General features: G+C 38.9%; 1 long non-coding RNA gene and 1 pseudogene across 1 annotated transcript; one reads left to right on the forward strand and one right to left on the reverse strand.

Moving 5' to 3' along the window:
* Window positions 1-25,256: 25,256 nt before the first annotated feature.
* On the reverse strand, window positions 25,257-25,646 carry LOC102285017 (large ribosomal subunit protein eL27-like; annotated as a pseudogene).
* Window positions 25,647-81,223: 55,577 nt separating this feature from the next.
* On the forward strand, window positions 81,224-216,192 carry LOC138988638 (uncharacterized). Its single transcript, XR_011464909.1, has 5 exons — window positions 81,224-81,285; window positions 83,590-83,642; window positions 212,298-212,509; window positions 213,074-213,148; window positions 215,926-216,192. It is a non-coding gene; the product is annotated as an uncharacterized lncRNA (long non-coding RNA).
* Window positions 216,193-288,358: the final 72,166 nt, after the last annotated feature.

A 288,358-nucleotide genomic window follows, 5' to 3' on the forward strand; every position in this document is an offset into this window, starting at 1 on the left:
GCCATTTCTTTACTCCACAGGAGTCTCTCCTTATCATAGAGTTTCTTCTTTGTGCTAGGTGCTAGGGATACAGAGACAAGGATGTGTTCCTAGCCTCTAAGAGCTCTAGGTGACAAGTGAATATCACCATTATTACTCTCCCATTGCCTTATAATAATCACAGCTAGTGTCAGAACATTTGCTGTGTGCCAAGCACCTTCTGTATTATCTCACTTAATACTCTCCACAATCCTATGATTATCTCTGTCTTACAGTTGAGGAAAGTGAGGCACTGAGGAATTACACAGTTTAGAAAGTGATGAAACCAGATGTACACTAGGCAATACTCCCTAGACAGAGCATCCTTACCCAGAGGTCTTAGAAAGTATTCTATAACTTTCTAATAAATGAAATTACCCACCATACTTGTTCTTTTGTTATTGCTCAAAAGTACATACAGCAAATACCATTGTCTTTTAACATAAATTTAACTGAAACTCACAGGATCATAAAAGGACTAAATGTAAAAATCAGAATCCCAGAAAAGTCTTCTTAACTTAGTTTTTTCAAACAGAGAATTATGCCTGTCTCAGAAACCAGTGTCCCCTCTGGGGTTGTAAAAATCACCATGAAGAAACTGAATGAAATGACCCTTGAAGTTTGGATTTGATTTTTGGAAGTAACCCAAATAATTGGAGCCAAGCCAGGTGAATAAATTGGTTAATGAAGTTGGATAACTATTTTGCTTTTGTAACTGGCTGCCTATTCACTGCATGAACTCATTTCACTGCTTCAGTTTTGCCATATGGCAACAACATAAAACTTCTCTTCCTTTTCTGTTACTTGCTTTCCTCACCTAAGCAACACAGAGAGTAACCATAATCCATCTATCACAGGAAAAAGCCACCAAAGTTTATAAGGTCATATCTCTAAAAAGTTCCCATGAGTATGCCACAGTGCAAATAGAGGAGACTATTATTGTTACTGCTGGCTTATGTAGAAACAGTTACTCATTACTTATGTACTTCTTGGCAGGGCTTTCAATCTCCCTCATCCAGCCCCACATAGATACACATGGAGGAAACTCCTAGAATTTCCACATCAGTTACCCTTGGCTGGTTTTATTTGGTTAAACATGGAGGAGAGGTAGGAGGGAGGAAGGGAGGGAAAGAGAGCTAGAGAGGGAAGGAAAGAGATGAAGGCATGGAAATGAGTCTGACTTTTAAAAATCTGTTACAACAAAAAAACTCTTAATGAAAGTGGGACTTTAAGCTAAACTTATCCATATCCATAGATTTCCATGAAGTTTTAAGACCAAAAGGCTCAGATCTCCTGGAGAACACAGATATAGAAACAATTAGAATCAGGAGTATGTCAATCGGGAGTGTATCAGGAGTTTGTGGATCGAAGGCTTATACTACTTTAGGGTCTTCTTTAAGAGAAATTAGGAACAAAAAATTAGGCATGAAAGGGAATATATATTTAGAAAGAGAAAAGAAGTCAAGTTATTAGTTTAGAAATAGCTGACAAACTCCATCAATATCTCCAAATCCAAAAAACTAATGTAACACTCTTATAAATTAACTGCCTGACATATTCTATGCTGTTTTATTTTTAACTGGTACTTGTTGATCCTTTCATATGACACAAGTTTTGTAATTTTCAATTAGAGATAATACAGTCTTTTCTCTAGAAAAAGTTTGAAATTGAAAGTGTTAGTCACTCAGTCATGTCCAACTCTTTGCAACCCCATGGACTGTAGCCTGCCAGGCTCCTCCATCCGTAGGATTTTTTTCAAGCAAGAATTATGGAGTGGGTTGCCATTTCCTTCTCCAGGGGATCTTCCTGACCCAGGGATTGAACCTGAGACTCCCGCATTGCCAGCAGACTCTTTACCATCTGAGCCACCGGGGAAGCCATGAGTTTTATCAACAGGTTAGACATTTTCAGACAGTTTCAAACCTGTTCTTGATAATGTCACGCTAAGCGGAGAAGGTGATGGCACCCCACTCCAGTACTCTTGCCTGGAAAATCCCATGGGTGGAGGAGCCTGGTAGGCTGCAGTCCATGGGGTCGTGAAGAGTCGGACATGACTGAGTGACTTCACTTTGACTTTTCACTTTCATGCATTGGGGAAGGAAATGGCAACCCACTCCAGGGTTCTTGCCTGGAGAATCCCAGGGACGGGGAGCCTGGTAGGCTGCCGTCTATGGGGTCGCACAGAGTCGGACGCGACTGAAGCGACTTAGCAGCAGCAGCAGCAGCAAGATGTACTATGTGATACACAGACACAATGGCTGCTTTTAGTATTACCTTGGGTTTGTGCTCCATAAAGAATTCTGACAAATTGTGCAATGAGCATAAATAAAATTCGATATACTTATATCAGCTGCATTATGAAGCATCAAGTCATAACAGGAGAGAGAATTTCTGGTTTGACTTGGTGTTAGTGAGAACAGAACCCAGAAGTTACAATTTACATGTGTGATGATGGGAAGACCTTGCCGGAGACAACCTTTGGCTCTGTACATTTCCAACTTAATTTCTCTTCTATTACCTACGTGCTTCTGATGCATGGCACTTGTAGGACATGTTTATATGATGGTATCATCTTGGGTCCTGCACCTTTTCTCCCTCTAACATTTATTTATTTATTTGGCCATTACAGGTTTTAGTTTCAGCATGCAGGATCTTCACTGTGGCATGTGAACTCTTAGTTGTGGCATGTGGGATCTAGTTCCCTGACAAGGATTCAAGCCTGGGCTCCCTGCATTGGGAGCACAGAGTTTTAGCCACTGGACCACCAGTGTAGTCCCTGTTCCTGCACTTCTGTGTCACCAAGCAAGGTGAATTTGCTTAGTGGAGTATTCCTGGAAGCCAGGAGGACTAGTGATAAACATAGAAATGATGGCAAATCCCATAAATATATTCCACTTATCTCTAATTAAATGTATCTCCAAACAACTTCCCCTTAGTTCACAGTGCCAAAAATGCCCTTGGCTACCTGACTGGAGGGGACATGTAACAGAGAGAAAATTGGAGTGAAGAGAAGGCAATTATAATTGTAGTTAAAATATTATCTGAAAAGTTTATTAAAATGTACAGCTACATGAATATCTTGCTAGGGACATTCCCAGGGCCTTGGAAGGGCCCAAATAAGTGAAGGTATAAGATTAAGCTTCTTTGGTTTTATAATAAATACTTCCCTTTGGACAATACACTCTGATACATAGTTAATATGGGATAATAAGAAAAGGCTTCTAGTTTTGAGGGCAGAAGTAAGGGGGCAAGGGAAGAGCTTTGATGTTATACTAAACCTTTCAGGAGGTGTATCTGGAAAGATGAATGGGAATTTTCAGACTTATTCCTTTTACAAAAGCCTGGTAATAGGCTTGAGCATGTGTATTGTGAGAATCATTAGACAGTAGGAAAAGTGTCTGGCACAGTTTGGGAAGGAGACTGTAGGTCCCTCCTCTTCTGGCAATGTTAGTGCTGGGGAGTTCTCTTTTCTTCTTGGAAAATTCTAACTCTTCCATCAAAGAGGCCTCTTCCTCTGTATGTCACCTCCTCATTCTAACTTCTACTACATCATTGTACCCCAAGGCCCAGCAGAGTTCACTGATCCTGCCATCTTGCCCTCACCTGCTCACCTGACCCCACCTCACCTCACTCCATTCACTGAAATACTTGCCTCGTACTCAGGACACTATTATCTTTCCCCTTAACACAGTCCTGCTTTCTTTGATTGCTAGCCTTCACCCCTGTTCCTGCAGAAGGAAGCCCATTTCCTAAAAATCAACCTCCCTTTAGCTTCTAAATATCACTCTTAACTCTACAACTCCTGTGAACAGGAGCTGAGGCCATGGGGCTTACCTAGTAAAAATGGATCAAGGTATAGTATCTATTGTGTTCCTGTTCTTCAAGTACCAAATAGTCTTCTATCGTTTCCCTAATTGCAGAAATGGGACTGGCTAAGAAAAAGCAAGGCTCTTGGGAGGGGAGAGTGGAAAGGAAGAAGGGTCAACATCTCCTCTGCTACTCATTGATGACAGCTGATGAGCAGAGGAGTGGAAGCAGAGTCTTTGGAGCCACTACGAGGAGACACAGTGAAAGTGACTCAAGGCTGTTTTGAACCTACCAAGTTCATCGTCCACTGCAGCCTGGAGTGGTTCCCCAAACCATAGCCCAGCACTGGGTCCATCCTAGTTGCACATTCCAGCTTGGAACTGCCCCATGTTTGCCCTCTTTTGTTGTCATCCTGGCCCTTGTTTATGCCCCCAAAGCCCATGGCGCTCCTTTTAACACATTAGCTTCACTGGGCAACTTTCATCTTTGTCTAAAATGGAAATAGACTGACAATCTAAAATGAAATATTTTGGAGAAACACATTTTTTAAAAGCAATAGACCTAATGGCTAATTTGTATAGTAAATCTCCAAAAACTAATTTAAAAATACCTGATTTTTATTTGCTGAATGACTAGTTTATTGAACTGTTAATTCATCTGAGCCTTTTCCAGTCTATTTATGAAGATTAAAGCAATTTGTGTTTTTCAAGACCTTCCAGTGTTCTGTGTTTTGGGAAATGATGACTTCTCATGAACTTCAGATGAAGTGCTATATGCTTTATGAGTGCCAGAGATTTTCAAATGAGGATTATCTTAGTGGAGGCCGGAAAAGCACTCAATAGTTTCAACAACCTTTTAAAAAACCTCAACAAGAAGGAAACTTCTTTAACCTCAGAAAAGTTGATAAAATCTGAAATAAAAGCATTCCCTTTTAAATTAGGAACAAAATGAAAAAGCCTGGAATTACTATTTATATTCAACATTATATGGAGTTTCTTATTGTATAATTAAATAAAAAAAAGATTTAAAAGGACTAAAGTTCAGAAAGGTAAAAAAATTTTTTAAATTTCAAATAATATTATTGTCTACAAAAAACACAGTCTACAGATTATTAACATTAATAAGATTTAGCAAGAATGTGGAACATAAGATCCATTTAGAAATTCAATTATATTTCTGTACAACATCAACAAAATAAAATGCAATTAAAATTTCCAAAAACGACAAAGGTGTAAAGTACCTAGGAATAAGTCTAACAAATGATGTGCAAGACTTCTGTGAAGAATTCTCTAAAACTTTATCAAAGGATATTAAAGATGTAATAAATGGAGGCCCCATCATGTATATGAGTAGATATATTGAACACCATAAAATGTCACATTTTCTCAAATTGAGCAATAGATTTTCTGCAATTTCAACTTTTAAAATAAATCTTTACTTGACAAGCCACATTCTAAAATTTAAATGGAAGAGCAAAGGGTCAAAAGTAGCAAATCACTTCTGAAGTAGGTAAGAAGTCTTGTCTTATCAGATAAAAAACTTTCCTTGTAAGTGACAGTAATGAAGACAGCAACGTGTGATAGAGCTGCATTGCAGATTAATGGGGAAGGAAAGACTGTTCGATAAATAAGGTGGGAGGATTCATTATCCATATAAATGATTAGATGATTCCTTAATTCACAGCAGTAACAAAAATAATTCCAAATACATGTGCTGTACTGTGCTTAGTGGCTTAGTCATGTCCAACTCTTTGTGACCCCCTGGACTGTGGCCTGCCAGGCTCCTCTGTCCATAGAATTCTCCAGGCAGGAATACTGGAGTGGATTGCCATGCTCTGCTCCAGGGGATCTTCCTAACCCAGGGATCAAACCCAGGTCTCCTGCCTTGCAGATGGATTCTTTATGGTCTAAGCCACCAGGGAAGAATTCATTATCCCTATAAATGATTAGATGATGCCTTAATTCACACCAGAAACAAAAATATATTCCAAATACATAAAGGATCCTAGTTTGAAAGAAAACATATTTTTAGAGGAAAATACACAAGCACATTCTTATAACCTCAGAGTGGAAGGAGTTCTTAAATTACAGAAAGTGCAAATTATTAAGAAAATGAGATATTGCCTTACAACCAGTCAGAATAGCTATTATCAAAAAGACAACAAATAACCAGCATTGGTGAGGCTATGGAAAAAAGGGAAACTTCATGCACTGTTGGTGGGAATGTAAATTGGTACAGCCACTATGAAAAACTGTATGGAGGTACTTCACAAACTTAAAAATAGAACTATCATACAATTCAGTATTTTTACTCCTGGATATTAATACAAAGAAAATAAAAACACTAATTCAAATAGATGTATGCACTTCAGTGTTCATAGCAGTATTATTTATAAAAGTCAAGATATGGAAGCAACCTAAGTGTCCATCAACAGAAGAATGGATAAATGTTTGGTATATATATACAACAGAATATTACTCATATACTATAAAAAGATTGAAATTTTGTCATCAACAGGAATGGACCTGCAGGACATTACATTTAGTGAAATAAGTCAAATAAGTCAGAGAAAGACAATGTATGATTTCACTTATATGTGAAGTCTAAAAAAAATATAACAAAACAGTAATAGACTCACAGATACAGAGAACAAACCAGTGATTACCAGAGAGGAGAGTGGTAGGGTCAGGGACAAAATAGGTCAAGGTGATTAAAAGGTACAAGCTACTAGGTATAAAATAAATAATTGACAAGGATGTAATGTTTAGCACAGGGAATATAGTCAATATTTTATAGTAACTTTGTATGGAGTACAGTCTATAAAAGTATTGAATTACCATGTTGTACACCTGAAATGTTGTAAGTCAACTATACTTCAATAAAAAAATAAAATAAGCAAACTAATAAGTTAAAAATAAGAGCTCAGACATAATAGGCAACTTGAACAGACAAGTCATATGCTGGAATAAAACATTTGCAACATACAAAGCTAACAAAAGATCAGTATTGGGAGTATTTCAAAAGCTATCTAAAAATAAGGAAAAATTAGTAATCTCTCTCCATTTCTGCTTCCCCAAAGGGTCATAAATTCATAAACAGTAATTTAAAAGACGAGGAAATGAAAATGACCAATAAACATACTGAAAAGATGCTTCTCTTGTCTTAATAAGAGACATGCACATTAAAACCGTTTATTTTGAAATGCCATTTCACACCCTCCAGATTAGAAAAAAATGAAAATTTAGATAATGGCAATGTTGATGAAGCAGAATAACTGCTGGTGGTAACATCAATGACACAGTACTTTGAAATGGAATTTGACTTAATGAGTAAAGTTAATCATGTCCATAAAATGCCCCACTGTTCCTCTCCTAGGTAGGAACCTTGGAGACACTCTTGCACAACACGACGGACACCTGGGCAAGATGGAGCATTGCTTGAATGAGCAACAAACAGGAAATATCCAGAGAAGGGCAAAAAGGAACATCACATCATGATACTCCCCTAAATCTTCTAGTGGTGTCCCACATCAATTAGAGTAGAATTTTAAACTCCTTATCCTCTGCTTGTCTATCTGATTTCATCAGGTGCCCATTGTGGTTCCTCAGGACACATGTCTTCTCCACTTCAGAGCAACTTGCTCCTTTCCAGTAATTTTGTGCTTGGCTTTTTCATCCTCAAAGTCAGCCTAAATATCACTCAGAGAGTCCTTGACTAGCCACTTCATCTAAAGTAGTTTTTCCCATCTTATTCTCCATCTCTGCCTTGTAATTGTTTCCTATAATAATACATTAATATTTAAATTATGCATGTATATATGCATTAATTCATAGTGTTTTGTTTTTTTTTTGCCTATGTTCAATGTTAAACTCATAACTTTCATGAGGACAGGGACTAGGTCTATCTTGCTTTTGATTGGACTTGCTATGTCTTCCACATAGCCTGGCATATAATACTTAGTCAATAAATCTTTGTTGAACTGAATGATTGAATGAAAAAAACTGCATAAATTCTATGTGTCTGTTTGAGTAGTTTGTTGATCTGAGGGTACATTTGATTAGCTTTAGTTCATGGGAAAGATAATGGGATAATACAACAGCCACATAAATTCCCAACATTTATTTAGAAGGTAAAGGAAAGTGTTTATCTTTTTTGATTCTTTTTTAAATTGAAGTATAGTTAATCTTCAAGGTTGTGTCAGTTTCAGGTGTACAGCAAAGTGATTCTGTTATATGTATACGTATATTTTTTTCAGATTCTTTTTCCTTATAGGTTACTACAAGATTTTGAGTATAGATCCCTGTGCTCTACAGTAGGTCCTTGTTGGTTTCTATCTGATTTTTGACCTCAAATAATTAACCAACACATGACTGAGTGCTTCAAAAAATTATTTTAAAAGATTTTATACACAATATGTTAAGTAGATCTTTCAACTAGACTAAAATTCTAGAGCCAAAATATTCGGAGGTATGAATAATGTTTTAAGATAGGTTCCAATACACATAAAAAAACCCTTACATATACTAATATATAGATTTAATTTTGAATATTCAAAGATGCAGGTAAAATAGGCCTGGGCTCTTTTAAAAATGTCTTAAATATGGATTGATTTAGATTTTTATTTTATTAGTATTCCATTTATCTATATTTATTTAAGTCATATGTATTATATTTACTTAAATTATATTTTGCATATTTTATACATTTTAATAGTTTTATACATTTAATTTAATTTTTCCTGTTTAGATCTTGAGTTACAAGAAGAGTTTGCACTACAGTCAATGTAAAAGAAGGATTGGGTAGGCAAAGTAATTAAAGAAACAAATTTCAGGAAAATATGGAAATAATCCAAGAGTTTTACATTTTCAATTAGAATTGTACTCTTATTCAAACAATTATAATGCAAGTAAGGTAGATTTATATTATTGATGGATAAAAAAATTAAACTAACTTTAAATAGATGTATTGAGAAACATTTTATGTAAATTCAGGCTCTTGATGTCAAAAACTTTTAAAAAATGAATTTGTCTTCCTAAACTGACAGTCTAATATGTGAATGCTATTAGTGGGATTTCTTTATTTTCTGTTTAATTTTTAAAAGCTATAATTTTGAGTACTTTTTTGCATAAATGATTTAAAATGATTAAAAAATAAATCAGACGATTGACTTTTTGGATACGGTGCTATGCAAAAGTGAAGTTCAGACGTGGAGGTTCCTCTTCTACCTTGACTTGATTACTTTACATGGAAGTTACATTAACATTTACATTAGATGGAAAGTAAATTTTAGGTGGTTAGCATGCTGTAATGTATATAGAAGTGGAAATAAAATGTTATAAACATGAAACATAATATTATAGACCAACATCACCTCCATTAAAAAATTTACACCAAGGTTGGATGAGTTATAATCTGTAAAAATTTGATTGCATTGTATATCTGAAACTAACATAGTTTTGTAAATCAACTAAACCTCAATTTTAAAAAAGTTGGATGAAAAACTTTCTTGTAATGGATTTTTGGTTTCCCCATTGTATAAGTTGCTGGAGAATTATTCTGAGACAAATGAATGAAGAGTAGATAAATGAATTTTCATTAAAAATATAAATTATCAGAGTGGTGTTCATGTAGGTATTAACAATTATAGCTAAAAAAGATATGTTCTGAATCTAGTCAAAGCTGCTATAAATCGTTTTACAGTAAGTAGCAGGACGAGACCACAGCCAGTATTATTTTAACATTTAATTTAGAAAGCTCCAAAGAAGGAAACTGTTTTGATATTTTAATAATTACTGTTCCGATACTTGGGTTTCCTGGTGGCTTAGATGGTAAAGAAGCTGCCTGCAATGCAGGAGACCTGGGTTTGATCCCTGGGTTGGATCCCCTGGAGGGGGGCATAGCAACCCACTCCAGTATTCTTGCCTGGAGAATCCCCATGGACAGAGGAGCCTGGCAGGTTACAGTCCATGGGATCACACAGAGTTGGAAACAACTGAATGACTAAGCACACAGCATATTCTGATACTTATACCATAATTTTGACAGCAAAGGGAGGTTTTTGGTTTAACTGTTTGATTCAATGGACATGAACTTGGGCAACCTCTGGGAGATGGTGAGGGACAGGGAAGCTAGAGTGCTACATTCCATGGGGTCTCAAAGCGTTGGACATGACTTGGCGACCAAACAACAACCACCACACCACCACCAACAACAATTTGGTTTCGCTTACTATGAACCTGAGAGTGGGTCAGGAATCAAGTAACCGCATAGCTGGCGAGTTTTCCGGTACGTATTAAATAGTGCTAACAAGTCAACAACGATTATTGTCCCTTCATGGTGATAAGAGTTCTATTTGTTCAACAAATCACATCCTTTGCTAGGTACTCCCTTAAAATCTACCAGCCCAGGGGTCTGGGCTGTGCCCTCTCTTTCTCTTTGGCAGAATCCTCCCTTTGGGGATGAGGAAGGAGCTCTCCAAGCAGTATCTGTTGGGTGGCCAAAGCCATGGGGTCGGGGGTGGGCAGAGAGGATGTACCCACCTGAGAAACACTGAGCCGGGGCTGTCAGGAATGCTGTTCTGGGCCTCTGCACCCGACTTGCCTGGGCTGCCTGGAATCTCAGACCGGAACATTGTATCATTGCCTGATGAGAGCCTTTTCTTCACCATTGTACACTTGTCAATCGCCAACTCAAGAAGTAAACTCAAGGGCTCATTTTTGAAGCTCCCCAGTAATGTGAAAATCTCTGAGTTTCAGCCTTGTTCGGTTTCTGCATTGCAGGAAGCTCTTTCTTCACATGACTCCTAATCTAGCTGAGGTGATTTTTTTTTTTTTTTTGAAGCCAGTTAATGAGTAACATGTAAGTATAATATGGAGTGGTTTTCATCCTACCCACATTTGCTCTGAAGGAGAAATAAACATGTTTGGCAGACTCAGCTTTCAGTTTACTAATAGGAACACCATATGACTCTGGATTTAGGCAGAAACGTCTATGGAAACTCAAAGACTTAAAAGACCGAGATGCAGAGACAGGCAGTAACGAAACATTAAAAGCAGAAATGTTTTCTTTAACCTCCCGAGTCTGATCAAAAGGGCAGGGAATGTGCTTGACACCTTTACACGTATAGGAAATAACTAGCCCATGTTTGGTAAGACACACAGGAGGCTGTGTGCTGTGGTGCTGAGTCTCTGGGACCTGGAGAGCTCTAGAGTTCTTATGGAAGTGATACGTTCAAAGTTAGGGGAGCTTCAACATTCAGGCTATGTATTTTGCTGTTATAGAAAACTGTACTTGGTATCAAAACGGTGATGACAATAAAGACAAACAAACAAAAAAACACTAGGAGTTAAAGGCTGAGACTCCATTCATTGCATGCTGGCTGTCTAACCACAGGCGATCCCAATCCTGCCAAGCATATCAACAATGTGTCTCTCACAAGATTAGAAGGAAATCATATTGGAGAATATTCTACATATTATCATTATTGTTATTTAGAACCCTACTAAAAGTGTGAAAGTGAAAGTGTTAGTTGCTCAGTCCTGTCCGACTCTTTGTAACCCAGTGGACTGTACCCTGCCAGGCTCCTCTGTCCATGGGATTCACTAGGCAAGAATACTGGAATGGGTTGCCAATCTCTTCTCTAGGGGATCTTCCTGATCCAGGGATCAAACCTAGTTTTCCTGCATTGCAGGCAGATTCTTTACTGCCTGAGCCAGCAGGGAAACCCACTAATAGCAGGAGGGAAAATTAATTTACTGTGTGATGATCTTCAGATCGTCAATCACTTAATGTTTCCTCACAAGAAAAACATCAGGTTTTCACCAGTGTTACTAGTGGCAGGGAAGGATTTAGTTCAAAGGAGCTATATTCTCTCTCTTCTGTTCCCTTTGTGATTAGTCAGTGACATTGGAGAATGACTGCCTTAAGTGAAGTGCGCAGATTCCGATAGCGGAAGAGAGCAAAGTTTCCTGGGAAATCAAACCTTTAGCCTTGCTTTTGTTAGCACTTTGCTCTAACCAGCTGATAACCGGTCAGGGGTAGGTTTTTGCATCTCTGTGTGCAGTACTGACTCTAAGCATACTTTTAAAATTATTAGACAAAGTGTATATATCAGTAGGATTTTACTGGTGCCTACCAAAATGACCTGTTTCTCCCAGTTTGTCCAGAATATCCTTAATTTTTAGCATTGAATGCCCCACATCCCAGGAACCTCTTGGGGTTGGGCAAACCAAAGCAGGTGGTCACCCTGGCTCCAAGTGTTGTCTTGTTACAATTCTGACAGTGCATTGCACCCAGCTTCCCTCCTAATTTTTTTTTAATAGTGCAGTATACATATTTCTCTTTTTCCCTTTATGTTTCCCCTTATGTACCCCTTTTGTGTTGCAGTTATGTTAGAAAGATGTTAGGTAAGGTAATTTATACTAAAGTGGATGGATTAATCAAACCAATCATGACCTAGTGATTATCGTATGAAGTCAGACAGAGGAAGACAAATATGATGCCACTTATATGTGGAATCTAAAAAATGATACAAATGAATTTATTTGCAAAACAGAAATAGATTCACAGACATTGAAAACAAACTGATGGTTACCAAAGGGGAAATGTGGGGGAGGGATAAATTTAGAGTTTGGGATTAACAGATACACACTACTATATGTAAAATAAACAGCCAGGACCTATTGTCTAGTACAGGGAACTATATTCAGCATTTCACAATAACCTGTAATAGAGGAATCTATTGATAAAACCTGAATCACTTTGCTGTACAGCTGAAACTAAGGCAACATTGTAAACCAACTATACTTCAATAAAAAAAAATCCATTACCAAACTTCTATCATAGCAGCAACCTATAAGGTAGTTTCTGCTCCTTATAAATAAAAAAGTCTCATCAGCACAGATACTACAACTAATTAAACATAATGTTACTGTTTCCTAGGCTGGTTTGGATTTTAACTGGAGGCAATGCTTAACTCAGGACAAAATGTCTCAAAAGGAAGAAGTCCTAGGGTCAGCAGTCAGTCTTTGGACATATTTTTAAATAGAGAAGATTTCTTAATATTCACTCAATCAACAATATTTTATCAGCAAGTTTCCATGCTAGCTGCAGTGAGTGATAAAAAAATATTTAAAGAAATGGGTCCTTGCTCCAATACGTAGCTAGGAAGAGAAAATATAAGTAACTGAAAAGTTAACTAACCAATGAAAGAGGGAGGAAAGCAGTAAATCGTAATGCTTTGGAAGCAGAAGGGAATGCATGGATTCACTACTGCCATCACCTGGTGTTAAGGTTGTTTCATAGAGGCAGCAATGACTAGCCTACGGGAGGCAGCCCTGAAGTAGTGGAAACAGTACTGACTGAGCTCTTACGTAAGATATTGAGTTCATTCCTTATTATAAGAAACTGTGTCAGAGATTTGCTGAAATTCTAGAGCATGGGTCACAAACTCAAATGCCTTCAAGACCCAGAAGATAAGTAAAACCATGACGGGGAGAGGGGTCGTAGAAGTCTGTAGAAAGTGGCAGAAAAGTGGAGCGCTCATGCCCTCCCTAGAACTTGTCAGTGTGAAACCACAGATGCTGGTGGGAGGGGGCAACCTACACTTGTCTGAAGGCAGGATTCAGTCATGGCTTTTCCACTGAATTCCACTTCCTGATATGAGCTACCTATGGTCAGTCTTAAAAATGTTGCTAGTAGAGTTTGAGCAGGATAGGTGTTAGCTCTTCTCTAAATTTTTGGTAGAATTCAGCTGTGAAGCCGTCTGGACCTGGGCTTTTGTTTGCTGGAAGATTTTTGATTACAGTTTCACTTTCCGTGCTTGTGATGGGTCTGTTAAGGTTTTCTATTTCTTCCTGGTCGAGTTTTGGAAAGTTGTACTTTTCTAAGAATTTGTCCATTTCTTCCTCGTTGTCCATTTTATTGGCATATAATTGTTGATAATAGTCTCTTATGATCCTTTGTATTTCTGTGTTGTCTGTTGTGATCTCTCCATTTTCGTTTCTAATTTTATTGATTTGATTTTTCTCCCTTTGTTTCTTGATGAGTCTGGCTAATGGTTTGTCGATTTTATTTATCCTTTCAAAGAACCAGCTTTTGGCTTTGTTGATTTTTGCTATTTGAATCAGTTCTAATGAGGTGGATGAAACTGGAGCCTATTATACAGAGTGAAGTAAGCCAGAAAGAAAAACACCAATACAGTATACTAACGTATATATATGGAATTTAGAAAGATGGTAACGATAACCCGTATACGAGACAGCAAAAGAGACACTGATGTATAGAACAGTCTTATGGACTTTGTGGGAGAGGGAGAGGGTGGGAAGATTTGGGAGAATGGCATTGAAACATGTAAAATATCATGTATGAAACGAGATGCCAGTCCAGGTTCGATGCACGATACTGGATGCTTGGGGCTAGTGCACTGGGACGACCCAGAGGGAGGGTATGGGGAGGGAGGAGGGAGGAGGGTTCAGGATGGGGAACACATGTATACCTGTGGTGGATTCATTTTGATATTTGGCAAAACTAATACAATTATGTAAAGTTTAAAAATAAAATAAAATTAATTAAAAAAAATGTTGCTAGTAGTTATGTCTGCACTTTATGTTCAAACAGGAATAAGGTTCTGATAGCACATGACCACTGAAAGAAATATGACTGATTACTTTCTAAATGGATGGCAGTTGACAGCTGTGCATTAATCTACACCTGCAGACACTCAGCTGCTGCCGTTTGACCCCTTTGGCTGTGTTTAGATGTGGCCTATACTCAAGGCACTTTTAGCCATTGCCACAACTTTCATTTTTATGTGGAAAAATGGAAATAAAGACCAGGTGACAGAGACACTGGCAAAAAAAAAAAAAAATATGATCTATGATAACAACCAGAATACAATGAAAATAAAGATAGCAGAGACCTTTCATATCTTTCCATGGAAAGGGAGATTAATAAATAAAACTAAACAAGACAAAAACTGCCAACTAGAAGGCAGTTTTAAGTAAGACCACCGAGGACGGAAATACCTCATTTTTCTGATGCTTTCCAGTAAGCCACAGTGCTGTATTTTTATAAACAGAGATTATAAAAGGCAAAGTGGTTGACTGAGGAGGCTTTACGAATAGCTGAGGAAAGGCGAGAAGTGAAAAGCAAGAGAGAAAGGGAAAGAGGTACCCAACTGAATGCAGAGTTCAGAGAATAGGAAAGAGAGATAAGTCCTTCTTCAATGAACAACGCAAAGAAGTAAAAGAAAATAATAGGATGGGAAAGACTGGAGATCTCTTCAATAAAATTGGAGATATCAAGGGAACATTTCATGCAAAGATGGGTGCAATAAAGGACAGAAATGGTAAGGACATAACCAGAGGCAGAAAAGATTAAGAAGAGGTGGTAAGAATACACAGAATTGTACAAAAAAGGTCTTAATGACCCAGGTAACAATAATGGTGTGATCACTCAACTAAAGTCAGACATCATGGAGTGTGAAGTCAAGGGGGCCCTTAGGAAGCATTACTACAAACAAAGCTAGTGGAGATGATTGAATTCCAGCTCAGCTATTTCAAATCCTAAAAGATAATGCTGCACTCAATATGTCAGCAAATTTAGAAAACTCAGCAGTGGCCACAGAACTGGAAAAAGTCAGTTTTTTTCCCCAAAGAATGTTCTAACTACCAGACAATTGTGCTCATTTAGCGTGCTAGGAAGGTTATGCTAAAAATCCTTCAAGCTAGGCTTCAGCAGTATGTGAGCCAAGAACCTGCAGATGTAGAAGCTGGGTTTAGGAAAGGTAGAGGAATCAGAGATCAAATTACCAGTATTCATTGGATCATTGAGAAAGCAAGGGAATTCTAGAAAAACATCTTCTTCTGCTTCATGGACTACATGAAAGTCTGACTGTGTAGTTCACAACAAACTGAGAAAAATTCTTAAAAGGATGCGAGTATCAGACCACCTTACCTGTCTCCTGAGAAACCTGAATGTGGGTTAGAACAATGCAACTGAATGCAACAGAACGTTACATGGAACAACAGACTGGCTCAAAATTGGGAAAGGAGTATGTCAAGACTGTATATTGTCACCCTGTTTATTTAACTTATATGCAGAGTACATCATGTGAAATGCTGGACTGGATGAATTGAAAGTTGGAGTCAAGATTTCTGGGAGAAATAGCAACAACTTCATATATGCAGATGACACCACTCTAGTGGCAGAAAGTGAAGAGGAACTAAAGAATCTCTAGATGAGGGTGTAAGAGGAGAGTGAAAAAGCTGGCTTAAAACTCAACATTCAAAAAATAAAATTATGGCATCCAGTCCCATCAAATTCATGCCAAATAGAAGGGGAAAAGGTAGACACAGTGACAGATTTTATTTTCTTGGGCTCCAAAATCACTGCAGATGGTGACTGCAGCCATGAAATTAAGAGGCGCTTGCTCCTTGTGAGGAAAACTATGACAAATCTAGACAGCATATTAAAAAGCAAAGATCACTTTGATGACAAAGGTTCATATAGTCAAAGCTATGGTTTTTCCAGTTCAGTTCAGTTCATTTGCTTAGTTGTGTGCAACTCTTTGTGACCCCATGGACTGCAGCATGCCAGGCTTCCCTGTCCATCACCAACTCATGGAGCTTACTCAAACTCATGTCCATTGAGTTGATGCCATCCAACCATCTCATCCTCTGTCATCCCCTTCTTCTCCCGCCTTTTTTCCAGTAGTCACGTACAGATGTGAGAGCTGGACCATAAAGAAGGCTGAGTGCTGAAGAATTGATGCTTTCTAATTGTGGTGCTGGAAAAGACTCTTGAGAATCCCTTAGACATGAAGGAGATCAAACCAGTCAATCTTAAAGGAAATTAATCCTGAGTATTCCCTGGAAGGTCTGATGCTGAAACTGAAGCTCCAATATTTTGATCACCTGATATGAAGAGCCAACTCACTGGAAAAGCTTCTGATTGCTAAGAAAGATTAAAGGACAAGGAGAAGAGGGTGGGAGAGGATAAGATGGTTAGATGCATCACTGACTCAATGGACATGAATTTGAGCAAACTCTGGGAGAGTGAAGGACAGGCAAGCCTGGTGTGCTACAGTCCATGGGGTTGCGAAGAGTTGGACATGACTTAGTGATTGAACAACAATAACAACAATCATCTGATAAATTGTGTAGGAGTTACAGTATATTCTGTTTTGTTTGATTTTATACAAATTGGCAATATTAATAATTTCCAGAGAAATATTTATGAACAGTATATGATTTTTAATGTCCTCATAATGGATTTTTTGGGTATTATTATTTTATTTTATTTTTTATTTATTTTTTTTAAATTTTATTTTATTTTTAAACTTTACATAATTGTATTAGTTTTGCCAAATATCAAAATGAATCTGCCACAGGTATACATGTGTTCCCCATCCTGAACCCTCCTCCCTCCTCCCTCCCCATACCATCCCTCTGGGTCGGCCATACCACCCTGAACGCGCCCGATCTTGTCTGGGTATTATTTTTATTGTGGTTAAATAATGTGGTTCATAATATTTTACCATAAGGTTTATAAGACAAAATACATAAAATATAAAGAAAGTTTAAAAATCACCTATAATCCTCAGTTCCCAGGAATAATCTTAGTGAATATTTTAGCATTATCAAAATTATGTTTTTCTCTAGTTAAGTTCAGTCATTCAGTCGTGTCCGACTCTTTGCAACCCATTAACTGCAGCATGCCAGGCCTCCCTGTCCATCACCAATTCCTGGAGTCTACCCAAACTCATGTCCATTGAGTCAGTGATGCTATCCAGCCATCTCATCCTCTGTCATCCCCTTCTTCTCCTGCCCTCAAAATTTCCCAGCATCAGGGTCTTTTCAAATGAGTCAGCCCTTCACATCAGGTGGCCAGTGTATTGGAGTTTCAGCTTCAACATCAATCCTTCTAATGAACACCCAGGACTGATCTCCTTTAGGATGAACTGGTTGGATCTCCTTGCAGTCCAAGGGACTCTCAAGAGTCTTCAACACCACAGTTCAGAAGCATCAATTCTTCTGTGCTCAGCTTTCTTTATAGTCCAACTCTCACATCCATACATGACTACTGGAAAAACCATAGCCTTGACTAGACGGACCTTTGTTGACAAAGTAATGTCTCTGCTTTTGAATATGCTGTCTAGGTTGGTCATAACTTTCCTTCCAATGAGTAAGCATCTTTTAATTTCATGGCTGCAATCACCATCTGCAATGATTTTGGAGCCCCCCAAAATAAAGTTTGCCACTGTTTTCACTGTTTCCCCATCTACTTGCCATGTTTTACTCTAAAGGACTGTCAAATTGTTAATCCTGGAAAAATATTCAACGTTTACTAAACAGATTTTTATTGTTTGTAAGGGGCCTTGCATTCAAAGTGAGGAATAAACAGATATATCTTTTCAGTCGTGCCCACCCCCCGCCCCCCCCAAATGGAGCATATGGGGCCAGAGAAGTTGATGTAAAGCCAGAAAAGACATGTTTGGAGAATTTCATGAGACAGATTTGAGCAAGATTTGTTTGGGAGTAAGCACAACACTGGCCAAGATGTTTCTAGTCTAGGGACTAGATGGTAGATAATGAGATTTTAAAACGAAAAGGGACCTAAAGATATTTCACATTATAGATGTATCCAGAAGGGTTAGATGACTCACCCACGATCATGTGAATAATTATATAGTAACAGAGGTGGGGCTGCCTCCTGGACTCTCTCTTCATTCCTGGTCTGGTAACCTGGCTCCTGTTCACACCATGAGGGTCTGCAGGATTCCTCCTCTTGTCACTCACAGGAGAATAACATATCAGGGAGCAGCAGCAGCTCACCTGTATTTGCTGTTGTCTTTATACATTTCATTTCTCACTGCTATTGTGTGAAGCAGCAGTTTTTCTTTTAGATATTAACTTTTTTAGGCTTTGTCATTAATCATAATATTTAAAATTTTCTCCAGCTTTCTGAATTTCAGGGATTTTTCTCCCTATATTTTGCTATTGGATTCTAGGGCCAGTACACATTTTATTTAAAAACATCGACTCTAAAATTAAAAAAAAAAAGAACTTAAAAAAAAAGAAATAATTTCTCCTATAACATTTATCTCAACAAAAGAGCTTTCCAATATGTGAGGCTTTTGAATAAGCATTTAATGTAACAGTAAAAAAAAAAAAAAATAAAAACACTGACTCTCTGTGCTTGAATTCTTATGATGCAACTTATTAGCTTTAGTTTTCTAATCTGTGCAATGACTAGTAATAGTACTTACCTAATAGGTTTCTTAAAAGGACTTCCCTGGTGGCTCAGATGGTAAAGCGTCTGTCTACAATGCAGGAGACCTGGGTTCAATCCCTGGGTTGGGAAGATTCCCTGGAGAAGGAAATGGCAACCTACTCCAGTACTCTTGCCTAGAAAATCCAATGGACAGAGGAGCCTGGTGTCCATGGGGTCGCAAAGAGTCGGACACGACTGAGCGACTTCACGTTCACGTTCAGGTTTCTTGGGAAAGCAAATTAGTTAATACTTGCAAAAACTTTGAATATTGTCTGGCACATAAGGAGCACTCAGTAAGTTGCTATAATTATTACCAACTTTTATAATTATTTTTATCAACATTTATAAAAGTGGGAAAAGGCAACCCACTCCAACATTCTTGCCTGGAAAATTTATAATAAAATTATAGGGCCTTATGTACAGTAACTAACTGTTTTTCAAGGTTTTCAGAACAGCCTAATATATTATTTACATAACATAAACTCCACCTGTTTAAAGTGTATAACTTAGTGGTTTTTAGTTTATTTACAAAGTTACACAACCTCCACCATCGTCTAATTTTAGAACATTTTCCTCACTCCAAAAAGAAACCTTGTACCCTATGAGCAGTTACTCTGGATCCCCTCACAACCACCTTTCTCTGCCCTTAGCAACTGCTAATCTACTAATGTAACTGCCCTATATAAGAGAAACTAAGTACATTATCTGAGTATTTTATATAAATGAGATCATACGTAAATGAAATCATACTATATGTGATCTTTTTTGACTGGCTTCTTTTACTTAGCATGTTCCACTGGCTTCTTTCACTTAACATGTGATTTCATCCACATTGTACCATGTATCAGCAATTTATTCCATTTTGTGAGCAAATAATATTCAACTCTGTGGATACTGGAGAGGGAAATGGCAACCCACTATAGTATTCTTGCCTGGAAAATTCCATAGACAGAGGAGATTGGTGGGCTACAGTCCATGGGATTGCAAAGAGTTGGACATGACTTAGCGACTAAACAACAACTACGGATATACCACGTTTTATTTATCCATTTTTCAGGTGATGGGTATTTGAATTGTTTCCACTTTTTGGCTTTATGAGTAATGCTGCTATGGAAATTTGAGTACAGGTTTTGTGTGGTCATATATTTTCAATTATCTTAGTTGTATACCTTAGAGTAAAACTGCTATGTTTAACTTTTTAGTTCAGTCGCTCAGTGGTGTCCGACTCTTTGCGACCCCATGAATTGCAGAATGCCAGGACACCCTGTCCATCACCAACTCCCGGAGTTCACTCAGACTCACGCCCATCGAGTCAGTGATGCCATCCAGCCATCTCATCCTCTGTTGTCCCCTTCTCCTCCTGCCCCCAATCCCTCCCAGCATCAGAGGCTTTTCCAATGAGTCAACTCTTTACATGAGGTGGCCAAAGCACTGGAGTTTCAGCTTTAGCATCATCCCTTCCAAAGAAATTCCAGGGCTGATCTCCTTCAGAATGGACTGGTTGGATCTCCTTGCAGTCCAAGGGACTCTCAAGAGTCTTCTACAACACCACAGTTCAAAAGCATCAGTTCTTTGGTGCTCAGCTTTCTTCACAGTCCATCTCTCACATCCATACATGACTACTGGAAAAACCATAGCCTTGACTAGACGGACCTTTGTTGGCAACGTAATGTCTCTGCTTTTGAATATGCTATCTAGGTTGGTCATAACTTTTCTTCCAAGGAGTAAGCGTCTTTTAATTTCATGGCTGCAGTCACCATCTGCAGTGATTTTGGAGCCCAAAAGATAAACTCTGACACTGTTTCCACTGTTTCTGCATCTATTTCCCATGAAGTGACAGGACCAGATGCCATGATCTTCGTTTTCTGAATGTTGAGCTTTAAGCCAATTTTTTGACTCTCCTCTTTCACTTTCATCAAGAGGCTTTTGAGTTCCTCTTCACTTTCTGCCATAAGGGGGGGTGTCATCTGCATATCTGAGGTTATTGATATTTCTCCTAGCAATCTTGATTCCAGCTTGTGCTTCTTCCAGCCCAGCGTTTCTCATGATGTACTCTGCATAGAAGTTAAATAAGCAGTGTGACAATATACACCCTTGACGTACTCCTTTTCCTATTTGGAACCAGTCTGTTGTTTCATGTCCAGTTCTAACTGTTGCTTCCTGACCTGCATATAGGTTTCTCAAGAGGCAGGTCAGGTGGTCTGGTATTCCCGTCTCTTTCAGAATTTTCCACAGTTTATTGTGCTCCACACAGTCAAAGGCTTTGGCATAGTCAATAAAGCAGAAATAGATGTTTTTCTGGAACACTCTTGCTTTTTCGATGATCCAGCAGATGTTGGCAATTTGATCTCTGGTTCCTCTGCCTTTTCTAAAACCAGCTTGAACATCTGGAAGTTCACGGTTCACATATTGCTGAAGCTTGGCTTGGAGAATTTTGAGCATTACTTCACTAGCGTGTGAGATGAGTGCAATTGTGTGGTAGTTTGAGCATTCTTTGGCATTACCTTTCTTTGGGATTGGAATGAAAACTGCCCTTTTCCAGTCCTGTGGCCACTGCTGAGTTTTCCAAATTTACTGGCATATTGAGTGCAGCACTTTCATAGCATCATCTTTCAGGATTTGAAATAGCTCAACTGGAATTCCATCACCTCCACTAGGTTTGTTCATAGTGATGCTTTCTAAGGCCCACTTGACTTCACATTCCAGGATGTCTGGCTCTAGGTGAGTGATCACACCATTGTGATTGTCTCGGTCGTGAAGATCTCTCTCTCTTTTTTTTAAATTTTATTTTATTTTTAAACTTTACATAATTGTATTAGTTTTGCCAAATATCAAAATGAATCCACCACAGGTATACATGTGTTCCTCATCCTGAACCCTCCTGCCTCCTCCCTCCCCATAAGATCTCTTTTGTACAGTTCTTCTGTGTATTCTTGCCATCTCTTCTTAATATCTTCTGCTTCTTTTAGGTCCATACCATTTCTGTCCTTTATCGAGCCCATCTTTGCATGAAATGTTTCCTTGGTATCTCTAATTTTCTTGAAGAGATCTCTAATCTTTCCCATTCTGTTGTTTTCCTCTATTTCTTTGCATTAATCGGTGAGGAAGGCTTTCTTATCTCTTGCTATTCTTTGGAACTCTGCATTCAGAGGCTTATTTCTTTCCTTTTCTCCTTTGCTTTTTGCTTCTCTTCTTTTCACAGCTATTTGTAAGGCCTCCCCAGACAGCCATTTTGCTTTTTTGCATTTCTTTTCCATGGGGATGGTCTTGATCCCTGTCTCCTGTACAATGTCACGAACCTCCATCCATAGTTCATCAGGCACTTTATCTATCAGATCTAGTCCCTTAAATCTATTTCTCACTTCCACTGTTTAATCATAAGGGATTTGATTTCAGTCACACCTGAATGATTTATTGGTTTTCCCTACTTTCTTCAATTTAAGTCTGAATTTGGCAATAAGGAGTTCATGATCTGAGTCACAGTCAGCTCCCAGTCTTGTTTTTGCTGACTGTATAGGGCTTCTCCATCTTTGGCTGCAAGGAATATAATCAATCTGATTTCGGTGTTGACCATCTGGTGATGTCTATGTGTAGAGTCTTCTCTTCTGTTGTTGGAAGAGGGTGTTTGCTATGACCATTGCATTTTCTTGGCAAAACTCTATTAGCCTTTGCCCTGCTTAATTCCGTATTCCAAGGCCAAATTTACCTGTTACTCCAGGTGTTTCTTGACTTCCTACTTTTGCATTCCAGTCCCCTATAATGAAAAGGACATCTTTTTTGGGTGTTAGTTCTAAAAAGTCTTGTAGGTCTTCATAGAACCTTTCAACTTCAGCTTCTTCAGCATTACTGGTTGGGGCATAGACTTGGATTACTGTGATATTGAATGGTTTGCCTTGGAAACGAACAGAGATCATTCTGTCATTTTTAAGATTGCATCCAAGTACTGCATTTTGGACTCTTTTGTTGACCATGATGGCTGCTACTCCATTTCTTCTAAGGGATTCCTGCCCACAGTAGTAGATATAATGGTCATCTGAGTTAAATTCACCCATTCCAGTCCATTTTAGTTCACTGATTCCTAGAATGTCGACGTTCACTCTTGCCATATCCTGTTTGACCACTTCCAATTTGCTTTGATTCATGGACCTGACATTCCAGGTTCCTATGCAGTATTGCTCTTTACAGCATTGGACCTTGCCTCTAATCACCAGTCACATCCACAACTGGGTATTGTTTTTGCTTTGGCTCCATCCCTTCATTCTTTCTGGTGTTATTTCTCCACTGATCTCCAGTAGCATATTAGGCACCTACTGACCTGGGGAGTTCCTCTTTCAGTATCCTATCTTTTTGCCTTTCATACTGTTCATGGGGTTTCAAGGCAAGAATACTGAAGTGGTTTGCCATTCCCTTCTCCAGTGGACCACATTCTGTCAGACCTCTCCACCATGAGGTCTGGCCCCACAGGCATGGCTTAGTTTCATTGAGTTAGACAAGTATGTGGTCCTAGTGTGATTAGATTGACTAGTTTTCTGTGAGTATGGTTTCAGTGTGTCTGCCCTCTGGTGCCCTCTTGCAACACTTACCGTCTTACTTGGGTTTCTCTTACCTTGGCGGTGGGGTATCTCTTCACGGCTGCTCCAGCAAAGTGCAGCCACTGCTCCTTTCCTTGGACGAGGGGTGTCTCCTCACCGCTGCCCCTCCTGACCTTGAACGTAAGCATCAAATTGCTTTCCAAAATGGCTTCACCTTTTTATATTTCAACCAGCAATGGATGAAGGTTCCAATACCTCCATATACCTGCCAATACTTATTATTTTTTTCTTTTTGATTGTAGACATTCTAGTGAATGTGAAATGGTATCTCATTATGGTTTTTATTTACATGTTCCTAATGACAAATGATGTTGAGCATTTTTCTGTGCTTATTGGCTATTATAGCTCTTATTTGGAGAGAAATCTGTTTAATCCTTTGCCCGTTTTCAAATAGGGTTGTCTTTTTTATTATTGAGCTGTATCCTTCACATATTCTGGAAATAGGTACCTTTTCCAAGATGTGATTTGCAATACTTTCTCCCATTCTATAGGTTTCTCTTCACTTTCTTGATGGTGACCTTTGAAGAACAAAAGTTTTAATTTTGGTAACATCCATTTGATCAATTCTCTCTTTTATCACTTGTGCTTTCGGTGTTATACGTAAGAAATAATTGCCTAACCGAAGCTCATGAAGATTTACTCCTATGTTTCTTCTAAGAGTTTTATGATTTTAGCATTTACATTAGTGTAAGGTCTCTGATCCACTTTGAGTTGATTCTTAAATGTATTATTTGTTAGGGGTCCAACTTCATTCTTTTGCATGTTGTCCCAGCACTTAACTCTTTGGCCAGTTTTCCTGACATTATTGTTGAAAATTAATTGACCGTAAATGTTAGGTTTTATTTCTGGCTAACTATTTTAACAATATAATTAGAAATTTATTAACAATTGATTAATTTTATCAACACTGTTTCTTTTGAAGATGTGTGTTTTTATCTTTTTCATAAGATCTGGTCTACATAAGTCCAGGACCAGCATTTTTGGTATTTTCCCTTTATCCTTCTTGGTAATCCTAAAATCGTGTTTTTTAGGTGGTTGTTTATTTCACCTGTTTGTAACAGTGATATAACAAAGAACATTAATAGTAATGATTCTCTACAAAATCGTCAAGCATTTAGAAGGGAATGAACTAAGAGACCAGTCTTAAAGACCGGCAAAGAGAAAGAGATTCACTTACTAATATGTTTCTATTTACTGTTGATTACTTTTCTTCAATTTAGCATTCATCTTGTAACATTAAAAAAAAAAACAGTAATGAATGGTGAGGCTGGGCTGAATTTACAACAACTGACTGTGATGGCACTGTCTGTGACAGTTTAGTCTTAAAAAGTTATTTTATGGTATCTTTAAGATGTGAGTCAGGATAGAAGTGTGAAATTTATGGAAGAAGAAATATACATGGATAATAAATAAGTGAAAAATATTCTCTACTAATTATAAAAAATGCAGATGATGACCTAATTGGGTAACAAATTAGCAGAGTTTTTTTAAAGATCACCAAATTTGTGGTGATGGTAGTAGGCTGTTTTTTTTTTTTTTTTTTTAAATGACTGAAGCAAGACAAACCTAAAACTGCAGCTTCTGGAAGAGCCATTTGTCCTTGTGGGTCTTATATTGCTCTTTGAATGTGACCTTGGTGTCTTGTTGAGAGTAGGATCTCTGAAGACGTTCTCATTGACAATGATTTTGTCCAAGGGAACATCCACAGAGTACCTTGTGGGGCATGAGGTGATTATAATTATAAACTTTCATGAAAGACTTGATCTTTGACCTCTTAACAATTTTCATCTTGTTAATGGTGGCTGTCTGTTTGTGGTCAATTCTAGCCCCAAGAGCATGGTTGTACGGTTGGCCTGAGGTGCTATTACCAATGTTCTTCATGATGACCACTTTGTGTCTAGAGTAGCATCTGGCCAAGATCAGATTCATAATATTGGATTTCATGAACTTGCCCATTTCAGCAGCACCATTTGAGACTACAGCTAGTGGTAGGCTTCTTAACATGTATGTGTTCAATGCTGGAAATATCCCATAAAGGAGTTCTCATCCTCATTTTGTGGAGGAGGAAGCTGAGGCTTGTGAGTTTCATGAACTTATCCCACATCTCACAGCTTGTGTGTGACCGAGCTGAGACTCAAACCTAGGTATAGATGCTGATCCCTTCCATAGCCACAGGGAGAGTTTAGCCCAGACTGGTCAGAGGTCATCGTGAGATTTCTGGTTAAACCAGAGTTTGAATTCTGCCCTATGTTTCTGTGCAAACTCTATAGAGTAAGGTGGGGTTTGGTGGTTGCCTGGACCATCGTGGGGCTGAGGAGAGAGACTATTTCTCTGATAAATTGTGTTCCAGTGTTACTTGTTAGGTTTTCAGGGAGGGAAGATAAAGAGTAGAAGTGGATTTATTTGTTGTGTAATTTCTGTATTCCTGGCACTTTACATGTAGAAACTTATTTAACCTTCCTGTAATGCTAGGAAGCGGGTATATTTCTCATCATTTCAGAGATAAGGGAACCAAACTCAAGAAAAACAGCTTCTTTTGCTAGTTCACACATTCAGTTAAACAGCAGCAGAGCTGAAAATTAAATGCAGGCCTATAGAATCCAAAGTCTTTCCGCTATTATACAGTTTTTCTGAAAGGAAAATAAAACACATGGTTCCTGTTCCTGATTTCTTCAACATACTTATTATATCACATTTTATGTTCCCATCATGCCTCATGCAGTGTATGCCTTCACAGTATCTGTGTGTACCTATTGTGATGCCTTCAAATGCCATTCTGAGGCCTTCTATTAATTGCCCTGGGTCTAGGGGAGACTGATCACCTTCCCAGAAGAGAATCTTTTGCAGATAGGATTCTTTGAGGGATATTTAAGCAGTTGCATTCATAGTTGGACCTGTAGAGGAATTAAAATAAAATCCAACACCTTACCACATACATGGTGCCCTGCTAGTAGTTTTACAAACTTTGAACTAATAAACACAGTAAAAGTCAAAAAACCAAAAGCTTAATCTACAGTGTCTGCTTATAAGGAAGTCAAAGAATCTAACCTAAAACCTAATCTGTCTTTCTAAATTAAAAGGAACTTAAACCCAAAACTTGCAGAGTTGCACAGGAAGTTGCATGAGTAGCAGTGCAAGTATGTAATCATCCTCTTTCCCTTGTGTAGAACATAATGAGTTCTCCTGGACAAACTGTGTCCCAGATTGCAACCACACTTCCAAGTCCTTCCTAGAATTGTTCATGGTCTCCCTCTGCTTGAGTTCGCCCTCTTCAGCTTGAATGACATGAAGAACTTTCAACTCTGCCAGGTCTCCTTTGCAATCAACCTATAAGCAAAAGGCATTTGTATCAGAGATTCCTGAGCACCAGGGACCACCCTTGTTTGTGCTCAAATCCTTGATGATTAAACATAGAAACTTGCCCTGATAGGATCTCCTTCCTGTGGAGACTTTCTGTCCTAGAGATACCCAAAAGACCCTTAATGCAGCAAAGAGGCAACATTCTACACTTAACTACTTTTTCCAGGTCTGAGACCTGTCACAGTTCCAGGTCAGGATCCTTTGGCTTCGCTGCTTTCCCCTGGAGCCTACTCTTCCAGGGCATGAGCTGTGCTTGGAGTGTCTGCTGGATGTTCCTCTTTGCTGCCAGAGCCTGTTGTATTTTCCACACCTTCTAGAGGCTAACTAATCTTCAAGAAACTCTGAAGAGTGTCAGGAAGGAACTTTGAGTTTACTCCTGACGTGGCCAATAACAGGCCTTTCAGCCAAGTGGCCTGTTCTTCCCTCACAAATAGTATATAAAAGAGTTTCTCTTTCAGGGTCTGGTTAGAGGGACAGATCAGCCACATCTGAAACCCACATGTGAGAGTCAGCAATTGGCCACAGAGACTTTCTATGTGACTCCTAGGATAATGTTATCCTGTCACCTCAGGAGCTTCATCTTTTCTTGAGGCTGGTGTGGGGTTACTTTCATTGACCCCTTATTCATGATGATCTTTGTCTTACACAAAATTTGATGTCTTTCCTCACTTTAGAAAACAGTAAGTGCCTGCTACCTCAGAGGTTCTACCCTAATTCTTCTTAAATGGTCTTCAGTTTACTCCCTGAAGTTCATGACGGTATATTATTTAAATTAAACATGCCCAGCATAATAACTTTCATATTTATTTCAATTAAACATAACAAATTTGATATTATCAAAATATTGATAAAACATCAATATTTTATCACCCATGTCTCATCTGTGCTTTCTATAATCAGAATATACTTTTTTTTAAAGAACATGTTTTATACTGTATTCATCATGGTTTTTTCCTCACTGTGGAGGCTCAGTAAATACTTACTGGTGATAAACCTGCTGTACTTAAAGCCAGATTTACTGGGAAATTGATCTTTTTTATTCTTCCTTCTTTTTAGCTGTTCTACCATGACACTAATACAGACACTTAAGTTGCTCATTAACTAGAAAAATAATAAAATGACATTAAAGTTCCTTTTTTGCTCTGTTTCAGACAAAAGTCTAATTGACTGAACTCAAATGTAAATATTTTAGAATATCTAATTCATTTTAATCTAAGACCATTGCACAACAAAATGTATGTGGGGAGATGATTTATTTGTATAGGAAATACTAAGATGAAGGTTTACATAGAGCAGAAAGAGTACAATTTGCTTGAGTTCAAAACTAGATAATAGAACTAGAGACTTCCATGCATAAGATTGTAAAATGTACACATAATTTTATTCTCTATCATTTCTTTCCTACTCTTGCATGCAAAATTTGCCTTTCCATCCTGTGTTAGATTGAAGGCATTAATGATCTCAGTTAAATTAATGGCTTCTCTCTGTCCATACTATTTGTCTGATAACCTTGGAGTCCCTGATCCTCTAACTTGGGCTGCCTTCGTGACTTGCTTTGGCCATGTAACATAGCAGGAATGATGTGGTGACAGGTCTGAGTCAAGAAGCCAAGTGTATTTCTGCTTCCTTTCTGCCTCTTCTGTGGTCACCATGGCAACATGCCTGAATTAGGGGCATGTTCCAGGTGAGACCCGGTGGAGCACAGATGAGTCATTCCAGCTTTCACAGACCACTCAGCTCCTGGTTGACCCGCTATTTGACACGTGACTGAGTCCAGCCAGAATCTAATTGGTCTAGATCAGTAGAACCACCTGCTAACATGTGGATTATAAACAATAAGTAGCTATTTTAAACCCATATGTCTTGAGATGGTTTGTTATACAGCAGTAGCCAACTTCTTCAGATTCTACATTCTTATCACTAATGGAGTAAGATGATAATAGCTCCTTTTAGGGGCACGTATATTTTACCTGTTGTGAACTGCTTGAGTTACATGAAAGTAACTTTGAGAGTGTCTTCAGTTTCACTAAGTGGACAGAGGGAACTTGGAGACTGTAGTGGAATCTTCCTGGGGGAATAGCTGAATATACTTCAGAAGACTTTTCTCATCAGAAATAAGGAAAGGTAGCTTTAAGGTAAGGTAGGGTAGAGGACATCTTTTAAAGACAGAGACCAGCACACTGTTGGGCTTCCCTGGTGGCTCAGATGGTAAAGAATCCACCTGCAATGTAGAAGACCTGGGTTTAACCCCTGGGTTGGGAAGATTCCCTGGAGAAGGGAATGGGTACCCACTCCAGTATTCTGGCTTGGAGAGTTCCACGGACTGTATAGTTCATGGGGTCGCAAAGAGTCAGACATGACTAAGCAACTTTCACTTTCAGCATGCTGTTACCACCACATCCCCCTCTTCCCCAGCCTCCCCTTCAGCCCTCCTACTCCCCATGAAAATCCTACAGCAGCACCTGCCATTTACTCTTGTCAGGTCTGTTCTGGAAGTCCTTCTTCTTACCCCTGTCTTGACCATGTTCTATGTCTTTGCACTGAAGCTCTTGTGACTTCTTTGGTGTAAGACAAATTAGGCTTCCAATCCAGCTCATGTCTGATGTGTGATGGGCCCTCAGGCATGCCAAGGTGTTTTTTTTTTTTTAGTATTTATTTATTTATTTATTTTTGGATGCACTGGGTCTTCGTTCCCTTTGCACGTGCTTTCTCTCATTGTGGAGAGTGGGGGCTACTCTTTGTTGCAGATCACAGGCTCTAGGCATGTGTGGACTTCAGTAGTTGAGGACACAGGCTCAGTAGTTGCGGCTGGAGGACTTTAGAGTGTGGGCTCAATAGTTATGTCCCACAGGCTTAGCTGCTCCGAGGCATGTGTGGTCTTCCCAGACCTGGGATGGAAACTGTGTTCTCTGCATTGGCAGGTGGGTTCTTAACCACTGTGCCACCAGGGAAGTCCACGCCAAGGGTTTGATGTCCTTGTGCTCCAGTCTTCTCTGCAAAATGTTGGTGAGAAAGTGCGCTCTGTGATGCACTATTCTTTTTCTCCATGGTGTAATCTTACAGTTAGGGGAAAATATTAGCTATTGCTTTAAAAAAGTTAGTTGAATGTTCTTTTGATCACTGGTAAAAGATACTTTCTACTGATTTAGAAACTTTGTGTTATGGGTCAAAGCTTTAGCAAATAGTAACTTAAATATTAATATATATCTTTTCTGGATTCTTTTTTACTATAGGTTATGAGATATTGACTATAGTGCCCTATGCTATACAGTAGGTCCTTGTTGTAAGAAATCTGTTGAACTTTAATAACTCAGGCTTGACAGAGATCCTGGACACTTGTGAACACCTTACAAAAACCTCATTTTGAAGATGTGGAGACAGATGATTCTTAAGATTTCCTTCAGTTGTAAAGACATCTGAGCTAATGGAAATATTTTAATTCTATTGGAATGTACTGCAGAATCCACTTTTACCAAGGAATGAAATAGGGGAAAAAAGTAATGTCTTGTTGATAGTCTACTCTGTCTGACATTTAGATATTTTATGTATTCATTTATTCCTTGCAATAACCATATAGAGTATTATTATTCTCACCTTAACTACATCATATTAGAAATAACCACTACAGTCTTATTGAGAGAGTATCAAGCACCAGTGTTATTGCCTGGAGAATCCCAGGGACGGGGGAGCCTGGTGGGCTGCCATCTATGGGGTTGCACAGAGTCGGACACGACTGAAGTGACTTAGCAGCAGCAGCAGCAGCAGCAGGGCTCTAAATTCTATTTACATGCTGATGACCATCAAATCTTATAATCTCCCCCTAACTTTTCCCATATTAAATAAACATCTCAAACTTACTCTTACCACACCAAAATGTTGAGGTCATAGCTCTCCTCCAAATATTTCCACTCAGAAAGGAAGATGCTAAGGGAAAAACAAGCCCTAAAACAGCCTTCCTTAAGCCCCACTCAGAGAAAGACTAAGACAACTGAAATAAGTTCAAGGAGAAAGATGCTGAGTTGTTTTGGTGTGTTATGCTCCTTTTCTAAAAGGTGGAGAGACCTGGAGGAGAGAGATAAAAGGGAAAATGAATATACTGTTTACTCAAAGGGAAATGTACATGAAAATTCCATCTTCAGAATCCTGGCACCATCTAGTGGTTAACAGATCCTGTTTCAGAGACCAGTCATTTTTGAGGATGGTATTAACAGTTCTCAGACTTTCCTGGCCGGAGAAGGCAATGGCACCCCACTCCAGTACTCTTGCCTGGAAAATCCCACGGACAGAGGAGCCTGGTAGGCTGCAGTCCATGAGGTCTCGAAGAGTCGGACACTCTTTCATTTTTCACTTTCATGCATTGGAGAAGGAAATGGCAACCCACTCCAGTGTTCTTGCCTGGAGAATCCCAGGGACAGGGGAGCCTGGTGGGCTGCGGTCTGTGGGATGGCACAGAGTCGGACACGACTGAAGCGACTTAGCAGCAGTAGCAGCAGTAGACTTTCCTGGTATGTCTCAGAATCCTGTGTGTTCAGTCCCTTCAATTGTGTCCGACTTTTTGGGACATCATGGACTATAGTCTGCCTGGCTTCACTTTTCATGGAATTTTCCAGGCAAGAATACTGGAGTGGGTTGCCATGCCCTCCTCCAGAGGATCTTCCCCACCCAGGGATTGAACTGGATCTTCTTTATTGCAGGCAGATTATTTACGGCTGAGCTACCAGGGGCGGGTTTGACATAGGGCTTAGGCATGAGAGTTTTGAAAAAACAAGTTACACAGGTGATTCTGCTTATAGCCTCTCATTTGTATGACTTTCCCTCTCCTTTCCTTCACCCCTTGTAAGAAGTATTTATAGAGGATATTTTATACAATAGGATCAAATTGAATTTTGAGAAATGCTATTTTGAAATTCTGAGGATTTTGTGACACATTCAAATCAAAACAGAGTTGAGAAGTTGTATGTGTATGGGGAGTGGTGTAGGGTGGCCCCAAACCAGTGTGGCCAATCATTGCTCTGGTCAGCCAATAGCCAATTAAATAGGACACAAGACATTTGTCATCTATTTTCAAGGTTCCTCTTAAATTTTCCATCGTCTTCTATCCTATTGATTTTAATACTTAAAACTTTTCACCCTTTTATTTTGAAGGTTTAAGTCATCTCAAATTTACAAAATATTTCAAACATACCAAGAATTTTCATAACCTTTCATCCAGTTTCCTTAAGTGATAAAACATTTCGAAACCACACCACAATTATCAAAATCAGCAAATTAGCATTGATACTATTACCTTACACATAGACTGTATGTAAATTTTCTAATTTTTCCCCTAGTGCTCTTTTCTTGGTCTGCAATTCACTCCAGATTCTCATATTTTGTTTAATTAATGTCTCCTTAGCCTCCAGTCTGTGACACCCCTTAGTTTTTGCCTTTCAATAAACTTGATTTGACCCTTTAAAAGTACTGAACAATTAGTTTTGGAATATAATTAAATTTGTGTTTTTAAAAAATTTTATCTTATGAAGAATAGTTGATTCACAATATTATATATTAGTTTCAGGTGTGCAACATAGTGATTCAAAATTTTTATAGATTATACTCCATGTTTCAGTTCAGTTCAGTTGCTCAGTTGTGTCCGACTCTTTGCGACCCCATGAATCACAGCATGCCAGGCCTCCCTGTCCATCACCATCTCTCAGAGTTCACTCAGACTCACGTCCATTGAGTCAGTGACGCCATCCAGCCATCTCATCCTCTGTCGTCCCCTTTTCCTCCTGCCCCCAATCCCTCCCAGTGTCAGAGTCTTTTCCAATGAGTCAACTCTTTGCATGAAATGGCCAAAGTAACTGGAGTTTCAGCTTTAGCATCATTCCTTCCAAAGAACACCCAGGGCTGATCACCTTTAGAACGGACTGGTTGGATTTCCTTGTAGTCCAAAGGACTCTCAAGAGTCTTCTCCAACACCACAGTTCAAAAGCATCAATTCTTGGCGCTCAGCTTTCTTCACAGTCCAACTCTCACATCCATACATGACCACTGGAAAAACCATAGCCTTGACTAGACGGACCTTTGTTGGCAATGTAATGTCTCTGCTTTTCAATATGCTAGGTTGGTCATAACTTTTCTTCCAAGGAGTAAGTGTCTTTTAATTTCATGGCTGCAGTCACCATCTGCAGTGATTTTGGAGCCCCCCAAAATAAGTCTGACACTGTTTCCACTGTTCCCTATCTATATCCCATGAAGTGATGGGACCAGATGCCATGATCTTTGTTTTCTGAATATTGAGCTTTAAGCCAACTTTTTCACTCTCCTTTTTCGTTTTCATCAAGAGGCTTTTGAGTTCCTCTTCACTTGCTGCCAAAAGGGTGGTGTCATCTGCATATCTGAGGTTATTGATATTTCTCCCAGCAATCTTGATTCCAGCTTGTGCTTCTTCCAGCCCAGCATTTCTCATGATGTACTCTGCATATAAGTTAAATAAGTAGGGTGACAATATACAGCCTTGACGTACTCCTTTTCCTATTTGGAACCAGTCTGTTGTTCCATGTCCAGTTCTAACTGTTGCTTCCTGACCTGCATATAGGTTTCTCAAGAGGCAGGTCAGGTGGTCTGGTATTCCCATCTCTTTCAGAATTTTCCACAGTTTATTGTGATCCACATAGTCAAAGGCTTTGGCATAGTCAATAAAGCAGAAATAGATGTTTTTCTGGAACTCTCTTGCTTTTTCCATGGCCCAGCGGATGTTGGCAATTTGATCTCTGGTTCCTTTGCCTTTTCTAAATCCAGCTTGATCATCTGGAAGTTCATGGTTCACGTATTGCTGAAGCCGGGCTTGGAGAATTTTGAGCATTACTTTACTAGCCTGTGAGATAAGTGCAATTGTGCAGTAGTTTGAGCATTCTTTGGCATTGCCTTCCTTTGGGATTGGAATGAAAACTGCCCTTTTCCAGTCCTGTGGCCACTGCTGAGTTTTCCAAATTTGCTGACATATTGAGTGCAGCACTTTCACAGCATCATCTTTCAAGATTTGAAATAGCTCAACTGGAATGCCATCACCTCCACAGCTTTGTTCGTAGTGATGCTTTCTAAGGCCCACTTGACTTCACATTCCAGGATGTCTGGCTCTAGGTGAGTGATCATACCTTCGTGATTATCTTGGTTGTAAAGATCTTTTTTGTACAGTTCTTCTGTGTATTCTTGCCTACTTTTCTTCTTCCGCTTCTGTTATGTCTATACCATTTCTGTCCTTTATCGAGCCCATCTTTGCATGAAATGTTCCCTTGGTATCTCTAATTTTCTTGAAGAGATCTCTAGTCTTTCCCATTCTGTTGTTTTCCTCTATTTCTTTGCATTGATCGCTGAGGAAGGCTTTCTTATCTCTTCTTGCTATTCTTTGGAACTCTGCATTCAGATGCTTATATCTTTCCTTTTCACATTTGCTTTTCGCTTCTCTTCTTTTCACAGCTATTTGTAAGGCCTCCTCAGACAGCCATTTTGCTTTTTTGCATTTCTCCATGTTTAGTTATTATGAAATATTGGCTATATTCCCTGTGCTGTACAATATATCCTTATAGCTTATTTTATGTGTAGTTTGTGCCTCTTAATCTCCTGTCCATATATCTTGAAGATATACCACATCTTCTTTATCCATTTGTCTGCTGATGGACATTTAGGATGCATCTGTATTGTTGCAAATATAAATAATGCTGCTACGAACATTGGAGTGCAGCTCTTTGAGTAAGTGTTTTTGTTTTCTTCAAATATACACCCAGGAGTGAAATTGCTTGATCACATGGTAGTTCTATTTTTAGTTTTCTGAGGAAACTCCACATTGTTTTCCACAGAGGCTGCACCAATTTACATTCCCACCAACAGTGTAGGAAGGTTCCCTTTTCTACACATATTCTCTAACATTTGCTATTTATAATCTCTTTGATGATAGTCATTCTGATAAGTATGAGGCAGTTTTTCATACTGGTTTTGATTTGCATTTTTCTGATGATGAACAATGTTGAGCATATTTTCATGTAGCTGTTGGTCATCATCTGTATATCTTTTTCAGAAAAATGTCTATTCAGATATTCTACCTATTTTTAAATTGGGTTGTTTATTAATATTGAATTGTATCAGCTGCTTATATATTTTGAATATTAACCCCTTATTGATCATGTTACTTGCAAGTACTTTCTCCATTCAGAAGGCTGTCTTTTCATTTTGTCAGTAGTTTCCTTTGCTATGCGAAAGTTTTTAAGGTTAATTAGGTCCTGTTTATTTTTGCTTTTGCTGCCTCTTGGGTAAGTTCAGCATATCTATTTTTGCAAGAAGTGATGTTTGAGTTCTTCTCTGTACTGGATCAAGGAATGCATGATATCAGTTATCCCATTACTGACTCATGGGAACCCATGGTTTGTACAACCACCTTGGGAGCTCCTGGACTTTTCCAGGAGAACTTTGATATAAGGATCTTCAAGGAAACGGATCTTCAGATATGACCTTAGACATGGAACAGCAGCAACAATGGCTAGTTGATTCACATTTTGTTGGCTGCCCTGTGATTTCACTTGTGGTTATACTGGGCAGGTCCATGCAGGTTTCCACTAACTTGAAGGTGACATAGTCTCCTGTTAAGTCTTCACCTAATGCCCCAGTGTTTCCTTTGGTGTTACAGAGGTTGTGAGGAACTTTCTAGGCCATGGTATGTGCCTACCTTTGGGAGCAACCCTAGTTGGTGGATGCAGGTAGACCTGGGTTCAATCCCTGTGCCAGGAATATACTCTGGAGAAGGAAATGGTAACCCACTCCAGTACCTTTGCCAGGAAAATCCCATGGATGGAGGAGCCTGGTAGGGTACAGTCCATGGGGTCGCAAAGATTCGGACACAACTGAGCGACTTCACTTTCCCTTTCCCTAGTTGGTGGAATAAATGTTTTGAAAGGGAGGCTCAGAATTTTATCCCATAGGCAGAAATGTTTAAATGGAAGAATAATAGCAGGGAGAATTTTAATTATGATCCTAGATAATTTGGTGGTGACTTGAAGATTAGACTGGTATAGGAAGTAAATGGGAGCAGGCACAGATGTCAGGACAACTAGAATTGTCCTGATTAGAAATACATTGGGCCTAAATTTGGCAGCAAAGTGCTGTAGAAATTTAAAGTTGGAGGTATGATAGTAAAATTCCAAATACATCAGCCAGTTTTCCTTACTCAGTTGTTATGTTACATAATAAAATGGGCTCTGGGTGTCTGTCCAAGGTATCTCTTGCTGTGAAATGAAACTTCGTCAAATTTGGTGGCTTACAGCAATCAGAGAAGAAAAAGAAATAGAAGGAATCCAGATTGGAAAAGAAGTAAAACTCTCACTGTTGGCAGATGACATGACCCTCTACATAGAAAACCCTAAAGACACCATCAGAAAATAACTAGAGCTAATCAATGAATATAGTAAATTTGCAGGATATAAAATTAATACATGGAAATCCCTTGCATTCCTATACACTAACAATAAGAAAACAGAAAGAGAAATTAAGGAAACAATCCCATTCACCATTGCAATGAAAAGAATAAAATACTTAGGAATAAATTTACCTAAAGAAACAAAAGACCTATATGTAGAAAACTATAAAACACTGATGAAAGAAATCAAACATGACACAAATAGATGAAAAAATATACCATGTTCTTGGATCAGAAGAATCAATATAGGGAAAATGAATATACTACCCAAATCAATCTATAGATTCAATGCAATCCCTGCTGCTGCTGCCGCTAAGTTGCTTCAGTTGTGTCTGATTCTGTGTGACCCCTTAGATGGCAGCCCACCAGGCTCCCCCGTCCCTGGGATTCTCCAGGCAAGAACACTGGAGTGGGTTGCCATTTCCTTCTCCAATGCATGAAACTGAAAAGTGAAAGTGAAGTCGCTCAGTCGTGTCTGACTCTTCGCGACCCCATGGACTGCAGCCTACCAGGCTCCTCCACCCATGGGATTTTCCAGGCAAGAGTACTGGAGTGGGGTGCCATTGCCTTCTCCAGTGCATAAAAGTGAAAAGTACAAGTGAAGTCGCTGAGTCATGTCCAACTCCTAGCAACCCCATGGACTGCAGCCTACCAGGCTCCTCCACCCATGGGATTTTCCAGGCAAACATACTGGAATGGGTTGCCATTTCCTACTCCTGGGATCTTCCCAGCCCAGGGATTGAATCTGTGTCTCTTGCATCTCCTGCATTGGCAGGGGATTCTTTACCATTGTGCCACCTGGGAAGCCCACATATAAGCATAGTAGAGCAGATTTATTATAGGAATTGTCTTACACTGTTATGGAGGCTGAGAAGTCCCACAATTTGACATCTGCAGGCTGAAGAACCAGGCAAGCCTAAAGGGTGAGAATATGGAGCTCTGAGGACTGAGGACAGGAGAAGGTGGATGTCCCAGTTTAAAAACAGAAAGAATTCACCCTTTCTTTGCCTGTGTGTTCCAACGGATTGGATGATGCCCACCTGCATTGGTTAGCTCCGATTCTCTTAACTCAGTCTATTGAATCAAATGCTAATCTCTTCCAGAACTGCCCTTACAGACGCACTCAAAATAATGTTTTACCAGCTTTCTGAGCATCTCTTAGGCCAGGTGAGTTGACACGTCTATTAATTATTGTTACCAAACGAGGTTTGTTTTGCCTGACACACAGCACACCAAAATGCTAAGACAGATTTGCAGCAAAAAGTGGGTTTATTCAAAGGCAGTCAACTAAGGAGACCAAACAAATCTTAAATATGCCTCCCCAGGGGAAGGGGCTGGGATATTCAGGGGTAAAGAAGTGGTATATTCATGGGCTGGATCTGAGGCATGGAGGGTGTGGGACTGTGGGGAAAGGTGATGGGGAAAAAGTGTGATCATGTTCTGCACAGGCATAATTCAGCTCCAGTCCTCTGCTTGTGCAAATGGCACTGAGATGACTCTGAGCATGCTGAGTTGGAGGGTCGGAGGTTCTGTCCTGTCTTAACCAACTCAGCTGAAATAGACACAGCTGATTCCACTTTCTTGGACAATAACTTGAGCAAACAACTTTTTGCTTAGGTTATGTGTTACTTGAAGGACATGCAAATGTTTTTTTAAATTTGTTTTTTAGTTGTAGGAAAATTGCTTTACAGTGTATTTGTTTCTGCTGTACAACACCATGAATCAGCCATAATTATACCTATATTCCCTCCCTCTTGAGTCTCTCTCCCCTCCCCCCTCATCCCACCCCTCTAGGTTATTACAGAGCACTAACTAGGCTGGGATCCCTGTGTTATATAGCAACTTCCCACTGGCTATCTATTTTACGCATGATAGTGTATAAATGTCAATGCTACTTTCTCCGTTCATCCCACCCTCTCCTTTCCCCGCTGACGGACATCTTAAAATGACCTTGATTAGTGAAGGCAGGAGAAATGGATTTCACTCATCACCCATGGTTTCCCCATCACAGTCAAGGACTTCAGCTGAGAGGACTTGTCTTTACTCCACACGACATCCTCCTTCACAAGCTTTCTCTTGTGAAAGCAGCAAGTCCAGGAGGTGAGAGCAAAGCTTCAAGGCCTCTTTAAGGTCTGAGCTCAGAGTCACACGGTGTCACTTCTGCCTATGGGTCAGATCAGTCACAAGTTGACTCAGTCTGTCATTGTGAGGAAAGAGATTCTATCTTTTGAAGGAAGGAGCTAGATTCATTTATGACCATTTTTAATTTACTCTAGTATATTTTAGTAGCCAATGAAATGAATTTTGGGTGCTGTGTCCTCTTGCTTGTGGATTTTGTTTTAAAGCAAGAATTCATATTACTCATGTGCTGACAATCATTTCTACTCTCTTCTACTAATACCCAGGTAAATATTTAAGTGTGTCTATTCTCATTCCTGATAACTATTTAAAGCCAGAACCCTTGAAATATGTGACAGGTTTAGGTAAACTTGTGTAAGGAGAAAGATGCAGGGGAAAGCTTAGATTCTCAGAATAAATATTTCCTGGACCACTGGAATCAATTACTATCTGTTTAAAATGATAGCAAATGAAATATTTCAAATGAATTATTTTTTAAATTAGCAAAAGGTTTTTATGTGTGAATTTTTTTAGGGAAGAAGAAAGGGATATTTTGTTTTCATAATATGGCATCAATATTTATGGGAACATTTTGATAATCACTCTAATAAACATCTTCATAGTAGAATAAAAATGTTTTAAATGAAGATAGTTTAAAGAAGCACTAGTAAAAATTTAATTATCTTAAATATCAGAATTAGCTGGCAATAATGCTTTAGTAATTTATAAACTTTTATAAAGCAGTAGTTCGCCATAATGGTAATATCTAAGACTTACAAAGAAGTTTTTGATAACTTGTGTTTAAAAGAGGCAGAAATAGAATGCAGATGTCTTTTTATGCAAGGAATTGTTTGGTCAAATATTATACAATGTGTGGAAAAGATGTAGTAATCTGGTCCTTTATGGAGATCCTGCCTTCCCAACCACTGGGCTTTGGAGGCAGAACTCCACCGACAGAGAAAGATTTTGCTGAAGACATGAGGCAGAGACAACCTAAACCAAACCTTTCCAGAAGGCCACATTTTATTTTACTTTGAACCAAGATCCCTGGCTCAGTTCTGGGCATTTCTTCCCAAGCTTGCTCTTCTGGCTTATCTCACAGACTGCTTTTTACTATTCCACTTCTTTCTTCAGACAGCTGCTTCTTGACAATTGACTTGAAGCTGCTTCTAAAGGTCATCTCAGTCAGTGTTTCCTCTTTTGACTGCAGCTTTTATATTTTAACACTGGGATCCCTGTGATTTCCTCAGAACACTTGTTTGTTTAGATGCTTCTGAAACAATAATGAAAAAGGGGTTATTCTATACAGCAGTGACAATGAACACACTGTTTCCATAAGCAAAAACAAAGACGGATCTCACCAGGATGACTTGGAGTGAAAGAAACCAGACACAAAAGAATGGGCACTGTATGAATCCATTTATGTAAAATTCGAAAACAGGCTAAGTTCATCTGTAGTTCGACCAGAAGAGGGGTTACATAGTGGGTTTTTGTGGTGCCGCACTAGGTACTGGTTATATTGATGGGCTTGGCTTGTGGAAATTTATTGAGTTGTGCACTTAAGATTTTTGCACTTTGCTGTTTCTTTGTTACAGTTTTTTAAAAAATAGAACAATAAAGGAAAAATGGTTCTCACTGACTCTCAAGGGAAACCTGAGATTGAGTATCATTAAGTTGGTACCATGTATTTATTTTTTCAGACCCGCTTTATTGCAATGCTGATTTTGATTTTATTGGGTTTTGGTTTCCATGTAAACCACACTTAAGAGGGCAAACATCCAATAAATCAGTGACAATCAGAAGCAATGAAAACAATATAAAGCAAACAAACAAACAAACAAAAACATGTTTAGTATTGCAGTGCTGTAGGACTCTTATTTTACTGAAAAAAAAAAAAAATCACCATGCTCCACTAAATCTAGAATCTAAGAAGAAACTGAGAACTGAACACTGATATCACTGAAGCCAACGTTATCTAGACAGCTTCTCTCCTCGCCGCCACCCACCCCGAAAACACAATCTAAGACTAAAACTATGGCATTTGATATTTCTTGGTTGATTCTGTTCTGAGAGCTGTATATTCTTTCTTGGAAAGGAAAGGAAAAAGGAAGTCATGTATAATGATAAAACTAATAAAATACCTCACATTTGCCAAAACTCACATCTAAATGTTATTTAGACGCTGTTGTCAGGCTTGTGTTGTTTCCTAGAACAGTACTGACTTCTCCCACAGCGGGTGCCTCTTCCAGGATGTTTGTGGGTAGTAATAGAATGTTGGACATAGTGCCTGAACTCACCATTCCCTCCTACCAGTCGGAAGGGTTGAAATAATATCAACGACACTATCCTTAGGACTATTCCCTGCATATCTGAGGTGTTACCTTCGAGTTGAAACTGGAGAATGAAAAAGAGGTTAGCAGTTTCAATTGCTGTTGTATCACGGATACAACTGTGATGGGTGGAAATACAATTCCCCCTTGGGATTCAGAGGAGATTGAATATGTTGACTTAAAACTTAACATTCAGAAAACTAAGATCATGGCATCTTAGTCCCATCACTTCATGGCAAATAGATGGAGAAACAGTGGAAACAGTGGCTGACTTTATTTTTCTGCCACAAGAGTGGTGTCATCTGGATATCTGAGGTTATTGATATTTCTCCTGGCAATCTTGATTCCAGCTTGTGCTTCATCCAGCCCAGAATTTCACAGGATGTACTCTGCATATAAGTTAAATAAGCAGGGTGACGATATACAGCCTTGACGTACTCCTTTCCCAATTTGGAACCAGTCTGTTGTTCCATGTCCAGTTCTAACTGTTGCTTCCTGACCTGCATACAGATTTCTCAAGAGGCAGGTCAGGTGGTCTGGTATTCCCATCTCTTTCAGAATTTTCCACAGTTTATTGTGATCCACATAGTCAAAGGCTTTGGCATAGTCAATAAAGCAGAAATAGATGTTTTTCTGGAACTCTCTTGCCTTTTCCATGTTCCAGTGGATGTTGGCAATTTGATCTCTGGTTCCTCTGCCTTTTCTGAAACTAGTTGGAACATCTGGAAGTTCACGGTTCACGTATTGCTGAAGCCTGGCTTGGAGAATTTTGAGCATTACTTTACTAGCATGTGAGATGAGTGCAATTGTGTGGTAGTTTGAGCATTCTTTGGCATTGCCTTCCTTTGAGATTGGAATGAAAACTGCCCTTTTCCAGTCCTGTGGCCACTGCTGAGTTTTCCAAATTTGCTGACATATTGAGTGCAGCACTTTCACAGCATCATCTTTCAGGATTTGGAATAGCTCAACTGGAATTCCATCACCTCCACTAGCTTTGTTTGTAGTGATGCTTCCTAAGGCCCGCTTGACTTCAGATTCCAGGATGTCTGGCTCTAGGTGAGGTGACATGGAGGCTATAAAGGAGGATCTTAAGAGGAGTGGGAATTTACCAGGTAGAAAAAGTGGGGAAGGACATTCTAGGTAGCAGGAAAAGCACAGAAGCTTGGATTTCCATGCAGTGATCAGGAAATGATGTTTGTTATGTTAGGGGCTGTGAGAAATGGGAGGCTGGGAATGGAGCAGGAAACCTAGGCTAGAGCCAGGTTTGAGAAGAGCTTGTATGCCCTGGAAGGAGTTTCGAGCAGTAGAGCAAAGAGCAGTAGAAGGATTATAAAAAGGGGAGAAGCATGGTCTTTCCTGTATTTTAGGAAGATAAGATCAGCAATTATAAGGATAGTGAGTTAAAGAGGGGAGAACAACTTCTTGGAAGGCAGAATTCATCCTTGATTTAAATGTTATTGCATACGGATGGTGAAATACCAGAAAAGTATGGCAGCAACAGTGTTGATCTAGCTTAATGATACAGAAAGATGTCCGAAAGATACTGTTGAATAAAAAAGTTTTAAAAATGTAGTCAGTGAGATTCTGAACCTATCTATCCTTCTACATAGAAAAATTAGTGAGGGACTTCCCTAGTGGCCCAGTGGTTAAGAATCTGCACTTCCACTGCAGGAGGTGGGTGTTCAAGCCCTGATTGAGAAAGTTCCACATGCCGAAAGGCACAGTCAAAAAGAAAAGAAAAACGAGTGAAAGAGTACACTAAGATGTTAACAATACTGTCTACTTGCTAGTAGGCGTCAAGTAACTTGGGAAAAAGCAACTCAGAGGCCCAGTTAAGAATTTAGTATGGAGAAGCTCAGAAAAATGTTGTTTTTTTGTTGAAATCTAGTAGATGGTTTGACATTTCAAGATGAGAGAGGGATATGCAAAACCAAGAAGAGTATAAAGAAGGGTCAAAAGATAACAAATAGAAATAAAAAATAGAAATCATGAGGACAGAATATAGAAATGGAAACTGAGAAGAGAAGGCAGGGGAACAATTTTATTTAAAATGTGTGTTAAAGTTTCTCTGGATGCGTTTTAAACTGTTTCTTACTGTCAGGAGTGTAGGATGTTGCTCTTTGAAGATGGTGTTGGTGGTTTAGAATGGTCTCTTAAGGACCCTCTAGCTCTATAATCCTCATATCATCTGATTCCACTGTACCAGTGTATGGAGGGAACACATAGTTTAAAATGATCTCTTGTATTCTTGTAAATATTCTTTCCAGACATTTTCCATGAGACAGAATTGGCCACAGATGCAAGACTGAATTGATGCTTTTGGATAATATAAGTGAAAGTGAAGTCGCTCAGTTGTGTCCGACTCTTTGCGACCCCATGGACGGTAGCCTACAAGGCTCCACGATCCATGGGATTTTCCAGGCAAGAATACTGGAATGGGCTGCCATTTCCTTCTCCAGGGGATCTTCCCAACCCAGGGATCAAACCTGGGTCTCCTGCATTGCAGACAGATGCTTTACTGTCTGAACCACTAGGGAAGCCCATATTATATATATAATGTACATGCAATTGTGTGGGACCAAACTGGTTTTACTAGTTCAGAATAAAACCTCATGGAAGGGTTGGGATTTGAAGAGGTAGCCCAGGAAAGGAGTTTAGAACTGAAAGAGAAGAAAAGGAAAAGAATCACTTAGGTTAATTTGTAGGAAGGTAAATGTATTTATGATGAAGGAGGTCAACAGTCATGGTACTGTTTGCTATTTCACCTATTTTAAGAAAATGAGGTTCAAAGGAAGAGGACCAATGTTAAGTCAATCAGCTAAGTCCCTCTTGGGTTTGTACTATGCCCTTATGAGGATCACCTCTTGAAAGTGCTCATCTTCCTGGGTCCTAGCACCATCCAAGCTCACCTTCTTTTCTTCTTTAAACCCCAAGCATTGATTGCTTGCTTTACATACTGATTTCTACCACTCATTCTTTCACCCATGCTTCTCTCTAGTTATTTAACTTCTTTTTGCTTCTTTTCCTTCTTTTTCTTTTTTCTTTTACTGTGCCACTTGGCATGTGGGATCTTCCCCCGACCAGGACCAGGACTCAAACCTGCACCCCCTACAGTGGGAGCTTCGAGTCTTAACCATTGGAATGCCACGGAAGTCCTCCTTCATTTTTAAAGGAATATAATTATCTTAGATTGTTGAAAATATTTAAAAACCATGAATGTCTTTGAGCAGATGCACTTGGAGCTTTTCTGGCTGAACTTGGGGTTGAAAGGCAGAGTCCCATCTGGCTCTTCTTACTCCCCCAGAGCTCTCTAAAAAGGCATCACAGAGTCTGGTTTGAAAACCACTCGACCTAAATCTGTACTTCCCAGAGTCAGTAGAGGTTACTCAGGCCTGGAATGTGCTGAAGACAATAAAGATTCTTGTTGAGATGGTAATTTACTTTTCCATGTAACATTTTCAACTGGGTTTCTTGAAAAGAGCAATTTGTATTACTGTGGTAATCTAACGGTTAGGCCTCCGGGATCAATATTTGTGTTAAGAGAAAATGAAATGTAGTTATCAGAATCGGGAAGATGTTTCCTTATCTGCCACTGTCTTGCTGAATGGCCTTTTGAAAATTGCTCGGGATTACCCTTCATGTCCCCCTCACTTTTCCATAAAGGTGCTGTGAAGACCTCTGACTGAGATGTGTTCACTAAGGTTCAGGGAGAAAAGAGGGAGCTGGTGTAAGTCTTCCAAAGAAGTGCTGCCTTTGTACCTGATTGAGTGCAGGAGATTTGAACTCTTCTGGACCCTGATGTCTCAGAGTATTTCCTTGTCTGGTAGAAAACTCTTAGCCACTTCCCTTCTAAGGGCTTGAGTAAAGGGAATTGTTATTGCGTCTTTTGTTGAAAGCATTTTCTGCTGCCATTTTGGTCTTCCCCTCTGAACATATTGAATGAAAGGAGTGTAGAAGCATCCTCCTTTGCAGGAAAAAAAAAAAAAAAAATCATCTCATTGTTCGGTTGCTGTCTCAGAGGTGAAAGTCATTTCCAACAGATGGCCCTTCCTTGACCCCCCAAGGCTGCTGGTTAGCACAGACTGCAGAGAGCTTGGAGGAACACTTTGAGGGATTGATTCAAGGCAGCAGAAACCTCTTATGTCTACAACCTAGCTGACCTTTCTTGGGATTCATGCTGTATCTGGGACTTCTATTTTATAGCTTTTGAAGTCATATATCTTCATTAGGACTTAGAAGTAAATATATATTTTTAAAGTTCTAAGAAGGAAGCAATTTGTCTTGAACACAGTGGGTTTGATCTTTAGAGAGAGGTGAACAGCTAAATTTTTTTCAACAGAAGCTAAGGATGATGAATGAATTGTGCAGTGCTAAGAAGGCCTCTTCACAGCAGAGAGGGTTATCTTTGGAAGGATTTTAAATCAACACACATGTAGTTACCTGACTAAAGAACCCTTGCTTGTCTCTGAGCAGTGACTTTCATAGGAGGTTTCAGAAGATGAAAACCTCAACATTGTGTCTTGCAAACCAGAAAGAGTTGGTATCCAGATTTTCAACGTAATATACCTTGCAAATGATAATTCCTTAGGGTCTTTGTCAAAAGGATAAGCCTTCCTTACCTGTCTGGTATACTCTATATAAAATACATGAGTATTTTTTCCCCCTCTGGAGAGTACTGTTAAATGAAGGCATGTACAACTATAGTCTTTTCCTTCATATGGGTCTTTTAATATTTTATATCCTGGTATATATGGGCATTGCCATCTACTGAAAGTGAGTGTTGGTGACAAGATTTCTTATATGGAGTTTTACTTACCTCCAGAACTAGAGGTTTTGTTGGTGTATTTATATGGAACTTCAGTCACATTACTATTTTGATTAATTACAAAGGTTTACATCTTTGTAGTTAATTTTTGTTTCAGTGGAATTTTTCTGGCCTAGCCATTAGTCGTTTGATGCCAATCTTTGTACAAATGAACAAATAAACACAATCTCTTGCATCCAACCCAAGAAAGCTATACAGGTGTGTAGCACTTCTGTAAAATAGTGTGAGAAAACATGATTCCCTTTAGAATGCCCTGATTTATAACTTGGTTTCATGGAAATGTTAAAAATGTTCTATATTTGTGTCTGCATACTTTTCTGTGTGTGATATACATTGCATCATTAAATCCTCTAAACAACTCTGTGTGATAGGTATTATTATTACTTTATTCTTCAGAAGAGGAAACGAAGTCAGGGAGAACACTAAGATTGTCTGTTAATCATGGCAGAGCTGGTGTTGAAACCCAGTCCTTGGAGGTCACAGCCCACACTCTGGACAGTGTACGCAGCCTCTGCCTTGTCGTTTAGTCCCTAAGTCGTGTCCCACTCTTTGTGACCCCATGGACTTCAGCATGCCAGACTTCCCTGTCCTTTACTATCTCCTGGAGTTTGCTCAAACTCATGTCCATTGAGTCAGTGATGCCATCCAATCATTTCATCCTTTTTCACCCTTTGCTCCTGCCCTCAATCTTTCCCAGCATCAGTGTCTTTTGCAATGAGATGGCTTTTTGCATCAGGTGGCCAAAGTATTGGAGCTTCAGCTTCAGCATCAGTCCTTCCAATGAGTATTCAGGGTTGACTTGCTTTAGGATGGGTTGGTTTGATCTCCTTGCAGTCCAAGGGACTCTCAAGAGTCTTTTCCAGCACCACAATTTGAAGGTATCAATTCTTCGGCACTCAACCTTCTTTATGGTATAACTCTCATATCCATATGTGACTACTGGAAAAACCATAGCTTTGACTAGACAGATCTTTAGTTGCAAGGGAATCATAGCAAGGCCCACAGTTATTGGACACCTACTGCAGTGTGGATTGACAGGGGAACAGAGGCACAAAAATGTACTGCGAAGATCCTAGTGTTAGCCTTGAGATAATACATCATTTGGGAAGATGGCATACATACCAATGTGACTTAAAGCCAGATAAAGTACATGCTAAGTCTAAATTAATTTTACACCAGAGTGTATAATTTAGAACCATTCAAGCATAAAAAATATTGGAAGATTTCAGAGAGTTGAATAAAGATGAGTTGAAACTAACTTTTGGTACAAAAAGATCTAGGAAAAATACTTGGGTGAAGAAAACAATAGAAATGGGAATTCCCTGGTTAGTCCAGTGGGTAGGACTCTGCAGCAAGGCCCAAGGGCCCAAGTTCAGTCCCTGGAGGGGGAAGTGAGATCCCACAAGTGGTGTGGCCAAAGACAAAGCAAAACATGATAGATAACTAGTTGGCCTAGAGGAGCTATCCCACGTTGAAGGTCAGGAAGGGCGGCGCTGAGGAGATAACCCTCGTCCAAGGAAAGGAGCAATGGCTGTGCTTTGCTGGAGCAGCCGTGAAGAGATACCCCACGCCCAAGGTAAGAGAAACCCAAGTAAGACGGTAGGTGTTGCAAGAGGGCATCAGAGGGCAAACACACTGAAACCATACTCACAGAAAACTAGTCAATCTAATCACACTAGGACCACAGCCTTGTCTAACTCAATGAAACTAAGCCATGCCCGTGGGGCAACCCAAGATGGGTGAGTCATAGTGGAGAGATCTGATAGAATGTGGTCCACTGGAGAAGGGATTGGCAAACCACTTCAGTATTCTTGCCTTGAGAACCCCATGAACAGTATGAAAAGGCAAAAAGATAGGATACTGAAAGAGGAACTCCCCAGGTCAGTAGGTGCCCAATATGCTACTGGAGATCAGTGGAGAAATAACTCCAGAAAGAATGCAGGGATGGAGCCAAAGCAAAAAAAAAATACCCAGCTGTGGATATGACTGGTGATAGAAGCAAGGTCCGATGCTGTAAAGAGCAATATTGCATAGGAACCTGGAATGTCAGGTCCATGAATCAAGGCAAATTGGAAGTGGTCAAACAAGAGATGGCAAGAGTGAATGTCGACATTCTAGGAATCATGTAACTGAAATGGACTGGAATGGGTGAATTTAACTCAGATGACCATTATATCTACTACTGCGGGCAGGAATCCCTCAGAAGAAATGGAGTGGCCATCAGGTCAACAAGAGAGTCCGAAATGCAGTACTTGGATGCAATCTCAAAAATGACAGAATGATCTCTGTTTGTTTCCAAGGCAAACCATTCAATATCACAGTAATCCAAGTTTATGCCCCAACCAGTAACGCTGAAGAAGCTGAAGTTGAACGGTTCTATGAAGACCTACAAGACCTTTTAGAACTAACACCCAAAAAGGATGTCCTTTTCATTATAGGGGACTGGAATGCAAAAGTAAAGAGTCAAGAAACACCTGGAGTAACAGGCAAATTTGGCCTTGGAATATGGAATGAAGCAGGGAAAAAACTAATAGAGTTTTGCCAAGAAAATGCACTGGTCATAACAAACACCCTCATCCAACAACACAAGAGAAGACTCTATACATGGACATCACCAGATGGTCAACACTGAAATCAGATTGATTATATTCTTTGCAGCCAAAGATGGAGAAGCTCTATACAGTCAGCAAAAACAAGACCAGGGGCTGACTGTGGCTCAGATCATGAACTCCTTATTGCCAAATTCAGACTGAAAATGAAGAAAGTAGGGAAAACCACTAGACCATTCAGGTATGACCTAAATCAAATCCCTTATGATTACACAGTGGAAGTGAGAAATAGATTTAAGGGACTAGATCTGATAGATAGAGTGCCTGATGAACTATGGAATGAGGTTCGTGACACTGTACAGGAGACAGGGATCAAGACCATCCCCATGGAAAAGAAATGCAAAAAAGCAAAATGGCTGTCTGGGGAGGCCTTACAAATAGCTGTGAAAAGAAGAGAAGTAAAAAGCAAAGGAGAAAAGGAAAGATATAAACATCTGAATGCAGAGTTCCAAAGAATAGCAAGAAGAGATAAGAAAGCCTTCTTCAGTGACCAATGCAAAGAAATAGAGGAAAACAACAGAATGGGAAAGACTAGAGGTCTCTTCAAGAAAACTACAGACCAAGGGAACATTTCATGCAAAGATGGGCTCGATAAAGGACAGAAATGGTATGGACCTAACAGAAGCAGAAGATATTAAGAAGAGATGGCAAGAATACACAGAACTGTACAAAAAAGATCTTCAGGACCCAGATAATCACGATGGTGTGATCACTGACCTAGAGCCAGACATCCTGGAATGTGAAGTCAAGTGGGCCTTAGAAAGCATCACTACGAACAAAGCTAGTGAATGGAATTCCAGTGCAGCTATTCCAAATCCCGAAAGATGATGCTGTGAAAGTGCTGCACTCAATATGCCAGCAAATTTGGAAAACTCAGCAGTGGCCACAGGACTGGAAAAGGGCAGTTTTCATTCCAATCCCAATGAAAGGCAATGCCAAAGAATGCTCAAACTACCACACAATTGCACTCATCTCACATGCTAGTAAAGTAATGCTCAAAATTCTCCAAGCCAGGCTTCAGCAATATGTGAACCGTGAACTTCCTGATGTTCAAGCTGGTTTTAGAAAAGGCAGAGGAACCAGAGATCAAATTGCCAACATCCGCTGGATCATGGAAAAAGCAAGAGAGTTCCAGAAAAGCATCTCTTTCTGCTTTATTGACTATGCCAAAGCCTTTGACTGTGTGGATCACAATAAACTGTGGAAAATTCTGAAAGAGATGGGAATACCAGACCACCTGACCTGCCTCTTGAGAAATTTGTATGCAGGTCAGGAAGCAACAGTTAGAACTGGACATGGAACAACAGACTGGTTCCAAATAGGAAAAGGAGTATGTCAAGGCTGTATATTGTCACCCTACTTATTTAACTTATATGCAGAGTACATCATGAGAAACGCTGGACTGGAAGAAACACAAGCTGGAATCAAGATTTCTGGGAGAAATATCAATAACCTCAGATATGCAGATGACACCACCCTTATGGCAGAAAGTGAAGAGGAACTAAAAAGCCTCTTGATGAAAGTGAAAGGGAGAGTGAAAAAGTTGGCTTAAAGCTCAATATTCAGAAAACAAAGACCATGGCATCCGGTCCCATCACTTCATGGGAAATAGATGGGGAAACAGTGGAAACAGTGTCAGACTTTATTTTTCTGGGCTCCAAAATCACTGCAGATGATGACTGCAGCCATGAAATTAAAAGACGCTTACTCCTTGGAAGGAAAGTTATGACCAACCTAGATAGCATATTCAAAAGCAGAGACATTACTTTGCCAACAAAGGTTCGTCTAGTCAAGGCTATGGTTTTTCCTGTGGTCACGTATGGATGTGAGAGTTGGACTGTGAAGAAGGCTGAGCGCCGAAGAATTGATGCCTTTGATCTGTGGTGTTGTAGAAGACTCTTGAGAGTCCCTTGGACTGCAAGGAGATCCAACCAGTCCATTCTGAAGGAGATCAGCCCTGGGATTTCTTTGAAAGGTATGATGCTAAAGCTGAAACTCCAGTACTTTGGCCGCCTCATGTGAAGAGTTGACTCATTGGAAAAGACTCTGATGCTGGGAGAGATTGGGGCCAGGAGGAGAAGGGGATGACAGAGGATGAGATGGTTGGATGGCATCACTGACTTGATGGACGTGAGTCTGAGTGAACTCCGGGAGTTGGTGATGGACAGGGAGGCCTGGTGTGCTGTGATTCATGGTGTCGCAGAGTTGGACACGACTGAGCGACTGATCTGATTTGATCTGTGGAATCTATGGAATGTTTTTTTTTTTTTTTTCCTGTCTAGGGTAGAGAGTCCCTCCCTCATGGAATTCATCAGACTTGGATAGACCATTTGATGTTTAGTCTGAGGGAACAATCACTGACACAAGGTCAGTGAACTTCTGCAAAGTTTGACTCACTTTCTTCGCCTTTAGGGGGTGGGTATCCTCTCAGCCCTGGGGCAGCTGGATGCAGCCTGGGGGATTCCTTCGTGATTGACGATACAAGAACCTCTCAAGGCCTGGCTTTCTTTTTTTTTTTTTTTAAGAGAAGATTTAAACAAAATTATTTATTTATTTTTAGTTTTGGCTGCAGTGAGTCTTAGGGCTTCCCTGATAGTTCAGTTGGTAAAGAATCCACTTGCAATGCAGGAGACCTTGATTCAATTCCTGGGTTGGGAAGATTAGCTGAATAAGGGATAGGCTACCCGCTCCAGTATTCTTGGGCTTCTCTGGTGGCTCAGCTGGTAAAGAATCTGCCTGCAATGTGTGAGACCTGGGTTTGATCCCTGGGTTGGGAAGATCCCCTGGAGAAGGGAAAGGCTACCCACTGCAATATTCTGGCCTGGAGAATTCCATGGACTGAATAGTCCATGGGGTCACAAAGAGTCGGTCACGACTGAGCGATGGGTCTTCATTGCTGTTGTGCAGGTTTTCTCTAGTTGTGGCTAGCGGGGCTGCTCTTCGTTGCAGTGTGCGGGCTTCTCACTGTGGTGGCTTCTCTTGAGCTCGGGCTCTAGGTGCTTGGGCTTCAGAAGCTGTGGCACACAGGCTCAGTAGTTGTACATGGGCTTAGTTGCTCTGTGCATGTGGTATCTTCCCAGACCAGGGATCAAACCATTTCTCCTGCATTGGCAGGTAGATTCTTACCCATTGTGCCACCAGGGAAGTCCCGAGGCCTTGGCTTTATATAAACTCCCCCAAACTTAGATACAACTAATTAAAAGGAAAGAATTCTAAGTTAATAAGAACTGAATTTTTACCATTTTCACAAAATGGGAGCTCAAAATCAAATTACTATACCTATGACACTAAATTTTTGGTTCTAGCTAATGTTGTCACAAGGGGTAGTCTCTAAGTCAAGGAAATGAGGAATTTGTGTTTTTTTTTTTTTTTTTTTTTAAAGAGTGTTATTGATGGGTTTGTGGATGGCTTCTGCAGAAATCCATGCTTTGGAGATTGAGTCTTAGAGCATTTGAGCCCATTGTGAAAGGCAGACAAGACTAGAGACATGGATTATAGGATAAAAATCAATTGCGATTCACAAATCTAAAGGACCTATTCTGGGAATTTAATAAGTGTCTGAGTTAAAAGTGCTCAGACTTACAAAGGAACGGGTTCAAATGTTCTTATATGAAACAAAGCCCCTTTTTAAAAAATATCATTGACAGAGAAACTGGAACTTGCTATTAATCTTATTTATCAGGGAGAGTGTTGCATTCTCACTTCTACATATGGCAGTTTTCTCTGGACTTGGGCAGGGAATTGCATACAAAAATAAAAATTTTCTTTTCCCCAGGCTAAGAATTTGGGAGCCACTTTAAAGAAATTATTGATTTTTAATTGGAGGATAATTGCTTTACAGTATTGTGTTGGTTTTTGCCATATATCAACATGAATCAACCATAAATTTTCATATATCACCTCCCCCTTGACCCTCCTTCCCACCTCCCACCCCATCTCACCCCTCTAGGTTGTTACAGAGCTCTCGTTTGAGTTCCCTCAGTCACACAGCAACTTCCCACTGGTTATCTATTTTTCATATGGTAATGTATATATTTCCATGCTATTCTTTCAATTCGTCCCACCCTGTCCTTTGGAAGCCACTTTTTATAAAGCTCTAGAAACTTGAATTTATTTCCTTATTCAGTCAGTTCAGTTTAGTCGCTCAGTTGTGTCTGACTCTTTGCGACCCCATGAATCGCAGCACGCCAGGCCTCCCTGTCCATCACCAACTCCTGGAGTTCACTCAGACTCATGTCCATCGAGTCAGTGATGCCATCCAGCCATCTCATCCTCTGTCGTCCCCTTCTCCTCCGGCCCCTGATCCCTCCCAGCATCAGAGTCTTTTCCAATGAGTCAACTCTTCACATGAGGTGGCCAAAGCATTGGAGTTTCAGCTTTAGCATCATTCCCTACAAAGAAATCCCAGGGCTGATCTCCTTCAGAATGGACTGGTTGGATCTCCTTGCAGTCCAAGGGACTGTCAAGAGTCTTCTCCAACACCACAGTTCAAAAGCATCAATTCTTCAGCGCTCAGCTTTCTTCACAGTCCAACTCTCCCATTCATACATGACCACTGGAAAAACCATAGCCTTGACTAGATGGACCTTTGTTGGCAAAGTAATTTCCTTATTAGCTTTATATAAAGAGAGTTTGTATATCAAGAATCACTTCAGGAGAAGGGAAAAAATAAGGGCATGGGTAGATGTCAACAGCACTGCACCTCTCTACCTGCAGCATCTCTGCTTCTTGACATGACCCATGCCTCTTGGGATTTCTCCTTCTTGGCCTGTACCTTGAAATCTTGCTGTGTTGGAGTAGAGTTTGCCTTGGTTTCAATCTCCATATTGATGCTTATGCTTGACAGGGGCCTGCCTCTCTTACTTTCCAAATTTCGTGTCTGTTTGGGCCTCTGACCTTAATAAGCAAGGATCCTCAGACTGTATTTATGTCTGGAACACACTTGTTAACTTTTTTTAGTATAAAACAATATTTATCTTTAGAAAAATACAGGTAAGAAGAAATAAGACTCAAAAGAAAAAAGGGACAACATAGAAAACCAACCATAATTCTATCATTTGGAGGCATCAATCATACATTCACCATTTTGTGTATATCATTTCAGGATATGTTTTCAAAATAGAATCATATAGCATAGACTGTTTTAGAATCTGCTTTTCCTACTTATTAATATAGCAAACCTATTTCAGTATTATCACTAACCTTTATCTAGTCAGTACAAAAGGCTGAATATTATTTTGTGTAATGGATGTACCATAGTTGGTTTAACATTTTCAACATTGTCCAACAGTTTATTTCTAATGACTACCCTTTGGGTACCATCACCTGCACAGTCACAATTATTTCCTTAGGATAAATTTCTAGAAGTAGGATTGCCAGGTCAAGGCATGTGCAGAATTTGAAGTCTCTCTGTAGGTTTCCAAACTGCCCAATTTATTCACCCACCAAAAAACTCTGAGAGTTTAGACCTTTGTCCTGGCTTTCTGACTTGCTTTCCTGAATGTGGTTTTATGTGTGGCTCTCAGTTACACTACAGCTCTCCCACAGGCTTTGTGTGGAAAAAATAGAACAATACAAAATAAAATGACAAGCAGACGACAAACAAATCCGCTAGCAACTGGGATTTAGGTTAAGGAGACAGATCTGTGTATGTGTATTGTCCTGTGTGTACAGCACAGCTCTCACAGGCCACAGAGGTTGAAAGTGCCATGGGTTCTGACACTGGGGCCAAGGGTATGTCCTCCATCCCTCAATCCTCAGAAAATATGTACTCTCTGCATTAGGGCATGTCAACTTTTTTTTGGTGCAGAGAGAGTTCATAACTTCCTTAAGGTTTTCTAAGGGGCTTGTAGGACTAGCATGAAATGAATGATTCAATGTGTTAGTTTCTTGCCTTGTAATATGAAAAGAGTAAAAGAAGAAGAGAGATATGGTTTTCCCTTTCTAGTTAAAATATTTCTCACTTGTATCAGGGTCCTTTTAGAGTTGACTATTATTTTTGACCTATGATTTCTGGAATCGGGGATAAAAACGGCTATTCTATAATTGCCAGGAATTTGCTTCTGTGCCTCCTCTAAGAACGGAGATGGGGCAGATTGATCTTTTGTTTTGGGAGGGGTCACTTTGGGAGTGAGCCCTCAGGGTCAAAGAGCCTAAGGCAACACCTGCTTCTGACATTGGCCCTGTTCCTCCCAGCAAAGGATTCCCAAGTTCAAATGTGAGACTTTAGCCAGATGTAATTGTACATGGAGAGGGACAGGAAGCATAAAAGGTATGCAAAATTTTTTTTTTCTTTTTAAGAATTGAGGACATTTCAATAGAGGGAAACAATGGAAAATTAGAACACTTTCTGGATATTCGATGATATTAAGGAATTATTATTGTTAAGTAGAAAATGGCATAATGTATATCCATCTTTCTATTTACATGTGTGTGCTCAGTCGCTTCAGTTGTGTCTGACTCTCTGACACACTATGGACTGTAGCCCACCAGGCTCCTCTGTGCATGGGATTCTCCAGGCAAGAATACTGGAGTGGGATGCCATTCCCTCCTCAGGGGATCTTCCCCACCCAGAGAACGAACCTGTATCTCTTGTATCTCCTGCATTGGCAGGCAGATTCTTTTACCACTGAGTCATTTAGGAAATCCTTTTATTTACAAACCCATACACAATTTTTTTTTATTGTGGTAAAAATAAATGTTTTGTTTGAATTTAAGGCCGTTTCCAGTGGCAGACTGAAAACAAAGTGGAGGTTGTGTGGATGAAGGCAGGGAGGATGAGAGAGTCTCTGATTCTCAGTCATTGGGGAGCAGGTTTTAAGCATTATAGTTGATATCTGACTAAGGCTTCATTTCCAGAATACATGGAAGTGCAATTCTTGGATTTTAAAAGAGGTTCTTTGCTTATTATCTAGGCTATCTCCTAGAGTGTATAGTACTGGGATTCAAGAACATGAATCTTAACCATCCAGACTTTCCCTTCCAAGATGCAACATTTATCAGTCCCAGACATCTATAAAACAAATAGATTAACAATAGGCATTGCTTAAAACAAATTCATTAAAAAATTATCCTTTATGTGATTTTATACCATTTAACACCAAAGATGTTGGTAACTGAACCTTCCAAAAATCGAAGGCCTATTTCAGGTTAAAGGCTAAGTCACCATAATAATAAATTTCAAATAACAGTAATAACTTATTAAAACATAAATTCTAAATAAATTATCAGCTAAGAAGAGATCTAGAAGGTTGGAAGACTGATTTAAACGTGCCAAGACAAATGTTATCAATGTACCTCAATTGCAAGGTCTGAGTGTCTTTAATGGTATAATGCTGCCACCTGGTGTTTATGTTCTTTTACTGCAGTGAGATTTGTGGAGTTGACACATGAAGTACTGCTTCAGGGAAAGGTTAAATTTTTGAGAAGGTAATTATTTGAGCTTTTGTCAGAGAATGAGTTGACTGTATTTCCCGTAAAACACAAATTTAATGAATCAAATAAGAGTTGAATTCCCTTAATAGCATCACAAATGATAAATGAGAGATGGAGCATCTGCTGGTTATCATTGAGATATTACAACTTTATCCTCTATTCTGGTTATTAGAAACAAAGTTACCTTCACAATCAGAGCAGTGTCATGGCTTGATCTAACAATTAGTATTTTAACTTAAATTCTGTTTGAAACCTAGAAGAGAGGAATTTGGAAATTAACATTTAAACAGAGAACAATATGGGATTGTGGAGAAGAAATTCTGAAGTATGTGTGTGTATGGGGGCCAGGGGTCATGTGCTGGGATAGAGTTTGAGGGTTCCAGGTTTTTAGCTATGTCGCATCTTTCCCATGGATGAGATTTGTTTAGCTCACAGAAATTTTTCTTAAAAACAGTTTTAGACTCCAACAGTAAAGGATTTCTGGGGTCTTTTTGGAAACCAGAATCTCCAGATGATGGGCTAACATTCCCTGTTGCAAGACTCGCTGGGACATATGTTGTTCAATTTGCTCCAGATCTCATCACGCAAGTTTTACTCACTTACCAGCCTGAACCATGTCTTATAGCTTCTAGATTCTAGTGAGAGGAAAAGAGAAACTAAGCCTTTTAGTGTTGGAAAAGGAACCTGAACCCATCTAGTCTATGCCCTTTCCTTTCAAGAAAGAGAAAGCTGGCCTGCCCAGGGTCACATGCCTAGGGAAACCAAGAGAGAGAAAGAGAACTCAGAACTTCCTGCAGCTTTGTGTATTTATCTGGGATGGTTTTGGTTTTGGGTGACCTGATGCAAGTTGTTTAGCCACAAGATGCCTTTCTTGTCATATTTATACAGTAGGTTCCCAGAAAAACATTTAATTTGGCTTTTAATATTCCACATTCATAGTGCATGGGCATTTGACAGGACATAAAAGCCACATCTATTCAAAATAAACAGAACAAGGAATTTCTTGAAGATTATGTATCTATTCTGTACTGTCTAGTATGCTACCATACTACCCACATTTGGTTATTTAGATTTGTATTTAAATTAATTGAAATTGAATACAATTAATTTTCTCCATCTTACTAGTTATATGTTAAGTGGTCAATAGCCATATATGGCCAGTGGCTTGCATATTGGACAATCCGGATATACATTTCCATCATCACAGAAAGTTCTCTTGGACAGCGTTGATGTGGTTGAAACGCCTTTTTTTTTGAGACCTTTCTTATAGCTCTATCTTGCTTTTCTTCATGATAAACAGAATTCATCAGAATTACTTCATGAGCAAGAGTGGAGAATGAAAGCCAGGCATAATGAAAGTTAGATACTGAAGTGAGAAATTTCTAAAAGGAATAAAATTCACCGAATGGGGGTGTTGGAGCAGAATGTGTTTTGCCATGAAATGAAAAGCAGTTTGACGGACTTGTGCTTTTAAGGGCTGACCCTGATAATGTTGTTTCTTTGAGTTTCACGCCATTGCTGTGTGTTAAATGTGTCATGAACAAGTGTGTCCATTTACAGTTGTGGTGGATGGCCACTTGTGATGCCTGCCTGGCCTCCAGCACTGGGAACCTTCCTGTCCCACACTCCATGCAGTCTTCATGGGAATCTCAACCTGAGCAGAAGGGCTCAAGATAAAAAATATGATTCATCCTTCTGGCAGTTCTGAAGAGGCCGAACATTGTTTCCCGGCGTTACTCTGGGGTTTATCTGTCCTGAGATCTGGTTGCTCATTTCACCCTTCCATTTGATGTACTACCTACCTAATTTCCTTCCAAAAAGTGAAAAAAATTTTTTCTGTGTTAAAGTTAGCCAAAACCTGCTTTGTTACATTCAGCCAGATAATCCAAGCCAATATGATGATATGATGCTGTTACTTGAATGTCATGGTGTATGGAAATGAGTCTGGTCCCTCTGTAAGTTTATGTATGTGTATGTTAATTACTCAGTTGTGTCCGACTCTCTGTAACCCCATGGACAGTAGCCTGCCAGGTTCCTCTGTCCATGGAATTCTCCAGGCCAGAACACTGGAGTGGGTAGCCATTCTTTTCTCCAGGGGATTTTCCAAACCTAGGGATTGAACCCAGGTCTCCTGCCTTGCAGCCACCAGGGAAGCCCCAAGCCTACCTATATACGTGGTCAACCTATCAATCTCCCAGCATGTGGTTATAATTTTGAACCAAGTCCTCTTCTGTGTACTCTGGAAAACTCAGTGTTTATACTATAATTTGGAGCATTAGCCTCTGTCCATGGGATTTCCCAGGCAAGAATATTGGAGTGGGTTACTATTTCCTCCTCCAGCAGATCTTCCTGACCCAGGGATTGAACCTGTGTCTCTTGTGAGTCCTGCATTGGCAGGAGGATTCTTAACCATTGTGCAACCTGGGAAGCCCCATTAAGTGAAGCAGACAGTAAGAAAGTAGACCATGGCTTTAGAATTGAGGTAGATGAAAAGGGTGGCATCTGGGCCTGCAGATATAGAACTTAGGAAGCTCTGAACGAAGGCTCTGGATCTACTCATGGCCACTCCCACTTCTCGACTGAGAGTGTTTCATTTATCCTCCTGAAAGTCTTCATTGTCTTTTCCTGATTCCTTTAGCCCTCTGAGTTTTGCTGTGCTTCTGTTTACTGCCAGCATATTTTCTAATGAGGACAGAGGAGATCTGCAGCAGCCTTGGCTGTACATTTCCAGTAAGCAGTTGGTGGATAGAGCAGATGTTTCTGCATTTACACCAAGTGCAATTGAGTTTTGTATTAGGAGCACATAGAGAGGGGAAACCTTCCAATTCATATCACACCAGGGCCAGAGACGGACATTTATAGCATTTCAAGTAAATGCTATACACTCAAACTGCAGTGAGTTTTAGGGGGTGCTGAACAGTATGAATGCATTCATAAGTAATTTTTGTGGGTTAAAAATGTTGGGTTGTATACTGGAGTCTCATGTTTAGTGACCCTCCAATTTTTAATTAGTAGCCTTTTCCCCTCCATCAAGTACTAGCCAAAAAAAAAAAAAAAATTGGGACAGCATAAACCAAACAAAATTCCTGCAGATAAAGAGCCTCACCATTTGAACACCAATTTAAACAAACCATATTGCTATGCTTTTGTTGCCATATTCCTTTTAAATTGTTACTCTTTACTAATTTTTAGGTCTAAATCAATTCAATTCAGTTCAGTCACTCAGTCGTGTCCGAATTTTTGCGCAGCATGCCAGGCCTCCCTGTCCATCACCAACTCCCAGAGTTTACCCAAACTCATGTCCATTGGGAGAAGGCAATGGCACCCCACTCCAGTACTCTTGCCTGGAAAACCCCATGGATGGAGGAGCCTGATGGGCTGCAGTCCATAGGATCGCTAAAGAGTCAGACACGACTGAACAACTTCACTTTCACTTTTCACTTTCATGCATTGGAGAAGGAAATGGCAACCCACTCCAGTGTTTTGCCTGGAGAATCCCAGGGGCAGGGGAGCCTGGTGGGCTGCCGTCTATGGGGTCGCACAGAGTTGGACACGACTGAAGCGACTTAGCAGCAGCAGCAGCAGCATGTCCATTGAGTCAGTGATGCCATCCAACCATCTCATCCTCTGTCGTCCCCTTCTCCTCCCATCCTCAATCTTTCCCAGCATCAGGGTCTTTTCAAATGTCAGCTCTTTACATCAGGTGGCCAAAGTATTGGAGTTTCAGCTTCAGCATCAGTCCTTCCAATGAACACCCAGGGCTGATCTCCTTTAGGATAGACTGGTTGGATCTCCTTGTAGTTCAAGGGATTCTCAAGAGTCTTCTCCAACACCACAGTTCAAAAGCATCAATTCTTCAGTGCTCAGCTTTTTTTTTTCTTTTCTTTTTTAATTTTTTTAAATTTTATTTTATTTTTAAACTTTACAATATTGTATTAGTTTTGCCAAATATCAAAATGAATCTGCCACAGGTATACCCACGTTCCCCATCGTGAACCCTCCTCCCACCTCCCTCCCCATACCCTCCCTCTGGGTTGTCCCAGTGCACCAGCCCCAAGCATCCAGTACCGTGCATTGAACCTGGACTGGCGACTTGTTTCATACATGATATTATACATGTTTCAATGCTATTCTCCCAAATCTCCCCACCCTCTCCCTCTCCCACAGAATCCATAAGACTGATCTATACATCGGTGTCTCTTTTGCTGTCTCGTACACAGGGTTATTGTTACCATCTTTCTAAATTCCATATATATGCGTTAGTATACTGTATTGGTGTTTTTCTTTCTGGCTTACTTCACTCTGTATAATAGGTTCCAGTTTCATCCATCTCATTAGAACTGATTCAAATGTATTCTTTTTAATGGCTGAGTAATACTCCATTGTGTATATGTACCATAGCTTTCTTATCCATTCATCTGCTGATGGGCATCTAGGCAGCTTTCTTTATAGTCTGACTCTCACATCCATTCATGACCACTGGAAAAACCATAGCCTTGACTAGACGGACCTTTGTTGACAAAGTAATGTCTCTGCTTTTTAATATGCTGTCTAGGTTGATCATAATTTTCCTTCCAAGGAGTAAGTGTCTTTTAATTTCATGGCTGCAATCACCATCTGCAGTGATTTTGGAGCCCCCCAAAATAAAGTCAGCCACTGTTTCCACTGTTTCCCTGTCTATTTGCCATGAAGTGATGGGACCGGATGCCATGATCTTTGTTTTCTGAATGTTGAGCTTTAAGCCCACTTTTTCACTCTCCACTTTCACTTTCATCAAGAGGCTCTTTAGTTCCTCTTCACTTTCTGCCATAAGGGTGGTGTCATCTGCATATCTGAGGTTATTGATATTTCTCCCAGCAAGCTTGATTCCAGCTTGTGCTTCATCCAGCCCTGTGTTTCTCATGATGTACTCTGCATATAAATTAAATAAGCAGGGTGACAATATACAGCCTTTATGTACTCCTTTTCCTATTTGGAACCAGTCTGTTCCATGTCCAGTTCTAACTGTTGCTTCCTGACCTGCATACAGGTTTCTCAAGAGGCAGGTCAGGTGGTCTGGTATTCCCATCTCTTTCAGAATTTTCCACAGTTTATTGTGATCCACACAGTCAAAGGTCTAAATCAGTCAAGTGTATTTTAATTTATGCCTTTTAAATTAACATCCAAACTCAAATCAAGGTCATGAACATCAGTAAATACATAAGCCAATAGAAATGGAAGGATTTATTTATGCAGGACCACTTTACAAGGAGGAAGAGTTTCTCATCATTATTTGAGATTTCCAAAATGAGAGAATGCCCCCAAATAATCAACATGGTAATATATTATTTTGAAAGCTCAATATCAATATGCATGGTTCGGTTGTAATCACTACTTGAATAAAAGAGGAAACAAAAATGATAATCGTAATTTAGGGCAGAAGCCCTGATTCCATGCTAGAACCCTACCCCTTAGGACAGTATTGTTCATGACATCAGAAGGTGGCCATGGGCTTCCAATGCCCAAACCTTCACTTCTGGTAGGCAGTATTTCTTAGATGTCAAATCTGTGCCTGGAAGACAGCTGATCACAGACTGTAGTTATATGAATTCTTGGTGCTGAGATCATCTAATGGCATTGCACAAGGACAGCTGCAATATAATGTGATGTTGCTGTCCTCCATTTCATGCTGTACCTAATTTTTTTTTCTCTCCCTGTAACATTGATTGATTTGGTAGTGGAGAATGTTTGCTTTCCAGCTGGCAGATCTAATTGTAAATAAACAGCTGCTAGCTGCATTTAGACAGTGGATGATGTTGGCAGGTACAAGAGCAGGGTGTGCAGGATGATTTAAGGCCTGTGCAGTGGAGTATGTGGAAGGCCGTGAGACCAGATGCAGGCAGGAGGCTTTCAGGTACAAAGTCCTCTGTGGCTCAGAGTAACCTCAAGGCAAAGTTTTTACATTTTAATATAAAATAAGGGCTGGTGCATGGATGTGAGGGCCTGTGAAGGCCAAGGTTATGGACTAAATATGAGTAAAATATAGATACTCTGTTTCCTAGGAGTCCTTTTTGTTTTTGAAGAGCGAAGTCATATATTAGATTAATTATCGAGAATAATTTCCCTGGACGAGGTAGATTTAAAATTCTGGAATGAAAACAGCAAGAAGATGAGTATGTGGAGGAGAATTCTTCCTGGTCTATGAGATGATGTGAACAGTAACAGCAGCAATAACAAAAATGCCAGGACCTCAGTAGAGGTCATCACTGTAGTTATAGCCATGTCTTTGCCTAGATCAACCCCAGCATCTTCATGTATGGGACACTTAGCACAGGAAAGTCGAATTTTCCCCCAGACACTGAGTGTTTTAGACTATAAACAGCAATGCTTGTACAGCTTAGGAAGGAACTTTTGCAAGTATCAGTCATTATCCTAGGTGTCAGCCAAAATTGTGGCATCACTGGTCACCTGAGCCTAAAATCTATAGTGATTATCCTCTTGTTTTCTCTAATGTGAGGACCTCACTTGGCCAGTGCCTTCCTCTCACTATTGTCATAAATCTGTGTTCCTTCCTTCTAGACTGGAGATGGCCCTTTCCATGGCTCAGAAGATCTTAAGCAGGCCTTGTTTTACCTACCCTTATACCTGGAGCCAGCGTAGGGTCCTGGACAGGTAAAAGATGGATGTTGGTGTGAAGGAAAATTCTCCAGAGCTAGCCTAGGAGGGACGAAGGAGAGACTGAATGGAGCCAGATCGAGGTATCCCTCTGACCCAGAACAGTGGCGGGCCACTCCACTCTTCCACATTACAGAACTAAGGATATAAAATGTGCTTCAAACAAGGAGAATCTCAACTGTGTGACTGGACCAGCAGCAAGAATGAGTGGAGAGGTGGGTAGGCGCAAATTATCTGGTGGCATCTAAAAGGTTACAGCATCTCCCAGTACTGACCCTCAGCTGCTCCCTAGCCCTGTGGAGTGAAGACAGGCTCTGGGCAGAACAGCGGCACAGTCGTGGATAATGTGGAACTGTGACCTGGAGACTGGGAGGTGACCTAGTAGTGTTCCTATTTTCTTTCTGGTTTCTCCTTGGTTTTTGTCGTAAGCTCTCCTTCTTTCTTGTACTTTGCGCCAGAATGTTCTGGATGTTTCATGTTCTTTTTTCTTGCCCCCTTCCCTCTACTGCATTTTCTATCTGTTTATTTTTTATTACAAGCAATGTTTAGGTCTTCACAACCTTTCTTCTAGTCTTTTTGTTTTTACGCCTCTCAACAGAGGTTGTTTCCTCCCTCAAGTCCAATTTCCTGTTCATTATCTGCTCTCAGGCATTCACAAAGCATTTTGGCATGTTAAAAATCAGTTGACAATTCTCCCTGGAGGGAAACTGTTTTCTTTCCTGAAACGCTTTATATGTGGGAAGGGAGGGTGAGGTAGCCCACTGGTGATCTCACCTCCCAGTCTCCAGGTCACAGTTCCACATTCATCAAAACCCCTCGTGGGGGCACTTACCTTTACCTGCATTTAATAGCAGGACTGTCTAGGCTGGGAGAGACTTAGTAACTTGCCAGAGGCTACAGAGCAAATCATGGAACAATCTGGATTGATTTTCATCTGTTGGGCTCCAAAGGCCACATTCACTCCACTATGCATGGGGGTGAGGTTTGGACACTCCAAGGGCAGAATGTCTTGTCACTTCCAGCCCTCTCAGGGTCCAGAGAAGTAGTATTCATCGGCATGGAGGAGGAAGACTTTAAGCTATAAACCGTGCATCATAATCTAGTTTATAAAAGCCTGTTGGCCTGGCCTCAATTTATTCTCCTTCTGAAACAGCCTGATGATCTGTAATGATGAGAATTTGAATCCATAATCTGAATTTACTTAACAAGATAATTAAATATTTAAAGTCAGTTCATTTGGAGGCTAGAAGGGATTATAGATAGCACACACATAGATTTCCGTCCCTCTGTTAGTATGCACAGCAGCACATTCTTAATTTTGGTTATAGCTGTTTTGCAGTTCTCATATCTCTGCATTTTCCATGGCAATTAGGACTGGAGGGAGCTTGTGGTGTCCTTGGAACTGAGAGAGAAGTGAAGTTATGACACCAAATAATACAAAATGGGCCTAGTCCTCATTGCAGTAGAAACCACTCAGAAAAGTTAATTAAACTCAGGAAATAAGCTGCAAGATAATTAAGTTTTGGCCTAATTTTACACTGCAGGCATTCTATATTGTTTTTGCAAGGGTCCAAAGGAACACGGGATAGAAAATTGCTAGGTTGTGGGTTTGATTCATAAAGGATCATTATCTGTAGTTAAATGGAAAGATAAAATGGTAATGTGTGGGCAGCAAATTGTATTTTGTAAGGTTAAAGTGATCATTGTGCTACACATAGAAAATGTTTATAATTTCTTTTAATTATCAGTAGAAGTGAGACTTGTCAGTATGTCTAGTGTAGGAAATGATAAATGTGTAAACCACAAATCCAAGAAACGTGACATTGTGTTTTCTAAAATAATGGTAAATAATCAACTTATTGTATTTTGTGAGCTTGAGTATATTTTAAACCCAAGGGCTGGAGGCAGCCTTGATCACTATCTTATTACCTCATGTATAAGAGAATAAAAAAAAGCCTGTCCCAAGTCAAGAGCCAGCTCCTTAGCCTGTCCTGTGGGAGGAGGGAGGAGGGGAGGAGGGGACGTTTGCTTCCTGACTGGACTTGCTTTTCACTTGCTTTTCTGCTGGGGGTTACTTAGTACCCTGTGGCCTTTGAGGGCATTGCCAGTTGATTACATTTTAAACTGTCTAGTATTTATCCTAGCTTTTTTTTTTTCTTTTCTTTTTAATGCCTGTTGTGAGCTCAGTGCTCCTTTTGGACAAAGTAGAACATTTACTTAAAAATTGACCTGGGATTTACCTTGTTCCTTCCCTATATATTTTTTTCTTTGCTTTAAAAAAAAAATTATCTTGTAAGACAGGAAGAAAATAAACCAAAATCTATCTGTTGGCTGCCAAAATAAATCAAGTCAACTTTATTTCTTATTTACTCTTTCTGGGAAGTTCTGAGTCAAGACAACTAGTCTTTGGTGAAATTTGATCAGTGGCCATTCTTAATGTTCAATGCTATGTTATTTCCCCTGCTGGCTGATTCCAAAAAGGATTCTCCAGGGTTCTTTCTTTCATTGTACATAGTTTTACTGACATTTTGCAAGTGACTTGGGATTTCGGAATACATTGGAAGGTAAAGAAGTACGCAGTCTAGATGTAGCATGGTGATCACTTTGTAATGTATAGAAATATCAAATCACTATGTTGTGTGTCTGGAACTAACATAGTGTTGTAGGTCAAGTATATTTCAATTAAAAAATATGTAGACATTGGGAGGAAGTGTATAAAAATGCTAATGATGGTTATCTCTAGAGGGTAAGGATTATGGATGTTTGTTATTTTTTACTTTATGCTTTTATGTATTTCTAGTTTCTATATTGAAGATATATTGCTTGTAAAATTATAAAGAAAATAAGAAATGTCATTAAAAAAAAGAAATCACCAGGGCAAAACAGATACAAATGTAACAGGATGTCAAATGAGATTTCTCCTACTATTTCATAGTTTTGATCTAAGAGCCCAAAGCTGAAGGCAGTTGGCCCTGATGTAGTCCAATGTTCCGCAGAGGGTGACAGAATGGCCAGAGTTCCACCACTATAATGAAGATCAGAGTTGCATCTATTTGCATCATTTACATCATGAGCTATCCTATCCATCCAAACTGCTGATCTGGATGGGGCAAAGAGAGAGTCAGAGCAATGGCCAGATTTCTCCATTCTTAGAAAACCATCTCAAATGGAATTAGAGAAGTCATTAAGGAAGAGATCCATGGCTGTTGTAGCACACCTGGTTTATTGGGGTATATTTACGCTCCCTAAACTGACATACCTGCTGTCTACTTAAATAGGATCCACAAGATGGGGACCATATCATCTAATGCAAGAGACTTCATGGCCTTGGCTCCTTAGAATGTCGGTGTGATTTGGAACGCTGGTCTCATGGAATGGCTGCTGGACTTTTAAGAACCAAAATTAATATGATGGTAGCTGATTGTACTTAATGAATTTATTAGGTAGTTACTTTGTGCCAGGCACTGTTCCAAGCACTTTACATGTACAAACTTATTTAGTGCTCAGAAAGAATTCCGGATTTAAGTATTTTCCCCACATTAACTGAGAAAATGATGACTCCACCAAGATTACACAACTGGCAGGCGGTTGAGTTTCTCACCTGGATGCCATTCTACCTCTTGTGTGAAGAGCATTCTGACTGCCTCAACCGTACACTCTGCATCGGAGCGATGACCCAGTCCCTGGGTGCTGGACGCCACCTGACAAAAGGCCTACTGCCTCCTGTCATTGAGGAGCAATGACTTCAAGGTCACAGCTGTCTCTCCAGGGCCCCTGAGGTGGGGGAAGGGAATGAGAGTGCCTAAACTTCATAATTGAGAACAGGAGACCTGGCCCTTGCCCATCTTTGCTGGGATACTGGACTTCATAACCTTGCTTGTATCCACTGTTCATGGGACCATATAGCATGCTCTCCTTTGGAAAATTACTAAACATAGGATTAGCAGCACCTGGAAATGTCAGGAAGGCCCGACAAAGTCTGAAGCAAATAAAAAATATTTTTATTTGCAGGTTCTCGGGTAAGGTGACAAGCCTAGGAAAATAGGTACTTTTAATTCCCCAAGTGGGAAAAACAGAGCCAGTTTTCTTGACATAATTACCTTTTCATCTGTTCAAGGTATGGAGAATGCCAACTACTGTCCCAGAATGGACCCGAGTAATTTAAACCAGTTGTGAGTGGAAATTCTAGAAGGGTAATACTAGAACTTACACGGCTTACCATTATTTAGGTGGTTGTCTGAAGAGTTCATGCAAAATAATATAGAGTGCTGGAGGTAATTGGAGAGACCCCTAATATCATTAAAGGTCTGAAAGATGCCAGGTAGGCAACTATTTTGCTTTTCAAATTTTCCTTGTGGTCATTTTAAATGATTTTGAGAGACTAACTACAAATTGCTGCTGATGTAATAAAATTGTTCCTGCCATTGTTAATACAGGACTTGAGATTGTTTCAATTCTGGAAAAGCTATCCAATATGCCCTGTAATATTAGCAACAGATTTGGCCAGTGCATTTATTTCTACATCTGTACATAAAAAAATCACCACTAGCAATTTGCATCTACCTGCGCAGGACAGTAATATATTTTCACTGTCTTGTCTCAAGGGTGTGTAAATTTTCTTGCTCTCTGTCACACTGTTGAAAGAAGGGATTTTAAATCACATGGAAACTTGAAAGCTTTTCTTTCACCTATTACAGAGATGATGTATTAATTAGGGGAAATAGGAGAGCTGTTTTCTGTATTTTCTCCTCCTTTATTGAGTTTATGACCTTCAGGGGATGGCTGAGTAAATACAAGAAGGCTCATGAGCCCTTGCCCGTAGTCCCCTCTGTGGGTATTCTACTCTTTCAAGCCTAGAGAGAAGCACCCATTTAGACTAAAACCAAACTCCTCTGGCTTAAACCTCCCTCTTATGATTATAAATTATTTTACAAGACTTTTATTGTTAGAGCTGGGCTTGGAAAGGGGCACACAGTAGGATTTTCCTGTTTCCTTATTAGGAATAGGTTTTATCCCCAGCCATTTCTGCAGCAAAGTGATTTGAATACTGTATAGCATTACCTCTTTATTGATTTGTAGCTGTTTCTGCTTGTTTTATATTCTGTTGATAGTGCCTGAAATGTCTGTTATTGTGTTAGGGGTGCTGGAGTGGGATCAAGAAAGAGGTGTCAGTTCCCGAGCTCCCAGCAGTGACTGTCAGCAAGGGACAGAAGGTGAATGCAGCTTGTTAGGTGTATGGCAACAGCAAAGAAGCAGGCTTCCATGTAACCTGTTAGGGATGGGTAAGAAATGAATCTTGTGGTCTTAAATACATAGAAATATGACTGTTGGAAAAGGAAAGAGTTGAGGAGGCTAGACCATGTTATGACTTGGGTTAGGCACATAAACTATCTGACTTGGTTTTACATAAAGAGCTGATCCCCAAATGCTGGAGGAGTTGTGATCATACAGTTGACTTGGGTCACATAAAGGGTTTAGAGTTTGAAAGGAAACTTAGATATTTTCTTGTTCATTTTCTATACATAGAAATGAAGGCCAGGAGAATTTAAAGGGATGGCTGAGTCAGGCTGGAATCGACTCCTGATGGCCAGTCCAGTGCATTTCTGTTGACTCCTTTTGAATATCATCTGTAAAGTCTCTGAAGTAATGTCCCTGAAAAAATCAATTTTATGTTGATAATTATTGACTGTTATAAAGAGTGAAAAGTCACAACTGTGTCTTCTACCAAAATGTTGCTATAATCACCCTTTAGTGGTGAGAGGCAGCGTAACACCTGACCCAGATCTTCTGGGAGAATATTCCAGCCCCGCCTCTGATTACAGAGAAGTCTCAGCCTTCACGGGTCACAGTGTCCTCCTCTGAAAGCGAACTTTTCCCCTGCCCAGACAGTGTGTTTTCGAACTCTAGGATATTTGCTGATCTGATAAGTGAAAAGAGTTATCTCAGTGTAGTTTCGACATACATTTATTTATCATGAGTGAGATTGAACATTTAAAAAAATGTGAATTATATAAAATAATATGTAAAACAGTAGAGTGTCAAGCACAAGTGACTGTTGTTAGTCAAGACCATTCTTTACTATTTTATTTTAATGAACAATACGTTAACATAGATCAAAGATCCAAAGGTGTAAAAGTACAGAGTGCGAAGTCGGCTTCCTCATTCTGTCAGCAATGCAGTCTGCTCCCTGGTGGCAGTTATTTTCATACAGCTCCTTCTAGTAATTTTATGTGTACATAAATAGATGTGTAAAGAGGTTTTTTTTATTCACTTCAATAAGCTGTATCATACTATGTAGAATGGATTTACCATAATTCATTTTACTTGACATTTGTTAACATAAATTTAGGTTAATACCAATCTTTTGCTATTATTAATTATACTGTGACAGATTACCTTGGACATATTAAAAATGGGCAGAAGAACTGGATAGATATTTTTCTAAAGAGGAAATGAAGATGGCCAACAGGCATATGAAAAGAAGCTCAACTTCACTAATCATGAGAGAAATACAAATCAAAACCACAATAGGTGTCACCTCACATCTCCCAGCAGGGCTGTTGTCAAAAAAAACACAAATAATAAATTTTGGTGAGGGTGTGGAGAAAAGAGAACCTTCCTGCACTGTTGATGAAACTGTAAATTGGTGTAGCCATTGTGGAAAATAGCATGGAGTTTCCTCAAAAAACTAAAAATAAAACTAGTGTATGATCTAGCAATACCACTCCTGTTTATATATCTGAAGAAAACAAAAACATTAGTTTGAAAAGATACACCCCAATGTTCATAGCAGTATTATTCATAATAGCCGAGATATGGAAGCAACCTAAGTATCCATCAACATGCAAGGTGATAAAGAAGATGTGGTACATATAGAGAGAATGGACTACTACACAGTCAAAAAAGAGAATGAAAATTTGCCATTTGCATAACATGGATGGGCCCAGAGGGTATTATGCTTAATGAAATAAGTCAGAGAAATGAAAATACTATACAATATCACTTATATGTGGAATATAAAAAATACAACAAACTAGTGAATTTAACAAAAAGAAGCAGACTCATAGAGAAAGAATTAGTGGTTACCAGGGGAAAGGAGAGGCTTCCCTAGTAGCTCAGCCTGCAGTGCAGGAGATTCCGGTTCAATTCCTGGGTAAGGAAGATCCCTTGGAGAAGGGATAGACTACCCACTCCAGTATTCTTGGGCTTCCCTGGTGGCTCAGATGGTAAAGAATCTGGTAAAGAACAGACTTTTGGAATATGTGGGAGAAGGCAAGGGTTGGACGATATGAGAGAATGGCATTGAAACATGTGTATTATCATATGTAAAATAGATGACCAGTGCAAATTTGATGCATGAAGCAGGGCACCCAAAGCTGGTTCTCTGGGACAACCCAGAGGGATGGGGTGGGAAGGGAGGTGGGAGGAGGGTTCAGGATGGTGGGACACATGTACACCCAAGGCTGATTCATGTTGATGTATGGCGAAAACCACCACAATATTGTAAAGTAACTAGCCTCCAATTGAAAGGAAGAAAGGAAGAAAGAAAGAAAGAGAAAGAGAGAAAGACAGAAAGAAAGAGAAATAGAGAAAAAGAAAGAGAAAGAAAGAGAAAGAAAGACTGCTGCTCTCCAATTGCACGTGCGGGCTTCTCGTTTTGGTGGCTTTTCTCGTTGCGGAGCATGGGCTCTAGGGTACTCTGGCTTCAGTTGTTGCAGCTTGTGGGCTTAGTGGTTGCTGCTCTCGGGCTCTAGAGCACAGGCTCAATAATTGTGGTGCATGGGCTTACTTGCTTTGTGGCATGTTGGATCAGGGATTGAACCTCTGTCTCCTGCTTTGGCAGGCAGATTCTTTACTACAGAATGACCCAGGAAGCCCCCATGTATAACTTTTGATTTCCTTCAAACTTAACTACTAATAGCCTACTGATGACCACAATCCTTACCAATAATATAAAAAAATTAAGACATAATTATATGTTATATGTACTACGTACTGTATTCTTACAATAAATAAGCTAGAGAGAAGAAAATGTTATTAAGAAAATTGTAAGCAAGAGAAAATATATTTACAATACTATACTGTATTTATCAATACCATATGTTTACCTCGTCTGTTTATAAGATGGATCACCTGTCAGCACCTGTATCAATATTGTCTTATATGATACAAAACACTGTAGGTGTTATGTGTATTACTAATACTAGGCATCAAAAATGAAAAAGTAGTGTGAAAAAGAGACTCATATTTATATACAAGTAAAATGATTTGTACGTTGGTAATGAAGCTGCAGTGTGATTGCTTTATGGTAACTCAGTGTAATCAACAGGATTGCTTCATGATAGCCTAGCCTATTAAAGCAGTTTTCTGTATACATTAACTTTTTACCAAATAGGTTACTAAATTTATTTATTTATTTAATTTATGGCTTCTGTAATTGTGACATGTTTGGAAAGGCCTTCTCCATTCCAGTACTATATTAAACCCCTGGATTTGTCTGGTACTTCTATTTTTTGTAAAATATGTAAATGTGTAATCCATTTGGAATTAGCTTAGAGTAAATAGTGAGGTCCATGTCTAAGTTATTGGAGAAGGCAATGGCACCCCACTCCGGTACTCTTGCCTGGAAAATCCCATGGATGGAGGAGCCTAGTAGGCTGCAGTCCATGGGGTCGCTGGGGGTCGGACACGACTGAGCGACTTCACTTTCACGCATTGGAGAAGGAAATGGCAACCCACTCCGGTGTTCTTGCCTGGAGAATCCCAGGGATGGGGGAGCCTGGTGGGCTGCCATCTATGGGGTCGCACAAAGTCGGACATGACTGAAGTGACTTAGCAGCAGCAGCATGTCTAAGTTATAATTTTCTTCTATCTTTTAAATGTTTAATATGTTGTCCTAATACTTTTTCTGGTCTAGCATTTTTTAATGAAAATGTCTCCTTCATTAGATGGTAAATGAATAATAATATTTCTATTGACTGAAAATTAGACACCATGAATAAAGTAAAATATTTGCTGGGCTTCTGAAAATGTAGAACAATATTTGAGCTAATAAAAGAAAAAGGGCCCTTTTCCCTTCCTTCCTCCTTTCCTCCTTCCCTGTGTTCCCCCTTCCTTCCTTTCCCAGGTGAAGTAGGATTTGGAATTAGGTAAATCCTGAAAAAGTATACAGCTTTAAAAATGAAGAATTGAAGAATTATATTTAAGTTATGAATGTAATTATTTTCCTTTCAATATTTCTTTAAAGTGTGTTATTTCATTACAGGTGTTGTACATTATAGTGTACAGCAAGCTCTCTTTAAGTCCCTACTTGAACATTTGAGGTTGCTTACAACTCTTCCCTCTAATATGGATAAAATTCTAAAATGAAGAGGGTGCATTTACTATTTTTTTTGGGAGAAATCTTCATTTCTATACTTAATCAATGTGTGTTAACAATGTCAAATGGGTCAGTATTCTGACACATGGTCAATGAAAACAATGAAAGAATGTGGTTTGATCTTTGTAAGTGGTTTCTATTACACTTGAGGAGTCCCTCAAATGATATATATGTGCATATGTTCACAAACCAAGACTTTTCCTCCTGTTTTCTTTATTTTCTTAAAAACATATAACTTTTTAAGGGGAAATAGACTAGATTCTAAGATGTATTTACAGTCCTCATAATATCTATTCAGAAAACTAATATTGAATCCTCTTTATATATTATGAATGACAGGAGAACTAATAAAAATAAAACAATACCTTTTTTTCTTTGTTCTGTTATTTTGTTCTATGATTTTAGGTAACTATATTCACCCTAGAAAATCTTTTTTATACTTTTACAATCTGAGATATATAATAAACCATTTATATCTTTCCATGTTTCAGAACCCTGAAGCCTATATTTGAAAATTGAAGTAAGCAATTTCCGCAACAGCAATGTTTCATTTTTTTTTCTTTTTTTCTGGACTAGTTATATTGAAAGCTGGCTTTTCTCTTTCCTCAGAAGTATTGCTACTAAACCTTATGAATTAAATTTAATACTACAAGCCAAAATATCTGTGTTTTTCCATTTTCTGCAACCATAAAAATATTACTGGTAGAATTACTTTGTGAGTCAAGCCTTAGGCTCTGAGTGTCACTGGATTTCTCCTATCTGGAGATTTTTCATTTTCAATTAGACTGAAGCACAGATTCAATACAGGTGGAAGACGTTTTTCAAAAGTAAGAAATGTAAGTACAACCTTTTTCTTCAAGGTAGAAAACTGCTGAGCTCTTCTGTTAACAATGCTTTATATGAGAATTTGGGAAAAGGTCTTCATTTTTTCTGTTTTTCTTTGAAAAAAATTAGTTTACATTAAAATATGTCCTGTGTACTCAATGAGGCATTGATATCTCTGTGTACTGTTAGAGTGTCCCAACATATGAAGACACTTAGTGTGCAGAAGCCTTGAGCTCCCTTTTGCTGTTTGTCTTATTGCCACTGGACATGTGATGTAGGAAGTGGAAATTCATTTTACTCCTCCTACAGTCGAATCTGTTTTTTAAAATGAGAAGATTCATCCCAGGAAGCATTTCTCACCAAGAATGAACTTTGAATTCTTACATATGATGATGCATGTGTAGGAATAGCAATTATCATTTCCTACATTTCATCATCAGGTAGTCTAGCCTTGAAGTTAAGAATTTTAGTAAGTATGTGTGTGTGTGTGTGTGTGTGTGTGCGCACGCTCAGTTGTGCACTCTTTGTGACCCCACAGACTGTATCTGGCCAGGCTCCTCTCTCCATGGGATTTCCCAGGCAGGAATATTGCAGTCGGTTCCCATTCCCTTCTCCAGGGTATCTTCCCGATCCAAGGATTGAACCCACATCTTCTGTCCTGGCAGGTGGATTCTTTACCACTAGCACCTCCTGGGAAGCTTAGTAAGTTTAATAAGAAAGTAAGTTTAGTAAGAAGGCTAGGATGGAAGGACAGAGGTCAAGGTAGACTGAACAGTGGTTTTACATTTTAAGTCAGAGGACAGTAATGCTCATTGAGCCTTGAAGGCAATGGCACCCCACTCCAGTACTCTTCTTGCCTGGAGAATCCCATGGACGGAGGAGCCTGGTAGGCTGCAGTCCATGGGGTCGCTAGGAGTCGGACATGAGTGAGTGACTTCACTTTCACATTTCACTTTGATGCATTGGAGAAGGAAATGGCAACCCACTCCAGTGTTCTTGCCTGGAGAATCCCAGGGACGGGGGAGCCTGGTGGCCTGCCGTCTATGGGGTTGCACAGAGTCGGACACGACTGAAGTGACTTAGCATAGCATAGCATAGCATAGTTAATTGAGAAAGTTTAGACTGTATCAAGTTAAGTTTTTTTCTTTTCTGGGGTTGTAACCTGATATCTACTGTCAGTCTGATTGTCATGCTTGGATAGACAATGCCTTTTCTTTTTGGAAGTTTTTAAGAATCTATTTTTGTTTTATGAACAATATATCTCAGCATGGATTTTTAAATAAATTTTTCATGTCTGGTACTCAATGGGCTTTTTAACCTGAGGTTTCATGTCCTTCTTTAGTTTTGTATAATTCTCTGCAATTATCTCATTGAACATAGCTTTTCCATTAGTTGCTTCTTACAGCATTCTTACCTGCGTGTTGGGACTTTTATATCTATCTTCTAAATGTCCATATCTTACCTCCTTATGTTGTGCTTTGGGAGATTTCCTCAATTCAATTTTCCATTTGGCAGTTTTCTCTTTGGCTGTGCCCAATATACTATATGCTTCCCAGATGACACAGTGGTAAAGAATCCGCCTGCCAGTGCAGGAGATGCGGGTTCGATCCCTGGGTTGGGAAGTTCCTCTGGAGAAGGAAATGGCAACCCACTTCAGTATTCTTGCCTGGAAGATTCCATAGACAGAGGAGCCTGGCAGGCTACAGTCCATGGGATGGCAAAGACTTGGACATGACTGAGCAACTGAACATACACTCACACACACACACAATATGCTATGTAGTCTACTTGTTGAATGTTTAAATTTCAATGATTACACTGTTCTTTTCTAGGTTTCCCTTGCTTCGTGACTCTTGCTTTTATTTTATGAACCATAATACTGATTTTATATCTTTAAAGTTCTTAAACACTTACAGTTCTTCTCAGCACATCACTAACTTTTACTGGGAGATCTTTGGTCAATTTTTTTTTTTTTCAGATGGGGAACGCATGTACACCAGTGGTGGATTCATGTCAATGTGTGGCAAAACCAATACAATATTGTAAAGTAATTAGCCTCCAATTAAAATAAATAAATTCATATTAAAATTTTTTTCAAAGTGTTGAAGTCTATTAACCCTTCCTATTCAAATACAGTAGATGTAACAATTTTGTTGGTGTTAATTGCACTAAGATTTATATATACTTTTATCAGAAATAAAAATTTAAAATATTTCAACAGAATGAATGTGTAGTAACTTAGGAATTTCCAGTCAGAAATCTCTCTCTTGAAAAGCAGCTCTAGCTTGTTATTTAATTTTGATGCTAGAGGACAGAGAGAGTCGTGCTCCCTGAACATGCTTCACATGAGGTCATGGGTAACACTGAATTGTCACCTTTAATTGGAGAACCTGGTTTGAGTCACCCACATTGTGTGGAGTACACTTAAAAAAATATTTATTTATCTATTTAGGGCTGCACTGGGTCTCTGTTGCTCTAGAGCATAGGCTGTATATTTGTGCCCCACAAGCCTAGTTACCCCATGGCACACGGAATCTTCCCAGACCTGGGGATTGAACCCATGTCCTCTGAATCAGCAGGAAGACTCCCAACCATTGGACCACCAGGGAAGTCCCTAGGGTACATTTAAAAGCAATCACATGAGACCATAGAGGCCTTAGTCTCAGTATTCCAAACTAGATCCAAGTTCTTTTGAGCTATGAGGCTTAAGCATCTGTTACTGAGTTCCCTTTTCTAACCCGCAGAGATTTTATTTTCTTGTCTTCAACTACAGATATATATGTTTAAATATCTCTCTATATATCCATTGTATTCAATATATTATTTTAAGTCTTAGCTGCTGGACTGGGGAGATTTTAACATGCTCTCAGCAAGCCATTTTCATCTGGATACTTGCTTTTAATATTGGCAAAATGAGTTCCATCTTTCTGTAGTGCAGTTTACTTGTTAGATTTTTTAAGAAGATGTTTCCTGATACAAGGGAACTTCTTAGGAGAAATAGAATTTAAAATTTAGATAATAAATCCATTTTTATCTGGAGTGAGTCCTGTACCACATATTCTTTTAGTGTTAAAATTTTATTAGCTCTAACAGCTGACTTTCAGTAAATATTAGTGGCTGTTTTGGGATTTGGAGAAGGGAATGGCTACTCACTCCAGTGTTCTTGCCTGGAGAATTCCATGGACAGAGCAGCCATGGGGTCACAGAGAGTCAGACACGACTGAGCGGCTAGCACTTTTGAGAAACTATAGTGGTCCCCAAGCTTCCTGATGTGCGTGCGTATCACACAATGCTCAATCGAAAGGGATGAGCACTAGGACAGAATATATTTTTCATTACAGAGAATTCACTGGAAGTGGGACCAATTTACATTTTACCCAGTATGTAAACATAGAGTTTCATGTGGAAACAAGTTAATTGGCACCATATTTCTGATGTCTTCAGCAGAGTTTGAGGGTCCTTTATAGGTGGGGGTCCCAAGCAGCTGCCCTGTGACCTATCTTTTAAATCTGCCTCAAGTTACTTCTTCTGGTTTTAAGTCATTTTGCAAGGAAGTCTACATTAATTTCCTTTAATGAAAGGAAAATAACATCAGTAACTTTTGCCAAAATGGATGTGAAGTGTCTTTGAACTGCTGGACTGTCCTTGTCGTGTTTTTTCCTGGGTAGCAGTTGGTGTGGTGCGATCTTTTCATTCTATTAATAATATGTTATGCATGGTCACATCCCTGGTTAATTAGACTTACAGTTTTCAATTAACAGCATTTTTGATGATACATTATTATCCTTATTAGTTAGGTCATAGACTATATTATAATAAAGGCTGAAGACTCTATTGTCAGCATAATCTTGAAAGAACCATTTAACTTTATGAAATGTATCTGGTGAAGAAACTTCATACTTTATTTGATGTCTAATTTGACCCCCATAAAGAACCAAATGATTCCCTTTTCCCTCCTCTTCTTTGAATAAAGTGTCCAGCACTTCAGATGGTATGAATATTTCTCTCAGTTAAGATGAATAACATTGTCAGAAAATGAAATCTAAATTTTAAAAAATTGAGTAGATGAGCAGTCAGATATTTTTTAAAGCAATTTATCATGTCTTTGGATGAAATTTATAGTTCTATGTGAAGCTGATTAACTCCATTAGATTTTAATTATTGTTCCAAAATCAATACTCTTACGAGCCTCCAGCAATTTCATTCACTCATCCAAATGAAGGGGGTGGATTTGGGGTGGACATATTCTTTTAGTTGACATTGAAACACTCTATTTGGTTTAGATTGTTGTAGCTCACTTTTTTCCTACTGTTCAAATACAAAGGGATCAGAGGAGATTTGTAATAGGTCTTTATCTAAACTTCCCAGCAGCTATGGAATGATTGATTTTGTCTCCTTTTGTCTTTTCAACTCAGGAGCCTATAGTGTAACCTGATGAGAGATTTGGCAGTGGCCTCTGTGATGTGCCGTGGAGGACTGAGTTGGGTGTGGGTACTTCTCTCCAGCCCTGCTCGCTTCATTCTCACTTTTAAATGAGACTGTCAAGTTTAGAGAGAGGGATCATTTGCACCATTGCTTTTCCAAGTTACTGTGCTGTGCTGTACTTAGTCGCTCAGTCATGTCCGACTCTTTGCGACCCCATGGACTGTAGCCTGCCAGGCTCCTCTGTCCATGGGGATTCTCTAGGCAAGAATATGGGAGTGGGTTGCCATGCCCTCTTTCAGGGGCTCTTCCTAACCCAGGGACTGAACCCATGTGCCCCTCATTGCAAGTGGATTCTTTACCATCTGAACCACCAGGGAAGCCCAAGAATACTGGAGTGGGTAGCCTATCCCTTCTCCAGGGGAACTTGCTGACCCAGGAATCAAACTGAGGTTTACTGCATTGCAGGCAGATTCTTTAACAGCTGAGCTACCAGGGAAACCCTTCCAAGTTATTTTGTTTCCCCAAACGTAAACAACATTCTGGCATCTATCACTGTTTCTCTCTGACTTATGTTAATTTTGTTTGTGTTTGAGCTTTATATAAAGTTACATAAATTGAATCATAACACGCATTCTTTTGTGTCTGGCTTTTACCCACCAGCATGATATGTGTCAAGTTTGCCTTGCTATAATGATAAAGTAGTAGTAGTATTTCATTCTTTCTCATTGCTCTCATTCACTGCAGAGATTGACAAACTTCTGTATAGATCTAGACGTGGTAAGCATTTTTAGCCTCGTAGGCCATATGGTCTATGTTGCAACTCCTCAACTTGGTGAATGTGGTGCAAATACAGCTGTAGATCTGTAAATGAGCATAGCTGGGTTTGACCCACAGGCTATAGTTTGCTGACCCCTGCTGTATTATTGAAACACCATGCCACAATTTATTCGTTCTGTAGGTGTTTAGGTTATTTTTGTTTTGGGGAAATTATGCCTAAGGCTGTTATGAACATCCTTATGTATGTCTTTTGTGCTTATCTTAATGCTTTTCATGTGGTGGAATTGTTGGATTAAAAAGGATACATATGTTCAACTATGGCAGATATTGACAGCATGTTTTCTGAAGTGGTTTTACTGGCTCATACTCCTACTGATAATCTTCCAGATGATTTAAATTTGTACTAACACTAGATATTGTCATTAAAATTGGCCAATTTGGATTTTTATAGTATATTCAGGATTTTTTGTCCAATTTTTGAAAATTGGTTTCTCTGCTTTTTTCTTATGGATTTGTTATATTTCTTTATATATTATGGAAATGATCTATTTATTGGAAATATATATTGCAAATATTTTTTTCCTATTTGCTGACTTGCCTCTTTCACTTTTTTAAAAAATATTTTTTATATTAATTTTATTTTTTGCTCCCATAGTGATATATTTTCACATAATAGACTTCCTCAAGTGTAATGAAATATGATTTATCAACATTTTTCTTTATGGTTAGCTCTTTCTGTGCCCTGTATAAGGAGAAGAAAATGGCAACCCACTCCAGTATTCTTGCCTGGAGAATCCCAGGGACGGAGGAGCCTGGTGGGCTACAGTTCACAGAGTCGCAAAGAAATTTATTTAAACTAAGGTCACAAATACAGTTTCTTATATTAACTTCTAGAAGCATAATTATTTGTCTTTCGTATTGATGTCTATCATCTAACTGAAACTGATTTTTTTGTGTGTGTATGTATGGTATAAGGTAGGGGTCAACAGGACCTTTTCCCTTATGGCTACCCAAATGATCCAACATCAGTTATCAACGATTTTTTTTGCTTGTTTAATTTTAGAATTTTACTGAATTCATCTATGGAATTCTTAAATTCAGTTATCAATCAATAAATCAATTAATTGATCATCTTCAGTGGGACTGGCAGTTCCCTTACTTTCAGTGTGGCTCTTTTTGTGTGTGTGTGCAGTGAGTTAGAAAATGGTATGAGGACAAAAGTGGAGGCTGATGTCCAGACTACTTCCAGTGCACATGTGCATTTCGTTTTCTGTCTGGGATTTATTCCTTCAAGTTCTGCTGTTTGATTATTTGATCTTTTCTGACTCCAAATACCTGTTTCAAGTGTTTTATCCATCTTTTATAGTTGTTTTCCATTGAAGGTTAGTCTGATACAAATTACTCTGACATATAAACCATACAGCTTTAAAACAAAGTTTTTATTTCAACTTGTTATTGGATTTGGCCAATTCAACTGGTGGAATATAAACCAAATCCATGGATTGGAAGAATCAATATAGTGAAAATGAGTATACTACCCAAAGCAATTTATAGATTCAATGCAATCCCTATCAAGCTACCAACAGTATTCTTCACAGAGCTAGAACAAATAATTTCACAATTTGTATGGAAATACAAAAAACCTCGAATAGCCAAAGCGATCTTGAGAAAGAAGAATGGAACTGGAGGAATCAACCTACCTGACTTCAGGCTCTACTACAAAGCCACAGTTATCAAGACAGTATGGTACTGGCACAAAGACAGAAATATAGATCAATGGAACAAAATAGAAAGCCCAGAGATAAATCCACGCATATGGACACCTTATCTTTGACAAAGGAGGCAGAATATACAATGGATTAAAGACAATCTCTTTAACAAGTGGTGCTGGGAAATCTGGTCAACCACTTGTAAAAGAATGAAACTAGAACACTTTCTAACACCATACACAAAAATAAACTCAAAATGGATTAAAGATCTCAACATAAGACCAGAAACTATAAAACTCCTAGAGGACAACATAGGCAAAACACTCTCTGACATACATCACAGCAGGATCCTCTATGACCCACCTCCCAGAATATTGGAAATAAAAGCAAAAATAAACAAATGGGACCTAATTAACCTTAAAAGCTTCTGCACATCAAAGGAAACTATCAGCAAGGTGAAAAGACAGCCTTCAGAATGGGAGAAAATAATAGCAAATGAAGCAACGGACAAACAACTAATCTCAAAAATATACAAGCAACTCCTACAGCTCAACTCCAGAAAAATAAATGACCCAATCAAAAAATGGGCCCAAGAACTAAATAGACGTTTCTCCAAAGAAGACATACAGATGGCTAACAAACACATGAAAAGATGCTCAACATCACTCATTATCAGAGAAATGCAAATCAAGACCACTATGAGGTACCATTTCACACCAGTCAGAATGGCTGCGATCCAAAAGTCTACAAATAATAAATGTTGGAGAGGGTGTGGAGAAAAGGGAACTCTCTTACACTGTTGGTGGGAATGCAAACTAGTACAGCCACTATGGAGAACAGTGTGGAGATTCCTTAAAAAACTGGAAATAGAACTGCCTTATGATCCAGCAATCCCACTGCTGGGCATACACACTGAGGAAACCAGAAGGGAAAGAGACACGTGTACCCCAATGTTCATCGCAGCACTGTTTATAATAGCCAGGACATGGAAGCAACCTAGATGTCCATCAGCAGATGAATGGATAAGAAAGCTGTGGTACATATACACAATGGAGTATTACTCAGCCATTAAAAAGAATACATTTGAATCAGTTCTAATGAGGTGGATGAAACTGGAGCCTATTATACAGAGTGAAGTAAGCCAGAAGGAAAAACACCAATACAGTATACTAACACATATATATGGAATTTAGAAAGATGATAACAATAACCCTGTGTACGAGACAGCAAAAGAGACACTGATGTATGAAACAGTCTTATGGACTCTGTGGGAGAGGGAGAGGGTGGGAAGATTTGGGAGAATGGCATTGAAACATGTAAAATATCATGTATGAAATGAGATGCCAGTCCAGGTTCAATGCACGGTACTGGATGCTTGGGGCTAGTGCACTGGGACGACCCAGAGGGATGGTATGGGGAGGGAGGAGGGAGGAGGGTTCAGGATGGGGAGCACATGTATACCTGTGGCGGATTCATTTTGATATTTGGCAAAGCTAATACAATTATGTAAAGTTTAAAAATAAAGTAAAATTAAAAAAAATAAAAAAAATAAACCAAATCCAATTTACTATATGTAAAAGAAATTTTCTTCTTTTTCCTTTCTGTTGTAGACATATACTAGGGGAAGACTTTCAGGTGGATAACATATTTTCCAGGTTTTGGCCTTGGCTTTTCTGATTGAGAAGATGCCTGTTTACAGGTGTGCAGCTTTCTCTTTTTATTTTCTACCCATTTTATGGATTCAAGTTCATACTTGGGGGTGACAATAACCACTATCATGCAGTGCTTATCATTTACAAACCACATTGTTACTCATTATATCATTAGTCCTCCCAACAAGACTATCCTGTGAAGGAAGTGTTGTTATTACCCCTCTGTAGCCATTGAGCAAACTCAGACTCAGACAGGTTATGGGATTTCCTTTCAATCATATTGTCAGTAGCTGGCATATTAACGGTGAAATCCCTGCCTTCCATAGCACCCTTTTCTCATTCTGATTTTACCCTAAGAATAACCTGGCAATTGGCTGGAAAATCTACAAATATAATTAAAGTAGTGTTTACTCTCAAGGACTTCCCAGTTTAGTGCATTATATTACACTGTTTCTTAGGAAGTAACATTGTTATTTTTCAAAAATGCCAAAGTTAAAATGTCCTCAAGCTTTAGCACAATCTGGAAAATAAAGATATGAGTAGACTAGAAAAGAATATTCAATTTGGAAAGTTTGGGGAAGGTAGAGCAAGGGCTTTTCTCTACTTACATTTTTATAGAATAATGATGCCTAGTTTGGGTTCAGGGGAAATAGGACTAGTATTTCACATGAGAATCTTCTTATGCACAACTCTTAGAAATTTTGGGAAACCTCTGTCACCTTAACATTTTTCAAATTCTTTAACGCTTATATGTCTTTTCCTTTAATTCATGTGCTTTGGGAAAAAATGTATTCAAGTGAGAATGAGTCTCTCAGTGCTTTCATCAGATGAGGTGCACCCCAGAAACAGACAAGGTTAGAAACAGACCCAGCCTTTGACCACAAGAAACTTCCTCATGTGCACCTGTAGAGTGACACAGGCTTGTCTGAGTCTCCTTGTCTCCCAGGGTATGCTTGGAAGCACGTGTGCCTGCTTTCAGTTGTCACAGAGACTGGATGGAGCTACTACTGACATTTAGTTCCTTGGGGCCTTGAAGTGGAGGGACTTAAATGCCATATTAAAGTGAAGTGAAGGCCGCTCAGTCATGTCCGACTCTTTGCGACCCCATGGACTGTACAGTCCATGGATTCTCCAGGCCAGAATACTGGAGTGGGTAGCCTTTCCCTTCTGCAGGGGAATCTTCCCGACCCAGGGATCGAACCCAGGTCTCCCGCATTGCGAGTGGATTCTTTACCAGCTGAGCCACAAGGGAAGCCCATTAAAGAAGCCATATTAAAGAGTTTTGTATTTTACTGTGCCATCCACGGTGAGTAATTGGAAGCTGAAATTATTGTTGGAAAGATTAACCAGGTGGTGATTTAGGGTGATTTTCAGAGACAGAGGCTGGAGGCCAGGCACCAGGTTAAGATTTTGTAAAAATTGACACAAGCAGAAACTAGGAGTTACATTCGAATATGAGAATGAGGACGCAGGGTTTGTTACATCTTCAAATCCATCTTACAATAGTCATGAGAGAAAAGGGATGTACTCCATATTTTGGAGGTATGAAAGGGGAGAGGAGTGGGGCACTCAGACAGAAGAGAACTTAGGTTAACAGCAGCGTAGTGAAAAGGGAGGAAGGCTATACTCTAACCTGCACCTGGTTTGTCCGATGTTCATTAGGCTCTTGCTTTGTACATGAAAACGTTCTATTTAATCTGTGCCTAAAATTGATCCAAATATTATTTATATGCCTCCCTCCCTTAGGCCAAAGTAAGTCAAAAGTTGATCCTCAATGAAAGAGTGAAACTTATTAGTCACTTCTCTGTAGGCACAAGTGTAACAGAGCTACTCAGAGAAAACAAAAGGATGGTTCAGAATGCCTCGGGAACTAATTTGGAGTTCAGATATTTCAGGTTGAAATATAGAAACATTACTTTTGTTTTGGTTACACATATGACTCCTGTGTGAATTCTGGCAATTCAGTGAACAGTAGATGAGATGATTTCTTATTTCTTCTCTCAGAGATTTAGATTGATTAGTGAATAATTTTGCTTAGTTGTAAGAACAAGTCTAACAATATTTTCTAGATAGTCTGTTCTCTAGGTAGCAATTTCCTTTGCTCTGCTCTAAAAACACACACACAAAAACTGATACACTTTGCATATGAAACTTTAATACTCTACTCAACCAAGAGAAAAAGTCCAAAATGTACAAATGAAAAATTCAAACAATTGGCACAGGTTTAATATTAGTTACTCGTATATATAACTGTGTAAATTCAAAAGAGCTAACCTATGTGTATGTATAACAATTGTTTACATGTGTGCCTGTCCATAAGGATCAATTCATGCATTTCTTCGAAACCCTAGGTGCTGCCTCTGTGAAGACACCGGTACTCCATTCACATATCTTACCAGAAAAGGTAATCCTGTTTCCATGATTGAGGACACTGTGCATCCTGTATTTAGACAATGTAGTTTTCACCTTATTGGTTAAAATCCTTCATGATGATGATACGGGTATAGGCCATACTTGTACCTGTCAGGGGACACCTGTAGGTGTCCCCTGACTAACAGCTTCACACAGAGGGCTCCAAAAATAAGTTTGTAAACCACCTTGACATGAGAAAGCAGACTCCTTGCCAGGGTGCTAGCACAGGTCTAGGCTTAGGAGAGCCTGTGGGGTCTGCTCACTGTCAGTATTCCAACTCATTGATACTGATGATTTTGGTGGGCATAGAGGGCAGGGGCTGTGTAGCACATGTGTCAATCATTCTGTATTCTCTAGTGTCTATCCTTGTGCTTTTCTTGTAGTAGGTGCTCTATAAACATTTATTGATTGAATTGATGATACTTGGAAAAAATATCCAGAAGCAGTTATGGCATATAATATTTGCTATTTATGAGCTAATATGTTTCTCATTCAGCCACACAAAGACCTCTTCAGTTCAGTTCAGTTCAGTTGCTCGGTCGTGTCTGACTCTTTGTGACCCCATGAATCGCAGCACGCCAGACCTCCCTGTCCATCACCAACTCCCAGAGTTCACTCAGACTCATGTCCCTCGAGTCAGTGATGCCATCCAGCCATCTCATCCTCTGTCGTCCCCTTCTCCTCCTGCCCCCAATCCCTCCCAGCATCAGAGTCTTTTCCAATGAGTCAACTCTTTGCATGAGGTGGCCAAAGTATTGGAGTTTCAGCTTTAGCATCATTCCTTCCAAAAAACACCCAGGACTGATCTCCTTCAGAATGGACTGGTTGGATCTCCTTGCAGTCTAAGGGACTCTCAAGAGTCTTCTCCAACACCACAGTTCAAAAGCATCAATTCTTCAGCACTCAGCTTTCTTCACAGTCCAACTCTCACATCCATACATGACCACTGGAAAAACCATAGCCTTGACTAAATGGACCTTTGTTGGCAAAGTAATGTCTCTGCTTTTGAATGTGCTATCTAGGTTGGCCATAATTTTCCTTCCAAGGAGTAAGCGTCTTTTAATTTCATGGCTGCGATCACCATCTGCAGTGATTTGGGAGCCCCCCAAAATAAAGTCTGACACTGTTTCCCCATCTATTTCCCATGAAGTGATGGGACCAGATGCCATGATCTTTGTTTTCTGAATGTTGAGCTTTAAGCCAACTTTTTCACTCTCCTCTTTCACTTTCATCAAGAGGCTTTTTAGTTCCTCTTCACTTTCTGCCATAAGGGTGGTATCATCTGCATATCTGAGGTTATTGATATTTCTCCTGGCAATCTTGATTCCAGCTTGTGCTTCTTCCAGCCCAGCATTTCTCATGATGTACTCTGCATGTAAGTTAAATAAGCAGGGTGACAGTATACAGCCTTGACGTACTCCTTTCCCAGTTTGGAACCAGTCTGTTGTTCCATGTCCAGTTCTAACTGTTGCTTCCTGACCTGCATACAGGTTTCTCAAGAGGCAGGTCAGGTGGTCTGGTATTCTCATCTCTTTCAGAATTTTCCATGGTTTATTGTGATCCACACAGTCAAAGGCTTTGGTGTAGTCAATAAAGCAGAAATAGATGTTTTTCTGGAACTCTCCTGCTTTTTCAATGATCCAGCAGATGTTGGAAATTTGATCTCTGGTTCCTCTGCCTTTTCTAAAACCAGCTTGAACATCTGGAAGTTCACGGTTCACATATTGCTGAAGCCTGGCTTGGAGAATTTTGAACAAAAGAGTCCAAAATGCAGTACTTGGATGCAGTCTCAAAAATGACAAAATGATCCCAGTTGGTTTCCAAGGCAAACCATTCAATATCACAGTAATCCAATCACTGGTCTATGCCCCAACCAGTAACGCTGAAGAAGCTGAAGTTGAACGGTTCTATGAAGACCTACAAGACCTTTTAGAATTAACACCCAAAAAAGATGTCCTTTTCATTATAGGGGACTGGAATGCAAAAGTAGGAAGTCAAGAAACACCTGGAATAACAGGTGAATTTGGCCTTGGGATATGGAATGAAGCAGGGCAAAGGCTAATAGAGTTTTGCCAAGAGAATGCACTGGTCATAGCAAACACCCTCTTCCAACAACACAAGAGAAGAGTTTACACATGGACATCACCAGATGGTCAACACCGAAATCAGATTGATTATATTCTTTGCAGCCAAAGATGGAGAAGCTCTATACAGTTAGCAAAAACAAGACCAGGAGCTGACTGTGGCTCAGACCATGAACTCCTTATTGCCAAATTCAGATTTAAATTGAAGAAAGTAGGGAAAACCACTAGACCCATTCAGGTATGACCTAAATCAAATCCCTTATGATTATACAGTGGAAGTGAGAAATAGATTTAAGGGACTAGATCTGATAGATAGAGTGCATGTTGAACTATGGACAGAGGTTTGTGACATTGTACAGGAGACAGGGATCAAGATCGTCCCCATGGAAAAGAAATGCAAAAAAGCAAAATGGCTGTCTGGGGAGTCCTTACAAATAGCTGTGAAAAGAAGAGAAGCGAAAAGGAAAGATATAAGCATCTGAATGCAGAATTACAAAGAATAGCAAGAAGAGATAAGAAAGCCTTCCTCAGCGATCAATGCAAAGAAATAGAGGAAAACAACAGAATGGGAAAGACTAGTGATCTCTTCAAGAAAATTAGAGATACCAAGAGAACATTTCATGCAAAGATGGGCTCGATAAAGGATGGAAATGGTATGGACCTAACAGAAGCAGAAGATATTAAGAAGAGGTGGCAAGAATACACAGAAGAACTGTACAAAAAAGATCTTCACGACCAAGATAATCACGATCACTGACCTAGAGCCAGACATCCTGGAATGTGAAGTCAAGTGAGCCTTAGAAAGCATCACTATGAACAAAGCTAGTGAAGGTGATGGAATTCCAGTTGAGCTATTTCAAATCCTGAAAGATGATGCTATGAAAGTGTTGCACTCAATATGCCAGCACATTTGGAAAACTCAGCAGTGGCCACAGGACTGGAAAAGGTCAGTTTTCATTCCAATCCCAAAGATCTCTTAGTTACATAAAATAATCTTTTATTTTAAGCTGGATTTTTTTGTTGTTTTAACTATGCTTTTAAAAAATCTGTTGCTTCAATAGGTGTGTTGGGGTGCCATTGCCTTCTCCAAGGTGTGTTTTAGCAGGGCACATTTTCTAGCAGTTTATATTACTACCATGTTCAGTATTTGTGTTAATGGAAATCTCAACATTCTGATGAAGGCTGAGACTCATAGTATTTGAGTTTTAAAATCTTTCTTAGAGAAATAGAATATACACAAATGCCTTGTGTATGTTCCAGTAGAGTGTGGGCAGAACTAGGATCATAGTCATGTGCAACAGAAGCCCTCTATTTGCATATTAATTGATTTCTAATAGTGAAGCTCTCTATTAGCTTAGTACACATAGGTGTATCTGGGTATATGGTAAGTAAGACATGTTTGTGTTTGTACAGGTAGTCAACATGGCTTAACAATAATTTTGGGGAATTTTTTAGTTCTATTAATATTATTAGCTTACAATATTTTCATCAATTCTTAATTGTGTTTTCAGTGACTACAATAGAAATTTAAAACACAAACTGAGTTTCAGTGCATTACAAAAAGCACAATTTTGGCTTTCTGTCAATTTTCCTTCCTTCTGGTTTACAGTTAAGATCTGGAGCAGAAAGTGCCTAGGCTGTAAAGAATCAGGATGCAGTGGTGAGGGTTGGGGGTGGGAACTCAGGTCCTATTCTGGGCTTAGTGTCATTGAGAGGTCAATGCACTTTGATGACACCTCTGAATGATTTTTGTTCCACAGAGGTGGATTTGCTTCTTAAGTTTCAACAAAGCTAATAAAAGCAGAGTTCTGCTTTAGCTTTGCATGGGTCTGCATAATTTTAGAGCATTGATTATTCAGCTCCTGGGACATGCATAGAGCATAGACTTTAGAATTTAAGTCTTGACTCCACCAGTGAGGAGTCTGTGATACTGAGCTAGGTAAATAACCTCTTCAAGCCTTCATTTTTCTTACCTGTAAACATGGGGTTAACAATAGTAGATGCCAGAAGGTCCGATGATAGATTAAATGATTGGGCAAGTCTTACCTTAGCATCTGGCAGTTAGTAATTGCTCAATAAATGCTAGCTATTATTATTTCTAGTGAGTCTACTATCTCTTAGGTCATTTATCTCCATTGGCAGAGATGTCAGATACTTTCATAGATAGCATTTTCAAGAGATAAATTACACAGGGTTTGCTCAACTTTAGAAATGTTATATGAGACTTGAGTGATCTTCTTTATAAGCCAAGAACGAGTGCAAACAAAGCAGGTGACAGAGGAACACACGGGGTGTGTGAAGCTGCATTTCTCAATTAGAGTTTGAGGCCATTCTAAAGTGAGCAGCAGAGATAACCTGTGTGTGGATGAAGTGACATCGATTCAGCACAGGTCCGTGAACAGCTACTAAATGTAATCAGATCTTATGCAAATTGAACCTCTGTTGTTGCATTCTAATGACAACTCTCCTGTAAGTAACACTTATTTCAGGATTTTACTTATTCTCATTAAATAAGCCCAAGGTTGTTTGCATTCCTCAGAAAGGAAAACTGTCAGTAAGAAGTCTGAGTCATGATTCATACAACAGCTACACCTGTTTCTTTGATTTGATTGAATATATATATTTAAGGAACCTAAGAGATTTTGACTTTCAAATACTTGAGTTAATGGCTCAGGAAACTCAAAGAGGGGCTCTGTGTCAACCTCGAGGGGTGAGATGGGGAGGGAGATGGGAGGGAACTTCAGAAGGGAGGGCATATATGTATACCTATGATTTCATGTTGAGGTTTGACAGAAAATAGCAAAATTCTGTAAAGCAATTATCCTTCAATAAAAAATAAATCAATTAAAAAAATCACATTGGAATCACAGTTCAAACACATGCGTAGAGAGAGCTTTAGAAAAGGTCAAGGTGTTAGTGCTGATTTCTGTAGAGAACTTAAGATTTTCACTTGTGAATTTCTGTTTACAGCCTAAAGGAAAAAATATGCAACAGAATTGAAATCAAAAGTCCTTTGGCTTTGCTTTGAATATGTGGTGATGTAATAGTTTTCTTATGATTCTTGGAGAACTTTTAAAAAAGAAACCAACACAATATTGTAAAGCAATTATCCTCCAATTAAAATAAATAAATGTTATTTTTTCCTTCTTTTAAAAAAATTTATTTTTAATTAGGGGAAATTGCTTTACAATGTTGTGTTGATTTCTGCTGTACAACAGTGCAAATCAGCCATAATTATACATATATCCCCTGCCTCTTGAGCCTCCCTCCCCTTTTCCCAGCCTACTCTTCTAGGTCATCACAGAGCACTAGGCTGGACTCCCTATGTTATACAGCAACTTCTCACCAGCTCTCTGTTTTACACACTGTAATGTATATATGTCGATGATGCTTTTCCTGTTTGTCCCAGTCTCTCCTTCCACCACTGTGTCCACAAGTCCGTTCTCTGTATCTGAGTCTTCATTCCTTCCCTGCAAATAGGTTCATCAATACCATTTTTTCTAGATTTCATATATATGCATTAAAATATATTTGTAAAACATGTTTTTTAAAATTATTTATTGAAGTATAGTTGATTTACAATACCATGTAAGTTTCAGGTGTACAGCACAGCCATTCAGTTATACACACACACACACACATATATATATATATATATATGCTGCTGCTAAGTCGCTTCAGTCGTGTCCAACTCTGTGCGACCCCATAGACGGCAGTCCACCAGGCTCCGCCGTCCCTGGGATTCTCCAGGCAAGAACACTGGAGTGGGTTGCCATTTCCTTCTCCAATGCATGAAAGTGAAAAGTGAAAGTGAAGTCGCTCAGTCATGTCCGACTCTTAGCGACCCCATGGACTGCAGCCTTCCAGGCTCCTCCGCCCATGGGATTTTCCAGGCAAGAGTACTGGAGTGGGGTGCCACTGCCTTCTCCGATATATATATATATATATATATATATATATATATTCTTTTTTGGATTCTTTCCCCTTATTATATAATATTGAGTATAGTTTCCTGTGCTGTACAGTAGGTCCTTGTTGGTTATCTATTTTATACATAGTAGTGTATATATGTTAATCCCAGACTCCTAATTTATCCCTCCTCCCATAAAACTTACAAGTTCTGATCTCTTTGTCTTATTTAGTGATGAGAGATTAGAATATATAGATGTAAATGTCTACACTTGAGGCAGAAAGTTTGAGAAGTTATTTACATTTTGTTTGTTTTAACTCAAGAAGATTACCACTTGCATTCTAAAGGAGATCAGTCCTGGGTGTTCTTTGGAAGGACTGATGCTAAAGCTGAAATTCCAAGACTTTGGCCACCTCATGCGAAGAGTTGACTCATTGGAAAAGACTCTGGTCCTGGGAGGGACTGGGGGCAGGAGGAGAAGGGGACAACAGAGGATGAGATGGCTGGATGGCAACACCGACTCGATGGACATGAATTTGAGTGAACTCCGGGGGTTGGTGATGGACAGGTAGGCCTGGCATGCTGCAATTCATGGGGTCGCAAAGAGTCGGACATGACCGAGCAACTGAACTGAACTGAAAAATGGAAATTTGAGTTGAACTTTATCTGAAGAGATATCAAGTACTGACTGTCTGGAGAGTCTCCTTGTGTAAACATACTCTTCCCTAGCTTGGAAAATCTGTATTATCGTTGGCCACTTGAAATAAAGCTAGTTATTTTGATCCAGAATTCTTAGATCTAAAGATTTATGCCTTGAGCACCCTTTATGATATTCTCTTTAATGAACTTAAAAATACTTCGTAAAATGTGGATTTTTCAGTGGGAGAAGATGAGTATTCTGATTCAGAAATCGTCATGCCCACTGCAGAAATAATGTATTTTAGTGAGAGAAAAATGAGTGACACTTTCCATTTCTTGTGTGAGATTAACCAAGGGTATGTGAACAATTGTTCTGAGAAGTATTTTCATGGGAGGCAGAACAACTTAGTTTCTGAATATTCAAGGTGATATGCTGCAAAGAAAAAAAAATCTACCATTTCAGAGGAAATGTGTGTGAGGTCATTCTTTTACCCTTGATGAACTCCAGCATATCAGGGGCAATGTAATAATTAAAAACTCATTTCACAGCAGCTGATTAAGCTTTGATTCACAATTACACTGTCTTTCAAAAGTCTTCTCTATTTGAGCATTTTGAAAATATGATGGCTTCATTATTTGTTATATTTCCAAAGTTAGAGCTTCAAAGGAGCTGCAAAAACTTTCTCAATCATCTAGAAAGACATGAATAAAACATGCATACCCAGAATTTTAAATTAAAGTAATTAGGCCACATTAGAATCTTAAAAAAAAGATTTAACATCCATGTCAATGTAGAGAAAGATGCCCTTCATTAAATTATATCTTCATGTCCAACAATTTAAGCTCCTACTTTTAGTGTAACATTAGAAAAAATAATTACTTTGATTGAGATAATTTTAAAAAGTAAATGTTAGAAAATTCAGACCACAACAGTTTCAGAGTATCATTCCAATAGAAGTTTTTTTCCTATAGATTATTTTAAATTAATAAAGCAATATTCTAAAATGTATACCAACTTTCTGGACCCAAAATAATGAGTGTAAGCAAGAGTCTGATACTTAACTGAAGACTGAATGGTTTTCCCATAGGCAGCAAGTAAGTATGGACTTCAAACTAGCACTTGTTAGATTGTGAGATAAAAATAATTAAGGATAGAGTGTTGAAACAGTATAGCTGTAAATAAGGTAGGAAGCTAAATTTGAGACCTCACGGTGCTCCTTCAAGAAACCTCCAAATTTCGGGAAAATGCTAGCAAACCAAGAAAGATCAAATTGGGTTCAGTGAAGGAAAATGGAGATAGGTAGAGAGGAAATTGTGCCTTAAACATCACAGTCATGTTTCTATTTTAATTAAGCATCTTCCAGATATGTAGTCACTATATTAAATATTTCTTGCCCAGACTCTCTTCTTGGATCATTTCCCCATGGACAAGAGCCTAAATATGAGTCACCACCCAGGGCTTAGCAGTCCACGTGTAAAATGGAGATAGTAACATGGGTTGCTCTGACGATCAAATAACAACGTACGGAGAACTAACAGTTCCTGGAACAGTTCCCACTTAATGAAGGGCATTTTTAAAATTCCGTATAACAGACAGCTGAAGCAATGTAAAGCATATCTCATGACTTTATATAATAGAGTCAAATAAGAGACCTAGGAAACCTTACCAATATGGGAGGTTTAAGGATAAAAGAGGTGATATCCCTTTGAGAAGGCTATGGATGATGTATTATTTGGGAGGTATCTTCAAAGATGAGTAGAATCATGACAGGCAAAGAATGGAGGAAAGTGTTTCAGTTATAGAGGACACTAAGACACGATAGAGGCTGGGGAGCATGAACAGCGTCCAGGACTGTAGAAATCAGGTGGTTTGGCTGGAACACATGATCAAAGTGGGAAGTTTAATATCAAGCTGAAGGATTTCTGAATTTAGTACACAACTGAGAATTGTTTTTTGTTGTTGTTGTTGTTTTGGTTTTCATTTTTAGCAGTAAAAGAATACAATAAGGGGGAAAAAAAACACAGAAGGAATAACTCTGAAAGAATTTATAGGCATTTTCCTTCAAGTTAATACTGATTCCAAGAATAGGTGCCAAATGTTTTCCAAGTGATTTTCAAAGTAGAAAGAAATGCCCTTGAGAAGCTGTGTTATTAAATATGTGCTTACAAATATGGGAATCAAGGACACTCTATTCTTCTCTCTTTAGTAATCACTGGAAGGTCTTATGCTCCTAAAATAGCTATCAACTTGTGAGATGTCAGTCAATCATTTGAATGGTATTCATGCAATTTCAGCTATGTGCCCAGGAGCACATCATTCAGTGAAGACAGAAAACAATGCATAAAAGGCACATTTCTTGCCCACAAATAATCTAGTCCCGTTGGGGAGGAAAAACTGACCCACATGTACAAATTATCACGTGGATCCCAGCAGAACAGTGTGTGACCAATCAAGTGATTCACTTTCAGATCTTACAAAACCAGGTAAATTCTAGTACTAAGACCTATAATTACTCTGCTTTCTTCATTCCTCTGCCTCAGTTGTATACCTAGCATTTGACTAAGCACATATAATGGAATGCAAATTGCTCACAGAGTAAATACATCAGGATGCCTTTATTTTTGATTACAAATACATAAATCACAAGATACCTCTTAAAGTTCATCTTGAGGAACAATATAACACAGTCTGTGAGTAATTCAGAGTGATTCACAATCATCCTCTCATTTAAAGGCAGATCTACTCTAAGAGAAGTAAAAAATAGCTTTTTGGGGGCAGGGGAATTGAAATGAGCTATTTGCTTTTTTAAAAATAACTAACTCAGGTGGTTAATTTGTAGTGTTGAAAGCTCGCTTCTTGCCAATCAACTTAAAAACGTTAAACAGGGATATAAAATTCAGTTTACTTAAAACTAATCTAAGAAAAGAGGGAATACACTTTTCATACTACTTTTTGAAATAATTTAATTCAGAGAAAGTTTTTAGAGCTTTTAAAAGCATTTAAAACAGAAATCTTTAGGAAAACATTTCTAATAGTTTCTAATAAGTAGGAAAGTGAAGTCTGTGCAAAGTGCTTCAAGTCAATTATTGATAAATTTCGTAGAGTCAGCCGAAGTATATGAATCTGTATCTGCCCTCAAGAAGTTTTCAATAAAGTTGTGATGACTTATATGCATAAAAATTGAATATTAGGCAGCCTCTAGATAGTGCTCAATATTTGGGAAAGAAGTTAAAGGTGTTAAGAAAGCTTGTTAGTGTATGTCTTAATATTGAATTCAAATGGTACCTTAGATCTAACATACACGAGTCATAAGTTATCAAATTTCCATTTTTGGTAGAGTTAATGAAGACTAGCAGAGAAAGAAATCCTTTCATGGGTATAATGAATGTTAGGTATTTTTATTGAAAGAACTTGGATACATTTCAATTAGGAAAATGTTTCACTCCAAACAGAACTAAACTCTACTAGAGCCACATGAACAAAGAAAGACTGTGTGTGTGTGTGTGTGTGCATAAAAAGAGATCCAAAGACCAGTCCATGGTATCTACAATATTACCAATTACTCAAGCATCTTTATTGCCATTTTTTCTCATTTTTCGTGGTTAAAAATGGCTAGTGGATTCCCAGTCATCATATTCGAATACAAGAAAGCAGAAAGGAGAAGGGTGAAGGGCCAAGTGATGAAAAGGCCTGCCAGTTTGCCTCTTTTAAGAAGCTTTCTCCAAAGCCCCATCCAGTAGCATTTGCTTACATATCATTGGTGAGAACTGGGTCAGGGAGCAAGAGAAGGTGTTCTCCCTTTCCAACTGTTAAGCTGAGAAAGGGGCTGTGAATGGCTTTTGTGTAGGCAGTACTCAGTGTTAGCCCTGTAACATTTTAATGTTAAGTTTGAGAGAACATATTCTTGTTGGCCTGAAACACAGTTGGTTTATCCGTAACATCCTTGTATTCCATCTAATTTAATATTTATACTGTTTTTATTTCCTAATTTAAAAGAGGAAACATTATTTTTTTATTGTTAGCCAGTCAGTTCAATCTCTCGGTCATGTCTGACTCTTTGTGACCCCACGGACTGCAGCACGCCAGGCTTCCCAGTCCATTACCAACTCCTGGAACCTACTCAAACTCATGTCCATCGAGTCAGTGATGCCATCCAACCATCTCATCCTCCGTCATCCCCCTCTCCTTCCGCCTTCAATCTTTCCCAGCATCAGAGTCTTTTCAAATGAGTCAGTTCTTTGCATGCATCAGGTGGCTAAAGTATTGGAGTTTCAGCTGCAGAATCAGTCCTTCCAATGAATACTCAGGACTGATATCCTTTAGGATGGACTGGTTGGATCTCCTTGCAGTCCAAGGGACTCTCAAGAGTTTTCTCTAATACCACAGTTCAAAAGCATCCATTATTCAGTGCTGAGCTTTCTTTATAGTCCAACTTTCACATCCATATGTGACTACTGGAAAAACCATAGCTTTGACTAGATGGACCTTTGCTGGCAAAGTAATGTCTCTGTCTTTAATATGTTGTCTAGGTTGGTCATAACTTTTCTTCCGAAGAGGAGGCGTCTTATAATTTCATGGCTGCAGTCATCATCGGCAGTGATTTTGGAGCCCCCAAAATAAAGTCTGTCACTGTTTCCATTGTTTCCCCACCTATTTGCCATGAACTGATGGGACCAGATGCCACGATCTTTGTTTTCTGAATGTTGAGTTTTAAGCCAACTTTTTCACTCTCTTTTTTCTCTTTCATCAAGAGGCTCTTTAGTTCTTCGCTTTCTACCATAAGTGTGGTGTCATCTGCATATCTGAGATTACTGATATTTCTCCCCTTAAAATAAGCTGGGAAGTGTTAAGCAGACCTCCATTTTGTGTTTCTAGATTCTTCTGTGGTCTTGTCTGGACATGTATGAGACCTATGATCAGTGTGCTGGCAACATAACCAATGTCTCCTTTTTAAGGCCAATATGCAGGGTTCTCAGTGATAAAAATAGTGTCCTTGGTCACTGGTGATTAGGGACGGCTAGCTCCTTCCAGTCTTGAATAGTGACAGGAGAAATATTTTGGTGCTGTTGCCTCTCAGGTCTCTTGGTGTACTAGCCAGTTACGTGTGGCCATTGCTTCCACCTGAAACACAGGAAGCGGCTAGTCTGCTCTCGATGGAATCAGTGGGATATTACAGGTTAGATCTTCCTGAAATGGGTACCAGAAATAGATGTGTACAGAGACAGTAGTCTGAATGTTCTTGAATAGTAATTTTATCATTCATTTTATGGTATAAATCTACAGATGTCTTAGTTTTGTTTTTTCTCAGAGGCGGAGTAGTTGTCCAACAAAGATGAGAGTAAATGTACTTTATTTGTGAGATGCAAGTAATATCTAGAGGGTAGTGGGGAAGGAAATCAGAGCAGTAAGGAGGCCAATAAAAGTGCAAAATTCTGTAAAGCAATTATCCTTCAATTAAAAAATAAAGAAAGGACAGCAAGATCTAAACAAACAAACAAACAGTGCAAAATTAAGCCATTTACTGCCACACATGACTGGAGCTTAATCCTGTGGAGACACTCTGGGAAATGGTACGAAACAAACAGTTCAGAATTATTTCACTGAAGGAGCACAATGTTAGGGTGTATTTCTGCATCTACTTTGGAGGGTTGTCAAGAATTTCTCTTGGGAGGTTATTGATTACTCAGAATTTCTGGATTTCTGTATAAAAAAGTAGCACAGCAGTCCCCAGTTCTGAGGGTGGGCTAGACGAAAGGAGCCCTTTGTCACAGAGATGCAGATACTCATGGGAATTTGGCTAGAAGACATGGAGAGGTTGGAGGGATATTCACAGAGTATTGACAATGTCTGCTGTAATAACTTTTATTAATTTGATAATACTTTAAGAAAAATTTCAGCAAACCTTTTAGTCAGTAATGAGCCAAGAGAATTGGAAGTACTTGCATAATAAAAATTAAGTACTAAAATTTTTCCTAAGAGGTTTGATAATAGATGAGTAACATTTACCATCCACCATGGGGGCTGTGATAGTACCACTGATCACATGAAAACCAAGAGGAAGAAACACTAAAACAACCATGAGATACCTCTAGAGCTTCGCAGGTGGCACTAGTGGCAAAGAACCTGCCTGCCAATATAGGAGACTTAAGATAGGCAGGTTCGATCCCTGGATTGGGAAGATTCCCTGGAGGAGGGTATGGCAACCCACTCCATTATTCTTGCCTGGAGAATCCCACCGACACAGAAAGCTGGAGGGCTCCAGTCTATAGGGTCACAAAGAGTCAGACATGATTGAAGTGAGTTAGCACTCATGCGCATGTAGGATACCACTATACACTTTTAGAATGGCCAAAATCTAGAACATTGACAATACCAAATGCTGGAGTGAATTTGGAGCAACAGGAACTCTCATCCACTGCTGATAGGAATGCAGAATGGTGCAACGACTTTGGAAGACAGTTTTTCAGTTTCTCATAAAACTAACCTAAACTTACTATACGATCCAACAGTCATACTCCTTAGTAATTACCCAAAGGAGATGAAAATGTATGTCCCCACAAAAAGCTACACATGGATAATTACAACAACTTTATTCACAATTTCCCAAACTCAGAAGCAACCAAGATATCTTTCAGTAAGTGAGTGGGTAAATAAATTGAGGTACATATAGACAATGAAACATTATTCAGCACAAGAAAGAAATGACTATCAAGTCATGAGAAGACATGGAGAAAATTTGAATGCATATTACTGAGCGAAAGAAGCCAATCTGAAAAGGCTACATACTATATGATTCCACTATATGACATTCTGGAAAACGTGTAACTATGAACACAGTAAAAGGGTCAGTGGTTGTCAGGGATGAATGCATGTGGCACAGAGAATTTGGGGGACACAGAGGATTTTTAAGGCAGTGAAACTACTCTGCATGAAACTGTAATAGTGGATATGTCATAACACATTTTTCAAAACCCATAGAATGGGTAACACCAAGAGTAAGCCCTAATGTCAACTATGGTCTTTGAATGACAATGATGTGTCCGTGGAGGTTCATTGTAACAAATATAATGTTAAGAAAAAAGTTAATGTGACATAAATAGATATGGCCTAAAAATTGAACAAAATGAATAATACTAAATGCTTAAATGTACCAACCCATACTTCGCTTTCACAAATTTATTAACTTTTCTGCCTTTTTTCTTACCCCTATCTATGGTACATTTCTTTTCTTCTTGCTTTCCTACTAGAGATGAAATATTCAGTGGTTCTTTTCTCTCCTTGGAGGAGTTTGATACTCTTTGGGTTTTGGTTATATTAGTTTTATCCAAAAGTCCTAGCTCTTTGATGGACTCAAAACTTATTATTTGTATATTATTGTACTTACTATTTGTTCTCACTGTTTGCATGACAGTAACTTTCACTTGTGACTCTCTACATTGCTGCTGCTGCTGCTGCTAAGTCGCTTCAGTCGTGTCCAACTCTGTGCGACCCCACAGACGGCAGCCCACCAGGCTCCCCCGTCCCTGGGATTCTCCAGGCAAGAACACTGGAGTGGGTTGCCATTTCCTTCTCCAATGCATGAAAGTGAAAAGTGAAAGTGAAGTCGCTCAGTCGTGTCTGACTCTTCGAGACCCCGTGGACTGCAGCCCACCAGGCTCCTCCGTCCATGGGGTTTTCCCGGCAGGAGTACTGGAGTGGGGTGCCATCGCCTTCTCCGGACTCTCTACATTAGGTGTTGACAAACTGTGATTCATGGTCCACTCCCTGCCCATCACCTGTTTCTGTGAATACAGTTTTACTGAAACATAGCCACGCCTATGTGGCTTATATAATTTCTGCAGCTACCCTCTGAGTTGTGACAGAGACCATATGTCTCATAAAGCATATGTCCCATATTTACTGTCTAGCCTTTTACACAAAAAGTTTGTTAACCCTCATTCAACATATTAAAAAGAAACAGAAGTACCTTTGATGCTATTTAAATTTTGTTGTATCCTGGAACGAAACTCCAAACTTGAAGGAGACTTACTGTATTTCTTAGTTAGAAGTGAGAATGACTATTCTTTGTATTCTGCATTGCTAATTCTTTACCAGTTTACATGTTTTGTGTTGGATTAACCGTACTTTCAGATATGGATACTTGTTTGGCAAATGTTATGTTTTGTTTTTTAAAAATGCTATGTTTGTTTATGAAGATGATACTCTGAACTGAATTTTGAGTTGTTTTTCTAATGTTGTTTTGCATTAATCCTTTTATCTTTGTCCTCCTAGATCCCAAGGCCTTTATTATAAGCCCTCTGGTAGAGGTTATTGGATTATTGAAAAAGGTATGAAAAGGAAAAAAATTTACATGCAGTTAATAGATTACATGACCCTGCTATTTCTATGGCTTTTTAAAAACTGGTTGTATTAGTCTGGTCCGTTAATAAATGTGAATTTGTAACTGTTTAGGTATCACTGCCAGGGAGATAAGAAATATAGGAGTCAATATATTCTCGAGTTTTAGTTTTTCTAATTATAAGCTCATTTGGAAATTAATCTGTAGGGGGAAGTACAAAAATAAGTTAATCTTGGCCATGTTTTAACACACTCATTTTATTTTCATCTAGTCCTTTTAAAATATAATTAATTGAATTTTGTAAAAAATGTTTTTGTATGCATTGAGATGATCATATGTTTTCATCTTTTGTTTTGTTAATGTGATATATCACATTGACTGATTTGCAGATGTTGAACCATCCCTGTATCCATGGAATAAATCCCACTCAATCATGGTGTTGTTGCTGTTGTTGTTCAGTAGCTCAGTCATGTCCAATTCTTTGCGACCCTATGGACTGCAGGCCTCTAGGCTCCTCTGTCCATGGAATTTTCCAGGCAAGAATATGGGAGCAGGTTGCCATTTCCTGCTTCAGGGGATCTTCTCAACCCAGGGATCGAACCTGCGTCTCTCTTGCATCTTCTGCGTTGGCAGGTGGATTCTTTACCACTGAACCACCTGGGAAGCCCCATTGTCAGGGATATTGATCTGTAATTTTCTTTTCTTGTGGTGTCTTTGTCAGGTTTTGGTATCAGTGTAATGCTGGCCTTGTCAAATGAATTTGAAAACATTCCCTCCTCTTTGATTTTTTTGTAAGAGTTGAGAAGACTGACATTAATTCTGTTTTGAGTGTTTGGTGGGTTTCACCAGAGAAGCTATGTAGTCCTGGACTTTGTTGAGAGGTTTTTGGTTGCTGATTCAGTCTCCTTGCTAGTAATCAGTCTGTTCAGATTCTCCATGTCTTCACGATTCATTCTTGATAGGTTGTACATTTCTAGAAATGTATTCATTTTCCTCAGGTTGTTCAATCTATTGGTGTATAATTGTTCATAGTGTTCTCTTGCTGCTGCTGCTGCTGCTAAGTCGCTTCAGTCGTGTCCGACTCTGTGCAACCCCATAGATGGCAGCCCACCAGGCTCCCCCATCCCTGGGATTCTCGAAGGCAAGAACACTGGAGCGGGTTGCCATTTCCTTCTCCAATGCATGAAAGTGAAAAGTGAAAGTGAAGTCGCTCAGTCGTGCCCGACTCTTAGTGACCCCATGGACTGCAGCCTACCAGGCTCCTCCGTCCGTGGGATATTCCAGGCAAAGAAGCCATTGCCTTCTCCAAGTGTTCTCTTATGATCCTTCATATTTTAGTGGTATCAGTTGTAATTTTTCCTCTTTCATTTCTGGTTTTATTTATTTGATTCCTCTCTCCTTTTTTCTTGGTTTGTCAATTTTGTTTATCTTTTCAAAGACTCGGCCTTTAGTTTCATTGATCTTTCCCAGTGTCTTTTTAGTCTCTATTTCATTTATTTCTCCTCTGATCTTTGTTGTTTCCTTCCTTCTACTAATTTTGGGCTTTGTTTATTCTTCTTTTTCTAGTTCTAGGTGAAAAGTAATGTGGTTTATTTGAAATCTTTCTTGATGTAGGCATCTGTCACTATGAACTTCTGACAATTATTCTTAAATTCAATGAATATGTGAACATAGAGGCTTTATGAAAATGTGGGTGTGCCTTTTGGTTTGTATGTGGGATGCCCTGGGTTGAGGGAATTTCCAGGAGCTAACTTTTTGCTTGGCAACCTTGGGGTTATAAGCAACTTCTGTTCCTATCTCAGCATTAGCTGGAAAGCCTAACATTTTTGCTAGCATCCCCACTCTCATCCCCACCCCCAACTCAGTCAGAGGGTTTGGGGCTGGGAAATTAGATGTTCGTTTGATGTCTTTGATGACAAAGAAACCATGATTTTGTTCTGTGGACTGTCCCTCCCTCCTTTCAAGTGTAAGATCATATTTTCAAGCAATTGGTTTTACATTCAACCTAGAAACTTGCCCAATTCTCTGTGAAGTTCCACTGCCAGCAGCTTGCATGAGGCAGAATGCTGATTTAGCTCATAGGATGCATTGAGCCACATTTCCATGGTAACCAGCAGACAAACCTGAGAGAAGCAAGAATGCAGAGGAACTGTAGCCATTGCCAAACAACAAATCAAAGGGAATTGTCTCAGGAGAGATTTCTAATTATCACTCATTTGTCCTTGCAGCCAAACCAGAGTAAGGGAAATGGCTCCATTGGCACTGGCATCTTTAGGTCACAAAATCACAGAAACTTTCCTGTGCTCCTCTAAGAATTCTTTAGAGCCTCCTGCTGCCTTAAAGTATATTGAAATAGATTCTTAGACTGACCTTTTCCTTAGTGTTATCACCAAGTCCTTAGCAGTGATAACTATAATGCTCTGTAGCTTAAGATATTTTAGAGGCAGCAAGGTAATTTAAAAAGTCTGAGCCTGATAGCTAATAACATCTGAGATTGTTCTCTGACATCTTGAAAAGATTGCCTCATTTCTTTCTTATTTCTTTTTTTCCCCCCTGCATCCTCTTTAATATAAGCAAACTTAATTTCAGTAAGCCTTAATGCAAATAGAGTACAAACCTATATGTTTATAAGCAAATATATGCAAATCATGTTACAGTAAGACAATTAGTGTTCCTAGAGTAACAATTGGTTTCATCTATGTTTGCTCATGTAAAAATTCCTCAAGGTTACAAAGCTATCACTAAAGATTTATAATTTGCTGGTGAAATAGTTGCAGAGATACTTTTCCTACTTTTAAATATGCTAAGATTGAGGCTATCCAATCCTTGAGACAGAGGAGAGGTGATAAATGAAGACACAGCATCATATGAATAAAATCGAGTTGCCCTTGTTAAAAGAGCGACTTCAGTGTTCATGCATTTTGCCAATCCGCAGAGGTGTCTGTGTTAGTAGCAGTCTTTAATGTCTCTGTTCTGCATTAATTCACATTTCTGACTGGCATATGCTGGAGGCTGGCCTGAATCACCTTTGTTTTATTAAAGGTGCATTTAAGGTCAACTACCACTAACTGTATTGTTAAATATTGATTTAGCCATTTGAATTAATGTAATTTTCAGTCCTTTCCCTACTTAATGTACACCAGCACCCCTGCGACCCAGTCGGACAGAAGATCAATATGTGGGCATTCGGCTTGTAGTGAAGCTGGACTGACTGCCTTCTGTGCTCACTTGTTTTCCTCTGGAAGCCAAAGTGTTCAGGGTAATGGGCTATTTGCTTATCTGCCGATCACCTGCAAAACTTATGAACACTTTCATTTCTTGCAAAATATCTCTGACCTACTTAATAGTCCATTCCTCAGGGTTCTGAGGGATAGGTTTCCCTTGTCCAGGAAAAAACAGTATCCAGAAAGCAAAAAATCAAATCTGCAAAATTGTAACAGCAAGGTCAGCACTACATGGATTCATAACATTTCAGAACCCAAGACAAGCCTTAAAATTACTTTACTCAGCCACTGAGGTCATAGAATCCTAGACTTTCAAATTTTCATCAAATGACCTGTGTGTGTGTGTGTGTGTGCACGCGTGCTCAGTTGTGTCTGACTCTTTGTGATACCATGGACTGTAACCCTCCAGGGTCCTCTGTCCATGGAATTTTCCAGGCAAGAATCCTGGAGTAGGTTGCTATTTCCTACTCCTGGGGATCTTTCTGACCCAGGGATCAAACCCACATCCCTTTCATCTCCTGCATTGGCAGGCAGATTCTTTTACTACTGTTCCACCTGTCGAAGCCCTAAAGCCCTCTAGACCATGTAATTTGTCTTTATGCAAAATGCGGAAAAGTAAATGAATTTTGTGATCATATTGAGTCAGGTCAAAGAAAGCTTGGTATTCAAATAAAATATCTTGGAGCAGACCAAATGAAGACACTGTCCCTAAAGAGGCATGTGATGATATTGCCTCCTTTGGAAATTTTCAGCTTGGCTCTCGAGCAGGTGGACAGTACCAACTGGCTTCCCTTATTCTAGTTTAACATAAAACTAGAAGGAAAACTTTGATATTGATATCAAAATATGTAGTTGACGTATGTTCTTTTCCTGCCTAGACTCCATTTCAGTTTTGAGGTTCTAAGGGGCCATGTTTGCCTCCATATGTATAGTCATTGCCTAAGAATATAGCAAACATTTGAGGAAGCAGAACCAAGAAACAGAGAGAGAGCAAGCCCTGGTGATGTGGTGTCTGGATCCAGCCATGCCTGAAGATACTGATACCTCTGAAAATGTATATAAATCACTAAATTTGCTTAAATTGTGTTTTTGTTTTTTTTGCTGACCACAACCAAGTGTCTCAACTTACTGACAAATATCTAAGCTGAGTTGGGTGTTTGAGAAATACCTGAACCTTGATAAATGAGGTGGCCAAACTTCTAAGTCATTAAGATAGTTTCAAAGTAATTTCTTATAGCGTTTCTATGTGTGTTTTAAAATAAAAGGCTAGGGGACAAGTGTCTAGTAGACATTTATATCCAAGATCTCTCTCTCTCTCTCTTCAGTTTGGATCTAGATAAACACATTATCTGTAGTGTAAGCATTGTAAATTGACATTTTATTTTCAAAGTTCTAAATAATGCCACTCCTTTCTAGTGTTTAATAACATCTTAATAACTGCAGAGTATCTCTTTCATGTAAAAGCCATAATTTAAAAAGTTGTGTTTTTGGCTCAAACTTTTAGAAAGGCTAAAACTGAAATTGATTCTCTGTTAAGAAAGGAAAGCACTGAGATTGAAATTATAGACTTTTAGATCTAGAAAAATAACCTCGGAGATGGGTGCAGGACTCCCAATTTACAGGTAGCACCATGAGACAGAGGGTTTAGGTGATGTGGCCTCAGCTGCACAGCTCATTTAGCCGTGGAGCTGACACTGGTGCTTACATTTCCAGCCATGCACTTCACCCTGCTCTGACTTTCACAGCCCAGTGGATTTACTAGTTCTCCCTTCTCTTACTTGACAGCATTCTGGGAGGTACTTTCTATTGCAGGGCTGTCTGGGGTCAAAAGCTTCCAAAGATTAGATGCTGTAGGACAGAGGCAGTATTTAAGGACAGCCATGGATGGATGTAATTTTGTAGTTTATGTCCACATTCTCTCAGTGCAAAGGTGCAGTAGTACTCCAGTCTCTGGAGATGAGGAATGTAATTAGAAAATAGAAGTTTAAAGGCAAGAAGAATTAAATTAACTGGAACAAACACAGTAAAGAGAATCAAATCTTTTGTCTCAGCACTTGGTTACACAATGAAGCACAGGGATTAATGATAAAGCCCACACAGATTTTTGGTGGCATCTCTACCTGGCTCAGTGGTTAAGAATCCACCTGCCAACGCAGGAGACACAGGAGACAAGGGTTCCATCCCTGGGTTGGGAAGATCCCCTGGAGAAGGAAATGGCTAACTGCTCCAGTACTCTTGCTGGGATAATCCCATGGACAGTAGAGCCTGGTGGGCTACGGTCCATGAGGTCTCAGAGTCACACATGGCTGAGCCACTGAGCATCTATGCACTACCTGCGGAAGGTGGCATTGGTAGCAGATTTGATCATTCCATTTCTTTGGGTGATTTTTATTCTCATCACATAGACCTCCTTGCAAACACTCTGCAGTTATGTACAATTAAATGAACTCACTCATTGACATAAAGGAGGTTTGAAATATAAAAAAATATTAGATATTGATGACTTTGCCTCTTTTTATGTGTTGGCTGTAGAGTACACAGTGTGAAAGTCTATAAGCACTAAAGCATCAAAATTATAAAACGTCTGGATGTGAAGTTCATAAAGCTGAAACTACTTTTTTCTTAAACAAAGGCAGATGCTTTGTGTAGATAGATATCTCTTTTCTGTGTTCTAGGCATTTACTTTCATTTTTGAAAGCCTTTTAAGTGCTTCATGAGGCACCTGGCCCTGGAGTGAAAAGAGATTAAAAACACCTTGGGGAATCTTAATTCCCTCTAAATCACTTTTTTGCCCCTTAAAAAAAAAAAGAGTTGGTCTCAAATGAAAGAAATATGGATCCTTACCTACCTTATGAATAATCTCTCTTTTCTCCTCTCCTATTGCTCCTGAGTTCCAGGGCTTGCTGATAGATACGTGGTGATTAACAATTCTCATTGTGCCCGTGTGCCTTGTGCCCTCTCTTTGTTGTTCTGCAGTTGGGTATCAAAGCTGTGCTATCTATGTTCTTTGAAGACTAAGCAGGTTGGACGTGCGATTCAGATGAAAAACAATTACTCTGTGTTAGCTTGCTTTTGGCAAGAGTGTATTAAACCTCATCTCACTGATGGGAAACAAAAGCTGCACTTCATCTTCATGAATTTCAAATGAGAGGGAGACAAAAATAAGGAAGCAGTGAGTTTTCTGGCAGGAGCTTTTCTGCATAACCTTTCCCTGATGAGTTGGTTCCTTTCCTTTCTTGAGAGAATACCCTTAGCATTGGCTTGGATAATAATACATTTCTCTCCCATGCACAGATGGTGCAAATGATCATGCAGTTCTACTGGTGGGGAGGTTTTGAAACACAAAGAGAGAACTAAACAGCTGAAGTACATGCTGTGGCATTTTTTGGGAACTTATGAAAGGAAGAGAATTAATGGACACAGTGCACTGATACCTTTTTTTTATAAATGTGTTTGGTTTTGAGAAAATGCATACAAAGGACATACTTGTGAACCAGCTACGTTTTGAATTAGATTGGGCCTTAAGAACACTGTGTTGTCTTGAGGGGCTCAGTTTAAAACCCCTAGTTTGGAGAATTTCATTGGATCATCAACATCTGAGTAATGTGTCATTGCTTGGGATGTCAGAATAAAGTCTTGGCCTTGGTCATTGAAGGAGAGCCTATGGACCCAAATGGCCTGTTGCTGAGTGAGGAACTAACTAGTTCTTAGGGAACCCATAAGATATTTGATACTTTTCACAGTATCACTCAGTTCAAAAACACTAAAGAAACATCAAAGGCAGTATTGAAAGGGAATGAAATTACCTAAGCCTAGCAGACATCATGTGTGCTTAGATGGCTCCACGATTGACTTCATTCTCTGCTGTCACTCTCAAAATTTTTAGTCACTTTTGAATAAATTTTTAGTCACCCTTGCATTTTTACTTTGCGCTGGACCCCGCTTATTTTAAAGCTGGTCTTGAGGAAATTTTATCAAGGAGGATTGAGAACGGAGAGCTGTTTCTGGCTCCCTGCTGTCTGAATTTTCCAGCTGGGATACAGCTTTCCTAGTGTAACCAGTGGAGCCAATTGCTCCTGACGGGCAGGAACAGGAATAGTCTTCTTTTGGAGAAGTCTCTGAATGAAAGGTAGTTGGCTTCAGGTAACTTATATGTCTTTCATATACTCACCTCAGCTTGTCACATTCCTAAGAGTCAAAAACTGTACTGTATCAGCACTAATGTTGCTTGAGTGGCTTCAAAGTAATGTGTGTTTTGTTGACTCATGGCTAACATGTGGAAAAAAATTTTTTTTCTAGAAAAGCAAGATTTAGGTTTCAGTTTTGGCTACGAACACATTTTTTATGTTTGTATGAAGTTTATGTTTAAAATTAAATTGCAGTTTTTCCTTTTAGGCTGTTGTCAACCTCTAGTCCCTAACCTGGCTAATGTTGAAGGATTGGTAAAATTCTGCTGATCTCTCAAGTTTAAACTTATCATATAGGTGAGAAAGTGGCTAGGGACTTGATGAGACATACTTCAGGGCAGCAGTCCCTAATCTTTTTTGGCACCAGGGATTGGTTTTGTGGAAGACAGTTTTTTCCACAGACTGGGGTGCATGGAGGGAAATGATTTCCAGATGATTACATTTACTATATACTTTATTTCTGTTATTATTATATCAGCTCCATCTCATATTGTCAGGCATTAAATCTTGGAGTTGGGGACCCGTGCCTTAGGGGATTTTGAGACATGGTAACGCCTAGAGCAAAGGCTTTGCACAGAGAGAACTGGGTCTGAGTTCCGGTTCTGCCATTAAGCTCTTAAGGAGCTGCTTTGCTTCTATGAAAGTCATTTCATTGTACTAAGACTCAGTGTCTTCAACGGTGAAATGGGGATAAGAGTGTTACCTTGCAGAAATATGTCAGTATTCAGTGAAATAATAAGTATAAAGTGGTTGAACAGTCCATAATACTTGGAGTTTTTTTTTTAATTAATAACTCTATACATTTAATTATTTAGAGTAACTGGCTGTAATTCTCTCTTCCTAATCTTAACCCTTTTATATGGACTAAGTTCACTATTTAAAACCCATGTTCAAATGAGATTTTCTGCATGCATTTAGGAAAGAAAAGAAAATAATCAAGAAAACCTGAACCAACTTTACTTAATTATATAGGATGTTTCTTAATAAAATATTTATAATTTTCCTATAGAATTTAGATGACTTCCTACCCAAAAGGCTTAGAGTTAGATCTATATAGAGTGAAGATCTAAGTGTTTCTTACTCTGAATCTGAATGTTTCCATTTATATTATAAAATTTCCCAAATGTCCAAACAGGTAGTATCAGTCCCTCACACAAATTACAAGAATATGTTATTACTTTAAAAGGTAATCTTAAAAAAAGGTCATCTAAAACCCATGACAACATAATACTATAAAATAGTTTCTTCTCATTAAGCAGTTTGTTGTTGTGTTGCATTAGTCGCTCAGTTGTGTCCGACTCTTTGTGATCCCATGGACTGGGGCCCGCCAGGCTTCTCCGTCCATGGGATTTTCCAGGCAAGAATACAGGAGTGCATTGCCATTTCCTTCTCCATATTAAGCACTTAGTTAAATCCTAAAAAGTAAGCCTATCAGTTGTACTTCTCTGCCACGTGTCTCCCTTGAAGAAAACCCTGCTGCTGCTGCTGCTGCGTCACTTCAGTCGTGTCCGACTCTGTGCGACCCCATAGACGGCAGCCCACCAGGCTTCACTGTCCCTGGGATTCTCCAGGCAAGAACACTGGAGTGGGTTGCCATTTCCTTCTCCAATGCATGAAAGTGAAAAGGGAAAGTGAAGTCGCTCAGTCGTATCCTACTCTTAGCGACCCTGTGGACTGCAGCCTACCAGGCTCCTCTGTCCACAGGATTTTCCAGGCAAGAGTACTGGAGTGGGGTGCCATTGCCTTCTCTGGAAGAAGGCCCTACTACATGGTCAAAATCACAGTTGTGAAATTGAAGCCTCTGGTTTCCATCCTATGAGTGAAATCCTCTGAGGTATTTGGTGGGGGTTCTACACATACAGGATGTTTATAAATTCCTTATGGTATTTTAAAGTTTGATACATTGTCCATCATAGAATCAGACTGTAAACATCTCATGTAAACAGAACCCCATTCAAATATCTAGACTTCAGCACAAGCACCATCTTTAGGAATGCATTGTTCTTAAAAAAAAAAAATTATTTGGCTATACTGGATCTTAATTGTGGCAAGTGGAGTCTTTTAGTTGCGGTGGGCAGGATCTTTAGTTACAGATGCTAACTCTTTAGAATGTGAACTCTTACTTGTGGTATGTGGGGTCTAGTTCCCCAACCAAGGGTTGAACCTGGCCCTGCCTGCATTGGGAGTACGGAGTCACAGCCACTGGACTACCAGGGAAGCCTTTGCATTGTTCATTTTGATTTGCCAAGCCTTTGAAAACATTCTCCATTTGGTGAGTCATTTCATGGATTACTTCTATGAGCACAATCCTTAAGATGAGGAGGCAGCTTATATAAATTCTGGGGAAAATACTCTGAAAGGAACAGGTAATAGAAGGTAGCTTTGAAATTCATCCAGGTCAGCTGATACGTTTTCTTAAAAGGACATTGTGGATGAACCATTGACTGTTTGAAATAAAATCATACAGGAAGAAAAGACAATGAAAAATAATGAAATTATCATAATTAGGTGAAAATTTTGTAACATCTCAAAGTAATACCACATAAACCATGTATATATTTTATAAAATAAGGTCAATAACTCATACTTTCCTGAAAGCAGAATACTAAAAACTTTACAACATTAAAATTTTAAATCATATGTTTTATAATGATTTATTTTATTACCTTACGAGTATATCTACATACCCTCATCTCGCATGATTCACATTTCTGCATATATCTACTAAATGCATTTTTTTGTCTTCCAAGTCATTGTTGTTCAGTCACTAAGTCATATTTGACTCTTTGCTACCCCAAGGACTACAGCACACCAGGCTTCCCTGTCCTTTACTATCTCCTGGAGTTTGCTCAAAATCATGTCCATTGAGTGGGTATGCCATCCAACCATCTCATCCTCTGTCACCCACTTCTCCTCTTCCCTCAATCTTTCCCAGCATCAGGGTCTTTTCCAATGAGTCAATTCTTCACATTGGGTGGCCAAAGTATTGGCGCTTCAGCTTCAGCATTAGTCCTTCCAATGAATATTCAGGGTTGATTTCCAGGCATATTCATTTTTAAATGAATAAATCATTTGTGATTCAAGTGATCGGTATGCTGACTGTATTAATAGAGGAGAACTTTCATCACTTTTAGGAAACATATAGCATCTCTTTCATACAGTTTACCTCTCTGTGGAAATTCCTGATTATGCTATGAGAAAGCAATCCAAAACAAATGAAAATTTTACTGAAATAGTTGTATTTTTAATATGATACTCGATGGGAAAGTAATTAGGATAATATTTTGCTTCTTGTTCCATAGTTCTTTGAAGTTGTTTGTTTTAATGACCATATTATTTTTACAAGGAATTTTAAGTTAGCTGTAATGTAATTTCATCACACCCTTTTGTGGCTTTTGAAAGTGAAGATGTAAGCTATATTGCTGCTGCTGCCGCTAAGTTGCTTCAGTCGTGTCCGACTCTGTCCGACCCCATAGACGGCAGCCCACCAGGCTTCCCCGTCCCTAGGATTCTCCAGGCAAGAACACTGGAATGGGTTGCCATTTCCTTCTCCAATGCATAAAAGTGAAAAGTGAAAAGTGAAAGTGAAGTTGCTCAGTCGTGTCTGACTCTTTGTGACCCCATGGACTGCAGCCTACCAGGCTCCTCCGTCCATGGGATTTTCCAGGCAAGAGTACTGGAGTGGGTTGCCATTGCCTTCTCCAAGCTATATTGAGTGACTTGCATTAGGATGGCTGCTGTTGATGAACTTTTGGAAGTAATATGATTTAGAAGGGAGAGATCAGATTCATGGCCAGAGAGATCTGGTTTTGGGGACTGTGAACATTCCTCAACATCATGTGGTTCTGGGGCAAGTGTTTAAAATTCTTTGCCATAGTTTTATAATCTGAAAATTTGTCAAGATTAGAAGCGATATACAGAGTACCCAATATACTAGGTGGAATGACTCAGTAGATGGTAACTAATAATACTAATTACAGATAGGTTTGTGTTGAACTGACCAGACTTTATGAACACAGTTTGCATAAAGCCAGAGTACCCCAAAACTTACAAATTGCACTTAACTCCTCTCTACAAAGTCTACAATGTCTAAAAGTCTCTTGACCTTTCTTTGGTTTTTCTTATAACAGAAAATAATGTATTTTTCCCAGCTTTGGATTATAGCTTGATGCTAAAATTAGTAGTCTTCTTTACCAATATTTAGTGATGTGGCTAGTCTTTTAAAAAGAAGACTATACTATTGTCCTCTGAATTTCTTATGTTATATGTATGTAAAATGAGGTTATTTTTTATTACTTGAAAGTCAGACTTTGTTTAGCTTAAGGGATTGAACAGAACATGCAACACTGCTGTTCTTAAATATTAGGGTTCCTTTTTTCTTTTCTATTTTTTGACTGTGCTGCCCAGCTTGCAGGATCTTGGTTCCCTGACCAGGGATTGAACCCTGGTCCCTGGCAGTGAGAGTGCTGCAAAGTCCTAACCACTGGGCCTCCAGGGAAATCCCTATGGTTTCTTTTTGGTAGAGAATTTACAGAATTTTAAAAATATGTATAAATTAGAATTTAGTATGGTACTTTCCCCCTTGAAAGCTGTTCAGATATCTATTTCTGTTTTAGATTATCCCAAATTTCTACTTAAGAACTATGAATTGTAATAGAGATAAGACTTTTCCATATGTATCATTTTGTTGGCTATAATTGAACAAAACCCCTGAGTAAAACAAAATGCCTAGAGTTTTCCAGCTGAATATATGTTACAATAGATTGAAGAATAAAAAATTGTTGTCCAATGAAACAATACCAGTAAGTGACATCTGCATTTGCTCAGAACTTCATATGGTTCTGGCATGTATTATATATATTTTCTATAAATTTTGAGCATCAAAGAGACTGAAAATTCTTTTTGTATTGATTTTTTCCTGGTTGATTTTGTTTTATAAAACTAATGTGCATTGTTGAGAATGAACATAAAAAGGGGCATTGGAAACATGTGGCATTTGTCTAATTTCCAGAACAATAGGCTAATACCTCTGAAAAGAAAACTGATACCGAATATGACATGGAACATATGCTAGGGTAAATCTTAAAGACTGAATTCATCTTGAGCATGAAATGTTAGAACCTCTTAGAGTATTCACTGGAAATCCAGAAACAGTGTCTGGTCCTGACACATTTCTTCTTTCAATAAAAACCAGATCCGGGCTGGTGCTAGTGTTAAGCCCCAGGGTAGCAACAATGAAGCCGACATCAGGTGAAATTCCACTATTTATCATAGCAGCTACGTGGGTAACTTAAATACTCCATCCCCAACATTCTGACACAATGCAATTATTTTGCTTTTGACAGACAGACGGCATTTGTTTGTTTGAAAAGGTTATTGCTTAAAGTACCATCTTCAGATAAATGTGCTCAGATTTGTATTTTAGATCTATTTCACAGCTGCACTTTTATAAATAGGTTGGAAAATAGCTAGACACCGATTTATGCTTGACAGCTAGTTTTACTGGTGTTCAGAATTTCTGCAAGGATACTTTGACTTGTTCCCTTGAGTCTTCACAGCTCATGAAAACTCCAAACAGCGTTAAAGACAAGAGGAAGAAAATTCTTTAATACAGTATGTTCAAACCTCAGTGGATTAGCTTGCTCCAGATTTTCCAAACAGTTTCAGTTTGGAACAGTTTTTTCCAATTGTTTTATTTGAACAATTATTGCAGTTGTTTCAATTTTTCAGTGTATAATAAAAGGCTTGCTCAGTGGTTAATTTAGACAAGAAAGTGCTCAGGTTGAAGCAGATAAACTTGTTTTATAAATGTGAATTTGTATGTATCTGTTTTTACTGTTGGGTAAGAACATGGATTCTGGAGTCAAACTGCTTGTCTTCCAAATAGGTTCTGCAGGAGATGTTGCACAATAACTAAATTTCTTTTGTTTCAATTTCCTTGTCTGTGTAAACACGGACGCTAATGTGAACTAAAGTTACGAGGATTAAATAAATTAATGTGTTTAAAGAATTTAGAAATGCTTGGTTTATAGGGGATGGCTGATAAATATTAGCCTCTATTATAGGTGTATGTGTGTGTATATGTATGTTTATAGACTATGTACAAGAAATGGCAATCTGCTCCAATATTCTTGGCTGGGAAATCCCATGGACAGAGGAGCCTGGTGGGCTACCATCCATGGGGTCGTCAAAGAGTCAGACACGACTTAGTGACTAAACAATAACAACATATGTACACATGTATGTACATGTATGTGTATATGTATTCATTTGTGAATAAATAATACACTGTAGAAATAATATTGATAAAGCTAAAATATATTCAGTGTTCCTTCTTATGTCGTATCCCTGTTCCATCATTGGTTATATGAATGTTGCTGTATTACCAAATATGTTTTGAGTATTTTATAAAATACTATCAAACATAATGAAAAATATACTGAAAATGTATAATATAAAATATAATGACCATACATGTATCCAAATTCTTTAAAAATTGATTGTCTTTTTTGTCTCATTTCCCCTCAAATATCTTCAAATATGCTGTAAGTGTAAAGAGGATTTAAGTTGCTGGAATGACCCATCTAGAACCTTCCAGATGTGTTGATATAATTGATTGTGTGTGAACATTCTCATGTGCCAATTACATGTGGACATCAGGATGAGCAAAAGACATAATAAATGACATAGTTGTTTCTTTCATTTATGGGGAAAGTGTTGTTTTTTAATACCTTATAACTTTAAAAAAATTTATTTATTTATTTTGTCTGCCCTGAGTGAGAATCATGCTTTCCAAATATATGATGGTGAAGGAAAAGAAGTGAATATAGTGGTAGCTGCAGAGGACTATATGCTTAAGAGAATAGACTATTACTATGATGGTTATTGCTATTAGAATAAAGGCATGTGTTCTATTAGTGGGAAAGAACTGGAGGGAAGGGACAGCTAATTAAACAGCTAGAATAATAATCAGTGGAACAAGTCATTTAAGAACTGATAGTTTAGCAAGATGGATCTGGCAGTGGAATGAGACTGGACTGGAGTTTGAAAGTGACCAGAGGGCAGGAGACCATATGGGGAGTTGTTGCAGCAGCAGGAAGATTGTCAGGGAACTGCAGATTGCACGGAAATGAAATAAAGAGGTAAAGATAAAAGGTAACTAAAAAAAAATAAAGAGGTAAAAATAAAAAGGTAACTATCAGTGGGACCTCAGGAAAAGAAAGAACAAGATGTAATACTGAATTAAACACTGAGAAGTAAATAACATCCAAGGTATCCTCAAGTTTGGCTTGGGTGATCTATTGCACTTAACATACTGGGGCCATTTCTGCCTCACTCCCCAAGGCAGTTCAGGCTCACTATGACTTTGCTTGTCCAGGGTCTCTGACAGTGACACTAAAGAAACATCAGACCTTCAGTTTTTTTTTTTTCCTCTAAATTGTGTTCCTTTTTTATTAGGATCAGTGTTACGTGATCTTCCAAAACTAATAGCTCTGATTACTGTGCATGTCCTATGTCTTCTTTTGTCCCATGAATCTGCAGTTACTGAAAATAAGCTGAATCATTAGAAGAGACACAAAGGACATATCCACAGGGGCTAAATGATCTGTCAGGATAAGAGTCCTGAGCCACTGCGCAATGTACCTGTTTATATCATCATTTTGTTGTCAAAACTGCTTTTTTTGCTTTCTTTTTCTTGTTCCTGCTTCAAGCTTATTTTTGGAGTGTTTTAGTGACCTTGAATGGGAAATGAAATGGTGATGCCACTTCTAAAGGGAAATATGTTTAAGATGTGCTGGTTCATGAAAGAGAATCATCAGTCAGAGTTCCCCTAGGGCTTAACCTTCATCTGCTTTTCAAAGAGAAAATCTGCTTCCTTCCGCTCATGCAGAGAGCTTTGTCCACTTCCTTTCCCTGTCTTCTTCCTAGCTGTCCTGTATCAGTAGATTTTTAATCTTTGGAGTCTTGTTGAGGATGCACCATCTGTAGTTCAAAACTGTGACAACTTTCTCTTTCTTTTGTTTCAATTTTCTCTCTGTATCTCCCTGCCACTTCACTAATTTCTATCACTGTATTGTACTAATGATGGGCGAAAGTATTAACATTGTGGACACAAAATGTGAATCCAACCATTGCTTGTGAGTTTGCTGCATGTTTGGGAAATCTTCACTTCTGTTCAGTTGCTCAGTCATGTCCGACTTTTTGCAACCCCCATAGACTTCAGCACCTCATGCTAAGAGTTGACTCATTAGAGAAGACCCTGATGCTGGGAGGGATTGGGGGCAGGAGGAGAAGGGGACGACAGAGGATGAGATGACTGGATGGCATCTCTGACTCTATGGACATGAGTTTGCGTAAACTCCGGGAGTTGGTGATGGACAAGGAGGCCTGGGGTGCTGCGATTCATGGGGTCGCAGAGTTGGACACGACTGAGCGACTGAACTGAACTGAACTGAGACTTAAGCATGCCTGGCTTACCAGTCCATCACCAAATCTCAGAGCCTACTAAAACTCGTGTCCATCACATTGGTGATGCCATCCAACCATCTCATCCACTGTATCCCCTTCTCCTCCCATCTTCAATCTTTCCCAGCATCAGGGTCTTTTCAAATGAGTCAGTTCTTCGCATCAGGTGGCCAAAGTATTGGAGTTTCAGCTTAGCATCAGTCCTTCCAATGAATATTCAGGACTGATTTCACTTAGGATGGACTGGTTGGATCTCCTTGCAGTCCAAGGGACTCTAAAGAGTCTTCTCCAACACAACAGTTCAAAAGCATCAATTCTTCAGCGCTCAGCTTTCTTTATAGTCCAACTGTCATATCCATACATGGCTACTGGAAAAACCAAAGCTTTGACTAGATGGACCTTTGTTGGTAAAGTAATGTCTGTGCTTTTTAATATGCTGTCTAGATTGGTCATAGTTTTTCTTCCAAGGAGCAGGTATCTTTTAATTTCATGGTGGCAGTCACCATCTGCAGTCATTTTGGAGCTCCCAAAAATAAAGTCTGTCACTGTTTCCATTGTTTCCCCATCAATTTACCATGAAGTGATGGGACCAGATGTCATGATCTTGGTTTTCTGAATGTTGAGTTTCAAGTCAACTTTTTCACTCTCCTCTTTCACTTTCATCAAGAGGCTCTTTAGTTCTTCTTTGCTTTCTGCCATAAGGAAGGTGTCATCTGCATATCTGAGGTTATTGATATTTCTCCCAGCAATCTTGATTCCAGCTTGTGCTTCATCCAGCCCGGAATTTCCCAGGATGTACTCTGCATATAAGTTAAATAAGTAGGGTGACAATATACAGCCTTGACGTACTCCTTTTCCTATTTGGAACCAGTCTGTTGTTCCATGTCCAGTTCTAACTGTTGCTTCAACCTGTGTACAGATTTCTCAGGAGGCAAGTCTGGTGGCCTGGTAGTCCCATCTCTTTCAGAATTTTCCACAGTTTGTTGTGATCCACACAGTCAAAGGCTTTGGCATAGTCAATAAAGCAAAAGTAGATTTTTTTCCTGGAACTCCCTTGCTTTTTTGATGAGCCAGTGGATGTTGGCAATTTGATCTTTGGTTCCTCTGCCTTTTCTAAAACTAGTTTGAACAACTATAAGTTCACGGTTCATGTACTATTGAAGCCTGGCTTAGAGAATTTTGAGTGTTACTTTGGTAGCGTGTGAGATGAGTGCAATTGTGCGGTAGTTTGAGCATTCTTTGGCATTGCCTTATACCATTCAGGTCTTTTTTTGTATAGGTCTTCTGTGTATTCTTGCCACCTCTTCTTAATATCTTCTGCTTCTGTTATGTCCATACCATTTCTGTCCTTTATTGTGCCCATCTTCATATGAAATGTCCCCTTGGTATCTCTAATTTTCTTGAAGCAATCTCTAGTCTTTCCCATTCTGTTGTTTTCCTCTATTTCTTTGCATTGGTCACTAAGGAAGGCTTTCTTATCTCTCCTTGCTATTCTTTGGAGCTCTGCATTTAAATGGGTATATCTTTCCTTTTCTTCTTTGCCTTTCGCTTCTCTTCTATTCACAGCTATTTGTAAGGCCTCCTCAGACAACCATTTTGCTTTTTTGCATTTCTTTTTCTTGGGGATGATCTTGATCAGTGCCTCCTGTCCATAGTTCATCAGGCACTCTGTCTATCAGATCTAGTCCCTTGAATCTATTTGTCACATCCACTGTATAATCGTAAGGGATTTGATTTAGGTCATACCTGAATGGTCTAGTGGTTTTCCATACTTTCTTAAGTCTGAATTTGGCAATAAGGAGTTCATGATCTGAGCCACAGTCATCTCCTGGTCTTGTTTTTGCCGACTGTATAAAGCTTCTCCATCTTTGGCTGCAAAGAATATAATCAATCTGATTTTGGTGTTGACCATCTGGTGATGTCCATGTGTAGAGTCTCCTCTTGTGTTGTTGGAAGAGAGTGTTTGTTATGACCAGTGTGTTCTCTTGGCAAAACTCTATTAGTCTTTGCCCTGGTTCATTCTGTACTCCAAGGCTAAATTCGCCTGTTATTCCAGGTGTTTCTTGACTTCCTACTTTTGCATTCCAGTCCCCTATAATGAAAAGGACATCTTTTTTGGGTGTTATTTCTAGAAGATCTTGAAGGACTTAATAGAACCATTCAACTTCAGCTTCTTCAGCATTACTGGTTGGGGCATAGGCTTGGATTACTGTGATATTGAACGGTTTGCCTTGGAAAAGAACAGAGATCATTCTGTCGTTTTTGAGATTGTATCCAAGTACTGCATATCCGACTCTTGTTGACGATGATGGCTACTCAATTTCTTCTAAGGGATTCCTGCCCACAGTAGTAGATATAATGGTCATCTGAGTTAAATTCACCCATTCCAGTCCATTTTAGCTCGCTGATTCCTAGAATGTCTGTTCACTCTTGGCATCTCCTGTTTGACCACTTCCAATTTGCTTTGATTCATGGACCTGACAGTCCAGGTTCCTATGCAATATTGCTCTTTACAGCATCAGACCTTGCTTCTATCACCAGTCACATCCACAACTGGGTATTATTTTTGTTTTGGCTCCATCCCTTCATTCTTTCTGGAGTTATTTCTCCACTGATCTCCGGTAGCATATTGGGCACCTACTGACCCGGGGAGTTCCTCTTTCAGGATCCTATCATTTTGCCTTTTCATACTGTTCATGGGGTTCTCAAGGCAAGAATACTGAAGTGGTTTGCCATTCCCTTCTCCAGTGGACCACATTCTGTCAGCCCTCTCCACCATCACCCGCCCATCTTGGGTGGCTCCACACGGAATGGCTTAGTTTCATTGAGTTAGACAAGGCTGTGGTCCATGTGATCAGATTGGCTAGTTTTCTGTGATTATGGTTTCAGTGTGTCTGCCCTCTGATGCCCTCTCGCAACACCTACCATCTTACTTGGGTTTCTCTTACCTTGGACGTGGGGTATCTCTTTACAGCTGCTCCATCAAAGTGCAGCTACTGCTCCTTACCTTGGATGAGGGGTATCTCCTCATGGCCGCCCCTCCTGACCTTGGATGTGGAGTAGCTCCTCTCGGCCCTCCTGCGCCCATGCAGTGTCTGCTCCTCGGGTGTGGGTTAGCTCCTCTCAGCTGCCACTCCTCTCCTTGGACATGGGGTAACTCATCTCAGCCGCCGCCCCTGACCTTGGGCGTGGGTTAGCTCTTCTTGGCCGCTCCTGTACTGAGGAAAGATATACCGAGGAAAGATATACTGAGGAAAGAGTTCCAAAGAATAACAAGGAGATAAGAAAGCCTTCCTCAGCGATCAATGCAAAGAAATAGAGGAAAATCACAGAATAGGAAAGACTAGAGATCTCTTCAAGAAAATTAGAGATACCAAGGGAACATTTCATGCAAAGATGGGTCGATAAAGGACAGAAATGGTATGGACCTAACAGAAGCAGAAGATATTAAGAAGAGGTGGCAAGAATACACAGAAGAACTGTACAAAAAAGATCTTCATGACCCAGATAATCACGATGGTGTGATCACTCACCTAGAGCCAGACAGCCTGGAATGTGAAGTCAAGTGGGCCTTAGAAAACATCACTACGAACAAAGCTAGTGGCGGTGATGGCATTCCAGTTGAGCTATTTCAAATCCTGAAAGATGATGCTGTGAAAGTGCTGCACTCAATATGCCAGCAAATTTGGAAAACTCAGCAGTGGCCACAGGACTAGAAAAGGTCAGTTTTCATTCCAATCCCAAAGAAAGGCAATGCCAAAGAATGCTCAAACTACTGCACATTTGCACTCATCTCACACGCTAGTAAAGTAATGCTCAAAATTCTCCATGCCAGGCTTCAGCAATATGTGAACCGTGAACTTCCAGGTGTTCAAGCTGGTTTTAGAAAAGGCAGAAGAACCAGAGATCAAATTGCCAACATCCACTGGCTTATCAAAAAAGCAAGGGAGTTCCAGAAAAATACATCTATTTCTGCTTTATTGACTATGCCAAAGCTTTTGACTGTGTGGATCACAGTAAACTGTGGATAATCCTGAAAGAGATGGGAATACCAGACCACCTGACCGGCCTCTTGAGAAACCTATATGCAGGTCAGGAAGCAACAGTTAGAACTGGACATGGAACAACAGACTGGTTCCAAATAGGAAAAGAAGTACGTCAAAGCTGTATATTGTCACCTTGCTTATTTAACTTATATGTAGAGTACATCATGAGAAACTCTGGGCTGGAAGAAGTACAAGCTCGAATCAAGATTGCTGGGAGAAATATCCATGACCTCAGATATGCAGATGACACCACCCTTATGGCAGAAAGTGAAGAGGAACGAAAAAGCCTCTTGATGGAAGTGAAAGTGGAGAGTGAAAAAGTTGGCTTAAGGTTCAGCATTCAGAAAATGAAGATCATGGCATCTGGTTCCATCACTTCATGGGAAATAGATGGGTAAACAGTGGAAACAGTGTCAGACTTTATATTTTTGGGCTCCAAAATCACTGCAGATGGTGACTGCAGCCATGAAATTAAAAGATGCTTACTCCTTGGAAGGAAAGTTATGACCAACCTAGATAGTATATTGAAAAGCAGAGATATTAGTTTGCCAACAAAGGTCCGTCTAGTCAAGGCTATGGTTTTTCCAGTGGTCACACATGGATGTGAGAGTCGGGCTGTGAAGAAAGCTGAGCGCCGAAGAATTGATGCTTTTGAACTGTGGTGTTGGAGAAGACTCTTGAGAGTCCCTTGGACTGCAAGGAGATCCAACCAGTCCATCCTAAAGGAGATCAGTCCTTGGTGTTCATTGGAAGGACTGATGCTAAAGGTGAAACTCCAATGGTTTGGCCACCTCATGCGAAGAGTTGACTCTTTGGAAAAGACTCTGATGCTGGGAGGGACTGAGAACAGGAGGAGAAGGGGACGACAGAGGATGAGATGGCTGGATGGCATCACCGACTGGATGGACATGAGTTTGAGTGAACTCCAGGAGTTGGTGATGGACAGGAAGGCCTGGCTTGCTGTGATTCATGAGGTCGCATATAGCCGGACATGACTGAGCGACTGAACTGAACTGAACTGAAACTATGGTAAGAGTCGGGCATGACTGAGCGACTTCATTTTCACTTTTTACTTTCATGCATTGGAGAAAGAAATGGCTACCCACTCCATTATTCTTGCCTGGAGAATCCCAGGGAGAGAGGAGCCTAGTGGTCTGCCATCTATGGGTAGCACCGAGTTGGACATGACTGAATCGATTTAACAGCAGCAGCAGCAGACTTTGGTGGAGGTAATGAAGATAATGGCTACCTCCTTCAAAAGGTTCCATGCAGGCAATGCTGCACTCAGTGCCTCCAACCCATTTATATACATATAAATATATATATTTATATGTATATAAATAATCTCATAAGAATAAATATGATAAAAATAACAAACTATTCAAACAACACAACCTAAAGGAACACTAGCAAAATGTGTTAATTTATGTTGCCAGCATGATGGTAATGGAGTTGCTATGATTGTCAGTTATTGTGATATCTGTACATTTATTACCTGTGGAATGTTTCCTGTTGTTGTTCAGTCACTAAGTCATGTCCGACTCTTTGTGACCCCATGGACTGAAGCACACCAGCCTTCACTGTCCTTTTTTATCTCCTGGAGTTTGCTCAAACTCATGCCCATTGAGTTTGTGATACCATCCAACCATCTCATTCTCTGTCACCACCTTCTCCTCCTGCCTTCAATCTTTCCCAGCATCAGGGTCTTTTCAAATGAGTTGGCTCTTCGGATCAGGTGGCTGAATTATTGGAGCTTCAGCATCAGTCCTTCCGGTGAATATCAGTGTTGTTTCCCTTTAGGATTGACTGGCTTGATCTCCTTGCAGTCCAAGGGACTGTCAAGAGTCTTCTCCAGCACTACCGTTTGAAAGCATCAATTTTTCGGCACTCAGTCTTCTTTATGGTCCAACTCTCACATCCATACCTGACTACTGGAAAAACCATAGCTTTGACTGTATGGATCTTTTAGCTAGATTTAGTATGAACTGTCCTGTATAGTCCAGAGAAGGCAATGGCACCCCACTCCAGTACTCTTGCCTGGAAAATCCCATGGATGGAGGAGCCTGGTAGGCTGCAGTCCATGGGGTCGCTAAGAGTCGGACACGACTGAGCGACTTCACTTTCACTTTTCACTTTCATGCATTGGAGAAGGAAATGGCAACCCACTCCAGTGTTCTTGCCTGGAGAATCCTAGGGACGGGGGAGCCTTGGTGGGCTTCCGTTTATGGGGCCGCACAGAGTCGGACACGACTGAAATGACTTAGCAGCAGCAGCAGCAGCAGCAGTCCTGTATAGTCAGATTATCAAGGCCGTAGTTGGAGGGCTTAATCAATGGCCTCAACATTTCCTCTGCTAAAGTGATATAAATGTAAGGGATGATGTTACACTTATAGTTCCTTGAATAAAGTAAGTTCAAATTCCACAACTGCAAGGAAAGGCAATTTAAGGCCAACTGTCTAGGATAGAAGTGCAGGAAGTATTCAGAGGCTTGAGGAATTAGGGACTGTGCAGGAAGGCAGATAGTCATTATGGAAACATTTGCTTCTATCAGCAATGGATCTCATAGTTCTTGTGTATTTCTCTGGGATGTTGATGTTTTATTGCCTTATTTCTAATCAACTTGAAATCTTAGAGTCTTAAAGTATTAAAAGTGTTGTATTCACTACACAAATCTAGTAGTGTATTGTTGTCTATGTTAGTCACTCAGTCACGTCCTTCTCTTTGTAAACCAATGGAAGCCCTTCAGCTTCTCTGTCCGTGGAATTCGCCAGGCAAGAATCCTGGAGTGGGTAGCCATTTTATTCCCCAGGGATCTTCCTGATGCAGGGATTGAATCTGGGTCTCCTACATTGCAGGCAGATTCTTTACCATCTGAGCCACCCGGAAGGCGCAATAGTGTATTGTTAGTCCTTCATGTATTACAAATTAAAATGATTTTTTGTTGACATATACACACTGCTATGTATAAAACAGACAAATAACAAGGACTTACTGTATAGCTCGGGAAACTATATTCAGTATCTTGTAATAACCTATAGTGAAAACCTCTCTCTATATAACTGAACCACTTTGCTGTACACAGGAGACGAACACAACATTGTAAATTAGTAAAACTTCCATAAAAAAATGGTCAAAAGTTATTTTTTTGTAATCTTGAGGTGGCATGATGGAAAGGAATAAACTTTGGGCTTGGAGTCAGATGATATAATTTCCAGACCCAACATTGCCACTTTAGACTCTCTGGAGTGGGGCAAATCATCCAGCCTCTGTATGCCTTGTGGTGCTAATGGTAAAGAACCCACCTGCCAAAGCAGGAGACGTAAGAGATGCAGGTTCGATTTCTGGGTCAGGAAGAGTCCCTGGAGAAGGGCATGGCAACTCGCTCCAGTATTCTTGCCTGGAGAATCCCATGGACAGAGAAGCCTGGTGGGCTACAGTCCATAGAGTCACTAAGAGTCAGACACAATGAAGTGATTTAGCATGCCTGCAAATGGCAAATACCTTCTCCAGGGGAGGCTATGAGAATCAAAGAATTGCTGTACTTGAGAGAGTTTTGTAACAGTAACAATGATAAACAAAAGGACAATTTCTCTCCTCCCATTTTCTGGCATTATTTTGTTTCTGGTCCTTTCACCCTTTTTTAAAAATAATTTTGATGATTGATTCTGATGATGTGTCATTTGATGAAGATGTGTCATTGATCTAAGCTGTCTTAAGTCCTTTTTGGAAGTATAAATAATACACTTTAAAATGAAATACTATTATTATCTGCCTCTTGGAAGTTCTAAAGTTATTATTTTAGCTCCTAGAAATGTTTGCAAGAAAATATTTCTTTACTTGGTGATTTCATAACATTAGGGCTGTTCAGTTTACATATTAATAGCTTATATTTTGCTCCTAAACTTTAAAAGTGTGGCTTCCCTCGTGGCTCAGTGGTAAAGAATCCACCTGCCAATGTAGGAGATACAGGTTTGATCCCTGGGTCAGGAAGATCCTTTGGAGAAGGAAATGGCAACTCACTCCAGTATTTTTGCCTGGGAGATTCTATGGACAGAGGACCCTGGTGGGCTACAGTCCATGGGATCACAAAGTAGTTGGACATGATTTAGCATCTAAACAACAACAAATTTTAAAAATATTTAATTTATATACCCTATATATGCTATTATGAGGATAAGAAAAAAATGATGTCATTGGTGGTTCACTCAGGAATGGTGAACATATACATTTTGCTATTGCTTCCTTCTCCTCTGTACTACTCTGGTGGCTGAAGCACTAAGAATTTGATCTGGAGCATGTTAAGGTAACATAATTTTAAAACTTTGTCTAGTACTTTTGTTAGTAGAATGGAAATTCAGGATAAACAGCTGAGCTATTTAGAAAAACATGACAGTAGCTTTTTTAGGTTATGAAACTGACCCTTGACCATCATCACTTTCCCAACCTCAGGAAGAGGCTTGATAGCAAAGGATGAAACTGCTGCATCACATTTTAGTGTTCTTCTTTTGGCATATGTGACCCCAGAACATGTGGGTATCCCTGCATGAACTAGTAAGGTATGTGGGGTCCCTGGGAGATGAGAGAAACAGAGATGGGATAGAGGTCACCAGTGAAGGTAGCAAGGAGGGGCCAGGAACAGAGCATGTAGATGAGATCTCTAGAGCAAAGAAGCCAGGGAGAGAGAGTCCCATGAATGCAGAGAGCCCAGTAAACTTTAAGAATGCTAAGATGTTATTTTATGCTGTGTTGTCATTTCCTCTTTATCCCCAAAGCCTTGGGAGGGAATCTGTTAAATCTACAGCCTTCTGTTTGTGGTGTTTTAGGGAGTGAGGAATGGGGGAATTGTTAACTGTATCTGAACATATACATTTAAGTTAAGTGTTCCTATGGTTTACTGGTCAGGTCTTGGATATTAAATTGGATATTACAGAATAAAGTAAACCCAAAGGAGTGGACTAGGGGACACCCAGATTATACTAATTTTAGGGCAAAATTTTTTAAAAAAGATTGTAGATTTTTATTTCAAAGACTGAGTTCATAACAAACTTTAGTTCTATTCTCAAGGCACATGTAGAACTATCTGTTTTGTAGGCAGATTCAAATGCAATTACTCCAACCTTTTCCATACTAAAAAAATACTGTGAGCTTTTATTGAACATTTGCAATGAAAGCTGAGAGGACAGCTATTTACTTCTTTTGGAAGATCCTGCATTTTGTCAGCAAAGTTAATTATGTATGTCCTGTACAATATCTGTACTTTATGATGAAGCAGTGTAGTGAGCCATTAAACTCAACATAGTATGTCTGGGTATCATGTCAGATTCTGAAAACCATGACTTCAAGGGGAATTTGTGTATGCCAGTGATTTAGAAGAACCAGGTAAGGGGAAGAAGTGGGTTGTTAGAGCACTTGGTGACTACCTGTAATTCAGTGAGGGAGATACCCTCAGCCCAACTTGGCTGATAAAAATCCTGTGAAATATTTATAAATGGGCACAAAGATTCCTGGATGATGTAGAAGTTTGATGTTTGTGGTAAAGTGTGATGTGAATAAATTTTTTCAGGTGGGTGGCAATGTAATTGATACCCCTCAAATATGACTCCAAAAACTATGTTTTGTTGCCTTTGAAAATTGATCATTTTTGCATCTATTAGCAAATTCATATCAGCAGTGCTCATGTATCATGAGTCCTCTGAATACTCATTTGAATTTTGTTGATATCTTACTGATTCTCTTATTAATGAATGAGTTATAAATAAAATCTTGACATGTATTCAGTTTGTTTTTGTATGAGAAGCATACATTTACTTTTTAAAAAGTTTTTTTGATACATATTGCCACATTGCTGATACGATCACACTGATCCTTCAAGTGACTAAATTACTTCAAGTACTAAATTTTTTTTAGTACCTCATTTCTCTGCTTGTAGGAGACATTGAATGATTTCTACCTGTAGCCCTCAACTTGTGAATTAATGCTCACTGAATATATCCTCACTCTCTTGACCTCAGACAGAAAGGCCAAAGGAATAAAGATTAGCCTCCCATAGCTCTGCTCTGAGAGGTGGTGTGCTGAGAAAAAGATTAGTGCAACCAAGTGTAGGACTAAACACAGATTTCCACTCACTTACTCTATTTTAGGAAGTTATTGTATGTGGGCAATGATAGGCTGAATTATTAAAATTATAAATGAATTATACTATACAGTAACTATTATGATCATAACTGATATAAATTTCAATCAGTAATACAGTTAAGTGGTTAAAAGAATAGAGGTTTCAGGAAGACAGCATGAAATTGACAAGTTTGTGGAACCATGGAGATTTTCTCTTGGATTCACAAAGAATTTCCTATCAGAAATATTGTCTTTTCCTACTTTCAAATGTTTGATTTAATGCTAAGTTATCCAGAGTCAGAGGAATTTGGAACATGTAATTTCCTTCCAGAGGGAGGTGAGAGGTCAGATTCTATGATTGTTGTTTCACAGGAATGTTAATTTCTTGTTAAATGAACGGACTCTTGTCTTTGCATGGCTAGTATAATAATACTTCCTGTCTTCCATTTGTGAATTATAAAGAAATTGATTTATAAAATGCTTTTCAGAAAATGCTGGATTCCCCAGTACCTATGTTTAACAATTTCAAATATAACCATAAGACTTTTCTAGTGTGACTTTTATGAATCCATACCTATTTCCCAGTCTTAATTTTCATCCAGACCTTTTCAATTTTTCTTTCTATTAATTTCATCATTAAGATATGTCTGTTCCATGATTTCCATCTCAGATAATATAGACTCTGGATTGTTATTTTTATAACTAGAGTAACTTTGTTTTTTTTAATCATCAAAACAATATGTCAAAAGCAATATAATTCCTATGACAAATAGCAACTATAGGTAACAAAGAATTAATTCTCCCTCCTGACTCCATCTGTCAAAAATAAAGACTATTAATGCCTCTAAAGTACCTTTCAGATATTTTTCTATAGATAAATGTGGGTATAATATATTTTATACACATATACATCTTTAAAAATATATAATCTTGCTGTTTAAAAATCTTTTTTTCACCAAAAGTAATGAAATGAAATTCTCCTATGTTCATAATACATGTTCTAGAACCTATGTTCTAAATCATGAACTCTGGAGTTGGACTGGTTCAGATCCTGGTTGTGTAACCTTGAGAAGTTACTTAACCTTACTAAGCCTCAGTTATTCTATCTGTAAAATGAATTTAATATTAACTACCTCCCTGGTGGCTCAGATGGTCAAGAATCTGTGGAAATGCAGGAGACATGGGTTCAATCCCTGGGTTGGGAAGATCCTCTGGAGAAGAGAATGGCAACCCACTTCAGTATTCTCGCATGGAGAATTCCAAGGACAGAGGAGTCTGGTGGGCTACAGTCCATGGGTTCATAAAGAGTCAGACACAACTGAGCAACTAATACTTTTACTTTTCACCTACATTATAGCTATGCTGCAATGTTTAAACAAAATAATACTTGTAAAGTATCCAACACATAAAAGCATTACATGTGTGTTAGATATTATAATTTCCCTGACAATAAATATGACTGTTTTAAATTCAATCTGTAATCTTAAAAACTGAACTGAGGTTGAGGTAGCGGGGGTTGGGGAGAGATTTATTGTTTTTCCTTCATTGCCTTTAGAGATAATCAATGCATTTGATAATCTGATGTTATAACCAAAAAATTGTGAGGAGTTTTCTTGATGCTGTTTCCTTCCTCAGTGAGCTCTGTAGGGTTAAGAGTTACCCTCTCTGAGTAATTGTTTATAGCTGAAGGTGAATTACATTGTTCATTATTGAATCAGACTCTGGCTCTAGCATTCTGGAGACAACTGAACTTTTGTGGTTGGCAGCTGTGGAAATTTAATTTTGGTGGAATGGGGCCATTAATAACTAACAAAAGAACTCTATGCTTGAGTTCATCTTAACAACTAAGCTCCTGTTGGGTTTCTGGAGATGCAAAGTGAAAGTAAAAATTGCTCAGTCATTTCCAACTCTTTGCGACTGCATAGACTATATAGTCCAAAGAATTCTCTAGGCCAGAATACTGGAGTGGGTAGCCTTTCCCTTCTCCATAGGATTTTCCCAACCCAGAGATCGAACCCAGGTCTCCCACATTGCAGGCAGATTCTTTATCAGCTGAGTCACTACGGAAGCCCAAGAATACTGGAGTGGGTAGCCTACCCCTTCTCCAGCAGATCTTTCTGACTCAGGAATTGAACCGGGGTCTCCTGCATTGCAGGCGGATTCTTTACCAACTGAGCTATCAGGGAAGCCTGGAGATGCAAAAGTCATGACAAATTGCATCACCCCATAGTTCTTTAGGTACTCTATCAGATCTAATCCCTTGAATCTATTTGTCACTTCCACTGCATAATCGCAAGGGATTTGATTTAGGTCATACCTGAATGGTCTAGTGGTTTTCCCTACTTTCCTCAATTTAAGTCTGAATTTGGCAATAAGGAGAGTTCATGATCTGAGCCACAGTCAGCTCCTGGTCTTGTTTTTGCTGACTGTATAGAGCTTCTCGATCTTTGGCTACAAAGAATATAATCAATCTGATTTCGGTGTTGACCATCTGGTGACGTCCATGTGTAGAGTCTCCTCTTGTGTTGTTGGAAGAGAGTGTTTGTTATGACCAGTGCGTTCTCTTGGCAAAACTCTGTTAGCCTTTGCCGTGCTTCATTCTGTACTCCAAGGCCAAATTTGCCTGTTACTCCAGGTGTTTCTTGACTTCCTACTTTTACATTCTAGTCCCCTATAATGAAAAGGACATCTTTTTTGGGTGTTAGTTCTAGAAGGTCTTGTAGGTCTTCATAGAACTGTTCAACTTTAGCTTCTTCAGCATTACTGGTCAGGGCATAGACTTGGATTACTGTGATATTGAATGGTTTGCCTTGGAAACGAACAGAGATCATTCTGTCATTTTTGAGATTGCATCGAAGTACTGAATTTTGGACTCTTTTGTTGACCGTGATGGCTACTCCATTTCTTCTAAGGGATTCCTGCCCACAGTAGTAGATATAATGGTCATCTGAGTTAAATTCACCCATTCTAGTCCATTTTAGTTCACTGATTCCTAAAATGTCAACGTTCACTCTTGCCATCTCCTGTTTGACCATTTCCAATTTGCCTTGATTCATGCACCTAACATTCCAGGTTCTCATGCAATATTGCTCTTTACAGCATCGGACTTTGCTTCTATCACCAGTCACATCCACAACTGGGTGTTGTTTTTGCTTTGGCTCTGTCTCTTCATTCTTTCTGGAGTTATTTCTCCACTGATCTCCAGTAGCGTACTGGGCACCTATTGATCCGGGGAGTTCATCTTTCAGTGTCCTATCTTTTTTCTTTTTCATACTGTTCATGGAGTTCTCAAGGCAAGAATCACTTCATGTCAAATAGATGGGGAAACAATGGAAACAGTGACAGACTTTATTTTTTAGGGCTCCAAAATCTTTGCAGATGGTGACTACAGCCATGAAATTAAAAGATGCTTCCTCTTCAGAAGAAAATCTATGACAAACCCAGAGAGCATATTAAAAAGCAGAGACATTACTTTACCAAAAAAGGTCCATCTAGTCAAAGCTATGGTTTTTCCAGTAGTCATGTATGGATGTGAGAGTTGGACTACAAAGAAAGCTGAGCGCTGAAGAATTGATGCTTTTGAACTGTGGTGTTGGAGAAGACTCTTGAGAGTCCCTTGGACTGCAAGGAGATCCAACCAGTCCATCCTAAGTGGAAGGACTGATGCTAAGCTGAAACTCCAATACTTTGGCCAACTGATGGGAAGAACTGACTCCTTGGAAAAGACCCTGATGCTGGGAAAGATTGAAGGCAGGAGGAGAAGGGGATACAGTGGATGAGATGGTTGGATGGCATCACCAACTCGATGGACATGAGTTTGAGCCAGCTTCAGGAACTGATGAAGGACAGGGAAGCCTGGCATGCTACAGTCCATGGGGTCACAAAGAGTCAAACATGACAGAGTGAGTGAACTGATAATGAAACAGACATTGAGTGAGTGAGGTAGTCAAATTCACATTCAACACAATAATGGTTTTTAGAAGTTGGTAGATGGAGATATCATGTTGGGACTTTTATATAGAGAACAGGAATTTTTTAACTGTTAACTCATTTACATATTGCTTCATAGCATTGTGGGAAGTTAGTAGGAGCTAATTACAGTTACAGCTAGTATTTATTATGTCCTGGGTACTGTGATGGATACTCTAAATCTCTAAGTGCTTGCCTAACTTGGGAGTTGGAGGTGGCAGGTGGGATGTTTAGCCTTGTTCTCTCTCTCATTCATGGGACCTCATATTCAGACTTCTGATATTATCTCTGAATTAGGTAATACTTGCAAGCACAGTGACACAGTGAGAAATGCTAAGAATGTACTCATTGTACAATTTTAAATGTTTGGCCCATTAACAGTCCATGCTGTCTGTAGTGGTATTTGAAGGAATTTAAAAAATACATACTAAAATTTCACATGAATAATACAATTATATAAATGTATTATGCATGTTCATGTGTATCCAAATATATACATATGACAATATATACAAATGCATATACATGCATATACATATTTTGTAGGTGTCTATCAAACACCTCATTACTATTGAAATTGCTTTTTCACATTTCCCTCTTTTTAGTGTACTTAGAGCCTCAGAAACTAGCAGTGATCTGAGCTTTTCTTGATCTTAGAGGGACTCTCCAAACCACAAGTCTTTAAGGTGCCATATTCCAGGGACAAATGAGGGGGAATTTCTCACCAGATCAGCTCAGAGTCTGCTTCAGTGGGCCTGGGCAGACGGATTTTTAATACCCTGTCAGATGATCATGATGCAAGTGAAAGTTTGGGAACCATTGGCCAAGGAGAATTAACAGAGAGCTTGAGGGCTCCACAGTAAAGAGTTTTGGGTGTCCCCCACTGTCTAATTTCAGAGTCATTCTCTCTGAGAAACAGTGATGCATGCAGCTGTGTCCTCCCTACAAAGGTTTCACATATGGAAAATATCAGAACAGTGGAAGTCTGTTGATTGGGTTAGCAAGGCAGAGAGCTAGTGATGTTCAGAAAGCAACTTTAAAATGTAGTTTCCAGTGCTGTGTCTCCTGCCTGAGCAAACAACTGTGTAGCTCATGCTCATTTAGCAGCAAAAAGGGACTGTTCTTTCATTTTTCTAAAAGAAAAAATGTATGCAAAATGATCAAAGGAACTGAAGATACTAGACAACATCTCAATTAAAGCAACAATAATGTCCCTCATAATAGGGCAGTTGAAACCAGAAAGAGAATGAAAGGTCCTTGCTCAGGCAACCCAGGTCATCTCAGCAAGGCAAGTGACATGAGATGCTGGGCTGCCAGCTGTTGTCATTGTTTCAATATGGTGACCCTTCAACAGTAATTGTGGAATCTTGATTGTCCTGGAAATCAAGCAGACTCAGGAAAATTCTTAGAGCAATGTCATTGCCCCTATTAATAGTCAGTATAACAAGAAAGTTGGGCACAACAGAAGCTGCGCTGTACTAAGCGACTCAGTCGTGTCCAACTCTTTGTGATCCCATAGACTGTAGCCCATCAGGGCCCTCTGTCCATGGGATTCTCCAGGCAAGAATATTGGAGTAGGTGACCATTTCCTTCTCCAGGGGATGTTCCCACCCCAGGGATTGAACCTGGGTCTCCTGCATTGTAGGTGAATTCTTTACTGCTGAGCTATCAGGGAAGCTACAGAAGCTAATCTTTTTTTAAGTCTGACAGCTTTAAGTACACACAAAAAATAGTCTAATAGAAATTAAAATTTTCTTTCCTTTAAAATAAATTTTGTTACATGTTTTTAGGAATGTTCTAGGTTTATGTTAGACATAGTTAACATTTGCTATGATTTCACAGAGCAGTCATAATGAAGAGTGAGTTTTTTAGCAAATATTTACTTGGGGATTGTAGTAATTTATTTATTTATTTTTTAATTTTATTTTATTTTTAAACTTTACAATATTGTATTAGTTTTGCCAAATATCGAAATGAATCCACCACAGGTATACCCGCGTTCCCCATCCTGAACCCTCCTCCTCCTCCCTCCCTACCCTCCCTCTGGGTCGTCCCAGTGCACCAGCCCCAAGCATCCAGTACCGTGCATCGAACCTGGACTGGCGACTCGTTTCATACATGATATTATACATGTTTCAATGCTATTCTCTCAAATCTCCCCACCCTCTCCCTCTCCCACAGAGTCCATAAGACTGATCTATACATCGGTGTCTCTTTTGCAGTCTCGTACACAGGGTTATTGTTACCATCTTTCTAAATTCCATATATATATGCGTTAGTATACTGTATTGGTGTTTTTCTTTCTGGCTTACTTCACTCTGTATAATAGGTTCCAGTTTCATCCATCTCATTAGAACTGATTCAAATGTATTCTTTTTAATGGCTGAGTAATACTCCATTGTGTATATGTACCACAGCTTTCTTATCCATTCATCTGCTGATGGGCATCTAGGTTGCTTCCATGTCCTGGCTATTATAAACAGTGCTGCGATGAACATTGGGGTACACGTGTCTCTTTCCCTTCTGGTTTCCTCAGTGTGTATGCCCAGCAGTGGGATTGCTGGATCATAAGGCAGTTCTATTTCCAGTTTTTAAAGGAATCTCCACACTGTTCTCCATAGTGGCTGTACTAGTTTGCATTCCCACCAACAGTGTAAGAGGGTTCCCTTTTCTCCACACCCTCTCCAGCATTTATTGCTTGCAGACTTTTGGATCGCAGCCATTCTGACTGGCGTGAAATGGTACCTCATAGTGGTTTTGATTTGCATTTCTCTGATAATGAGTGATGTTGAGCATCTTTTCATATGTTTGTTAGCCATCTGTATGTCTTCTTTGGAGAAATGTCTATTTAGTTCTTTGGCCCATTTTTTGATTGGGTCATTTATTTTTCTGGAGTTGAGCTGTAGGAGTTGCTTGTATGTTTTTGAGATTAGTTGTTTGTCCGTTGCTTCATTTTGCTATTATTTTCTCCCATTCTGAAGGCTGTCTTTTCACCTTGCTGATAGTTTCCTTTGTTGTGCAGAAGCTTTTAAGTTTAATTAGGTCCCATTTGTTTATTTTTGCTTTTATGTCCAATATTCTGGGAGGTGGGTCATAGAGGATCCTGCTGTGATGTATGTCGGAGAGTGTTTTGCCTATGTTCTCCTCTAGGAGTTTTATAGTTTCTGGTCTTACGTTTAGATCTTTAATCCATTTTGAGTTTATTTTTGTGTAAGGTGTTAGAAAGTGTTCTAGTTTCATTCTTTTACAAGTGGTTGACCAGATTTCCCAGCACCACTTGTTAAAGAGATTGTCTTTAATCCATTGTATATTCTTGCCTCCTTTGTCAAAGATAAGGTGTCCATAGGTGCGTGGATTTATCTCTGGGCTTTCTATTTTGTTCCATTGATCTATATTTCTGTCTTTGTGCCAGTACCATACTATCTTGATAACTGTGGCTTTGTAATAGAGCCTGAAGTCAGGTAGTTTGATTCCTCCAGTTCCATTCTTCTTTCTCAAGATAGCTTTGGCTATTCGAGGTTTTTTGTATTTCCATACAAATTGTGAAATTATTTGTTCTAGCTCTGTGAAGAATACTGTTGGTAGCTTGATAGGGATTGCATTGAATCTATAAATTGCTTTGGGTAGTATACTCATTTTCACTGTATTGATTCTTCCAATCCATGAACATGGTATATTTCTCCATCTATTAGTGTCCTCTTTGATTTCTTTCACCAGTGTTTTATAGTTTTCTATATATAGGTCTTTAGTTTCTTTAGGTAGATATATTCCTAAGTATTTTATTCTTTCTGTTGCAATGGTGAATGGAATTGTTTCCTTAATTTCTCTTTCAGTTTTCTCATTATTAGTGTATAGGAATGCAAGGGATTTTTGTGTGTTAATTTTATATGCTGCAACTTTACTATAATCATTGATTAGTTCTAGTAATTTTCTGGTGGAGTCTTTAGGGTTTTCTATGTAAAGGATCATGTCATCTGCAAACAGTGAGAGTTTTACTTCTTCTTTTCCAATTTGGATTCCTTTTATTTCTTTTTCTGCTCTGATTGCTGTGGCCAAAACTTCCAAAACTATGTTGAATAGTAATGGTGAAAGTGGGCACCCTTGTCTTGTTCCTGACTTTAGAGGAAATGCTTTCAATTTTTCACCATTGAGGATAATGTTTGCTGTGGGTTTGTCATATATAGCTTTTATTATGTTGAGGTATGTTCCTTCTATTCCTGCTTTCTGGAGAGTTCTTATCATAAATGGATGTTGAATTTTGTCAAAGGCTTTCTCTGCATCTATTGAGATAATCATATGGTTTTTGTTTTCAATTTGTTAATGTGGTGTATAACATTGATTGATTTATGGATACTGAAGAATCCTTGCATCCCTAGGATAAAGCCCACTTGGTCATGGTGTATGATCTTTTTAATGTGTTGTTGGATTCTGGTTGCTAGAATTTTGTTAAGGATTTTTGCATCTATGTTCATCAGTGATATTGGCCTGTAGTTTTCTTTTTTTTGTGGCATCTTTGTCAGGTTTTGGTATTAGGGTGATGGTGGCCTCATAGAATGAGTTTGGAAGTTTACCTTCCTCTGCAATTTTCTGGAAGAGTTTGAGCAGGATAGGTGTTAGCTCTTCTCTAAATTTTTGGTAGAATTCAGCTGTGAAGCCGTCTGGACCTGGGCTTTTGTTTGCTGGAAGATTTTTGATTACAGTTTCAATTTCCGTGCTTGTGATGGGTCTGTTAAGATTTTCTATTTCTTCCTGGTCCAGTTTTGGAAAGTTGTACTTTTCTAAGAATTTGTCCATTTCTTCCACGTTGTCCATGTTATTGGCATATAATTGTTGATAGTAGTCTCTTATGATCCTTTGTATTTCTGTGTTGTCTGTTGTGATCTCTCCATTTTCATTTCTAATTTTATTGATTTGATTTTTCTCCCTTTGTTTCTTGATGAGTCTGGCTAATGGTTTGTCAATTTTATTTATCCTTTCAAAGAACCAGCTTTTGGCTTTGTTGATTTTTGCTATGGTCTCTTTTGTTTCTTTTGCATTTATTTCTGCCTAATTTTTTAAGATTTCTTTCCTTCTACTAACCCTGGGGTTCTTCATTTCTTCCTTTTCTAGTTGCTTTAGGTGTAGGGTTAGGTTATTTATTTGACTTTTTTCTTGTTTCTTTAGGTATGCCTGTATTGCTATGAACTTTCCCCTTAGGACCGCTTTTAAAGTGTCCCACAGGTTTTGAGTTGTTGTGTTTTCATTTTCATTAGTTTCTATGCAAATTTTGATTTCTTTTTTTGATTTCTTCTGTGATTTGTTGGTTATTCAGCAGGGTGTTGTTCAGCCTCCATATGTTGGAATTTTTAATAGTTTTTCTCCTGTAATTGAGATCTAATCTTACTGCATTGCGGTCAGAAAAGATGCTTGGGATGATTTCTATTTTTTTGAATTTACCAAGGCTAGCTTTATGGCCCAGGATGTGATCTATCATGGAGAAGGTTCCATGTGCGCTTGATAAAAAGGTGTAATTCATTGTTTTGGGATGAAATGTCCTATAGATATCAATTAGGTCTAACTGGTCTATTGTATCATTTAACGTTTGTGTTTCCTTGTTAATTTTCTGTTTAGTTGATCTATCCATAGGTGTGAGTGGGGTATTAAAGTCTCCCACTATTATTGTGTTATTGTTAATTTCTCCTTTCATACTTGTTAGCATTTGTCTTACATATTGTGGCGCTCCCGTGTTGGGTGCATATATATTTATAATTGTTATATCTTCTTCTTGGATTTATCCTTTGATCATTAGGTAGTGACCGTCTTTGTCTCTTTTCACAGCCTTTGTTTTAAAGTCTATTTTATCTGATATAAGTATTGCTACTCCTGCTTTCTTTTGGTCCATATTTGCATGGAAAATCTTTTTCCAGCCCTTCACTTTCAGTCTGTATGTGTCCCCTGTTTTGAGGTGGGTCTCTTGTAGACAACATATGTAGGGGTCTTGTTTTTGTATCCATTCAGCCAGTCTTTGTCTTTTGGTTGGGGCATTCAACCCATTTACATTTAAGGTAATTACTGATAAGTATGATCCCGTTGCCATTTATTTTATTGTTTTGGGTTCGAGTTTATACACTGTTTTTGTGTTTCCTGTCTAGAGAATATCCTTTAGTATTTGTTGGAGAGCTGGTTTGGTGGTGCTGAATTCTCTTAACTTTTGCTTGTCTGAGAAGCTTTTGATTTCTCCTTCATATTTGAATGAGATCCTTGCTGGGTACAATAATCTGGGCTGTAGGTTATTTTCTTTCATCACTTTAAGTATGTCTTGCCATTCCCTCCTGGCTTGAAGAGTTTCTATTGAAACATCAGCTGTTATCCTAATGGGAATTCCCTTGTGTGTTATTTGTTGTTTTTCCCTTGCTGCTTTTAATATTTGTTCTTTTGTAGTAATTTATTAACTGTGGGCTCTTCTTTGTTCCCCTTTCCTTGCTTTCCACCTTTACCCATTCATCATTATTCAACTCTTTGCACTTTTCTTTCCCATTGAGATGCTTTACTAAAAATTCTAGTGTGTGGGAGTTTAAAAAAATTATTTATGTAATGATAAGGATAATCTTTCCTTGGAAATACTTTTCCATTTTTTACCCCACAGAGTCTTGTAGCTGTAATTTTAGTCTTTGTTTTACATTTATCTATTTTCCTTTTCTTGCTTTCCATCTTTAGAGAGTACTGATCCCATTTTTTCCTTTTAATACAGATAACATTAAAAAATTACATGTTCACTGTAGAAAGATTAAATTTATAGAAAATTTATATAAGCTAAAAGAAGGAGGATAAAATGTATAATTTATATCACCTGATGAGTGCTATTACATTTTTGGTGTATCTTATAGAATATTAATAAATAACTGTATATACCACATATGCAAAATGGATTATATTGAACTCCTCTACCTCTGTTTTTATACAACTTTTCATGTTAAGAAATACACCTCCAATATCAGTTTTAGTGCCTGAAGCGCATTTCATTGTATGGGTAGGCTGTAATTTACTCAACTAGTCCCTTACCTTCAGATACCTAGTTTGTTTCCAGATTAAAAAAAATAATAATACTAAAACACCCCTACAGCTAACTTTTGCCATAAACCAGCCTCAGTTTTTGGATCCTTCATAAACATCTACTTCTTTTATAGTACTCATTGTAAATTTGTTGATGTTTTCCAGTAGTTCATAAATTTTGAGATTCAACATATATTTGTACCATAAGCAAGTGTTTTAGCTTTCCTTGCAAAGAGAACATTCAGGGCATACTTAGTCTTGATTAACCCCCCTGGTCTTGCTCCTGGGTATCCTGGACCTGAGTAGTAATGCTTTATATATAAAAAAAGATATTCAGACACCTGTGTTCCTTATTGCTTGAACCCACCAGTTTTAACTAATGGCCCTCTATAATGGTATAGGAGGTTTCAGCACAACTCATGACACATTTTTACCTGTATCTGCAGCAGGTAAAGGAAAATGAGAGAGAAAGCGGGACTAGTTAGTAGTGGGCTCCACTGCTCCCATCTTGAGAGATCTGAGCCTCTCACAGGTGGTCAGTTCAGTTCACTTGCTCAGTTGTGTCTGACTCTCTGTGACCCCGTGGACTGCTGTATACCAGGCTTCCCTGTCCATCGCCAACTCCTGAAGCTGGCTCAAACTCATGTCCATTGACTCAGTGAGCCATCCAACCATTTCATCCTCTGTCATCCCCTTCTCGTCCTGCCTTCAATCTTTCTCAGCATCAGAGTCTTTTCCAAGGAGTCAGTTCTTTGCATCAGGTGGCCAAAGTATTGGAGTTTCAGCTTAGCATCAGCCCTTCCAATGAGTATTCAGGACTGATTTCCTTTAGGATGGACTGGTTTGATCTCCTTGCGGTCCAAGGGACTCTCAAGAGTCTTCTCCAACACCACAGTTCAAAAGCATCAATTCTTCGGTGCTCAGCTTTCCTTATAGTCCAACTCTCACATCCATACATGACTATTGGAAAAACCATAGCTTTGACTAGATGGATCTTTTTAATAATGTTGTGTAGGTTGGTCCTATCTTTTCTTCCAAGGAGCAAGCATCTTTTAATTTCATGGCTGCAGTCACAATCTGCAGTGATTTTGGAGCCCCAAAAATAAAGTCTGTCACTGTTTCCATTGTTTCCCCACCTATTTGCCAGGAAGTGATGGGACCAGTGCCATGATCTTAGTTTTCTGAATGTTGAGTTTTAAGCCAACTTTTTCAGTCTCCTCTTTCACTTTCATCCATGGGTGGTAGCTCTCCAGTAATGGTCAAGGCTCCTGTGACTCTCTCCAAGTGTCTGCCCTTATCTGTTATGACAGCACAGGGCTTTGGCTGATAATTAGGAAAGATGTTCTTGGTGTTTTTTTTTTTTTTTTAATTTAATGCATGTATATGGAAATGGCAGCCCACTCCAGGATTCTTACCTGGGAAATCCCAGCAATCCCATGACAGAGGAACCTGGTGGGCTACAGTCCAAAGGTTGCAAAGAGTTGGACATGACTGAGCAACTAAGCACACAAGCACATATTCAATGTATACAATACCAAGCCCTCAAAACTTTAAATTTTCCTAGCCTGTGTCAGGGAGGAAAAACTTTCTTCTATCCTTTTAGGTGCTGTGTATAAGCCTGTGAATTAAACTCACAGAAGACAGACTAATGGGAGAAAAGCAGACATGAATGCAAAAGTCCTCTTAAGGAGAATGAAGACCTGAAGAAACAAGCAGGACCAAGAGCTTACATATTTGGTTTCTGAAATAAAGAACTGATAAATGTGTGAGAAAATGACAAGGTGGCAAGGCAGAGGGATGGGACAGTAAGCTGTGTAAGCTAGTTAAGCTAAAGGAAGATAAGGGTTAATTTAGTAGGTTGTTTGGATGGATTCATTTTGGCATCAACTCTCAGTTTCAGGTTATAAGAATGTTCTTCTCCTCCTGGTACCAGGAGGGCTCCTTCTCCTGCGAAATTTAATGAGATGCTTTTAAGAAAAGGGGGAGGCTAGAGAGCCCTTTCTGAATCTGCTGTTTCTTAAATGCTTTTAGCTCAAAATAATCAGAACTATGGATAGAAGTTCATGACATTGTACAGGAGGCAGGAATCAAGACCATCCCCAAGATAAAGAAATGCAAAAAGGCCAAATGGTTGTCTGAGGAGGCCTTACAAATAGCTGTGAATACAATGCAATCCCTATCAAACTACCAATGGTATTTTTCAGAGAACTAAATCAAATAATTTCACAATTTGTATGGAAATACAAAAAACCTCGAATAGCCAAAGCAATCCTGAGAAAGAAGAATAGAACTTGGAGGAATCAACCTGCTTGACTTCAGACTATGCTACAAAGCTACAGTTATCAAGACAGTATGGTACTGGCACAAAGAAATATAGATCAATGGAACAAAATAGAAAGCCCAGAGATAAATCCATGCACCTATGGACACCTTATCTTTGACAAAGGAGGCAAGAATATACAATGGAGAAAAGACAATCTCTTTAACAAGTGGTGCTGGGAAAATTGGTCAACCACTTGTAAAAGAATGAAACTAGAACACTTTCTAATACCATACACAAAAATAAACTCAAAATTGATTAAAGATCTAAATGTAAGACCAGAAACTATAAGACTCCCAGAGAAAAACATAGGCAGAACACTCTCTGACATAAATCATAGCAGGATCCTCTATGACCCACCTCCCAGAGAAATGGAAATAAAAGCAAAAATAAACAAATGGGACCTAATTAAACTTAAAATCTTTTGCACAATGAAGGGAACTATAAGCAAGGTGAAAAGACAGCCTTCAGAATGAGAGAAAATAATAGCAAATGAAGCAACTGACAAATAATTAATCCTCCAAATATACAAGTAGCTCCTGCAGCTCAATTCCAGAAAAATAAACGACCCAATAAAAAAATGGGCCAAAGAACTAAATAGACATTTCTCCAAAGAAGACATACAAATGGGTAACAAACACATGAAAAGATGCTCAACATCACTCATTATCAGAGAAATGCAAATCAAAACCACAATGAGGTACCATCTCACACCGGTCAGAATGGCTGCTATCAAAAAGTCTACAAACATTAAATGCTGGAGAGGATGTGGAGAAAAGGAAAGACTCTTACACTGTTGGTGGGAATGCAAACTCGTATAGCCACTATGGAGAACAGTGTGGAGATTCCTTTAAAAACTGGAAATAGAACTGCCATACGACCAAGCAATTCCACTGCTGGGCATACACACTGAGGAAACCAGAATTGAAAGAGACATGTGTACCCCAGTGGCCATCGCGGCACTGTTTACAATAGCCAGGACATGGGAACAACCTAGATGTCCATTGGCAGATGAATGGATAAGAAAGCTGTGGTACATATACACAATGAAATATTACTCACCTATTAAAAAGAATGCATTTGAATCAGTTCTAATGAGGTGGATGAAACTGGAGCCTATTATACAGAGAGAAGTAAGTCAGAAAGAAAAACACCAATACAACATATTAATGCATATATATGGAATTTAGAAAGATGGTAATGATGACCCTATATGTGAGACAGCAAAAGAGACACAGATGTAAAGAACAGACTTTTGGACTCTGTGGGAGAAGGCGAGGGTGGGATGATTTGAGAGAATAGCATTGAAACATGTATATTACGATATGTGAAATAAATCACCAGTTAAGGTTCAATGCATGAGACAAGGTGCTCAGGGCCAGTGCACTGGGATGACCCTGAGGGATGGGATGGGGAGGGATGTGGAGGGGGGTTCAGGATGGGGAACGCATGTACACCCATGGCTGATTCATGTCAATGTATGGCAAAAACCACTACAGTATTGTACAGTAATTAACCTCCAATTAAAATAAATAAATCAATTTAAAACAAAACAAATAGCTGTGAATAGAAGAGAAGCGAAAGGCAAAGGAGAAAAGAAAAGATATACGCATTTGAATGCAGAGTTCCAACGAATAGCGGGGAGAGATAAGAAAGCTTTCCTCAGTGATCAATGCAAAGAAATAGAGGAAAACAATAGAATGTGAAAGCCTAGAGATCTCTTCAAGAAAATTAGAGATACCAAGAGAACATTTCATGAAAAGATGGGTACAATAAAGGACAGAAATGGTATGGACCTAACAGAAGCAGAAGATATTAAGAAGAGGTGGCAAGAATACACAGAAGAACTGTACAGAAAAGGTCTTCACGACCCAGATAATCACGATGGTGTGATCACTCACCTAGAGCCAGACATCCTGGAATGTGAAGTCAAGTGGGCCTTAGAAAGCATCATTATGAACAAAGCTAGTGGAGGTGATGGAATTCCAGTGGAGCTATTTCAAATCCTGAAAGATGATGCTGTGAAAGTGCTGCACTCAATACGCCAGCAAATTTGGAAAACTCAGCAGTGGCCATAGGACTGGAAAAGGTCAGTTTTCATTCTAATCCCAAAGAAAGGCAATGCCAAATAATGCTCAAACCAGTGCACAATTGCACTCATCTCAAATGCTAGTAAAGTAATGCTCAAAATTCTCTAAACCAGGCTTCAACTGTACGTGAACTATGATCTTCCAGGTGTTCAAGCTGATGTTAGAAAAGGCGAAGGAACCAGAGATCAAATTGCCAACATCTGCTGGATCATCAAAAAAGCAAGAGAGTTCCAGAAAAACATCTACTTCTGCTTTATTGACTATGCCAAAGCCTTTGACTGTGTGGATTACAATAAACTGTGGAAAATTCTTAGAGATGGGAATACCAGACCACCTGACCTACCTCTTGAGAAATTTGTATGCAAGTCAGGAAGCAACAGTTAGAACTGTACGTGGAAGAACAGACTAGTTCAAAATTGGGAAATGAGTATGTCAAGGGTGTATTTCTCACCCTGCTTATTTAACTTATATGCACAGTACATCCTGCGAAATTACAGGATGGATGAAGCACAAGCTGCTTGGGAGATTGCTGGGAGAAATATCAATAACCTCAGATACGCAGATGACACCACCCTTATGGCAGAAAGCAAAGAAGAACTAAAGAGCCTCTTGATGAAAGTGAAAGAGGAAAGTGAAAAAGTTGGCTTAAAACTCAATATTCAGAAAACTAAGGTCATGGCATCTGGTCCAATAACTTCATGGTAAATAGATGGGGAAACAGTGGAAATAGTGACAGACTTTATTTTCTTGGGCTCCAAATGACTGCAGATGGTGACTGCAGCCATGAAATTAAAAGACGCTTGCTCCTTGGAAGAAAAGCTATGACCAACCTAGACAGCATATTAAAAAGCAGAGACATTACTTTGTCAACAATGGTCCATCTAGTCAAAGCTATGGTTTTTCCAGTGGTCATGTATGGATGTGAGAGTTGAGCTATAAGGAAAGCTGGGCACTGAAGAATTGATGCTTTTGAACTGTTGTGTTGGAGAAGACTCTTGAGAGTCCTTTGGACTACAAGGAGATCCAACCAGTGAATCCTAAGCGAAATCAGTCCTGAATATTCATTAGAAGGACTGATGCTAAGCTGAAACTCCAGTACTTTAGCCACCTGATGTGAAGAACTGACTCATTTGAAAAGACCTTGATGATGGGAAAGATTGAAGGCAGGAGGAAAAGGGGACGACAGAGGCTGAGATGGTTGGATAGCATCAACGACTCAATGAACATGAGTTTGAGCCAGCTTTGGGAGTTGGTGATGGACAGGGAGGCCTGGTATGCTGCAGTCCATAGGGTTGCAAAGAGTCGGACATGACTGAGCGACTGAACTGAATCAGTAGGCCAAAATGGCACATTTTGGGTGGCATGTTCTGAATCCCATTTGCTTGTTTGCAGTATGAACTTTTTCCTTGTCTTCAAAAATCATATGCTATTAGAAGCCACTGAAATAAATGACCTAAAAATTCAGTTTTGGTCAACTGACAGTTTAATTCCCCACCCCCCGCCCCAAGTTTGTTTATAATTTAGAACCCCCAAAAAACACTTCTTAAAACTAATCACTTAGAGAATCCTTTTGCTCAGTAAAGTGTGGTCCTTTTAGGGGAGTTTCCAGTATAAGCTGGTGTTTCAAAGCAGTGTACTTAAGTTTTTCAAGTGGGTAAGGCACTTATTCTTAAAGATCTCATGATAAGAGGAAGGTTATCTTTGGAGCATAAATAATTATACTACCAAGCAAATACAAAGGCTTAAGAGAGGTCAAGAGAGAGAAAATTTGATTCATTTCGGAAATCAGAAAAACTTCCTTGGGGAGACATTTGTAATGTACTTGACAACAGCAATAAAATTTCACTAGACTGGAGTGAATAAGAAGAATGTACATATGGGTTTGTGTGAGACCAAAAGCACAGAAATAGGGTACTACCAGATGTGTTTAAAATCACTCAGTTTTTCAGAGGGCAATGGCATCATGTCCTTGAGGGTAAAGCTGAAGCTTATGCATTTGATATTTGAGGCAATGGCAAGAAGGATTGATGTTGTTGGCCTATGTTTGAAGAAGACAGTGGTACCTAGAATGGACTAGAGTGAGAAGGCAGGTCACAGTGGTCCAGGAGTTAGTCTTAAGAACAGCCTGAATGCAAACTTTGGCAGTAGGACTCTTTTCTGAAGAGAATCAATGGCATTGATTAGATGAATGCCTGGGAGTGACAGCTTTCAAACCTGGGGACCAGGAGAGTGACAGGGATAGTGAGGTCAGAAGGAGAGGCTGGAATAGGAAGGAAGGTAATCATCATGAAGAAAAGCAAAAAAGGGAGATAGGAGGGAGAAGGGGAGAGCAAAAGTTGAGGAAGTGAGAGTTGGAAGAAGACAAGGGAAAACATATTTATCAAATAATCCCAGTTATTTAAATGTAAACCCTGGACAAGTGCTGTGAAGGAGAAGTACATGTGGCTGTGATAGACTGTGACAAGAGAACTCATCTAGTCTCAGTCATGATGTCAAAGGCATCGGTGAAGAAATGAGCTGAGATCTGAAATGAAAATAAGTGAGGGCTGCTGGGAGAAGGCCGGAGGGAAGCACAGAACAGTGTCAAGAGCCCTGAGGGAGGGGTTGGCAGGAGGTGGGGCATGGATGAACACACACCAGCTGTTGCAGGAGCCAAAAAGATTCCACGGTAGAGGGGAGGTGTTCCTTTTTTCTATCCTGGGGTAGGTTAAAAAGACAGGTTGTGGGTGTCAATGGTAGGGAGCAGCTGGTGCATGCAAAAGAAAATTGAAGATTTCAGAAATTGTCTTGCTTTATGCCAGGTTAATAGTATAAGCCAGTGATTATTAACTCTAAAGACTGTTTTTTTTTTTTTCCTATTTTTTTAAACTGAAGAGTCTGAAATATATATTTCCTGGGGACTAATATTCAGACCTGCAGTTTTCAGTAGGTCTGCCTTGTTTTAGGGAGCAAATGTATTTCTGAAGAATTGTGGCTAATTCACATTTTGGTAAATTGACTAATTTTAAACACAGCAGGGAGTATGCTTTTTAAAGGAAACCTATGGTGCATCCTTTCATAAAGTACAGAATCTTTTTGGAAAACAAATGTGTTTTGTAAATCTCTGCTTTAGTAGATGGGGTGAGGGTACAACTATGCTAAGAAACACTTATGTTTATATATTCTGAGGATTTGACAATAAGCAAATAAGGTCTTTTGAAAACAAGGGAAACTTCTCTTCAAATTCTTTGGCCTGTAAATATTTTAGTAGGAAGGCCCACCTTCTCTGTCATTGGTTTTATTTTTTGAAAATTTGTTGCTATAAACAATCTCTGGTTTATTAAAAAATTTCTTATTGAAGTATAGTTGAATTACAATGTTGTGTTGATTACTGCTGTACAGCAAAGTGACTCAGTTACACACACACATGCACACACGCATACACACACATACATATATTCCTTTTTGGTTTCATTTTAATTGGGCATCACAACTTCTTGACAATTCTAGGGAAGTATTTTCAGAAGAATGGTGCAGGTGTCTATATTTTTCAAGATATATACTTTTCTTTCTTCATGTTCTTCTTGAGTCACTGCTCAGAAAAAGAAATGCTGTGTCTGTGGAAAGAGCCAGCACTGATCTCCTTGATCACTTATTCTCGGAGAGTTGATGTAACAGTGTTACCACAGTGTGTTTCTGATGTTGTGGGGTTGTGTTGTTGGAGATTCCAGGGTGACACTTTGCAGACATTACCCTGGGGATTGATTATGCTGTTATTTTCTTCCTTTAGTGTTGGCCTCTAGGTTTACTTGATATAGAATTAAAGAAGAGAAAATGTCTCCAATTGCTTGCCATCCTCTTGAGAATCACAGATTTCTAAGATCGTATGTCTAGTCTAGGGTTTGGTATGACAGATATTTATGTTTGATACAGAATAAAATACAAAATACACTTAACCTTTATTCAGTCGGCATTATAAATGTATTTTACATGCTTTCACCCACAGTAAATTATACTAATAACCTGTTATTGTAAAAATGTGGAGTGTTTTCTGTCTCTTTGAATGATTATTTATTTGCTAAACATATAGGATTTATTTTAACACTCTTGACAGAAGAAGAAAAATACCTTTTAGTGAAGTGTTACTTTTCAAGCAATTTTTTTTATATCCGTCCAAAAAATAGCTATAGAGATTACACAGGAAAAATGTCTAAATAGTATAAATGATCTGGAATTGCCCCTACCCCTGTTTGATTGTAGAAAGAATATGTATACTGTAATATTTACTTATAGTTGCACTAATACATTGATTTCATTGTCTGTAAGCAGGTTTTTCATTAAAGAAGAACAAATGAAATGTTCTATGCATTTCTGGAAAGAAAAATACCCCCTTAATTTCTTCTCCATCCAGACCCATATTAGAATACATTTTCCCTGAAAACAATATAGTAAAACACTAGCTTAGAGCTTCTGGGACATTCTAATTGATTCTTGACCTGGATGTGAAAGCTCTGAAGAATTAACATGAGAAGTTGCGTTTATATTTCGGTTTAACATGCTGGCAAACTTGTACGAGCCTCTGCTCATCATCCAGTGTTCTAGATATAAGTATTTAGAATAATCTTTGGTTCTTTTCTTATAGGAGGTTGAATATTGTACAGGTATTTAATTTTAATATTAAAAAATCACACCATTTATTCCTAATATTAGGAAGCCAGGATCTGAATGACTACATCTCTCTGAATCTACTTTTTTAAAAAAAAATATTTTTAATTGGAGGATAATTGCTTTACAAGGTTGTGTTGGTTTCTGCCATACATCAACGTGAATCAGCCATAGGTGTACACATGTCCCTAATGTTGAAGCTGAAGCCCCAGTACAGATGGTTAGATAGCATCACTGACTCAATGGACGTGAATTTGAGCAAACTCCAGGAGACAGTGTAGGACAGGGAAGCCCAACGTGCTACAGTCCATGGGATTGCAAAAAGTCGGACAGGGCTTAGTGGCTGAACAGCAACATACACATGTCACCTCCCTCAGTAACTGCCCTCTCACCTCCCACGCTATCCCACCCCAGTGTGTTGTCACAGAGCACTAGGCTGAGTTCCCTGCACTATACTGGAACTTTCCACTAGCTGTTTTACACATGGTAATGTATATGTTTCTGGAGAAGGAAATGGCAGCTCACTCCAGTGTTCTTGGCTGGAGAATCCCAGGGACAAGGGAGCCTGGTGGGCTGCCATCTATGGGGTCGCACAGAGTCAGACACCACTGAAGCGACTTAGCAGCAGCAGCAGCAGCAATGTATATATTTCAGTGCTGCTCTCTGAGTCTACTTTTTAATTTAAACCCATTCCTTTCCAGCCTTCCCTGTTTAGTGTTGCCAGATTCCTATTTCTAAACAGCAATTTGTTGATTCTTTTCTCAAGAACTCACATTTGGTGTCCATTGGCTATGGACTGTGGAGTACTCATTTCAATCCTGCTTTCATAGTTTCTGAGACCTCACTTTTTTTAAAAGTTTGTTTATTTAGATATTTGGTTTCACTGGGCCTTTTAGTTGTGGCATTCAGGGTCTAGTTCCCTGACCAGGGATTGAACCTGGGCCCCCCTGCAGTGGGAGCACAGTAGCCATTGGCCTTCCAGGGAACTCCTGATCTCACTTTGTTTTGGTATTCCAAGTGATCTCCATTTATTCAAGAAAGAATCCCTCGACCAGTTGGGAAGTTGTTGGCCCATTAGTGCCCTCTGCCCATATGCCTTTCATGCATTTCTGAGTTCCTATCTTTGCCTGTTCTGTCCTTTTACTTTTCCCGTAATGCTGACCACTTGTGTCCATCTACCTTCTTCTCCCAGTGGTCACACACCTCCCACTGGCTGTGCTTGAATGACTCTCCCCACGATGAGATCGTGGTGTTGGTTTCTTAGCTATGTTACATCAAATGCTGTTGGATTGTATCAGAGTATATTTAAAAATCAGAACAGTTATCCTCAAATCCAAATAGAAAAATGATTGAAAGGGAAACCAAATATAAGAGCTTAAATAAAACTGAAGAAAGACAAGTAGTTTTTAGAGAGGTGGTTTCTTTAGAAAGGAGGGGATGGAAGCCACCTTTTCCCATATGTTAGGGCTGATTAAGGTCTATGGTTCCCTGTTATGAAGGAGTCCCAGGAAAAGCTCACCTGAGGGTGGCAACGGAGAGGTGTAAGACATCTGTGAGTATTCATATTGGTCTTCAGTGATTCACCTTCCCTTAGTATAATGTCAGGGGCCCAGTCTACTTGCTGCAATTAGAGAGAACTGAAATATGCAGATGTATCTAGAGCTGCTGGCTGGATTATATAAGGGGAAGTAGAGGGAGGCAGTGTGTTGGAGGTGGGGACGGTCATTGCATCTAAGCTTTGATTCCAAGTTTTTGCATCCAGAACCTTCATCCAACAAAATATCCAGAGCAGACAGTTTTCCATCTACCAACTCACACTATCCAAACCTGCAAGAGACAGATGTGCAAATCACGGCGTCAGCTTGTTCATCGACAGTGATGGGTATTCCTTTCCAGGGAATCTGAAGGAGGGACTGGGGATTGCCTCTTGAGCATGCTATCAGGACAAAGGGCAGTAGGTCATTTAAGGAATACTCCCCTTTGTCTAGAGAAAAGTCTGTGAACTCTCCTACTCTATGAAAGAGAAGTGAATAATATTAACATGAAGAGATGAACTGAAACATGTGCTCCCTCCCCTACAAGAATCAATGAAAAGCAGTCTGGCTTATAGAAGGCTGAATGATGAAATTTAGTGAATTGGTCAATTTCAGTTCAGTTCAGTTCAATTGCTCAGTCGTGTCCGACTCTTTGTCACCGTATGGACTGCAGCAGGCCAGGCTACCCTGTCCATCACCAATTCCCCGAGCTTGCTCAAACTCATGTCCATTGAGTTGGTGATGCCATCCAACCATCTCATCCTCTGTCGTCCCCTTCTCCTCCTGCCTTCAATCTTTCCCAGCATCAGGGTCTTTTCCAAGGAGTCAGTTCTTCACATCAGGTGGCCAAAGTACTGGAGTTTCAGCTTCAGCATCAGTCCTTCCAGTGAATATTCAGGACTGATTTCCTTTAGGATTGACTGGTTGTATCTCCTTATAGTCCAAGGAACTCTCAAGAAGTCTTTTCCAACACCACAGTTCAAAGCATCAATTCTTCGGTGCTCAGCTTTCTTTATAGTTCAACTCTCACATACATGTATGACTACTGGAAAAACCATAGCTTTGACTAGACAGGCTTTTGTCAGTAAAGTAATGCCTCTGCTTTTCAATATACTGTTTAGGTTGATCATAGCTTTTCTTCCAAGGAGCAAGCATCTTTTAATTTCATGGCTGCAGTCACCATCTGCAGTGATTTTGGAGCCCCAGAAAATAAAGTCTGTCATCATTTCCATTGTTTCCCAATCTGTTTGCCGTGAAGTGATGGTACCAGATGCCATGATCTTCATTTTTTGAATGTTGAGTTTTAAGCCAACTTTTTCACTCTCCTCTTTCACTTTCATCAAGAAGTTCTTTAGTTCTTCTTCGCTTTCTGCCATAAGGGTGGTGTCATGTGCATATCTGAGGTTATTGATATTTCTCCTGGCAATCTTGATTCCAGCTTATGCTTCATCCAGCCCAGAATTTTGCATGATGTCTGCATATAAGTTAAATAAGCAGGGTGACAATATACGGCCTTGATGTACTCCTTTCCCAATTTCCCAAAGTGGTCAAGGGGAGGTAATATTAAAGCCCTAAAGTATTAATTCCAAAGAATGAAGTACAGCTTATGATGTAGAAGTAACTGGAATTTCCAGTGGAAACATGTTTTTTTTCTAGTGGAAATTATGTTTTTAAAAATCATTGTTTTGTGGTGTTAAAAAGGTGTTGATTTTAGATCCTCTGGGAGAAGCAGCTGCAGTTTCCCCTTTCAGAGGAGACCAAGCTAGATATTCCCTACTTTCTGTTGAGTTTAGCTAACTCAACAAGGCAACAAAAGCTGCTGACATTCAAAACCTGAAGAAGGCAGAGGAGGACACTCACCCAGAGAGCAGTGGTGGGTCCCGAGGGAAGGAGGGTGGGGTGAACACTTCTGGTGATAGCATTGGGAGAGACGGGTGAGAGGCTGTGGGATGTAAAGATGTAAGAGGAGGGGTAGAGGATGAGGAAGGCACAAGTACAATGTCTTTGAATGATTCAGAGAGCATCTGTGTGGGATGGAGATGCTGAGTCCTGGAGGTCTGCCCTGATTGGTAATAAGATGAAGAGAGTTGCTAATGCTTCCCTGCTGGCTCAGATGCTAAGGAGTCTGCCTGCAATGCCGGAGACCCGGGTTCATTCCCTGGATTGGAAAAGATCCCCTGGAGAAGAAAATGGCAACCCACTTCAGTATTTGGCTTGGAAAATCCCATTGACAAAGGAGTCGGGCAGGCTACAGTCCATGGTGTTGCAAAGAGTTGGACATGAGTGAGCGACTTCACTTTTTCACTTTCCCCCTTTCTCCCTACAACTGTAGCTATCCCTCCCTCAACCCAGAGACATTCATATGACTTTAGAGTGGTCACTGAAATTCTTTCCTATAGGAAACTTTTAATCTTTCATCCAAGTCTAGACCATGTTTGCTATAGTGAAAATTTGATAAGACTGTACCTAAACAGAAGATCTTTCTCAGCTAGAAGCTTCTATTCAAAATGACTTAAATAAAAAGGGAGTGTATTGACTTATATAATATAAATATCCACTGGCATCAAGTGTGACCTTGTTGCTGCTGCTGCTGCTCCTAAGTCGCTTTAGTCATGTCCGACTCTGACCCCAAAGATGGCAGCACACCAGGCTCCCTCATCCCTGGAATTCTCCAGGCAAGAACACTGGCATGGGTTGTCATTCCCTTCTTCAGAGGATCTTCCTGACCCAGAGATCAAATGCACACCTGCCTCCATTTCCTGCACTGTGGCAGATTCTTTACCCACTGAGCCACCTCGGAAGCCCCACCTGGTCACCATGCTTACCCCTAAATAATCACACATTAGGCTTTTGAATTGGACTTGCTTCACTGGTAACAAGTGGGCTGAGTGTGGGCTTCCCCAAGCAAAGGTCAGATAAGGAGTGGATGCAGGATAGGAAGAAACATCAGGCTCACTGCACTGCTCGCCAGAGACATGGACGCTTAGTAGCCTCAGCCTCAGTGTGGATTACATGGCACAAAGCTCTTGTAGCTGCAGAATAGCCAGAACTGGAGTCAGTGAAGTCTAGCTCCCCAACTTCCTCCACCCCACAGGTATATGGAAACAAATTCTTTGGGGCGGGAAAAAGTTTATGTAGTGACTTTAACTATAGTTGAGCAACTACTTTGTGTCAGGTACTATATTAGTGTTTTATATTATCTAACTTAATTCTTCTAATAATATTATGTTTTAGTACTCAGTTTAGAGATAAGAAAATTAAAGATGAAACTAAAATGATCTAAGGTAATCAGACTGATAATATTCTTTGCAGCCAAAGCTGGAGACGCTCTATACAGTCAGCAAAAACAAGACCAGGGGCTGACTGTGGCTCAGATCATGAACTCTCCTTATTGCCAAATTCAGACTTAAATTGAAGAAAGTAGGGAAAACCACTAGACCATTCAGGTATGACCTAAAGCAAATCCCTTATGATTATACAGTGGAAGTGACAAATAGATTCAAGGGATTAGAGCTGATAGAGTGCCTGAAGAACTATGGATGGAGGTTTGTGATTGTACAGGAGGCAGTGATAAAGACCATTCCCAAGAAAAAGAAAGGCAAAAAGGCAAAATGGTTGTCCGAAGAGGCCTTACAAATAGCTGAGAAAAGAAAAGATGCGAAAGGCAAAGGAAAAAAGGAAAGATACTCATTTGAATGCAAAATTCTAAAGAATAGCAAGGAGAGATAAGAAAGATTTCCTCAGTAATCAATGCAAAGAAATAGAGGAAAACAATACAATGGGAAAGACTAGAGATCTCTTCAGGAAAATTAGAGATACCAAGGGAACATTTCATGCAAAGATGGGTTCAATAAAGGACAGAAATGGTATGGACCTAACAGAAGCAGAGGATATTAAGAAGAGGTGGCAATAATACATGGAAGATGTATACAAAAAAAGATCTTCATGACCATGATCTTCATGATAACCATGACGGTGTGATCACTCACCTACCCCAGACATTCTGGGATGCGAAGTCAAGTGGGCCTTAGGAAGCATCATGATGAACAAAGCTAGTGGAGGTGATGGAATTCCAGTTGAGCTCTTTCAAATACTAAAAGATGATGCTGTGAAAGTGCTGCACTCAATATGCCAGCAAATTTGGAAAACTCAGCAGTGGCCACAGGACTGGAAAAGGTCAGTTTTCATTCTAATCCCAAAGAAAGGCAATGCCAAAGAATGCTCAAACTACCACACAATTGCACTCATCTCACACGCTAGCAAAGTAATGCTCAAGATTCTCCAAGCCAGACTTTAATAGTATGTGAACCGTGAACTTCCAGATGTTCAAGCTAGTTTTAGAAAAGGCAGAGGAACTAAGGATCAAATTGTCAGCATTCGTTGGATCATTGAAAAAGCAAGAGAGTTCCAGAAAAACATCTACTTCTGCTTTATTGACTATGCCAAAGCCTCTGTGTGGGTCACAATGAACTGTGGAAAATTCTTAAAGAGAGAGGAATACCAGACCACCTGACCTGCCTCTTGAGAAACCTGTATGCAGGTCAGGAAGCAACAGTTAGAACTGCACATGGAATAACAGACTGGTTCCAAATAGGAAAAGGAGTACATCAAGGCTATATATTGTCATATATGTATATAAATATACTGCTTATTTAAGCTAAATGTAGAGTACATCATGAGATATGCTGAGCTGGTTGAAGCACAAGCTGGAATCAAGATTGCTGGGAGAAATATCAATAATTTCAGATATGCAAATGACACCACACTTATGGCAGAAAGCAAAGAAGAACTAAAGAGCCTCTTGATGAAAGTGAAAGAGGAAAGTGAAAAAGTTGGCTTAAAACTCAACATTTAGAAAACTAAGATCATAACATCTGGTCCCATCACTTAATGGTAAATAGATGGGGAAACAGTGGAAACAGTGACAGACTTTATTTTTGGGGGCTCCAAAATGACCACAGATGGTGACTGTAGCCATGAAGTTAAAAGACGTTTGCTTCTTGGAAGAAAAATTATGACCAACCTGGAAAGCATATTAAAAAGCAGAGACATTACTTTACTGACAAACGTTCTTATAGTCAAAGTTATGGTTTTTCCAGTAGTCATGAATGGATGTGAAAGTTGGACTAGGAAAGCTGAGTGCTGAAGAATTGATGCTTTTGAACTGTAGTGTAGGAGATGACTCTGAGAGTCCCTAGGACTGCATGAAGATCCAACCAGTCCATCCTAAAGGAAATCAGTCCTGAATATTCATTGGAAGGAGTGATGCTTAAGCTGAAACTCCAATACTTTGGCCACCTGATATGAAGAACTGACTCATTAGAAAAGACTCTGATGCTGGGAAAGATTGAAGGCAGGAAGGGAAGGGGATGACAGAGGATAAGATGGTTGAATGGCATCACCGACTCGATGAACATTAGTTTGAATAAGCCCCTGGTGTTGCTGATGGACAGGGAAGCCTGGCATGCTGCAGTCCATGGGGTGGCAAAGAGTTGGACATGACTGAGTGACTGAATGGAATACAACTGGGAAATGTCTTTATTTTTCTGCAGCACACTATACAGTAATCTGTATTTATTTACTTGTGTGCTGTCTGTGTCTTTCACTAGATGTATGCTCCACGAAGGGAAGGATCTTGTCTATCTTCTTTACCACTGAGTTCCTAGTGCCGCAAGCAGTGGCTAGAAAATAATAGGTGCTTAATAAATGCTTCTATAGTGGCTTCTATCCAAAAACCTCAGAAAATAAGTGAAAACCAAATACATTAGACCTTTGTAGTTTTTATTGCTTATTTCCCAGTTTCAAAACATCCTTGAGCTTTACATTTTCTCTGAGTCTTATCCCAACTCTACTCAGCAGCCTATAGTGCAGGCTCTCTGCTCAAGCCAAGCAAACTTGCACTCCTGTTGCTAAACATACATATGTCTCTCTGCCTGTCCATGACTGGCCTGGAAATGTCTATCCTCAATGATCTGACTGTACCCCGATAAAGAAGCACACTTTGATAAGTCTCTTAATATTAAAATAAGATTCTGTTTCTTTACAAACATCCTTGAGGGTGTCCAAGATGGGCTGCCTTTTGAAATGCTCAGAAAAGTTTTCTCTATGCTGGTAACAGCAAAACTTTGAAGTATTCTTAACCAGTCTTTTTAGAGTTTTGATGGAGCAGATAACTGCAATTAGATGTTTAAAGAGCTGAAAGGAAGGCAAGGGATTAGATACTTGTGTGACTTCAAAGGGCAGAATCAAAAACTATTGGGAAGCAATATTCAAAACAACTTTCAAACAATTAGAACTTTGTAAATGGAACAGATTATGAGTAGAGTGAACTCATCATCAATGGAGGCATTTGAGCATGACGCGGAGAGGATTCAATCATCCAGTGAAGGACTGAGCCAAATGATCACATACTCATAATCTGTGAGTTTATAGTTCCTCTCTGTAACTGGTCATTCCTGGATTGTGGAGACTTTGGAAAGGGTTAAAAATTGATATCGTATGTGTTTATTTTATGTAATATTAAAGTTGAGAAACTATAGTTAAGAGCAAATATGTGCATGAGAAAGCTTATAAAAGCCAGAGTGAGAAAAGGAGCATGGGAGGGGGAACCGAAGGAGGGTGGAGAGAGATGGAGATGCAGGCTGTCTGTAAGAAGCAGAGGAACATGCACTTCAGCATCCAGCTTTTGATTCTCATTCATAAAAGATGTACATTCTTTGTATCCACTTTGGCACCATTTTCACAGCTATTGTGGGAAGATATTATTTTCCCTAAGTATGGGAAGTAAAACCTAATTTCTAGAGTTTTTCTTTGCAGTCAGTAACACCTGGGAGAGTGACATGATTTGTGATAAGAGCAGTTCAGAGCCCATGTCAGCTGTGTAGGCCAGATTCTAGCTTGTGTTGCATCTTGTAATATTTAATACTCAGCTCCAGAGCACTTTGTAATCATTACCAGATCTTTGTGGCATCCCTGACAGGTAAGTGGTACCATTCCCAATCTGAAGATGAAACAATGGAAATGATTTAAAACCCTAGGAGTGAGTTTCAGGGTTACCAACAGAAGCTTAAATGCTTTGACTGTCAGTTTTACGCTTAAGTTCCTGTGATTGATACTTTTCAGCCAGCGATTCTTGAACTGGCATTGATACACAGATGTGCTTTCTGCCAGCCTGGGCAGTCTGGCATTGCATTGAAACTGCTGATACCATCCTGGCAGCTGGAGCACTCCCCAACATCTTTGAAGGTCACAAGAGCTGCCATCTCTTGCTTTGTTCAAACGTCAGTCGCTCATTAAGAATGTTTAATCTTGTATTTTCTGGTCCTTGATTCTTTTCCTTAGAAATCTTCTCTAAGCCTGAGTATGTCTGTGGGTGTATGTGTCTGTATGTCAGTGTATTTGAGTATGTGTGTGTGTATGTGCCTGTATCTGTATGTATGTATATGTCTGTTTGACTGTGTGTATATGTGTGTGCATATGCGCTTTATGTGTGTGTATGTACATGTGTCTTTATGTGTGTTTGACCATGTGGTGTGTGTATGTGGCTCTATGTACATGTGTATATTATACTATCCTTACTTTACCTCTCCTTGTGCTTCATTGCTTTGCTACTTTCAAAAACAGACTGAACTTTTTTCATTATATCATTCTGCTATCAGCCTTCTGAATACTAATAAGAGAAGTTATTTTTCCTGGGAAAAATATTGCTGTGCATCCTGACATTTTTGGCAAGTCGTTTTCTCCTCATAATGGGAAGTTTTGATAAAGTGAATTATCTTTTGTGCAGAGTTGTTTTCCTTTGTCTTTCTCTGTGCCTACCATTCGCTCAGTTTTCTATTAAATTATTATTTTCTCTGTATTACTCTACAAGTTGTAATTGCTTTGTTATCAGAGAGAGGTGGGTTGATTTTTATCCTTTTATCACCTAGTGTCTTGCTGAATGAATTGTAGCACTCCTCATTACCATAGCTTTGTTCTGCTCAGTTTTTAATGATAATTGCCCTTGTCATTTCTTGTAATGTAAGCTATAGAAATCTTCTAGTTAAAGAAGAGAGAGATTAACAAGTCAGGATATATTTTTGAAATGAATTGATAAATTTTGTGTTTCATTTAAAAGCATTAATTAAGTGATATGGAGCTTATGAAGTGAAATAAACAGAAGATGGACAAATTACACTGTCATAGAAAGCCCAGGAAAGAAGCATATGAGCGTGTGGTTAATTGAGATGGAACACTATCTTTGTGGATCTGGTTGTTCATTCTACCACCCCTCAATTTATAATCCTTTTGAATTTTTTTTTAACTTTATTTTTTTATTCAGGTATCCCCCAGATTTCTCTCCTTTAAATGCCAAATTTCTTACTGATTTTTTTTACTTTTTGATGAGAAAACACAAATTTGTTTGTTTACATTCAGAGTTGTTACTCAGCCTTAACAAGGGCTGGACTTGTACTGGCCAAAAGCTCCACACTGCCCTCTTCTGTCGAGTAGGGATATTGCCTGCCAAAAAAAAAAAGTTGCTCAGTCCAACTCTTTGCAACCTTACACATTATAACCCGCCAGGCTCCTTAGTCCGCGTAATTCTCCAGGCAAGAATACTGGAGTGGGTAGCCTTTCCCTTCTCCAGTGGATTTTCTCGACCCAGCTATTGGATCCAATGGTCGAACCTAGGTTTCCTGCATTACAGGCAGATTCTTTACCATCTGAGCCACCAGGGAAGCCCCATTTGCTGCCAAAGTGAAAGTGAAAATCCCTCAATGTTGTCCTGCTCTTTGCGACCCCATGGACTACACAGTCCATGGAATTCTCCAGGCTGGAATACTAGAGTGGGTAGCCATTCGCTTCTCCAGCGGATCTTCCCAACCCAGGGACTGAAACCAGGTCTCCTGCATTGCAGGCAGATTCTTTACTATAGCTGAACCACTAGGGAAGCCCAAGAATACTGGAGTGAATAGTCCCTTTTCCAGTGGATCTTCCTGACCCAGGAATCGAACTGGGTTTTCCTCATTGCTGGTGGACTCTTTATCTGTTGAGCTACCAGGGAATCCCTTTTCTGCCAAACCAATAATCAAATAACGTGAAATCTACGGAAGTACTTCATAAAGTATGTGACAATTATGTATTAATAGCTGTGTGGTAGAATTGCCCAGTAGAATGGATAAAGAGATCAATGAGCAGTACAGAAAGGATTTTCTTGCTCAAGATAATCATAGGGTGAATTTCAAAGAAAACCGTGTACTTTGAAAGCAGTTCTACTTTATTCCTCTTTGATTTAAATCATCTGTCTACTTAAGCTTTGCCACTCTAACCAGATTCTGAGCTAATCCAATTACAGGAAAGAAGTAGAAACCGTCATTCCATGTTCTGCCCACTTGCAGATGAGACCTGGCAATCCTGCTTCTAGCCTGAATAGATCTATATTTTAATTACTTCCATATTCTAAATCCTATCTAGGGTCTCTTGCCAGGACCCTAGATCTTTTCATAAAGGAAAGTTTTGTTAAAGTTAATTCTCTTTTGTACATTTGTTTTCTTTTGTGTTTCTCTGGGCGCACCACTCTTGTGCATGCTCAGCCACTCAGTTGTGTCTAACTCTTTGCGACTCTACGGACTGTGGCCTGCCAGGATCCTCTGTCCATGGGATTGGCAAGAATATTGGAGTGGGTTGCCATTTCCTTCTCCAGGGGTTCTTCCCGACGCAGGGATTGAACCTGTGTCTCCTGTGGTTCGTGCATAGGCAGGTGGATTCTTTTACCACTGAACCACCTGGGAAGCCCACCACTCTCTCAGTTTTGTGTTATTACTTTCTGTATATTACTTTACATTTTGCAATTGCTTTGTTCATAATTGCTTTCTACTAGAAATTGCTTCTTTCTTTTCTCCCAAGGTGTGGGTAAATACATCAGCTGCTTCTGAGTCAGAAAGATATTTTCACGTTGACTCCTAAAGATTTTTCTCCTGAGCCCTAGCTTGTTACATGTAAAGAGCTCTTGCTAAGTAACTCAGTATTTTGCAAATAACTTACCAGGTAAGTTACTTCAACAGTCTGAAGGCATTTATTTTCTATTTCTCCTTTCTTTGGGGAGTGGTTATGGGAGCAGAATTCATTTGCAAAATACTGAGTTACTTAGACTACTTAATTTGTAGAACATCATTTTCATTGGGCTGTGCAAGGCTCATTTAATTACTTTTGTTTCAGAAACCCACCCCCAGTTCCTGCCTGTCCAGTCAGCTCTGACTTGAATGTGTTTGCTAGATGTTTTCACATATGCATCCTTGTAAATGATATACAGTTGTTCTGTGTGACTTTGGGTTTGGTCATGTGGCTGTTTTTAACCAATAAAATGGAGGAGTGACAGTGTACCAGATTCAAGACTAGGATTTGGAGGAGGATGCGAATGGTTCCATTTGCTTTCTTGTGCCGTTGCTGTCACCAAGAGAAAAGTATCCTGGTGGTCTCAGTAAGAGGTGATTACTGTTTTCAGATGGTTGAGTATAAAACTCTTCTCTTATTTATGAAGATATTTTGCTTGTTGCCATGATGTTAGACATAAATAAACAAAAAATGATGTGGAAGCAGGGATTCTGTGCAAATACCATCATGAGAATCATTTAGGGAATCTACTAAAAGTGCAGATCCTTTGAATTGTCCAGAGATTCTCAATCAGAAATTCTGTGATGGGGCAGAGGAATATGTATTTTAAAATACGTAGCTAGTGATTGAGATGTGGGTGCTTCTTGGATAATATTTTGAGAAATGTTCTGTTCTCTGTAATATAATGTGATAAATATATAGGGATGTGAAGTTTATCATCTTCATTTATCATTTTTCATTAACTATCTATATATCATGCATATATGTCTCAAGCACATTAACTTTTAAACATTTAATGAATATGTTTTAGAGAGCAGGAATATACAGCCTCATGGAGACTTAAAAATGAGACTTGAACTGACACTTCATAAGAGATGGCTTGCTTAAAGATGTCAGTTCACCAATGATCTCAAGCATTCTCTCTACACATTGGGGTTTTGTCTGCTTCAGATTTTTCTCTATCAAGAAGATGGCTCATCTCTGACCTTTCATTATGAGCTCTGAAGTCACTAAACAATGTCCACGTTTTCTGATTAGCCCTCTCAAATGGACGTTGCTGGTCTATATGCAGGTAAAATAGAAAGCTGACTAAATGATGTGATTCCACAGATGCTTAAGACCCTTTTACCCTGAACTACTTGTCTTATCTCCTCAGTCATGGGACCCAGAATTCCCACTAGCTCACAGCATTGAATTCTGATAAAATGCATTTATTATTTGGGAAGAGCTAACTCAACTCTCTCTCTTTTGGAAGTATATTTATCAAACTCTTCACAGCTGTGGGCAGAATGGAGCGATTATTGGAGAATAATGGGGAAGGGATTTTTCTACCTTACATACTTCTTTATTATTTTAACATTTTGCTCCAGTACTTTTTGGGCTTCTCTGGTGGCTCAGACAGTAAAGAATCTGCCTGCAACGCAGGAGAGCTGATTTGATCTCTGGGTCGGGAAGATTCCCTGGAAAAGGGAATGGCTACCCACTCCAGTATTCTTGCCCAGAAAATTCCATGGACAGAGGAGCCTGGAGGGCTATAGTCCATGGGTTCCTAAGGAGTCAGACACTGAGCGACTAACACACACACACACACACACACACACACACAGTACTTATATGGAAACATTTTATTTTTGTTGCTTTAATTTAACTTTATTTTGGAGTGTAATTGATTCACAACATTGTAACACACTCTCCTTTAGTGGTCTTTGATATCTTTGGTTGAAATAGTTTTGCAGATTTTTAGCCAGTCACCTAATTAAGACTTAGGTAACTGGCAGTTTCGATCACAAAATAGGGGAAAAGAAATAGCAGGAATATGGATCATTTTGTAGGACAGACCTAGCAGTATGTGTATTTGGACAAACTGGGCAAAGGCACAATTGATGGAAAAGGGACAGGGTGATCCTTTAGAAATACTTCTGCTTTGCTTTTTTTTCCCCCTAAGAAAATAAGTTTTTGTTTATAATGATTTTCCTATTTCTTGTAATGAATGCTTGTGTTCAGTGAAATAGTGCTTTACAGTTTTTAAATGCTGGCAGTTTTGGGGTTAAGGAATAGTTTTTAGATGCTGCTGCTGCTGCTGCTAAGTCACTTCAGTCGTGTCTGACTCTGTGTGACCCCATAGACAGCAGCCCACCAGGCTCCCCCGTCCCTGGGATTCTCCAGGCAAGAACACTGGAGTGGGTTGCCATTTCCTTCTCCAATACATGAAAGTGAAAAGTGAAAGTGAAGTCGCTCAGTCGTGTCTGACTCTTAGCGACCCCATGGACTGCAGCCTACCAGGCTCCTCCGTCCATGGGATTTTCCAGGCAAAAGTACTGGAGTGGGGTGCCATTATTTTAATGCTAAAATTAAATAACCAATAATTTTGCAGGGAAGCATGCTTCATTTGCATGTTGATTAATAAGTGTCTGTGAAGATTGAAGCAAGGGTTGAACAAATAAACTTAGCATATAGATTGTATATATATTTTCTGGTTAGAATTGGGAAATGTTCTTTGTCTGGGAAGGATTTGGAGTGGCTAAAGGAAGAATGGCTCACTTATAAAGATCTTAGTGAATATCAAAAAGCCTTCTGTAGCTGTGCTTGTGTGCGTGCTGGTGTGTAACCCAGCTGTGAATTTACTGGGTAGGTGCATGAGTTTTCTTTTTCTCTATAAAGTTGAAAAAACAAAACACCCTTTCCCCAGAACTGTCTTTTATTGTTGTACAACATTCATTTTTGTTAGATTTAAATTCTTGGTACACATGCCAGGGGTTATTATTGTCAATCTACTTCAATCTTGGCTATACTGTGGTTTGTAAGATATGGTTTTTTTTCCCCCTTTCACCTGGGTGTTGGATTTATAATCATGTCATATCTAGTAAAAATTGCCCAAGTCAGTCCCAAGGATTTCTTTGTGTGGTTGGAAGATATCCTTTGTTATTCTTCTTTTTTTTTTTCTTTTGGTCATGTATCAAATGCTTTTCCTTGTCACTTATGATTTTTCATCCTTTTTAGCCATACTACCAGTACTATTTACAGTTTTATTTATCCTATTTTGCTCACAGCCATCACAAATATCATTAGGATTTTGATGTGGAAGCTGATTTGATTTTTGAATCTTGCTTTTTATCCACACTGCCAATTCATTGAAAAAAAAAATCTTAGGAGGGTGTTCAGTTAGGCCTCAGGAGCATGAAGTTGCTTAATAAATATGATTCGATAGTGATTAAGGTGACATTTTTCAGCAAGCCATCAATGTCCTTGCCAAGTGTTAATCTTTATGTTTATATGATGTCGCCTGTTTGAAGCACACAAAATGCTTTAAGGGCCCTCTCCAAAAGCAGTGTGTCAGTGTCAACTGCTATTGAGAGTTTGTTCCTTGGCATTGTTTTCAAAATGCAACAAAACAGTATATAGTTAAGCCATTGGAGATTTAATTTTGATGGAGAAATAGGAGATCAAATATGTTAGCTATCTATAATAAAATTGGCCCTTACCAGGGATCGCTGATTTGATCATTATGTTCATCTTATTATTGTCTGTATAATGAGCAGGAAAGAGGAATAGAATGGATATGTTCTAGCTCTTATTTAACTAGATCTTATTCAAAAGGCATTTGAACATCAGGAATTATATACAGCAGTAATTTATTTTGGCCATCTCATGCGAAGAGTTGACTCATTGGAAAAGACTCTGATGCTGGGAGGGATTGGGGGCAGGAGGAGAAGGGGACAACAGAGGATGAGATGGCTGGATGGCATCACTGACTCGATGGACGTGAGTCTGGGTGAACTCCGGGAGTTGGTGATGGACAGGGAGGCCTGGTGTGCTGTGATTCATGGGGTTGCAAAGAGTCGGACACGATTGAGCGACTGACCTGATCCGATCTGATATGAATTTATAGGTTAATATTTGATATTAGAATATTAGTACAAATAATTTAAGTTATGGAGTATGTACTGCATTTTTAATACTTGGAAAATGTCTTAATGTGCTTGATCCTTTAGTTCAGGAGTGGGCAAACTACAGCCCATGGGCCAAAGACTGCTCACATCTTGTTTTGTAAATAAGTTTTATTGGAACACAGACATTCCTGTTCATTTGTGTGTTTTTATTGTTAGCATTCTTGCTGCAACGGCAGAGTTGAGCACTATCTGCAAACCTGTACTATGTAGCTCGTTAAGAAAAAGTCTGCCAATCCAAGCTTTGGTTGAATAAAGTGTTCTGGTGGTGCATCCTTGTTGGGGTATTTGGTTATTTTGATAATGTGATTTGAGAAATGTGATAAAAGGATGTTTACCATTTGTTCCACATTATGTTTCTTTGAACATACAGTTTATTTCTAGAATGAATCTATTTTAATACAAGGATTTATTATTTGATTATAGGAAAAAGGAGTCATTACTTTATCTGTGTTGTGTGTCAGTATTTGCAGAGGAACAGTCATATGTGCAAATTCTGTGGGATGTATGTATGTCTGTGTATGTGTGAGAAAAATGCAAGATCTTTCTTTTGTTTGGTTTCCTGTATGTTTCTTATGTGTTACTTATCGAGGATGTTTTGCTCTTCAGTCCATTTCTTAATAGGTTAAAATCTTCTTTCCACACCTGGCTGTAGCCTTGACTTCCATCAGCATTTAGAAAATGAAGTTGGCATTAATATTTAACTTTTGGTGAACTTATTCTTCTTTGTTTATGCCCAAGTAATACATGACCAAGGTAATAAACCAGGAATACAAAGAGTGCATGGTAAGAAATGAAACACTTCAGCCCTACCCCTCACTCACCCAGGCTCATTTCCACCAGCATCTCTTTTCATCATTACAAAAATATTTCTGGTATTTATCTGAATAAAATTTGTCATCCACTGTTTCTTGATTTAATGATCTTGGACAATTTCTACTTACTAAGTACTGTAAAAGATGAGGATTTGGCCCACTCACTGCCCACCCCCATCTCCTCCTAAACTTTGATAATTACATCATTATTTTTAGTTTTACTTTTAGTTCTTTTCATAACCTTAGAAAACATATCAGTAATTCTTTTTCTGGTTCCTTTCCTTTAGTCAACTGACTTGATTTTGATCTAAGATGAAAATATTGGTGCTTTTTTTTTTAAACCCTTTTCTCTGCCTCTTCTTTCTGTTTTTCTTTTCTCACCTTCCTCATTTTAATTTTGCTTTTATATTGTCAAGACTGATAACATTTACATTCTGCTCCGCAATTGCAACCATACTTTCTGTGCTTTCTGCCTATGTTTGTTGCCTTTGAGGCTAAAAATAATCAATCTTTTATATTACTCTAAGTACATGGTTATTTTTTTACTGCTGAGACATGCAGTACGCTGTGACTCCTTTTCTTCTGGATTCTATTACTTGCCTGCAGGCCACTCATCAGGGTAAAATGGAATCTTTTCTTTTGTGCCTCTATTTTCCTTTTATAGGATTTCTATTAAATCAGATGATGGCCAAGCTGGACTGATTTTATATGCCTCTTATCTTTTTGTTCATATTTTCAGCTTCTTTGTCCTTTCTACTCTATTATCAGAAAGCTGTCTCAGCTTTATTTTCTGTCCATTTTATTGCATTTAAAATTTTTGGCAATTCATTCTCCTGATCCTTTAACTTGCACTTCCTGGAGAATTCCATGAACTTTCTGCCTCAGCCCTCTCTTCTGATCGTGGTCTGAGTGATGGCTTGCTCTGCTTTCATGTATACATAGTACTGTCTTATTCCCTACTCTGTCACCCAGAAATCTGCAAAGATATCTGGTCCATTCATGTCCCATATGTTCTTACCACATTTTGAATATATATACTTCCTTGTGTCTTTAAACTGCTGTTTTAATGAGTTTCAGAGGAGAAGAGGCAAAGGCATATGCAATCTACCATCTTCAATTTTATTACTTTAAATTCATATCTCTGTGGTTTTTCTTTTCTTTTTTTTTAAGAAGCCAGACTCTTTCACAGTTTATAATAAATAACCAACACATGTGTCTAGTATATTTAAATTCAAGTCAACAAATTTTTGTCAAAAATTCGGTTATAACTCAGGCTGTTATAAATATAATAAGTGCACATTTTTATTTTCCCTTCATATACTTTCTCTTTTTTCAAGTCAGTTTTACTTTATATTTTTCAAACTCAAAGTTTTAAAGTTTAAGATTCTACCTGACATGATTTTTAACATGGCATTTATATTAAAATCTATTTCCCACCATAAATCCACCATAGACTTTATATGCATTCAATTATTTATGTAATTTTTTATGAACACGATAGGCTCAAGGTCACTTTTTTGGTTCCCTGTTTTCCTCATCGTGATTTGCTTTTCTAATGAATCTCCCACCCTCCACACTGATGCATTTTTATGCTTACATGTAATAATTTATATATCTGAATTCTTTCCTCAGATAATCATTGAGTACAAAGTTATATACTTTTTTCTCGTCTTTAAGATATTTTGTGTGTGGGTAGAGATTGTTTTATATTTTTTCTTATTAGACACCTTCCCAAATACTGTGTGCTCCCAGAATCCTTATGCTGAAGCCCCAACCCTCAGTGTGATTGTATTTGGAGATAGGGCCTTCAGTTCAGTTCAGTTCAGTTGTTCACTTGTGTCCGACTCTTTGTGACTCCGTGAATCGCAGCACACCAGGCCTCTCTGTCCATCACCATCTCCTGGAGTTCACTCAAACTCATGTCCATCGCATCGGTGATGCCATCCAGGCATCTCATCCTCTGTCTTCCCCTCTTCCTCCTGCCCCCAATCCCTCCCAGCATCAGAGTCTTTTCCAATGAGTCAACTCTTCCCATGAGGTGGCCAAAGTACTAGAGTTTCAGCTTTAGCATCATTCCTTCCAAAGAACACCCAGGACTGATCTCCTTTAGCATGGACTGGTTGGATCTCCTTGCAGTCCAAGGGACTCTCAAGAGTCTTCTCCAACACCACAGTTCAAAAGCATCAATTAGAATTGTAATTAAGTTTAGATGAGGTCATAACTCTTGGGCCCTTGATCCAATGGGATTAGTGCCCATATAAGAAGGGATACCTTTCCACCATGTGAGCACACAGTAAGAAGGTGGCCATTTGCAAGCCAGGAAATGAGTCTTCACCAGTAACTGAATTGGCTGGCACCTTGATCGTGGAATTCCTAGTGTCTAGAAATGTGAGTAATAAATTTCTGTTGTTTAGGCCATCCAGTCTATGGTATTTTATTATGGCAGCACAAACTGAGCGACACAATACCTACAAAGATTTTGAATTTTTTTCCACTTCCACTGTATACTCTTCTGTCACACAGATGCTGACCTGTTGGCCCTCTGTATCTGTGGGTTCTGCATCTGTGGATTCAACCAACTGTAGATGGAAAATATTTGAAAAAAAGAAATTCCAGAAAGTTCCATAAAGCAAAAGTTGAATTTGCTGTGCCCCAGGAACTGTTTACATAGCATTTACATTGCATTAGATTGTAAGTAATCCAGAGATGACTTAAAGTATATGAGAGGATCAGTTCAGTTCAGTTGCTCAGTCATGTCTGACTCTTTGCAAACCCATGGTCTGCAGCATGCCAGGCTTCCCTGTCCATCAGCAACTATCAGAGCTGGCTCAAACTCATGTCCATCTAGCCGGTGATGCCACCCAACCATCTCATCCTCTGCCATACCCTTTTCTTCCTGCCTTCAATCTTCCCCGCATGAGGGTCTTTTCCAAGGAGTCAGTTCTTTGCATCAGGTGGCCAAAGTACTGGAGTTTCAGCTTCAACATCAGTCCTTCCAATGAATATTCAGGACTGATTTCCTTTAGGATTGACTAGTTGGATCCCCTTGCAGTCCAAGGGACTCTCAATCTTCTCCAACACCACAGTTCAAAAGCATCAATTATTTGGTGCTCAGCTTTCTTTATGGGCCAACTCTCACATCCATACATGACTACTGGAAAAGCCATAGCTTTGACTATAAGAACCTTTGTTGATAAAGTAATGTCTACTTTTTAATATGCTATCTAGTTTGGTCATAACTTTTTTTTCCAAGGAGCAAGCATCTTTTAATTTCATGGCTGCAGTCACCATCTGCAGTGATTTTGGAGCCCCCCAAAATAAAGTCTCTCACTGTTTCCATTGTTTCCCCATCTATTTGCCATGAAGTGATCAGACCAGATGCCATGATCTTAGTTTTCTGAATGTTGAGCTTTAAGCCAACTTTTTCACTCTCCTCTTTCACTTTCATCAAGAGGCTCTTCAGTTCCTCTTCACTTTCTGCCATTAGGGCGGTATCATCTGGATATCTGAGGTTATTGATATTCCAGCAATCTTGATTCCAGCCTGTGCTTCATTCAGCCTGGCGTTTTGCATGATGTACTCTGCATATAATTTGAATAAACAGGGTCACAATATATTGCCTTGACATACTCCTTTCCCAATTTGGAACCAGTTTGTTGTTCCGTATCTAGTTCTAACTGTTGCTTCTTGACCTGCATGCAGATTTCTCAGGAAGCAGCTAAGGTGGTCTGGTATTTCCATCACTTGAAGAATTTTCCACAGTTTGTTGTGATCCACACAGTCAAATGCTTTAGCATAGTCAAAGAAGCAGAAGTAGATGTTTTTCTGGAATTCTCTGAAATATATGGGAGGATATGTATAGGTTATATGTAAATACTATGCCATTTTATATAAAGGACCTGAGCATCTGTGGATTTTGGTATTTGTGGTGGTGGTGAGAGGTTTTGGATCCAATCTGTATTGGACACAGAGAGACAAGATAATTAGTTTATTGAATGCGCTAAACTGGTTCAATCAGAAAGGGCTCTCTTTCACTCTTATATTGTTTTAGAGCAAGTTCTGCTTTACTCTTTCTGGACTCTATATGTATATGTTTCTTTTTAAGCTATAAATTAGTCTAAAAATAAAGTTGTCTTAAAAAACTAACGTAATTCAATGTCAAACCTCAAATTTTCATCCAGTTAAAGATTCAGATGACCTTTCTTGCTCAGTCTGTAGCTACCACAACAAAACCCAGAACAGGAAGTTGATTTGGTCTCTTTGTATTCCTTGCTTTCCAAGCCGCTCCTATTTGTTTTACTCTTGGCTCCCTCAGAGTGAGTGATGTAGGGAGGGTGGATTTAGAGCAAGGACATAGACTGATGAGATCAGTGCTCCTACGACTTGGCTGTTGATGTCCACTGTTATAACCAGGGTATAGACAGTAGCTCCCTCTCCGCTCTCCCTCCCTCTACTCTTCCCTCTTACAGGGTAATGAACACTGAGATCCTTCCGTATATATCCTTGACCCCCACCATGAATCCATAGATCTCCCATTTGACTGGGAGCATGTTCCTATAGTCAGTTTCCTTAGCTGAGGTCCTTTCAGGTTCATGCCTTGTCCATTTCCAAAGTATCCCTTGACTATAGAAACTTCAAATGTATTTCCACTGCATCTAAGCAAATGCTGTGCTCCCCTCTTGCCACGTGATTATTGTTTCTATCGTTGTTGTTTGCCTTAGATGACTTCCTATTTTTATGTTTGTATAGGTATGAGGTTGCTTCTAATCTTTGCTTCCTGAATCCTCCCCTTCCCAATTCTAGGAATTTGTGTTAACTTCTCCCTCAAATTTTCCTGCAGCACCAGCATACAACTCGCCTCTGATACACTCATCAATGTACTCTGTACTAATGAGAAATCATTTCCCTTCCTACAGAAACTCCCAATACTTCTGATTGATTCTCTTGAGAAACTTCCTTGCTTGACTTGTAGGTGGAGCACCTTCGGGAGGCAGAGGCAAGTGCTCTGCCATCACCTTTCTGCTTCTGAAAATTCCCTTTAAACAAGCTCCCTAATCTCTAGCCTTCTCTTGTGTGGACTGGAGGTAGGAGATGGTCACTGATAGGCTAGAATTCTAATAAGGATACCCTAACATTTCTATGCAGAGTACATCATGAGAAATGCTGGGCTGGAAGAAGCACAAGCTGGAATCAAGATTGCCAGGAGAAATATCAATAACCTCAGATATGCAGATGACACCAACCTTATGGCAGAAAGTGAAGAGGAACTAAAAAGCCTCTTGATGAAAGAGGAGAGTGAAAGAGTTGGCTTAAAGCTCAACATTCAAAAAACTAAGATCATGGCATCTGGTCCCATCCCTTCATGGGAAATAGATAGGGAAACACTGGAAACAGTGTCAGACTTTATTTTTTTGGGCTCCAAAATCACTGCAGATGGTGACTGCAGCCATGAAATTAAAAGACGCTTACTCCTTGGAAGGAAAGTTATGACCAACCTAGATAGCATATTCAAAAGCAGAGACATTACTTTGCCAACAAAGGTCCATCTAGTCAAGGCTATGGTTTTTCCAGTAGTCATGTATGGATGTGATAGTTGGACTGTGAAGAAAGCTGAGCACCGAAGAATTGATGCTTTTGAACTGTGATGTTGGAGAAGACTCTTGAGAGTCCCTTGGACTGCAAGGAGGTCCAACCAGTCCATTCTAAAGGAGATCAGTCCTGGGATTTCTTTGGAAGGAATGATGCTGAAGCTGAAACTCCAGTACTTTGGCCACCTCATGCGAAGAGTTGACTCATTGGAAAAGACTCTGATGCTGGGAGGGATTGGGGACAGGAGGAAAAGGGGACGATGGAGGATGAGATGGCTGGATGGTGTCACCAACTCGATGGACGTGAGTTTGAGTGAACTCTGGGAGTTGGTGATGGACAGGGAGGCCTGGTGTGCTGCAATTCATGGGGTTGCAAAGAGTTGGACACAACTGAGTGATTGAACTGAACTGAACTGAACATTTCTTCTCAGAAAGAGGTGTGTCTCCTCATCTATTGTTCTCAGTGCCACAATTGTAGGAAAAGTCCTGTTTAACATCTTGTTACAGATGTTATTTGGTAATTAATATTTATTTTCATCAATCCTTGTCCTTCTTTCTCAGTCAAACACAAGTATTGAATTGAAGGGGGAAAAGAGAGTTTCCTTTCTGTAGAAATTCTAACTCAAGCTGAGTTAATTCATTTATGTAGAGAGAAAATGAACACTCGCCTCGTGTGCTTGGTGCTCTCCTCTGAACATAGCTCTTGCCCTCAGCAGTCTGTTCCTGTGTGTTTCTTCCCTCCTAGCCAGTGACGACGCTTGACTCACATCCATGTTCCCAGCACATAGCAAAGCATAAAAACTATAACTGGAACTCTATAAATGTTGATTGAATGATTAACTGTGAGCTGATTGGTTCATTGTGAAAAGGAAATGGATATGAAATGGTCATTCAAATCACAATGACTGGAATTGAAGATGAAGTTGTAGAAAGAACAAAGTTGTATTGAATTCAGGTACTGTGAAGAGAAAGGTTATGTCTGAAGGGGCAGAGAGGAATTTAAAAAGATAATCCATCATCTCCTGCCTCAGATAGCTTCCCCAAATATTCTAAATTTAGAATAATCCTAAAGTCACTTGAACAATTGTGCTAATCCTGAAAGAAACAGTTTACGAGTAGTGAGGGTCAGAAAAAAATCTTTACTTCCCTACTAATACTTTGGAGAATCACTTAACCTATTAAAGACAAAAGTCATTGGTATTACATGCTTAAAGATCTGAAATCGTGTTCTTTAGGTGGGAAAACTTTTCCATTTAAGGGCTATGTGCATTCTGCTGATGCAGAAACGACAAGGTTGGCAGTCTCTTTTGATGAATGTGTAGCGGAATATTATTTTCCATAGTAACAGATTTTTTCCTAGCACCAGTATGGGGTTGACTCTGCTGTGGGTTCAAGCAGAAGTACATGTTGACTCTCAGGAAATAAGTTGTTACCTAAATTCAACTATTTGGACCAGATACAAACCCAGCAGAGAAAATTGCCTTCTGTATTGGGCATTGATGTATTTCAATTTGCTCCAGCTGAAAAAGTCTCGATGTAGAAAAACCAAATTCCAACAATCTGATGGGAAAAAGGATCAAAGAAAGAATAAGTGGCAGCGGGAGGATAGTCAGAGGGTCTCTGCCAGCAGGGCTTGTGGGGAGGGCGCTGGACTGAAAAGCCTCTGCTTCATAATGTTGAAGAAAACTGACGTTATTTGGTGATTCCACCCCTTCCCTCACCATCTAAAAAGAACAGCAGCATAGCAATCTGCTGTTTACATAGATGAAAAAGTGTCAGTTGAGGAAAGTCGTGTACTCAGCACACTCTGAAAACATCTGTTCTAGTAAAACTCTTGAAAATAATCACACGCCAACAGGAGAAAAACAGCTGTGCCTCAGTCGATAGGCTCCACCGTACGCAGGCCTGGACTAGATGGACAATAAAATCTTCAGGAATGGGTCCCTGGGATAGTTGGGTCAGTGGACAGACTATTGATTATGTGTAATTTCACTGTGAATGGTTGTTATTTAGCTGTGTGGAAGATTCTGGGCCTGGAGTCCAAGGGAAATCTTCTGCTCAGGGACCTGTTTGTTAAAGCCTTCTACACCAACTCTTTCAAAGAAGTATATAAGCAAACCCTCCAGGGGAGTTTTTGAAGCATTGAGAGGTGACATGTACGTAACTAAGCAGAGTCGTGGAGGGTGAGGTTCCCTTTGCATGAAATTGTAGCCCAAGGTTTGATCCTATTCTTCATCTCTTTCTGTTATCAACTCCCTCCAATAGGATCAGATTTTCTTATTTGTTGAGATAGAGTGGTTACCTGGGTTCCAAAGATATAGCTCATGTGCATCTTAGCACTACTCTTTGCTCATCCTGTCCTGGGAAGACCGTTGGAGTAAAGCGTGTACAAATGTTTCTTTCCCCAGGCTGTAGGACATGTGATGTAAAGAAAGGATAAACTCTACCTGTTCTTTCCTCACTGTATATTTAAAATTTTTGTTTCTGGAAATGCTCACTATGCAAATGAATTTGTTTCTAAGTTAGTAACTCATTGTTTAAATGCATAATTACAGTCAAAACCTCAGAAGTCATTTGAAGTTAAAATGTATGTGGGTCAGCTTTCATCCTCTAGATGTTGGTGATTCCTGAAACAGTCTGGGAAATGCTTTCTAGTTTTTCTCTCTTTGTGGCCAGTGGTGGCAAGCATTAGTTTCTAGGGTTCTCTCATAAGGTACAAAGCACTACAGTACAGTCTTCCATTTTGATGCTATTTTTCTTGTGTTGAAGGAGCATTTGAAAGTTTATCAGCCTTTGCTGGATCCAATCAGTCAGCCACGCTGAGCTGCTCAAGGCAGAGTTGTGCCTTTCACCACTGACGTGTGGAAGAGCAATCAGATGCTGAATTACATGGCTGGCTTTCTTTGTCTTCATCTGTTTAGAGTTCTCACCAAGCCCAGTGAAATGTAAGTGCTGTGTGTAAAACCCCTTGGAAAATCTCATTCATCGTCAAATTTGTAGGGAAACCTGAACAAATAGCTGAAGGGCTGGCTTCACAAAAGGCCAGAACAGACAATGTTTTGATGTTTTCAGAGATCATGCTGTGAACATGATTTTGCCTCTCCCTGCCCTATTCCCATCTTCCCAATCTTAAACATTTGGACCATTAGACTTCAGTCCAAAGACAGAGCGTGACCTACTCAAAGTTGCTTAGTGTGGCAGCTGTTAAAATAATGGTGATTCCAGACCTGATTATTTACTTTGAGAGCTCCAGATATATTATTAAAAGCAATTTATGCATCTCTATGTGTCAAGGAGTATGCTAGCAGCAAAGCCAACTGAAATCATCTGGGTCAAGACGGAAGGGATGGATGCACTGGACCTTCCCGAGGATGGATCACATGTTGGCTTAGAGCTGATCTCTCCTGAGGGGGATGAACTGATCTGTAGGTTATTGTTAGTGGTGTAAACTTTAAGTTTGGCTTTCTCTGGAACATAGCATGATTCTAGCTTACACCCAAGTCTCCTCATTCAGTGTTTGGGCTTAGGGCTTGTAAAGAAATGTTAATGTTTGCTGAAGCCAAATATGATTAATACTTTAGTTTGGTTTCAGAAAGGTAATGCATTGTAAAACCAAGGATGTATCATTTTCAGATTATTTATAGTTCGGATAATCCATACAATGGATCCTCTACATTGTGGATAATTTGGAGTCAGTTTAAAGTGAAATGAACTGTCCGTTCAGCTTTGTTTTGGGAGAGAGGTCATTAAAATGGATTTTCTTAGGTAGACACAACTAAATACCTCTACTTAGGGAAGGGATAGAGTTTCTAGAGGGTCTGAGGATGAAATATGTGGCCATCCATACGTATGCTCCCTGTTTTGGTTTTGCAAGCCACTTGATTTGGAATATGTGTGTGAGTGTGTGGACGTGTGCATGCGTGTGTGCACACTGAGCACACTTTGGTGGGTGGGCAGAGCACTTTCGTGAAGTCTACATTTCTGGATGTGGTAAATTTTATTTCAACTTGGGTCTTAACAAAAAATGGAGCTACTTGTCAGTGCTTGATTAGCATGAAAGACTTTCCATTTTTATATCATCTGGAAAATGAAAAATATAAAATTATAGGGTATAGATGAATTAGAGCACAGAATGCCCAGGTTAGTGAAGCCATTCTAGTGAAGGTAGATAGTGTATCAGTGTTAGGCTTTTTGCAGTGTGTTGGAGGGAGGCAAAGCTCTTGAAGAATACTGTGGAATAACAGCATACTACAAAGTATTTCAGCACTTAGTGGGTTTAAAGAAGGACTGTTTATTTAAAAAAATGATGAGTCTGATATATGAGGGCCACATGAAGCCAAGATAGCATGGGACAAAAATGCTTTCACATACGGATGAACATCAGCAACGCTGAGACAATTCAAGAAGAAAAATATTTCAAATTGATTCAAAAGACAGACTAAGCTATATACTGTCGCAACCCATTAAAAAAAAGTCAGAAGCGACACATCTGAACACAATGCAGCAAACTATTTGCTATTCATGGTTGTGTTGAAGTTACTTGTATATGTGGATAGCTCTCATTCTATACCATGAGTTCAATTCTTTTCAACAAATCCTTTTGTTTTCTTCATACAGTTCAAGGTTGAAAATATCCTAACTATATCTATGTGTGAACTGGGTTCCATTAAAATTCCAAGGTCCTCAGCTGTAATCCTAGCTAAGCAGAACCTCTCAGAAGGATGCAGCTTTAATTAAGTGTATTTTCCCCAAGGAGCATCATAACATAAGCTTACTCTCCATATCATCATCCGGGCCTCTGAATCCTTGACCTTTTCCTGAATTTCTCATCATGATCTGTTTCTAAACATTAACAAATTATCAGATCACCAAATACAAATAGTTCAAATAGAATCCTAAAATAATCTTTCCTAGAACAAAACAAAAAACAAAAGCAATCTGTGACAAAAGTAACACCCTAGACATTCGACACTGCCAGCGTTGTGTGATGGAAAAGACATTGAACTGAAAGTCATTCTAGTCCTTACTTTGCTCCATTAGATGGTTGCCTCTTGGTATATATATTCTGGCCGATTTAGGCAGAAAAGGAATTTAATAAAATATTGGCTAGGTCACAGAATCAATAGGAGGGCTTAAAAACCAGTTTAGGGGTCTGCAGCTGGAACAAAGTGCCTAGGGTGGTGTCACAGAACAGACCTGGTGAGAAAACCTGCCGCTGCCACCTCTGAAGTAGACCTGCAGCTTGTTCTGCTGCCACTGCTGGCTGAGGAGCTGGGCCCTTAGCCCTCAGCCCCTCTGCCAGTGAAGGTCCCCTAGAGCTCCTTCGTCTTGAAAGGCTGGTGTCAGGGCATGTACTCACACCCTAGCTACTGGAGAAATCCCAGCAGTGAGTATCTGGAAATTTTCGCATCTATCTGAAATTCAGTCCTGTCTCCTGCTGGGACTTATTATGTGGGAAATTCCCCAAAATGTAAACGAGCCTTCTGAAAAATGACTAGCTTCCACTATATCATCTTTACCCAGTTTAGCAGAAAAATATTCTGTTCTGTGATGGAGAATTTCTTTATTGCAATGCTTGACATCAGCCTATCTCAGATTAAAGCTCACTCAGTGGTCTGTGTGACTCTTAATACTGCCTTCTTCCTTTCAAGGTGATTAAAGCCATTATTCTTTGCTCACCTCCAATTTCTAAACAATACTTCTCTCTTTTTTTTCTTCCTTCTCTGTCCATCTTTTCCTCTATGTCTTTCTTTTCTTTTTCTTGTTATTCTTTGGAATTAACAGGATGAGAATGTTGTTTCTTTTTGGGTATTAATTGCCTTATAACATTTAAGCTTAATTATTAAAATGCTGTTTATACAGTATATGCATAAAAAAGTACTCAGGCATCTGCAGTGGTTTAGGAAATTTGTTATTGCTTCTTTTAGTACAAAGACAACTTGGACACAATTTGGAGGTAGAAATGGAATGTGTAGACAAGGGGATATTTGAAAAATTGCCCAGATGTATACTGGGTAATGTTGGGACACGTGATTGATCATGGGGGACTAGGAGGTACGTTCGGGTAACCCCTTGAGAGGAAGCTCTTTCAAAAAGAAGGCAGATTTAGTTCCGATTCCTAAGGCTCTGAGAATTTTGCTGTAACACTTCAGGGTGATGTTGGGTCCTATAATGCATGAATCCATGAGAAATTGTTGTTATACTTTGTGTGAAATCTTAGAGTACTTATACAAAAAAAATGCAGGGTTTTGGCTCAATTTGAAAAACACTATGTGGTTGGATGGCATCACTGACTCGATAGACATGAGTTTGAAGAAGCTCCGGGAGCTGGTGATGGATAGGGAAGCCTGGTGTGCTGCACTCCATGGGGTTGCAAAGAGTTGGACACGCCTGAGCAACTGAACTGAACTGACCTGAACTGATGAAGATATAATAAAACAAAATATAAACCACCCACTATAAGACTGAAGAACAGTAATAAGTGAAAGTGACTGTTACTAGCCTACTGTCAGTGATATAATGTTGCTGCCCTTTTGATGTCAAAACTGGACCTTTTCTGAATTTATTGTAACACTCAGAGGGAAATGCATGTTCATTACTAGCGCTTAGAGCATCTGGTAAGGTAACCTCTAATTCTGCTTAAATGGAAATCGACAAAGCAGATACATGTTATCCTGGTTTTTGAGAATTAGTCCCCCAGGATGACTCTTCTGATTCAGCATTCCTGAATTATGTGCCATCCTCAGAATAAAGGATGAACCTTAAATGATATTCAATGGCTCAATCTGTATAAATAAATCTAAGCCATATGAATCTGACACAAATTGCTTCATTCGATGAATTGAGTGATTGCAAAGGACTGCTATGGTGTGAACACTGCTTTTTATATTGACTTTATAGATCTAAATCCCGTGCCTATATGCAAGGAGCTAAAACTTAGTAAAAGTTCATAGTTATCAGAGGTCTAGATTACATTTTGAATAGGTAATATCATCTGATTGGATTACAAACCTTGACAGAATATGAAAGCTTAAACAGGAAAGAATTCCTTTCTTTAAATCAATAGTTACTACACAGGCACACAGTCCTGTGCTTTAGTGTCTTGGGGAAGAGGGGTTATTTTGTAAGGAATATTTCATATGTACAACAGCTAGACTCTTATGAAAATTATTTTCTCTTTCCATCAGCCAAGGTATCAGGGAAACGTCATAAAAATAAGCTAAATTATTTTATTTCTTTGTATCCTATTTCCTTCATCTATGGTAATTTCTGTATAATACTGAAGGAATAACCTTAAGGTGGACCCAGTGTTGTTAAAACTTGTTCAGATTGCTGATAGCAAGTCAGCTGTGTTCAGGAGCTGAACTTTAAAAGGATTTAGATGGAAGCAAGTCCCAGAATAGTTCCACCTTTGTTGAGTCCCACGTTCATTTGAAGCTCTCAATTTATCACTGTGTAAGCTCTGAAGGAATATCTCAGTTGCTAATGACGAAAGTTAACGGGTCGACTGGGAGGAGATGAAGTGGAAAGAGGGAACGAATGAAAATTGTTTTATGCCAATAACATGATAATTAAACAAAGGATAAATGAACAAAAGGCAAGTAGCAGTGGGTAAGTGGATTACTGAGGGTTCAAATGCAATGTCACAAGCAATCCCACATCCGATCAGTAGAGAGAAGTTAGGAATTTTAGAATCTATATGGGAAAGGAAGTAGAGGTGTGATGTGGAGAGGTTGAGATTAGTCCATTCGTTCTTCCTGGTGGGGACTTTTAGACCATGGGAGGGGAGCAGATTTCAGATGCTGGCTTGATATGCTTCTGCTATTACTATTGCTATTGCTATCATCAGCTCTTATTTGTGGAGCATTTAATCTTGTCAGGTATCATGCTAAAGCACTGGTATGTATTATCTCATTTACCAGTTCCAAAGATTTCTTAAAAATATAGGTGGATGGTAAAAGTTGCATAACCTAGAGACCAGGAGACCTTTTTCCTACTTTAATACTATGATCAGCCATCTACCAGAAGCAATTCCTATAACTTTCTAACTGTATGATGACAATAACAAGACTCCATTCATGGATTTCCTGTTAAGAAAGAAATGAAATAACTCCAATACAGTGATGCTCCTCATGTCTAGCACACTGTCACGTCAAGTTACTTTTTTTCCCTTTCTAGTTAAACTAGTTTTTATACCTATGATAATTAAATTCTAAAAAGTTTCTTTCAGCCAGAATATTTAATATAGATTTTGCACTTGCTTGAATTATATGTTTAGAATTCTTCAACAGAAGTTGTTTAATTTATTGCCATAGTGTTATTATTTGCACATAGTGAATACTCAGAACTTTTATTGGATTAATGGTGGAATTTATTTACTTTATATACATTTCCTCATTGGAAATGAATGTTTCAGATTGGAAAATTTTCAATGAGACAAAATATTACAGGCAACAAAACCAGTACAAATGAAATATTTCAAAGCCATAGCTTCTCAGGGGAAAAAATTGGCCCAGGAAATATATAGCTAAAGGCAGTTTTATTACCAGGAGTGTTCTCAAGTCTGATAATAAGTTTCTTTTTTGGAGCAGAGAGGATAAGTTTGGCTTTTTCTCAGAACATCACAAAGATCTCAGTGATAGTCTATGGGCAATACTTAATCTAAAAGAATTCAACTTATCTAACTTATCCAGAGCAAATACATGCTCAACCTGTGTATTACTTCTCTAAGATGGACTGAAACACACATGGATCGAAATGAGCGATCTCTTTTTCTTTCTCCTCAAAGTAATACTTTCTTAGAAATAATGTTTTCAAATAATTCACAGCACAATTTTTCTGTTGCACCTTTTATATCTGGGTTCAGTAGGCATGTAAGATTTCCAAGGAATAAGATGAAATCTGAGTGGACAAAGAGGTAAAGAAGATAGAGTTTTGTCTTTTTGTCTTTAATATTTTTCACACTTTTGAGAGGAGGTCTGAAATTGATGTTCCATTCTAGTATATACTGCTGGTAATTGAAAGCTAAGCTGGAGGTGGATAATTTGGAATACCACAGCCCACTTCATCAAAGTTGTCAGTTATAAAAATTGGCTACCATCTAGAGCTAGTAATCACTAGCTCTAGATTACATTTGTACAAGTAGATGAGGAAGGAAAAAAAAATAAAGAAACAACAAAAAATAAATAGTACCACTCTGGAGCTAGACCCCTTAAATGTGGATCTGGTTTCTGTATTTACTACATATGATCCTATGTAAATTATTTCATCTTTGTCTCTTTATCAGTAAAATAGGGAAAATAGTAGGAACTATCTTATTGGACTTTGTGAAGATTAAATGAATAAATATACGTAAAGCACCTGGAAGAGGGTCAGGACATTAAGTCAATAAGTGACATAGTATTAGTGGTATTATTTCTCCATGTTAATATTAAGTTTTAGTTTCTAGTCCTGTAACTTTCTTCTTCATAATATAAGGACATGGGTCCAGAAATTGGGGAATTTATGAGTGCATGTGCATGCATGTATAATTTTTTTCTAGGACTGAGCAGGTTTTTTTTTTTTTTTTTCAGAAAGTTAAAGTCACTAAATAACATGTGCTGCTTTCCTGAAGATCTGGCTTTGGTTCATGACTCTGTCACTTACAATTGATAGGGCCACGGGCAAGTTAGTTTGAGCTTGCTAAATTCCAATTTTGTTATTTGTTAAGTGGTGAGATCAAAAAAGCAAAGTGTGTGGAAGAACGCAATATTAAAAGGGATGGATGTTTGGGAAGCAGGAGGCATTCAACAAATGTTAGCCACTATTATTATAGGTCTGACCACTCCCCAAGAGACCTTCAGTATTTCTCTCATTTCTACCTATTTTACATTTCAAAGCCTACAAAAATAAATTAAGCTCATCAAAAAGAGGAAGTAAGAATATCACTGAATAATCTTTAAAAGCTTTTTTAGCTAATTTACAATGTTGTGTGTTTCTGGTGTATAGCAAAATAATTCACAAATGTATAATCATATATATATGTGCATATATATATATAGTCTTTTTAATTTTCTCTACCATTATTGTTTATTATAGTATATTGAATATAGTTCCCTGTTGGCTCAGACAGTTAAGAATCTGCCTGCAATGCAGGGGACCTGGGTTCAATTCCTAGGTTGGGAAGATCCCGTGGAGGAGGGCATGGCAACCCATTCTGGTATTCTTGCCTGGAGAATCCCCATGGACAGAGGAGCCTGGTGGGCTGCAGTCCATGTGGTTGCAAAGAGTTGGACATGACTGAGTGACTAAGTACAGCACAGTGTTATATGGTAGGATGTTGTCGTTTATCTATTTTGTATATAGTAGTTTGTATCTGCTAATCAAACTCCTGACTTATTTCTTCCCCACCCTCTTTCCCCTTTGGTAACCATAAGTTTTTTTTTTTTCTATGTTTGTAAGTCTGTTTCTGTTTCTTAGATAAGTAATTTTGTCATAGTTTGGATTCCACATATAAGTGAAATCATATAGTACTTGTCTTTCTCTTTCTGACTTACTTAACTAGTATGATAATCTTTAGGTCATCCATGTTGCTATAAATGCCATTATTTCATTCTTTTTTATGGCTGAGTAATAGTCTGTTGTGTCTGTATACCACATCTTTATCCATTCATCTATCAATGAGTATTTAAGTTGCTTCCAGAACTGTGTGGCTCAGAAGGTATAAGGAATCCACCTACCAATGCAGGAGACACAGGTTTGTTCTATTCTTGGAGAAGGGAATGGCAACCACTCCAGTATTCTTGCCTGGGAAATCCCATAAACAGAGGAAGCTGGCAGGCTATAGTCCAGGGCATCACAGAGTCGGACACAACTGAAAGACTAACACTTTCACTTTCATATCTGGCTACTGTATATTGTTATCAATCAGATCAGATCAGATCAGATCAGTTGCTCAGTCGTGTCCGACTCTTTGCGACCCCATGAATCGCAGCACGCCAGGCCTCCCTGTCCATCACCAACTCCCGGAGTTCACTCAGACTCACGTCCATCGAGTCAGTGATGCCATCCAGCCATCTCATCCTCTGTCGTCCCCTTCCCCTCCTGCCCCTAATCCCTCGCAGCATCAGAGTCTTTTCCAATGAGTCAACTCTTCGCATGAGGTGGCCAAAGTACTGGAGTTTCAGCTTTAGCATCATTCCTTCCAAAGAAATCCCAGGTCTGATCTCCTTCAGAATGGACTGGTTGGATCTTCTTGCAGTCTGATCTGTATCACTATAAGGAACTGTGAGAGTGTGAAAAAGAGAAAGGATAAATTTATTTTTGAGATTTCCATACTCCTATCCCTCTGTATATTCTTGAATAGTTTTGACTATGATATTTGCCTAAAAGGTAAACAAATTGTAAAAAGGAGTACTCACTCGTTGGTACTTAGAAAGATGGATAGTTAGCAGCAGGTATTTATTTATCCTCGCATATATTCATATATTCATCAGTTTCTTAATAACTACGCATTTTTTAAAAAGAAACATTTTAATTTGCTATAGATGTTTCATGAAAATCATTATTAGAATAAAGACAAAATGTATTTGGAAGCAATTGTACAAAGGTTTAATTTTTATTTCTAAGGGAAAGTGTGTGCAGGCAGTAAAAGTAATAAAGGAAAGCTGAATTTCTCTTGAGGTATCTGATGCTGAGTAAAATCTGCTACATTATCCTTCAATCAGTCACTTAAAAATTTTAATTGTGTAGACTCTTAATCACAAGGAAACTAACCTTTTCCTGAGCTCTCCTTTGTAGAAGGGAGTGGGGGAGGGCCACCATTCTTTTTCAGCTCCTTTGGAAAAATCTTCTCTTTTTTCAGCATTTCTGTACAGCTCCTGTGCTCCTCTAGGCTCTACCATTGACTTTCTGGCTCATTATGCTGTACAACTTAGGAAAAAGATCACAGTAATGAACAGGCTGTAAAGAAGCAGGTACTTAGTTACTGTAAAATGCCTCCAAGCTAGACCCACTCCAAATCCCTGTGGTGTGTACAGCCCAGTCCCAGAATACTTCCTGTTCAACAGCCCCTGACTCAGCAGACCTAACCCTGTGCAACTCCCTCTGTGTGGCTCATTCTCTTAAGTGTCAGTGATACAGCATATGCCATTTTGGAAATGCAGGGCAAATTGATATGAGATAAAGATCTGTTTTACTTTTTACACATTAGATGATAATCAAGGGAGCTATATAGTGTGATAACAATAGATAGATTTTATGATTCTTAAATTTTGACTTTTTACATATCTCATAAAGTAACATAATTAAGATTCATATCGTTTTCTAGCTTTGGGATTAACTAGGAACCAAGATGATCATGAGAAACAATGAAGTCAAGCAAGGGACAAAGCAAATTACCCAGATAAAGCATCTTTTGGAACACTTTTCTTTAGCATCAATACTATTGCTCTATGCCATTAGGCTTTTATAGCTCTGTGGTTTCCCAGGTAGCTCAGTGGTAAAGAATCCACCTGCCAATGCAAGAGACACAGGTTTAGTCCCTGGGTTGGGAAGATCCCTTGGAGAAGGACATGGCAACCCACTCCAGTATTCTTGTGTGGGAGACCCCATGGACAGAGGAGCCTGGCGGGCTACAGTCCACTGGGTCACAGAGAGTTGGACAGCACTTAAGCAACTAAATAAACCTCGCTCTGCAGGGTGAAGTTTGATAGTGAAGTGTCATGTATTTAGTGTTCCTGTCAATATGTGTTGGAAAGTCCCCAGGCACCAGCCACTTTAGAACAGGTTTATGTCTTCTGTCTGATATCCTCCAAAGACAAAGGGAAATAGAAAGAGCATGGTGTAGGAATCTGCCTGCCAATGCAGGAGATGCAGGTTTGATCCCTGGGTCGGGAAGATCCCCTGGAGAAGGAAATGGCAACCTACTCCAATATTCTTGCCTAGAAAAATCCCATGAACAGAGGAGCCTGGTGAACTACAGTCCATGCGACTGCAAAGAGTTGGACATGACTGGGTGACTGAGCACACATAGAATAGGAAACATTTCGTGCCAATTTTTTCTTATTTTTAAGAAACAGCTTTTTGAGGTAAAATAGGCATAAAGTAAACCATTTGCATTATAGTGCACAATTTGATGATTGATATATGAATATACCTATGAAACTCCCACCATAATAAAGATAATGAACACACTGGTCCTTTTCAAAACTTTCTTTATGCCCTTTGTAATCCTCTCATTCACAAGCAATACCTCATTTACTTTTGGTCAGTATACATTAGTCAGGATTTCCCAGAATTTTATATAAATGGAATTACCCAGTATATACCTTTTTCTTGATTGGCTTCTTCTATGCAGTATATGGCACCCGCTCCCATCATTTCATGCCATATAGATGAGGAAACAATGGAAACAGTGAGAGACTTTATTTTCTTGGGCTCCAAAATCACTGTAGACAGTGACTGCAGCCATTAAATCAAAAGACACTTGCTCCTTAGAAGAAAAGCTGTGACCAACCTAGACAGCATATTAAAAAGCAGAGACATTACTTTGTTGACAAAGGTCCATGTAGTCAAAGCTATAGTTTTTCAAGTAGTCATGTATGGATGTGACAGTTGGACCATAAAGAAGACTGAGCACCAAAGAATTAATGGTTTTGAACTGTGGTGTTGGAGAAAACTCTTGAGAGTCCCTTGGATGGCAAGAAGATCAAACCAGTCAATCCTAAAGGAAATCAACCCTGAATTTTCTTTGGAATGACTGATGCTGAAGCTGAAGCTCCAATACTTTGGCCACCTGATGCGAAGAGCTGACTCATTAGAAAAGACCCTGATGCTGGGAAAGATGAAAGGCAGGAGGAGAATGGGATGACAGAGGATGAGATAGTGGGATGACAGAGGATGAGATAGTTGGATGGCATCACCGACTCAATGGACATGAATTTGAGCAAGCTTCCGGAGTTGGTGATGGACAGGGAAGCCTTGCATGCAGCAGTCCATGGGGTCCGACAAAGAGTTGGACACAGCCTAGCAACTGAACAAGAAGTGTGATTACTAGGCATAGCAAACCACTTTCTGTGGTATCTTGAAGAAACTTACTGCTTTTCTGTTTATGATCAATTTGAACTCTATCCTGGTCAAATGAATTGAGTAAAACTGAGGGTGTAAATCCCCTGCTATCCTACTTCTTTTCCTTTTTCCCTCCCATTTTGTCTTCTTGCTTCCTGCAGAACAATAACAGGTGCACACTTCCAATGTCTGTCTCCTCCTTACCTGTTTCATGTTTTTGTAAAATGTGGTAAATAATTGTACCTATTTTACAACACTACTGTGAGGACTGAGATAATGCATAATAAAGTGCTTAGTAAAGTGCCTGACTTAATAAATGTCAGGTTTTAAAACATTACTATCATTATTGTTACTGTTTACTTGTAACATTTACCTAGATTTTCCTTCATTTGTGTTTGGCTTCTACACACTCAGCACCAAGTAGAACTTCTAAGAGCAGGTTAACACTCTGAGGCTGAAATATGTGACTTACAGGTGTCATTAAAATTTGTGAACACACTGGAAGTGATCTTACGTTGAATCTGGGCAAGGATTATTGGCAAAATAATCCCTGAAGTCTGAATTTAGCAATTCATTTCATCAGCCATGAGAAATGTTGGAATTATTTGGTCCTTGGTATCAACAAAAGATGAAGCAATTGTTAATAAATTGAGAGAGCACACACCAACATCTTTGCTAAGAAATGCCCAGCTGTGTGTTGATAGGAGCCTTAGCAAGAGGGAGAGTGATGGTTTGGGATGGCGTACCTTTCTTTGATAGCGTTTCCACAGCTGGCAGTCAGTCCTATTGTAAGCTTTGGTGACAGGCAGTAATCTAATCTGGTATCCTGTTGGTTCTTCCCTTCTCAATATAGTACCAGCTTCCTTTTGGTTCAGCATTTTGACATTTGTAATTAGTACATCACATTCCATCTTGCTGACCTTTTTGGCCTTGGAATAAATAAGGTTGTGAACCTTCACAATGAGTTTGACTGTGGCGTATTTGTCTATCTACTCATAATCTCAGTCAGCAAGTGTTTAGTGTCCTCCTACACCCACCTCTCAGAGTCCCTTGAAGGTAATAGTTTCTTCTGTATATGTCAGGAAAACTGATTCTTTGGTTGGTTTCCCAGTATTTATGACAGCATTCACAAGTTCTAAGGGATTCTTGGGAATGAATAGAATGTGCCAAACTTCCCAGTGTTTTCTTGATGTCTAGTCTTTAAGTAATGAGAAAGAGAGATTATTCTAAACAAATAACCAGTGGGGTCTTTTCATAAAAAAATCTCCTTCTGACACACTATTTGTTTAGTCTGTCTTTCCCCACCCTAGAGGATAAGCTCCATGGAGGCAAAAACTCTAGCCCTTTCATTTACTACTGCAGCTCAGTGCTTGGAGCACTTTCTTCTAAGACCTCAATAAACCCTTGTTGAATGAATAAATGAAATCACTCAGTAAATTCTTTGAGGATTGGCTAAGAAATAACATTGTGCTTTGACTTAGAAATATTAATTAACTTCAAAGACATTGTTCTACTGGACCACATATACTAGTTGGGGGATGAGACACTGTAAAACAAAATAATTACAGATTGGGATTATAGATGATGATTCCTAGATGTCTCAGTATTTAAGAATCCACCTGCCAAGCAGGAGATGGGGGTTCGATCCCTGGATGAGGAAGACCCCTGGAGGTGAAGAAATGGCAACCCACCCCAGTATTCTTGCCTGGGAAATCCTATGGACAGAGGAGCCTGGTGAGCTGCAGTTTACGGGGTTGCAGAGTTGGACACGACTTAGCACCTAACAGCAGCACACAGTTAAATGATGAAAGATTGGAGAGAAAGGGAAAAGCCAGTCTGAGGAGATCTAAATGATGAGAATAAGCTAACCACATGAAAATCTTGAGGTGGATCAGTCCACAACGTGCAAAATTACAGCTATGGAGAAAGAGCTTGGTATATCAGAAGACTGGAGGAGTGGACAATGTGGCTGAAAGGGAGCAAGGAAGGAGTGAGAGGAAGTTGGAAAGGTAAAGATGAACTGCTTCATGAGACCTGGTTGACCTGGTTAAGATGAAGTATTATGGTAAACTATTGGAGAGTTTTGAGTAGGAAAGTGACATCTGATTTCAGGTTTTAAAAGTTACATGAAAATTATATCATGAAGGATTAAGTGGAAGCAAGGGAATCAGAATTTCAGGATACAGTGACTTGACTAAAATGGCAGCATTGGAGGTGGAGAGAAATTGACTTATTTGAAATACGCTGGAAGGAAGTACTGACTCAGTGTGATGATGAATTTAATGCATGGGAAAGGGTGGATAAAAGCTGAATGACATTTTGAGGGTTCTGCAAGTATGTAGGTATATTTTCTAACTGGCACCGTTGTTCAGTGGCTAAGTGGTGGTACATTGACTGAACTGGTGATGACTTGAGGTGAGTTCTTCAGAGAAGCAGATAGCTATATATCTTTATATCTATCAATCTAGACAGAGATGCACAGAGAGACAGATATAAGGCTCATTTAACTATGGAGGCTGGGTAGTGTTTTGCAGTTAGCAAGCTGGAGACCCAGGAGAATCACCAGTGGTATATGTTGCATCCAAGTCCAAGAACTGAGAACCAGGAGAACTGATAGTATAAATTCTAGTCTGAGGACAGGAGAAGACTGATGTCCCAGCTCAAACATCAGGTAGCCAGAAATCCTTCTCACTCAGAAGGATCTCAGAGATCCTTCCTTTTTGTTCTACTGAGATCTTTAATTGATTGGACAGGACCCACCCACACTAGGGAGGACAGTCTGCTTAATTTAGTCTACCAATTCAAATTTAAATCTACAAATACTTTCACAGACACACCCAGAATAATGTTTGACCAGATGTCTGGATACCCTGTTAACTATCATGGGGGGACAGATTGAATGTAAGATAACTGGTTTTGTTTTGCGCATATTCAGTTTGAGATGTCTATAGTCTACAAATATGGAGAATTTAAGTAACATGTTTGATATATGACTCAAGAGATCAGAGGAGAGGTCTGAGCTGGAGACATTCATTTGAGAGTATAGCAGAGGTGACTGGTTTTCCTACCTAATGCCAATCTTCCCTTCAATCTTACAGATATGATTCTTACTTGCTTTGTTAGTGGAAGTAGGTCCAAATTATAAAAATAATATTTCCCAGCTTCCCTTAAGCATAGGAGGTCACATGATATAGCTCTTGCCAATAAAATGAATGTAGCATTTTGTATGAAGTACTTCATATGTACTTTGTGGAAAACTAAAAGAGTGGTGGTTTGATGGTTTAGTTACCCAGACTGTAGCCTGCCAGGCGCCTCTGTCCATGGGATTTCCCAGGCAAGAATACTGGAGTGGATTGCCATTTCCTTCTCCAGGGGAACTCTCAGACCCAAGGATCAAACCCAGTGTCCTGTATTGCAGGCAGTCTTCTGCATTGCAGGCAGTCTTCTGCATTGCAGGTGGATGCTTTACTGACTGAGCCACTAGGGAATCCTATCTAAAAGGGTGGCATTGACCTTTTGTTATTTGCCTTTTCTTTCCTTCCTTTCTGTTTCTGAAAATAAGGTGACAAGTGTATGTTGAAGAAGTCTGAACAAAATGATAGAAGAAATCTGTGTCTATCTGGGACTATCCATTTCCAGATGCCATATTTCATGAGAAAAGCCAATTCTCTAATGTATTTAAGTCACTGTCAATGAGGTTTCTGTTCCTTGCAGCTGACTGCAATTCCGAACTGATACTAGTTGTCATTAGTATAGAGATATATTTTACTAGCCAGGGTGTTTTGGCTATAAGATACGAATCTGACTTAAACAATGATGTCTTTAATCTTGCATAACTGGAAATCCAGAGGAAGTACAGACTCCAGGATTTGTTATTCTGGGGCTCACCAAGGATATTGGTACTGATGTACTTTCCCTATTTCCACTCTATCATCCTCTGTGTTGATTTCATCTTATTGACTCTCTATTCAAGTTTCCACCAGAAATTTAACGTAAATTCTAATTTTCACTTTGATGGAGACAGTATCATATAAATCCTTGCCTTCATTTTGATGGAGACAATTTAGATCACCTCCTCATCCCTATACCAAGGGAAAGACAATTTAGGTCACCTACTTATACCAGGGGCTTCCCTGGTAGCTCAGCTGGTAAAGAATCCGCCTGTAATGCAGGAGACCTGGGTTTGATGCCTGGGTTGGGATGATCCCTCCAGTATTCTGGCCTGGAGAATTCCATGGACTGTATAGTCCATGGGGTCTCAAAGAGACGGACATGACTGAGTGACTTTCACTTTCACTTATCCCTATATGAGTCATTGGTGTAAGAGGAATTTGCTGATTGATTTGACCCTGGATTTTGAACTAATCACCAGCAAGGGAGAAGAGATTATACTCATTGGCTTGACAATTCAGGAAGTATTCTTGAAAAAGTATTCAAACTCTATTGCTATTACAAAATGGGGAAAGTTTGGGGTAGATGTTGAGGATTTAACCAGCTGTTAAATATAGTCTTCCCTTTAACTGCTCAACATCCAAACTTAGCTCTTTCACAAATAAATATGCACCCTTAAAATGCTCTCATCGGCATTTACTCTTCCACAAATGGGACAGCTCAGTATCTCTACTGTCTTGATTCCAAGTCTCTGGTTGAGTTACTTTTCCTCCCATCACATCTAAATGTAGCTTTTCATTGTATCAACTCTGAAACACTATTATTATTTACTTCCAACATACTTTAACCTCATGGAGAAAAGAACAAGATAAGCACAATGAAAATTTCATTTGGAAAAGTACAGTGCACACTTGGCTCCCTGGTACGTAGCATACAGCATAGTCCGGTGGCTGGAAATAGAACTCTCTCACCTAGTCGTGTAGTGACTTTTGTGTTACATATGGTGGTGGTTTAGTCGCTAAGTCGTGTCCAACTCTTGTGACCCCCATGGACTGTAGCCCGCAGGCTCCTCTGTCCATGGGATTTTCTAGGCAAGAATACTGGAGTGGGTTGCCATTTTCTTCTCCAGTTTCTTGTGTTACGTATTGGCAGGATCTAATTCTGCTCTCTGGGATAAATTCACTTGTCGGTCCTTCTCTTTCACCCTGTATCCTCCAGCCTGGGAAGGTCACTTTTCTCCATTTTTTTTCAAAGGAGATGGGCATTGGGTATGATGTCCTTTCTGGAGCTCCACAGCTTTAGTGTCTCACTTCCTGGGGAGTGTGTCAAAGAGATTTAAGATTTAAGTCATAGCTCTTTATGATCAAGCCCAGTCCATATGTACTTATAATTTTCACTGTGTGATACAATGTCAAGAGATTTTAATGTAGTCATGTCTTTTGAGTTTAAGACTTTGGTCTCCTAGAAACAAGACTCTGTTTCCTAGAATCTTAGATTAATGGCCTTGATCTATTTTTGGCCTATCCTTGGAAAAGATTTGAAACAATAGCTATGGGTTGGTGAACATCAACATGTCTGCCTTTTTCAGGTAGAGAATCATTAATAGGACTTGACTGAGTCTCATGTTTTTCTTGTACCTCAGTCTTATATTCTTCCAAATTAGCTACCTTGCAATCTGGTCCAGCGTCAGTATTTGTTCAGGTAGACCATTCAATTTTTCTAACTACAAAATCCTGTCTTTTTGGATTATAGAAATGACCTTCTTAACGAGGCTTTCTACTTTCCTCTGTGTTTACAGTGCACCATCAAGTCCCCAAACGCTATAGCCTCAGTGGCACATTGACTGAGTTTTAGCATAAAAGAAATGTATCTTGAAAATAAATTATAAGATTTCCAGAAAGAAATGTAGAGGAAATTATAAGGTCCTCTCTGTTCTGTATCCTTTATCTTCTATAAAACCAGTATTTTTTTTTTTCTGTTGTGCCTGATTTCCTGGTATCAAAACCTGTATTAGTTAAAATGTACTCATATGAAAATAACAGAAAATTTGCAGTGGGGGAGAAATTCACAATTCAGTCAGAGTTGAGTGTGAGCCTCAGGCTGCAATGATTCAGGGCTGTATATGTCAGCCAAAATAGTCCAGTCGGAGATCATCCTGGGAGATTATGATCATGGAGCTGTCAGGGGCCATAATGTGAAGCCAGAGAAAGAAGCCAACTCTGTGGAAAAGAGCCAAGAGCTGGACAGAAACCAAGTGCTGATGATATCATTGAATCTCTGAATCCAATCATGTATGGAGCCAGGATTATTTCTGGCCTTCTCAATTAAGTGAATCAATAATTTTCTTTTTCTTCTTAAGGTCATTTGAATGAAATTTCTATCCAATTCTACAGTTTAGGCTACTGGGTTTATCTTAACAACTGGACTTAGAGAAGTCACTCAATTTCATCTAGTTATATAATTTTAGAAATGAAAGGAACATTTAAGATAATTTAATCCAGTTGCTTCATTTTTATGATACGAACTCACATGTTCTGGTCATATCTAGCTGCAGATGGAGCACAACCCGCATTTCAGTCTGGTTGTATTTTGGGGGTTCCAACCTGGTGCCATGCTGAGATCTCAGGACACAAAATGAGACAAACAAGAAGCCAATAGCTGTCGCTGGGATAGAAAAGATCAATAACCAGTGGATCTGGATTTAGAAAGGAGAAGACAGTGTGAAATTTTAGCTTCCTTGCTTGACCAGGTTACAAACAGTGATCTGAGAAGGCTGACTCTGGTAAGAATCCTCACTCTTCACCAGTTTCTGCCTGTTTTTCCAGGATCCCCTCTGTAGGGTCCTGAACAAGTAGGGTTTAGAGTGGAGAGTGTAGTTCCAGTATCTACCAGAAGTTCCTTAATGAAAAGAATTTGCTTTTCATAAGTTTAATTTTAGTTTCCCCTTGATTGTTTATGGGAGTAACTGGTGGTAGTTTATTGGGGAATCCTCCAGAGTCTCATCAACCCTGGGAGGGGCTCCATGAGGGTCCCTTTTATGGTAGGTATGGGGGTGTCTCTGAGATCACTAGCCGTAGACTTCTGTTTATGGTCTTGTAACTCTTCAGAGTGAAAAGGCAATTTAGGTAGAGAATTGGTACACTGTGCAGACTCAGGGAAAGTTAGAGGAGGGGGTAGGAGTCACATCAGTCTTTGGTTTTAGGTATATCTTGTGTGTTTAATTTTTTGTTCCCTGATAGCTCAGTTGGTAAAGAATCTGCCTGCAGTGCAGGAGACCTGGGTTTGATCCCTGGGTTGGGAAGATCCCTTGGAGAAGGGAACGGCTACCCACTCCAGTATTCTGGCCTGGAGAATTCCATGGACTATATAGTCCATGGGTCTCAAAGAGATGGACACCACTGAGTGACTTTCACTTCCACTTTACGCAATGAATCTTTCAATGAGGCTATTTTGGAATCTTGAAGTCTTTTGGAGTCTTCACACCAATTAAAATAGGTGTGCTATTCTGTTTATTTAATTTAGGAACCCTCACTTTCAGGTGAGAGGCTTCCCAGGTGCCTCAGTGGTAGAGAATCCACCTGCCAATGCAGGAGATGTGGGTTTGATACATGGGTTGGGAAGATCCCCTGGAGAAGGAAATGGCAACCCACTTCAGAATTCTTGCCTGGGAAATCCCATGGACAGAGGAGCCTGGTGGGGTTGCAAAAGAGACGGACAAGACTTAGTGACTAAACAATAACTTTCAAGTGAACTTTAAAGGATAAATGATCTTGTATTTTAGAACATTTCACATATAGCCACTGTAATTCTAGGTTGTCTTAGAAAGGTTTTGTAATTTTGTAGCTATCTATAGATTCCAAAACCACAGTTCTTGGACATAAAATGAGATGTTCTTGGAGGTGGCATGGTCAGTTCTTTGAAACTTGAGGATCTTGTTACTCTAGCTAAGCTTTGGGTCTCTCAGAGGGAAGAGGAATGTGGTGCTGGTGGCTCAGATGGTAAAGAATCTGCCTGCAATGTGGGAGACCAGGTTTGATCCCTGGGTCTGGATCTCCTGGAGAAGGGCATGGCAACCCAGTCTAGTATTCTTGCTTAGAGAATTCCATAGACAGAGCAGCCTGGTGGGCTACAGTTCATGGGGTCACAAAGATTCAGACATGACTGAGCGACTAACACTTTCACTTTCACAGTGTACCTTGTTGCACAGGGAATTTCTTGAGGTTGACTGGTGACCTAGTGTCAATCTAACTTGTTCCATGACCAATTTATTCTAGCACAGGAGTCTTAGCGTTAAGTGGTGAGCACTTTAACAACTCTTCAGTGCTCAATTCATGCCCACCAATTTTGAAGCTTTGATTTATGAAATTTTCATAATCAATAAACCTGTTATTCTTTTCACAAGAAGTTTTCTTTACAGTGGATGGTTCTCTCATGGCTTTTAATAGTTTCAGGTAGATTTTGATGTGCTACTGGTCAAAAGAACCCACATTTCTTGTCTTAATTTATTTCCCTAAGTCCCCAAAGCAGTTTGTTCTGTGGACTTAGCTCAAGGCTCTGTGAGTCTTCTAATGGTTGCTATCCATCTTGCTTCTTAGATTGAGGAGTACCCATTATTTTTCCTTGTTGAAAGAGTCTTCCCTAATTCAATCAGACTTATTGTTTCTGGTTGCCAGAGCATAGCTCCTGAGACCTGTTGGGACCTCCTGAAGGGGGTTACCTTGAGATGAGGTAAAACAAGCCCAAATACAGTGACCCTCTAAGTCTCATTCAGAAAAATGTGAAGTCTTTCAGGCCTTGATTCTCCACCTGGACGGATTAGGCAGAAAAACTTGAAGAACTCAGAATGCAAAATAAGTAGAATTTGATCAGAGAGAAGCTTCTTAGACATCTCAGGAAGCAGCTGAAGAGGCAGCCAAAAAAACCAGCTCTGTGGTTACCTTCTCTTGGTCTCAGAGCCATCCCAGGGATCTTCAGGAGCTGTTTTAAGGTCCTATCTGGCTCGCCAGAAGTGTCAAATGACAAAACTAAAACAATTTAGTGGTGATTTTGATCTCCTTTATTCAAGGGAAAACAGTCCATGGATTGGTAGAGTATGGTGCCTCACAAGCAGTGGTGAGGCACAAGCTCTTCCTGAGGGATTTTAGGCAAGAGTGAGTTTTAGGGAATGTTAGGAGAGGAAACATAAACGGCCAGAAGGATGGGAGCTTTCTGACAGGGCTGGCAGGTTCTGTTTTCTACTGTAAGGTAAGATGCTTAAAGCTGAGATAAGGATTGTTATTGGTTTATGTTAGATTTCCTTCTCAGTTATTTTTCATAAGCCCAGGCTGATTTAGGTTTGATTTGTGAGATGGGCTGGGCCACTGGGGAAGCATCCATTTTGTGGGTCTGGATATATGAATTAACTTTATCACTTCCTACTTTTCTGTTTTCCTCTTAGTTATTTTTCTTTGCCATTTTGCTTACATTCAGGAAGGAGGTTTCATATGTGTATCATCTTTTGTTTTCATAAATTCTTTTTTTGTTAAAGAGGTTTTTTTTTTTTTTTCTGATGTGGACCATTTTCAAAGGCTTTATTGAATTTGTTACTTTTTGTTTGTTTGTTTGCTTCTGTTTTATGTTTATGTTTTTTTTTTTTTGCCACAAGACATGTGGAATCTTAGCTCCCTGACCAAGAATTGAACCTGCATCCCCTTCATTGGAAGGCAAAGTCCCAACCACTAAACCACCAGGGAAGTGCCTTTCACGAATTCTAAATCTTGAGAGACTAAAATTCCCATGGGTGTGGTTGGGTGTGCTTCACTGCAGGGTGGTGGTATGGCCAGCCAGGATGCTAAAATGTATTTTTTGTAGTTCTTTCTCCAATAGGATAAACTTTCTCCAGATGAAAATCCTTCAATATCCAATCCTTTCATTAGGCTTTTTATTTTCTTCTGTAAAACAATATTTTACCAAAAGACATACTAAATTTTTGGTCAGGTGCTATACAAATCTCAGAGTCAGAGAGGCCCCAGATGACTGAAGGGCTTTATAAAAATTATTTTTAATGTAAAATTCTCTGAATATGTCTTAAGAAATAAAAATCCTTTAATAAATATTCAGAATTAGGGCCTTTAGAGATTTGAAAAGCCAAATACTACTTCCAAAAGGATAAAACTCCAATACAATAAGGATACTAGTAACTTCATCAAGTAAGAAATAGTGAAATTGGGAAAATACTCTCATGTCATATTATTAATAGCAAATTTGAAAGAAACTTACTATTTTATATATAAACATAAGGGAAGGAAAATAATGTGAAACCAACATAAAATGTTAACTAAACCTTAAGGGGGGTTATATTAGTCTGTCTAATTGCTTTTAAATGATTCCTATAAAATAGGAGGTTAGTAATCCTTGGTAGGGACTTGGTGGCGGAGGTGTATTTTTTTTTTTTTTTTGCACTACTCAGAAAAGCCCTAAACTGATGTATAGTGTTAAATCAGTTGACTGTGTGTTTTCTCTATTGTTGCCTGGGTCAGGCTCAGTACAGCATTAAATAATGCTACAACTCTTCTATCATAACCTCTCTTTCTGTTTTTATAATCTGTTATTGGATGGAAAATTAAAAGTGTAGCCATCACCTGCATATCCAAGTAAGCAAGGTACAGACCAGTAAATAAAGAATTATTCTTACTATTTTTACTGATGTTTTAATACCCCTTGAATACTGAACCAAGCTATTATTTCCTTGATATATATCCTTGGTATATATAAGGTAAGGTGTCAGTAAATGTTCCATTTGTTTCCTTCATTAGTTTAGCTGTTTGTTTCTCTGTGAACTGCTGTGGTGAATTGGGGAAAATAAGAGCTTGTGCAGGAAGACAATTGCCTTTACTTAGCATACAAATGTTTATGGTACTTTGGATTAGTTGTGAATTTCTTTGAATTTCAGTGATTTGAAAGAGCTTGGAATTCAGTTCTCACAAATTCAATGGAACTGTAAATAAATAATTTAGACATATGTAAAAATTTTTTCTTAATTAATACACTTCGTGATTACACATATTATCTAGAATTCCAAATTGATTATACATATTCCAGAAGTGAAAGCTTGAGTATTGGATTGACAACTTTCTGTAAAAGTTGGGGACTGGAATATGTAAGTGCAATAAATCAACTGTTACATGATAGCAGGTTGGAAAACACCATGAAAAATTTTCATAAGGTAAAGCAGAAATCAAGAGAATCCAGTTGGCTGCTTATTTCACCTACTATGAGCCCATACATGAAGTAATTGCTCAACTTGAAAAGTGTTTCTGCTTTCACAAACCTCCAACTTAAAAATCCCTGAGGATTGTTATGTGTCTCCTTAATCTGAAATTGTCTAAAAGTAACATTTAATTTAAAAAATCTAAATATTAATTTAAAATTTTACATTGGGGTTTTAAATCCAGCTCTAGGTATGCAATAAGTGCTATTGAAATAATAAGCATTAAGAAATCAACCAAACAAGAAGCAGAACCACTTAAGTCTTGAGAGTGTTGCAGCAGGAATTAAGCTATGGTTCTTTTTTTTTTTTTTTTAAACTTTACGTAATTGTATTAGTTTTGCCAAATATCAAAATGAATCCGCCACAGGTATACATGTGCTCCCCATCCTGAACCCTCCTCCCTCCTCCCTCCCCATACCATCCCTCTGGGTCGTGCCAGTGCACCAGCCCCAAGCATCCAGTATCGTGCATCGAACCTGGACTGGCATCTCATTTCATACATGATATTTTACATGTTTCAATGCCATTCTCCCAAATCTTCCCACCCTCTCCCTCTCCCACAGAGTCCAAAAGACTGTTCCATACATCAGTGTCTCTTTTGCTGTCTCGTACACAGGGTTATTGTTATCATCTTTCTAAATTCCATATATATGCGTTAGTATACTGTTATTGGTGTTTTTCCTTCTGGCTTACTTCACTCTGTATAATAGGCTCCAGTTTCATCCACCTCATTAGAACTGATTCAAATGAATTCTTTTTAATGGCCGAGTAATACTCCATTGTGTATATGTACCACAGCTTTCTTATCCATTCATCTGCTGATGGGCATCTAGGTTGCTTCCATGTCCTGGCTATTATAAACAGTGCTGCGATGAACATTGGGGTACACATGTCTCTTTCCCTTCTGGTTTCCTCAGTGTGTATGCCCAGCAGTGGGATTGCTGGATCATAAGGCAGTTCTATTTCCAGTTTTTTAAGGAGTCTCCACACTGTTCTCCATAGTGGCTGTACTAGTTTGCATTCCCACCAACAGTGTAAGAGAGTTCCCTTTTCTCCACACCCTCTCCAGCATTTATTGCTTGTAGACTTTTGGATCGCAGCCATTCTGACTGGTGTGAAATGGTACCTCATAGTGGTCTTGATTTGCATTTCTCTGATAATGAGTGATGTTGAGCATCTTTTCATGTGTTTGTTAGCCATCTGTATGTCTTCTTTGGAGAAATGTCTATTTAGTTCTTTGGCCCAGTTTTTGATTGGGTCATTTATTTTTCTGGAGTTGAGCTGTAGGAGTTGCTTGTATATTTTTGAGATTAGTTGTTTGTCCGTTGCTTCATTTGCTATTATTTTCTCCCATTCTGAAGGCTGTCTTTTCACCTTGCTGATAGTTTCCTTTGATGTGCAGAAGCTTTTAAGGTTAATTAGGTCCCATTTGTTTATTTTTGCTTTTATTTCCAATATTCTGGGAGGTGGGTCATAGAGGATCCTGCTGTGATGTATGTCAGAGAGCGTTTTGCCTATGTTTTCCTCTAGGAGTTTTATAGTTTCTGGTCTTATGTTTAGATCTTTAATCCATTTTGAGTTTATTTTTGTGTATGGTGTTAGAAAGTGTTCTAGTTTCATTCTTTTACAAGTGGTTGACCAGATTTCCCAGCACCACTTGTTAAAAAGATTGTCTTTAATCCATTGTATATTCTTGCCTCCTTTGTCAAAGATAAGGTGTCCATAGGTGCGTGGATTTATCTCTGGGCTTTCTATTTTGTTCCATTGATCTATATTTCTGTCTTTGTGCCAGTACCATACTGTCTTGATAACTGTGGCTTTGTAGTAGAGCCTGAAGTCAGGTAGGTTGATTCCTCCAGTTCCATTCTTCTTTCTCAAGATCGCTTTGGCTATTCGAGGTTTTTTGTATTTCCATACAAATTGTGAAATTATTTGTTCTAGCTCTGTGAAGAATACTGTTGGTAGCTTGATAGGGATTGCATTGAATCTATAAATTGCTTTGAGTAGTATACTCATTTTCACTATATATAAGCTATGGTTCTTGTTTCTTGTCCATTTTCTGGCCATGAGCAATTATAAAAAAGAAGCAGCTGACTGTGAAGAACACAGTGGCTCTACAAGCTCATAAAATTAGTATCTCACACAGATAACAATAAGTTCTTTTCCCCACCCTGCCCCACCCCAAAATCATGTCACCTAAGGTAAGGATTATATCACCGTCCAAGGAGCGGTGGCTGTGCAGGCACAGGAGGGCTGAAAGGAGCTACTCCACGATCAAGATTAGGAGGGGCAGTGGTGAGGAAATACCCTTCATCCATGGTAAGGAGCAGCGGCTGTGCTTTGCTGGAGCAGCTGTGAAGAGATACCCAAGTTAAGAGAAACCCAAGTAAGACGGTAGGTGTTGTGAGAGGGCATCAAAGGGCAGACACACTAAAACCATAATCACAGAAAACTAGTCAATCTAATCACACAGACCACAGCCTTGTCTAACTCAATGAAACTAAGTCATGTGTGTGGGGCTACCCAAGACGGGTGGGTCATGGTGGAGAGGTCTGACAGAATGTGGTCCACTGGAGAAGGGAATGGCAAACCACTTCAGTATTCTTGCCTTGAGAACCCCATGAACAGTATGGAAAGGCAAAATGACAGGATACTGAAAGAGAAACTCCCCAGGTCAGTAGGTGCCCAATATGCTACTGGAGATCAGTGGAGAAATAACTCCAGAAAGAATGAAGGAATGGAGCCAAAGCAAAAACAATACCCAGTTGTGGATGTGATTGGTGATACAAGCAAGGTCTGATGCTGTAAAGAGCAATATTGCATAGGAACCTAGAATGTCAGGTCCATGAAACAAGGCAAATTGGAAGTGGTCAAACAAGAGATGGCAAGAGTGAACGTCGACATTCTAGGAATCAGCGAACTAAAATGGACTGGAATGGGTGAATTTAACTCAGATGACCATTATATCTACTACTGTGGGCAGGAATCCCTTAGAAGAAATGGAGTAGCCATCATGGTCAACAAAAGAGTCTGAAATGCAGTACTTGGATGCCATCTCAAAAAAGACAGAATGATCTCTGTTCGTTTCCAAGGCAAACCATTCATTATCACGGTAATCCAAGCCTATGCCCCAACTAGTAATGCTGAAGAAGCTGAAGTTGAATGGTTTTATGAAGACCTACAAGACCTTTTAGAACTAACACCCCAAAAAGATGTCCTTTTCATTATAGGGGACTGGAATGCAAATGTAGGAAGTCAAGAAAACCTGGAATAACAGGCAAATTTGGCCTTGGAATACGGAATGAAGCAGGGCAAAGGCTAATAGAGTTTTGCCAAGAGAACGCACTGGTCATAACAAACACTGTCTTCCAACAACATAAGAGGAGACTCTACACATGGACATCACCAGATGGTCAACACTGAAATCAGATTGATTATATTCTTTGCAGCCAAAGATGGAGAAGCTCTATACAGTCAGCAAAAACAAGACTGGGAGCTGACTGTGGCTCAGATCATGAACTCCTTATTGCCAAATTCAGATTTAAATTGAAGAAAGTGGTGAAAACCACTAGACCATTCAGGTATGACCTAAATCAAATCCCTTATGATTATACAGTGGAAGTGAGAAATAGATTTAAGGGACTAGATCTGATAGATCATAGTGCCTGATGAACTAGGTATGGAGGTTTGTGACATTGTACAGGAGACAGGGATCAAGACCATCCCCATGGAAAAGAAATGCAAAAAAGCAAAATGGCTGTCTGAGGAGGCCTTACAAATAGAAGAGAAGCGAAAAGCAAAGGAGAAAAGGAAAGATATAAGCATCTGAATGCAGAGTTTCAAAGAATAGCAAGGAGGGATAAGAAAGCCTTCCTCAGCGATCAATGCAAAGAAATAGAGGAAAACAACAGAATGGGAAAGACTAGAGATCTCTTCAAGAAAATTAGAGACACCAAGGGAACATTTCATGCAAAGATCGGCTTGATAAAGGACAGAAATGGTATGGACCTAACAGAAGCAGAAGATATTAAGAAGAGGTGGCAAGAATACACAGAAGAACTGTACAAAAAAGATGTTAATGACCAAGATAATCACAATGGTGTGATTACTCACCTAAAGCCAGACATCCTGGAATGTGAAGTCAAGTGGACCTTAGAAAGCATCACTATGAACAAAGCTAGTGGAGGTGATGGAATTCCAGTTGAGCTATTTCAAATCCTGAAAGATGATGCTGTGAAAGTGCTGCACTACATATGCCAGCAAATTTGGAAAACTCAGCAGTGGCCGCAGGACTGGAAAAGGTCAGTTTTCATTCCAATCCCAAAGAAAGGCAATGCCAAAGAATGCTCAAACTATTGCACAATTGCACTCATCTCACATGCTAGTAAAGTAATGCTCAAAATTCTCCAAGCCAGGCTTCAACAGTACGTGAACCATGAACGTCCAGATGTTCAAGCTGGTTTTAGAAAAGGCAGAGGAACCAGAGATCAAATTGCCAACATCCGCTGGATCATTGAAAAAGCAAGAGAGTTCCAGAAAAACATCCACTTCTGCCTTATTGACTATGCCAAAGCCTTTGACTGTGGATCACAATAAACTGTGGAAAATTCTGAAAGAGATGGGAATACCAGACCACCTGACCTGCCTCTTGAGAAACCTATATGCAGGTCAGGAAGCAACAGTTAGAACTGGACATGAAACAACAGACTGTTTCCAAATAGGAAAAGGAGTATGTCAAGGCTGTATATTGTCACCCTGTTTATTTAACTTATATGCAGAGTACATCATGAGAAATGCTGGCCTGGAAGAAGCACAAGCTGGAATCAAGATTGTGGGAGAAATATCCATGACCTCAGATATGCAGATGACACCACTCTTATGGCAGAAAGTGAAGAGGAACTCAAAAGCCTCTTGATGAAAGTGAAAGAGGAGAGTGAAAAAGTTGGCTTAAAGCTCAACATTCAGAAAATGAAGATCATGGCATCCAGTCCCATCACTTCATGGGAAATAGATGGGGAAACAGTGGAAACAGTGTCAGACTTTATTTTTCTGGGCTCCCAAATCACTGCAGATGGTGACTGCAGCCATGAAATTAAAAGACGCTTACTCCTTGGAAGGAAAGTTATGACCAACCTAGATAGCATATTCAAAAGCAGAGACATTACTTTGCCAACAAAGGTCTGTCTAGTCAAGCCTATGGTTTTTCCAGTAGTCATGTATGGATGTTAGAGTTGGACTGTGAAGAAAGCTGAGCGCCAAAGAATTGATGCGCTTGAACTGTGGTGTTGGAGAAGACTCTTGAGAGTCCCTTGGACTGCAAGGAGATCCAACCAGTCCATTCTGAAGGCGATCAGCCCTGGGATTTCTTTGGAAGGAATGATGCTAAAGCTGAAACTCCAGTACTTTTGCCACCTCATGTGAAGAGTTGACTCATTGGAAAAGACTCTGACACTGGGAGGGATTGGGGGCAGGAGGAGAAGGGGACAACAGAGGATGAGATGGCTGGATGGCATCACCAACACGATGGATGTGAGTTTGAGTGAACTCCGGGAGTTGGTGATGGACAGGGAGGCCTGGCGTGCTGCAATTCATGGGGTTGCAAAGAGTCGGACACGACTGAGCGACTGAACTGAACTGAACTGAAAGGAGCTAGGTCCATCTTTCCTCCAGTTTCTTCAGGCTGATGTGAAGTACATTTTAATCTGTTTGATAAATAGTATCCTTAGTGAGAGTGGAGACAGAGATTACCATTTGCCCTAGATATTCCATGTTTCCTATATCAATTGTTTTTGATATGTTGTTGATGGAGCCCCTAAATTGAAAGCAGAGGGAGTTCTGGTAAAAATATAAATTTTTTTTAATAGCACCTCTCTAAATTACTGAAATGAAACTCCTTGGACTGATTCCTGAAAAGTATTAGTCTCTCAGTTGTATCTGACTCTTTGTGACCCCATGGGCTATAGTTTGCCAGGCTCCTCTGTCAATGGAATTCTCCAGCAAGAATACTGGAGTGGGTTGCCATTTCCTTCTCAAGAGGATCTTCCTGACCCAGGGATAAAACCTGAGTTTCCTGCATTGCAGGCACATTCTTTATAGTCTGAACCACCAGGGCTGGCCCCTGCTGCTGCTGCTGCTGCTGTGTCGCTTCAGTCGTGTCAGACTCTGTGTAACCCCACAGACGGCAGCCCACCAGGCTTCCCCGTCCCTGGGATTCTCCAGGCAAGAACACTGGAGTGGGTTGCTATTTCCTTCTCCAATGCATGAAAGCGAAGTGAAAATGAAGTCGCTCAGTCATGTCCGACTCTAGCGACCCCATGGTCTGCAGCCTATCAGGCTCCTCCGTCCATGGGATTTTCTAGGCAAAAGTACTGGAGTGGGGTGCCATTGCCTTCTCCGAGGGTTGGCCCCTAGATAGCTTCGTTTTAAACAAGTTTCTCAGGTGATTGTGATGTACCCTTGAGTGAGAATCACTGTCCTATGTGTGACCACTGCTTTTAGGTATTTATTAACTTATCTCATGTACACAACATAACTTATGGCCCTTTTCTACAATAAATTTATGATGTAGTAGAAACAATAACAAATAGGGAAAAAGTAATATGTTAGTGGTAAGAGGAAGGGATGTAGAGAAATGGAAAAGCTGAGCCTTGCAGTCACTCATTCATTCATTCGTTTGCTCATTCTGCAACTTATGTCCCAGAAACTGTTAGGTGTTTCATAAGTATTTGGCAAATACTTAGTTCTACTATTCCTTCATCTATAGACCCTAACTACCTTATTTATGTCTAATATGTTTCAGAAGGTTCTTGCTTTTATATTTAGTTTCATTTTTCTTCCTTGTCTTACTCTCCTTAGTAGAACTGAATATCCCTAAATAATACAGCAAACACATATGGCAATATTGGAGGCATTCCTAAATACCATTAACAGAAAAAAGGTGAGCAATCAATAATCTCATTATGATTAGATTAGGATAGTACTCTTGGTGGTCAAATAAGAGGTTCTTAAAGTGGGATCTGAATAATCTTAGGATCATATGAGCCTATAACCTTTGAAACTAAATACAAAATTGTTTGCATGGGTGCCTTTCTGGAGATCTATGGCTTTTATTAGAGTTTCTGGAAAAACTTTTAAACTGATAGTCTGGATGCCATAAACCCAGTACTTACAACAGCCAGGCATGTAGAATAAATGAGACAGTACTCAGGGTAAGAAGCCATGCTGGTAAGTAGAAGGTAGATGCCTCATCTAAAGGAAGCATTTCCCTCTGCCTCAAGACCATTGTTGCTCTGTAAGAACTCAGGCCTGATGGCCAAGTATTCTCATTTTTCAAGTGAAACCAAATATATGATTTTAATTTTTATTTTGGTAAAACTCTCAGTATATTTTCACTGGATGTAGGATTCTGGGTTGATAGTTTTTTTTTTTTTTTTTTTTTAATTTCACCCCTTGAAAAATGTTGGCTACTTCTTTCTAGCTTTTATTGTTTCTGCTTAGAAATACTTCAGTATTCAAATTGTTGCTTCCTTACAGTTAATATATTACTGTTCTTTGGCTGCTTTCGAATTTTTTAATCTATTTTTTTGGGTTGTTTTTAGAACTTGATTAGGATATTCATTAGAATCATATATTAGGATATATTCTGATATCAGGATATGCATTTCTTTGTATTTATCCTGTTTATGCTTGTTCCTCTTTTTTTTCCTGTAGATTTATGTCCTCTCTCAAATTGGGGAATATTTCAGCCACTGATTCTTCAAGTATTGTTTTAGCCCCAAACCTCTTTCTCATTCCCTTCTGGGGACTTCAGTGACACAAATGGTAGATCTTTTGCCCTACATTGCTGAGGGTCTTGGGCTATTTTAAAATCTGGTTTTTCTTTGCTGTCCAGATTGGGTAGTTTCTATTGATCTTTATGTTCCCTGTTATCTCCATTCTGCACTGAGTCCATCCAGGGAGTTTTTTGATTTCATTTATTTTATTTTTAGTTTTAAAATTTTTATTTTGATTTTTTTTTTTAGTTTCTTCTATTTCTTGGACTTTCTATATTTCCATTTATTTCAAGAGTGTAATTTCTTGTTGGAACATTTTTTATGATAACTGCTTTAAAATTCTAGTCAGAGAATTCTAACATTTGGATAAACTCAGTGTTGCCACTGTTGCTTATCTTTCCTCATTTGAATTGAGAATTTACTGGTTCTTGTATGACACATATTTTGGATTGCATTTTTTTTTTTAAAGTATTTGGTTATGAGACTCTGGTTGCTGTGTAAATCTGTTTCAGTGAGCAATAGACCTGTTTAGGTTCAGAAAACCTGACCTAGTTCCCTTTTGCAGGCTTTAGTTCCAATGTTAATTTAGTTTTCAAACTTTTGCAGCATTATTCTACATTATTCTACTCTGCTTATTAATACTGAGGTAACTTTGAAACCTGAGTGGTATTCTGTGCAATAGTTCAGTTTTTAAAGTTTTTGCTTTATTGATTCTAGTCAGTTTCACATGGAGTGCTTGGGTGTGCTTGTGATTTTATTCTCACATATAAAGAATCCCTTTTTCCAGGTCCCTACTCTCCTTAGTCTAAGCTCATAATGCCCACCATTTAGTTGGGAGAGGGTGGAGTGCTCCTCTTTGCAGATATTCCCTTAGTGCAGGGCAGGTGTTGTAGGCAGGGCTTCTTATACAGTCTTCACAGTGCCTGATGGGGAAGAAGGAGGGATGCTGCCTCTGTTTATGTTCACGTAGAGCATGATGGGCTTCTGGATGGGGTGAGGAAAGAGGCTCTGCCTCTGTAGCTATTGCAGAGTGGGACTGGTTGACAGGACACTACCCAGTTGTTCATGTTTACTCGCTGAGCCGTGTCGGACGCTTTGCAGCCCCATGGACTGCAGCACACCAGGCTTCCCTGTCCTTCACCATTTCCCAAAGTCTGCTCGGACTCATATCCATTGATTTGGTGATGCCATCTAATCATCTCATCCTCTGTTGTCCCCTTCTCCTCTTGCCTTCAATCTTTCCCAGCATCAGGGTCTTTCCTAATGAGTCAGCTCTTTGCATCAGGTGGCCAAACTATTGGAGCTTCAGCTTCAGCATCAATCCTTCCAATGGAATATTCAGGGTTGATTTCCTTTAGGATGGACTGGGTGGGTCTCCTTGCAGTCCAAGGGACTCTCAAGAATCTTCTCTAGCACCAGAGTTCAAAAGCATCAATTCTTCGGCACTCAGCTTTCTTTATGGTTCAATTCTCACATCTGTATGTGACTACTGGCAAAACCATAGCTTTGACTTGACGGACCGTTGTTGGCAAAGTGATATTTCTGCTTTTTATTATGCTGCCTAGGTTTGTCATAGCTTTTCTTCCAAGGAGCAAATGAAAACCCAGTAGTGTCATAGTATCGGCAGCACCCAGGGAAGAGGGAGTGTGGGAGACTCTGGAGGCTTTGCTTGCTTGGTGCAGTGTGTGAATGTTTGACTTGGCTCTTTTCCACAGTTGCTGTGATACGTAATGTGAAGGGAAAGAGGCAGGTTTTTTTCTTTTCTCTTTTTTGTGTGTGGTGTTGGCCTGGAGAAGGAGAGATGTTGTCAAAGGGTTCTGTCCCCCACGACCGTATTCCTCACTGTGCTTTGGATAGCAAAAGCAGTCTTTTGTTGTTTATATCTCTTACCCCTTTGTGGTGCAGGGTTATAGCCTGCTGTAGTGTCAAGGCCAAGACAGATAAGGGATAAAAATCAAACCAAACCAAAGAACTCATCACCACATTGTTCCCTGAGTTCATGGATCCTTAGCCAGCCTTTTTCTCTGCCATTCATAATCTTCTGACATATAGTTGTTCTATATATTTTGTTTGGGCTTCCCTAGTGGCTCAGACAGTAAATAATCTGTCTGCACTGAGAGAGATCAGGGTTTGATCCCTGGCTAGGGAAGATCCCCTTGGAGAAGGTAGTGACTACCCATTCCAGTATTCTTGCCTGGAGAATTCCATGGACAGAGGAGCCTGGCAGGCTACAGTCCATGGGATTGCAGAGTCGGACATGACTGAGTGACATTCATATTCACTTTCATATATTTTGTTTAGTGAGATGAATACTGTGGGATGTGCTTACTCCATCTTTCCTAGCAGCCTTGGTTCCTTTCTGGTGGCATTGTAATATCAAAGAACGAGTAGGACGTGAGGTTCTAACCTAACCATCTTTATTTTTTTTGTTGAATTTTAGATTAATCACCATAAGTGGAAATGACCTATCATGTCAAACACTTAGTAAAAATAAATTCATTGTAAATATAATGTTACATGTGCTGTTAAATAATCGCAGTCTACTGAGTTTGTTGCTCAAAATTTTAATGCAATATTTTAGACATGTGGAGAGATATAGAAAGAGCAACATTTTCCCCCTTCTCTTCCCTTCCCTTTCTTTTCATTTCCTTGAATTACGAGGTATCTAGCATGCCTCGCCTTTCATAAGTAAGGAGTAGGCATAGGATCAAAGCTTGGCCAATTGTGTGCTGTCCCAGGATTCAATTCATGAGCAAAGGAACAAAAATGACTGAATGGATTTGAAATCCATTCACTCTGGCAGCTATGGGGCCCTGTAGGAGAAGGCAGTGGCAACCCACTCCAGTACTCTTGCCTGGCAAATCCCATGGATGGAGGAGCCTGGTGGGCTGCAGTCCATGGGGTCACTAGGAGTTGGATGTGACTGAGCGACTTCACTTTCACTTTTCACTTTCATGCATTGGAGAAGGAAATGGCAACCCACTCCAGTGTTCTTGCCTGGAGAATCCAGGGACGGAGGATCCTGGTGGGCTGCCATCTATGGGGTCGCACAGAGTTGGACTGAAATGACTTAGCAGCAGGTAACTTTTACTTTAGTTGCCATTCCCTAAAAGAGTAGCGCCTAGTACAGGGCTTATGGGCAGGTCGTGTGTTTTGAGAAGTAGTTCCAAGCAGCAGTTGTAGAGGACAGGGAGGATGAAACAGGTAAGAGGGAGAGCCCAGTCAGAGCTGCACTATTCAAGGCAAGCTGATCACTACTCTTGGCAAGTGAGGCTTAATCATGCTGGGGACTATATGTGGAAGCACGTAGAAAGCAGTGCAAAATTATCCAGGTGGGGATGGAGGAGGGTAACGTTTTCCAGGAGCACATGCCCCGTTGCTTGCCACATGAATTGCTCCCTCCTTCACATCTCTATATTTTGTTTTTGTGCCAGAATAGCTAAGTGGGCTGTTACAAGCAACCTATGTGGCAGAGAAATCCCTATACAGACGCGACCGTCACATTGTACCTGTGTAACTGCTTTCTGTAGCAACGATCAGAAGAAAAAGTTCACCTAAGAGGATGTGAAGTGGGGCCAAGCAGAATCCCACACATATTTATGTTAGTTCCCCTTTTCAGAACTCCACAGATGCCTTATTGTCCTTCCTCAGCTTAATACAGTGAGCAATTCCCCAATCAGTTTATAACAAATTCTTTTTTTTTTTTTCACATATGTTAGCTAGAATGAGTTTCTATTGACTGTAACCAAAGAACCCTAACTGACACTTTCATTAATCTGTTCTCTTTCGCTGGGAGACAGTTTCATCTGTGGTGAAAGTCTATCTCCTTAGTTGAATCTTGGCATGTCCATCAAAATGCTTAAGCTGTGCTTCAAGGACCATATGGGTGTTAGAATCTTCTGGCCCCAGAAGCTGAAGTATCCCAGTTAGCTTCTGATCCTTCACAATCAGGCCTAACTTATTTACATAGTATTTAATGACATGAGATGCTTCAGTTTTGAATAGATGTAAGGAGGCAGCAAATTGAAAAGGCAAGCTAAAGAGATACAGGTGGATGTTATCACATAAATAGTATTTGGTTTTCTGAAATTACAATTATGACACTCCTGAATGATCTCTGATCCCTCTGTATTACAATGTGACAGATGTTATATTGCTGTGATTTCTCTAGTGATGCTTGCTGTTGCTTCCTTGTCATCTTCAATAACAAAGCAACTAGACAGATTAAATTGAAATGATTTATTCTCTGTGAATGCCATAGTCAAAGCATGCTGTCATAGTAACAGGTTAAAGCTTTTCCACTAGGAGTTTATTATGCACAATATGGTGGTACAGCTAGCAACCTCCCCACATTCCATTGTATCGATGACACAGTATATGCATTTCTAGGTAGAAATTGATAGAGAGGGCTTTCGTGATTATCAGGAACAAAAATGTTAAATGCAAATTATGTTGAAGTACCACATATTAAAATAAAAGTCCATATCATTAGTGTACTTTAAATTTCCCAAAGTAAACATAATAGCTCAGTGGGACCCAGATCAAGACACAGAATGTTATCAGTACTACAGAGGCTGCCTCATATCTGTCAAGTCACAGTTCCATGTCTTGTATAACCAGTCTTGCGTTTTGCCACTTTAGATTAATTTTGCCTGACTTATTCATTTTTTGTGTATTCTATTTAAAATTTTATTGATGTATGTCTACATGTAGTGAAATAAGCCTTAAATGGTTCAGTTCAATGAATTTTGAGAAATGTGTGCATATAACCAATAGCTCTATCAAAATATAGAACATTCTCCTCACCCCAGATTGCCTTGTGCCCTTCCTCAGCCAATTTGCCATCTGTGGAAAGCAACCACTTTCCTGAAATCTTTTGCTATAATTAGTTTAGCTTGTTCCTGAAATTCACATAAATAGAATGATAGAATATATACTCTTATATCAGGCTTTACTTTGCTCATTTAAAGTTTTTGAGATTCTAGAAGTGTTGCATGTGTAATTAATTTGACTTTTCTATTTATGAGTAGTATTCCATAGTATAGACTACAGTTTGTTCATTCAGTCCTTTGATGTGGGATAATGGACTAGTTTCTAGTTCTTGCCTTAGTGAATGTGCTTCTACAAACCTTCTTGGACAAATCTTTTTGTAAAAATAGGATTTTACTTCTCTTTGATGGAATTTTTGGATCATAGGTAGGTGTATGTTTAACTATGTAAGAACTTTTCAAACCATTTTCCAAAAGGGTGTATAATTTTGTACTGTCAAAAACAATGTGTGAAAGTTTTTGTTACTTGAAAATTTTGTCATTATTTGGTGGTCATTTTTTTTTTTTTTTTAATTTTTGCCATTCCTGTCAGTGTGTTTGGTATCTCATTGGTGGTTTTCATTTATAATTACTAATGATTTCTCATCATTGATGAACATCAATTTATCAATATTTTCTTTGAAGGTTAGTGTTTTTTGTGTTCTAAAGGATCTTTACTTATCCTAGGGTCATAAAGACATTCTCCTTTGCTTTAGAATATGTGGCTGTTAGGGTTGGCCTTTAATCCATATTACACTAACTTTTGTGTATGATTTCAGGAGTGGTATGTAAGAATTTCCAGTAGTTTCAGCTCTTTATGTTGAAAAGACTCTCCCTTTTCATCTGTTGATTTATTTGTTCATTGTTAAGTCAGCACCACTATTTCTTGATTACTGTAGCTTTAGAATAAATCTTGAAATCAGAAATAATGAGTTGTCCAAATTTTTCCCCCTTTTGTAGGACTATTTTGGCTATTCTAGATCTTTTTTTTATTTCAATAGTTATTTTTAGAATCAGTGTATCAAATTTTATGGTGAAAAGTCTGCTGAGATTCTGGTTGAGATTGCATGGGAAAGAATGGACAATTTAATAACCTTAAATCTTTAGTTGCATAACATGATATATCTTTAGGTATATACTTAGGCATTTAAAAAATATCTCTCAGTAGTATTTTATAGTTCTCAATTGAGAAGTCTCCATACATCCTTTGTTAAATTTACAACTAAGTATTTAATGTTTTTTGAGGCTGTTGTATGATAATAATCTTTAGAAATTTTTTTCTCAAGTTTTTCATTGGTGGTATATAGACATACAAGTATATATTGACTTTAACTCTCATGGCCTTGATATCTACAATATATGCTTCCACCAGGTTTTCATAGGTTCATAGGATTTTCTGCATTCTTAATTGTGCTGCATTTGAAAAAGTATAGTTTTGCTTCTTCTTTTCTAATCTTTGTAACTTTCATTTAAGTTTCTTTCATTAATTATTGGCTAGGACCTCCAGTACAATGCTACATAGACATCTTAAAAGTCAACATCTTGGGCTTATCCATGATAGAAGGAGAGAGAACTTACTCTTTCAGCATTGTGTGATGACAGCGGTAGATATTTTTAAAGAAATAGGTGCTCTTTTCAGACTATGGCAGTTCCCTTCTATTCCTCGTTTGATAAAAAACTTTTTTTGCCAAAAGCTTTCCTTCATTTATTGAACTGCACGTGTCATTTCCCTTCATAGTTAATATGGTAAATGATATTGATTTATACAAGTGGTTAAGTTAAGTTTGCATCCCTAAGATAAATCCCAGTTGATCATATTACATTGTGTTTTAATATATTTCCAGATATAATTTGCTAGCATTTCATTGAGAATTTTTGCATTTATGTTCATGAGAGACATTGGCCTGGGATTATAGTTTGTAATATGTTTGTCAGGTTTGGTGTCAGCATTATGGTAAACTCAGACAAAAGTTAGGAATATCTTCTTATATTTTTAAAAAGTGTGCATAATAATGCACTGAGGAAACCAGAACTGAAAGAGACACGTGTACCCCAATGTTCATCGCAGCACTGTTTATAATAGCCAGGACATGGAAGCAACCTAGATGTCCATCAGCAGATGAATGGATAAGAAAGCTGTGGAGTATTACACAATGGAGTATTACTCAGCCATTAAAAAGAATACATTTGAATCAGTTCTAATGAGGTGGATGAAACTGGAGCCTATTATACAGAGTGAAGTAAGCCGGAAAGAAAAACACCAATACAGTATACTAACGCATATATATGGAATTTAGAAAGATGGTAACAATAACCCTGACAGCAAAAGAGACACTGATGTATAGAACAGTCTTTTGGACTCTGTGGGAGAGGGAGAGGGTGGGGAGATTTGGGAGAATAGCATTGAAACATGTATAATATCATATATGAAACGAGTGTCCAGTCCAGGTTTGATGCACGATACTTGATGCTTGGGGCTGGTGCACTGGGACGACCCAGAGGGATGGTACGGGGAGGGAGGAGGGAGGAGGGTTCAGGGTGGGGAACACAGGTATACCTGTGGTGGATTCATTTTGATATATGGCAAAACCAATACAATATTGTAAAGTTAAAAAATTAAAAAATAAATAATTAAATAAAATGCTTGAAGAACCAAGAGAAGGTCAATGAAACAAAGATACTAGCATTTGCCTTAAAAAGTATGCATAATAATGAATTATTTTTCTCAAATGTTTGACAGAATTCACTAGAGAAACTAAATTATTTCCTTCTCCTTTAATATTTAAAAGAATTCACAAATAAAATTGTCTTGACCTGGAAAAGTTTTAAGTAAAACTCAATTTTTAAGATACATGGCTATTTAAAATTTCTTTTTCTACTTGAATTAGTTTGGTAGTTGTGTATTTTGAGGATTTGTCCATTTTATCTTAGTTATCAGTTTTATCGATATAGAGGTACTTTTTAACATTTTTAGAAAATATGGAAATTTCCCCTCCTTTATTCTTGATATTGTCAATTTGAAGTTTTATCTTTTTCTTGCTCAATCTTGCTTAATATTATTTTATTAAATTTTTTTCAAAGAACCAATATTTGGCTTTATTAAGTTTTTCTATATTATCTTTTTTTGGTCAAGCTTTTCATTTGTTATCTTTGTTATTTACTTCCTTCTACTTATTTTAAGTTTAATTTACTCTTGTTTTTCTATCAAAATTAAAAGTTGATTAAAAAATGATTAATAAAGATTTAAAATCCCTAGCAAGATTAATCAAGGAAAAACATTTTAAAAAGGACACCACACAAATTACCACCATCAGGAACTACAAAGGGGACATCAACAGATACACATACTATAGATTTTAAAATAAAAACAATAAGAATTTATGAACAATTGTATAGTTTAGCCACCTGATGCAAAGAGCGAATTCATTAGAAAAGACCCTGATGGTGGGAAAGATTGAAGGCAGGAGAAGGGGACGACAGAAGACAAGATGGTTGAATGGCATCACTGACTCAATGGACATGAGTTTGAGCAAGCTCTGGGAGATGGTGAAGGACAGGGAAGCCTGGAGTGCTGTAGTCCATGGGGTTGCAAACATCAGACACGACCGAGTGACTGAACAACAATATACCAATAAATTCTGCAGTTTGGATGAATGGGCAAATTCCTTGAAAGACATTAACCATAATTAACACAGAAATAAATAGAACATGTATACAGTGCCATATTTACTGAAGAAGTTGAATTCTTGATGATTGATTATATTCTCTCCCCCAGTTCAGTTCAGTTCAGTCGCTCAGTCGTGTCCGACTCTTTGCGACCCCATGAATACCTCTAATTTTAATGTTTTTACCCCAGGTTTCTACTAAGTATTTTAAAGAGATAAAGTTGCAATTCTGTACAGACTTTCAGAAAAGCATGATAAAGGGAAAGTTTCCCAACTCTTTTTATTGTTTTGTTTTTTGAAACAATAAAATATATCTTTCAAAGATAAAATAAGAGTAAAATTTCAGGCCAATATGCTTTATGAATATAGACATACAATTTTCTAAAAAATTTAGCAAATCAAATCTAGTAACATGTAAACAGTATAATACAACATGGGCAATGAGTTTATCCCAGGAATGTGAGGTTAATTTTCCATTTGAATATCAATTAAGATAATTCATCTCATCAACAGAATAAAATATAAAATCCATATAGTCTTCCTATTAGTTGTATAAAAGCATGCAACAAAATTTGATGCCCCTCCTCATATTACCTCTTATCAAATAAGAATAGAATGGAAATATCTAAATCTGATAAAAGGAATCTATAAGAAATCTATGGTAATTAATGTTGAAAGCTATGTAAGACCTCTACACCTCTATATGGAAAATTACAAAACAGCTAAGAGGAATTATAGAAATCTTAAATAAATGTATGATATCATATCATGGACTGAAAAAATCATATTGTTCAGTTTTCCATCCTACCTAAACTCATCTATAGATCCAATTCCTACCAAAATCTCAGCAGGCTATTTTGAAGAAATACACAGCTGATTCAAAAATGTGTATGAAAATGCAATCAAGCTAGATCAGCCCAAACAATTTCAAAAAAGAACAAAGTTGGAGGACGTATAAAACTTGGTTTCAAGACTTACTATAAGTCTGCAGAAGATAAAACAATGTGTCATTACTATCTGTGCCAAATAATAGATTAACAAAAGAGATTAGAGAGCGTATGGGGAATTCTCCATAGTGTTTTCCCTTGGGCCATAGAAAGGGACCCAAAGGTCACACTGACAATGTGTAGGGCTGTGCATTGGTTATAGTTTCATTGCGGGGTTTTCTTATTGTATAAAACAGGGCATAGAGTCTTAGAGTAGAACTCTTATATCTGGTAATTAAGCAAGGTGACCAAAAAAGAGGCTTGATCAGTGTTTCCTGAGTACCTACTATGTGTCTGGTCCTGTGTTGGAAGTTGGGAGTATCACTATAGGCAAAATGGTCTAGTGCAGATTATAATCAATCGATGACATAAACAATGTGATTTCAAAGTATAAGAAGTACTATGAAGGGAAGTCAAAGGAGCTCACCTCTGAAGTAAGCAAACACTGCTCTGAGCAGTTTTAGTTATCTCTAAAGATAATTTGGTACCAATTCTTTCATTTGTCCTTTCTCTCTCCCTTTTTCCTCTCTTTTCTTGCTTTCTTTCCTTGTTCCTTCCTTCCCTCCCTCCTTCTCTCTCTCTTACTTTCTTTTTCCCCAGTTGTGTTCTAGACACTGTGCTAGCAGCTGGAAAAAAATGTAATAAAAATATTCTTGGTGTCTTCATGGAATTTATGATCTAGCTTTTTAAGTGATTAAATGTTTTAAAGTAAAGAAATGAAATTAAAATATTTTCACTTCTCTTGCAAAGTCACAAATAAGGGGAAAAAAGAAAGCCAGACAGATTACCTGCATCAAATTAAACCACACAGGTATTATTAGTGAAGTAAATTATGCACTGACCTTTGTGACAACACATGAATAAACTTTCTGTTTATTGTCAGTGTTTGGGGGAGAAAAAAGAGATTCCATTGACATTATTAAATAATGACCTTGATTATTGAAAACTAAGATGCAGAGAAGAACATCAACAGAATCTCCTGATTGCATTACAATTTTCTAGCAAGCAGGAGACTGTTTCTGGCTAGAAGACTTATCCTTTGTCTTCCGTTTCTAAAATTAATTCTATTTGCTTAAATACTCACAAAACATATAATTCTTACTTTGTCTGTAGTAAATAGAAATTATTGATAGATTTTAAAATGAGATCTCAAATTTAATAATATAGTTTTATAAGTGATTATTTAAAATTCCTTTTATTAAGGCCTAATTACTGTCTCTTCTATATAATGAGTCAATTGCATACCTAGTAAATGCTTCTAATAATCACATGAAATTTTAATGAATATACAATAATGGTCTTATTAATTTTAAATTAAATGTACTTGTTCACTTTTGAAAATAAATTGAAAATGCCACTATAAATAACTAAGGAAAGTGAATTCATTTTTACACAAGAGGAACTATTACTTTGGATATTTATAACTGTAAATATTCTTGTTCTTTTCAAAAAAAGAACTGATAGAATGTGACTGTTTTTCTGTGTACCATGAACATATAGGGATGATTTGATGTACTTTACATGGATTGTTTAATTTTTATGCAATAGTAAGGCAGGCCTTGTATTATGTTCAGTTTAAAGTGAAAGTGAAGTCGCTCAGTGGTGTCTGACTCTGTGACCCCATGGACTGTAGCCTACCAGCCTCCTCCATCCATGGGGTTTTCCAGGCAAGAATACTGGAGTGGGTTGTCATTTCCTTCTCTGGGAGATCTTTCCAAGCCAGGGATTAAACCCAGGTCTCCCGCATTGTAGGCAGACGCTTTATCGTCTGAGCCACCAGGCAAAAGGTCAACTGAAGATGTTCAGTTTAGAGATATGGAAAAGGTTATTTTGCTTAAGAGTCAAGCTCAAAATCATGTCTCCTAAGAGTTGATAACAGGATTTAAATCTGAACATCTAAAACCCAGGGAATTAAGCATTGTTTTTAGTGGAGTAATATCATTGACTTCATTTCTGATTTCCAGTTAGATTATAGTTAATTAGGTGCTTCATCAGAGTTGGCCATTTTCTTGGCAAATATATCATTTAAAAAACTTTGACTTTGTCAGTAACAATAGGCAAGTTGATAGCAATGAAAGCTGAATACTTTGGTCTGAAAAGGAGGAAAGTGTGGTGTGCTGGAGTGGCTCCCATTGACCCACCGAAAGTGAAAAGTGAAAGTGAAAGTGTTAGTCGCTCAGCTGTGTCTGACTTTGCAAACCCATGGACTGTAGCTGGCCAGGTTCCCCTGTCCATGGGATTTCCCAGGCAAGATTACTAGAGTGGGTAGCCATTCTCTTCTCTAGGGAATCTTCCTCACCTAAGGATCGAATCCCGGTCTCCCACATTGCAGGCCAGTTATTAAACATTAACTAGCACACCACCAAGTATAACTGTAAGCAACAAAGTCAAACATTCAAATACATGTTAAGGAAATAGGTCCCTAATGTCCTGTTCTATCTGCTTCAAGTAATCATAATAGTTTTTGATTGTTCACATATTAATAAAATTAATGAAAATTTAACCTTTGAGAGACATTTACAAGCTCTTTGTACTTTTATGTTCAGTGTAATGGAAACCCATAGGCAAATGCCCTATCAACTTCCCCCCTACTGCATTTCTACAATTATTTTATGTTTATATACACATATATTCCCTTTTCTTTTATACCTTATGCCATAAAGTATACTCTAGCAGAGTATCATCTAAGCCAGTTAATGCTGGTATAAACCAACATATTTCATGTTTTATTTTACATTCACTTATTCCTTCTTCAGGTTTCCTCCTCACTTTATGTATATCTGAGTTTCTGACCTATGTTATTTTCCTCCTCTCTTAAGAAACTTTTTTTTTTTCTTAACATTTCTTGTAAGACAGCTCTACTAGCAACACATTCTCTCAGTTTTGTTTGACTCTAGTCTTTATTTCTCCTTCATTTTTGAAGGATAATTTTGCAGAGTGCAGAATTCTAGCTTAGTGGTTTCTCTCTCTCAACACTAAATGTCTCATGTCACTCTTTTGCTTGCATATCTTCTGTTGTTCTTCAGTCACTAAGTTGTGTCCGACTATTTGTGACCCCATGGACTGCAGCACACCAGGGTTCCCTGTCCTTCACCATCTCCAGGAGTTTGCTCACACTTATTTCTATTGAGTCCATGATGCCATCCGACCATCTCATCCTCTGTCACCCCTTTCTCCTCCTGCCTTCAGTCTTTCCCAGCATCAGAGTCTTTCCCAATGAGGGTCATGTTTTCTGCTGCTGCTGCTGCTAAGTCGCGTCAGTCGTGTCCGACTCTGTGCGACACCATAGACGGCAGCCCAACCCGTTCCTGCATCCATGGGATTCTCCAGGCAACAGTACTGGAGTGGGCACGTTTTCTGAGGAGGAGTTACATGTAATTCTTACCTTTGTTCCTCTGTAGGTAAGGTGCTTTTCCCCCTCTGGCTTCTGTCAAGATTTTTTTTCTTTATTGTTAATTTTCTATAGTTTTGCATAGGTTTTAAAAAGTTGTTAGAAAAGATATTTATATATGCTGCTGCTGCTAAGTCACTTCAGTTGTGTCCGACTCTGTGCGACCCCATAGACGGCAGTCTGCCAGGTTCCCTGTCCCTGGGATTCTCCGGGCAAGAACACTGGAGTGAGTGGGTTGCCATTTCCTTCTCCAATGCATGAAAGTGAAAAGTGAAAGTGAAGTCGCTCAGTCGTGTCCGACTCCTAGGGACCCCATGGACTGCAGCCTACCAGGCTCCTCCGTCCATGGGATTTTCCAGGCAAGAGTACTGGAGTGGGGTGCCATTGCCTTCTCCGATATTTATATATACCTGTATATATATCACTTAAATCAATTCTAAAATTCTCATCTCAAATTCAGCAGCAGGACAGATAACTTCTTTGGGATATTATTATTTTTGCTTTTTCTTCTTCTTCACTTCTTTTCCTCCTCCTATTTTTTCCTGTCATCTGCCTCCTTTTTGTTTTTTTTCAGAGTCTGTGAGGCCAGAGCAGAACTTCACTGTTCTGTGTGGTGGACTGTCCTGGGTTTTACTAATTTGTTAAACCTGTAAGTACAAAAGTATTTTCAAATGAATAAATGGCACTATTTACATGAATTTATTTAGAAAGAGTGTGGTTGAGGAGGAAAATCAGATGCATAGTTTCTATAGGAAAAACAATTCTCCACATGCTTAAGTTGTTTTGATTAAAAAACACAACTCTGGAGGGCAGAGTTTTATTATGTAAAACTGTGTCTTCTTAGATGATTTGTTCATTGCTTGATTAAAGCCATATCTAAGAATTGTCATTTGAAAAGATTCTTTTCTGAAATTTGTACGATTGAAAACTCAGAAACATTGATTGTATTAATGTTGCTATTATGTGGAACACTAGCCAAAAGTGACCATTCAAAATGCATTGTCAGGATGAGGACTATTTTATAAACAGACAGCTTTTCAACTAACAAATACAACTCTGAACCTCGGTCTAGTAAAGCTGAATATCATGAGAGTTCATCTCTTCAAAGAAATGTAAAGTTTTGGGCAGGTGTTTAGAATCACAGAGTCTATGAGTGCTTGGTGCTTAATTCTTAGAGCAAATTGCCTTTTCCTTTGTAAACTCATTTTGTCTCTACAGCATCCTAAATTTCACGGTTAGTCTCCTATGGCTTTGGGGCAGGGGCATCACAGAGAATCTCCTAGTACTGAGTTTGCTTTTTAAAACTGGTGTTACTTAATTTCATAATAATAATTGATGGTCAATGCTATTTAAAATAATTAAAGAGGCTTTTCTACCCTCTTGAAAACCTGTTCCACTGTTTGGAATCATTACTGCTGTGAAATGTTCCTTTGTCCACCAAAACAACAACAACAACAAAATCCCTTCTTTTTCCTTAAATATTATCCTGGTATTTCCTTTCATCTTTTTTTTTTTTTTCCCTATGAAGATGGGAAATTGGCTACTGACTTACACATCGTGAGAACTTGCATAATTATAGACAATTGAATTGCATATTAACTCCTCTCTTCTAGACTTATATAAATCTAATTTTATAAGACTAATTGTCTTAGTTGGTTTACAGATTGGCATATTTTCCTCCTCTATGTTGGTTATTTTAGTCCTCATTGAGGCTCAACTTTCAAAATGCTTTGATATATTCTGCTGTTTCATTTTACACAAGAGTGGAAAGTCAGTGAAGAAGTTCCTTAAAGTTCTCTGTTTCACATTTATGGAAATGAAATCCTCATCCTCAAAGTGACAGAGGTGGTGAAACTCAAACTAGATTTTCTAAACTACCTGAGTGTTATTTCCTCATTCCTTTAGATTTCCTTCTATTGTACGTGTTTTGAGACAGAAAGTGTTCTTTTATGTTCAGTATGTCTTGTCAAAACTGTAGCCAATTTCAGCATACATTTGTTTGGTACTGAATAAGCAGTAGATATGTATTTCCAGGTGGTGCAGTGGTAAAGAATCTGCCTGCCAATGCAGGAGATGCAAGAGATGCAGGTTTGATCTCTGGGTTGGGATGATCCCCTGGAAGAAGAAATGTCAACTCACTCCAGTATTCTTGCCTAGGAAATAGCATGGACAGAGAAGCCTGGTGGGCTACAGTCTGTGGGATCGCAAAGAGTCGGACACGACTGAATGCACGCACTAGATACTGACCAGATGCTGAGTTCTGAGCATAAATAAACCCTTGAGATGCTTATTAGGGAACATCTTAAGAGCTGTAGCACAGTCTCAGTTCTTGAAGGAGTGAATAAAGTAATGCTTTGTCACAGGATTTATTCAGTTCTCCAAGTGGCAGACACAGGAAATTTTGTAAAGGTCGACTATCTAGATGTTTCCTATTTATTTTTTTGAGCACATTCTTATTCTCATTTCTTATTCTTCCAAGTTTTTTTTCCCTGCTTTTTTCCCTTAAAGTTTCCATTTCTATACTCTGTTACATTTCCCACAATCTTTGTGATTAATTTAGAGTCTTTCAAATTGAATTTTTGGTGACAAATTATTCTGAAATCAACTTTAAATTGACACATTCCGAGCTCACTTTTTTAAGGGAAGGATGTTGCTACCCTTTGACTCTCATTGCCATTGTTACCTCCTGTCAGCTTTACTCATTCTACCTTCTCCAACATGCTTTGTATGTTACAATCAATCCAGTGCTGTTCCTTGTTCACGGCTCATCTTCCTTACACCTACATTCATCCTTCACTGTTGAAATAGTTCTTATTCTTCAAGGACTTGTTCAAATAATACCCCCTTCATTTGACTTTGCTCCACAATAGTTTATTTGAAATCACATTATATTTTGGCTCAGAAAAATAAGTAGGACCACTCCTCCTCTTTTTAACATCTTCAACTAAGAGTCCCAGAGAAAAATGCTTTCCTTCCTGATAGCAGTGTATCACAGTTTGGTTGATGTTTGGGAGCTGATATATTAAGATTAACCCAGAAAACTGTCTCTACTTTAGAGTAATACTTGTGAAAATGAGTAGGCATTAGGCTTTCTTTGGTATTGAACAGCACATGCTCTTAAAACTATGTTCTTCAAGAACCTATTTTAGTTAAGAAGAAAAAAATCTGTTTAAATCTGGATCTACTAATAATCACTGTATTAAAAACATAGCTAGACAATCTTGCATTTTATTTCTCTGGGGCTCAGGCTTTACTTGTGGTTAGTCATGTGCAAAGCAGAATGAAAACTTCCACTGTCAATTTACGTTGATTCCCATCTGCCGTGAATGGTAACCCATGATCTCTTTTCCATTGGGTATTTTTGTTGTGTTCTTGTTTCTATTTTACAAAGAATCTGCAATCACTTATTCTGTGTGCCTCCCTCAGCTCTTGAAGAGAGACAACACTTGAAAACATAATGGCCAGATGATCTCAGGATGCAAGAATCCTTCAGATGTTTGCTGAGAACTATTGAAAGATGCTTCAGTCTGACAAAAGCAGGAAATGTTAATTTTCAGTTCTTTTATAAATAGAGGGATGATCTGTAAAGGGAAACTGTTGTCACAGCAAATATACACTTGAGTGATTCAAACCTAATTAGTGGTTTTATGATTCACTTTGAATATATTTACTGTAATAACTGATAAACTGCTTTTCAAATTCAGCTGTTGAATAGATTCTATTTTTTAAAAAAATAAAACAGCTCTGAAAATTCATTTTCCTTTTTTTATTATCAAATATACACCTTTGTCCTCCATATATGTGCTATATCTAACCAATAATTAGCTGCTTCCCTCTCCTTTCTCTTCCCATTTTACCTCTCTTTGCAAAATTCCCAAAATATTTACTAGAAGAAAATATATTAGTGTTATCTGCTTATTTTTAGCAGCAGAAGTATGTGTTAAAAATGTATAGAAGTAGAGGATTATGAAAAATAAAGTCATATTCCTTAAAAGACTCTATTGAACAAGACATTTGAAACAATTGATGTATGCTACCTTTTTGCTATGTGTTCTCATTTTGTTAAATACTTGACTAGGTACAACCAAGAAAAGATAAATTCAAGCAGAGTGGTGATTTAGTGACTCTAACTAGAAGTAGTCTGCAATAAAATTAAAAGAAATCTTTCTATAAAGCAGACATAATTTATATTTTGCATATGCCACAAATTTATTTTGAAGGAATCATTTTGAAAACCAAATACTCTAAAATTCAAATAATGTATGCTTTAAACCAGCTGTAATAGGAAGGAAATCCTTCCACTCTAATTCATATACTTTCAAAACATTTGATTATAAAAATAGCAAGTCTGTGGTAGATATTTTAAAAATGTAGAAGCATATAAGGGAAAAGAAGAAAAAGAAACATAATTCCATTACTTACAATGTTTAGAAGTATTTTATTTCTCAACTGTTTCACTGTCTCTGCATGTGGGATTAAAAAGAAATAAGGAGTCATATTATCTTCACACTTTAGTAACTTCTTTGAGAAAAGTTCTTTTCCAAATGCCTACTTGGATTTTCATATGCCTCACTGGGTTCTTTGAAAACCTGATTCCTCATTCCAGAGATAGACATGGATCCACAGGGAATGCAACTGTATCATAGATATGTCAACATGCATTTTCCTAGAATTGCAAGATGCCTCTTGAAAATAGTAGCTTTGGCCAATTGATTTATGAAGGCTTAGATATTAGAAATGAACAGTATTAAAAGTAAACACAAAATTTAATGCATATTTTAGGAGAGGGAGTTGAGGGAAGGAAAGTTTCTAGAAGTTTCTGGCTTTATTAGATAGTGAGGGCAGAGTCCTTGAGAGATGGCTTAAAGCCACAGTTATCGAGGTAGTGAGGAGGACCAAATTAGATGATTGGAAGGATTTCACTTCATCTCTGTGGAGAAGAACAGAACTGTTACTTTAGCGGGTGATCATGCTTAGGAACTACGAGAGTTTGTGGACTCTCTCAGCTGGGTTTAAGTATAGTGTGAATGGGGCTTCTCAGGTGGTTTACTGGTAAAGAATCTGCCTGCAATGCAGGAGACGGAGATTTAACCCCTAGACCAGTAAGGTCCGCTGGAGGAGGGCATGGCAGCCCACTCCAGTATCTTGCCTGGAGAATCCCACGGACAGAGGAGTCTGGCAGGCTACAGTCAATGGGGTCGCAAAGAGTTGGACATGATTGAAGCTACTTAGCATGCACACACAGTGTGAACAGGGTAAGCTCTTGATTTTTGGTATCCATTTGGGTCAGTTAGCTTTATACAGAAAAACAAATGAGACAAAACGAGACCCCTATGCTTCGGCTGCAAATAAGTCTACCCTGATGAGGTCAGTCACATCACTTAATTTTCTTTTGTAAGTGTAGTTAAAGAAATGCAAAAAGGATCACACTGACAACAAAAAAAAATTGCTTTACATAGTGGGTGGATAATGTGCTGTGAGGTCAGATTCTTAACTACTGTGGTTGGAATCATTTTCTCAAAAAAACTTTTTTGTAGGGCTGAATGATTTTATTACCACTAATAACCTTTGTGGCTCTGAATGCTACAATAATCTGGATAATCAAAATTTATGCTTTAGGATGAAAAGTGCTTATCTGCAGATGAGTGGAAGGAAATTCCTTTCTCCAACCCTCTCTGCCAACTGCACTGTGAGTGAATAATCGCATGGAGGTTTTGACTAACATTCTGTGGAGGAAGTGGGGAGTCCCTTTCAAAGGGACATTTCACATTTTGGTGGCTGGAGACTGAATGAGGCAAGTGACTGAATAATCCCAAACTCTTCACTCAGGAAAATAGACTTCATGGAGATACCACAAAGAAAGGGAAGGTTGATCTCAAAATATTTGCTTCCCTCATGAGGAGTCCGTTCTTCAAGCTGTTGAATTTAATTTTTTAATAAATTTATTTTAAACTAAAAAAATTGTTTATGATGAACATTGTATTTGTTCCACTGTACAAGGGTCCTACCATTTTTAGGAGTCCCCCTTCCCCATGTTCAGCAGTATGGCTGGTTTGGGGTATTTTAAATGGGGAGTTGGGAAGAATAGAATTAAAAATTTGCTGGGTTTAATCAGATTTATGAAAGGACTTTTTATTATCATGCAGATATGTTGCTGCTGCTGCAGATATGAATAGATTCTATTTGTGGATTTCTGATAAATGGTTAAAGGAAAATTATTCAGAACAGAGATAACTGATGAAAGTATGTGAATTTCCTCCATAACTTTTGGTGGAAGAAACACAGGTTATTTATTTTGTTTTTCTAAATCTCTTAATCACCCTACACAAGAATGTGGCGAGAAACCTAAACTCATTCGATTACTACTCATCCTTCCCCAAATGGACTTGTCTTTCTATGGTCTTACACAGCTTAAGAAAAATAACCTCTCTAAAAAATTTGTACATATAGTATTCTATTAATATATTTATTATAAAACATATATAAAAACAAAAAGAGGTAAATAATTATTCTAAAAGTATTTTAATTTTAACATTAGTAGAATACATCTTAGTCATTATTATTGTTTATTAGTGAATAAAACTTGAGTGTGCATTATAGTTTTGAAAATCTTCATTGTATCAGTGGTTCAAATGCTTGATCATGAGTCTATATATTTTCACATTTGGTTTTAATGAAAACTAAGCAGAAAAGGAACCTAATAAAGATAAGTAGATTCAGAGGGATGAAGTGCAAACTTGACCCCATTGGTGGAATTATAACCTTTTTTTCATATCCAATAATAGAAAGGTTTTGTTGAAATTAATCTGGAACATTTCCATTTTCCATGATGTCAGTGAATTAATGGTCTTAACGTTAACACAAAGATGTTCTTTATTACATCTTTACTAAAGGGTTCAAATCTCATGAAACTCTGTAGATGATTTTAAAACAGCCTAGAAAATTATCTTTCTGAGTTTTTAAAGTATAAAGTATGAAGTGGTTTTTTAAATAGATAATATGCTTGTTTAATTTTGGCAGCAAAGTCACATGTTTCCATTTCCAAACATCTGTTTTCAAAATGGTCTCTCTATTGCTCGAAATTCTTTCAGAATGTAGTAATTTTTTTCACCACTTTTAAGATGTCGCCTTTACCTTGAAGAAGCAAGAAAGAATTTTGTGTGTGTGTGTGTGTGTGTCTTCTAGCTTAGTACTGTCATTCACTTATCACAGGGAAGGTAAACAAATCTGAAACACATGTCTTTTTGTAGGAAAAAGTAATCATTTAATAAGGACCATCTTTCAATTTGATGGTTCTGTTCAATACTTTGCATTTAGATAACTTTAAGTGAAAGATGGTCACACCCCTTCTCACTCCACTACACTGAAAGCTTCTTTACTGGAGAGCGTATAATCCCATAAACTGAGGTATGGAAATTGCAGTACCTAGCAATACACAGGAAGCTGGTGAGAGCCTGCGCAAGTGCAAGTGTCATGTGGCCTCTGGGTCTTAGACATGCCACTTTGTGCTCACGTTAGCTAATACTCTTCCCCAGGTAAGAGGGGCTGACAGATCGACTGTGTTTAAGTACTTACTTTTCAAAAAATAATAAAGTTGCACCTATAAATACAAATTTAACCCTTAGTTATAGCTATAAATTTGTATCTCAGAAATGACTGGTATACACTCTTTAGAGGCATATCCTCTGACCTTTGACCCACACTGACATCAAGGAGCACTGTTCAGCCCTTGAGGCTGTCCTGCTTCTGTGCCTGTCTAGAAGCTGGGAAGATTTCCTGAGGCTGGATCTTGGCCACCCAGTGTCCAGCCTCCATACAGGCAGCTACTCATGTTTGAGGTCCAGCTATCTCAGTGCTGTTCTACAAGGAAATGGGGTAATTGTTTACTGGACCCATGAAACATTCCACCAGGGAGTTGTCTGTGTTTGCCACCAACTTGAAGCTCTTACTGCAATTTCAGGCAATTCACCATGTGGTTCTAGAGCCTTGACTTACTACTGATGAGGACTTTTTGATGTCTTGCATATGTTCATTAAATCTACGTTCGTTGTGGGGGAGGGATGTGAAGAGGGGGCAAGTTTGTGCAGTAGATTTAAAGATCCAAGGAAGGCTCCCCTGTCTCACAACCATCTCCACCAGAAAGCCTGCTGTTTAGTCAGATTTGTGTTTCAATAGTAGATCTATTGCTTACTAGATGAGTGACCTTAACAGAAAGATTAATCTGCTTGAAACTCAGTTTCCTCTTCCATAAATAGGCGTAAAAGTCTTACCTATTAGAGCTGGTGTGAGGATTAAAGACAATTTATGTAAAGTGCTTAGCACGCTACCAAGGTGTTCAAGAGAGTAGTTTTTAACTAATTTTTCTCCTACTATTCCTCTTTTTCTGTGTGGATTGAATCTATGTATTTGGAAAGGATAAGGAGAGTATTTTTATTTTTTGATACTTGAGCATTTTTATTAGGAGGAGAGGTCAGTGAGGGGAAGGTTGAAGATGCTGCAAAAAGGGGAACGATGGATAGGTTAGATCTGGAGGAGCCATGGTGGGACCGGTGTCTTTTGAGACTGGAGAATTATTAGAGTCACTTCTTCTTCCCTTAGAATCCTCCCTACTCTTCTTCCTCATGCAGGACCCAGAGCAACAGGTTACAGAAAGCTCATCTGAGCCTTCACATGTGTGCCGTTTTCTGCCTGAGGCTAATACCTGGCCAGCCTGGGCCAGCAGAGATGAATGGTGGGAGTGCAAAAGCCCACACCCACCTCTCAGCTTCTAGTTGGAATTGAGTAGACTAAAGAAATAACTCTTTGTGCTGGTTTAGATCTCAATTTGTTTCTTCAGTTCTGAAATCTCCCATTTCACTCAATTCTGTTTACTATTTCATCTCAACTATGGGGGTCTCATTTTGTGGATTCCTTCTTTATTAAGTACTTTTATAAGTCAACATGTTTGTGAAGGCTATCATTCTACATTTCAGGTGATGCTTTCTTTCAGAATATATACTTTTCTGCAAGGAGAATATTATAGACTATATGTTTGTATCCTTGAAATTCATGTAATGAAGCATCAATATCCCCAGTATTGAGAGGTGAGACCTTTAGGTGGTGATTACAGTTAGTTTAGGTCATGAAGATGGGGCCGTCATGATGGTATCAATGCCTTTTATAAAAAGAGGGAGAGACACGGAATCTCTCTCCTCTACCCACATTTCCTCTTCTCTGTCTCATTATCAGAAGTGTGATGTTATTACTCAAGGGATTTTATACCATGTGCAAAAGATACTGTTCCTGGTCTTGAGGATTTTATGACCAGAAACAGGTATTTCTTAGCTTAAGGGATGATGCTTAAAGCAATAAGGATGTCATCCTGAGGTGTGCTGTCTGTACTTACTGGCAAAATACGCGTGTGTTCCTGAATTTTTTTTTTTTTTAAATCACTACCTCCTGTGTCAGTGTGCTTCTATAGCTTACTTGCATTCAGCATACTTTTTCCAACATAAAATCTTCCTTGTATACATCCGGTCCCTCACTTCATGGTAAATAGATGGGGAAACAGTGGAAACAGTGGCTGACTTTATTTTGGGGGGCTCCAAAATCACTGCACATGGTGATTTCAGCCATGAAATTAAAAGACGCTTACTCCTTGGAAGGAAAGTTATGACCAACCTAGACAGCATATTAAAAAGCAGAGACATTATTTTGCCAACAAAGGTCCATCTAGTCAAGGCTATGGTTTTTCCAGTGGTCATGTATGGATGAGCGAGTTGGACTATAAAGAAAGCTGAGTGCCGAAGAATTGATGCTTTTGAACTGTGGTGTTGGAGAAGACTCTTGAGAGTCCCTTGGACTGCAAGGAGATCCAACCAGTCCATCCTAAAAGAGATCAGTCCTGGGTGTTCATGGAAGGACTGATGTTGAAGCTGAAACTCCAATACTTTGGCCACCTTATTTGAAGTGACCCTGATGCTGGGAAAGATTGAGGGCAGGAGGAGAAGGGGATGACAGAGGATGAGATGGTTGGATGGCATCATCAACTCAGTGGACATAGGTTTGGGTGATGGACAGGGAAGCCTGGCATGCTGTGGTTCATGGGGTCACAAAGAGTCAGACATGACTGAGTGGCTGAACTGAACTGATAGTTGTTTTACAATGTTGTGTTAGTGCTTTTTTTTTTTTTCATTTGACAGTCTTAAGTTTGCTATTAGCAGGATGTCAAATAATCTGGAAATGGAATTTATTCTTGAGATTATCATATATTACTTATTTCATCAAATAAAAATGAAAAATTCAAATGCCAAGATAAACAGTTATTTTAGGGTTTGTCCCCACAAAGTTCTTTTCAATCCTCATGTTTTCAAAATAGCAAATGAATAGAAAAAGAGAGAAAGGAAAACACATTGGATGTTTTCTTACTTAAAATTCTAAATCTTGGTTACAAAATACAGTAATTAGGTACATTCTTGACATAGTGATATTTTCTGCTAATGATTGCAAAATAAATCAGTGCTGAATTTATAATTCAAACATTTTAATATAGCTCTTTTATGTGTACATTTTCTTAAAGTGAGAATGCTTATTCAACTTATTCTGTCTAAGGGTATTTAATCCCTTATAAATGTTCTCCCTAGGAACAGACTGAATCCAGTCAACTTAAATTTCAGATTCATGAAATTTATGAAAGTGTTATGTTAGCAATTACAAGATGTATTCCTCGTGGGTCCCAGGCCTTTATCACACAAAACACAAAATGCATAATTTGAAAAGATCTTCTCCTTTCTTTTTTTAGTTTTGTTGCAGCAGGGAGGACTAAAAAGTCTAGGATTCTATTGAGAATGGCAAAGAGACTGGATTATCTTACATAGTATTATACCTATTGTTTCTGCATTGGGTAACATATTTCCTCCTAAAAAAATCCAAGCTTTAAAATTACATTTATCTCTTAATATTAAAGAGAAAAAATGCTTATAGTTGTAGTAAAAGAAAATATCTTTAAGATTCTAAAAAATTCCTAAACTGAAAGAAATGTATCCATTGAGAGGCAGACATTATGCTATTACCCAAGGGATCTTTCAGAAACAGAAAAGACATTGTTCTTGTTCTCAAGGAATTTATGACCTAAAGAGAAATTAAGACAAGGTATGGCTGTCACTGGAGCGTTAAACTGCACTTTCCTATAGTGTTTCCTCTCTTCTGGAAAGAAGGGTATTACGTGTGAGTAATAATTATTTTTAAAGTTCATCTCTGAGGGAGAATTAACATTAATGAAAATACCAAAATATTGCTTCAGAGATGAGCAGTGACGTACAGGACAAGGATGAGTTCTGACCATGCCTATTTTTAGGAAAAGGGGAAAGAGTAGGTAACTGAAAATATACAGGAGGGTAGGTTCACTCTATGCAGCATAGAGGGTTAATATTTGTTTCAAAATCAAGTCTCTTTGTACACTTCTCCTGAGTCAGAATCATTATTATCACTGCAGGATTGAGTCCTTTTTTTTTTTTTAAAGACATTTTTTTTTTTTTGATATGGACCATTTTTAAAGGCTTTATTGAATTTGTTACAATATTACTTCAGTTTTATGTTTTGGTTTTATGGTCACAGGGCATGTGGGATCTTAGCTCCCCAACCAGGGATCGAACCCATACCCCCCTCTGCGCTAGAAGGTGAAGTCTTAACCATTGGACCACCAAGGAACTACCCAGGATTGAATCTTGATTATCCAGTGCCAATATTCCTCCCAAAGTGACCAGTTCCTTCATCTCCAGGGGTGTTGTTTAACAAACATTCCTTAACAGGGCAAACTGTAAATATTTAACAGCTAGTAAATTTTATATGTGTTTATCAGTAAGCTAGTGGAGGTGATGGAGTTCCAGTTGAGCTATTGCAAATCCTGAAAGATGATGCTTTGAAAATGCTGCACTCAATATGCCAGCAAATTTGGAAAACTCAGCAGTGGCCACAGGACTGGAAAAGGTCAGTTTTCATTCCAATCCCAAAGAAAGGCAATGCCAAAGAATGCTCAAACTACCGTACAGTTGCACTCATCTCACATGCTAGTAAAGTAATGCTCAAAATTCTCCAATCAGGTTTCAGCAATATGTGAACCGTGAAATTCCAGATGTTCAGGCTGGTTTTAGAAAAGGCAGAGGAACCAGAGATCAAATTGCCAACATCTGCTGGATCATCAAAAAAGCAAGAGAGTTCCAGAAAAACATCTATTTCTGCTTTATTGACTATGCCAAAGTCTTTGACTGTGTGGATCACAATAAACTGTGGAAATTCTGAAAGAGTTGGGAATACCAGACCACCTGACCTGTCTCTTGAGAAATCTATATGCAGGAAGGAACAGTTATAACTAGACATGGAACAACAGACAGGTTCCAAATAGGAAAAGGAGTACATCAAGGCTGTATACTGTCACCCTGCTTATTTAACTTATATGCAGAGTACATCATGAGAAATGCTGGGCTGGAAGAAGCACAAGCTGGAATCAAGATTGCCGGGAGAAATATCAATAACCTCAGATATGCAGATGACACCACGCTTATGGTAGAAAGTGAAGAGGAACTAAAAAGCCTCTTGATGAAGGTGAAAGACAAGAGTGAAAAAGTTGGCTTAAAGCTCAACATTCAGAAAATGAAGATCATGGCATCTGGTCCCATCACTTCATGGGAAATAGATGGGGAACAGGGGAAACAGTGTCAGACTTTAGTTTTCTGGGCTCCAAAATCACTGCATATGGTGATTGCAGCCATAAAATTAAAAGATGCTTACTCCTTGGAAGGAAAGTTATGACCAACCTAGATAGCATATTGAAAAGCAGAGATATTACTTTACCAACAAAGGTCCATCTAGTCAAGGCTATGGTTTTTCCAGTGGTCATGTATGGATGTGAAAGTTGGACTGTGAAGAAAGCTGAATGCCAAAGAATTGATGCTTTTGAACTGTGGTGTTGGAGAAGACTCTTGAGAGTCCCTTGGACTGCAAGGAGATCCAACCAGTCCATTCTGAAGGAGATCAGCCCTGGGATTTCTTTGGAGGGAATGATGCTGAAGCTGAAACTCCAGTACTTTGGCCACCTCATGCGAAGAGTTGACTCATTGGAAAAGACTCTGATGCTGGGAGGGATTGGGGGCAGGAGGAGAAGGGGACGACAGAGGATGAGATGGCTGGATGGCATCACTGACTCGATGGACGTGAGTCTGAGTGAACTCTGGGAGTTGGTGATGGACAGGGAGGCCTGGCGTGCTGCGATTCATGGGGTCGCAAAGAGTCAGACACGACTGAGTGACTGAACTGAAGTGAACTGAACTGATCAGTAAGTTTGTCTAGATATTGCCTCATTCATGTATAAACTAAAATTGCAAAAAAACAGAACTGAAAAGTAAAGCAGAATCTGTTATATTAATCTTTTTCTCATCTTGTTTTGAAATGATCCATGAAAAAATTGAAAGATTGGGTGAAAGTAAAAGTTTTGAAAGCGTATTTAGAAGTTAAAAAGTTGAATGACATAATAGAAGAGAAGAATGGAAAATAAGAAATAACATTTTCTCTCTTTCAAACACTATTCTCCAACACTTCACTAAGGAGTATAAAATTCCTTGAGAAATATTTTAGAATCTTCTTTTTCCTATGTGACCTTATTATGTAATCAGTGTAAATACAAATAAGACCCTTTAAATTGTTTACCAACATATATTGTTTTATATTTTAACTAAGATCTCAATAACATTGATGTTGAAATGAATTTCAGTAAGGCTGGAATGGTATAAAGAGGGAGTGTTTTGGAAATCCTAGAATCACTGAATGTTAGGATTAATTGTTATTCTACCTTCTATTTAATGATGGATTCCAGAAAAGAAAATGGCACAGGGATGCTCTTTTTTTCCCCCTTATATCTTTAAGAAGATATAATTGACATATAACATTGTATAAGCTTAAGGTATACCTACACTTAGATATTACAGTATGATTACCACTGTAGCATTAGATAATACCTTCATCATATCACATATCACCATTTCTTTTTTATAGTGAGAACATTTAATATTTTTTATTTTAACAATTTTCAAGTATACAATAAATACTGTTAATTATAGTCACAGTACTATGCATTAAACCCTCAAAACTTATTCATTTTCTAACTGCAAGTTTGTATCCTTTGATCAGTATCTACCTAACCCCACCCCATGATGCCCCCCTGGTAACTACAATTCTTCTCTTTATTCCTATGAGTTTACCATTTTAGACTGCATATGTGAGTGATATTACATAGTATTTGTCTTTCTCTGACTTATTTCACTTAGCATCATGTCCTCAAGGTTCATTCATGTTGTCACAAATGGCAGGATTCCCTTTCTTTTTCGTGGCTCAATAGTATTCTACTATATATGTATATATCTCATATCTTTTTAATCCATTTTTACATTGATGGACATTTAGGTTTTTTTCTCTATTTTGGCTATTGTGAATAGTGCTACAATGGACATGGGAGTGCATCTGTTTCCTTTGTATATATACTTAGAAGTGGCATTGTGTATATACTCAGAATTATTGGATCATATGATAGTTCTGTTTTTAATATTTTGAGGAACCTCCATACTGTTTTCCATAGAGCCTATACTAATTTACATTTTCACTAATAGTGCACAAAGTTTGGCAAAAGATATTCTTATCAGATAACCTCTTCTTCAATCTGAACTAACAGAAATTTGTCTCATTTCCTGCTCTTGGCAGGACAGTTGTAATGAAAATCTTAGATCTTCTTTGCCTCTACGTTATGGAAATCTGAAACCTAGAATATCGCTTAAGTGGCCAGTTTGCTCCTTCTAGACTGGTCTCTCTAGCTCTCCACTGTCAAAAGTAGCATTCTAGTGTTTGTGTGTCTGTGAAGTACTGGTATTGGAAAGGGGGTGGTTGACATGCCAGTAAGGAGACAGTAAGAGGGTCAATAAGAGAATATAAAACAAGAAATACAGATTTTCAGAGTCCAAAGTCTAACTGCACCGTGCCCCGACCATAGCTCCATTGTACTTCATCATGCAGTGTTTTTTATGGTCTGAAAAACCGTTCAAGTTTTTAGTGGAACGTCCCCTTATAATGTAATTCTGAGGCATGGACTAAGTATGTCTAGACTGATTACTGTTACTGGGCTTTTGTAGTTTTGATGTTACAACAGGAAGAATTATCATCTTCTATTTACCCATATTTTTATTTCCATTCTATATAATGATGCCAGGATAATAGCAATTATGATGAACTTCCCAAGGGATGTTTTAATAATTAAAGTGAAAAAATTCAAAGAAATAATATAGATACAAAGCAAAATGAGTAAAGTAAGATGTATTTAATGAATAATTTAATACAGCAGATTCCATTGTCTTTGCAACACAAAATTAATAAGATGCAATGAACTTCAATTTTTTTTTTAATTTGTTTCTCTTGAAAGTCACCAGAGTATTATTGTCAACAAAATACATTAAAGTTAGGTAGCATTCTCTGTCCCTAGTGTATGATTCTCCGTTTTGCTTTAGGACTCACAAAATTATATTTCACTATGGTATTCAAATGATAGATTAATTTTTTTTTAAATGATGTTATTGAATAAGGAAGTTGTGATGCCATTTTGTGGGCAGAATATTTTTCCTGAGACCATTTCCTATTAAAAAAAATTCCAATTGTGAAGTAGGCATTTTTTTTCTGTTAAGAGTGGATGTTATTTTATGTGTGCATAAGCACATATGTACACATGTGGCACATGCATGTGTGTAAAATGTAGGCATGTTCTGCCCATGTATTCTCCACACCTCTAGTATGCTGAAAAACTTTGTCCTTGGAACCTAAGTAATCCTGATTCCAACTCTCATCTAAATGGTGGAAGACCCAGCACCTGTAGGCATTTGGAGTGCAGACTCGTCTCTGGTTGTGAGTCTTGCTTTTACTGATGCAAGAGCTACACTACCTGATTTGCCTCTGTGCAGAGCCCTGCTGGCCATCTTTTCAATTGTTTCCCTCTATACTGTGTCACCAACTCAAGCATATAGTATAGCCAGACTTTATTGAAGATTTTCGGGTATTTTAGTCAGAATATAGGTTTGGGAATGTGTAAGAGAGACCCACATTAACAGCGTCCTAAATGTCATAAAAGTTCATTTCTCTTGCTTTGTAACAATCTGGAGGCTGATGTTCTGAGTCTGGCATGTTGGCTCCACTTCAAAAAGTCATCCAGGGAACCCAACTTCCTTCTATTAATTCAATGTGACTTCATCATCTGTAATGTGTTAGCTTTGTTGTTGTAGTCCAAGATAAGTTATTGTATCCACATCCTGGGCATCAGGATAGAAAGTAGGAGGATAAAATACCTTCCTTCCCTTTCAAATTATACCCAGAAGTTACACATTTTACTTCCTTTCAAATTCTACTGGCTCAAACCTAGGCCCATGGCCATATGTAGCTGCAAGAAAGACTGGGAAATATTTCTTCTGGGTGGCTATGTATTAAGTTTAAAACTAAGAATTCCATTTCCTCTAAGAGTAGCAGAATACATATTTATCTCAAGCACAAATAGAACATTCTCCAGGATAGACTATATGTTAAGCAATAAAACAAGGGTTAACACATTTAAAAAGGTGGAAATTACAGCAATTTTCCAACCACAATGGTATGAATCTAGAGTTCAACAACAGAAGACAAACTGAAAAATTCACAAATATGCACACATTATACAACATACTTATGAAGAACTAAAGAATCGAAAAAGTCTAAAGGAAAATTAAAAATACCTTTAAACAAATGAGAATGGAAATACAACCTACCAGAACTTATGTAATACAGCAAAAGCAACTGAAATAAAGAAGTTTTTAGTGATAAATGCCTACATTTAAAAAAAGATCTTAAACAGACAACCTAAGTTTACCCCTCAAGGAATGATAAAAAGAACAAATGAAGACCAAAGTTAGCAGAAAGAAAGTGATAACAAAGATCTAGTTGAAATAAATGAAACAGAAAATAAAAATAATAGAAAAGATCAACAAAGCTAAGAGTTGGTTTTTGAACAGATAAATAAAGTTGACAAATTTTTAGTTAGACTTACTGAGGAAAAAGAAAAGTGGACCTGAATACATAAAATTATAAATGAAAGAAGAGATGCTGCAACTAATACCACAGAAATACAAAGGATTATGAGAGTACTGCGAGCAATTATACACCAGCAAATGGGACAACTTAGAAGAAAAGTGGATAAATTTCTAGACACCCAAACTGACCAAGATGGAATCATGAAGAAATAGAAAATTACCCACTCTGGTATTCTTGCTTGGAGAATTCCATGGACAGAGGAGCTTGGTGGGCTATGGTTCACGGGGTTGCAAAGAGTCAGACACGAGTGAGTGACTAACAAACAGACCAAAAAGGAGTAAGTATTGAATCGAGGTGGCGCTAGTGGTAAAGAACCCGCCTGCCAATGCAGGAGACACATGGCAGTATTCTTGCCTGGAGAATCCCATGGACAGAGGAGCCTGGTGGGTTATGGTCCATAGCGTCACAGAGAGCCAGACACGACTGAAGCAACTAGCATGCACACATTGAATCGATGATCAGATTCCTCCCACATAAGGAAAAACAGGACCAGATGGCTTCCCAGATGAATTCTATTAAACATTTAAAGAATTAACAGCAATCCTTCTCAGACTCTTTAAAGAAATTGAAGAGAAGGGAACACTCCCAAACTCATTGTAAGAAGCCAATGTTACTCTGATATTAAAGCCAGATAAAAGTTTCATAGTCCCATAGTACAAAGGTGCTCACTCTTACCATTCTTATTCAACATACTACTGGAAGTCATAGCCAGAGCAGTTAGGCAAGAAAAAAAAAAAACACTAAATAAAAGGCATCCAAATAGAAAAATAAGAAGCAAAATTGTCTCTATTTTCAGATGACATGATATTATACATAGTAAACTCCTAAGGACTATCCCCCACCCACAAAAAAACAAAAACAAAAAAACTGATGGTACTAAGAACTGAATTTCTTAGTTTCAGGATACAAAATCAATATACAAAAATCAGTTGTGTTTCTATACACTAATAATTAAGTATCAGAAAGAGAAATCAAGGAAATAATTCTATTCACAGCAGCATCAAATCAATAAAATGCTTAAAAATTAAGAAAATTAAGACATTGATGAATTATCAGACATTGATGAAAGAAATGGAAGGAGTCATAAGTAAATGGAAAGATATCCTGTGATCTTGGATTGTAAGAGTTAATGTTGTTTAAATGTTCATACTACTGAAAGTCTGTGTAATCCCTATCAAAATTTCAGTGCTATTTTTCACATAAATATGACAATCTACATTCATATGGAACCACAAGAGACCTTGAGTAGCCAAAGCAATCTTGATAATAAGCAAGACATCATACTTACCAATTTCAAACTATTTTACAAAGCTATAATAATCAAGACAATGTGGTATTGACCTAAAAACAGATATGTAAATCAATGAAACAGAAAAGAGAGCCCAGGAAAAAAGCCTTCGTATGTATGGTCAACTAATACTTGACAAGGGAGCCAAGAATACTCAACAAGTAGAGGACTGTTTCTTCAGTAAGTGATGTGAAAACTAGATATTCAGATGCAGAAAAATGAAATTGAACCGTGCTATCTTACCCCACTAATAAAAATTAACTAAAGATAGATTAAGGGCTTAAGCATAAGACCTGGAGTCATAAAACTCTTAGAGGAAAACATATGGGAAAAAACTCCTTGTTATTGGTCTTGGCAATGATTTTTTGGACATGATACCAAAAGTATAAGCAACAAAAACAAAAATCAACTTCCTCCAACTAAAAATTTATGCATAGCAAAAGTACAACAGGAATAGGCAACTTATGAAAAGGGAGACAGTATTTATAAACCATATCACTGATAAAGGACTAATATTCAAAATATATAGTGAACTCATGATACTCAATAGAAGAAAACATGATGACAAGATGCGTAAAAGGACCTGAACAAACATCTTTCCAAAGAAGACATATAAGTGACCAACAGATACATGAAAAAGTGCTCAACATCACTAATCACCAGGGAAATGCAAATTAAAACCAGGAAGAGATATCACTTCACACCTATTAGAAAAGCTGTGCTACAAATATCAAAAGATAACAGGTGTTATTGAGAATGTGGAGAAAAGAGAACCCTTTGTGCACTGTTGGTGGGAATGTAAGTTGGTGCAACCAGTATGGAAAGCAGTGTGGAGGTTCCTAAAAAGTTTAAAAAAGAACTACCATTTGATACAACAATACCTTTTCTGGGTGTGTGTCCTAAGGAAATGAAAGTTATGTTGCCTTCCTTTAAGTGTTAGCAAGTAACCCATATTTTTTCTAAACAATGTGACAGCAGACAATGTACTTCTGCTGGCTGCCGTGGGCAAGTTTTTCATGAAACTGGCTTTAGAACACCCACGGATTGCCTGTGGGGAGTCAGCCTCAAAACTTTTCAGTTTGGACATTCTATTAATGGAGGTTGTCATCCTCTTCCCAGAGATATGGTAATGGCCTGATTCTGCAAAATAATTGATACTAATAGTTTCCTAAGAGTTTTGCACATATTTGCTTATTAACCTTTAGTAGGAACTCCTGATATTCGGCAGACTTAACATTATCTTTAAAATGAGGAAACTGAGGTTCAGAAGGTTTTAATTCCTATAATCAATATTACAATAAAAATGAGGTGAAGATAAATCAAGGATCCCTATCTTCTGATACCTTGCTCAGAGCACTTCCTATTTACTTCAGGCTTTTGAGAACTGAATAGTTTAAATATATAATACATTGTGAAATCTCAGCACTCAGGCTTCAAGAAGTACTTGAAATCATTAAAAACTCATTTCGGTTTCCTGAGAAGTAAACATTATTGTGCTGTTTTATAAAAAGAAGAAAGAGATTCAGGCTCAATCATCATGGGAATGTTGTCAGTTCTAAATTGTATTTTTCTTGTCTTTGTATTTCCCAGTTTGATACTCCACTGACTAGGATTTTGTAAGTTCATTGTTATTCTCTTCTGTGATTCTAGATGTAGCATCTTTCTTAACATGAGAAATCATTTTAAACACACAGTGAGTGCCTAGTGCATAGTAACAATTATCAATGAACCGGAGAAGAGAAATTAAAACTCTTCACTTGTGATAAGTATGAAACGAATGCATGATCTATAACAAATAATGTGAATATTCATAAGAATTTTAAAATAAAATTAATGCATGCATATGGTAAGAAGTAAACAAATAAAAGAAAGGGATGTAGAAGAGATATCTTAGTCTGTGTATACCTTGTCAGTTGATTCTGAGAAAAGGGCCTCTGGGAAGGTAGTTTATTTGAGAGGTGATTGTGCAGAGAGAGTGGGAAAAATTAAAAAGGAAAGACAAATTACTGTAAAGGAGTGTTATTGAGTTGGTCCCCACGGGGGCAACTGCAGCTCAGTTACACAAAGATTTTAAAAGTGTGTAGAATGTTTCTCAGGATTATCTGCCCAAGAATGGCTTGGAGAAGCATTTGACCATTGAATTCCAAACTCTATAGGCTGTACACTGATGCATGGGAGGGCTTCCCACTGACATGCTGCTCTTCGTCCACATCAAAGATTCACTAGAATATAAAGAAAAAGCCATTAGAGGCAGTAGGTGGCTCAGACGGTCAAGAATCTGCGTTCAATGCGGGAGATGGGAGACCTGGGTTCGATCCCTGGGTTGGGAAGATCCCCTGAAGGAGGACATGGCAACCCACTCCAGTATTGTTGCCTGGAGAATCCCATGGACGGAGGAGCCTGGAAGGCTACAGTCCTTGGGTTACAAAGAGTCAGACACGACTGAGCGACTAAGCACAGCACACAGCACTTACTTAAGGGGCAATCAGAGTGTTATGAACTGAGACCTGTACAAAATAATTACCGTGGGCATGACTGGAAATAAAGTAAGGCTAAGAATCTGTTAGGCTGTGTACAAGAGGGATCTGTTGCAGTAGCTTGAAAATAAGAGCAATAATACCCCATTTGGCTATTTGGTCTTTAGTCTTAAGGTGGTGGAATATTGTATGCATGTGTGCTCAGTTGTATCCTAATTTTTGTGACCTCCATGGGCTGTAGCCCACCAGATTCCTCTGTCTATGGAATTTTCCAGGCAAGAATACTGGATCAGGTTGCCATTTCCTGCTCCAGGGAATCTTCCCCACCCAAGGATTCAACCCAAGTTGCTTGTGTCTCCTGCTTTGGCAGGTGGGGTCTTTACCACTGTGCCACCTGGGAAGCCGGTAGAATATCATATAACTCTAAATAATAAAAATATTTCACTTTTTCTTAGTTTGTTAATTTTATGCACTATTTCCAGTCCTTACTCTAAGTTATTATTTTCACTTTATTGATTATGCTGTAGTTTTAAATAATATACTCAAAGAACGATTTATTGTTTTATTAAATTTCAAGTTTGACTTCTTAGTAAGTTGGGATTTTTTCCCCTCTACTATTGTCTTCACCTATCTCATCCAATTTCCTTCTAGCAGTTGACAGCTGTAGTTTTTTCTTTTTATGGTATGAGGGATAATAGCCTTTACATTCTGTTTTCTATCCTTAATTGTGTGTGCTTTCTCTATAGTTTGATTCTAAGAGTTGATAATAAATGGCATTTAACTATTTTCCTGTGTAAATGTTATTCTGCGCAAAGCTGAATGATAGGCTGCTGCTGCTAAGTCACTTCAGTCGTGTCCGACTCTGTGCGACCCCAGAGATGGCAGCCCACCAGGCTCCCCCGTCCCTGGGATTCTCCAGGCAAGAACATTGGAGTGGGTTGCCATTTCCTTCTCCAATGAAGGAAAGTGAAAAGTGAAAGGGAAGTCGTTCAGTCGTGTCTGACTCTTTGTGACTCCATGGACTGCAGCCCACCAGGCTCCTTCGTCCATGGGATTTTCCAGGCAAGAGTACTGGAGTGGGGTGCCATCGCCTTCTCTGGAATGATAGGCTAGGATTATATTTTTCTCATTGATCCAAAATTATGACCCTTGTACAACCTGGAAAACAATGTTTCTAGCATTATGGTGCAAACGAGGTATCTTTTTACACACCATCAGAACCTGAGAATCATGCCACATATATTTTACTCTGTGTGTGTGTCTGCGCATGCTTGCATGTGGGCTTCCCTGGAGTTTCTAATTGTCTTTCATTTCTTCTTGTTGAAGGAAAAATAATGCCTATTCACCATATCACTTCCAGTCTCTTAATCATTCTATTGTCAGAATGGTATTTATACCATGAGTTTTCTTTTTGAAGATTTTTTTTTTTGGTGCTATTTTCTTGGTATTCTTGATTATTGTGTTTTGTATTTTTATTCCACTTTGAAGACTGGGAGATTATGATTATATTCATTGCAGTTCTACATAAGTTCTAGCATTTTTTGAATCTCACATATTCCCTTTCTTGATTTTGACTGAGTTTGCTTGTTTCAATATGTTCTCAAGTAACTCAGAAGCAGTCTTGGCAAGAATACTTATAAGCCTTCAGGCGTGTGACAATGCCTTTGCTCTCAGATTTGATTGATAGTATAACTGGTCTGAAAACCTGGTTCAAAATAATTTTCCTTGGATCTTTGAAAGTACTGCCCCATTGTCTTTTGCATAAAGTTTTCTGGATAAGGAATCTAATACCACCCTAAGTATTGGTTTGGTTGGTTGTTTGTTTTGTATACAATCTCTTCTCCCAAATTCTACCTTGGAAACTTTTAAGATCTCTTATTTCTTTACCTCTGAATTTTGACTTTTAAAACGAAACATCTAATTCATTGCCTAAGATTGTTTATAATTGGATAATTGTCATGAAACTTTTTTTTTTTTATCTTTGCTTGAAAACTTACTTTTATATGAGCTAGAATTCATTATGGCCAGGATCCTATGTGCTCTGGATTTAAATTCCATCTTACAAACGACAGAGCTAAGGGAATTTCTGGACTTGGTGCTGTGAACTCAGCGTAGTCCTTGTCAGGCTATTGAAATGGCTTTGTCAGTTGAAGACTGGATAATTTTTATCCTTAAATTAGTTCTTTTTTGGGTACTTTCACACAACATATGGATATTACAGTGCAACATCAGAGAAGGCAAGCACGGCATTGTGCTGTCAATGCGCAGAATGAACCTTCAATTTGACTCAGGCTGCAAGAGCCAGAATCAGTGGCTATCCATAATTAGGTGTATAGTCAGGCCTCAAATGTATCATAATTTTATTTATTCTTCTCAAACTTGGAATAAATTTTAGTTTTCAATCATCTAGAAGTAAAAGGTATGTGTCTGTCTTCGCTGAATCTGCTTGGTACTCAGAAGGCCCCTTTTGTCTAAAGATTTATGCTATGCAAGGGTTCTGGAACATTTTCTTCTTTTTCATAAAAATATGATGCAGAATCAACACTCAAACTCAAAGTCTTAATTTTTCTAGTCAATTTATTCAAGCTGTTTAAAGAAGATTTCTCTGATATATTTGCTTGGATTGCAAATTACCACCATGGGTTGCTGTCACTCTGCACATGGTGGGAAAAGGAAAATGGTGTGGGTTTTTCCTTTTTAGCCCACATATTTTAATATCTACTTCTCACTCCCCCCTCTGAGCTTGGGGACGCTAGAGAAAAGAAAGGAGACTAAATCCTACTCTTATTGCAGCCTCCACCTAGACATATTCCTAACTTTATTATCTTTTCAGCAGTTAACATCCTTTTCTTCAATTTCTATTTTCCAGAAATCTGTTGAACTCTCTAGAATATTATGGCTTCTCCTCCAAGGTAATCTCCTCTTGCTTTGGTTTGAGTCCTTTGAGGTTATTTTTATGGCCTCTTCTAAGAAAGCTTAAATGATATATAATTTTATTTTTGTTTAAATTTCTTAATATAAAGTGAATGCCATTTTTCCCTGCACTTAATTTTATCCTGGAAAACACTGATTTCATATGAGTTTTCACTGTAGTCTTGATAATGGAGATATTGGTATTCACTCCTGAGAGAGATATAGATGCTATGCTTATGAAAATAACCAGTACCTAATTGCTTCTTTTTTATGCAATTAGTAACAAAATACTTATACCTCCTTCAAAAGTTTTGATATCCTTTTAATGCATAGGAATATTTTAAATTTATGAGCTCGGCATAAAAGGAGAGAAAAATGTAAAATTGTAATGTTTTACAAAAGTTATTGTTATATGCTAAGCCTGTTTTTCTGTTGGTTGGGAGTACTGTGTAGATAATAAATCCCCATCAGTGATTTAGCATGTATAAAGCACATCAATCTTTTTTATTATAATTTTTTGAACCTTGACATTTATGATAATTTCCTTATATCTACTTAAACCTCTTTCTCTTATGATTGCATTATAAAGTGGATTTTTTGCCCTTGTTGGCTTATCTCATTAGCATATGTTTATCATATATTTTGAAGGTAATCATCATTTTGGAATTTGCATGCCACATTGAATGGATTCCCTAGTCTTAAAAGGTGTGAAGATAAAGGCAACAGTATCATCCCTCCCCAGTCTAATCTTTAACACCTTGAAAGGCTACAAAAGACATTTTGTCACTTGGGTCAATTGGCAAGGATAACATGCCCCCCTCACGTGTCCACAGTTAGTCCAGGAAGGGAGAAGAAATGACGGGAACAGATTTTTAGAGGCCCCTCATTTTCAGTGCCTCTGTTTGTTGTCCATCCATCTGTGTCCTGACTTCTAGACTTAAGAAAGCGTAGTATCCTAATTGATATTTATAACTGGAAAATCTAGTGTTTTACCATTCTCTCTTAGAATGACAGCTTGATGTGAAAAAATAATTTAAAAGGAATCATTTTTGAGATTCTAATTATTAAGTAAATTGATAAGGGAGACTCATGTTTGGTTAGTGTCCAAGTAATTAAAGTGGCTGCCTCCTTCTTCATTCATAAACTTATACATATGAAGCAGGAGCTAATACTCTTGCTATCATTAAAGATGAATGTGAATCTCCAGAAGATGTTGACATGACTTCTGCATTCTCAAAAAATTGCTAATGAACAGGTACCATTTATTTGTGTTGTAGAGTACTACACTATTTGCTGTCCTTTGTCAATTTTCAGTATGCTCAGAATTTATTAGTTTACAGAATGTAACAAATCGGAAGTAAATTGTAATGCATTTTATTTGTTTCTTCTATACAGTGTTTTTGCTGTTAGTGGTTCTTGTTGTTCCATTGGAAATCTTGGATTAGTTTATTAAGGAACACAATATAGAAAATAATTTTGACACATTACATATATTTGAACTATAATCCTATTAAAGTATTTGAAGAATAGGATGTAAAAAAAATAATGATCTATATGCTGCATAAGGATGAGAATAACTCCAATTTAAGATATTAGCCATACTGGTTTGATAATGTTTAATAATTATTTTCATCATGATATTTCTAATTCTTGTAAAAGTCGCAGCATATGTAAAACTTTCTAATTTGCTAGTCTTAAAAGCAAGACAGGAAGAGTGAGAGAGTCAGACAAAGTGGTCATTGAACACATTTCTACTGAAGGCTATTCTGTTCTAGGCACTCTGTTAGGTACTGGACATATAATGGCAAAAACTGTATCTTGCTTCCAAAAACTTACAGTTCAGTGGAGCCGGCAGATGAAATAAAAGCAGGAAAAGAAATAAGAATAATCACAAAACTGTAAGTGAAATAAAGAAACCAACAATGGTTAATAGTTACCAAAGTAGTGATGGTGCAAACTGATTTTAAATAGACTCTTTGGGGAAAGACTGTCTAAAGAAATTACATTAATGCTGAGACACGAAGACTGAGAAGGAGTTAACCATGCCAGTGGCATGTGTAGAGACTGGGAGATAGGGCTGAGTTTGAAATGTCAGTGGACTTATCAGAAGCTGTTTTGGCCAATATCCATGAGCAAAGGAAGAGAGGAGGACATAGAACCATAGCAGAGGGCAGGGAATTCATGAAAAGGCTGAATATTCAATGGCCAGATCATATATAAAAATAAATCTTTGACCTCAAAACCTGCATCAATCTACCCAGAAAACCAACCCCTTATCTATAATAAACAACCCAGGAAGCCAGCCTGGTATAAATCAGACTTGTAGGAAGCCAGATTGCTATCTCCAGTGACAGTCCAGGAAGCTAAATGATGGCTCCTGTAATAATAGGCTCCAAATGGCCAGGACTTGATTAATAACTTAATAATTGACAGGTTTCTTTCTAATGCCCCCTTCCAATTAAGCACCAAGCAGAGAAAGCCAAATATGCATCCATAACCAATTGCATGGGATGCTTCTCTTTTAGTAAGACTGCCTGTAGCTTTCCCATTCTCACAGCCTTCATCAAAGACTTCCCTTTTTTCATTATAAAACCTTTCCACTACTCTTCCTGTTTGAGTCTCTGCCCAAATGCAAGTGATGGCAGCTGACTTACTTGCTATAGCATGTTCAGAATAAATAGCCTTATTTGTCTCATAAGAGATGACATAATTTAAGGTAACTCTGTCTGGAGTAAGATGCTGGAGAGAAATTATGTAAGGTGGGTAGGGAAGACCTAGCTAAGAAGGTGAATATAGTTGTATCCACAACACAGAATAACTCAGCTACTGAAAATATGTTTATAGGACACTGAAAGAAGTTAACATCATTACTCTTCAGTGAAATGCAAATCAAAAATAGAATGAGATATCATATCACATCCAAAAGAATGGATAATGGATAAAACAAAAAATTCTGAAAATGATGGTGAGGACCTGAGAATAATTGGAACTAACCCACTCTGTTGGTGAGGATGTAAGATGCTATAACCACTTTGAAAAACTGGTGATTTCTATAAAGGTAAATGTGTTTACACTCAGTGACTCAGTAATGAAAACGTATGTCCACAATATGGCTTGTACAAGAGTGTTCATATAGCATCCTTAAAAGCTGGAAACTACTGCATGTTCATCAATAGGAGAAAGTGCAAATTAGCTATAGTATATTCTCTTTGCAATGCCATGGACTGTAGTCTACCAGGCCCATCTGTCCATGGAATTCTCCAGGCAACAATACTGGAGTGGGTAGCCATTCCCTTCTCCAGAGGATCTTTCCAACCCAGGGATTTAACACAGGTCTCCCACACTGCAGGCAAATTCTTTACTGTCTGAGCCACCAGGGAAGCCCCATACAATAGAATACTACTCATTAATGAAAAGGAACAAACTACCATATCCAACACCATGATCAAATCTTAAAAATGTTAGATTGAACTAAAGAAGCCAGACTCAAAAGAATCCGTGTGGTATAATAAATATTCCATTTATATGAAATTCAAGTCCAGCCAAAAGCATTCTACAGTAATAAAAATCAGCAAGTTGATACCTCTGAAGTGGTGGTGGTTATAATTGTCTAGAGAGAAGGATGAGAGAAATTTCTAGGGATGCTGATGGTTATGTTTTGTATTTTGATTTAAGCTTTTGGTATGTGGATGTATAAACATGGCAAGTCATTGAGCTGTGCATTTTTATTGTATATGAGATAGACTTATAGTAATAGGACACTATAAACTGAAAGTTAATTTGGAAAAGAAAAACAATGATTTTTATAGGGGAAAATGTTTGCTATAAACTTGTCAGTAAATGAGAGAGCTACAAACTTGGATGTACAGTATGAACTAATCTTTTACTGTGCTGTGCTTAGTTGCTCAGTCGTGTTGGACTCTTTGTGACCCTGTGGGCTGCAGCCTGCCAAGCTCCTTTGTCCATAGGGTTCTCTAGGCAAGAATACTGGAATGGGTTGCCATGCTCTCCTCCAGGGGATCTTCCCAACCCAGGGATCAAACCCAAGTCTCCTGCATTGCAGTCAGATTCTTTACCGTCTGAGCCACCAGGGAAGCCTAAGAATACTGAAGTGGGTAGCCCATCCCTTTTCCAGGGGATTTTCCCAACCCAGGAATCTAACTGGGATCTCCTGCATTGCAGGCAGATTCTTATCAGTTTAGCTACCAGGGAAGCCCCATGACCTAATCCTAATCCATGTGGAATGAATGGAAAGAACAGAATTTGAGGAAATGTGCTGTGATGCTAATTGTAATTAACATTGTTGCTGGTAGGATTATTGGTGATTTTTATTAAACACGATTATTTTAGGTAGCTGATCAACTATTAATAATTTAAAGGAGAGAATCAAAAGAAAAAATACATGTACTAAATATTACATTTTATTTAAACTTTCAACCTATAAATATTTATTTATTTCCTAGATTTTTCTTGAAAGGTACAGCTTTTTTTTTTTTTTTAAGTTCTGCTAATAGGAGGTTTTTTTTTTTTTTTTTCTTGTCATAAAAACTATTTTGCTTTGGCTTCTTTAGTAAGGATTTAAAGAGGTTTGGAAACAATCAGTACAGATTATTATGATTAAAAAAGTGATTATACCCACACTTAACTCAATAGCAAATTTTAATTACTTGTCTTTATCAAGTCTTTCCAAAGAATTCAAATTATTTTTATAGACTCAATAGCTCTCCTTTCATACTCATATTTTCTTGGTTTATGTGACATGTAATTATACTCCATAAACACATTAATAGGTACAACTGGCATAAATGAGTTTGTGAATAAATAACCTTATTCTGGTGAGCATACAAATCAACCAGTGAGAGGAGACATTGCAAATATGTCAGAGAAAGGTTTGCCAGCCACGAGCAAGCTCAGTATCCTCTGGCTTTAGTCAGTATGCTTTACAGAGGAAATGAAGAGTGCTGATTAATCCAGCAAGTCTGTTAAGGGTATCAGTTAAGAAAACTTCTATTTCCAGCAATGATCATAATTTTCTAATCAGGAAAAGCAGGCATTTACATTATTTAAAGCTTACATTATTAGTGTCAAAGTTATTAATACAAGCAAAAACCATTTAAAAATGATTATTTGAATGAACTCTGTAAATTCTGAAACTTTGTGACACTACTGCATGTTCTTAGGACCCATTTGACATATGTTTACCTCTGAATTTTGGAGAAGGGGGACACATAAAGGACATTGGTAAATTCTTTAGATCATGAGTTGAAATTCTTCAAGGACAGAATGTTGAGGATCTACACTGAAGAAAGCTTTGGGATGATGGCTTTTAGGAAATATGACAATATATCCTTAGCCCAGGGATAGTGTGTGAACTTATGCCTGGCTTGGACTGTAGCAGAAGGATGTTTTGGAAGTGAGGAATAATTCATGCTAAAAAGTGTATGGCTTTGGGACCAGCCAGGTGGGGCTTGCACTCCTAGGTTTTCCAGTTTGCTTTGTCATGCACTTTGGGAACTTCACTTTATGAGCCTAAATCCTGACCTGTAAAATTTCAAGTATAATTATCCAAATTAGAGTTGCTAGTGTAAGGCTAAAATGAGATAATTTATCTAAAAGTTAAGAGAAGTGTTCAGTGCACTGAAAATGCTTAAAAAAATCATTCTCATCCCCCCAACCCTACTCCATCCTAAATGTCCTTCAAAAGTGTTGAGGCAAATGAGTGGCCTTATACCTTTTTTGTGAGGTTTTATTTGTACCTCTTAAGTGGTCAGTGCAAAGAAATAGAGGAAAACAATAGAATGGGAAAGAATAGAGATCTCTTCAAGAAAATGAGATACCAAGGGAACATTTCATGCAAAGATGGGCTAAATAAAGGACAGATATGGTATGGACATAACAGAAGCAGAAGATATTAAGAGGTGGCAAGAATACATAGGACAACTGTACAAAAAAGATCTTCACGACCCAGATAATCATGATGGTGTGATCACTCTCCTAGAGCCAGACATCCTGGAATGTGAAGTCAAGTGGGCCTCAGGAAGCATCACTATGAACAAAGCTAGAGGAGGTGATGGAATTCCAGTTGAGCTATTCCAAATCCTGAAAGATGATGCTGTGAAAGTGCTGCACTCAATCTGCCAGCAAATTTGGAAAACTCAGCAGTGGCCACAGGACTGGAAAAGGTCAGTTTCATTCCAATCCCTAAGAAAGGCAATGCCAAAGAATGCTCAAACCAGTGTACAATTTCACTCATCTCAAATGCTAATAAAGTAATGCTCAATATTCTCCAAGACAGACTTCAACAATATGTGAAACATGAACTTCCAGATGTTCGAGCTGCTTTTAGAAAAGACAGAGAAACCAGAGATCAAATTGCCAACATCACTGGATCATCAAAAAAGCAAGAGAGTTCCAGAAAAACATCTATTTCTGCTTTATTGACTATGCCAAAGCCTTTGACTGTGTGGATCACAATAAACTGTGGAACATTCTTAAAGGGATAGGAATACCAGACCACCTGACCTGCCTCTTGAGAAATCTGTATGCAGGTCAAGAAGCAACAGTTAGAACTGGACACAGAACAACAGACTGGTTCCAAATAGGAAACGGAGTACATCAAGGCTGTATATTGTCACCCTCTTATTTAACTTATATGCAGAGTACATCATGAGAAACGCTGGGCCGGATGAAGCACAAGCTGGAATCAAAATTGCTGGGAGAAATATCAATAACCTCAGATATGCAGATGACACCACCCTTATGGCAGAAAGTGAAGAGGAACAAAAGCCTCTTGATGAAAGTGAAAGTGGAGAGTGAAAAAGTTGGCTTAAAGCTCAACATTCAGAAAACTAAGATCATGGCATCCAGTCCCATCAATTCATGGCAAATAGATAGAGAAACAGTGGAAACAGTGACAGACTATTTTTTTGGGCTCCAAAATCACTGCAGATGGTGACTTCAGTCATGAAATTAAAAGATGCTTACTCCTTGGAAGGAAACTTATGACTGACCTAGAAAGCATATTAAAAAGCAGAGACATTACTTTACCAACAAAGGTCCATCTAGTCAAGGCTATGGTTTTCCCAATAGTCATGTATGGCTATGAGAGTTGGACTATAAAGACAGTTGAGAGCTGAAGAACTGATGCTTTTGAACTGTGGTATTGGAGAAGACTCTTGAGCGTCCCTTGGACTGCAAGGAGATCCAACCAGTCCATCCTAAAGGAAATCAGTTCTGAATATTTATTGAAAGGAATGATGTTGAAGCTGAAACTCCAATACTTTGGCCACCTGATGCGAAGAACTGACTCATCTGAAAAGACCCTGATGCTGGGAAAGATTGAGGGTGGGAGGAGAAGGGGATGACAGAGGATGAGATGGTTGGATGGCATTACTGACTCAATAGACATGAGTTTGGGTACGCTCTGGGAGTTCATGATAGACAGGGATGCCTGGCGTGCTGCAGTCCATGGGGTAGCAAAGAATCAGACATGACTGAGCAACTGAACTGAACTGATGTGAGGCTATCCTCCATGTGTTCCTGAGAAATACAGGTAAATTTTCTCATTGGTTTAACTTATGAAACAAAGATTTTTCAGGGTGAGAGAAACCAGACAGTATGCACACCTGTTTGCTTTCTCTCCTTCTGTTTACTGATCAACTCAGGGTACTGCTGAGCTTTGTGCCTCCCCCATGCCCTAGAACCCTTCACCCAAGTAGCATTTATTGGTTTCCTATGAATAACTCCTGTGGACACTTTTAGTGCTTATTTTTCTCTAAGGATATTTGAGACTTTATCTTCTTGACACTTTCTGTTGTTTGGCTTCCATAACAAGTCTTCTGCTTTATTTCCTGCCCTCTTGTGGTTAAATTTTAATCTCTGTTTATTGACAGTGCTTTCTTGACTCATTTCACTATTACTGTTATTTGCCAAGCTACTTTTCTAACTCTGACATGTCATTTTCCTGAATGATCTTACAGATTCCCATAGGTTGTACCCAAAACTTGGTGTGAACTAGAGATTATTTAGAATTTAAGATCCTTATATTTCCCTGCCTACTGAAATCAACAACATCAGATCAGATCAGTCGCTCAGTCGTGTCCGACTCTTTGCGACCCCATGAATTGCAGCACGCCAGGCCTCCCTGTCCATCACCAACTCCCAGAGTTCACTCAGACTCAGGTCCATCGAGTCAGTGATGCCATCCAGCCATCTCATCCTCTGTCATCCCCTTCTCCTCCTGCCCCCAATCCCTCCCAGCATCAGAGTCTTTTCCAAGGAGTCAACTCTTCGCATGAGGTGGCCAAAGTACTGGAGTTTCAGCTTTAGCACCATTCCTTCCAAAGAAATCCCAGGGCTGATCTCCTTCAGAATGGACTGGTTGGATCTCCTTGCAGTCCAAGGGACTCTCAAGAGTCTTCTCCAACACCACAGTTCAAAAGCATCAATTCTTCAGCGCTCAGCCTTCTTCACAGTCCAACTCTCACATCCATACATGACCACAGGAAAAACCATAGCCTTGACTGGATGAACCTTTGTTGGCAAAGTAATGTCTCTGCTTTTGAATATGCTATCTAGGTTGGTCATAACTTTCCTTCCAAGGAGTAAGCGTCTTTTAATTTCATGGCTGCAGTCACCATCTGCAGTGATTTTGGAGCCCAGAAAAATAAAGTCTGACACTGTTTCCACTGTTTCCCCATCTATTTCCCATGAAGTGATGGGACCGGATGCCATGATCTTTGTTTTCTGAATGTTGAGCTTTAAGCCAACTTTTTCACTCTTCTCTTTCACCTTCATCAAGAGGCTTTTGAGTTCCTCTTCACTTTCTGCCATAAGGGTGGTGTCATCTGCATATCTGAGGTTATTGATATTTCTCCTAGCAATCTTGATTCCAGCTTGTGTTTCTTCCAGCCCAGCATTTCTCATGATGTACTCTGCATATAAGTTAAATTAACAGGGTGACAATATACAGCCTTGACGTACTCCTTTTCCTATTTGGAACTAGTCTATTTTTCTATGTGCAGTTCTAACTATTGCTTCCTGACCTGCATACAATTTTCTCAAGAGGCAGATCAGGAGGTCTGGTATTCCCATCTCTTTCAGAATTTTCCACAGTTTGTTGTGATCCACACAGTCAATAAACTGAAACACATTCTTGTTTCTCAGCTCTATCTTTATTTACCCATTTTAGGAAAATAGTACTTCCTGTATTTCCTATTTTGTTGAATGACAAATCAACAAATTGTTAGGGGAAGCACACTGACTGAAACCGCCCACCCTGGCCAGGCATCATAGTAACCATTTGCATGAATTGTTTTGTAACAGGAGGTCCTGGTAAGGAACACAGAACTAATAAGCCACCACCAGCCGGAAGAGTTCAAGAAAGATCGAAGGAAGACACCACATGTTCGACCACCTCCCAGAATCCTCACTGGCATCCATCTTGGCTGAACAAGGCATGAACCACTGGGAAGGACTCTGGGTCAGGTAAACTAATTCCATCACCATAAAACCTGAGGGTGCCAGCCACATGGCAGAGCAGTTCTCCTGGGTTCCATTACCCTACTGCTCTCAGCCTAGGGACCCTTTCCCAATAAAATCTCTTGCTTTGTCAGCACATATATCTCCTTGAACAATTTATTTCTGAATGTTAGACAAGAGCCCAGTTTTGGGCCCTGGAAGGGGTCCATCTTCCTGCAACAAATGGTAACTCTGGCAGGGAGTCTTCTTTGCTGCGACTGACATCCTGACCACTCGGGGTACTCAGGGACCAGCTTGCCCACCAATGGACCAGACCCAGCAGCCACACCTGTGACCCTTTCGTCCCTGGTCTCCTCCTGATGTGGGCAACTGCCAGAGTACCCTGACTGGGTAAGGAACAAGAGACTCTATTGACCTCTGTCCCCTTCCTTCTCTTTCCCCTCTCCTTAACCCTTCCTATCCTTCCCCTTTTTTCTAGTCCCCTGGTCCCAGATGCAGGAATCTGGTCGAAGGGCCTTATCCTGAGCTGAGGATTGGAGACTGGTCATCTCCTCTGGGCAGAGAAACTGAATTCTGGTTCTGTTTTGGTCTGGTTTCTGGTGGGGCCAAGTTCCAGTCCTCCCTTCTCTGGAGGCCCAGGGTAAAGTCTCATAATGCCTGGGTATCTGCAGGTGGCAGGAGATGTCAGTAAGCCCACCCTTTTTGCCCTCTTCTCCTGCCTCCTCCCCCCTCTTCTTTCAACCTGGCTTCCTTTTCTCATTTTGAAATCTTTGAAGACTTAAGGTATTTTCATTTACTCTGTTAGATATGAAGTTCTGTGTCTCTAGGAGGTTTTCCGAGAGACTGTAATCTTGTATTTAAGGGAGGGTCTGATTAGGACTGCCAAGTCTATGTGTGTGTTTTATACTCTGTGCTCCTTCTTGCGATTTGTGGTGGCCATTTTGCTTTGTCTGGCCACCGTTTGGTTTAGACCTGCCGCCGTTTTCTTAGAACTTGATTTTCTTTCCCTGTGCCTTGAGACCAGGGCTCTCAGGAACACTTATCTAGACCATCTCTAACTCCTGAGACTGAGGAAAAATGGGAAAAAGCCTTTAAAAAATTTATTTATTCAACTGCTATTTATAAACTAGTAAATTTTGTATTGTAATATCTAATTCATGACTAAGCTCAGAAAATGAAGCTAGATCTTGCTTGGGTCTGTCTGAATATGTCTCAGTATGTCTTTGTCTCTGGATAATATTTTTGAGTTAATTTGTAAATGAGCTCTATTTAATTGGCTTAAAGAAAAGTAAGCACTTGCAAATCAAATAATTCTAAATTAAACAATGAATTCCAGGTTCATGTGAACTGGGAAATATTCAGTATTAAATACCTGCTATTAATAATGTTTGTTTGTTGATCTAACTAATATAGACATGTCTTAGAGTAATTAACATTAAGTAGAATTTTTTCATTGTACCTAAGTTTAATATAAGTTAAATATTATTATATCTGTTATAAATTTGTCAACAAGGAAATTACCTCGAGTGAAGAAACTTCTAAAAAGTGTAAATGAGATATGAGCTTTTAGATAAACTCTACTAAGAATAATTATGCTTTAGAAATGTCTGTCTAAAATAGTCTCTCTGAAAAAGAAATAAAAAAATAAAATAAAATAGTCTCTTTGGATTGGGGTAACTTGAATTTCTAAGGGTTGTGCTAAACTAAGTTTTGGAAGTCTATTGAATAGCTAGGTCATTTCCAAATAAAATAAGATTTTGAAACATTTACTACTAAATACTAATTTCCTTTTACAGAGAGACTAAAGAGATTTGGGACTATAAATGAATAATGTTTGGTGCCATTCAAAAATGTTCTAAGAAAGCAGAGGTTTTAGAAATTATTACTGGTATTTATGCTCACCAATCTATAAACTGGTAATATAAAAATCAGTTCTTGTTTGCTTAAGGAAAGGAGGAAGTGTGTTTTCAGTAAAAGAAGTTATAAAAAATACTAAAAAGAGTTATGCATGATCAGGATTTTCTAAAATTGGATTACAATTAGTTAGATAAATGGTTTTTGTTAGGAATGACACTGCCATAGGAAAACTGGTTAGAGCCAACTAGGTCCAAGATGGCAGAGTTGACTTTCACAAGACCTTGAGCCTCTATATATATGCCCATTGTGACATATCAACAAGCTAAAGAGAGAACAAGATCGTGGAGGAGCAGGTGGATGTGGAGTACATCTCTCTCCACGGATAGATCAGGAATACACCTTCAGACCCAGAAGTGCATACAGAACACCAGCTGAGAGCAGACAGGAGTACCTGACCAGAGGAGAAGGATTTATAGAACCACACAAAACTCGGTAGGATGAAGGAACTAGGGGGAAAAACAGGAGTGTTAGTAGGACTGGAACTGCCCTCGGTGGGTGGGGGAACTGAAGCAGGGGTCCGATCCCCACATCAGGGCAATTGTCTGAGTCAGAGGAGAAACATTTAAGGCTGAGAGTGAAACAGCTGATCTGTGGCAGCCTAAATAGAATGAGAATCAGACAGTCCTTGCCGCAGTAATACATACCCCGGACAGGAACGCTGGTCCCCTGGAAGGTGCAGCAGCTGGGAGCTAGAGTTTAGGGATTGTGGAGCAATCCCAGGGTGAGGGCTGCTATTGATTGTAGAAAGACACATTGAGGGGATGTGAGGGAGGAGATTATAGGGGGAAATGCCTGTGAAGGAAAGCCAGGCAGCCATGGAAGCAAGGTGATACTGCTGAGTCATGTGGGGGTGGAGCCATCACCATAGCCTCTCTCCCCTCCACAGGCCAGCATCTGCAGCTGAACAGAGAGGCTGGCCCATCAAATGCCTGAACTACAGAGTAGGACCCCACCCAGGGTGCCCCTTTAAGTGCCTGACAAGTCCATTTATAGACTAGGACCCCAGCCAGGGGGGGGCCCCTCTATGTGCCTGATGTGAGGAACAACAGAGAAGGACCCCAGGCTAGGGAGCCCTCTTAAGTGCCTGCATGGGCAAAGCTATGGAGAAAGACTGGCCAAAGAGGCCTTCTGATCACCAGCTACAAGAGGCTTGGAAAAAGACTCCAATAGGGCCATTAACTCCTGCAGCAGAGAATGTCCCTCCACACTTCAATCTCCTTGCAGTCCAAGGGACTCTCGAGTCTTCTCCAACACCACAGTTCAAAAGCATCAATTCTTTGGCACTCAGCTTTCTTTATAGTCCAACTCTCACATCCATGTCTCATAACATGACTACTAGAAAAACCATAGCTTTGACTGGATGGACCTTTGTCAGCAAAGTAATGTCTCTGCTTTTTAATATGCTGTCTAGGTTGATCATAGCTTTTCTTCCAAGGAGCAAGCGTCTTTTAATTTCATGGCTGCAGTCATCATCTGCAGTGATTTTGGAGCTCAGAAAATAAAGTCTTTCATGGTTTCCATTGTTTCCCCATCTGTTTGCCGTGAAGTGATGGGACCAGATGCCATGATTTTCGTTCTTTCAATGTTGAGTTTTAAGCCAGCTTTTTCATTCTCCTCCTTCACTTTCATCAAGAGGCTCTTCAGTTCTTCTTCACTTTCCGCCATAAGGGTGGTGTCATCTGCGTATCTGAGGTTATTGATGTTTCTCCCTGCAATCTTGATTCCAGCTTGTCCTTCATCCAGCCTGGCATTTCACACGATGTACTCTGCATATAAGTTAAATAAGCAGGGTGACAATACACAGCTTTAATGTACTGTATTCCTTTCCCAATTTGGAACCAGTCTGTTGTTCCATGTTTTGTTTTAACTGTTTCTTCTTGGCCCGCATACAGATTTTTATATGGTACTAAATATGCTCTGAGGAAGGCTTTCTTATCTCTTCTTGCTATTCTTTGGAACTCTGCATTCAGATGCTTATAGCTTTCCTTTTCTCCTTTGCTTTTCACTTCTCTTCCTTTCACAGCTATTTGTAAGGCCTCCCCAGACAGCTATTTTGCTTTTTCACATTTCTTTTCCATGGAGATGGTCTTGATTCCTGTCTCCTGTACAATGTCACGAACCTCAGTCCATAGTTCATCAGGCACTCTATCTATCAATCTAGGCCCTTATCTATTTCTCACTTCCACTATATAATCATAAGGGATTTGATTTAGGTCATACCTGAATGGTCTAGTGGTTTTCACCACTTTCTTCAATCTAAGTCTGAATTTGGTAATAAGGAGTTCATGATCTGAGCCACAGTCAGCTCCTGGTCTTGTTTTTGCTGACTGTATAGAGCTTCTCCATCTTTGGCTGCAAAGAATATAATCAATCTGATTTCAGTGTTGACCATCTGGTGATGTCCATGTGTAGAGTCTTCTCTTGTGTTGTTGGAAGAGGGTGTTGGCTATGACCAGTGCATTTTCTTGGCAAAACTCTATTAGTCTTTGCCCTGCTTCATTCTGTATTCCAAGGCCAAATTTTCCTGTTACTCCAGGTGTTTCTTGACTTCCTACTTTTGCATTCCAGTCCCCTATAATGAAAAGGACATCTTTTTTGGGTGTTAGTTCTAAAAGGTCTTGTAGGTCTTCATAGAACCGTTCAACTTCAGCTTCTTCAGTGTTACTGGTTGGGGCATAGACTTGGATTACTGTGATATTGAATGGTTTGCCTTGGAAACGAACAGAGATCATTCTGTCTTTTTTGAGATTGCATCCAAGTACTGCATTTCGGACTCTTTTGTTTACCATGATAGCTACTCCATTTCTTTTGAGGGATTCCTGCCCACAGTAGTAGCTATAATGGTCATCTGAGTTAAATTCACCCATTCCAGTCCATTTTAGTTCACTGATTCCTAGAATGTTGATGTTCACTCTTGCAATTTCCTGTTTGACCACTTCCAATTTGCTTTGATTCATGGACCTGACATTCCAGATTCCTATGCGATATTGCTCTTTATAGCATCGGACCTTGCTTCTATTACCAGTCACATCCACAACTGGGTATTCTTTTTGCTTTGGCTCCATCCCTTCATTCTTTCTGGAGTTATTTCTCCACTGATCTCCAGTAGCATATTGGGCACCTACTGACCTGGGGAGTTCCTCTTTCAGTATCCTATCATTTTGCCTTTTCGTACTGTTCATGGGGTTCTCAAGGCAAGAATACTGAAGTGGTTTGCCATTCCCTTCTCCAGTGGACCACATTCTGTCAGATCTCTCCACCATGACCTGCCCGTCTTGGGTTGCCCCACAGGCATGACTTAGTTTCATTGAGTTAGACAAGGCTGTGGTCCTAGTGTGATTAGATTGGCTAGTTTTCTGTGATTATGGTTTCAGTGTGTCTGCCCTTTGATGCCCTCTTGCAACACCTACCATCTTACTTGGGTTTCTCTTACCTTGGGCGTGGGTATCTCTTCACAGTTGCTCCAGCAAAGCACAGCCGCTGCTCCTTACCTTGGACGAGGGGTATCTCCTCACTGCCGCCCTTCTGATCTTCAACGTGGGATAGCTCCTCTAGGCCCTCCTGCGCCTCTGCAGCCACCGCTCCTTGGACGTGGGGTTGCTCCTCTGGAAACAGTGTCAGATTTTATTTTTTTGGGCTCCAAAATCACTGCAGATGGTGACTGCAGCCATGAAATTAAAAGATGCTTACTTCTTGGAAGGAAAGTTATGACCAACCTAGATAGCATATTCAAAAGCAGAGACATTACTTTGCCAACAAATGTTCGTCTAGTCAACACTATGGTTTTTCCTGTGCTCATGTATGGATGTGAGAGTTGGACTGTGAAGAAGGCTGAGCGCTGAAGAATTGATGCTTTTGAACTGTGGTGTTGGAGAAGACTCTTGAGAGTCCCTTGGACTGCAAGGAGATCCAACCAGTCCATTCTGAAGGAGATCAGCCCTGGGATTTCTTTGGAAGGAATGATGCTAAAGCTGAAACTCCAGTACTTTGGCCACCTCATGCGAAGAGTTGACTCCTTGGAAAAGACTCTGATGCTGAGAGGGATTGGGGGCAGGAGAAGAAGGGGATGACAGAGATGAGATGGCTGGATGGCATTACTGACTCGATGGATGTGAGTCTGAGTGAACTCTGGGAGTTGGTGATGGACAGGGAGGCCTGGCGTGCTGCGATTCATGGGGTCACAAAGAGTTGGACACGACTGAGAGACTGAACTGCCTGCCTGACTGAAATATGCTCTGAACCACTGAAAAACATGTATCCTGCATCCCATTTACTGGATACATAGATCTATGGCTACTATGTGCTGAATTTTGTCTCCCCTGAATTCATATATTGATGTTCTAAAAGCCAGTACCTCAGAATATAATTGTATTTGGAGATAGAGCCTTTAAAGAAGTAATTAAGGTAAAATAAGATCATATGGGAGGGTCTTAATCCAAGTGACTGGTTTCCTTATAAGAAGAGATTAGGATATAGATACACAAGGAGAGAAGGCCGAATGAAGATGGCCTTCTACAAGCCAAGGAGAGAAACTTCAGAAGGAATCATCCAAGCTGTCACTTTGATATTGGAGCTCCAGTATGAGAAAATTAATTTAAAGTCACCCAGTCTAATTTGCTGTGGCAGATGCATCTCTCAATTGCATTTAATGACTCACAAAAATCTCCATGAATCTTGACTTTGCTGGGGAAGAGGAACAGAATTTCCAACCCAAAGATATGTCTCCTAGGCAAAAGATCATTTTAGGCTGACCAGTTTTAAGGAATGGTACAGGAGGAACCCTGAAATCTGAGTACAAGGAACACTTTGTAAGAGACACTTGCATGTATAATGAAAATCTTCATTTATAAAGGAAGAGCTTCTCTCTCACAATGGCAGAAAGAGGAGGATATTCAAATCCCTAGAAACTCATCAATAGAGAAGGCTAGGACTTAAACCTACATAACAACTTTGCCCTTGTTCACTGTGCTTTTCCTGGTAGCCTCCCATAAATGACTCTCCACCTCCCACATCTTCATTTGTCTTTAGCTGAAGATAGTATTTAAAGTGATGACTTCTGCCATTTCAGAGAGTAATTCAGTTTTCCTGTGTACCTCCCATGCATACACGAGGTATACATGTTATTCAACTTTTAGGTTTTTTCCTCCTCTTAATCTGTCTTATATCAACTTAATTACTACACCCACCAAAGAACCTAGAAGAGAAGGAGGAAAAAAATTTTCCTCCCCACACTGGTTAATAAGCCTCAGTACCCAAAGGGTACTGAGGAGTCAGAAGTCATGGGGTCATCTGGCAGAATGGTTAGGGGAGGGCAAAAGTCAAAGAAATCTGAGACACATAACATTTTTTAAAGAGACAAAAATGACCAAAGAAACTTGTTAAATTATTATATTTAAGGTTAATAACAGATACAACATTGTTATGTATTTTCCTGCTCATAAGCAGGAGAAGGTTGATGGGGGAAGATTGATAACAAATACACAAAATAGAAATTTATATTATCTCTGCATAGGTAACTTGTTGTTGGAGTCACATTTTGCAATCCTTACTACAACAGTGTTGTGAGGGAATAAAATTTGCCACCCCAAAATGTGCCTCTTTGGCATGCAGATTATTTCAAGCTAAAAATAACCAAAGCCTAGAAGACTAAAGAAAGCCTGTGTGTGCTAAGTCACTTTAGTCATGTCCGACTCTTAGTGAGCCCATGGACTGTAGCCCTCCAGGCTCCTCTTTCCATAGGATTCTCCAGGCAACAATACTGGAGTGGGTTGCTGTGCCCTCCTCCAGGGGATCTTCCCAACCCAGGGATTGAACCAGTGTCTCTTATGTTCAACCTGCATTGGCAGGCATGTTCTTTACCACTAGTGCCATGTGGGAAGCTATGACAAACCTAGACAGCATATTAAAAGGCAGAGACATTACTTAGCTGACAAAGATCCATATAGTCAAAGCTATGGTTTTTCTAGTAGTCATGTACGGATGTGAGGGTTAACTATAAAGAAGACTGATTGTCGACGAACTGATGCTTTCAAACTGTGGTGCTGGAGAAGACACTTGAGAGTCCCTTAGACAGCAAAGAGATCAAACCAACCCATCCTAAAGCAAGTCAACCCTGAATTGGAAGGACTGATGCTGAAGCTGAAGCTCCAATACTTTGGCCACCTGATGCGAAGAGCCAACTCATTGTAAAAGACTCTGATGCTGGGAAGGATTGAGGGCAGGAGGAAAAGGGGGAGACAGAGGATGAGATAGTTGGATGGCATCATCAACTCAATGGAAATGAGTTTGAGCAAATTCCGGGAGACAGTGAAGGACAGGGAAGCCTGGTGTGCTGCCATTCATGGGGTTGCAAAAAGTCTGACACGACTGAGTGACTGAATGACAGTAATGGGTATTTTATAACTAATTTGATCAACTGTATATTATTCAAGCTTTGGATCATTTCCAAATTTTTAAAACTATAAATCATATTATCTTTAAGTTCTAATACATGATTTTTTTAAAAAATATTTCTGGTTATTGACTTAGGCTAAATTCTAGAAGTGGGTTTCTAGGTTAAAAGACTTGAACAATCTTATGGCTTTTGGTATTTATGATATTTCTACAAAAATAGTGTACTAATGTGTGCTTCCACCCAGAACATATAATATGTCCATTTATTTAAATCCTATCAAATAGTGGATTTTAATAATTTGATGGAAGGCTATATTATTTCAGTTTGTATTATGCTTATTCCATAGGTAAACACTTGAAATGTTTACGTTAACCACTGAAATCTCTTTGATGATCTCAAGCACTAGAGTTTAACTGAACTGGTCCAAGTCTAGCTTCAATAACAAAGTCAACAGAAAGCTGCATAGTAATGATGAATATCATCCATTTTAAATAATTGAGCATGTTATGTGGGTGAAATGTGCCACATAATTAGCATACTAATAGGTGTGGAGTAAGGATAGGTTACCTGACAGTGAACAAAACAACAACATTGAAGTGTCAGCTTGATACTTGAGGATAATTACACTTTTTTTTAAACAGCTAAGCCTGACATCTTTTTTAAAATGGAAAATTAGATGTGATATTCTTTGTTGAGATATTTTTAATATTAGTTAAAATAATCTTCAAAACAATATCACTTTTGTCATATGAAAAGCAAGTGAGTAACTTGAGGAGAAAATTATGTTTTAATTTAATTTTCAGGAAAAAAGTTTATTTATTTTTTCTTGTTTTTCTAAAGCTCTCTTTAAAAACTGAATGGCTAACAATGAGATGCAGATAGACTGCTTCCCACGTCAAAAGCACTTAAATTCAAAGACAAATATTCTTTTCATATTTCCCTCTTTTGTCTGTAATATAAGCTTCTTCATTTCAATAGTTTAAATACTTTCCCAACTCTGATTCAGTCTTTGGTCACACCTTTCAAGTCTCCAGAACTTTTAGTTAGCTTGAATTGTCTTTGGATATCACAGAGCTAGTTGCCAGGCTCTTTATTCTAAAGCAGAAAAACTTCACACATATTCATAGTCTTTGATATAGCTGTGTTTGTTTTGCAAATTAGTTCTTGTTCTAATCAAATAAAGTATTATTCAGGACAAGTAGGCTCTAAACTACCAAAGTAACATGTGTATTAATTAATACTCTGCAGGCAAGCTCATCATACTGTAACTATCAGAATTCACAAAACTTTCATCACAATTAGAAATTATTTTACTGATTGATTGAGGACCTTTAAGAACATTGCTGGGTTTAGCTACACAATTATAAGATTTATGAACTTGAAATGTAGACAGGACAGAGTTTAGAGGTCAACTATATTACTAAAAATCCTAATAAGCTCTCAGAGAAAATTACAGTGTAAATAGCTCAAATAACAATACTAAGTTCTTTAAAAAAAAAATCTTGTTAATTTGACTACAGGAAAAAAAATCAATGTCTTCAACAGAAAGGCTTACATACTTTGAATGCACCTGCTCAAACAGGAAATTAAAATGAAGTTGTATAGATTTGGGAATGAGGACATGATTGGCTTATGCCAATCAGAATATACTCCTCAGTTACACTGAGGTGATACCTGAAAGAGTGAACTAATGTAGCTGTAAAAGTAAATCAATTTTACCTTTGATCATTTGTATCAGTTCAGTTCAGTCGCTCAGTCGTGTCCAACTGACTCTTTGCGACCCCCATGAATCGCAGCATGCCAGGCCTCCCTGTCCATCACCATCTCCCGGAGTTCACTCAAACTCATGTCCATCGAGTCGGTGATGCCATCCAGCCATCTCATCCTCTGTCGTCCCCTTTTCTTCCTGCCCCAATCTCTCCCAGCATCAGAGTCTTTTCCAATGAGTCAAATCTTCGCATGAGGTGGCCAAAGTATTGGAGTTTCAGCTTTAGCATCATTCCTTCCAAAGAACACCCAGGGCTGATCTCCTTTAGAATGGACTGGTTGGATCTCCTTGGAGTCCATAGGAGTCTCTAATTTTTGTCTTGGACAGTCATTTTGTTGTAGAAAGGAACCCCTTCCAGGGCCCAAACTGAATTGTCAAGGAGACATATGTGCTGGCAAAGCAAGAGATTTTTTTTAGGAAAGGGCCCTTGGGCTGAGAGCAGTAGGGTAATGGAACCCAGGAGAACTGCTCCTCCATGTGGCTGGCACTCTCAGGTTTTATGGTGATGGGATTAGATTACCTGACCTAGAGTCCTTCCTGGTGGTTCATGCCTTGTTCAGCCAAGATGGATGCTAGTGAGGATTCTCAGAGGTCATCAGACATGTGGTGTATTCTTTTGATCTTTCTCGAACTCTTCCGGCTGGTGGTGGTTTATTAGTTCTGTGTTCCTTACTAGGACCTCCTGTCATAAAACAACTCATGCAAATGGTTACTATGATGCCTGGCCAGGGTGGGCGGTTTCAGTCAGTGTGCTTCCCCTAACAACTCTCCTCCAAGAGACTTCAAACTCAAGATACTTCATGGGAATTGGGGTGGGGGTCTCTTTCTTCTGTAACTTCTTGCTGTGCATGGGTATAGGCCTACCTAGCAGAGCAGAAGTCTCTCTCTACCTGATCTAAGTTGAGGTATTTCTTGCCTGAAACCAGCATTCACCCTTGTAATAACAGCAATTTAGCTGAAACTTTTGGCTCCTCTCAGAGATGGAATAGACAGGAACCAAACAGGAGACCTATTTCTTAGGGATGGTCTTGATCACTGCCTCCTGTACAATGTCACACATCTCCATCCATAGTTCTTCAGGCACTCTATCAGATCTAATCCCTTGAATCTACTTGTCACTTCCACTATATAATTGTAAGGGATTTGATTTAGGTCATACCTGAATGGTCTAGTGGTTTTGCCTATTTTCTTCAATTTAAGTCTGAATTTGGCAATAAGGAGTTCATGGTCAGAGCCACAGTCTGCTCCTTACCTTGACGCCCGGTATCTCCTCACTGCCGCCCTTCTGATCTTCAACGTGGGATAGCTCCTCTAGGCCCTCCTGCGCCTCTGCAGCCACCGCTCCTGGACGTGGGGTTGCTCCTCTGGAAACAGTGTCAGATTTTATTTTTTGGGCTCCAAAATCACTGCAGATGGTGACTGCAGCCATGAAATTAAAAGATGCTTACTTCTTGGAAGGAAAGTTATGACCAACCTAGACAGCATATTCAAAAGCAGAGACATTACTTTGCCAACAAATGTTCGTCTAGTCAACACTATGGTTTTTCCTGTGCTCATGTATGGATGTGAGAGTTGGACTGTGAAGAAGGCTGAGCGCTGAAGAATTGATGCTTTTGAACTGTGGTGTTGGAGAAGACTCTTGAGAGTCCCTTGGACTGCAAGGAGATCAACAGTCCATTCTGAAGGAGATCAGCCCTGGGATTTCTTTGGAAGGAATGATGCTAAAGCTGAAACTCCAGTACTTTGGCCACCTCATGCGAAGAGTTGACTCCTTGGAAAAGACTCTGATGCTGAGAGGGATTGGGGGCAGGAGAAGAAGGGGATGACAGAGATGAGATGGCTGGATGGCATTACTGACTCGATGGATGTGAGTCTGAGTGAACTCTGGGAGTTGGTGATGGACAGGGAGGCCTGGCGTGCTGCGATTCATGGGGTCACAAAGAGTTGGACACGACTGAGAGACTGAACTGCCTGCCTGACTGAAATATGCTCTGAACCACTGAAAAACATGTATCCTGCATCCCATTTACTGGATACATAGATCTATGGCTACTATGTGCTGAATTTTGTCTCCCCTGAATTCATATATTGATGTTCTAAAAGCCAGTACCTCAGAATATAATTGTATTTGGAGATAGAGCCTTTAAAGAAGTAATTAAGGTAAAATAAGATCATATGGGAGGGTCTTAATCCAAGTGACTGGTTTCCTTATAAGAAGAGATTAGGATATAGATACACAAGAGAAGGCGAATGAAGATGGCCTTCTACAAAGGAGAGAAACTTCAGAAGGAATCATCCAAGCTGTCACTTTGATATTGGAGCTCCAGTATGAGAAAATTAATTTAAAGTCACCCAGTCTAATTTGCTGTGGCAGATGCATCTCTCAATTGCATTTAATGACTCACAAAAATCTCCATGAATCTTGACTTTGCTGGGAAGAGGAACAGAATTTCCAACCCAAAGATATGTCTCCTAGGCAAAAGATCATTTTAGGCTGACCAGTTTTAAGGAATGGTACAGGAGGACCCCTGAAATCTGAGTACAAGGAACACTTTGTAAGAGACACTTGCATGTATAATGAAAATCTTCATTTATAAAGGAAGAGCTTCTCTCACAATGGCAGAAAGAGGAGGATATTCAAATCCTAGAAACTCATCAATAGAGAAGGCTAGGACTTAAACCTACATAACAACTTTGCCCCTTGTTCACTGTGCTTTTCCTGGTAGCCTCCCATAAATGACTCTCCACCTCCCACATCTTCATTTGTCTTTAGCTGAAGATAGTATTTAAAGTGATGACTTCTGCCATTTCAGAGAGTAATTCAGTTTTCTGTGTACCTCCCATGCATACACGTATACATGTTATTCAACTTTTTAGGTTTTTTCCTCCTCTTAATCTGTCTTATATCAACTTAATTACTACACCACCAAAGAACCTAGAAGAGAAGGAGGAAAAATTTTCCTCCCCACACTGGTTAATAAGCCTCAGTACCCAAAGGGTACTGAGGAGTCAAAAATCATGGGGTCATCTGGCAGAATGGTTAGGGAGGCAAAAGTCAAAGAAATCTGAGACACATAACATTTTTTAAAGAGACAAAAATGACCAAAGAAACTTGTTAAATTATTATATTTAAGGTTAATAACAGATACAACATTGTTATGTATTTTCCTGCTCATAAGCAGGAGAAGGTTGATGGGGGAAGATTGATAACAAATACACAAAATAGAAATTTATATTATCTCTGCATAGGTAACTTGTTGTTGGAGTCACATTTTGCAATCCTTACTACAACAGTGTTGTGAGGGAATAAAATTTGCCACCCCAAAATGTGCCTCTTTGGCATGCAGATTATTTCAAGCTAAAAATAACCAAAGCCTAGAAGACTAAAGAAAGCCTGTGTGTGCTAAGTCACTTTAGTCATGTCCGACTCTTAGTGAGCCCATGGACTGTAGCCCTCCAGGCTCCTCTTTCCATAGGATTCTCCAGGCAACAATACTGGAGTGGGTTGCTGTGCCCTCCTCCAGGGGATCTTCCCAACCCAGGGATTGAACCAGTGTCTCTTATGTTCAACCTGCATTGGCAGGCATGTTCTTTACCACTAGTGCCATGTGGGAAGCTATGACAAACCTAGACAGCATATTAAAAGGCAGAGACATTACTTAGCTGACAAAGATCCATATAGTCAAAGCTATGGTTTTTCTAGTAGTCATGTACGGATGTGAGGGTTAACTATAAAGAAGACTGATTGTCGGCGAACTGATGCTTTCAAACTGTGGTGCTGGAAGACACACTTGAGAGTCCCTTAGACAGCAAAGAGATCAAACCAACCCATCCTAAAGCAAGTCAACCCTGAATTGGAAGGACTGATGCTGAAGCTGAAGCTCCAATACTTTGGCCACCTGATGCGAAGAGCCAACTCATTGTAAAAGACTCTGATGCTGGGAAGGATTGAGGGCAGGAGGAAAAGGGGGAGACAGAGGATGAGATAGTTGGATGGCATCATCAACTCAATGGAAATGAGTTTGAGCAAATTCCGGGAGACAGTGAAGGACAGGGAAGCCTGGTGTGCTGCCATTCATGGGGTTGCAAAAAGTCTGACACGACTGAGTGACTGAATGACAGTAATGGGTATTTTATAACTAATTTGATCAACTGTATATTATTCAAGCTTTGGATCATTTCCAAATTTTTAAAACTATAAATCATATTATCTTTAAGTTCTAATACATGATTTTTTAAAATATTTCTGGTTATTGACTTAGGCTAAATTCTAGAAGTGGGTTTCTAGGTTAAAAGACTTGAACAATCTTATGGCTTTTGGTATTTATGATATTTCTACAAAAATAGTGTACTAATGTGTGCTTCCACCCAGAACATATAATATGTCCATTTATTTAAATCCTATCAAATAGTGGATTTTAATAATTTGATGGAAGGCTATATTATTTCAGTTTGTATTATGCTTATTCCATAGGTAAACACTTGAAATGTTTACGTTAACCACTGAAATCTCTTTGATGATCTCAAGCACTAGAGTTTAACTGAACTGGTCCAAGTCTAGCTTCAATAACAAAGTCAACAGAAAGCTGCATAGTAATGATGAATATCATCCATTTTAAATAATTGAGCATGTTATGTGGGTGAAATGTGCCACATAATTAGCATACTAATAGGTGTGGAGTAAGGATAGGTTACCTGACAGTGAACAAAACAACAACATTGAAGTGTCAGCTTGATACTTGAGGATAATTACACTTTTTTTTAAACAGCTAAGCCTGACATCTTTTTTAAAATGGAAAATTAGATGTGATATTCTTTGTTGAGATATTTTTAATATTAGTTAAAATAATCTTCAAAACAATATCACTTTTTGTCATATGAAAAGCAAGTGAGTAACTTGAGGAGAAAATTATGTTTTAATTTAATTTTCAGGAAAAAAGTTTATTTATTTTTTCTTGTTTTCTAAAGCTCTCTTTAAAAACTGAATGGCTAACAATGAGATGCAGATAGACTGCTTCCCACGTCAAAAGCACTTAAATTCAAAGACAAATATTCTTTTCATATTTCCCTCTTTTGTCTGTAATATAAGCTTCTTCATTTCAATAGTTTAAATACTTTCCCAACTCTGATTCAGTCTTTGGTCACACCTTTCAAGTCTCCAGAACTTTTAGTTAGCTTGAATTGTCTTTGGATATCACAGAGCTAGTTGCCAGGCTCTTTATTCTAAAGCAGAAAACTTCACACATATTCATAGTCTTTGATATAGCTGTGTTTGTTTTGCAAATTAGTTCTTGTTCTAATCAAATAAAGTATTATTCAGGACAAGTAGGCTCTAAACTACCAAAGTAACATGTGTATTAATTAATACTCTGCAGGCAAGCTCATCATACTGTAACTATCAGAATTCACAAAACTTTCATCACAATTAGAAATTATTTTACTGATTGATTGAGGACCTTTAAGAACATTGCTGGGTTTAGCTACACAATTATAAGATTTATGAACTTGAAATGTAGACAGGACAGAGTTTAGAGGTCAACTATATTACTAAAAATCCTAATAAGCTCTCATAGAGAAAATTACAGTGTAAATAGCTCAAATAACAATACTAAGTTCTTTAAAAAAATCTTGTTAATTTGACTACAGGAAAAAAAAATGTCAATGTCTTCAACAGAAAGGCTTACATACTTTGAATGCACCTGCTCAAACAGGAAATTAAAATGAAGTTGTATAGATTTGGGAATGAGGAGATGATTGGCTTATGTTACACTGAGGTGATACCTGAAAGAGTGAACTAATGTAGCTGTAAAAGTAAATCAATTTTACCCTTTGATCATTTGTATCAGTTCAATTCAGTCGCTCAGTCGTGTCCAACTGACTCTTTGCGACCCCATGAATCGCAGCATGCCAGGCCTCCCTGTCCATCACCATCTCCCGGAGTGCACTCAGACTCATGTCCATCGAGTCGGTGATGCCATCCAGCCATCTCATCCTCTGTCATCCCCTTCTCCTCCTGCCCCCAATCCCTCCCAGCATCAGAGTCTTTTCCAATGAGTCAAATCTTCGCATGAGGTGGCCAAAGTATTGGAGTTTCAGCTTTAGCATCATTCCTTCCAAAGAACACCCAGGGCTGATCTCCTTTAGAATGGACTGGTTGGATCTCCTTGGAGTCCATAGGAGTCTCTAATTTTTGTCTTGGACAGTCATTTTGTTGTAGAAAGGAACCCCTTCCAGGGCCCGAAACTGAATTGTCCAAGGAGACATATGTGCTGGCAAAGCAAGAGATTTTTTTTAGGAAAGGGCCCTTGGGCTGAGAGCAGTAGGGTAATGGAACCCAGGAGAACTGCTCCTCCATGTGGCTGGCACTCTCAGGTTTTATGGTGATGGGATTAGATTACCTGACCTAGAGTCCTTCCTGGTGGTTCATGCCTTGTTCAGCCAAGATGGATGCTAGTGAGGATTCTCAGAGGTCATCAGACATGTGGTGTATTCTTTTGATCTTTCTCGAACTCTTCCGGCTGGTGGTGGTTTATTAGTTCTGTGTTCCTTACTAGGACCTCCTGTCATAAAACAACTCATGCAAATGGTTACTATGATGCCTGGCCAGGGTGGGCGGTTTCAGTCAGTGTGCTTCCCAACAACTCTCCTCCAAGAGACTTCAAACTCAAGATACTTCATGGGAATTGGGGTGGGGGTCTCTTTCTTCTGTAACTTCTTGCTGTGCATGGGTATAGGCCTACCTAGCAGAGCAGAAGTCTCTCTCTACCTGATCTAAGTTGAGGTATTTCTTGCCTGAAACCAGCATTCACCCTTGTAATAACAGCAATTTAGCTGAAACTTTTGGCTCCTCTCAGAGATGGAATAGACAGGAACCAAACAGGAGACCTATTTCTTAGGGATGGTCTTGATCACTGCCTCCTGTACAATGTCACACATCTCCATCCATAGTTCTTCAGGCACTCTATCAGATCTAATCCCTTGAATCTACTTGTCACTTCCACTATATAATTGTAAGGGATTTGATTTAGGTCATACCTGAATGGTCTAGTGGTTTTGCCTATTTTCTTCAATTTAAGTCTGAATTTGGCAATAAGGAGTTCATGGTCAGAGCCACAGTCAGATCCCAGTCTTGTTTTTGCTGACTGTATAGAGCTTCTCCATCTTTGGCTGCAAAGAACATAATCAATCTGATTTTGGTAGATGCCCACGTGTAGAGTCCTCTCTTGTGTTGTTGGAAAATGGTGTTTGCTATGAACAGTGCTTTCTCTTGGCAGAACTCTGTTAGCCTTTGATCTGCCTCATTTTGTACTCCAAGGACAAATTTGCATCTTACTCCAGGTATCAAGAAAAAGAAAGGCAAAAAGGCAAAATGGTTGTCTGAGGAGGCCTTACAAATAGCTGAGTAAAGAAGATAAGCTAATGGCAAAGGAGAAAAGGAAAGATATACCCATTTGAATGCAGAGTTCCAAAGAATAACAAGGAGAGATACAAAAGCCTTCCTCAATGATCAATGCAAAGAAATAGAGGAAAACAATAGAATGGGAAAGACTAGAGATCTCTTCAATAAAATTAGAGATACCAAGGGAACATTTCATGCAAAGATGGGCACAATAAAGGACAGAAATGGTATGAACCTAACAGAAGCAGAAGATATTAAGAAGAGGTGGCAAGAATACACAGAAAAGCTATACAAAATAGATCTTCATGAACCAGATACCCACAATGGTTTGATCATTCACCTGAGCCAGATATCCTGGAATGCAAAGTCAAGTGGGCCTTAGGAAACATCACTACGAACAAAGCTAGTGGAGGTAATGGAATTCCAGTTGAGCTATTTTAAATCCTAAAAGATGATGCTGTGAAAGTGTAGTACTCAATATGCCAGCAAATTTGGAAAACTCAGCAGAGGCCACTGGAAAAGGTCAGTTTTCATTCCAATCCCTAAGAAAGACAATGCCAAAGAATGTTCAAACTACCGCACAATTGCACTCATCTCACATGTGAGCAAAGTAATGCTCAAAATTTTCCAAGCCAGGCTTCAACAGTATGGGAACCATGAACTTCCAGATGTTCAAGCTGGATTTAGAAAAGGCAGAGGAACCAGAGATCAAATTGCCAACATCCACTGGATCATCGAAAAAGCAAGAGAGTTCCAGGAAAACATCTACTTCTGCTTTATTGACGACACCAAAGCCTTTGACTGTGTGGATCACAACAAACTGTGGAAAATTCTGAAAGAGATGGGAATACCAGACCACCTGACCTGCCTCTTGAGAAACCTATATGCAGGTCAGGAAGCAACAGTTAGAACTGGACATGGAACAACAGACTGATTCCAAACAAGGAAAGGAGTACATCAAGGCTGTATACTGTCACCCTGCTTATTTAACTTATATGCAGAATATGTCATGCTTTTGAACTGTGGTGTTGGATAAGACTCTTGAGAGTCCCTTGGACTGAAAGGAGATCCAACCAGTTCATCCTAAAGCAAATCAGTTCTGAATATTCATTGCAAGAACTGATGCTGAAGCTGAAACTCCAATACTCTGGCTATCTGATGTGACGATCTGACTCATTTGAAAAGACCGTGATGCTGGGAAAGATTGTAGGTGGGAGGAGAAGGGGACAACAGGGGATGAGATGGTTGGATGGCATCATCAACTCAATGGACATAAATTTGAGTAAACCCCAGGTGTTGGTGATGGACAGGGAGGCCTGGCATGCTGCAGTCCATGGGGTCGCAAAGAGTCAGACATGACTGAATGACTGAACTGAACTGAACTGATAGAGGCCAACTTATATCTGCCTGTTCATTGGGAGCATATTCTTTAGTGAGGATGTTGTGGTGAGTGATCAATACCTAAGAATCAATTTTCTCACACTCCAAACCCTTTCACATCCTTCTCCAAATATCCTTCCATCTGTTTTCTATATTTTTTTAAAAGACTCTGGCTATAATTATTTCCTGAATTTAGAACATAAGTGTTAATACAAGGTATAAAGAGTACTTGCTACCTCCTTTCCAAGTCCAAGCAATGTGATGCCATTACTATAGTGGAACAATGTAATACCCTATGAGAAATGAGATGACTGAAATTTTTGAAAATTGAATTATGACATACAGTCAGAGAATTGATCAGTCTTGACACAAGATTATAATCACATACCATTGTCCCTGTATGTATTTTCTCTTCTGGTTCTAGATCAATAGCTGTATACCATATTCTAGGGCTTGTGCTCATTTCTCCCCATAAAGAGGCCTCATCTTTTGTTTTTAATATTTATTTTTATTTATTTTGACCATGCAGGGTCTAGGTTGCGGCACTCAGGATTTGTGATCTTCATTGCATGTCTTTGCTGTAGCGTGCGGGATCTTTGTGTTGGGGCATGTGGGATCTAGTTCCTGAGCAGGCATCAGACCTGTGCTCCCTGCACTGGGAGCACAGAGTCTCAGCTACTGGACCACCAGAGAAGTCCCAAGGCCTCATTTTGATTTTTAGCAGATAGAGTTTACACGATGATCCACCATAATTTTCTACATTTTTTTTTCACAGTGGCCATGTATTGGTTTAACACTTGGGCTTTCCTGTGCATCTGTCCTGAGGCCAATATGAGAGGCTACTCTTGAGATTCAGGAGGCTGGTGGGTAACTAGAGTGGCCATTGTACCAATGACAACATTGTACCAATGACCAGTGTATGTTCTGTATCTCTATATCCAGAACACTTAGAAACATGATCCAAGTGGCATGAGTGTAAGCAGTAGCCTTCATGGATAAGTGAAACTTGAACTTTAATGAGTGAGTGAAGTCAGATTTGAAGCAGATGAGCAGAATGAAAATGAAAGGGGTTGGGGAGATGCTGGTAAGTTTAAATGATGTACTGGGACCAACGTATCTTTAGACATGTTGGAGCAGAGGATTGAAAAATAAAAATGGAAAAGCAAATTGGGTCTGTGTTACTGAGGCTCTGAAAGCAGATTAAAAAGTACATACATAATTTCTAATTCTTGGCAACACTATAGTGTTCTAAACAGAGCAAGGGTAAGATGGAAAGTTATTTCAGTAAGATTCATTGACTGATGTGTTGTTGGACTTGGTGAAGATGGGGTAGGGTGTTCTCTCTTACAAGAGTGCTCCAGTAGATCAGGTATGGCTGGAGAAGGCTGTGAGTTTCGGAAATAAGTTGGAAAAGAAAAGAGTTGTTTTCCAAATAAAGAACTGGAAGGTCTTGCTCACTGCTCCTTATTTTGGAGGAAAAGTAGTTCCTGGAGTCATTGATGCCTCAGAATTTTGAGTCTCCTTGGCTGTGGGAGAGAGAAGACTGGAAAGAAGCCAGTTTTAAGGAGAATATTAGGAGCTCAGCTTCAGTTTGAAGTGGGCATACATTATCTGAAGAAGCAACGTCAAGAAATAAATTGAGGGTCTAGCGCTGGAGATGCGTAGGATATGTGAAAACAATAACTCCGTCATTAGTCAGGTGAAATGAGAACAGTTATTCTAAACAAAAGGCTGGACTAGAAGGAGAGTGGGCAACTCTCTTGATAAGTTCTTGCGACCAGGGACAGGAACTTGAAAGATAATGATGCCTATGCATAGCAGGGAAGAAGGAAATTACATTTAAACATAAAAGAGGCAGGATCTCGAAGGCAATTAGTGTGGAGAAAGAAGGTAGCAAGCTGATGCTGTCCATCATTTCTTTTCAAGCCTCCTCACTTGCACTTGAATGATAATGGAATCTTAACTTGGGAGTAGCGCTCTGCCTGAGATACTGATCAGGGAAGAGCAGTGGAGGACAAGCCGTCTTCCCAGCCTCGTTCACTCCGGCTTTGGCAAGTGCTTGGCTAAGAAACTTTGAATAAAGCATAAATATCATCCACTCACACCACTTCCTCCTCTTGACACATATATCTTAAACTTGGAACAGCTTATGCTACAGAGAAATGTTGTAGAAGCAGTTCTTGATCATCCCAGTCCACAATAGATAGGAGAAACATTTATGGTGAAGTCTACAATCACTTTATTCTTGGTTCTTATACAAAAAGAACTAAAAAATCAAACTTCACGGTAGAAATTACACTTTGATAATAAATAGCCATCCAAGTCCCACATATCTGATAGATGTACAAAACTATGTTTTGACCCTTCCATCTTGAGGATTTTGGAGGAAGAATTGTAGACTTTTAGGTTTCACCCACATCATCACAATTTATTAGTGTCATCAGGGGGTAATAGACATATAATCTGCCATATTCAAAAGGCCAATTTATATAATTATTTATTTATTTTCATTCCTCCTGTTGAACTGTAGCTTTGGTTTGGCCTCACTGAGAAGAGGGAATTCAGCAAACCCATTCCTGAAGTTCATTCTTTTAGTTCCTTGTTAAATCTGCTAGAATCTTCAGAGACATTCACAATGCCTAGCATGCAACCAAAGAATAAGCTACAGGGTCTGCAGAAAGGAATTCGGGATCATAGAGGATCCATGAGATGCACATTTCTCTACCTTACTTCTCTCTCTATAAGTACTCTCTACGTGGGTGTTTTCTCTCCTCCCCCAAGCATCCTCCGTGCAGTGTGTTATATGTAGGCTTCATGTGTCCTCCTTCTCACCTGCTCTCAAGGATAGAATTTTATCAACCTGTTTATATGGTTGAAAATGACTGGTAAGGCTAAACTGATATTTATTTTAAAATTTACATGCCATCAGTAAATAAACTGGAGAAGGAAATGGCAACCCACTCCAGTGTTCTTACCTAGAGAATCCCAGGGACGGGGGAGCCTGGTGGGCTGCCATCTATGGGGTCGCACAGAGTCGGACATGACTGACCTGACTTAGCAGCAGCAGTAAATAAACATTTGACAAAGCAGTTAATTACTGATTGTGGCATTTCAGGAATTAGTCAGCTGGCTGGAGGAATTTTGGAGGGGATGTGCTAAGCACTTTCCCTATGTCCCTGAAACCACAACACTATTAGGACTCTTTTGCTCATAAGAACAGATCAGAGGAAAATGCGTAGTGCTCTGAATATTAATTTAAGAAATGGATGGAAACTTAGTGGGTCAGGAAGTAACTTAGGCATAGGTCAGGATTCTGATTATAAGCAATAGCAAGAGTAATTTTAATGTTTCTCTCTCTCCACATACATATTTAGTCTTTTGTGTTTTTACTTTGTTTTCTCTGAAAAGCAGCTCTAAAGAGTATGTGTAATGTCTGGGTACTTGCCAACACCATAAGCAGCAAGTGAGTATACAGAACTTACCTTTCAGGTTCTCGTTTTCTGTAACTCTCTACAGGAATGAAACGGCACACCCACTAGTCTGTCAGATACCTCTCACCTTTCAGCAGCACTGCAAGCCCACCCTCCAAATCCTGTCATTGCACCGGAATAACCAAAATGTGGCCATGCCAGCTTTCTGCACCTGGGCCAGCTTGGAGCGATGAGTTGAAATATCTGAGAAAAACACGTCCCCATTTGGACAAAGGTTTGGGCTTCACACAGAACAAGCAAACATTTATCCTAGATCACTAACAGTTCCGTTAACAGTTTTGCAAATGTGTACGCAGCACAACACCCTGCTTCCTGGACCACTTTCACCAGGAAGTGTGTCCCACATCCTATGAAATGAATTTAGTGGGTGTGTTAGGAGCACGTCATCCACCTGGTGGTAGTCAGGAGTATGGTGCGCTAGGATCCTGTGGCCCCATGCAGGCACCATTCATTGTTTCATCTGTCACTATGCTGCTGGGATTACAGCACATTTCATAAGCACTGTAACACTTACACTGCAGACCCGGATGATGACTTTTTATTGTCCCTATTACTTCAAGTCTAAATTTATGCCTTTGCTACTTTATGAAATACACTGTTTGCTTCATCTCTGGCATGTGCCTCCCTTCACATTCAAGGCGATATATTATGACCAATCACTGTGAGTCATAAATTATCTGACATTCTGGTAAAAAAGGCTTTTTTATCCACTTGTTTTCTGGAGCCAGTCTGTGGAAGGGTTTGCGTTGGGAATGAGGGGAAGAGAAAGATTCTGTCAAGGATTTAATTAGTCAGTGCCTTAATATAATGGTTTTGGTCAAAAATGTGTTCCTTTTTATTTTCTAGTTTCATGATTAGTTGCACTGTGCACTAATGAGTAAGTGAAATTCTTATGTTTATTTGATTTGACTATGAAATGAAAAAATGCAAAAAATTGTCACTTAAAATGATGTTATGATTGAAATACCAATATGGATCTTGTTCAAAGAAACTTGCTATTGTTTTCTGCTTTCTTTTTTCGTCTAAGTGAAGTGAAATGAAGTGAAAGTCGCTCAGTCATGTCTGACTTTTTGTGACCCCATGGACTATACAGTCCATGGAATTCTTCAGGCCGGAATACTGGAGTGGGTAGCTTTTCCCTTCTCCAGGGTATCTTCCCAACCCAGGGATCAAACCCAGGTCTCCCGCATTGTGGGAGGATTCTATCCCACTCCACTATTCTGGCCTGGAGAATTCCATGGACTGTATAATCCATGGGGTCACAAAAAGTCAGACATGACTGAGTGACTTTTTCATCTAAACGGACTAATTATTTGAAATAGAAACACATTTTAAATGGAAAAAATTCACTAATGTTTAATTTAGTTCAGGTGTACAACTAGCCTTTAAAATTTTGGTGGCCATAACATTAAAATCTAATGCAAAGAGAATTCTGAAGTATCTTTCCTAATAATCGTTAGGGCCTTCTGAGTCTGAGCACTATTGGTTCTATAAATCCCGAAAAATGTTGATGAATGAATGTGGCTTTGTGACTGACAACTTTCTTAGTTCACTTTACAGCAAATTTAATTGTTTAGCATTTGGTGGAAAATATGTAAAAGAAAATGTGTCACTTTGATTTAATAGTTTTTTGGGGAACTGCTATTTATATCTTTTATAATTACTCTTATAAGTGTTTCATATAATCCAAACAGGGTGGTGGGAGGCACCAAGAAATTGAGGGAAAAGGATAAAGTGCTTATGAATTGAGCTTCCCCAGTGGATCAGTTGGAGAAGGCAATGGCACCCCACTCCAGTACTCTTGCCTGGGAAATCCCATGGACGGAGGAGCCTGGTGGGCTGCAGTCCATGGGATCGCTAGGAGTCGGACACAACTAAGCGACTTCATTTTCAATTTTCACTTTCATGCACTGGAGAAGGAAATGGCAACACACTCCAGTGTTCTTGCCTGGAGAATCCCAGGGATAGGGGAGCCTGGTGGGCTGCCATCTCTGGGATCGCACAGAGTCGGACACGACTGAAGCGACTTAGCAGCAGAAGCAGCAGCAGTGGATCAGTGGTAAAGAATCTGCCTGCAATGCAGGAACTACAGGAGATGTGGGTTCAATCCCTGGGTGGGGAAGATCCCCTGGAGGAGGGCATGGCAACGCTCTCCCATATTCTTGCCTGGAGAATCCCATGGACAGAGGAGCCTGACAGGGTACAGTTCATGGGGTTGCAAAGAGTTGGACATGACTGAAGCGATTTAGCACACATGCACACCTGTGAATTGGTGCATATCTGTGAATTGGTTATCCTTCATAGCATCTTGTTGTTTTGTAAGAAGATGCATTCTAAAGATTCATTTGTTTAGCTATTTCTGATTTATGGGCAGAAGATTTATTTTGTTCTATGCTGGTCCTGTATGATACCAAACAACCAATTTAATTAATTTAAGAAAACTAACAGATTGAGCTAACTTTTTGGCCTACAAATTAACTGATTTAATTGGCAGACCAGAGATTTTTTAGGATTGAAAGGTAACTGGACAGTGCAGCAAGGATTGGGCATTTTTCCAATACTTGAGGAATTGTAAACTTTATAAAGTATTCAAAAGAAGATAGGCATCAAAACATTAAAGGACACACTGCTGCTACTGCTGCTAAGTCGCTTCAGTCATGTCCGACTCTGTGCGACCCCAGAGATGGCAGCCCACCAGGCTCCCCCATCCCTGGGATTCTCCAGGCAAGAACACTGGAGTGGGTTGCCATTTCCTTCTCCAATGCATGAAAGTGAAAAGGGAAAGTGAAGTCGCTCAGTTGTGTCTGACTCTTAGCGACCCCATAGATTGCAGCCTACCAGGCTCCTCCATCCATGGGATTTTCCAGGCAAGAGTACTGGAGTGGGGTGCCACTGCCTTCTCCAAGGCAAGCAGTGTGACTGAGTTGAATTTGGGCCAACTAACTGTCCCTTAAAGATTCCTGAGAGAAACAAGTGTGCCATAAATCAAAGTGAGGAAGTCAGAGTTTAGTACAGGACGAAGGTTGGATGGAAGTTGCTGTGTAATTTATACTTTCTTAAATTTACATTGAGCCTTGTTTTTAAAGAAGGGGAAGACGTTATTGTTTTCCTTTTTTTGTTTTAAAAGTTTGTATGGTTCTGTTAGTGAGGTTTAAATAGAATTTAGTGAGTTTTATCCAGAAGAACAGAGTATGGAGTCAGATCTTCAGAGAAAATACTGAATTTTCAGACCAATAGAATGACAATTCACTAAGAAACACTTCTTTGCTTATGATAGGATTATGTCTTAGAATCTCAGTGATAAGAATGAAGATAGAACATTGAATCACAAGATTTCTATCATAAGTACTATAACTCCTACAAACTAGAATAGATATTCTTTGCCTCTTCCTCTCTTAATCATTGTCTTTTGTTTTTTTCCACTGGGTTATTTATTTGGAGTAATTTTAGGTTATTTTTTCCACACTATAAAGTCTGAATTCTCTCTTCACTATCATTTTGACACTTTGAATCAGGCTTTCTCCTAATGTCTAATCATTTTGCTCTCATTTTTTCCTCTGTGCTTAATCTTCCTAGATGGTTGTTTCCATTAGCGTACCTCTCTTAAACTGTTTTGCTTTGATGTTGAAGACACAATTCACGAACCTTGGATTCTAGAGCTTTCTCTGCAACTCATTGACTTTGTAGTTTCCAGCACATGGCCTGACCTTTACAGAAGTTGTTTCGTTATCAGAAAATTGGGTATAAAAAAAGCCAATTATCTATTACTCATAACAGCTGTGGGATTGAAAAATGAATATATATATAAATATGACTTGCAAATAGGGACACATTTTTAGTTCATTATACTTGAGAAACTGTGGGCTTGGGGAATTTAAGAGATGTGTGCAAAATCCCAGAGTAGTCAGTAAATGAGATAATGACTAACCTCATATCTTTTTAAAAATCTCAAATCCAATATTTTTATTTAATTTGAAAAAATTAATTGCCTCATTCGTCTATTTTAAAGTCAAAATTTTTAGGTGAACATTTTATTGAAGCATAATACCTATAAAGTGTTCATATTTTAATGTATTTGTACATTTTACCTTTTATACATATATTTATTTTTACCTTCAATCAAAGTATAACATATATATCGATAAATGCCAAAATTATAACTGTGTAGTTTGATGAAACTTCAAAGTTAAACAGATCTCAGAAACAGAATGTCACCAGCATCACAGAAGCCTGCCTCCCTCCAGGCAGAGTCCCCTCCATCTGCAACCCAAGGATAATCACTATCCTGATTTCTAATACCATAGATCAGCTTGACCTGTTCTGACATCATATACTGCAGAGAGGGAAACAGAGCTGGGGTGTAGACTTGCCAGCCTCAGGCTCCTCCTCCATGAGCTCTGAACCTAACATGGCTGTTCAGCATTACCCAACACTGGGCCCAAATTGCCAGGCATTTATTTATATCTTCACCTCCATCAGTTATTGAATGTGGGTAAGGCAGTTCTCTGCAACTGAGGTGCTTCCTGAAGGGTCTGACAGCTGAAAACTGTCTTCTCAGCACAGCATAATCTCCACTGGGGTATCTGGGTGGTGCAGCTCTATGTCTACACTGTTATAAAAGAGAGACTATGCAGTATTTACTCTTTGTTGTTTGATCTCTTTTGATCAACATTGTGTTTGTGATATCTGTCTGTGTCTGTGTGTAGCTGTGGTTTGCTCATCCTTATTGCCGTGTAGGATTTCATTCTGTGACTATACTACCAATTATTATTCTCTTAAATTGATTCTGAATACTAAGAAATGTTCCCAGTTTTTGGCTATTAAAAATAGTGCTTTTATGAAAGTTATACTTGTCTCTTGTAGTGAGTATTTGCATGCATTTTTTTGGTAACTGAATATTGGAGTGAAGCATAGATACCTGGGGGGAAGAATTGATGGGTAACTGGTAAAGAATCCACCTGCTAATGCAGGAGTTACAAAAGACATGGGTTTGATCCTGGGTTGGGAAGATCCCTGGAGTAGGAAGTAGCAACCCACTCCAGTTCTGTTGCCTGGAAAATTACATGGGCAGAGGAGCCTGGCAGGCTATAGTTCATGGGGTTGCAAAGAGTCGGATAGGACTGAGCCACTGAGCACACACACACACACTGTATTCCTGTGTTCCATTTCGGTGGATGCAGCCAAACAATTTTCCTAACGGTATGTTAGTTCCAGGGCTCGATAAAGGACAGAAATGGTATGGACCTAACAGAAGCAGAATATTAAGAAGAGATGGCAAGAATACACAGAAGAACTGTACAAAAAAGATCTTCAAGACCCAGATAGTCACGATGGTGTGATGACTGACCTAGAGCCAGATATCCTGGAATGTGAAGTCAAGTGGGCCTTAGAAAACATCACTACGAACAAAGCTAGTGGAGGTGATAGAATTCCGGTTGAGCTATTTCAAATCCTGAAAGATGATGCTGTGAAAGTGCTGCACTCAATATACCAGCAAATTTGGAAAACTCAGCAGTGGCCACAGGACTGGAAAAGGGCAGTTTTCATTCCAATCCCAAAGAAAGGCAATGCCAAAGAATGCTCAAACTACCGCACAATTGCACTCATCTCACACGCTAGTAAAGTAATGCTCAAAATTTTCCAAGCCAGGCTTCAGCAATATGTGAACCGTGAACTTCCAGATGTTCAAGCTGGTTTTAGAAAAGGCAGAGGAACCAGGGATCAAATTGCCAACATCTGCTGGATCATGGAAAAAGCAAGAGAGTTCCAGAAAAACATCTATTTCTGCTTTATTAACTATGCCAAAGTCTTTGACTGTGTGGATCACAATAAACTGTGGAAAATTCTGAAAGAGATGGGAATTCCAGACCACCTGATCTGCCTCTTGAGAAATTTGTATGCAGGTCAGGAAGCAACAGTTAGAACTGGACATGGAACAACAGACTGGTTCCAAATAGGAAAAGGAGTACATCAAGGCTGTATATTGTCACCCTGTTTATTTAACTTATATGCAGAGTACATCATGAGAAACGCTGGACTGGAAGAAATACAAGATTGCCAGGAGAAATATCAATAACCTCAGATATGCAGATGACACCACCCTTATGGCAGAAAGTGAAGAGGAACTCAAAAGCCTCTTGATGAAAGTGAGAGTAGAGAGTGAAAAAGTTGGCTTAAAGCTCAACATTCAGAAAACGAAGATCATGGCATCCGGTCCCATCACTTCATGGGAAATAGATGGGGAAACAGTGGAAACAGTGTCAGACTTTATTTTTCTCGGCTCCAAAATCACTGCACATGGTGACTGCAGCCATGAAATGAAAAGACGCTTACTCCTTGGAAGGAAAGTTATGACCAACCTAGATAGCATATTCAAAAGCAGAGACATTACTTTGCCAACAAAGGTTCGTCTAGTCAATGCTATGGTTTTTCCTGTGCTCATGTATGGATGTGAAAGTTGGACTGTGAAGAAGGCTGAGCGCCAAAGAATTGATGCTTTTGAACTGTGGTGTTGGAGAAGACCCTTGAGAGTCCCTTGGACTGCAAGGAGATCCAACCAGTCCATTCTGAAGGAGATCAGCCCTGGGATTTCTTTGGAAGGAATGATGCTAAAGCTGAAACTCCAGTGCTTTGGCCACCTCATGCGAAGAGTTGACTCATTGGAAAAGACTCTGACGCTGGGAGGGATTGGGGGCAGGAGGAGAAGGGGACGACAGAGGATGAGATGGCTGGATGGCATTACTGACTCGATGGACGTGAGTATGAGTCAACTCCAGGAGTTGGTGATGGACAGGGAGGCCTGGTGTGCTGCGATTCATGGGGTCGCAAAGAGTCAGACACGACTGAGCGACTGATCTGATCTGATCTGATCCAATTGTTCCACACACTTCCTTACCAACACTTGGCATTGGCTATCTTTTCCATTTTAGTCATTTTGGTATGTATGTAGACATACTTCATTAAAGTTTTAATTTGCATTTCCCAAATGACTAATGTGCTGAACTTTTTTCTTATGTTTATTAGCCATTTGAATATCCTCTTATGTGTAGTGTCTTTTAAAGGAGCCTAAAACACTGAAAGAGAAATTCATATGAAAGTAATTCTGAAAACAAATGTAAGTGTCATTACTAGGTGCTATTCAACATATATCTCGAATTGGTCAAGTTTGTTAATTGTGGTTGATGTTAATTCACATATCCTTATGAATTAGTTTTTGTTTGCCTATTCTATCAGCTATTACAAGAAGTAAGTTAATGTTTACTCAAGTGTGAATGTATTTATTGCTTCTCATAATATTCTGTCAGTTTTTTCTTTATATATTTTTATAGTGTTTTGTTGTGAACATATTGATATCTTACTGTTGTACTTGCCACTTTTTCATGATGAAATATTTGTTTCTGTAGTTATTCTTTTTGCTGAAGTCTACTCTGTCTGATTAGTATGGCTGACCCAAAGCTTAACGTCTAGAGTTTTCCTCTTGCACAAAACTTTAGCCCTCTGATTCATATTTCTTCACTGACTGTCTGAAGGATCTTTTAACAGATCTATAGATATAGATCTATAGATATAGCCAGCTTTATTAATTGTTTTTGTGGAGTGCTTTTCTACTGGAAACGACTCCATCTTCTCTCAGACTTTTCACGTAGACCAAAATAATATCTCCAGATTATATTTATTTGAATATCAAAGAAGTACATGATTACTATAGTAAAATTTAAGAATATAAGACAACAAAGAAAAGACTCTTTAACTCTACCTTTTTAGTCGATAGCCATGTAACAAATTACCTCAAATCTCAGAGGTTTAAAAACGCCATTTTAATTTTTACTCACAATTTTTTGGGTCTGATAATGTTTGGTTGGGGAGTTTGTCTCTGATTTATCAGGTGTCATTTCCAGAGGATCCATTTTCAAAATGACTTCCTCAGTCACATACCTGATGTTTAAGGTGATGTCTGGTAATTTCTCTGTGCAATTGTTGTTGTTGTTCAGTCACTCAGTCATGTCCGACTCTCTGCAACCTCATGGACTGCAGCATCCAGGCTTCCCTGTCCATCACCATCTCCTGGAGCTTGTTCAAACTCATGTCCATCGAGTCAGTGATGCCATCCAACCATCTTTTACTCTGTTGTCCCCTTCTCCTCCTGCCTTCACTCTTTCCCAGCATCAGGGTCTTTCCAGATGAGGCAGTTCTTCACATCAGGTGGCTGAAGTATTGGAGTTTCAGCTTCAGCATAGTCCTTCCAGTGAATATTCAGGACTGATTTGCTTTAGGTTGGACTGGTTTGATCTCCTTGGAGTCCAAGGGATTCTCAAGAGTCTTTCCAAAACCACAGTTCAGAAGCATCAATTCTTTGTTGCTCAGCCTTCTTTGTGGTCCAACTCTCACATCCATACATGACTACTGGAAAAACCATAGCCTTGACTATATGGACCTTTGTCAGCAAAGTAATGTCTCTGCTTTTTAATATGCTGTCTAGGTTTGTCATAGCTTTTCTTCTAAGGAACAGGCGTCTTTTAATTTCATAGCTGCAGTCACCATCTGCAGTGACTTTGGAGCCCCAGAAAATAAAGTCTGTCACTGTTTCCACTATTTCCCCATCTATTTGCCATGAAGTGATGTGACCATATGCCACGATCTTCATTTTTTGAATGTTGAGTTTTAAGCCAGCTTTTTCACTCTCTCTTAAATTGTGTTGCTCAGTGCAATACAATTAATTGAACTATAGTTTTTACTGGAGTTTTACTGCTTTTCACATGTGTTCATTTTTTACATGTCTTTGTATATAATTCTATGATATTTATCATATATGGATTCATATGACTGCTATGAGAATCATGATACAGAACTCTTCTTTCATCACCAAGGTACTTCCTTGTGCTGCCTCTCCATAGTCATAGAAACTCTTTTCTCACCACACAATGTCTCCTCTAGTACTTCTCCAGGTAGCCTAGGTTTCTCACAGTTCAGTAGCTTAAGGGCATCTGTCCTTACTGAGTGACTCAGGGCTCCATGAGACTGCAAAAGAGGCTGCCAGTTCCCTTAAAGTTTGGCCTCAGAACCAGTAGGATATCACTTATATCACATACGTATTTTTAAAATTTCCATATTTTATTGACCAAGGTAGCTATGGGCTAGGCCAGATTCAATAGCAGGGGAAATACACACTATCTCTCAATGGGAAGAGTGTCCATTTGCAACTTTTAATCTTTATCTGCCATATGCATTCAGAGAATCATTATCATTATCTTGGCAAAGTAGTATAATAACAGCTAACTTGCCTTGAGCATTCCCTACATCATGTATATTCATTATTATATGCTGAGATAGGACTGAAGTATATATCAAATATTTTCTTTAAATTTTTAAACATATGCTTATTTAATAACAGAAATAAACACAAATATATTTATTAGAGAAAAAAGCTAAAATGATACAGGAATATATGGAATAAAAATGAAGTTTCTTCTAAGACCCCTTCTTCAGTTTCTCTATTTTCCAAGATAACTGTGTTTAGCAAGATAGTATTCTTCTAGGATTTTCATATGAATTTTCATGCCTGTGTATTTGCTACCCTATCATATTTGATCCTGATAATATTTTGTGCTATGTATATGCACTCATAATCAATCTGATTTTGGTGTTGACCATCTGGTGATGTCCATGTGTAGAGTCTTCTCTTGTGTTGTTGGAAGAGGATGTTTGCTATGACCAGTGGTTTCTCTTGGCAAAACTCTATTAGCCTTTGCCCTGCTTCATTCTGTACTCCAAGGCCAAATTCAACTGTTACTCCAGGTGTTTCTTGACTTCCTACTTTTGCATTCCAGTCCCCTATAATGAAAAGGACATCTTTTTGGGTGTTAGTTCTAAAAGGTCTTGTAGGTCTTCACAGAACCGTTCAACTTCAACTTCTTCAGCATTACTGGTTGGGGTATAGGCTTGGATTACTGTGATATTGAATGGTTTGCCTTGGAAATGAACAGAGATCATTCTGTCATTTTTGAGATGGTATCCAAGTACTGCATTTTGGACTCTTTTGTTGACCATGATGGCTACTCCGTTTCTTCTAAGGGATTCCTGCCCACAGTAGTAGATATAATGGTCATCTGAGTTAAATTCACCCATTCCAGTCAATTTTAGTTCGCTGATTCCTAGAATGTTGACGTTCACTCTTGCCATCTCCTGTTTGACCACTTCCAATTTGCCTTGATTCATGGACCCAACATCCCAGGTTCCTATGCAATATTGCTCTTTACAGCATCGGACCTTGCTTCTATCACCAGTCACATCCACAGCTGGGTATTGTTTTTGCTTTGGCTCCATCCCTTCATTCTTTCTGGAGTTATTTCTCCACTGATCTCCAGTAGCATATTGGGCACCTACTGACCTGGGGAGTTCCCCTTTCAGTATCTCATCATTTTGCCTTTTCGTGATGTTCATGGGGTTCTCAAGGCAAGAATACTGAAGTGGTTTGCCATTCCCTTCTCCAGTGGACCACATTCTGTCAGATCTCTCCACCATGACACCTATCTTGGGTAGCCCCATGTGGCATGGCTTAGTTTCATTGAGTTAGACAAGGCTGTGGTCCGTGTGATCAGATTTGCTAGTTTTCTTTGATTATGGTTTCTGTGTGTCTGCCCTCTAATGCCCTCTCGCAACACCTACCATCTTACTTGGGTTTCTCTTACCTTGGACGTGGGGTATCTCTTTACAGCTGTTCTAGCAAAGCGCAGCCGCTGCTTCTTACTTTGGACAAGGGAATCTCCTCATGGCCACCCCTCCTGATGCCTCCTGACCTACACATGGACATCACCAGATGGTCAACACCGAAATCAGATTGATTATATTCTTTGCAGCCAAAGATGGAGAAGCTCTATACAGTCAGCAGAAATAAGACTGGGAGCTGACTGTGGCTCAGATCATGAACTCCTTATTGCCAAATTCAGACTTAAATTGAATAAAGTGGGGAAAACCACTAGACCATTCAGGTATGACCTAAATCAAATCCCTTATGATTATACAGTGAAAGTGAGAAATAGATTTAAGGGACTAGATCTGATAGAGTACCTGATGAACTATGGACAGAGGTTCATGACATTGTACAGGAGATAGGGATCAAGACTATCCCCATGGAAAAGACATGCAAAAAACCAAAATGGCTGTCTGAGGAGGCCTTACATGGAGCTGTGAAAAGAAGAGAAACAAAAAGCAAAGGGGAAAAGGAAGGGTATAAGCATCTGAATGCAGAGTTCTAAAGAATAGCAAGGAGAGATAAGAAAGCCTTCCTCAGCGATCTATGCAAAGAAATAGAGGAAAACAACAGAATGGGAAAGACTAGCGATCTCTTCAAGAAAATTAGAGATACCAAGGAAACATTTCATGCAAAGATGGGCTTGATAAAGGACAGAAATGGTGTGGGTCTAACAGAAGCAGAAGATATTAAGAAGAGGTGGCAAGAATATACATAAGAACTATACAAAATAGACTTCACGACACAGATAATCACAATTGTGTGATCACTGACCTAGAGCCAGACACCCTGGAATGTGAAGTCAAGTGGGCCTTAGGAAGCATCACTACGAACAAAGCTAGTGGCGCTGATGGAATTCCAGTGGAGCTCTTTCAAATCCTGAAAATGATGCTGTGAAAGTGCTGCACTCAATATACCAGCAAATTTGGAAAACTCAGCAGTGGCCGCAGGACTGGAAAAGGTCAGTTTTCATTCCAATCCCAAAGAAAGGCAATGCCAAAGAATGCTCAAACTACCACACAATTGTACTCATCTCACATACTAGTAAAGTAATGCTCAAAATTCTCCAAGCAAGGCTTCAGCAATACGTGAACCATGAACTTCCAGATGTTCAAGCTGGTTTTAGAAAATGCTGAGGAACCAGAGATCAAATTGCCAACATCTGCTGGATCATGGAAAAAGCAAGAGAGTTCCCGAAAAACATCTATTTCTGCTTTATTGACTATGCCAAAGCCTTTGACTGTGTGGATCACAATAAACTGTGGAAAATTCTGAAAGAGATGGGAATACCAGACCACCTGACCTGCCTCTTGAGAAACCTATATGCAGGTCAGGAAGCAACAGTTAGAACTGGACATGGAACAACAGACTGGTTCCAAATAGGAAAAGGAGTATGTCAAGGCTATATATTGTCACCCTGTTTATTTAACTTATATGCAGAGTACATCATGAGAAACGCTTTGCTGGAGAAAGCACAAGCTGGAATCAAGATTGCCGGGAGAAATATCAATAACCTCAGATATGCAGATGACACCACCCTTATGGCAGAAAGTGAAGAGGAACTCAAAAACCTCTTGATGAAAGTGAAAGAGGAGAGTGGAAAGGTTGGCTTAAAGCTCAACATTCAGAAAACTAAGATCATGCCACTGGTCCCATCACTTCATGGGAAATAGATGGGAAGCAGTGGAAACAGTGTCAGATTTTATTTTTTTGGGCTTCAAAATCACTCAGATGGTGATTGCAGCCATGAAATTAAAAGAAGCTTACTCCTTGGAAAGAAAGTTATGATCAACCTAGATAGCATATTGAAAAGTAGAGATATTACTTTGCCAACAAAGGTCCGTCTAGTCAAGGCTATGGTTTTTCTAGTGGTCATGTATGGATATGAGAGTTGGACTATTAAGAAGGCTGAGTGCTGAAGAATTGATGCTTTTGAACTGTGGTTTTGGAGAAGACTCTTGAGAGTCCCTTGGACTACAAGGAGATCCAACCAGTCCATCCTAAAGGAAATCAGTCCTGGGTGTTCATTGGAAGGACTGATCCTGAAGCTGAAACTCCAATACTTTGGCCAATTTATGCGAAGAGTTGACTCATTGGAAAAGATCCTGATTCTGGGAGGGATTAGGGGCAGGAGGAGAAGGGGACGACAGAAGATGAGATGGCTGGATGGCATCACCGAGTCTATGTTTGTGAGTCTGAGTGAACTCCAGGAGTTGGTGATGGACAGGGAGGCCTGGCGTGCTGTGAGTCATGGGGCGCAAAGAGTTGGACAGGACTGAGCAACAACTGAACTGATACGCACTTATGCAGAAAATATGGTTCAAGGCTATGATCCAAACAAATAAAAATAAGAAAGCCTTACTCTCTGTTATTCAAGTTTCTTTTCTTTATTCTTGTCAATAAAATATTGTTAGCTATTTTCAAGAACTTTGATAACTTTCAAACTCTTCAAGTAAAGGCTTCCATTCCCTGAAGATTATTTTGTTTTATCACCAGACGTTGGTCTATAATGCATGTCGGAAATGTATGTGACCAATGTATTTCAAATAAGGCTAATATCAACAGCTTGGCATCACATGTAAGGGTGGTTTATCATCATTTAATTATAGAGCAAGTCTTAGTGTTAAATGTCTCCTTTAGAAAAGACTGATTCTTAGCTTTAAAAGAATTTAGTACATAAGCTATTAAATATTTATTTTTAATGTGACACATATAAAATATGTTTTGCTATAAAATTCTTATGTACATACGTTTTTAAAAACTTCAGACTAACAAAGTGTGTATAAGAAAGTAAAATTATCCATAGCATTTAGTTTTAGGATTATAAGTCAGTACCTGTTCAACAAGCCTGTGTCATTATGAACCATGGGGAATTGCCTGTAAGCCTTCAGGCACAGCAGCATTACAATGGTCAGTTTCAGTTTTGATTCATTATATCTAGGCTTGTATTATTTTGTAAAATATGTTATAATTCATAAAACCTAATAGCAGTCATTCATATTATGATGCTTTTCAAATTTAAAATATTTGTCTCTTTGATTTGGTCACATTTAGTTATATTCTAGAAGGCTGATGTTTCTATATGAACAGTTGATCCCATCTCCTTTTTTAAGCATCTCCCTGTCATTTATTTTCTCCTGTTCTTGAAGGCTCAAACACTTCCCCTCCTTACAGGACTCCTCATTTTTAAGTAATATTTAAAAATGTATTCCTTTGTCCTATGACAAGTTGAATCTCTTTGCTTTATTTCTTCTTAGTCTGTTGTGTGGCCTTTTCTTTCTCCTGTCTGTTAATTTTCTTGGAAGAGTTCACTTGCTGCTTCCATTTCCTCTTGTCCCTGTACTTCTAGTTCAGCGGTCATTTTCAACACCAGGCTACCCCATTCCTTCCTTTTTAGCAGTGGATGCTATTGATCCACACACACGTGTGTGTGTGTGTGTGTGTGTGTGTGTGAAAACCTATTTCCTTTGACTTCATACTCATACTCTCCTTAGGTGTTCCTCTGTGACATTTTTGCTAGCCATGTATATTGACTTCCTAGGAGTTTATTCTCAGAACTCTTCTTATATAAATTCTTCTCTCTGGGGCTAGACTCATCTGATCTTAGTGTTCCCACTTAAAAACTAAACATTAAAAAGTTTTTATTTTCAAAAAAAGTATGAACTCATGAGAAGTTGCAAAACTAGACAGTCTCCATGTACCCATCATCCAGCTTTCCCAATATGTCATATATTACATGCAATTAGGGGGGAGTATCTTAATGTTGACACAGTTGGCATTTTGGGCTAAAAAGTTCTTTGTTGTAGAGGTTTCCCTGGGTTTATAGGATGTTTAGCAAAATTCCTGGATTCTACACATTAGGTGCTGGTAGAAACCTATTATCCCCAATTGTGATCACCTACAAAATTTTTCTCCTCAAGTCATGGTAACTAAAGTTTCACCAGAGGTTGGCAAATATCCCTGGGAAGCAAAATTTCTGCCTTGCACCTCTCCTCCCCACTTTTAAGAACTACTGAAGTAGAGAGTCAGTAAGCATTTATCAGTATATGTGAGGCTCTAAGCTATTGCTTGTGAAGTCTTGTTTTTTTCTGTTTTTCTCCACCTGGTGCTTTTTCAGCGCCTGAAGGAACAAGGTAAAGTGGCTTTTTTTTCTGATAGTTTTCTATCCATGAGAAAAAAAGAATTGTATCCTTTGATAGAAATAGCCACTCTCCTAGATATTTGGTCCTCTATTGAATAGCTATTTAATTTTTTTAAATAATAAAATTTTCTAAGGAAACTCACCACCATATTGCTGAAAATAATTTTACTTTACAGCATATATCAAATTTGTGTGCCCATCTCTGAGAAGAATAAATCTAGTTGTCATCTTTTTGGAGATTTAAAATATAGTTCTTGCAATCTGAAGCTTGAAACACTTCTCTAAATATTACGTAAATAATTTATTTCCACATCTTCATCTAAGTATAGAACATGCATTCTTGTCTTGCTTTGGAAACATACATTCCAAGACTCTGATAGGGTTGTGCCTTGGAATCTAAATTAAGTCTTAGAATATATAGATTTCAGTTCTCCAAGATAAGTTATTAATTGGAAGGGTACATCTTTTTGTTAAATTTGGAAGAAATGTAATTGTTAACTTTTCCACTTATGATTTATTGCTACACATAGTATCCTGTATTTCTAAAGCAATAAATGGTTTTCTAGATAGCTTCATATATATCATTTGAGATGATTTTAGGAAGTATATGGAATATAAGATTTGTTTAGTAAGTATTAATTACCTGGGATACCTTATTTAAATCAACAAGGAAAGCAACCTAAATTTTTCTACTTTAAGGGAAATAAATTCTCAGTTGCAAACTTATCTTTATTTTTTGTGTCATTAGTTATTATTTTCAACTCATTTCATGTTTATCACAAATTTTAGTAAACATTTTGCCAGTTTTCTCTTCATTTCATTGGAAACACTGGCGGTCAACTGTCAACTCCCTTTCACACCAGAAAACCTGAAGAGAGAAGGCATTATCCTATGTACTGAGTTCAAATGGACTAATGGCAAGTTTATAAGAGGAAACAGGAAAACATTCAGTCCTCTGCACCATAGGATTTATATCCTTCAAAATAACTTAATTCTGCTTTCATTTGATTTGATATAGGTCCAAGAATACAGGATCATACCATCTGCTTTAGTTTTGATAGTCTTTTTTGTGTTTGCCTTTTAGCCTCTTAAAAAAATACAACTGAAGTGATGGTTTATAAACAACATGACATAGATCCAACCCTGATTTTTCAAGAAGGCATATTGTCACCAATTGTTTTGAGCCAAGTGAAATAGGAGGATCTTATTTCCCTTTGGTTCAAACAAGACAGAACTTGTCTAGCCTGAGTTCTGCATTTTACCTGTACACCCATTATTTCCAGGCAGACAAATGAAGACCCTCAAATGTTTTAAGTACAGTAGCAACATGAAACAGCAGTGAACAGAGAGTGCTAGATGAACTCGGCTTTAAGATGATGTATGTACTAGGGATATTATTTTTCACTGGCTGCTTTTACTTTTACTAGAAGACTTCTTGAAAGATACTATTTTTGTTGTAAATGGTGAACTTTTAAAAAATAATATTAGATAGGTTAGAATGATTAATCTGAGATACTAATAAAAATTAGGTATTAGTACAAATTTAGACTTCAGAATCATTTTTTTCCTGTTTAATAAACAACAAAATTCAGCCTTGTACATATAAGTCATTCATTATGACATCTAGAGATTTCTAAGGCTTGAATTTGAGTTGATAGTGATCTAGAGGAAATATTTTATCCCCAAAGGAAATTTGCCACCCCTAAAGCTATACTGTACATGCTTTTCAAAATAAATGCCAACCAGTTCCAGTTAGAGATACATTTCATGTGAAAGTCACTGTTTGAACTAGAACACTGGTTTTACATTTCAAATTAAAAATAGAATGAGCCCCCAAAGGTGCTGATTTGTTTCATCTTTTGTAAACCGGAAGTCTTATTAAAAAAGATTTATTTGATAACATGCTCCATTAAGCTGCATTTTCAAATGTGTGGTTAATTCTCATGACTGTTAGATCAATGGTATCATTTTTTTTTTCTTTAAAAAAAATACTTGAGGCATCCCAAAATGCCTTCTGAAGTGATTGGCAGAGCAGCATCTGTGAAAGCAAATAGACCTGCCTTTATGTTCTTAGCAATACCCAGAGGCAGCCTCATCCATTAGTGTTAGTTTTATTAAAGGGAGATGTATTGGCTAAGACATCAGCTTGTTTCTCTTTTGAAAAGACATTACAGAATCTTTATCATCAACCTTGACCATTTCTAGAGAGCAGATCCTCAGTTTTCCCAATACCACCTGCAAAAACTGGACTTGTTAAATCTCTAGGAGATTAGATGTCCTTTTTCATCAGTTACCAGCTTTTTTTAAGCTTTGTTAATGAAGGAAATTCTCCTTGTTTTGAATACCCTCATTACATACAAATTAGAGTTAAAACAGTGGCTTCTCAACCCCAGGAATGTAAGAGCTAATGAACAGAAAAAGGGTCGCCAATGAAAAATAGCTCAGGCAAGCTACAGCTCCGCAACACTGTTTGCAGCACTTGGGAAAAGGTTCTAATATTAATGCTTCTTGTCAGAAAACCCTTACAACCTCTATTAAATCATCTTCTCTATCGAAAGTGCTGTAGTTATAAATAGGCTCACAATGAATTCTGAATTCTCTGCATGTAAATCATGCCACATACCATTATCTGATATCCTTGAATTAGGTATGCGTGGCCTTGGGGGCAGTAAAGGATAGGTCGATTCAGCCAGCTGTCTCTTTTCGTAATAACGGCTGCATGTTAAAGACTAACAGCCAGACAATAAATAACATTTTCAAATCTGCATCTAGACTTGGAGTGGGAGAGAAATGAATAATGATTTCCTTGTGTTAGATTGGACTTAAGAAAAAGGTCAAAGCTTTCAGTAAAAGGAACAACAGCCGTACAATCCAGTTAATCATAGACAATAGACAAAAGTGTGTGTGTGTAAACCTGTAAGCAGGATAATTAACGGGTCTTCTTACTTTTAGTATATACCGTCATGCCATTTTATTCTTGCAAACTCCATTTTCTTTCATGTCTATTGCTCATTCTGTCTGTCTTTAAAGAAAGGTGAGAGGTTAACAGATTAAATCTAGTTAAGAACAAGAAGCTGGGAGTAATTGATATTATATTTGAGCATTGGATTTAAATAAATCGAGTACTTCCTTTCCATACTGATAAAGTCTTTATGTATGGATTACACTGAGTTAGAATTACGTATTTTCTGAAAAAAGTGAAGTCTTTCAGCCCTATCCGACTCCTTGCAACCTCATGGACTATAACCCACCAGACTCCTCTGTCCGTGGGATTTCCCAGGCAAGAATACTGGAGTGGGTAGCCATTCTCTTCTCCAGGGGCTCTTCCTGACCCAGGGATTTAACTTGGGTCTCTTGCATTGCAGGCAGATTTTACTGTCTGAGCCAACAAGGATCAGAGCCTATTTGCATATCTTCTGTGAGAATATAAATAGTTCTGATATTGACTGAGTTTAATAGATAAGCAATATGCAAGAAGAAGCAATGATCTTAAATTTAAACAACAACAACAAAACCAGGGATAAATTACTTCTGTGAAAAACCTGCTGTGAGATTTTAATTTTCTTCCTCCATATTGTTTTAGAAATATCACCTACGTCAAAAGATTGAAGTCATATTAATGTTTCTTTTATAAGAGGAAAGATCTGATGGACTGGTTTATTTGGAAATAATTTTTATTTTATTATTTTGTTTCCATGATTGTGTGTGTATGTGTGTGTGTGTGTCCAAATTGTGCTTTAATTAGTCATGGCACAGAAGCTCAGCTACTAAAATGTATTCTGTTTAACTGCAAATAATGAACTTCAGACTCTTAACTGTTTACTTCCTTAACCTCTTCTATTTCTGTGTTTCTGCATGAAGAGCACAAGAAAACTCCTGCTACACCTCCTTTTCAGGAGGCAGTTTTTCAGTAGTGATACAAATATTGTTGTTTTTGCTGGCAAGTAATTCACCAGTGGCTCATTTCCATCAGCTTTTATTTCACAGCAATTGTAAAATAAACCATTCGTAGCACTTGCTGTTAATATCTGGTCCCTGGGGTGTAACTGATGTACATAGTATGGGTCATGTGCTAGCTAAAGTGTGCATTAAACAGGGAGAAATTAATAGTACTACCACTGATTCAAGCTAAGTGATATTCAATGGGCAATGTCATCCCTTTAATGGTGTCATAGTATGTCATTTTGTTGGTTTCTTTTAGAGTCTGATTTTAATGGAAAAATAAGCAAGAAAAAAATCAGAACGTACTAATGTTATGAATTCTTCAGAGGCACACTAGAAACATTCTGAAGTTTCATTTATACATTTTACTTTTGACCTTCATTTTATATTTGATGAGACAATGAAACTAGTGGTGCAATCACTCGATTCTCTGTTTCTGCATAACTTGATACAAATAACGATACTCTTGTGTGCTTGACTATTTGTGTATTCCAGTTATATATTCTAAAAGTAAAAAAGGTAAGCCCTTTCCCTTTAATTATATGTTCTTAGAGATATAAGCCATACAACTGATTTTGAAGATGGAATTTGTGTAATGTGTTACGTGCTAATTTTCATTGAACATTATTGTGTTTTATTTGGCAATAATTAACAAGTTCATCCTTAACACTTTCTAGATATTTTCACTTTTATGCTGACAACATTCCCTCAAGATTGATAGATGGGATGCTGTTCATTTTCCAAAGAGAGATGCTGTCATACTGAGGAGGTTATTTGAGCACACAAAATCATGTTTTAACTGCTTGTCAGTATCCAGTCTTGGCCTAGTTACTTTCCTGTTCATACAGAACTGATGCTATTCAAGCATCACACCACCATGAGATACAGTCCTTGGAAGCAACAGCATAATTTCAACTGCATCTTCTTCCCTCTTCTAAATTTATACCCCTGCTTCTATTCAAACACATATAAAGTTCCTCTCAAAAGATCCTTGTATGCAGCTGACTTTATTAGATACAATCTCTTCTTATTTGCAATAGTGATTTTGTAGGCAAGGCTTCCCTGGAGGCTCAGATGGTAAAGAATCTGCCTGCAAGGCAGGAGACCCAAGTTCAATACCTGGATCAGGAAGATCCCCTGGAGAAGGGAATGGCAACCCACTCCCGTATTCTTGCGGGGAGAATTCCAAGGACAGAGGAGCCTGGTGGACTACAGTCCATGGAGTCGCAAAGAGTTGGAAATGACTGAGCAACTAATACACACACACCTGTTGTAGACTGTCACTGTGAGCAATGAGTTAGCAAATACTGAACGATTGCTTCTAGTGGAAAGATAGGATAAAGTTCTGGCAAACCTTTTAGTCACATTTTCATCAACTGATTGATACAT

The sequence above is a fragment of the Bos mutus genome, chromosome 7 (genome assembly GCF_027580195.1).
Source record: "Bos mutus isolate GX-2022 chromosome 7, NWIPB_WYAK_1.1, whole genome shotgun sequence".
Taxonomy (NCBI): Eukaryota; Metazoa; Chordata; class Mammalia; order Artiodactyla; family Bovidae; genus Bos; species Bos mutus.